The 288358-nt window shown below is 42.8% G+C and overlaps 5 protein-coding genes, 1 long non-coding RNA gene and 2 other non-coding genes across 23 annotated transcripts; 3 read left to right on the top strand and 5 right to left on the bottom strand.

Moving 5' to 3' along the window:
- Positions 1–18095: 18095 nt before the first annotated feature.
- Positions 18096–27087, bottom strand: Gm30820. 4 transcript variants are annotated; one of them, XR_871445.1, is made up of 7 exons: positions 26822–27087; positions 26246–26425; positions 24038–24246; positions 23561–23628; positions 20311–20546; positions 18928–19023; positions 18096–18380 (listed from the first exon to the last, which is right to left on the bottom strand). It is a non-coding gene; the product is annotated as a predicted gene, 30820 (long non-coding RNA). The 4 variants fall into 4 exon arrangements; XR_871447.1 differs by having other exon boundaries at positions 20311–20543; XR_871446.1 differs by lacking the exon at positions 18928–19023.
- A 23624-nt stretch (positions 27088–50711) lies between these two features.
- Tab2 (TGF-beta activated kinase 1/MAP3K7 binding protein 2) lies at positions 50712–101319 on the top strand. Of its 5 annotated transcripts, XM_011243203.3 has the most exons (8): positions 50742–51166; positions 73759–73899; positions 82095–82282; positions 86353–87853; positions 95341–95579; positions 95785–95878; positions 96840–96920; positions 99390–101314. In XM_011243203.3, exons 3-8 carry the CDS (start codon positions 82181–82183, stop codon positions 99530–99532), a joined length of 2160 nt encoding a protein of 719 aa, XP_011241505.1. In that variant the 5' UTR covers positions 50742–51166; positions 73759–73899; positions 82095–82180; the 3' UTR covers positions 99533–101314. The 5 variants fall into 5 exon arrangements, with proteins under 5 accessions (XP_011241506.1, XP_011241505.1, NP_619608.1 ...); XM_011243204.3 differs by lacking the exon at positions 73759–73899 and having other exon boundaries at positions 50712–51166; NM_138667.3 differs by lacking the exon at positions 73759–73899 and having other exon boundaries at positions 50844–51166; positions 95419–95579; positions 99390–101319.
- Positions 101320–136569: 35250 nt separating this feature from the next.
- Zc3h12d (zinc finger CCCH type containing 12D) lies at positions 136570–174644 on the bottom strand. 4 transcript variants are annotated; one of them, XM_006512724.2, is made up of 6 exons: positions 174626–174644; positions 166819–167202; positions 153640–153779; positions 144347–144581; positions 140633–140739; positions 136570–139703 (listed from the first exon to the last, which is right to left on the bottom strand). In XM_006512724.2, the coding sequence occupies exons 2-6, from the start codon at positions 167130–167132 to the stop codon at positions 138898–138900; spliced, it is 1602 nt and encodes a 533-aa protein (XP_006512787.1). In that variant the 5' UTR covers positions 167133–167202; positions 174626–174644; the 3' UTR covers positions 136570–138897. The 4 variants fall into 4 exon arrangements, with proteins under 4 accessions (XP_006512787.1, NP_766373.2, XP_006512786.1 ...); NM_172785.3 differs by lacking the exon at positions 174626–174644 and adding an exon at positions 174405–174497; XM_006512723.4 differs by lacking the exon at positions 174626–174644 and adding an exon at positions 174234–174376.
- Gm24726 lies at positions 158486–158606 on the top strand. Its single transcript, XR_003949124.1, has one exon. It is a non-coding gene; the product is annotated as a small nucleolar RNA SNORA40 (small nucleolar RNA).
- On the bottom strand, positions 170493–170586 carry Mir5104 (microRNA 5104). Its single transcript, NR_039563.1, has one exon. It is a non-coding gene; the product is annotated as a microRNA 5104 (primary transcript).
- A 9757-nt stretch (positions 174645–184401) lies between the features above and the next one.
- On the bottom strand, positions 184402–214078 carry Ppil4 (peptidylprolyl isomerase (cyclophilin)-like 4). Of its 3 annotated transcripts, none has more exons than NM_026141.3 (13): positions 213947–214073; positions 211256–211323; positions 211106–211170; positions 209092–209209; positions 208410–208552; positions 207318–207414; positions 206117–206233; positions 204998–205122; positions 201945–202011; positions 199585–199696; positions 196509–196605; positions 192156–192303; positions 184404–186015 (listed from the first exon to the last, which is right to left on the bottom strand). In NM_026141.3, the coding sequence occupies exons 1-13, from the start codon at positions 214014–214016 to the stop codon at positions 185764–185766; spliced, it is 1479 nt and encodes a 492-aa protein (NP_080417.2). In that variant the 5' UTR covers positions 214017–214073; the 3' UTR covers positions 184404–185763. The 3 variants fall into 3 exon arrangements, 2 of the variants coding, with proteins under 2 accessions (XP_006512895.1, NP_080417.2); XR_001779581.2 differs by lacking the exon at positions 184404–186015 and adding an exon at positions 204761–204906 and having other exon boundaries at positions 192192–192303; positions 213947–214078; XM_006512832.4 differs by lacking the exons at positions 192156–192303; positions 196509–196605 and having other exon boundaries at positions 184402–186015; positions 213947–214078.
- Positions 214079–226016: 11938 nt separating this feature from the next.
- Positions 226017–239020, top strand: Ginm1 (glycoprotein integral membrane 1). 3 transcript variants are annotated; one of them, NM_145418.4, is made up of 8 exons: positions 226050–226206; positions 227605–227664; positions 229097–229193; positions 231598–231749; positions 232863–233019; positions 233539–233669; positions 236447–236610; positions 238382–239020. In NM_145418.4, exons 1-8 carry the CDS (start codon positions 226093–226095, stop codon positions 238488–238490), a joined length of 984 nt encoding a protein of 327 aa, NP_663393.1. In that variant the 5' UTR covers positions 226050–226092; the 3' UTR covers positions 238491–239020. The 3 variants fall into 3 exon arrangements, with proteins under 3 accessions (XP_006512720.1, NP_663393.1, NP_001333679.1); NM_001346750.1 differs by having other exon boundaries at positions 233536–233669; XM_006512657.4 differs by lacking the exons at positions 236447–236610; positions 238382–239020 and having other exon boundaries at positions 226017–226206; positions 232863–233018; positions 233534–233618.
- A 4796-nt stretch (positions 239021–243816) lies between these two features.
- On the bottom strand, positions 243817–280977 carry Katna1 (katanin p60 (ATPase-containing) subunit A1). Of its 2 annotated transcripts, XM_030245091.1 has the most exons (12): positions 280844–280977; positions 268070–268244; positions 265402–265559; positions 263231–263411; positions 262801–262940; positions 258070–258191; positions 255318–255423; positions 254065–254223; positions 247144–247270; positions 246098–246232; positions 245598–245724; positions 243818–244177 (listed from the first exon to the last, which is right to left on the bottom strand). In XM_030245091.1, exons 7-12 carry the CDS (start codon positions 255360–255362, stop codon positions 243979–243981), a joined length of 792 nt encoding a protein of 263 aa, XP_030100951.1. In that variant the 5' UTR covers positions 255363–255423; positions 258070–258191; positions 262801–262940; positions 263231–263411; positions 265402–265559; positions 268070–268244; positions 280844–280977; the 3' UTR covers positions 243818–243978. The 2 variants fall into 2 exon arrangements, with proteins under 2 accessions (NP_035965.2, XP_030100951.1); NM_011835.2 differs by lacking the exon at positions 262801–262940 and having other exon boundaries at positions 243817–244177; positions 280844–280967.
- Positions 280978–288358: the final 7381 nt, after the last annotated feature.

Below are 288358 nucleotides of genomic sequence, written 5' to 3'. Positions count from 1 at the left end.
GTTAGTATTTGGAGATGGGACTTTGGAAGGTAACTAGGTTAGCTGAGGTCCTACGGATGGGACCCCATTGTAAGATTAGTGCCCTTGTGAGAAGAAAAAGAGACACCAGAACACTTTGCCTCTGTAAGCTGAGACGTTTCTCAGCAGAAACCAAATCTACCTGCACCTTGACCTTGGACTTCTCATCCTCCAAAAGCATGAGGTTTTGTGTTCTTTTTTTTTTTTTTAAGTGATTGCAAAAAAGAGTCAGATTTGTGAAATGTGTGTGCATGCATATTCATAGATGAAAGAAAATAAGGCAAGGTTTTAGTGGAGGCTGAATCGGGTGTGACAGTGTGCAACCTGCATCTTAAGTGTTTCTTCCCATGTCTCCATCTCATCACTTCATCATTGGGTAGACAAGATGGACACATAAGATGATGCCTTTACTAAACCTAATTCACCTTGCAGGGCTTATAGTCTACATTCACTAGATAATACAATTACAATTATGCAGTTTCTTTCCTCTTTCAGTGGCCCTGGGCTTTAGCATGTCTATGCTAAGTTACTGTGTAAGCCAGCAAGAGACAATGAAACAAGGGGAAGCAGGTTTTTTTCCATTAATTTATGTATTTACTCATTTTACATCCCGATTGCTGCCCCCTTCCTCCTGATCCTTGCACACCCAGTCCCTCCTCTATCCTCCCTTCACCCCAGTATCACCCCAACCTGGCACATCAAGTCACTGCAGGACGAGGCACATCCTTTCCCACTGAGGCTAGCCAAGGCAGCCCAGTTAGGAGAACGGGATCCACAGACAGGTGACAGATTTAGGGGCAGCCTGTGCTCCAGTTGTTGAGGGACCCACATAAAGACCAAGCTGCACATCTCCTACATAGCTGCAGGGGCCTAGGTCCAGCCCGTGTATGGTCTTTGCTTGGTGGTTAAGTCTCAAAGAGCCTCTGACGTTAGTTAGTCAGTTAGTTAGTTGACTCTGTTGATCTTCCTGTGGAGTTCTTATCCTCTCTAGGGCCCTCAAACTATTTTTTTTAAGGAACCAGAAAATCGTCTTTATATAGAATTGCCTCTCTTCATGTCATATCTGAGTTTGGGGAAGAACTCTAGAAGACTCTTTTCTAGAGACCATGCTTATTTTTGATCCCCACAAAAAAAAGAATCTGGGTTCACGTCAAAGAGAAGCAAAAGAGAAAGACAAAGGGAGGGAAATGGACCACTGTTGGGGCCCTTTCTGTGGCCGTTGCAGAGCCAGGGTGACTAACCTCCATCACTCCTTAATTCTCTGAGCAGCTTGTCTGTAAAAACCCACCCGGAGCTGCAAGGCTTCCACAAATGCTGAGAGAAAAAAGGCATGTTAAAAGAAAAAGGGAAATGAAAGGAGAAGAAACATGCTACAATATTGATTTTCAGACACAGACACTGCTTGCTCTCCAAAGGGAATATAATATGGTGGTCTCGTCTCAAAGAGAGGGTCCATGATTCCAGCAAGAACGTTTAAGGGCATTGGAGTGAGCAAAAAAATCAATCTGAAACAGAAGACTGAAATGTTCCACTTGAACAGGGAATTCCAGCTGCATGTAATTGTTAGTGTAAACTGTATTAATTTAGTCTTAATCTCCAATGAAACTCATTTACACCTAGTATTGCATTTGACTCTCATAACTATTTATATAGTGCCGAAGACAAATCCTTTTATTCTCTATGCAAAAAAGTGACCTATGCAGATGGGGTTAAGATGCAAGCATAACTTCTATATAATCAGGAATTTTTAAAATTAAATAAGCTACATTAATTATGTTAATGAACTATCGAAAACACTTCATTCCCATCATTTTATATTTATTGAATTATAAAAATTTTGATTACACTGGGGGAAATGTTTTTACACATTGGGAAGACACCCAGTATACTTCCCACAACCCAAGGATATTCCCCCCAACCCATGAATATTCCAAAATATTGGATGATTGACATACACTTGATCTTAATAAGGAACAGACATCTTTAGAAAATTATAGCCTTTATATTAAATTTTTCATTACTCTTTCCTTTACTTGAAATTTACCTCCATGCTACTGAAGAATTGTATGCTAGGATTTTTTTTTTTTTAAGTATCTCAAATATCAGAGAATTTGAGGTCAAAAACTCTGAAAGGTAGCAATTTCTCTCTCCTTTGAATCAAGTCAGTATAAATTAATTTGGACCATAGTTTTAAAGAAAAGCAATATGATTCCAAATATTTCATGTGTAAAACGAAGAAGAAACAGAGTAGAGCTAGAAACCGCATGGCCATCTAAAATTTTTCCTGCTAAGAAAATTGCCACAGTCTAAGTGGTTTGCAGTTGAAAAATAAGTTGAGTTGGTCTCGTTAAAGCCAAATCCTCCTCTCAGCAGATACTGTCTATGGCTGTGAGACTGAGTTCTGGACAACAACCAGGAGCCATGGCCATGGTCGGTGAAACCCCGCCGAGGGCGCCAACACTCAGGCTTTTAGAGGCCACAGCGCTATCTGTGAATTTTCAGATTTTTACAGGATAACATTTGCATCAAAAGTTTCCTCTCCTTCAGGTGCTGGGGAGCATAGTAACCTGTATTCAGATGAGAATAAACTCATCATAAACTTTGCTGCCAAATGGGAGAAAAAACTATAAAGCAGTGGTTCTCAACTTGTAGGTTGCAGCCCCTTGGGGGATGAATGACCCTTTCACAGGGGTCACCTAAGACTATCAGAAAACACAGATATTTATATTATGATTCATAACAGTAGCAAAAGTATAGTTATGAGCAGCAACAGAAATAATTTTATAGTTGGGAGCTCACCACAACATGGGAAACTGAATTGAAAGGTCACCACATTAGTGGAGAATAGGTTTTATATTTCTTTCATATGACTCTGCTCTCTCCTCACTGAAAAATCACAGATGTAGACAAAAGGCAACAGATGTTTGGCCCACTGGGCCTTCAAGAAACTTCCAGGACGGGCCAGTCAGTGTGACGACCCATGAGCCTCTAACCTCAGAATTTTCTAGATATGGCTAGTAATAATAGGTTCTGTTGCTATGACAAAATACCTAAGAGAAATCAACTTATAGGGAAAAAAGGTTGGTATTGGCTCTGGCTTCAGAAGTTTCATTCTATTGCTGCAATAAAACACTCTGACCAAAACCAACTTGGAGAAAGAATGGGTTTATGTCAATGTATAGGTCACAACCAATCATTAAGAGAAGTCAGGGCAGAAACTCAATGCAGCAGACAGCACGGAGAACTGATACTTAGTGGCTTGCTTGAAAACCTTTGCTTACCTAGCTTTTTATACAGCCCACAACTGCCTGCCCAGGATGCCACCAAGCATGGGCTCTCTCCCCTACATCAGTTAACAGTCAAGACAGTCCCCCCATAGAGATGCACATAGGCTAACCTAATCTTTGTAATCCCTCAACTGAGACTCCCTTCTCGGGTGACTCTTGCCTGCATCAAGGTTGACAGTTAAAGCTGACTAGTGTCAAGAGCCTGGTTATTGATAATAAAGATCCAGCAGATCCTTCTCAGTTGGAATTTCTGGTGACAGAGCCTTGGAATCCACATTTTAGCAGTCGTTTGATATTTGTGCAGACATGATCTCACAGGTACCAGAGGAGTGAGGCAAGCCTGAGCAGGGAAGGGGAAGTTCAAGCAAGCCATATGAGCTCGTCATCCGTTCCATACTCCTCTGCTCTAATAACAAGAACAGTCTAGGTAGCATTGGGGCAGCCATGTTTGTCATGGTAACCTTGCCCTGCCTAGTCCTGGGGACTACCCCCTCCTCCAGCTAATGTCATACAGCATCTCTGTGTACATTGACTGAAAATGGAAGGTCTCTATACCAACAATGTTCTGGCTAACATTTAACAATGGGTTCTCCAGGGAAAAGAAACCTCTGGCTTATAGTAACCACTTGCCAATTTCTACAGTGTAAATATTCCCACTGTGGCTACACTTCAACCACTCAACATGAGCTCACTGAATATGAATTTATGAACATGTAGGCTCACAATGACTCTCACAAGCTAGTGAGAGCCAGCTCTGGCATATAACTATCTACATATAAACATACATACATACACACACACGCGCACACACACACACACACACACACACACACACCACAACCATCACCACTACCACTACCACCCCATGCCATACATTTCCCACCTAAGTACACATTCTTATTCAATTTTTCATCTTACATGCCTATACATGGGGGGGGGGAGTGTCCTTCCTGTCAATAATTGAACACATGACTGTTCTTCACTACCTATGCATTAGTTCAGAGTTTTTTATATAAAAGGTGCTATTTTCCCCTAATTAAGTCAGGTTCTGACACACAAAACATTAATCACACTTAGCCTGTCTTATTTTTTTATCTGACAACATTTGCTATATGTTTACACAGGGAATGTACAGATTAACCATACACACTCAATAGGTGTCAATGCCTAATTTTCAGAACATGTGTACATCATGTGACATGGTAAAGAGGAATTAAGATCACAGGTGAAAGCAAGGCTGCTAATATCTGACTGTAAAATAAGACAGAATTGAAATAGAGAGACAGAGACAGAGAAACAGAGATAGATATAAAGAGAAAGGCATGGAGAAAGACAGAGAAAGATAAGAGGGAAAAGACACCTTTGTATGTACATATAAAAACATATATGTACATGTGAACACACACAGGATGTGTGGTAGGAGTGCTAACCCTGAGGAAGCATGTCTACCTCCCCAAGGAATGGATTAGATTTTTAGGAGACTTAAACCTGTCATTTTCTCTCATCTGTCCTTTGTCTCTCAGTTCCACATTACCTCATCTGGATGCCTTAAGACAAGATGCTCAGCAAGACAGCAACACGGACATCAACGATCAGAAGTGGCACTTGGCCCAGCCCCACCTAAGCGAACAGGATATTCAGAAATCTCCAGAAGAATTAGACAGCCTGTCTTACAAGTGCTTATTAATAAAAGGGTGTGGAGAGCCTTGAGATATAAAATAAGCTGTCTCATAGAGTCTATAATTTTCTGCCTTTGAAACTTCCACACTGTGTTAAGAGACCCATTAGTGAACCGTGTATATTTTTCAAAGGAAGAACGATGAAGCCAGCTGCCCAAATCACCCTTCCTGCTCATTGTCAAAACCAAGCCTTCCATAGGACTCCTTTGCTCAAGACTTGGTTTTCCCTCTACAGTCCATGACCTAGATTCTGTGAAAGAAGAGACTCAATTCTACATATTAAAGAGTCAGAAAATAGATACTGGCAGATTTGAAAAGCCATGTGAATTTTATAGGATTGTGAAAGATAGGGCGGGACTCGCAGGCTCTTTCCCTTCAGTTTGGTCTCACAACCTCCTGCTATGGTTTAAATATGTTCTCTAAACTTCATGTGTTAGCCCCTTGGTTACCATTTGCAGCTTCGTGGAGAAGTGGGATCCTTGGAAGGCATTCAATCCAAGTGTGCTTCTGTGGGTCTGTGGCTCAGAGGCGAGGACTGGAGGAGCTCTGTTATTTATCAAAGCAGCTCTCTCTGGTCAGCGTGCTCTCCCGTGTCTTGTGACTTCTACCACCCTGCAAAGATGGGGCTCTTGGACAACCTCAGCCTCCAGTACCATACACTAAATATCTAGACTCCAAAAGCCACCCAACAATTTGTTAGCACGCTACATGTGAACATACCTCCTTCTCAGTCTTTGCCAAGAGAAACTCTGAAGGCTTTCAAAGGAGACCATGGGACAGGCTGCATTTGCTCTCATGAGGCCTCATTGTGTCATAAAATATGGCACCAGGTCGTTTTCTAACATGCGTCCATGTCCACATAAAGGGACAGATAACTGACCCAGGACCCACGTCTTCAGGACAGGCTCCAGGGTCATCCTGTTTACCTAAATGCACTAGATACAGTACAGCTTGTCCATTGGCTGTAAACTCAAGGTCTGAGCTTTTAGAGAAGCAGGAGAGCAGTCCAATCTCTCAGAGGTCTTCTTTGGAGTCTGAGTATATGGTAAGACATCTTAGCTGGCATTTAATCAACTCATTAAAAAATACATTTAGGGGTTTTCATTTGCAAGTGGTCATCAATTGGAGATTGATTCTAGATTAGGGATGGGAACAGGTGTCCACTATTTTTCAGTTGTAGGACTCTATCAGTTGCAAACCTGTGCAGGCCTTGGATATGCTGCCTCAGTCTCTATGAGTTCATGTGTGTGTTAATCCTGTTGATTCAGAGGGCCTTGTTCTCCTGGTGTCCTCCATCCCCTCTGGCTCTTACGATCTTTCTGCCTCCTCTTCAGCAGAGTTTCCTGGACCCCGAAGGGAGAGATTGGTTGGATCCCTTTTACAGCTAAGTATTCCAAGGTCTCTCACTCTGTACATAGTGTTTGGCGGTGGGTCTCTGTATTTGTTCCCATCTACCACTGGAGGAAGTTTTTCTTATGATGGTTAAGCAAGGCACTGATCTATAAGCACAGCAGAAGGTCATTAAGAGTCATTTAATTGCTATGTGGTTTTCTGTTCATTTTTTACTTTAAAACAGTAGTATTTGGCTTTATCCTAGGTCCTTGGGCTATCTAGTCTCAGGTTCTTGGTCATCCAGGCAGTGTCAGGTATGGGTTCTAGCTCACAGATTGGGCCTTAAGTCAAATCAGTTGGTTACTCCCATGAGCTTTGTGCTACTATTGCCTGAGCCTACCCTGCAGGCAGAACACAGCTGTCGATCAGAGCGTTTGTGACAGGATTGGTGTTTCTGTTTCTCTTTGGCAGTGTGCAGAGGACCTGCCTGTGTCACATTCTAGCACATGGGAGTGAAGGCTCTGTGTAGGCACCAGATCAACTTCTCCATGTTCAGTGAGTTATGCAAGTGCTGTCTTCAGCAGTGGGGCCTTGCTGTCAGTTTGTGGAGAGCAACCTGTAGTCTTGGCAACAGCCTGAGATGCTTGGGGATTTTGATTGTACTCCTTTAGCCAACATCTCAATTAGATGTAATCCCAGTACTTGAAATTTTATTTGGTGACAAAAGATAGCCAATTGGAGCTCCCCTATTATTTGGCCTTTTCTCTAAGACCACCTTCATATATGTATATATTTTAAGAAGCTTCTTCTGTCTTCGGTTTCTATACTACTCCTCAAATGGCCCTTAATTTTACCTGTCTCTCCCCATGCCTCATCCCTCTCTACCCACCCCACCCCCACTTGATCCTCCCAGTCTGGTCCCCCCACACCCATCCATAACTATTCTATTTCCCTTCCCTAGGAAGATCTGTATCCCATCACCAGTCCCTTACTCTATATCTGTTTCTGGTTGTATGGTTTGTAGCTTAGTTAACTTTGACCTAACAGCTAATAATTACATATAGGCAAATACATATTATATTTCTCTTTCTGGGTCTGAGTCACCTCATTTAGAATGATTTATTTTTCTAGTTACATCCATTTACCTGTGGATTTTATTTTTTTAACAGCTGATAATAGTCTACTATATATATAAATGTTCCACATTTTCTTTATCCATTCATCTGCAGAGGAACATCTAAGTTGTTTCCAGTCTCTGGATATTGTGACAGGAGAAGCAATGAATATAGGTGAGCATGTGTTTCAGTGACAGGATGAAGCCTCCTTTGAGGATGTGCCCAAGAGTGTAGAGCTGGATCTTGAGGTAGATCAAGATCTTTCTGAGGAGCCAACTTCCTGAGGAACCACTACACTGACTTCCATAGTGTCTGTATAAGTTTGCACTGCCAGCAGCAATGGATGGTTGTGTCTCTAACTCTACCCCCTTACCAATATGATCTGTCACTGGTTTTATTGATCTTAGCTGTTTTGGTTGGTGTAAGATGAAATCTCAAAGTAGTTTTTATTTGCATTTTCCTGATAACTAAGGATGCTGAAATTTTTTTTTTAATGTTTTAGTTTCCCTGGGAAAACAAATTTCTCTTAAGGGTAGGTTACAAGGACAGCAGAAAAAAACAACTCAACATCTTTGAAGGCTGTAGAAGAATTTTAGCAGAACCATTGTATCAGGCAGGAGTGCTGTGTACCTGTATTTTAAAGTAGGCTTTTGATAGTAATTGTTATCTGAGATTTTAGGGGAGTTATTCTTTTGAAGGATTCCCAAAGCCTTTGCATTACTTAGACCAGCCTGGCAAGCCTGGAAGTCTCCTATGGCTGAGAGATGGTTAGGCCTTTCAAGGCAACTCTGCATCAGATAAGAAGTTTTGGTATGTGGAAACTGACTTGCACTCAAAAGAGTGCCTTTGTGTAACAATAAAAAGAGCTTCTAGGAAGCTGTCAGTCAGGGTTCAGTCCTCCAGAGGCTAATGCCTCTGCTGCTGAGGAGCCTAAAGCCATCCTGCAGTGGCTCTCTCCAATCAAGCAACCAACCAACCAATCAATCATCCCTAATAACCCGGAACATGGACAGGAGGCTCCTGGTTGCCTAATGTCATATTAGGGCTGCTGCTGCTGCTGCTGCTGCTGCTGCTGCTTCTTCTTCTTCTTCTTCTTCTTCTTCTTCTTCTTCTTCTTCTTCTTCTTCTTCTTCTTCCTCCTCCTCCTCCTCCTCCTCCTCCTCTTCCTCCTCCTTCCTCTTCCTCTTCCTCTTCCTCTTCCTCTTCTTCTTCTTCTTCTTCTTCTTGTTCTTCTTCTTCTTCTTCTTCTTCTTCTTCTTCTTCTTCTTCTTCTTCTTCTTCTTCTTCTTCTTCTTCTTCTTCTCCTTCTTCTCCTCCTTCTCCTCCTTCTCCTCCTTCTCCTCCTCCTCCTCCTCCTCCTTCTTCTTCTCCTTCTTTTCAATCTTGCTTTTATTTTTTAATTTCATTTATGTGTATTTTTTCTTCTACCTTTTCACCCTTATAAGTCACTGCATTTATTTTATGGCCTCCAGATGAGTGTTTTTATGGAATTCCTGAGTTGTGAGAATGACAAGGACTGTGTTTCTTGTGCCTTCTCTTGGGCTCTTTTTCTTCTGTTTGTTTTGTCCAATTCTGATGTGCTAGTATTTGTCTCAAAATATCATATCCTATTACAATTTCTCAGAAGCCTGTTCATTTTCTAACGAGACACAGAAAGGGGGTAAATCGGGATAGGAGGGGAATAGGGAGGAACTGGGAGGAACAGAGGGAGAGGAAACTGTAATCAGGATATATTACATGAGGAAAACATATTTTCAATAAAAGAGGGGGAAAGTAAAGTTGGTGACTGGGAGATGGCTCAACTGTAAAGTGGTTGCCATGCAAACATAAAAATCTGAGTTCAACTCCAGAACCCATACAAAAATCTGGGCATGACTGAATGTGCTCATACCAGCACTAGGAAGATGGAAGTGAGTGGATCCCTGAACTTGCTTGACGGCCAGTCTAGACTGCTTGGTGAACACCAGACCAATGTCAGATCTGACCTCACAAAAACCAAGTGGGGGCTGAAGAGATGGCTAGGTGGTTAAGAGCATTTTCTGCTCTTTCAGAGGACCTGGGTTCTGTTTCCAGTGCTACTTCAGACAGCTCATAACCACCTATGTCCCCAGCTCCAGGAGAGCCAAAGCCTCTGGAGCACCCACAAACACAAGGTAGACACACACAAATAAATTTAAAGATAAAAATTTAAAACACAAAAGCAAAACAAAACAAAACAAACAAAAACAAAGTTGACAGTGACTGAAGACAACACCCAAGCTTGACAAATACACACACACACACACACACATATAAACACACATATAAACACACATATTTGCACACTCACACACAAACATACAAACACATTTATACACAGAGACACATGCACACACACATTCACTCACACATACATATTCATACATATACATACACCCTCACACACATTCATACACACATATTTGCATACAGAAGCATATATATTCACTCACACACACATACTCACACATGCACACACATACCACACATACACATATATTCTCACATACACATATTCCCATACTGACAGGCAAATATTCATACAGACATACATACGCACACACATATATATATATATGTATGTGTCAATTTTTTTCAAGTAAAATATATTTTTTTCACCTCTCAGGAAAAAGCATGTAGTACAAACTTTATGAAAACCAGAAAGAAAAGGAAAAAAATGACACCTGTCCCTGTACACATTATGGAGTGATACTTCTATAGATATTATGTTGACTGAAAGAGGCCTGACTCAAAAGAGTGAATATGGTATTCCCGTGCACATAATAATCATAAACAAGCCAGAGGAATCACAGCCTGCAACTGGTCATGGGGTGGAGTGATATTTTACAGGCTGACAGGAGACCTAAGGAGCTCTAGGAGGCACAAATCTACTCTCTGGGTCCAAACAGCAGCTGCACAGGTATAACAATATGAATGACATGCACTGCTCTGGGCTCAAGTCTTGCATACTTATTATATGTATGTTATTCCTTGCTTAAAATCTTTGTTTCCAAAGTTACATGCATAATTCCAAAGGACTTTGTAAAGGACAATGTATTGTTATTTGTTATATTTATGAAATACTTAAAAGTTCGACAAGTAAAGGCTATAATATGTGTGCATTGATAAAGTTGAAAACCTGGAATTTGTCTCATCTGTTGTGTTTTACCTTGTTAGTGCTGGGCACCACTCAGAGACAAGAACTTGATCCCAAGCTATGCCCCAAACCCCTCATGCTTAGGGCTTCAAGCTTAGATTTTTCCATTAAAAATCTCTATGACCCTTTCTCATTTACTTTACCTGAAAAGGAAAGGGGACACAGACTAAAACTCTTCAAAGATTGAACATATTTTGATTCTCCACCATTCTTGTTTATAGAAAGGTAACCCATCATTTAATCCCAGCATTCTGGAAGCAGAGACATGAAGATCTCTGTGAGTTCAAGGCCACCCTGGACTACATAACAAGTTCTAAGCCATCAAGACATAAGGAGCAAGGGGCTAGCTCATACTAAAACAGAAATTCAAAATCTGTGCTGACATTTGAAATTTTCCGGTGTGCTCTTTGCTGTGTAAAGGTGTCCCACAGTTCCCCCTGATAAAGGAGAAATGAGGGAGCATACAGAAGCAGTCTGGGAGGTTGATTGTGTCATGTGAAACAGCTTTGTAATTGTCTTGCTGACGAGTTTAAAGGACAGGATGTAAATTAAGCTACATCTCTACTGGTACTGGGACAGATTGAGGCTCAATACTTTCATTTTTTAAAGATGAAAGAGCTATTTTTAAAAGCATGTGTTCTTCATAGCATACTCTATACCAACAATTCTAGGGGCTCTATTAAACAGAAAAACAAATTTCAAGTCTGGCAACCACAAAGATGAATGGAAGCAAAGTCTCCCTGAGCAAGTTGGACTGTAAGCAATGGTGGAGTGGTGGGGATACCACAGGGGAGCAACAGCGTTGTTCAAGGCCACGGTTGCATTTAATGACATCTGAGTGATGTGGGGGAAAAAAAAAGGAATGAGAAAGGAGAGATTGAGTCTCCTCAGGGAACAGCAGAGCACCTGACCCAGCTAAGACTCAGCGGCTACAGCTTTAGTGAGTCCATGGACCAAGTCCAGCCCTTCCTTGCATGCACAATTTTCCAGCTCTTTTCTCTGTATAGGGAAGAAAACAAACATCAACATCCCAAGAGAAGATCCGGACACTGACTGCACAGACCCCAGTTTGAATGTGGAGTCTTGTCTTTAAGCAGCTGGGACTTTGTCTGACGATGGCCATTAAATGTGATAGTGGTTGAACATCATCAAAAATTGCTATTCCTTGAAAAAATTCCTCTTTGCCAGGCAATTGTAAACTAAAATCATCAGCCTGGTGGAAACCACCATGCATTTTAAACAGGATGTTTCATATATTATAAGCAAAGAATATTATTGGACTCTTGATGGTGGCCACACTCATATAGGAAACATCAAAATCAACAATGACAAGATCTGCTTTTCTGCATTAAAAATTCTAGATGCTTGAATTGTTACCTGGCAAAATAAATCCTGGGCTAATGGAGGGGTCCTTGAGAGGTCTGTGTTCTTTGGCTAAATAAGACTCCTCACCATTTAGGGAAAACAACCAGACATCAAGAAGTAGCAAGTCTGGGAGCTACAGAGATGGCTCAGTACGTAAGAACATGAGCTACACAGGCATGAAAGACCTGAGTTCAAATCCTTGTCACCCACTAATAAAAAGCTGGACATAGCCGAGCATGCTCCTACAACCCTGTTGTCATGGTAAATGGAGACAGACTCTGGCTTGCTGGTCCCCAGTCTAGATCCAAGTTCAGGCACAGACCCTATCTCAATGGAACAAGATGAAGGAATGGTGGAACGGGACACCAATACCCTTCTTATCTGGCTTCTACATGATCATGTGTACACACTACGCACATGAACATGCACACGCACATACATGTAGCAGATCCACCTCACTGCCCACCATCTCCACAATTTTAGCTCCTTCCATGACCAGCTTTGTCCCACACATTAAGTTCAAATAAACAAAAAAATGAATTTCATATTTAAATATCTTGTCTTTTGCTTTTAATTTGATGTTCTCTTGTGGAAAAGAGCTCAACTAGCACACTTTAAGAATGTCTTTTTTTCTCCTGAATTAAGGCAAAGGACAGACACTAAGAAGATCTGATGATGAAGGAGCTGAACAGCTCCTTTTCAGAGCTGTTAAAATATCGTTACTTGTTAGGAGCAATGAGTCATTTTATGGTTACTACAGAAAACCAGATAGTTTTCATTAGAAATAAATCAGTAGTTATCCATATCAAAACATTTTTTACCTAAATTTAACAAATTCCCATTACTATGCAGACACAGAAACCTCAATTTAATTTGGCAGCCAACTCTGCACAAAATGTTATGGTGGTATGTACTATTTGCATGCCAAGCTCGATCAGCCACCACCCTGGAGGAATTTCCAGTGCAAACAATGTGTAAGAGAGGTAAGTTGGGAAAATTGGCAAAGGCTTCGAAGAGAACATACCATGTTAAGCAACCAGAAATGGCTGCTAGGGTGTCATCAGGTAGAGATGGACAGAATATTCCCGATGAATGTCACCAACAAAGTTTCTCCAGTGGTTGTAAAACAGCTTCCCTCCCCAGCCCTGCAAATACAAAGTAACTTATTAGGGTTTTTAAGTTTCTACAACCCAAGAGCTCCGTTTCCCTAAAAGAAATTGTTAATAGGTATGAGGGGGTAGACCAGCAGCTGGCACACTAGAGTCACCCAAGCAGTCCAAGGCAAGCATGCCTCCCAGGAGGAGCCCTCTTACAGGATGGCTGGTAGGCGGTCATTCTGGGGCAGCAGATCTTCTCTCCACTTTGGAAACTGGAGAGTCTGGCAGTGTTGCTTGCCTCTCCTTTCCAGGGCATCCTCTCAGCCCGCCTGCTGCCAGCTTCAACAGAGGCTGCAGAGAGTGAGTCTCTGGGTACACTGAAGAGATGCCTGCACTCCAGCTTGCCAGGTGGATTAGAACTCAGAAGCCAGAGTTCTGGAGAATGACCTCCGTGACAGGCCTGGAGATCCAGAAACTCCTAGATCTCACAATGAGGCACCACTGAAATGTGTCCCTGTTGGTTGCTGGGAATGATTCTTACCTTAAAGTGAAATAATGTCCTTTTTCCCACTTTCCAAGGTTCAGGGTGCAAGAACTCAGTGAGAGCTTTGACCTTAAAATGACCAATAAATAACCAGTGGCTATTTGTGCCTAATGTAAGGAATAAGTCCTCCTAGCCCTTGATAAAGAGCTATACCCACAGCAAGGGAATTCTTTTTGTTGTTGTTGTTGTTGTTTGTTGTTTTGTTTTTTGGTTGTTTGTTTGTTTGTTTGTTTGTTTGTTTTGAGACAGGGTTTCTTTGTATAGCCCTGGCTGTCCTGGAACTCACTTTGTAGACCAGGCTGACTCAGAATGAAGACAGAGGACAGAGCACCGGGACCCCTGTGGAGACCTTAACATGTATCACATTAGCACCTTAGGCACATCCCCTGACACAAAGCAATACATGGCAGAAAACAGCAAGGAGCAAGGGACTGTGAAGTATAAGGGGCCTGGCTTCAGAGAAGAGCACTGGTGACTAAGAAGCAAGTGTGAGCCACAGCAGGAAAAAGATAGACAGGCCAAGGTGGGGAAGCCCACTAGGTTACGTTAGGTCACTTTTGATCAAATGTTTTTTCCGTTCCTGCTAGCTGGAGTCACGTGGGAGTTTAGGACATACTGGTGCTTAGAATCGTAGCACATCTAAATCTGATTTAAGCAAACACTGAGTTGGAGCCTGAAAGTGCACAGTGTGGGGGAAATACTGCGTTGACTCATTTGAAGTGATGCTGGAAAAAATGCATTTTAAATGACAAGGGTTCAGAAGCTTTTTTTTTTTTTAAAGCACAGCAGTTTCCAAGGTTTACAATTTTGTGGGTCTCTAATGGCAAAGCCCCTACATAGCTAAGCCAGCCTCGCCAGCGCGCTCTTTTACAATGCCTTTGGAATTTGGTTGAGGTTAAAGATATTTCCATAACGTAAGTCTACACCTTCACTCTCCTCCAGCATCTGAGCATCACTGTTAATACGACTGCTTCTCTCTTATTTTGCTGTGGCCTTTCTCAGCTTCCCACAATTGGGATAGAGTTTCATATCCACAGGATTGGAAATAATAACCAATAGCTCACTTTCCTCTTCTGTGGTCTGTGTTTGTGTTTTCTCTCCCACTTCTTTAAGCTCCCTCAGTCCCTCCATCTTCCCTCCAACCACTCACCCCCTTTCAAGCACGGTTCCAACCAGCATCATTACTGAAAGTAAAGTTTTATGAAAACAAGAAAAGAGAGAGAAAGAAAGAGAGAGAGAGAGAGAGAGAGAGAGAGAGAGAGAAAGAGAGAGAATAACAAGGTTTGTATTGCAAAGCTCTGAACTTGGACTCATGAGGCTGAGATTCAACTCTAACTCACCAAGCTGCACACAGAAGCCTACAATAGCTCCCTGATGCCTATATAAGGTAGGAACTCCTTAGCCTGGAATCCCAAGTTTTCCACAATCTGAAACTGACCCACATCAGTCATTCACCACAGGTCCCACATAAATTCTCTTCTCTGGCCAACTGGGAGGTTGCCCCTATGCAAGGCGTACTAGCTCCTACTTTGCTGAGCGTTCTGCTCAACTACAGTCCTGCCCATGCCTTTCCCTCTGACGTACTATTGGTCTGAAGCCAATCCCTGAGTGTTACCACGAGTTACCATGCAAAGTATCAGAAGCAAGGTCATGACCCCAGTTAAAACAATATATGTTAAGTGATATCTGCTTTCAGGTGACGTCATCTTACAAGTTAAGTTCAGAAATAAAGATAATAGCAGTCAGCTTCTGGTGTTCATTAAATATGAAAGAGGGGAACGGTCAAACCCATGTGCAAAAAGGATATTTAGGATACATAAATAAATATATGATTAGTTTTTATGTCATCTAGAGAAAAGAATTCTCATGGAGCCCATATTGGCTGAATGTCTATGTCATTGTTCAGCTAAGAAAAAAGAACCCAGGCATTCCAATCTAACTGGTAGACTGTTCCCTTAGGGGACATGAATGTCACACTGTCATAGCCTTACTCCCTTGCTGATAAGACTGTCCATGCTTCCCTTTGTCCTGGTTTTCACACACACTGAGGATCCACCAGTCATGACTGGCTTTTTCCGTAGCCTAGACCACAGAGTGAGAAAGGGGTACCAGGACCATGTGCATCAAGTCCACGGCATCAAGTCAGGGATGTGGCTAGGACTACCTTCAATACTTCTCTGCTGTGAACTGGTTTTGCCTGAGCTTATTGCCAAGAACCTGGCCAGCCAGGCACATTGAGCAAACTGAGTTTATAAAACCAATAAGCTAAGAGTCAGAATACACATGTGACTCTTGTAAAGACTATCTCCGAAATAAGCCTCATATGGAAGGCCATCCCAAAGCCCTAGGGGCTGCTACAATCTCCGAAACCATGACTCAAGTTTGCCTTCACCAGCAAACGTATGGTGAGGAATAAAAGGGGATCCACACCAGCTATCTTGGCAAAACTGGGAGAAAAAAAAAAATAAATGGTAACTGGTTATTTATAAACCTCCAATGCAAACAAACAAACAAACAAAACCACCAAGTTTCCAAGACTGTGAAGACTCCAAGACATAGCCATGACTGCCCCTCAAGATTAGGGAGCAAAAGAAAGGGTTTGTATCTTACTAAAATTTAGAAGACTGAGAAGAAAAGAGAAAGACCCTACAAAGCTGGAATTTAATCAACAAAGAAATGGTACCTGCAGCCAATGCTGGTGTTTCTGATGAAATCTGATGTAGCTCTGTAAGACATACAACATAAACCTCACATGCCCCACCTTCCTCTCCCTGCCATCCAGGCTCCTTCTCTACCCACTCTAGGAAGGATCCAAGGATGGGCACAGGCATTTGTCAGCCAGCTTACCCCTGCACTGAAAAACAGGCAGAAGAGAGATCTGGAGCTAAGACACCACTTAGTGTCACTCTGCTTCAGTGTTTAGGTCTTTGCTCCGTCTCTCATCTACTTCAGCATTAACACCAAGAAGGTAGGGGTTTTATTTCTTATCTGTTTGTTACTAATGGCAAAACTTGCTCCACAAATGGTTTTTCTCTTTTTCTTTTTTTAAAAGAAAGTCCTGAAAATAAATATGGCACCTGGCTAATTCTACTTGGAGAGAATGTAGACAGGTAATCTCCCCTTTTGTGTTTTAAAAATAACTTCTGACCATCCTGTGACAATTTGAATGTAAAATGTTTCTCATAGGATTATGTGTTTGGACTCTTGGTTCTCCACTCCCACACTATTTTGGAAGCTATGGAAACTTTAAGAGGTGCAACCTACATAGAGAAAGTAGATCAGGGGAAGCTAGCAGTGGAAGGTTATAACTACCCTCACCATCTTTTAGTATGCTTCCTGTCTGCTTACCAAATTTCCCCATCACATTGATACTCTACCTCACCAGAGACATGAAGCCCAGTGTCTATGGACTGAGCCTTTTAAAGCCATGAGCCCAGATACATTTTTTTCAATCTTAGATTGTTTGTGTCTGGTGCTTTGTCACATGGAGTCAGGCTAACTAATATACACCCCCATAAGTTTTCCTCAAAGAAGTTAAGAATCTTGCCCCTTCAGAGTCCCCATTAGGGAAGTGGGCTCTTGAGTAGGACTGAGCTCAAATTCAGCCCACAGAACCTACTCAGTGTGTTCCTTACACAAGTCCCTTAACCTATGAATCCACCGTATTCTCCTAAGGACAGGGGTTGCACATAGGATTGTCATGATGAGTGACCTACAAATGGCGGTGCATACGTATCTTCCCCACATCATCATTTCATTTCTGGACTATGTGCACCGTATGAGATAAGAGCTCAGTCTCTGTCTTCCTTAAAGACAGAGTATGGTTTCCATGGTGCCTCTACTCTGGACATCTGCCAGGGTCCTCCTTCACTGCCACGAAAGTATTAGAAAGCTTGAAGGCTCCAAGATTTCCTGACTTCTTCTCACTGAGGAGCGGGAGACTACTCGACTCTGAAGAGCCCAAAGCGAGCCTGTAGTGCGGCAAGAGGAGGAAAATGCTGATGATGAAGACTTCACCTCAAAAAGAATTTCCTGGTAGTGATTTGAGTGCCAGAAGAGAATCACCCACAGTGATAAGGAAGCAAGGAAGGGAGGGAGGGAAGAGGGAGGGGAGGGGGGAAGGAGGGACGGGAGGGAGGGAGAAAGGAAGGGACTTTCCTTCTGCATTTAAAATAAAATATACTTTATGTGCATTTTTTCTTTCTTTTTTATTTCTTTTTTTTTGGAGGGGGGGTTTCAAGACAGGGTTTCTCTAGCCCTAACTGTCTTGGAACTCTCTTTGTACACCAGACTGGCCTATGAACGCTCAGAAATCTGCCTGCCTCTGCCTTCTAAGTGCTGGGATTAAAGGTGTGTGCCACCACACCTGGCTATGTAGAGGCAACTTCTTAAATCAAGTTATCCATATTTTCTAACTTCTATAGAATAAATATGTACCAGCTGTATAATAAAAACCTTTAATAGCACAGTAGTAGTGGTTGTTTTCAAGTCTTACAGTTACAGAATACGTCAAATGTTTCCAGCTAGGCTTCGTTTTCAGTATGATTTTGTAGACTGAGCATGCTCCCAGGGGCTGCAGCTGGCATGTGCTTATCAAAGCACTCATGGTAAAGCCTTGGCAATGCCTTTAACCTCTTACAGCTTGGATTCTCCATGCAAGAATAAAAAGATGCTCAAGAGCATTGGGTGATGCTGGCTGTTGATCTTAAGGCCGGCTTAGTCTACAGAGTGAATCCCAAGACAGCCAGGGATGCAGAATAGAGACACCCTGTTTCAGAAAACAAACAAACAGAAATGAATATTGGTTGTTTAGTCAGTCAGTACTAACTGACTATAAAAACATGACACACTGTTTTGTTTAAGATGAACAAAATTTTAGTTAAAGTATCTAAGTGTAAGCTGTTTTCACTGCTGTGAAAAGAAAATGATTCACTCTTTGCGTATATCCTAAACATCGAGTTTTCAGTAGTCTTAGGCCCTGAAAGTTAGGACTCACTCTGGATGACATGGAGAAAGGAGATAGTCTTGGTGCATAATCACAGTTGATACCACGTGCATACAAAAGAGATTCATTAAAAATCTTACTCTGGGGACTGGAAAGATCGCTCAGCACTTAAAAGCACTGGATATTCTTCCAGAGAGCCCAGGTTTGATTCCAGCACTTATATAGTGATTCGCAAGCATCTATATATAACACCAATCCCTGAGGACCCAAAGCCTCTATGGGTACCAAGTATATGTGTGATGCACACACATAAACGCAAGCAAAACACAGGTACACACAAAATTAAAATGAATAACTTTTGTAAGCTTACACATTATTCGTTTTTTCCATCTGACAGTAAGATACAGTTCACGTAGCAGATATTAATCTTTCCGGTGCAGAGTTGTTCAAGTTCTGACATGTTAATCTTTCCAGTGTGGAGTTGTTCAAGTTCAAACAGGCATGGTGTTCGGTAACCGCCATGCCAATGGAAAAATAAAATTCAGACAACAGAACAGCTCCATCACCCTGACCGAACCCGTTCTGTTCTTTTGCAGTTCAACTTTCTCCCCAGCCCCAGCTCCTGGCACCCACTGATTATTCTGCCATTCACTGCATAAAATAAAACCTTTTGGTGTGGCATTTGCCTGCTGTCACTGAGATGATGCGTGGAAGACTTTGTGATGTCGCGCCATCTGTCAGTAACCTAGTCCTTTTATTGCTGAGTGTAGGATTGTCAGGTTATGTAAATGTATCAAATTTTGTTTACCCAGGTGAAAGATATTTGGTTTGTTTCCAGTTTGGAGTGATTATGAATAAAGCCGCTATAAACATTCATACACAGGTTTTTGAAATGGACACATAGGTGTCCATTTCACTTGAGGAAACACCCAGGAGAGGAGATCCTGGGTCACAAGTATATATACATTTAACTTCTGAAGGGTTGTGCCCTATGCACTCACAGCAGTAGATCAAAGTCCCAAATGCTCCCAGTCCCAGATAATGTTTGCAGAGGTTCACGTGTGTTCATTTGAAGGGTTCTAAAATGAGCATTTGATGGTATTTTGAAATACCCAAATGGTTAGTGATGTTAAACATCCCTTTTTATGGATTTCTCTGCTATCCATATACCTCTTTGATGAAATAGCCTGTCCTCTCATTCAGTAGTTTGGTCATTGAGTTTGGAGAGTTCTTTATTCTATATACAAATCTTTTGTCATATATATATATACATATATATATATATACATATGTATATATATGTACATATGTATATAGGTGTGTGTGTGTCTGTGTGTGTATGCATGTATATGTACATGTATGAGATACATAGATAGATAGATAGATAGATAGATAGATAGATAGATAGATAGAAAGATATTATGGCCTCGAGTGTGACTTTTCTCCTCATTCTCCTAAATTAAATTATTCTTTTTCAGTTGAAAAAAAAAACGTATTTTAGTCATGGTGACTATAGTTAAAACAATACACTATATACTTGAAAACTGCTCCCAGAAGAGGTTTTAGAGGTTCTTATCACACATATAACACACACAGAAAGAGATAATAATGTTAATTAATTTAGCCAGGCTACTATATACACATGCATGAACTCATAAGTTCATGCTTTCTATAAAAATGTACAACTTTACCTGCTAATCAAACATAGATATTTCAAAAGCAGTAGCCTGGGATCCAGACTGTAGCAACTCACCACAGACCCATGCCACCGCAGAGCTTCGAAAGAACATCTCCGGTGCACATGTGGTCTACTTTTCAGCTGTGCCTCTCGTTTTCTTTTCCTTCTGGATCCAGAGGAACCATGTGGCACTAAGAGACTGCATGCAACTTCAGAAAGGGCACTCCAGGAGATGGGTATGTGTGAAGAGGGCATGAAGGAGGTACTGGCCAAGCCAGGTCTTGAAGAATGAGAGATGCCACTGTCTACTGCTACAAGGAACAGAATTATCAGCGGACCATGGATGGCATAATAATGATAAATTGGATCTGCCATGCTATTATCCCCCCAACCCCACATGCCTTGTTCTTATGTTTTAACAACTAAGTAGAGGGTATTATCAAAAACATCAACATCACACAGTTTTAAAGAACTATTCTGGTTTCATTCCACTACAGTGACAACCGCCATGACCATGGACAACTTAGGAAAGGGCTTATTTCTTCTTATAAATTACAGTTTATTACTGGGGGAGATCATGACAGAAACTTAAAACTGAAACCATGGAGGAAGGCTGCTTGTTGGCTTGTTCATACAATCACTCAACCGCTTATGGGCCCACGTTCACCTTTCTCATGCAGCCCAGATCCACCAGCATAGGGATGGTGCTGCCCACAGTGGGCCCTCTTACACCGTTGAACAATCTCCCACAGTTATGATCACAGGCTGATCTGATCTAGACAATCTCACAACAGAGATTCACTTCTCCACTGACTCTGGGCTATGTCAAGTTGATGGCTAAAGCTAACTGGGATAGGAAACCTATCATGCAGAACATAAAGAAAATAATGAACAGGGGTTCTGTTTAAGGATGTGGATGATGTCATTGGTGTGCCAGGAAGGGTGGAGAGCCAGCTCCCCTCTATTAGGTCATCCAAGGATACAGGTTTATCTATCCTGTGGCTCTCCCATCCTCAGATGCTCAGTAAAGCTAACTCACCAGCACTTTATTTGCATTTCTCCCCAAGGGAAAAGAGGGAGGAAGCATAAGTCATTTCCTTCTATGGACATGACCTAGAAGTCACTAATGTCCTTAGGAACAGATCTTAATCACTCATCCACAGCCAAGCTAGGAAGGTATTAGCTGGGCAGTTGTGAACTCTACCTAAATCACTAGCTAGCAATAGCAATCCGTCATGGGTGGGAATCAGGGGCATTTTAACTAAAACCACATCTTCTGCCAGGTGTGAGGGCATGCATCTACAATCCCAGCACTCAAAACTTTGAGGCAGGAGGATGTCAAGTTCCAAACCAGATCATCTTAGTTATGGAGACCCAGAAACCCCAGTTACCTTTGCAAACTATGGAAGGCTTTACCCACAGTTGCTTCTGAGCGACTATGAATTAACTGAGACTGAATGAGATCTGCCCTTGCCTTAGAAAAGTGAGAGCTGCTGGGCGGTGGTGGCGCACACCTTTAATCCTAGCACTTGGGAGGCAGAGGCAGGCGGATTTCTGAGTTCAAGGCCAGCCTGGTCTACAAAGTGAGTTCTAGGACAGCCAGGGCTATACAGAGAAACCCTGTCTTAAAAAACAAAAACAAAAAACAAAAAAGAAAAGTCAGAGCTGAGGATGACAAAATAATCCTTTTAGCTGGAACCTGAAGGACGCTGAATTTACGGCACCAGATGCAGCCATAGAACTGATATCACACAAGTTCAATCCCACTCAAAATCGCCTAAGAACTGAGTTAGCAGAGACAGGAAAGGGAGGCCGTTGAGTAACTGTCCTTGTGATCCCCCCACCCCCACCCCCGCAGTGAGAGACAATTTCTTCCTCATCCTAGAAGAGAGAGGGATGGACCCTTTCTCGTGGCTGACTGAGCAAGGCTCAGGTAAAGCACTCCTGAAAATCAAGATGCTATTTCTTGACCAGAGAAATTCCCTCCCAGATGCTCAGGATAAACAATTCTGGTTTGGGTCTGGATGAGGAGTTTCCTGAATGCCTCAGTTTCCAACCACCACCATCAGAAATTAGCACAACCTTCGTGGCTTAAGGCAATGCATACTCACAGTTACTGTGCTGAAGGTCACAAGTCTCATTAAACTAAAACCAAGGTGCTGACAGGATTACGTTCCTTCTGCTGGCTCCAGGGGACAATCAATTCCTGGGCTTTTCTGACGTCTAAAGGCTTCCTGCCTTCTTTGCCTCCTGGCTCCACTCCTACCTTTATGCCAGAAACTGCATCACTCCGACCTCTGCTGTTTCTCTGACTCTGTCCTCCCTGCCTCCCCCTTAGAAGGAGCCTTGTGATTAAAACAAGTTCACCTAAACTATCCAGGATGAAGGTCCCATTGAAATAATCATCTCTGCAAAGCTTTTTTTGGCCACATAAAGTATCATGTTCACAGGTTTGGTCAGCGTGGATAGACTTAGGAAGTGGTCTTCTACATTTCTATCATGGCATGGGACTTTCCGTCCCTAACGTATGAAAGTTAGTCACCCTATTGCCAGATCTTGGGAGAACATGAAAATGTCTTTTGATCACCATCATTTTCCTCTAGTGGGTAGAGAGCTAAGAATCCTGTAATATGCTAGACAATACCTCATAACAAAGATGCCCAGCATGAAAAGAATGTCAAGATTAGAGACACCACAAAAGGTAAAAGTAGCATCCCGAGGTAGTAAAATGGATGGTTTTCTCATCATTGATCTGCATAGAAGAAATGGAAATGGACATACGGGGGTGAGGAACATGAGTTTCTATTCTTGACATGGAATGGCCACTTGCATTTCCTGTAAATTGAGCGGCTTTTGGGGGCAGGTGGTGAGAGGAAGTAGACTTTCAGGCATCCCAATCTGAAGGTGTGCCAGACAAGAGGTGGCATCAAATAACAGGGCAGACTCTAGGGGTGAGGAAAGGGTGTGGAGCAATCTGGAAGAGGTTGAGCCAATGCTAGACCTTCCAGAAAGGGAATCACACAGTGGGGAGGCTTCATGTGGTCTCCTCAGAGCATATTCACACATCCATGGGACAATCAGCCTCAAGACAGCTGCCACAGGAAAGGCAGCCTCAGCCATAGCTGATTGCAGAGCATGGACGTACGGTTGGTGTCTCCATCCTGGCTCTTCATCTTTAAGTCCTCCAATTTGAATACAGGAATGGAACAGAAGGACAGGACATGTGCCTCCTGTGCTCAGTATCTTTCAAGTCAGAAGGCCTGCCTGGCATGGATAAAGAAGAATCTTAAATGTGCTGTGAGACTACAGTTTAAACTAGACTTACTTCCATAAGTTCTCAGTGACCGAAAAGTCAGAGGATTGGCCCAAGATGCTTAAGGATCTGCAGCTAACCTAGTGGAGCAGATGAACAAAGATTCATTAAAAACAGTGCTTGAAGAAAATAGTCTTATTCTTCAACCTCACCAAATTAAGTCTTCAAAATAAAAGCATTCCATTGGCTAGAGTCATTGGGCATAAACAAAGACCTCAGTGCAAAAAGTGTGATGGAGTCTGGTACCTGAGACCAGAACCAACGGCCTCCATGAGACATAAGCAACGGTGCATTAGAACCTCTGTGGACGGGTGTTCCTACCTTCAGTCATCTGGGCTACTCATGAGATCAAGTGACCCAGTTAAAGGACCCTAATGGCAAATTAGATCAATGTGACCTATATAGTTGGCTTTCAGCAGACTGTTCAACCTCAAAGTAGAAATGTTTCTTTCTCCTCATAATTCTAACCAAAAGCCATTGATCACCTACCTGGCTTTATAGAAGAAATGCATTGACATATTAGCTTGACGTTGGCTTGTCATCTATCTTAGTTGGGTTTTTATGCTGTGATAAAGACTGTGACCAAAAGCAAGTTGGTGGAAGAACGGGTTTATTTCAGCTCACGGTTTCAGGTAACTGTCTATCATTCCTGAGAGAATTCAGTGCAGGAACTCAAATCAGGAGCCTGAAGGGAGAAACTGAAGCAGAACCCATGGGTGAATGGTGCTTACTGGCTTGTTACTCATGCCTTGCTCCACCTGCTTCCCTAATAACTCCAAAGCACCTATCCTAGGGTGGCACCAACCAGAAGGGGTTGGGCTCGCCCACCTCAATCACCAATCGCAAAAAAAACACCCTACAGAATTCACAGGCCAATCTGCTGGAGTATTTCCTCATATCTTAGAAGAAGCTAATTCTTCTCTTCCAGAAACTTACCAAAAGTATTTTGAACTCAAGGTTCTCTATCTAACCAGTATACTTTTCTCTTGTAATATATAAAATTTCTTACTTATAATTCAATACCTAAGTTACTGTAATTATCATTCCATCTAACATATTTTTATATAATAATGTGCCTACTGCATAAGAGAAAAAAATTCATGCTTCCATGAAATTGTTCAAATATTGAAATATAACAGGGTCTATACACCAGCAACACTGGGATTAAATTTTAATTTTAAAATGTAAGAAATTACATAATGATTATACTAAGCTAAAAATTATAGGGTGAAAAAATATATAAATGAATTGTATAACATCCATATGTGCAAAAAAAAATACAACTGGGAGGAACAAGGAAATAGATCCCTGATAGGCAGTCAGACAGGGACAGGGGGCCATGACTAGGTAAGAAAGATGGCTGGCTTCTTTCTCACTCCTCTGACCCGAGACAAAAACCTGAAGTTTGAAACAAAGGCCTTGTGGGATTTTCTTTCACCAATAAGGGCCCCTGTTGATGGACTGGCCCAAGCCCAGATCCTCACGTGTTTATATAACAGTTGTGAGCCAATCTGCCATCCTGTCTTTCTTCAAACTGGCCAACACTAAATAAGGGGAAGAGGACCCTTTAAAGTCTTTGAAACCCCCAGCCCTCAAGGAAGGGCCCAGCTTCTTCCACAGTAGCTCTCACCTCTCCCTTATGGAAGGTCTTTCTTTTCGTGTGCTTGTTCCATACATGTGTTTCCTCACCCCTAATAAAAGCCTGTCTTTACAGGCTGATTCTGTCTGTTTCTGTTCTCTATGTCTGAGTTGGTTGTTTTTTTTTTTTTCTTTTCACTGATGATATGTAACACACTCAAGATTTTTCCTGTTAATTAGTGAACTGGTCAAGCATATTAACCCTTATCAACAACCCTAGATAGTAAAAACTACACAAGTAATACTCGGTGTGACTATTGAGTGGGAAAGGAAGGATTGCAGTAGGAACTTGGAGGAGGAAGGATGTTCCTCCCAAAGAAAGGGATCAGAGAAAAGTTTGGGCAAAATTGTACCCCATGAGAAAGTGGCTGAAGAATGGATTCTGTAGAACCAGACAGGGTCAAGCAAGCCATAAACCAAATGATGGTCACTTTAAGAAATGTCAGCACACTGTCTTTCTTCTCACTTAAAAACTCTTCTATCTTAACAGAGAAAAGAATTGAGAAAGGAGGTATGGAGAAAGAAAGAATGCAAGAAAAAGAACAAAGAGATGGATACTTGATGGAAGAAAACCGAGAAAATGAGAAATGAAGAAATAAAAGCTGCCTTGGGGTCCACCTTAGGCTCCACACAGGGAGTCCCAGTCACTCTATTCAAAGCCATGGTCAAGCAAAGCCCTCCTTGTTTCCCCATTTCTCATGCCTTGCTCACTTCTTTGATTACTACAATCTGCCATTGCTTCTATCAAGAGGTTCCATTTGAACCTCTCCCAATAAGATCTCCTATCCCCTATTTCCTATTTCCTGCTTTTGTCTTGCCCAGTCTTTCTGGTTAATTCACCTTGTGTCCTCTCTCACAATATACTTCCTTATATGTGGTGGTTTTCCACCATGTGGGGGACAATTTTCTCCTCCCAGGTTCATATATCTATGTCTGATACAGATTTTGGTACACTCAATGGGCCTGGAGCAGGTACAACTAGCATCTAGTGATCAGAGACCTGGAGCAATCCAGAACATCCTACAGCCGACAGGACAACATCACACCACATTGAATTACCTGGCTCAAAATGCCAGCTGTCCCAAAGCTCAGAAGCTGCTGTGCTGTGCATGCAAAGGTTGCTGTAGAGAAAGCTTGATCCCAGTGTGGCATTGTTTAAAGGAGGAATCCAGTGGAAGATGACTAGGTCAAAGGGGGGCAACACTCCCTGAAATATTGATGTAATTACCTAGAAAAAGCCTAGAATGTTGTAAATAAGCCATTAGGAATTGGTCTCCCATGAGAAATCGCTCAGAAGGGATTAATATCATTATCATGAGACCTTATTTAGGTGTTTTAAATTTTTTATTACATTTTAATTCATTCCTGTGTGCCACATGTGGAGATCAAAGCACAACCTGCAATAATGGGTTCTATCCTTCTACCATATGGGTACCAGGGATCGAACTCAGGCTGTCAGGCTTGACAGCAAGCACCACTAAGCCATCTCACCCGCTCCCTACCCAGTTCTAAAGAGAATGGCTTACTATTAAGTGAAACTATTTCATGTACATAAAAGTATTCAGTGCTGCATTATGAAAACAAAGCCTGGAGACTAGTTACATAACAGGGTTAGCTGAATAATCCTTGTCTTACCTGATATGTTCATAGCCTTTCCTTCATGTGTGTTCACAGTCCTTCATGTGTGTTCAAAGCCCTTCATGTGTGTTCAAAGCCCTTCAAGTGAGAAAATGCTTAGGAGCAGGCCATGGTGTCAGGTACCTGTAATGCCAGCACTTGGGAGGTAGAGATGGAAGGTAAGGGGGGAATCAAGAATTTGAAGTAAAGCTATTCTTGGTTACAAGATCAGTTTCAACTACATAAGTCCTTGTCGAAGAGGAGGGAGAGAGGGAGGGAGAGAGGGAGGGGAAGAGGGAGGGAGGGGAGGAGGGAGGGGGAAAGAAACGGGGGAAGAAGGTGGGAGGGAAGGGAAGAGAAAAACAGGGGAAAGAAGAAAGCTTGGTTAAAATGATAATTAAAAATCTGATTAAATGTTTGTTTTTACACATTATTTAACTGCAGTTGTGGCTCACAAGCAACCATAACTCCAACTCCAGGAAATCTAATGCCCTCTTCTGACCTCAAAGGGTACCAGGCCTTCATGCAGGCGAGACGCGCATACACATGAAACAAAGCAAAGAAATCTAAATGAAAACCAATTTAAGCACACATTTAGAATCAGTGATTGGAGCAGCTAAGCTAATTCTAAGCCAGGGATTGAACAACACTGCAGGTCTAAACCTGCCAGAAAGCATCTCTAGAATATCTACCTATTTTAAAAAGGAGAATAAAGGAACAGCAGACATTTTTATAGAGGCAGAATCAATCATTAAGCTAGTTTTAAAACTGCACTGGACTATGCTGTCAATGATGCTCCAGTAAGCAAATTAAGCATAAAGGTCATGAATTAAGAAGCCCAGCACATTTTTTATTTGAAAACAAAAACATCTCTAACGTCTCTACAAACTAACAATGACCTTATTCAAAAGTTGAGTCTTTTCATAACTAGCAATACAACCTATTTCCTTAGCATTTTTAATCTAATTAAATCCCTTTGTTTTTCTTTAATTGAAAAAAAATCATATAACACAAGCTAATTAAGATTTTATTCTTTCTCAATTTTCAGAGCTTGAATTTTTTGATGAAGTGAATAAATTGGTTTTTCCAGGTACACATCATGAGGTCACCTCTGACTAAAATGTTGACAGACAGAGTGGTTTTCCAAACGAGCTAGGCTGCTCTTAAAAATAATAATGACTCCAGAAACCACCTTCTCAAGCTAAGCTTCCTGACAACAGTGTGGTGGTTTGAATATGCTTGGCCCATAGGAAGTGGTACTGTTAGGAGGTGTGGCCTTGTTGGGGGAAGTGTGTCAGTGTGGGGGCATGGGTTTGACGCTCCTCCCAGTGTAGAAGAGTCAGTCTGCTCCTGTTTGCCTTTGGAACAAAATGTAGAGAGCTCTCAGCTTCTCCAGCACCATACCTGCCTGGACGCTGCCATACTCCCACCTTGATGATAATGGACTGAACCTCTGAACCTGTAAGCCAGCCCCAATTAAATGTTGTCCTTATAAGAGTTGCCTTGTTTGTGGTGTCTTTTCACAGCAATGCAGACCCTAACTAAGACACACAGTAAATCCAATAAAGTGAGTTTTAAAAATTATTATTACTATTGTTTCCATGGCAGAGACAAGAAAGTATCAAACATGAAATAGCAAACTTAGTTCTCCTGGGGGTGGGGGGGGCTGACAAAAAATACAAAGTTGTGAGTGATGAGCTATAAACCCTGGCATTTCTGTGCAAGCTAGGCATCCAATTTCAAAGTTTCTGACTTTACTCTCTTTAGTTTTTGTGAGTTTTCTGGGGCCAACAAAGTATCTACTGGTTTGAATCAGAGATAGTTATTTGCTCAAGGTCCTGGATACAAAATTGCAACATCACAGTGTCTACAAAGTAGGTTCCTTCTGAGGGCTATAGTGACAATTTTGGAATTTTGGTTTCTTAAGAAAAAACCCACACACAGAGAAGTATAAGAATACGGTTTTGTTTTGATCCCAGGTGTGGGATATCGGGCTGCTTCAGATTCTTCATAGAAGCTGACTATGACTTGCCTCATGCTCCAGCAGGGGCGTGATTTCCAGCTGCAGATGGTTCCAGTAACTGTGTGACATTTGGAATTCTCGGCACTTTCAGAGGGTATATAGATGTTAGGGGCCTTCGAGAGGTCTGGATGGTTGTTGGTCATCCAGGGAGGTTGGTTGTGGTCAGTAGTGGTGCTCAAAGAAGAAACAATAAGAAAGAAAATAGGTTCAGGATCTATCTCTCCTCTCTATCCTTCTTTTTCTCCTATCTAGTGATGGGGGTGAAACCAGGGGGATAAAGGGTGAGAAAAAGAGGAAAGTAGCTAAGACCGGCTATAGAAGGCTGTGAGAGAAGATGTTTCAGCCTCTTTCTGAGGCTTGCAGGTGGCTGCCTCCTCCCTGACTTTGTGTGATCTCCCTTTGGTGTCTGTTTATATTCCAATTTGTTCATTTTTTAAATGTATGTTGCTTTAGCTAGCTGTGCATGCATGCACTATGGCTTATATGTGGAGTCAGAGGACAGTTTTCGAAAGTGAGTTCTCTCTTCACTGTATGGATTCTGAAGATCAAATGCAGGTACTCCATACTATCAGCAAGCACCCTTCCCCAACTGGGGCATCTCCACAGCCCCCTTTAACTTACAAGGGCAGAGGGACAGTGGTCATATCAGATTAGGATTGGTCTTAACAACCTCATGATAACGTTACCTCTTAAAAGACCTATAATAGCTAATTTCAATTTTCTAGTTGAGATCTTAAGTCCACTGGAAGACGGACCTGTGGGAATGGGGGATAATCTTAATTAGGTTAACTAACTTTAGGAAGATGGCCTATTGTGGGTTCAGCCATTCCCTGGGCTGGGATTCAAGATTGTGTATAAAGAGGAAACGTGAGCACAAACATCCATCTCTGCTTCCTAATTGTAGATATGATGCTGAAAACTGCATCAAGCAAGTCACTTTCCTGTCTCAATTTCCCTGTCATGAGGGACCCTTGAGCCAAAAAAAAAAAAAAAAAAAAAAAAAAACCAGACCAAGGTCATCAGACTGTTAAATAATTGACAGAGTCCAGAATTCCACACTTCCTGGATCAACCAGAACTATAACCAAAAAAAAAAAAAAAAAAAAAAAAAAAAAAAAAAATCCTATCTTCTTCTTTTTAATGTTTTATTCGAGGTATGTTAATTATATATAATTATGGGCTTCATTAAAAGTGTATACCATATACAATGCATTCTCATCATCTATTTTCATTTGCCAAATTCCAAACTGTCAAAAAAGTTTTAAGGAGAACCCTTATGAAAGTAGGTTTTCAAAATTCTAAGCCTACAATTGCATCGCTCTACTCCTCAGCCTCTGGTAGCAGTATAGGAAAGGCACATGCAAGATGGTGACAGCAAGGAAGCAAACTAGACAACAACCGGTTATCACAGCCAGCTGTGGTGAGAGCTGACTGGATTCCACCAGAACCACATTAACCCCACTGAAGGCAGCTGGCACAATAACCTCAATAGTACTTCCTCCTAGGCCCCACTTCTCAATGCTTCTGTACCTTGATACTGCCACACAGAGGACCAACCCCCACCCGTGCACACGTGCTCGCTGAGGGACAAGCCCCATGCAAACATACCAATAATTATCGTCACAGTTATTCTGATGGTTTGGAGTCGCGTGGGTCGTTGTGATAAGCTGTAGGTCTTGCGTGCGCCGGACTGGCCAGCAGTAACGACGCTGCAACAGGATCCTTCTGCAACAGGATCCTTCTGCACACGTTTATTAGGAGAGCTTGATTGCAGAGGCGAAGAGACCCCGAGCCCAGAACTGGTGCTGCTTATATAGGCCTAGGAGAGGCGTGTCTCACACCCGGATTGGTTATGCACTAAGCCTCATTTGCATGTTCCTCATCTGATTGGCTACTCTCTCTCTCTGTACCTCACAGAGCCTCATTATCAAACCTCATTTGCATGTCTCACATCTGATTGGTTATACTCTCAAAGCCTCATTATCATGCCCGGGCCAGGCAGTGTCTTTGCAAAAAACTTTACTGCATATGTACACATTGGTTGTTTGTCCAAACTTATGTGTGGTGGCCAGCAGTAGTCAGCGCTACTCTGCAACGGCACATGTGGCTTCCCACATGTGGGAACACATTTTTCTCTGGGGTAAAACATGCAATGTTAAAGGTAGAAAGATGTCATTTTAAATCAAGAATGCAGTACATGCCAGGCATGGTGATGCACACCTTTAATCCCAACACTCAGGAAACAGAGGCAGGTGGCTCTTTGCAAATTTGCAGCCAGCCTGGTCTACATGGTGAGTTCCAGGCTGGAGCTACACAGTGAGATTCTGCCTCAACGAAACAAAAAGGCAGCATCAGCAGAAGAATTTACTATTTACTACCCTCGCGTGATCTCAAATCAGTTACCTGGTCTCTTTGATTTATTTATGAATTAGGAAGCAAGAGTTTCCTGTTTTTCTCTAAGAAATAATTAAAATATTGAAGATGTTTTAGGTCACATAGAAATGTTCATTTTTCTTATTTTAGGAGCAAATAACATAAACTCATTTTCTCCCGATAAAATTTCTTAAATTGTAAAATAATCCCAGCTATAGGGGTTAATTCCATAACTGTCTAAGTGCATTCCACCCGCCCCTGCTGTTTTTTACTTTATTATCAATCAACACTTCCCGCTGGGGATTGGATTAAATCTTCTCTCTCATGCCAAATGAGGACGGGGCTTATGTTTGTTCTTTAACTGTACAATTGTTAACATTTTTCCATATCTCATATTTAACAGAAAATGAAAGGCATTGGGGTGGAGGTGGGGAAACTATGTCAAGAATCTGACTTCAGTGAAAATATTTCATCTGAGTGTCTAGCCCTGGATTGAAATATCTGATGCTGGTCAAAAGGCTCTAACAATTATCTTAGTGTATATTGGTGAGCTCCAGCTTACCAGCTCACAGAGGAAAGCTAAGCCCTAAGAGTGTGTAGGACTCAAGATAATTCTGTTCTTTCCTGCTCTCTGTACTGGATAAAAACGAAGGCTCTGAATGAAGACAGAGTGTTTTTCTTATTATTCTTGGAGACGTTTTGAATCTAGGCACAAATAAATAGAAACCTGGATCTTGCTAAGAGCACAGTTAACTATGGATAGACCTTCTATTTCTAGTGAGCCCAAATAAGAGTCCATCATAAAATGCCTATTTATTATTGAATTTTAAGCTCATACAAGGTATATGTGATTCCGGGGACTAAAATGTCCTATTTCCCTGGCATAAAAGAAAGAACACACAGATAAGACAAGCTCGTGCAATTTCTGATATGAGATGGTATCACTAGAGTCAGTCCTGACTGTATACTTCAGTCTGCCAATAACCCTGACCTTGAGCAAAACACTTCACTCTCTATGCAGGTAAAATAAGAGAACTTAATGAAAAAGCGCCTAAATTCTCCCCTAGCTGTGAAATCAAATGGTTCTGTGAGTTGTTTTAAAATTCAACATAACCCTATAAGAAGTTCACTGGGATCACTCTCTTTCCTTCAGTCTTTTCCGACCAAATGTTTGTCCTTGAGACTGGCTTGAGTTTGACACAGCAGAGTTTTGTTTTGTAGTTTGTTGTTTGTTGTTTGCTTGAGTTTGTTTTCCAGGCTTGGCTCTGGAACCATCTTTTGCCTGCCACCACCACCACTCTCTGGTATGGTTAAAAATCAGATCCAATGTTAGTGTGTGGGAATAGTCGCAGAAGAGGCAATGGCAGGAACGAATGAGCTTGGAGAGAGCAGAGCAAGACATACTCCAAATCCTTAGCTTCAGGGACCAAGTCATAGAAGTAAACTCTGTGAGCATCCACTTCTATGTTTGCTAGGCCCAGGCATACTCTGACAAGAGACAGCTATATCAGGGTCATGCATCAAAAGATGGCCTAGTCGGCCATCACTGGAAAGAGAGGCCCATTGGACACGCAAACTTTATATGCCCCAGTACAGGGGAACGCCAGGGCCATAAAAGGGGAGTGGGTGGGTAGGGGAGAGGGGGTGGGTGGCTATGGGGGACTTTTGGTATAGCATTGCAAATGTAAATGAGCGAAATACCTAATAAAAAATGGAAAAAAAAAAAGAAATGAACCCCCCCAAAAAAAAAAAAAAAAAAAAAAAAAAAAGAAGTAAACTCTGCATCCTGCTGCATGGGCAGGGAGGATCCTGATTCACTTGCCCTAGTGTGTTGGATAACTTGTCAAAAGCAAACAAACAAACAAACCTACACGTAAATAGAAATTGCTGTGCAGGTGCTACAACAGTCTAGGGTTGCAGAGCTTTGCTGTAGGATAACCAGGGTAGAACATGCATGGTAGTGGGAGGCTACCTTCCCTCTTACCCATGGAGTCCTCACTAGCTGGGCTCAGCAGCAGAGCAACATCACGGGTTAATTGAAGCTGCATCTCTTGACAGAGGGGGCACTCTTGGCATCACAGTTAGCAGCCACAGAACTTCACCAGTGCAAATCTCTGGCATCTCTGGCACTTTAGGTAAATCACCATAGAAGGTATGGCAAGAAATCAGCACTTCTGAATGTTAGCTTACAGGTATATGTGAATTATTTTCCTGCAGACGCAGGAAACTCCAGCAAAGGCAGAACAAGAGGGAAGTCCAGATGAATGGATAGACAGAGAATAGGTAAGTAGACAGACAGACAAATAATAGGTAGATGATAGATAGATAATATAGATTAGGTAGATAGGTTAGATATATAAATACATAGATACATAAATACAGATTGATTGACAGATTGATTCAACTATGAAGTTTTCTTTAAAATGAAGGTCAATGGAATGTTAACAAGATAATGAAGTGATAATTTCTGCACTCACTATTATTCTTTCAACAAGAAATAATGATCACAAGATGAGGCACATTCAGGGTAATACAGATTCAACACAATTCCCATCAAACTTCCGGCACAATTCTTCAAAAATCTTGAAAGAAAAATACTCAACCTTATATGGAAAAAAAACCAGGATAGCTAAAACAATCCTGAACAATAAAAGAACTTCTGTAGGTATCACCATCCCTGATCTCAAGCTGTAATACAGAGCAATAGTAATAAAAACCACATGGTATTGGCATAAAAACAGACAGGTTCATCAATGGAATTGAATCAAAGAAATAAACCCACACACCTGTAGACATTTGACATTTGACAAAGAAGCCAAAATCATACAAAGATTAAAAAAAGAAAGCATCTTTAACAAATGGTGCTGGTCTAACTGAATGTCTGCATGTAGAAGAATGAAAATAGATCCATATTTATTACCTTGCACAAAACTCAAGTTCAAGTGGATCAAAGACCTTAACATAAAACCAGATAAACTAAAGCTGATAGAAAAGAAACTGAGGAATAGCCTTGAACACATAGGTAAAGGAGACAACTTCCTGAACAGACCACCAACAGCTCAGGCACTAAGATCAACAATTAATAAACGGGACCTTGTAAAACTGAAAAGCTTCTGCAAGGGACAGTGTCATTAGCACGAAACAGCAGCCTATAGAATGGGAAAGATCTTCACCAGCCCCAAAGAGGGCTGATATCCAAAACATATAAAGAATTCAAGAAATTAGATACTAACAAACCAAATAACCCAATAAAAAAGGATGCAGAGCTAAACAGAGAATGGCCAAGAAACACATAAAGAAATGTTCAACATCCTTAGTGATCAAATAAATGCAAATCAAACAACTCTGATATTCCATCTTACACCAGTCATAATGGCTAAGATCAAAAACTCAAGTGACAGCACATACTGGAGAGGATGTGAAGCAAGGGGAACACTCCTCCATTGCTGGTGGGAGTGCAAACTTGTACCACCACTTTGGAAATTAATTTGACAGTTACTCAGAAAATTGGAAATAGTTCTACCTCAAGACCCAGCTATAGCACTCCTAGGCATATTCCAAAAGATACTCCACCATTCCACAAAGACACATGTTCCACTATGCTCATAGCAGCTTTATTTATATTATCCAGAAACTGGAAAGAACCACTCAACTGAAGAATGGATACAGAAAATGTGATTTGTTTACCCAATGGAATACTACTCAGCTTTTAAAAACAAACGCATCATGAACTTTGTAGGCAAATAGATGGAACTAGAAAATACCATCCTGATTGAGGTCACTCAGACCCAGAAAGACACACATGGTATATACTTACTTATAAGTGGATATTAGTTATAAAGTAGAGGGTGATGCTACAATCCACAGACCTAAAGACACTAAATAACAGGGAGGGCTCAAGGAGGGTGTTTGAATCTCACTGGGAAGGGGAATAAATAGACATGGGGAGGGGTTGAATGGAGGGAAGGAACTAGGTGGGAGAGAGGAACAGGAGGGATCAAGTGTGGAGAAGACAGAGGGAGAGACAACTGGGATGTGGGGGAGGGCATCTCTGGAACAAACTAGAAACCTAAGACAATGGAAACTCCCAGAGACCTGAGGGTGACTGTCTTAGTCAGGGTTTCTATTCCTGGACAAAACATCATGACCAAGAAGCAAGTTGGGGAGAAAAGGGTTTATTCAGTTTACATTTCCATACTGCTGTTCATCACCAAGGAAGTCAGGACTGGAACTCAAGCAGGTCAGGAAGCAGGAGCTGATGCAGAGGTCATGGAGGGATGTTCCTTACTGGCTTGCTTCCCCTGGCTTGCTCAGCCTGCTCTCTTATAGAACTCAAGACTACCAGCCCAGAGATGGTCCCACCCACATGGAGCCTTTCCCCTTTGATCACTAATTGAGAAAATGCCTTACAGTTGGATCTCATGGAGGCATTTCCTCAACTGAAGCTCCTTTCTCTGTGATAACTCCAGCTGTGTCAAGTTGACACACAAAACCAGTACAGTGACCCTAGCTAAAAGTTCTAGTAATGGAGGATATGGAGCCTGAAATGGACATCTACACATATGTAATAGATGCGCAGCTTGGTCTTCATGTGAGACCCTTAACAGCAGGAGCAGGGCTGTCTCTGACTCTGTTGCCTGCCTTTGGGTCCCTTTCCCCAAACTGGGCTGCCTTGTCTAGCCGCAATAGGAGAAGATGCACCCAGTCCTACTGCATCTTGATATGCCAAGGCAGGTTGCTATCCATGAAGGCTTTCCGTTCTCTGAGGTGAAAGGAAGTGTGATGAGGGCAGAGCAGATGAGAGGGAGGTTCCTAGGAGGAGAGGAGGGGAAGCTCTCATCAGATGTAAAATACGTACATTAAATTTTTAAAAAGTAAAAGACAGAAACAATGATCATCTCTGAAGTGTAAGAACCCATGTCTATCAACTCTAAATCAAGGAACAGTGGGCCACATTGTTTTGAGACAGGCTTTTACTGTGCAGCCCTGCCTTGCCAGGAACTCTCAGTGTAGACCAAGCTGGCCTCAAATTCATAGAGCTGCTCCTGCCTCTGCCTCCCAAGTGCTGCATTCTTGCGCGCACCGGACTCGACCAGCAAGAACGACGCTGCAACAGGATCCTTCTGCACACGTTTATTGGGAGAGCTTGATTGCAGAGTTCGAGCCCAGAACTGGTGCTGCTTTTATAGGCCTAGGAGAGGCGTGTCTCATACCCGGATTGGTTATGCACTAAGCCTCATTTGCATGTTCCTCATCTGATTGGCTACTCTCTCTCTCTCTCTCTCTCTCTCTCTCTCTCTCTCTGTACCTCACAGAGCCTCATTATCATACCTCATTTGCATGTCTCACATCTGATTGGTTATACTCTCAAAGCCTCATTATCATGCCCGGGCCAGGCAGTGTCTTTGCAAAAAACTTTACTGCATATGTACACATTGGTTGTTTGTCCAATCTTATGCATGGTGGCCAGCAGTAGTCAGTGCCACTCAGCAACGGCACATGTGGCTTCCCACACTGCATTCCAGTCTTAAAGCTCTTCTCACTTAGTAGCTTCATCCATATTAGTCAGGGTAACAGAACTTGTTTGGTGAATCTCTCTAAATACAGAGAAATCAAATTTATTAGAATGACGTACAGGCTGTGGTCCAGCTAGTCCAACAATGGCTGATATGAATGGAAAGTCCAAGAATCCAGTAGCTGCTCAGTCCACGAGGCTGAATATCTCAGCTGGTGTTTGGTATATGCTGGAATCCCAAAGAAATAGGTTCTAATGCCAATGAAGGAATGGACTTGCTATCAAGGGGAAAGCACACAGGCAAAAAGCTAAAGCTTCCATCTTCTATGTCCTTATATAGGCTGCCAGAAGGTCTGGCCCAGATTAGAGGTGGATTTTCCCAGCTCAAATGGATTAAAGGAGACTCTTCTCACCTCAAAAATCCAGATTTAAGGACTATCTTTTCCCAGCTCAAAAGATCTGAATTAGATGTTGTGGGAAATAGTAAAAAGGAACCAGCAAGTTCCATGCTCCATCCAGCTACTTTCTGTCCGCCAACTCTCTGCTGGGGCCAGAGCTCCTGAGTGCCCTTCGCTGCCACGCCAGCCCCACACAACAACTGTCCATCCCACCGTTAGCTGCCACAATACTAGTGAACAACCTAGTAGAAACAAAACTCTAGAAGCGCCCGGCATGGTGGTGCACACCTTTAATCCCAGCATTCCAGAGGCAGAGGCAGGTGGATTTCTGAGTTCGAGGCCAACCTGGTCTACAAAGTGAGTTCCAGGACAGCCAGGACTTCACAGAGAAACCCTGTCAAAAACAAAACAAAACAACAAAACAAAACACCAAACAAACAAAATACTCTAGAAGCTTATAATTAACAAGTCAGATTTATATATATATCAATAAATTCTCAATTAACAAGATGCCAATACAATAGTTTCAGAGCCAATTGATAATGATAAAAGCTGCCCACCTAGATTAGACAAATTATCCCAATCATTCTATCCTTTATGATATCATAACTACCTGTGGCTATTTAAAGCCACAAGGGATCAGGATCTTCTTCATCCGCCTCCATCTTGCCTTCGCCTCCTCCCTCCTCTGAGTCACTCTCTGTCCCTGCAAAAGTAAGCACTTCAAAAGTCCAAAAGTACTTGAAAGGGGGACTAGGGAAAGTGGCTGTAGGTGTGGTGTATTAGTTTGGCTCCTGTGCCTGTCATCATGCACCATAGGCCAAAAGCACTGTGAGGAGGAAAGGGTTTATTTGGCTTACATCATCACTGGAGGAGGAGCTAATGCAGAGGCTATAGGGAACTGCTGCTTATTGGCTTGCTCAGCCTTATTGCTTAACAACCCAGGACCATCTACCCTGGGGTGGCACCATCCACAGCAGGCTGGGTGTTCTCACATCAATCATGCATCAAGAAAATGCCCCCACAGAATTGCCTTCTGGCCCATATGATAGAAGGAAGTTATTAGATGAAGTTCCCTCTTTCTAGGTAACTTTAGTTTGTTAACTAGATAGTTCGATAACTCAGGTTAACAAAAGCTAACCAGCACACATCATTACAGCTAAACACTGAGAACTGGTAAGGTGTTTGGTGGTAGTTTGGATTTGGGGTTTGCTTTAGTTGCTTTTTCCTTTTGAACTTTGTTTAAGCAGCTTAGCAGTTTGGATCCTAGTTTGTAAGTGCTTGGGAGTTTGTGATTCAATATGGTTAGCTATCATATATCATGTATTGCTATATATGAAGTATATATCATATCTCTTATGTCACTGTTGGTAACTTTGTTCAGGGTCTGTCTTTCCTTTTACTCTCTTTCTGTTTCTATTTTGCATCCACCAGCTTTCTCCAAAAGGTGGTCTTCTATCTTCCTGGGTCCTGACCCAAGGAAGTGTTATCTAAAGTTTCTAAATTTGTTTTTCTATTGCCTGGTGCTATTTCCCAAGAAGAAAGATCTCAGTCTCTTTAACGATGTTTCTGGAATGAGCATATCTCCATTTTTACTGATGGGCACAGTAGGTTTTTTCCCCCAGCTAACCAACTTTCCCAAAGGTTTTCCCTGTTCTTCCTGTAACAGAAGTGTCTCCATTCAATCTGGAAGAGTCCATGCTCATTGGGTCAACTCTCTTTGTGGAGATTCCCAAGTGGAGTATGCCCAGGCTCATCACAAGAGGGTTCCTTCTGATACGTACATTCTGATAGGTAAAAGAAGAAATGGCAGGCAAGCCAGCACGGGGATGGGGCTTGACCCATTCTGACTTCATTGTTGAGCTGGTTGATTTTGCAAGTGTGTAGCATACACGTAATCCGCACAGTGGACACCACGATTATCCCACTCGCCCTTCATTTTGCCTAAAAAAACTCGACTCTCCTGGCTAGCATGCCTTAGGACTGCACTCTGCAAGCCTGAAAATAAATATCGCTTGGAAAATGTAGAGAACAATCTTTAGAAAAATTAGGATGTCTTGGCCCAGTGAGATGATTCCACGGGCAAACCCATTTGCATCCATGCCTAACAACCTGAGTTTGATTCCTGGGGCCCATTTGGTGGAAGGAGATACTTCCTGCAAATTGCCTTCTGACCTCTACCAGCATGTTGTGGCATAGACACTCACATCGAAAGATAGACAGATGATTTATAGATAGATAGATAGATAGATAGATAGATAGATAGATAGATAGAGGATATCTTTCTGTTCAAATGTCCTTCTGAAATGTTGATTTTAAATGGAGTTGGTTTGGGGTGAGAGTATTCATTACCTACATAATCTACTGTCAAGTTCTGCTACATGAACTCACACTGTACCTTGGCTCATGACAGCCTTAAAATTCAAATATTGCCATAAGTTGTCACTAAGAATATCTTTCCTTTTCTGATTGCCCAATCCAATCTCACAAGACTGCTGGGACCCCAGAGCCATTAAATATATGAAGTTCCTCTAATCATTTCCTTATCTCAAACCTCTGGCCTGGTCTTCACTGCTAACAGAGAAAATGTCGGAAATCAAAGCCCCTGATGTTATCATGTGGGAAGAAAACTGGTTCAAAGGAAAAAGAAAACCACAGAACACGGAGTGCCTCCCTGGTGCCGACTGTAAGTGAAACAGACACAAGACAGTTATTCATAAATCTGAGGTAACATCCTTTTAAATTTTATTTAAAGAAATGCTATAGTTGCTGAAACTGGAGCCTACAAGTATTTCTATAAACATGTCATTTTTCCTCAGATTCAGACACATAGACTTATTATTATAAAATTCTTCAGAATTCTCAAACTTTTCCATGCTACAATAGCATACATTTCAACATTTATTTTGAAAAAGAAAAAAAAAAGACGTTTAGAAAAGTTTGTGAATTTTTCTAGTAAGTAAACCAATAATTAGGTCTAGACACATGAAAATTATCTACTGTCTCTCCTTAAACCCACCTCCAAACACCACAGCAAAGACTGGCTTCATGTTTTTTAAATTTACATTGGAATTTTATCCAAAGAGAAATAAGGAGAAATAGTAGGGAGTAGAGATTACTCTCCGGGTCTAAGGACTTGGAACTAAACAGTCTTATTGAACACACTTTTGGGGTGGCCAGGGTAGGCAGCTGACAGTAGGGGTGGGTGAGGAAAGGGCGGGAGCACACACACACACACACACACACACACACACAGAGACACACAAATAAACCACATGAAATTGACCATGCAAAGTTTATTGGTCTACACTTTGTACTTTGTAAACATTTTCTGAAAATAAGAGCTACCTTTTACCACGTGTTTGAAAACGCGCATCCTCACACACAGCAACTGTACCTCTCTCTATTAGCTTGGGGCCTGTATGAAATGGTAGATTCTTTACAACAAGCCCACAGTCCACCGAATCTGCCTCCTTCCCGGGGCACCGAGATCTGAGACTTAGTCATTAGTCCTTTGTGGATTGGTAGCATTGTGAGTCACAGAACAGTTCTATCTAAACTATGACAGGCCCCTGAGACCCACAGAAAGGGGGTAGGGTGGGTGGATTTGAGCCTGTGGATTTTTCTGCCAATAGTGGTTGTAGGTCTTCCTCTACAGATAGAACATCTAGTTCCATTCAGGAATGCTGGGAAGAAAGCGGTATGGAAAAGGCTTGCTACTCTCAGGGACTCTAAAGCCTAGCATTACGGAAATGTCTGGTGTCTGGGGGGCGGGGGGGGGGGTGGACAAGACAGTGGCAGTCGCCTTGGTTCTTTTCCATTCTCCCACCCAGCCCCCTCCAAGGAACAGACTGTGAAGCCAGCACTACTCAAATTCTTGTCTCTGATCCCACCACGGTTTCTTTCCCTCCCTCTCCTATTTAACCATCTTGGAAATGAGGTTAGTCCTCTGTGATTGTCATTTTGTTCCAAATTCTTGGAATATTTTTTGATTTCCAAAGGTTTCCTTACTGATTTAGGACAGGAAAAATATGAATGTGCAAAACGCGAGTCTTAATAAAAAAAAAAAAATCCCAGTTTGGTTAAGCAAACGCTATAGGGGGAGGGGCAGGGAGAATAATAAATGACTTCTGGATAGTTTTGTTTTGTTAACTGACCTAAACATAATCATATTCACCAATAAAAATTGAGAAAATGCCATCGAATAAAGGGTATAAAAATAAGGATTACCATGAGATGGTTCTACCCAAAGACAATCTCTTTTATGTTTTAGAGTCTTTTTAAACTTTTCCATACATATTCCCATTCAAACCCACAGTTACCCCTCTAAGGGGACCAGAGCATACTATATTTTTTTTTCTGTCATCTATTATGAAATCTATCTACCTTCTTCACTCATTATAATATCATGTCACCTTTTCATGCCAGTGTGTATGACTCCTTTTTAACCACTGTATCATATTCTATTTCATCAATGGGCCTTAGCTCATCACTTAACAAGATGCATCATTTTCTTCTTATTTTTCATCTATGATAAGCAATATTGAAGGTCATATCTTCAAATAGATACCTACTTCGTTCTTCTCCAAAGGAGATTCTCTAGGTTAAACTGTCTGCATATTTTAAATTCCAATGTGTGTTGCTAAACTACCAAGCAGGAAGGAGGCTGACACCAATCAGACTCCCACAACAAAGACATAAGAATGCCCCTGTCTCAGAATGCCACCACCAAGATTTTCTCCACCAGCCGGGCTTTGTGGCAAACACCTTTAATCCCAGCACTCGGGAGGCAGAAGCAGGTGGATTTCTGAGTTCGAGGCCAGCCTGGTCTACAAAGTGAGTTCCAGGACAGCCAGAGCTACGCAGAGAAACCCTGTCTCGGGGAAAAAAAAAAGATTTTCTCCAGCATTAATAGACACACAAATCTGCAGTGTCACTTCAGTGACAGTGACTCCTGCAGCTGAATGCATTTTTCTGTATTTATTGGCCATTAGCAATGTTTTCTTATTAAGTCTGCTTTTTAAAGCCTTCCAGCTGATCAGAATTAGGATCTAAGAGATGGGGGATTAAATTTTTTTAATTAAATTTTTAAATTTATTTTTATTAATCATCTTATTTGTTTACATTTCAAAGGATATTGCCCTTCCTGGTTATCCCTCCACAACCCCTCATGCCATCCCTCTCTTCCCCCTCCCCTCTTCCCTGTGCCTCTATGAGGGTGCTCTCCCATCCATCACCCACTCCCGCCTCACCGCTCTAGCATTCCCCTACACTGGGGCATCAAGCCTCCCCAGGATAGAGGGCCTCCCCTCCCATTGATGTCAGATAAGGCCATCCTCTGCTACATATACATATTTTTTTCTATTTATCTGTATGTGCACCATGTACATGCATGCTGGTGCCCACAGAGGACAGAAAAAGAATGTCAGAATCTGTGGAGCTGGAGTTACAGTTGCTTTATACTGAGTAGCATTGTGAGTCACAGAACAGTTCTATCTAAACACAATTCTATCTAATCACAACACAATGCCCCCTTACAAAAGTTCTTAAATATCACATGTTACTAATACAGTCCTTCTTGCAGATCAGGTCATACAGTTCCCACATGAAGATTCTGAAGTTTCAAGAGATATTCATGGCAATCTTCCTAGACCAAGAACTGCAATGACACTGATGCATGTCCAGTTATTCGATGCTTCTGACAAAAGTTTTGTCTAATAGAGTTTGTCACACCAATCTTAACCTATCTCCAGACCCCAGCTGTCTCTCCTCTAAAAGCCTGTTCTCAGTGTAGCTCAGTAGTAGAGTGCTTGCCTAACATGTACAAATCTCAGCTCTACCCCACCACCGCCAAAAAATCCAGACAGTGGCAATCATGAACTCTGTATTTTGCTCTACTTTGTTGACTTTATTCATCTGAACATATATTTCTTGTGTTACTTTTCTACTGCTGTGATAAAACACCATTACCAAAGCAACTTATAGAGAGTAGAGTCTCTTTGGGTTACACAGACTTGGGGTGTAGCTAAGGGATAGCATCGATAAGACTCTGGATTCTATCCATCAGGCCTCAAAAAATTGTTGTTGATAGTAGGGTGTTTGTTTTGTTTTGTATTGTTTTTATTTTTTGAGACAAGGCCTCACAATGTAGCCCAGGCTAATCTCAAATTCTTCACCTTCTTGCCTGTGCTCCCCTAGTGCTGGTTTTTATGCACAAATGTGAAAGGGACAGGGTGGGGGTGGGGGGGACAATGTTTACAAATTATAGAGCAATTGCTAACACTAATGTCAATGATTAGAATCTCTTCTAATCTGAAACCAAAGACATTGAGGGTCAGGACGTTTTCTTGACCATCAAATGCAAGCACACATATTCAGCACTTGAGTTCAGCTTACAGAGAGGTGATAGCTGTAACCTGTGGTCCATTGTTTATACAGACAGAAACCATCACAAATGAAACCTTTTATGGAAGTGGGTAGGTAAGGCTTGTGGGAAGAAAGACCAAGACAGAAAGATGTGTCCTTTTAATCTGTTTGCAAGTCTACTCCTAAGACAATGAGGAACTAACAAAGAGGATTATTGATTTCTCATAGACCTAGATTCATGATTCTCTCAAGTTTTAAGTTCATTCAACACAACCTCTGGTACTTCCCCCACTTCCCTCCTCTTCACCAAACAGACGCATTTTTGTATCTAGTATAAGATAGAGTTTCAGATGCATCTTTTTGACCTGAAAACCTGTGGTCCCTCTGTGACAGTGTGAAGGGAAAAACAATTCTCTCTGCTGCTCCTTTGAATTTTCTTGACCATCTTTTTGAAAGATCAACTGATTATTGATAAAGGAATTAGTTCTGTTTGATTGCTAAGTAATATTTCATTGTATGAATATACCACGATTTACTCATTCTTCTCTTAGTAAATACTTGTGTCATTGCCGATTTAGGGCAATTAAAAAATAAGGATGCAAGCCAGGCGTGGTGGCGCGCGCCTTTAATTCCAGCACTCCAGAGACAGAGGCAGAGGCAGGCGGATTTCTGAGTTCAAGGCCAGCCTGGTCTACAAAGTGAGTTCCAGGACAGCCAGGGCTATACAGAGAAACTCTGTCTCGAAAAAACAAAAAAAGAAAAAAATGAGGATGCTGGGCCAGGAGGATGGTTCAGTGTGTAAGGTGCTTTCTATACAAGTCTGTTGATAGCCTGAGTTCAACCCCCATGCAAAGGTTAAAGGAGAGAACTGACTCTGCAGAGTTATCTTTGACCACATATGTTCATAACATCCTTACCTGTTGAACCATCTTGCCAGCTACACACACACACACACACACACACACACACACACACACACACCTTTTAAAAAAGAACAAGAATGTAGCTGGCCAGATGATTCAGCAGGTAAGGAAGGATGCTGTGAACATTTGGGGTTTGCTGTCATGAATAAATGTGTTATGAATATTCATGAATGTGTTTTTATTGGACAAGTGACAGCCAGATGTATTGGGGCTCTCTGGATAAATTAAACCAATAGGTTGGGCTGTTGTACATCTCTGTTGCTATTTTCAGTTCTTTCATAAGGAGTTATATTGAACATTTTCCTGGTATCTCTTGGTCATTTAGAAGTCATCTCGGTAGAGCACTTGTTCTGGAGTCTCTTAGCTTCGCATAGTGATGCTTGTCTATAATCCCATGGATACGGAGTTCAAGGCTCGTGTTGGCTGCATAGTAAGTTCAAGGACAGATTGAACTGCCATAAAACACTGTCTCAAAATTTAAGAAAAAAAAGAAATACCTCCCATAACAACAGCCTTTCTCATTTTAAAATTTAGTCTGCTTGACTTTCTTACTGACTTACAGAATTCTTTTTGCTGATTCTGGATATGAGTCCACTATTCAGATGTGTGTATTAAAACATAGTCTCTCTTCCCAACCCACTCTCTTGATCATATCTTTTGATTAGAACAAGCTTGTTTAAAACCTTTCCCACTTAGGTCTATGGTCATCTTGAACTAATTAGTGTATAAGGAGTGAGGTAGGAGTCAAATATCCTTTCTTTCCAGATGAGTAGCCAATTGCTCCAGCACCATTTGTTCAAAATATTATCCTTTCCTCGCTGAACTGTGGCAGTGACTTTGCTGTAAATCAAGCTCCCGAGTTCTATTTCTGGATTCTCTATTATATTCCTTTGGTATATCCATCTAGTCTGCTGCCAGTACCACACTGTCTCAATTACTGAGCCTCATAATGAACTTTGAATTTCTGTAGGCTAAGTCTTCCAGCTTTGTTCTTCAGAATCATCTTGTTGTTCTAGGCCTTAGCATATCCATAGAAATCTTAGGAATAGCTTTCCGTTTGCATGTGCATTTGCGCACGCACAGTAGCCCCTCCCGTAAGTCAAGCATTCCCTCTGTGTTTTTCACGTTATTTTTATATATTTCTCTCGAATGGTCAAGACTCATTATTTTACCCCATTCCTCTCCCGCCCCCCATCTCCCGGTTCTCATCTCTGCCATCCCAAAACCAGAGCAGTCACAAGAACCACATTTCCTCTCATATCTGATCCTTTTATGGTCCTGAGTCATTTGGCAGAAGCCCTCAGGGTATCTTTGACTCTTCCGTCCCCATCCTTACTATTCAAAACCTGTTTCACTGTGAGAACCAGAGACTAGTCTGTGGTTCAAATATGACCCAGGGGAAGGGAAGGGAACTAGTTGGGAGAAGTGAGCTATATTTGTTACTTATTGTCATAACAAAATATTTGACACAAGTCATTTAAAGGAAGAGGAGGAAGTTTCTGGTTCAAGCCAGAGTGTACAATCCACTTTTCTAAGAAAGGTGTGGCTGGTCACAGTGCATCCACTTAGGAAGCAGAGTTAGATGAAGGCCGGAGCTCAGGTCACTGTGGGGCCAGGAAACTTGGTAAGGTTGAGTGGGTTGGAAGCCCTGGAACCTCATACCAGAGGACAGTAGGAGCTTCACCTGCTTCTGATCAGGCGCCTGATACATGACCATAGCCCCCCATGGAGAGGATCATGACAATCAGTCAGCTAAGGCCAACACCCCAAGCCCCTCCCTCCACATGCAGATAAGGCATCCCTAACATCTCAGACCAAGCCAATAGAAACCATCTGCTGTCAGACCCAAACCCACCCCAAAATGTATATAAGATCCTATCCAGAAGGAATAAAGGTGTGTGAGAATTACTCTGTCATCTGAGAGCATCTGTCACATAAGAGCAGTAACACTTCCTGGGAAAGAGGGCTCTCTCCCAAAGTTTTCCCTGCTAGAGGCTGCCAGGCCTATCTGGTCTGTCATAGCAGTGTCTTGAAGTAGCAGCAGCCAGAGAAGACAGCTTTAATCGACTCCCCTCTCCCGTTCACTTGAACCCTTCCCCGGGCCAGACACTGCTCCCCCACCCAAGATCTCTGTGGATAATACCAGCAGGTGACTGTCTCATTTTGGTTGTCTGAAAGCCCAGTCCAGGAGGTGGTCACCCACATTAAGGCAGGTCTTTCCACCAGTTAAACCCCTCTGAAAACACCCCCATAGAGATTCCCAGAGATGTGTCTTTTAGGCGATTCTAAGTCACATCAAGCTGACAATCAAGATTGACCATCACAGGAAGAAAAGGGAAAGCTGTTTTGGAAAACATGTCCTCCTCTCTTTTCCTTCCCTTCTTCCTCCTGCTCTTCCTCCTCCTCCTCCTCTTCTAGATGTCAACATTCCAGATGCCTGCCACTACTAGGACCATCTTATTAGCCTGAGGAAGATTCGAAAGCCCAAAACAGCAGAGCAGAAATGAAAAGAACCCAGATGTTGACTGCATTATTACACTTTAAAGTCTTTCAGACTGAGGTCTACCCTGTCTTGAAGCCCCCAAATCTGTGAGGTATAGGTTTTTATATTATTTAATAAGGTGTTTTAGGTTAGACTGTCCTCTAACTGAGGATACTGCTGAACGCCTGGCCAGTCTGCACCTCACAAGTGCTAGGATTCCAGGTGTGCACCACCATGGTTCATTACTTATGCCATCTTCTAAATCAAGATTTGTTAAATGCCATTAAAAACTATCTTAATAACAGATCGCACCATAGCAACCGCTCAGTGTCTCTCATTTGGACTACTGCACTGCTATATAATCTGTGGCTTCACCCCTAATCCAATGTCCTGAATAGCTTACCAACAAAGCCCCCGGGATCAGTCTATCTCTGCCTCCTCAATGCTTGGATTAGAGATACATGCCATATTGCCTCAGTTTTATTATGTGGATCTAGAGATCAGTCTTCAGGTTAGTCCAGCAAAAACCAGGTGAGGTGTCATGACAGCTATAAGGGCATCCATCTTAAAGACCCATTTATTTAATCATGTTCTTTCTCTAGTATAAACTCACGTTGCTCTCATTGCCTCAAGAACAGGCTAGGCTCAGCATTTGTGGTTTTACGCAGCTCTGCCTTCCTTTATATCTTGTATGCTATAGATACACCAAAGTAAGTGTTTCTCTCACTTCTCTCCTACACTGTTCAAGCTGTCACTGCCTGGAACCCTCTGGCTTCACCTCCACCTGCCACGTGCAGTCTTCCTCTTGAAGCTTGCCCTGCTTCTCCTGTGTTCACGCCCTGCACAGTACTATCTCCTCTCCTATGCTTCTATGGTGACTATCACCGTCTACCTTGTGCAGATGCTATTTATAAAGTGTAATCTCTTCCGCTACCAGTTCTGTGGAACAGCATTTTCTGTGAAGATGGAATGCATGGTTTACTGAGCACTTGAAATGTGGGCAGTGCAACTGTGGGTATGAATTTTAAGTTGATTTAAATAATCACAGGTGCTTGCTCAATCAGAAAGCACAAAACCACATTAAAATGTTCTGAATGGCGAATTGAATTTTATCCAGTTTCCTGTAGCTACTACAAAGAATACTTGGAAGACACAGTCTGCCCTTATTTTCATTAGTCTTGTGGCTAGAGGGGACTATCCACCAATTCTATAAACAGAAATCATAATTATCAACTATATAAAGACATTCCTAGTTATTTATGTTCCAAATCAAATAGACTGAAAATGTTAGAAAACATACCCAGATAAGCCAAACCTCCAGTTTGTTTGTAGGGAGAAAATAAGAGGAGGGACCATCTATCTGGAGCGCATTAAATGCCTCCCCTTGCTGAGCCAAGGAAGCCCCTAGGAGTTGAAAGGCCTCCTCTATTTTGCTGCTACTGCTGTGCTGAGGCGGAAGCCCAGGGCCTCTCACAGGTGTGTGTTCTAGCACTACAATGCATCTCTAGCCCAGGTTGGCTTTCTAAAAGTATTTGTTTTGAAATAGTGTCAAACTTATCAGAAATTGCAAGATCTTTTAGGCTTAAGTGATTTTGAGAACCGGGCAGATGTTACCCGATAAAGGCCAAGCTCATAACCAAACTTTCAAAACATTTTGAGACACTACAAATGCCCTAGATTCATCAAATATGACTTTTAAAATGCTTCTAATTACCAATATTTAAAACTTATCACCACTCTCTGTATGTGTATGGCAGATAGGAAGTATACATCCACACAGAAAAAGCATATAGAATATACATATTTTTTTTTCTGAGCCACATGGGTAAAGTTTTATACATTGTGTTCTTTTACCTCTTTAACCCTTCAGTGTGTTTAAGAATATTGTAATGAAGAACAAATTTCAGAAGGTTAAAGATAACATAATACTTACATTGTCTCTGTAGTCCTAACTTTACCTAACTTTACCCAGTTATCCCAATACAAACTACTTTGTAACCTTTTCTTTCCCAGCAAGGGATCCGCCTTGGGGTCTCATGTCGCATTAGGATGTCATGCTCTTTAGCATCCTTTAATCTGCGATCTTTGATTCTTACAAGATCCCAGAAGGGGTTTGTTCTGTTTTGTTTTTTGTTTGTTTGTTTTTAAAGGCATTAGTTCTTTCATAGAGTTTTCCTCTACATAGCTATCTGGGGCTTTCTCTTCATTAGAGATCCAAGCTCTTCAAATTTGGGCAATGATGTACGATTATATCTTCTCTTCCTTTTCTCAAACCCATTACATTTGTTTATATGGAAAATATATTTCTATTAAAATGTGTACACGTACATTTCAGAAAACAAATTTTGAACAGGAACTATTTTTTTCTTAATCCACTTCTATTATTTCAGCAGTATATGTTCGAATTGTGCCTCAGTTTAAGAGAAGTACTGTTTATTTAATAATTTCTTCAATTTATCTAAAATCATTACACTGACTATGGAAATAATTCCTCAGAGAACTGTAGTATTAGGGCTCAATGGCGTCTGTTACTGTGAATTAATGAAAACAGCATCTACTATGTGAATTATAATTTACTTTTACTTCGAACACAGAAAAAACACTTTTTCAAAGTATATACTTTTACTTTCTTAATGTCAACCGAGAGAAAAATTTAAAAGTTCCAATGTTGTAAATCATTAGCACTCTGACTTCTGGCGGGCTAAAAGTTTTTAAGTAGAGCTAAACCCCAATATTTCAGGTACTTTGTAAAACTGAGTGTAAAAAGGAAGTGAAAGGGTTTTAAGTGTTTAAAAAAGGGGCTTTAAAAACAATAAGCAATAAGCACCTATGGAGCTTATACTGATAACAGAATAATAAAAATAGTCCTTCCGGATTTTTTTCGGTAGTATGAATTTCTTCAAGGAAGAAACTGGCAGCGATATGCACACTTTGGACAGGGTCAAGAAGAAGAAAAAAAAAGCCTTTTTTTTTTTTGCCATATGAAACCGCCAAGATTTTAAAATATTTTACATTGTGAGAAACATCTGAACGTTGACCACCACCACCCAACCCCACCCCACCCCGAGGGAAAACGAAGCACATCTTTAAGAAGATAGAAACCAGAAGTGTCCCCTCCCCCGCGTCTCCCCTCGAAGCTAAAGTGTCTTTGGCTCTGCTTCTAGGTCTTCTAGGAACGTGCAGTTACAATCGCAACGACTCGCTTGATTCTTTAGATCGTTCTCTCTGCGGGCCCCCACTGCTGATCAAGGAAAGTCCAGCGGCCGAGCCAAACTCCGCTCGGGTCCCGCGGCTTCCAGGACGCGTCCCGCACCGCCCGGTCTCCATCCGACCCGCCGTCCCTCCCGGGTCACCCGGTAGCTCGCGGCCTGGGCGCGGCCCGGCTCCAAGGGGGTGTGTCCGGCTCGCGGCCCCGCAGCCCCGCAGGCCCGGCGCTCGCCTCCGCCTCAGGCCCACCTGCCCCGCGGCCCGTCAGGGCCTGCAGGGTCCCGCCCGTCTCCCCGAGCTGGGCCGCCGGCTCGCACGGCTCGCCCTGCTCGCACAGCCCGCCACCCGCTTCCGGAGCCGCGAGGCCCTCGGCGGCGCGCGCACCGCTCGGCTCCTCTCTCTCTCCCTCCCTCCCTCCCCGTCCGAGCGTGAGGGACCCGCGTGCTCCTCCTCAGCCCGCGCCGGGACGCGTCCCCTCCGGCCACGGCGAGCCGGGAGTGGGGACGGCGGCTGGCGGAGGTGGGGCGTGGACAGAGCATCCCCGCCACCCGGCGGAGGGAGGCCTCGTCACGGCCGCCGCCTCAGATCTCGCGGTGTTTGCCGGCCGCCGCGCCGCCATATTGTGTGGCCGTATTTTGATGCGGACTGGGCTGGCGGAGCCGCGGCGCGAGCGGGCGAGCGAGCGAGAGCTGGGGGGGTGGGGGGAGGGCAGGCGAGCGGCAGGGGGGTGGGGGCGGAGGGAGGCAGGGCGGCCGTGCGAGCCGGAGCCGAGCAGCGGGCCGCGGCGACGCCGCCCCGGCCATCGCTTTGATCCGCGGCAGGCGCCGGCGGCGGGGCGCCCCAGGCCGACCCCCTCCCCTCCCCCTCAGCCGCGAGCGGCGGCGGCGGCCGGAGGGAGTTGGCGGCGGCCGGGCGGAGGGGGCCGAGCGGGGAGGGAGGGAGGGCTGAGGTGTCCCCCCTGCCGGGTGGAATCGGCGCTGGCGGCGGCCGCGGTGACGACGGGGGAGACGGCTGCCCAAGTGGGAGAGGCGGCGGCGGCGGACGAGGAGGAGGGGGAAGCCGCGGCGGCGGCGAAGGGTAAGCGGACGGCGCTGCGGGGCCTCGGCGGGATCCCTCCCCACCCCCCACCCCCCCCACCCCCAGCCCGGCTCCCCGCGCCTGCAGCGGCTCGGGGACCGGCTCTGCCTGGCGCGCGAAGCCCTAGCGGGGCGTCCGCGCCTTCCTCGCCTTCGTCCGCCGCTCCGCCCGGGTCCTGCCCGCGGTGGCGAGGCGCAGGGAGGCCCCCCAAGTCCTGCGGGGAGGGTGGGGGCGGGGAGCCTGGGGCCTGGCCTGGGCTCCGGGGCGTCGGGGGAGGGGGACCGGGCCTGCCCCGGAGCCCAGCGCCGGAGAGAGCCGGGGGTGGGGGTGCCTTGGCCCCCGGTCCGCCCCCAGGCCTGTGATCTGGAAGTGGGAGGGAGGGAACCAGACGCCTTTGGGGGAACCCAGGTCTGGATAACGATGACTTCGGGGCCCGCGAGTTAAGGGAGAGCCGGGGAAGTTAAGTGCAGGGTAAAGAGGAAGCACCTCTCTCGCTTTGCTTTCCGATTTTGCTTGTCTGCAGCCTTCTTCCAAATGGGCAGCACGCCCCGCTGTGAAGAGGTTGGGGCCCCCTTAGAGTCCACAGGACTACTCTGATTTTCTTGCCCCGAGATAGTGGTTGGAAGAGGAAGACTTAACAAGGGTCCCTGGGTGTTGCTGACAGGTGACAGGTGGATCTGTCTGTTGCTGATGCTGTAGAATCCTTGGCTCATAATTGTAGGCCGAAAGTGTCAGGGAGCGTGTGAGTTTGTATTTACGTGTTTGGCCAAGTTTCATTCCATATATAGTATATTTGAGATGCTAAGTTTCCATTCAAGTCAGCTTAATTGTTATGGAGGAATTCTTCAAATGTTTCTGATAAGAGGGGTTTTCAGGAGAGTGGTGGAGACTTGCAGCCTCCTGGAGCTTTTATTCGAGTCTCCGTGAAGTTCGGGTTCCCAAAAGCATTGCAGGCTGTTGGTAAATGGGCTTCTAGTCATTGGAAAGTTCTTGGACACAAATGCAGTATTCGAGGCAGCAGCCAGACACTCTAGCTTTGCATCCATTTTGTCAGTGCTGGGTAAGTTAGTAAAGTGCCAAATCGTAGGGTTAGGTTGATTGCCATTTTATAAAAGGAATGGCTTTGTGTCCTAGCTTACTCAAAGGAGATGTTGCTCATGAAGCAGCTTCAAATTTTGCTAGGAATTTCACTGGGTACAAAAGAGGGTTGTTTGTTTTTTGTTTTGGTTTTTTTTTTTTTTTTTTGGTTTTTTTGTTTGTTTTGGTTTTGGTTTTGGTTTTGGCTTTTAGTTATCACTGTTTACCACACTTGGTACAGCAAGAGTTTTGATGCCTTTTCAGAAGCATCCTTAATGTCTTAGTAAAGGTGAATCCATGATTACTTTTAAAACTGTACAACTTGAAACCTTTTTGAAACCATACATATTTCTAATAAATGAACAGTTGCCTTTTCTTTTACTATATGCTTTAGCTAGCTACTTTAATTCCAATCCTTAGGAAAAAATGTCAGATTCATGAGTTGGGTTAGTATCCAGATAGTCCACGAAGGCTTCTGCAGCTTTTAACACGTGTGTGGAATGAATATGTTGAATGGTGGTACTATCTGTGTATTAGCAGGAAATAGAACAAAAATTCCAGTGATTCAGAACCTCTGCTTGCCCCTACACCAGTGTGTAATAGAGAGTGCTTTATGTTTTCAGGCTTAAAGAATCAAACTGAAAGTTGAATATGGCAATTATTATGTTAGCCACTGAATATATGCCATTGCTTCAACTTTCTTTTTGTTTCATCAGATAGCTTTTTCTGAGTTAGAATGGTTTCCAAAGGACACTGGGAAATACCACTATTCAAAATGTTCTCTGTGACCTCTCATAATAGAACCTGTGTTTGTATAATTCATAAGTAGATGAAATGATCAACGGTGCAAATGACAATGCTTCTCAGGGAGCAGACTTTAAGTCAGCTGTGGAAAGAGGTGCTTACCTTTAGCCAAGGCTGTGGTAAGATGTGTAGTTACCACACCTATTTAAGTGAGGCAAATTCTGCATAGTTAGGTGCGCACTGCCCAGACTCCCAATTATGTCCCTACTGAGTGTTTTATGCTCTGGCAAAGGTCTTAACATGATTGGCTTTGTGCCTTGACAGAAATAAAAGTTTTATTCCTCTTTTATGTAAGGAAAATTCCCAAAGAACTGGTTCAGTGAGCCACCTTCATTTTGAGAACTAAGCATAAAGTATAGCAGAGATTGCTTGTTTATGAGGCATGCGGTAGTAAAGCTCCAGTAGGATGGGTTTTCTAACCCTGAAGTTACACACACACACACACACACACACACACACACACTAAATGCTTATTTTTATGAATATCAGGATACTTTAGAAAAGAAGTTTTGCCTTCCTATATTTTTAAAAGTTCCTGGAAATATTTATAATGTAGATTATAAATCATAGAGTAACGTTTACATTTCATTATATCACATGCCTCAGAGAACAGAAGTAATGCTTTTTGTTTTGATTGACTTATGTTGTCTTTCTTTTAATAAGAACTCTTTAAATCAGGATTATGCGATAATAGAGACAGGTGTGCCGAGGAAGATGCTAGTAAAGGATTGGATGAGCAGTTTGCAGGAATATGGAAGTGTGGGGAGTAGATGGCTGCCAAGTATAGCAAAGTAACTGCTGGACTGCATTGAGGAGAGTTTTTTTCTATTGATGGGTGCTCACAAGCTGTGTGTGTCTTCACTTAACACTGTATTCAGATAGTAAGAGATTTGGAGATACTGAAATAAAATGAAAATTAAATATATGTTCACATTATTGACCTCTGGCTTATGGTCCCCTAAGTATTTGCCAGTATTTTAAAATTTTATGTCCAAATTATTCTGACCCTTAAAAAGTCAAGAATACACACTTACTCAGAAAGGCAAGCCCTAAGTACTCCCGGAGTTGCTAGGTACTGTGCATTCTCTTTGGTTAATCACTAAACTCAGCTGTGAGCTTGGTAACAGAGGCCAGTATTAAGGGGAAGACTCTGTCATTTTCTGAGTATCCTCATCTCAGAGCAGCCTGTTTATTACAAGTGGTGCTTTACCCACACTAGTCTTGTTTTTTGAAGGAAATGGGAGGGAATTACATATTTCACTTAGATTTTCTTGACTCTGAGGATTGTTAGCTGACAAGTTGATGTTTGAAGATTTCTGTAAGATATTTTTTAGGTTTTGCCAGTTTAAAAGTACATTAATTCAAAACTTTATGTAGATCCCTATCTCTATCTCCCAGTGGTGTTTGATAAATAAAGTTTTGCTGAATGTGACTATTTTATTGACCCTGTTCATTTTGTTTGTTTGTTTGAGATGGGGTCTTGATTTGAGCGCTGACCTCAATGCAGTGCTTACAGGTATGTCCTTGCCCTCCCTCATATTAATCAGCAGTTCCATTGCAGAAGTTTTACTATACACATAGTGTCCTGGTTAGGAATGAGAGCCGTGCTACTGAGCATCAAATCCCTACGGGGTACCAAGTTTTCATTCACTTCTCAAGTTTTTATTAAGCACTGCTTGTAGTGTCTGGGACACCTAAATCCTGAAGATGTAGTACACTGAACACAGACAAAATTGTTCTCATATAGTTTATAGGTAGAGATGTAATGAGTGAGTAAAATGTGTCTGGGGAAAACACAAGGAAAGAAAGCATGGAGGCTGAGCAGTGGGCATTGTTTGACCTCAGCTCTGCAGCGAGTACCAGTCTTGATTTCAGAAAATAGAACTATCCAGTGACATTTTTTTCTTAGACTAAGAATATCCTTTATAACTTGGAAACAAAATTGTATTTGTGCTTCAGAATTACAAATTGTTACAGAATTTCAATTAGTAGGGATTTCCTATTGTTAGTACTTTAGAAAGCTACTTTGTGACTCAGTAGAAAATTCTGGAATTTACCACCCTTGTTTGAATCCTAGTTTTGGCCACCTTCTACTTTGCCACTTGATTTAGAGCCAGTTAAGACTTCTTAGCTTCTCTGAACCTGTTTTCTAATCTGTAAAATAAATTGGCTAAGGTTTCTGCTGATAAAGTAGTAAATTTAAACACAAGTTGTGAGCAGTAGAGTATGTATACTTTGTGCCATTTTTGTTTTCTGCCTTTCTGGAGCTCTGCAAAATAAACATGGCTGAGTTGGTAATTGCAGCAAGTTCTACCAGCACTGTATGGGCATTGTTAAATCCACATTTCATTTGGCTACTTAGAGCAGCCTCGCCTGTAGTATAGTGTCACTGGGCGCTTTCTGGAGAGTTGGTTTGTGTCATATCTAGTCTAACACAGGAGGACCATTACAGCTTTCAGGTGAAGGAGCATTGTGGGCCTGTCATTTAGCTTGATAAACTGAACCTGAACACTTTGAGAAATGGACAGCAAAAACTGAATAAAATGCCAGTTTATGCAGACCCTTGAGATATGTAGCACAGTGCATGTATGGCACATAGACTTTCTCCCATACTGTATAAACAAGGGTATTTCATACACTTTGCAAAATATTAAGGAAAACATTTACAAAGGCCAAATGTGCAGCTTGTGAACGAGATTTTGAAAAAAAACAACAGAATAACCATTCAAATTGCAAATCTTTGTACCACTGGGAGGTGACTACATTGAGCTCCTCAGGACTCAGGATAGATCCCAGAGCATGGCTTCCGTTCCTCTCTGCCTTCCTCACATGTTGGGGAGGGCATGGTCTGGAGCTAGTTCAGCAGGCCAGATGCTGAGTGGTTTGTAATGGCTGTCCTTTGTTCCACCACTGTTATTTTTGTGGTTTTGAGATAGGTTCTCAAAAACTTATATCTTGCGGCTTCGAACACACAAGAGATCTTCCTGCCTCTGCTACCAGAGTGCTAGGATTAAAGGCATGCTCTGTCATGCCCTCCACCACTACTCTTTGTTAGTAAACTCTTGTGTCTGAAAGGTTATGGGTTACAGTAGACTTCAGATTTCGAGTGTATGAGTTTTGCTTTGTTTTGAGGAAGAGGTTTGCCATGTACCCTAAGCTAGCCTCGAGCTCACTGCAGTCCTGCCTCTCTAAAGATGTGATGTAGATATATAAGCCTGGCTGAGCTTCTAATCTTACGCTTAGCCTAAATTGTTAGGAAAATGTTATAACTCATGTTTAAGTCTAGCAAAACTTTTGAGAAAGAATCCTAGAAATCTAAAGAAATTGATTAATTATATTTGCAGCTAGGCTGTTGACATGAACATGAAATGGGGTAATAGTAACTCCTTCTGTCTGGAGAACCAAACTCAGTGCATGCTAAGCAATGGGCTACCATTAAGGTAGCACACCAGTCTTTTCTTTGTTTTGGGACAAGGTCTAGCCAAGTTGTCCAGACTGACTTCTTAGCTTGTACTTCTGCCCCAGCCTTCAAAGTACCTGGGATCACAGACATGTGCTACCACACCCCGTGGGATATAGCAGCTTTTAAAGGCAAAACAGAAAAATAATTCATGTATAATTATATAGCTTAACTAACTTAAAGGTCACTTATTTAATCCCTTTGAGACGGTTGATCTGCACTCACTTTATGAACTAAATAGTCCAGTTATTTGCTTCGATTCCTGACATAAGAATAATGGTGTTTGCACAGGAGGGGAAAGATCCAGCACTCTCTTTAGCAGTGACCATCCTCTGTACATTAACACTGGTCAGCCTTCTCCTGACGCAGGCTGTCCTTTACCTAGTGAATGCTGATTCTAGAGTTCCTAACGTTTAAAAACTGAACAGGCCAAAAATCCTTGAGCCATTTACACAAAGTATTTCTTGAATTACAAAAAAAGAAAGAAGAAAGAAAGAAAGAGGGGAAGAAAGAAAGAAAGAAAGAAAGAAAGAAAGGGAAGAGGGAGAGAGGGAGGGAGGGAGGAAGGGAGGAAGGAAGGAAGGGAGGGAGGGAGGGAGGGAGGGAGGGAGGAAGGAAGGAAGGAAGGAAGGAAGGAAGGAAGGAAGGAAGGTAGGTAGGTAGGTAGGTAGGTAGATCGATCTATCTTTCGATCACTGGGCCTGAGAGTTGACTCGGCAGGTAAAATTGCCTATAGCCAAGCCTGACAAGCCAAGTTTCAGTCCATGGTCCACCACAGTAGGAGAACCTAATCCTCCATGTTGTCTCAGACCTCACACATACCATGGTAGGTGCGTGCACTCACCAACATACCCAATAGTATAAAAACAGCCAAGACAGCCCTCACATTCCATGCACTTGTTGTCTGTTAAGATTTGGCACACTGTGGTCTTACTTGGGGAATAAATGAAGTGGCAGTGAGTGTCTGTGATTCTGTGTTGCTCGTCTGCTAATCAACTGTGGAATGAGCTCCCGGGGCTTCAGGAAAAGAGTCTGATTCACAGACAGGTCCAGCAGAGGAGAGCAGAAGTAATGTAAAAATATGAGCTCTGTTATTTGCCTTATTAGAGAACATGGCCTTCTTGTTTCTTTCAAGGAACAACAAGAAGTGACTAAATTAAGGCCTTCTAGTTAAAGTCCCAGAAGCTAATAACTAATGTAGAGTTGGGAAGGTCAATGGAGGAGAGAAAAAAGAAAGGCAAGAATGTAAAGAAATAGGAGATAGAACTGTATGCTGATTATTAAGAGAAATATTCATGGACATGGGTCCATTATAGAGTAATTTTGATTAGTAAATTCTTACTTCCTAGTTTAATTGAGTGTTAGCATTTTACACACATATATTTGCATTAACGACTTTTCATTTGACCTTTTATGTGTTAATGTTAACTTTATAGTGTTAGCAGGATTGAGCATACCATGTTGACTTCCTGTCTGTGAAGTTGTGTGATCCAAAGATACTGCTGGTCAGCAGGATGATTTTTTATGATTTACCAGTGAGAGAAAATACTTTGGAATAGAAATAACAATTTCATCTGAACAGTTTGATCTTGCAGAACTAATCAGGGAGGTTTTTAGGCAGAGAAACCATTGAAGAATGCTAATGAGCTGAGGTTACAGGTGTAGAAAATTAAGTCACCTGACTTAATTCCTCTCAGACACTGGAGACAATGCTGCTTTTGAGTTAATCTGTTAACTTGTCAGATTGTCAGTCTATGTTGTAGCAATTAAGTACATTAATTTCAGTGTGTTAGAGGTTTAATTTTAAAAGATCTGGCTTTAAAATCATCTGAGTCTAATTTCATATTACTCAGATATAGTAAATACTGTTGATTAACTGTTACCACTGGAGTTTAGTTGTTGTTATTCAAACTTTTTAAAAGACTCTATTTTGTATTATGTGTGTGAGGGTGTATACACAAGATGTCTCTTCCAAAATGAATATTGTATTGCCTATTTTACATAGTAACTGTGACTATATTTTCTGTGTTTGTTATATTACCTAGCACAGTATCTACCTGGATCCTAGTTGGCGTCAATGAGAAGTAGCACCAAAAATGGAAAATGAATCCTGTGCCTTTTAGAACTCAACTGTACATAAAGCCTCTTGGATAAATATACATTTGCTTCCATATTCTTTTTTTGGTTATAATTCTAGTCTTTAAAGGGAATCATCTTTCCAGCACTACTTTATTCTTATTGTCTTGTGTCTTTGTTCTTACTTTATACTAACATTTATGGATTATAGGTTTCTATTGGTGTTTATCATAAATAGATATAGTTATAGAGAAGTAGGCAATACAGTCACAAACAGTTTTGATTAAAAAAAAAAGATGTTTAAAGAATATCTGTAATCCCAGTCCTGGGGTGGAGGAGGCGAGAGGATACCGGAGTTCAAGGTCATCCTTAGCCTTCTGGTGAGTTTGAGTCTAGCTTGGAATACATAAGACTCTGTCTCAGGGGGAAAAGAATTCAGAACAGAGTACATGTTCAGTATAAAACCACTTAGCACAAACATATTCTGTGTGTACACCAAGGGTGAGGGAAGTGCTGGTATTCACTCTGTGACTGGCATGTAGCAGTTATACTCGAATTAAGTGCTAGTCTGCTATCTTCTTGATGATTTCCCAGAAAATGGAAAAATAAATATAAGAGGAAATGGGGATTTCAAAAGAAAATTCCCACTTCCACATACGGTGATTCTGCTTTCTTACATAAAAGAGTATACTTGCACACTGAAAGATTTTTAAGCTGAAGTGATTGTTTGGCCTGAGTGAGACATCTTCATTCTTTTCATGAGATTTTCCACTCCTGAACAGTGACATAGATTTGGAGGATGACCGTCTTATACCATTGTTGCAGTTTGGAAGTAGAACGAGAAGTACTTTTAGAGAAAGATATCTGGGCCATGGGAAAATTGAGCTAGTAATCTTATAACTAAAACTAGGTACTAATCAGTATTTCAATGTGTTTATAGTGTCATACGATTAAAAGAACCAGAAGACACTTCCGGGCTTATTTGCTTCAGTTTCACACCTGTGCAAAGAAATCTTGGAGCTCTTCCATGGTGTCTCAGTCCTATACTTTTTTTTAAAAAGTATGTTACCCATAGTTGTCTTGCAACTCCTGATTTAATGACTGAGTAGTTTAGGATTCCTGCTTTGTTTGCATCAGGTACTTACTAGGTGAAGGGGATGGCCAGATTACTAAAACGTCATTCTTGTTCTAGAGATGTGTGCAGAAGAAATGTGACAAATACTATGACCGGGTTAGACAGAGCCCTTTAGGAATCTATGGGAGGGAGTGCCTGATTCAGTAGGCAATTAAAGAGTCTCACATGAGAGAGATTGCACCTAGTCTCCGAGTTAGAAAGACAAGGAAGAGATACATAGATTGAGGGTAGAGGTTTCATTTCACATAGGAAAAGGTATGCCTTAATATGGAGGTAGGAAGGTCTATAAATTGTTTATAGTTCCATGATACATTAATTAATAATTTTTGGTTTTTTGAGACAGGGTTTTTCTGTATAGCCTTGGCTTTTCCTGGAACTCAGTCTGTAGCCCAGGCTGTCCTCGGACTCAGAAATCCACCTGCCTCTGCCTCCCAAGTGCTGTCCAGAAATCCACCACTGCCCAGCCCCTTGATACATTAAGCTCTAATGGTTTGTAAGATGGTAAACTAGGAAGAGGACAGAGTATGAAGATATTTGTGTACTCTATAAAGAAGGCTTTGTCTTGTTACTGATGGAACACAGTGCTTAACATTCTGAAGACTGGCTACAGTGGAGAAAATGCTTTAGGGAAGTGCTGTGTTAGAGTGGATAGTGATCAGAATTCAGGCTGTGAAAGTGAAGAGTGGGGTTGCTAGTGGACTTGAGGAGGGAAAACTGAGTGTGAAGTAGAGGTAAAGATCACATATTCCTGGATTGATCCTGGTGATCCTGACAACATTCACTAAGAACAGACCAAGGGAACAATGAAGTTTGGAAGTTGTTTGAGTTTTGTGTAAGGGTTTTAAGACTCCTTTGTAGGGGGAAAAAAGGGGTGATTTTTATTTACATGGAAGAAAACAGATTTTTGTATAAGTAGTATTTGAGCAGGTATTTGAATATGAAATGATACAGGTAAGGGTTTCCAAATACAACATGTAGCGAATGCAGGTATCCTGTGCATGGGAAGCCTGTTTGCTATCTTCCAGGAGCTGGAACACCTTAGGAACCTGAGTGAGGCAGTGGGAAAATAGGAAATGATACCTAAGTATGTACATTCCCTGTAGGGCTTTTAACTACAGTTAGACTTTAGATTTTACCCAAGATGAGGTAGGAAGCCAACAAGAGTCTTCAGATAAAACTTAATTTGCTTTTCTTTACATCTTAGACCGTGGTTTATTAATTGGTGTGTGTGTGTGTGTATCTTTTTTATAATGTGTATAGATTTAGATAGTCATCATAGTTAGACTGATGTCAGAGTAAAACTTTTCAATCATCATTAAACTCTTGTCTTGTTCCTTCATAGTCTAACCGTTTCCTTCAACCTTAACCCCTGACAAACACCAATTTGTTCCCCAACAATACTAGTTTTATCACTAAGAGTTGCATAAATGGAACCATGCATTATGTTACCTTTGAAATTAGCTTTTTATTTTGACTCTAGTACCCTTGATCCATGCAGATGGTTGTATGAATCGGTATTCATTCCTTGTTAGTACCAAAAAGCATAATATTGTTGGGATGTACTATAATTTTTTAAAACATTCATTAGTGTGCAGCACTTTGGGGTCTCCAGTTTGACATAATGAGAATAAAGCTGTGAGTGGTGTGTTGGGTGTGCATGTGAGTGCACCCAGGTAGAAGTGGTGAGTCAGTTTGGCTCTCATGGAAGCAGAGGATTCCGAGGTTTCCTCTGTGTTGCTGGACAGAAGTACCGTTTTTACAAAAGACGCCTTGCCTATTTCAACAGAAAAGACTAATGATTGGAAAGGTTTTTTGCTTCTTGAAAGTAGTCAGATTTTGTATAGTTACTTGAGTGAGCAGGTCACTATTATTCTCACTAACAATGAGATATGGTCATCAGGGCAGTGAAGTGTGCCAAATGGTGGATGTTAGTCACAACATGGCATAGAAAATCAATGTTCCTACTTGGCCTCAGAGATGTGGCATATATATGTGAATGGGATGAGGGCACTCAGATAGATATAGGGGCAAGTAAACTGGATACAAAGAATGTGAGGGGGGAAGCAACCATTAAGACTTTTAACATTGAGTTTTCGTATGAAATACCACACAACTCCCAGCCGAATTTTTATAGCCCCAGATTAGAGAATCCAAAATCCTTCAGATTAGCATATGATTAAACCATAGTACATCCAACAACTGTATAGTTTCAGCACTAACAAGGAATGAACTATTGGTACATATAACAGTTGTTGGATCAGGGAATTAGAAAAGGCATAGAATAGGTGATTCTTCTTTGACCACTGTTTGGTATACGCTCTTTCCAAATCATGCTTCGTTTTCTTTAGTTTCTAAAAGTAAAGATGGTTGCTTGTTAAAGATGGCTGGCTGGCTGGCTAGCTGGCTTTCCAGGGTTATTGTGCCAATTACATTGCACTTAGAACTGTACAAGAATCTGGTTTCTTTGTGTTTTCACCAGCACTTAGTATTGTCAATTTTTTCATCTCAGCCAGCCTAATAGGTAATATCTCATTGTAGCTTAATTTGTATTTCCCTAATACATGTAAATATGTTTTCATGTGCTTCTTTGCTATTGGTGTATCCTCAGTGGTGTGGTCCTAGATTCTATACATGTTTTACATTCTTTACTGAGCTTAGAGATTCTTTATGCCGTCTAGATCAAGTTTCTTGTTTAGCGATCTGCAGAGTTTCTCCTAGCGTGTGACGTCTCTAGCCTCTTCACAGCGTCTTTTACATGGAAGGTTTTTTGTTTTTGTGGTGAAGTCTAGCTATTATCTCTACTCACTTTATCTTCTATGGATTTTACCTTTTTGTTAACTCTCAGAACTCATCTGTTCTCAAAGATGTTTTTCCTATTATAAAAGTTTTCTAAAAGTTTTGAATATGATACAGAGATGTGTCATCTATTTTGATTTAATTTTTATATTAAGGTCTGATGTTTGGGTTGAATATTTGCCTTAAGAATAAATTGAATTGCTTTTACAACTTTGACAAAAGTCACATGGCTATAATGGCAAGGGTTCATTTCTGGATTTTCTATTCTTTTCTTTTTTCTTTGGATCTGCCCTTCCCACTAGTATTACACTATTTTGATTGCTGTAACTACATGATAAATTGTCAAGTTTTTCTAACTTTATTGTTTTTAATTGTTTTGGCTATTCTGTTTCTTTTTCATATTAAAAACGTACCACTGGGATTTTGGTGGGAATTATACTACACTTGTAGGTCAGTTTTGAAGAAAATTTACATTCTTATTAATTCAGTCCATGAACATAGTCTCTTTCTCTACTTACTTAGTTTTTTATTTCCTTCCTCTACTTTTTGTAGTTTACAGCATACATATTATACACATTTTTGTAGATTTATACCTAGGCCTTACAAGCAGTTGTAAATGGCTATTATATTTTAAACTTTGCCTTTTAATTGTTCATTGTTAACATACACCAATATAGTTGATTTCTGAGGACACACATTGTATTCTGAGACTTTTGAAACTGTTTAGATAGGTTCTGTGAGTTTTCAGTATACTTGTGAGCCCAGTCCATTTTAATTCCTTTTCAGTTTGTGTGCCTTTTCTTTTCTTGTCTTACAGCTCTTGCTACCTATTATCAGATCTCAGGATGTATTCAGTTTTTGATCTCGAGAGATCTATTGGCTGAATGGTTTCTGTAGGTGCTGTTTATCAGTTGCCTTTCTAGTTCTAGTTGATTAAAATTTTTTATCGCAGTTGGGTCTTGGACGATGTCAAATACTTTGTATACATCATTAACTGATTGTATAGTCTTCTTTAAACAGGTAACTAACTTCCTTTTTAAAACATTACTCTGCAGTGTGTGGAATAGATTATGAAAATAGAACAAAGGTGTAAGCAAAGAAAATGGTTGAAAAATCATTGAAAATGGCTACAGTGATCCAGATGAGAGGCAGAGTGGCTGGAACCAGGGTAATAACAGTAAAGGGTGAGAAAAGGTCAGAGTGTGGATGTGTTCCAGGCCCTGTGTGGGCGGGAGCTGCTGATGAATCGTATGTGAGGCATGAAAGGGGATTCAGGAGGGACTCCCAAGGGGTTTCCAAAGCAGTTGGAAGTGTGGAGCTGCTGTTGACTGAGTTGGGAAAGGAGGGAAAGGGCAGGTTGAGACTGGGCTAGGCAGTCGGGAGCTTGCTTCTGAACATCAGCTCTCAGATGCCTTCTAAACTGAGAATTCATAGCATCAAGTGGGCAGTTCATTCAATGTTTAAAGTGGAATTTAGGCGTGAGATTGAGGCTAGAGATAAGTTTGTCAGTTGAGGAAATATAGATTTGTTATGAATTGTAATTCCTTTCGGTTTGGTACATTTAGTAGGGTAGCAACGTAAAGAATTTTGTGAAAGTGTGGATTAGTTCTACTTGTCAACAAACGGTTGGCTATCTGATACTAAGAACCCCAGGCATTGTATAGTTGGGAGGTTATTTTGAGGATGGATATTTTAAAGATTACATTTGTTTTGAACTATACTTATTTGGTAAATAAATGAGTGGTTCTAATATTAGTTATCATAGTTCTTTACTGATGATTCAGAGCTTTGTCCAAGCCTTTATAAACTGAAGTAGTCTTGTGAGTGTTGTGAAGAGCTTGACATGGTTAAGTCCTCAGATGGTATCCTCTGACAGCATTTCTTGTCATAAAGCCATCCAGAGAAACAGTAGCTGAGGAGGAGAGACACAGCTCACACTCAGCTGGTGAAAGGAAAGCTTGAGCCTTGGGTCCCACTCAGATTTGCTTTACACTTCATTAACTTCTGGAAAATATTTTTAAAACATCTCTTTTTTCTGCTGTAACTGATCATTGGCTCTAACGGTACTTTCTTATTGGTGATTTATAGATGGCTAACATTGCTTTATTTGTAGGATTTACCAATTTGTTATAATTGTCTTAGTTTTTCAATATTTTGTACTAAGTTGTTTTAAACATTTTCTTTTGGTAAAAGGAAAGCTCACTGGGTATACTGCAAGGATACACCGGGCATGGCAGTATCAGCTGCCTGTCCCAGTAGTCCTTTAACACTGCAATACAATGCTTTAGCACAGAGGCTGGTAGTAAATATTGGTGAATGAATGATGCACACAGCCTACCAAGGTTTAAAGTCAGTGCACTTCCTTGACTTTGAAAACAAATGCGGGCTGGTGAGATGGCTCAGTGGGTTAGAGCACCCGACTGCTCTTCCGAAGGTCCAGAGTTCAAATCCCAGCATCCACATGGTGGCTCACAACCATCCGTAACAAAATCTGACCCCCTCTTCTGAGTGTCTGAAGACAGCTACAATGTACTTACATATAATAAATAAATAAATAAATAAATAAATCTTTAAAAAAAAAAAAGAAAGAAAGAAAACAAATGCATTTAAGAATCCAGGTTACACTTGGGTATCTTTCTGAGTAGGAGGGCCTTGAGACATTTAGATCTGTATCTCACTGCTGGAGAATGCACCATAACCCCTCACCAGCCAAAGCTAATAAAGCTTGCCTTGTGCTCTGTGCTGTCATTCTTCCCTAGTGCTGCTGGGTCTGCAGATACGTCTTCTTTGTGGTCCAGGATGGTGTTGAGTAGATTACCCTGGGCTCATAGAATACATAGTAGCATAGAAATATCTTAGAAAATGTCCTTCCTATCTAGCCTTGCTGTTTGCAGGTGATGACAGAAATAGGTATAAGCTACATTTTTCTTTGTCAGTTATTGTACTTATAAAACATTTACATATTCTTTTTCATTTTGAGTTTTATAAGACAAAAACACTGTGAACCTTTACTGTTCTATTGTACATTTAAATAGCAGGAAAGTAGGTAATTTTTAAATACTATTTGTGCATGCGTGCAAATGCATATGTAGGCCAAAGGAACACCTCCTGTAAGGAGCCTACTCACTATGGTTTTTGAGACAAGATCTCTCACTGGCCTGAAGTTTACCAGTTCAACTAAGCTGGTTGGACATAAAGCCCAAGGGATACACCTTCTCTGCCTCCTAAAGCCTGGGATTATGCAGGTCACACACCTGGCTTTTTAAAAAATTATCTGTACGAGGGATCAAACTCGGGTCCCTCCAAATGAGCTCTCTACTAGCACTAAAGTAGCATGTGTTATGTACATATCCCTTATACACTCGTGTACAGATAAGTACAGTCAGTCTATGACAAACTAATGGCATGTATATGATGCTCTCTGATATTGTTGACACCAATATAAGAATACTTAGTGACCTGGTTTAAGCACCGGGATGAGGAAGTAGCTATATAATAACTTGTATTTATTTCAGTGATGTAAGTGAAGCAGTGTGTGCTCATCTGACCAAGTACCTGCTTCACATGATTATTTGCAGTGTTCAACGAGCAAACACATTATAAATCATTTGGCCCAGTTACCTGACAACGTCCGTACTGTTATTAAAGCTTTAAATTTTCTCCTTTCATTTGGCCCTCTTGGTACTTTTTTTTTCTTTTTTTCTAAATAGCATCTTATTTTATAGCCTAAGCTGGCCTTGGGTATTACAAGTGTTGAAATACTGGGATGAACAGGTACAGTGAACTTGATGCCAGTTCATTTGTGATTTCATGTAACTAATTGTCATAGCGTTTCCATTGTTGTGAACAGACACCATGATCAAGGCAACTCTTATAAGGACAACATTTAATTGAGGCTGGCTTACAGGTTCAGAGGTTCAATTCACTGTCAAGGCAGGAACATGGCAGCATCCAGGCAGGCGTGGTGCAGAAGGAGCTGAGAGTTCAACATCTTCATCTGAATGCCCTAGGAGAAAATTGACTCCCCAAGGCAATTAGGATGAGGGTCTTAAAGCCCACAAGGACAGTGACATGCCTACTCCAACAAGGCCACACCTCCTAATGGTGTCACACTCTAGGCCAAGCATATACAAACCTCACACTAACTTTCTTGGCTCTGTTTTCTAAGTTCCCTTCTTTCTTTTCCTCCTTTGCGTTCCCTACATCAGCGCCAAGGACGTGTACCCAAAGTCAATACCAGTCAATTATAAAAATCCCCTGCTTCTCATAGGAACACTATGATAGGACCCAGGTTATACTTTGGGCAGTTAATAGGCCTGTTGCTATTGTAAAACACAGCTTAGAAAAGCTATTGAGGGGCTGGAGAGATGGCCCAGCAGTTAAGAGCACCAGCTACTCTTCCAGAGGTCCTGAGTTCAATTCCCAGCAACCACATGGTGGCTCACAACCATCTGTAATGGGATCCAATGCCCTCTTTTGGTGTGTCTGAAGATGGTGGCAGTATACTCATACACATAAATAAATATTTAAAAAAGAAGAAAAGCTGTTGAGTAGGACAAAGTATCAGTTAAACGGTTGTTGTTAATTGGTTATAAAGGTAACAGATAGCAGAGCCAGAACATTACGGTAGTAATAGGGGGATGAATGCAAGAAAGCTTGGTGGTAGTGATCAGTGATACTTGAGTGTGTTAAGATAGGAAAGGTTCTTGGCTTCAGGGCCACGCTGCTTGCAATGCATTATTGGGTAGGAGTCAGTGAGTTGAGTTTTGGTCGGTTGTTCTGTTAAAGCTGGTAGTGTGTGTGTGTTGTCAGGGTGCTGGTTTACTTGTTTCAGACCCACCTTTCTCTCCCTCCCTCACTGTCTCAATTCCATTGCTGTAATCTAAGAGCTTCCCTTTAGGAAAAAGTATGTTCTTTCTAGTCATAGCCACCAGCAGAGCTTATTATGTGTGGAGAACAGTCCCTTATTTCCTACCCTCATTCCTGTTCTCCGCTTGAGGTCTTCTCTGACCTGTGTGAAGAATACTTAGAGATATGCCAGTGCCGTGACTGTCATCTCACCCCACCTCCAGGCCATGGATAGATTGGTTTTTTTAATATGTGAAATAAAGTTGTTAGAGCTAGTTACAGAAAACTGCAACCACATGCTGTGTTTACAATCCAAATAGTAATCAGTAAATAGGACATCATTCATCTCCTATCACCAGGTAAAATTACTTGCGTAAAGTAATTAAAACAACCTTCAAATTTGTATTTATGAATTTTATATATAGATTTAAAACTACACCATGTATGTTATATATTAATAATATGTTAATACTATATTAACTTATATTAATAAGTTATATAATAATATTATTAATAAGTTGTATAATATTATTATAATTAATTATAATTATAATTAATATATTAATATAATAATATTATTAATATATTAACTTATATTAATAAGTGTATGTTTTAGTTCCAAGTCTATTTCTTTATATTTCATATGTTTCATGACGTTCAGAAATAGGGAACCTTATGCACATATACCCACTTTGCATACTAAACCTTTTTGTAGAAGACAAAAGTGTTTGTTTTATAGCTTCAGAATGAGTCAAAATCCAGGTTCTAATCCAAGGCCTGCCACTAAGCTATGTAAGAAACTTAGTCCATAGAGTCTAGGTGTGTGTTGTAGATACTTTGAAATGAAGTATTTTGTTTCTACTTTTAAGGTATTCCTTCCCTAATTTACTAATTTAATTAATAAATTCATGAAATTTCTTACAGCTCAGTAAATAAGTTCATGGATTTCCCCCCACCCCCACCCCCCCAGACAGGGTTTCTCTGAATAGCCCTGGCTGCCCTGGAACTCACTTTGTAGACCAGGCTAGCCTCGAACTCAGAAATCCGCCTGCCTCTGCCTCTCGAGTGCTGGGATCAAAGGCATGCGCCACCACGCCCGGCTTCATGGATTCTTAATGAGCATCTAGGTTCTCATTGGGGTTTTAGATAATCCATTTTAGCTGCTGTCTTAGGGGTTTACTGCTGTGAAGAGACACTGTGACCAAGGCAACTTTTATAAGGACAACATTTAATTGGGGCTGACTTACAGGTTCAGAGGTTCAGTCCATTATCAAGGCAGGAGCATGGCAGCATCCAGGCAGGCATGGTGTAGGAGGAGCTGAAAGTTCTACATCTTCATCTGAAGACTGCTAGAAGACTGGCTTCCAGGCTGCTAGGATCAGGGTCTTAAAGCCCATACCCACTGTGACATACTTCCTCCAACAAGGCCACACCTCTAAATAGGGCCACATCCTAACTCAAGCATATTCAAACCACATCAACTAGTGGAATTTTGGTTTTCCCAATGTATTTTCTGGTATTTGAAATTGCAAAACAAAGTCTAATGTTTGATTTATTAAGAACATTTTAGTTATTTTGTACACCTTATGTGTCAATATTGCATATAGGCAATGTTCTATATTTAAGCACATAGTCCATGTCACCAAAAATATAGAGCAGTACAAGGATGGCGATGACTTGTGGTGTTTATTAGTCCACAGGAGCATTAGTAGTTCTGAGTGTCGCCGTGAGGACGGAAGCAGGGGAGAAGAATTCAAGAAGAAGGTCAAACTAAGGTTGATTTTGAAGAAGTAGTTTTAGCATGTGTCAAAAGTGGAGAGATTGCATTCTAAGCAAGATCATTGCTCACTGAGGGAAGAAAAGGGGTTTGAATATGTTCAGAAAGCCGGAATGGATTTCTACAGATACAGGGACTGATGGGAAGTAAAAGTAGATCAGTTTTAAGAAAACAAGTAATAATAATAAATGCTGGCAAGGCTTTGAGCAAAAGGAAAGTCACATGTATACTGCTGATGGGAGGGTGAGGTAGTCCAGCAACTGTGAGAATCAATATGAACACCTCTCAAAGACCGAAAAATAGATCTATCATGTCACGCACCCAAACCAGGCCTCCAAGTCAAGTCACAGAGGTACAGCAGAGGAATGGATAAAGAAAATGTGGTGTATGGACACAGATAGAATGCTTTCCACTCAGAAGAGCAAAGTAGATGAAAGTGAATGAAGCCAGTCTCAGAAAGACAAAAACCATATACATTCTCACTTTCAGTTGCTAGATGTGATAAAAATATGTAAAACCATGTATTTGTATATAACCCTGATATAAAGCTATAGTGGGAGCAAAGAGGACTAATGGAGAGGGAAAGGAAGAAGATAGAAGACTGGAATGTGCCCGGAGTTGAGAATGCACTTGTGTAAAAATGCCCTTCTAAGAACAGGGCCATGGATGATGACTATACACAAGAATATTTTTTTTGAAACTTAAATATTTAAAGTAAGTAGATTTAGCAGTAGGTAAATAATGGCACAGGTGGTAGAATGCTTACCGAGCATGCCTAAGGCCCCAAGCTCAGCAAAACATAAGCCATGCATGGTGATTCAGCACACCTGTAGTTATGCCACTGGGGAAGTGGAAGCAAGAGGGCCAACCACCCAGCGAGTTTGAGGCCAACTTAGAGTATATGAGACTCTGCCTTTTTTTTTAAAGGTACATTTAATAGATTTTAATCTAAATTGCATGACCCTAAAGATACCTAAGGTTAGGATTTGAAGGAGAGGTGCACACAGAAGGGAAAGGGTTAGGGTTTTACACAGCAGAGCACAGCAGTGTCAGCAGTTCCTCTTTAAGGTAACTAACTGTGCTGTTTCACTACCACGTTTCCCTATAATTGTCTATCTTCTGCTTTTACAACCTTGTTTTTTCTTATTGACCGATCTCCTCCTCATCTCTGGTGTAGTCACTGTTCTCAATTTCAATCCATATTTGGATGTGTCACATTGAACCTGACAAATTACATTTTCAAAATAACATAATCGTCGTTATTTTATGCATTCAAAACCAAAAGCTAGAGAGGAAATCTGTAGCTTTCTTGACCTCTGATGTAGAGACCCAAACTGGAGAAGGCAAACTGGAATGGATTTTAGTGGGAGTGGCAAGCAGGAAAGGAGCCTGAATATTGTTTCTTATTTGTGTTGTTTCAGTTCTTACGCTGCTGCTGTAATTTCTTCTGTGCTCATTGGCTTCCTACTAGCTAGGCTAAAATGTAGAGGGCAGTTTGAATAAGTTGCTTTATGAATTAGTACTTGCTGAATCCCTTTCAGACTTAACTGGCAACTTTGGTGTATGCACGTGGCAGTGTGTTTAAGATGACTAAGACTTCTATATGTTCTTAGTTAAAGGGAAATCCTGAAAAGGGAGAGAGGGAGGGAGAAAAGGAAGTATGAAAGGGTCTGGACTCACAAAACGAAAGGTCTAAACTTAAACACTCCCTACACAGAGTAACCAGACCTTGGAGATTTTAAACATTGAATTTTTTTTTTTTTTTTGAACTTCAAGCATCAGGTAACTATTTCACAACATAAGAGAGGAAAAGGTAAACTTTGAGGTTCTTTCTACAGAGCCAAACATACCATGATAGTAAAATAGAATAAAAGACTACAGACCAGTCTCAGGAAAGTTGGTGAAAAACAATGCTTAATTAATCAAGTGGTCTCCATATAATAATATTGTAGATGAATTAGTGTTAGGTGAACACAGGTGTGGAAAATCTAAAGGATATCAAAAAGTGGAAGAGGGGAATTTCAAGTTATTTTTAAAAAGAAGAATATAGCGATATTCCTAAGTGTTCACATCTCAGACCAGAAACCACCATTTTGGTACAAGAAAATGGTAAGATGCTAGAATTCCCATTTTAGTATTTAGGAAAATGCCAAGTTCCTATTAAGAAGTCATAAATCAAAGCCTATTGGGATGTTGCCTATAACTGCATAGGAGGCTGAGGCAAAAGGAGACCTGGCTGCATAATGAGACCTACCTGCCATCCTCCCTAGCCCCAACATCACTGTTAGATAACGTTGTCCTGGAGATGCTCCATAATACAGTTAGACCAAAAGTAAATACGTAAGTAAAGCCAGGCGTGATCGAAAGGGAGGAGACAGGTCTACTATTCTCTAATACTTTATACATGGAAAACAGCCAAGAAGACAAGCTGAAATGTTACTGTGAGTAATGAGATTTCAATATGATAGCTAATTATAAAATTATATTGATTTATCTACAGTGCTTTCCCTCCTTGGTAGTCTTTAAAGTAGTGAAAGGTCTCCAAAAGAGTTAGTGACAGGGAATCTCTCATGACTTTTTTTTTTTTCCCTTTGTGAGGAATATACAGATAAAATCCTATCTGAGTGATATACTTCCATGTCAAGTTTTTAAAACTATTTTGAAAGAAAGTTGTGGTATGAATACATTTTAAGTAACTGTAAAGAAATGTTTTTCTTAAATTCCTTGTGGCTTGTGACACTTGCTTTATACTTGGTAAATGGCAGAGGAGTTGTAATCTGATCTTAGAGCCATATTTGGTAAATAATAATTTTGTGTGGAACCCACTATTCTACCAGTAAGAGGGAAATTATTACCCATATGTGGTAGAAGGCTATTTTCTTTAACTGTATAAAAATCAAGCTATATCATGGATTAATTACTTTCCTGGGTTTGTTGTTGTTGTTGTTTTAAGTTCTGCATCCTAGAGCTAGGTTCTAACAAATCTATTGGCACACCTATTTTCTACTTTACTGGAAGAGGGGAAAAATCTTGTTTTCTACCAACTATCTTTATATCCTTAATGTAAATTGTTACATCATTGTTTATCTTCAGCTGTGAGAATTGAGCTGTCTCATATATTCTTTCTTGTAGTTATTCTGAAGCCAGTGTTGATAAATCACTTTCATCTCTAAGAATGGGACGCACTTTTATTACATCTAAAGCTTATTAAACATGGCTCTTGCTTTAGAATTTATGAAAATGAAAGCTTAAGTTTACCTCAATGTTCAGAGCAGAAATAAAGCAAATAGAAAAGAATGTGTTTCATTTTTTAGTGATGCAAAACAATGTATTGGAAACTTAATATGCAGCAGGCTTTGGGTGCTTCCTGTACACAATGAAACTTAAGGCAGCCCAGTGGAATGGTAGCCAGTTGTCTGCCATTTGGTAGAACAGGAATTTTGGGCTGGGAAAATTTTTATTCAAGGCCATATTGAAGTGAGAGTTGAACCAAGGTCCCTGTCTTCTAGGGTGCTTTTCTCTATAACATACCATCACAAAACATGGAAAGCTTGTATTTCCCACCAGGAGTGGGAAAGTATTTTTTACTGTGTTTTTTCTAGATTGGTTTGTACGAGAACTGCAAAGGGTTTATTTGTTCAACCTTTACCTGTGTCCACTCACTATTTCATCTTTGTCCATTACAGTCCTCATGTTTGATAGAACAGATACTCAGTTGACCTAGTGTGGGATTCTCTTCTTAGAGGAACTCTAAAGGGGCCAGCCTACTGAGAATCAAGTGCAAGGACATCATTCCTGGTCCCTAAAACTTAACTAGTACATTGACTACCACTTTTAATAGCCTACTGTTTGTCTAACCTCTAGAGTTACCAGCTTGTTTTTGTTTTAATATGGGCCTAGGAAATATTTTTTTACAAATGACTGTCTTGGTAACAGAAAAGCAGTTTTTAATTGGTTAAGAAATGCATCTTATGACCTGTTATCTGCCATCCCCTTTAAGCATTGGAACTTGAGCCAGTGCCTTTAATCCCAGCCTTCTTCCAGAGACAGGCGGATATCTGAGTTCGAGGCCAGCCTAATTTACAGAGTTCCAGGACAGCCAGGGCTACATAGAGAAACCCTGTCTTAACAAAAGAAAGTTGGAACTTGAAATTCATTTCATTGCTTGAATATATCTAAAATATTTTCACAGAAGTGTCAGGCCTTGGGAAATAGGAGAGCAGTTAAAAGATAACAGGAGACACAATATTGAGAGGGAAGAGTAAATAACCTGAAAATGAAGAATTTATAATTCCAAGTTTATCAGTCACAATAGGTCTTGTAGCTTTTCTGTTACAGTTTGCACTGATTTCAGGCACAGGCTAGTGTTGTAACCATTGGAGATTTCCTAAAGGCTCCTTCCTACTTCCCAGGATGGGGAATTGTGAGGCTTGGGGCAAGTGAAGACTGTCTACTGAAGCAAATCGCTTTCCCTGGCAGCTGTGTCAAAGAAGCTTTTTCCTACCTGAATGTTCTTTTTGAGGCTGTAGGACTGCTGCTTTCAGACCTCACGTTGTCTGCTCCACAGTTCTAATTCTGCCTACCTCTGGGTTTACTGTAGTTTCTCTTCTACTTTCAAGGCTCCAGACCCAGTTCCTGGACCTGCTCTGGAAAAGAAGTATCCAGTAGAGATGAGCTCACTGCAGTTACTTAGTTAAACATTTGTAAACTGCAAATGAGCCATCCAAGGACAGCTACAGTTTGAATTTTTCTATTTCCAGGTATGCAAAACTTGGGGCACTCAAGCTTAGGCTGTGTGATCCATAACAACACACAGTGCACAACTTCTAGTTCCCTGCTTTAACCCGAGTGGCATGGTCACCTCCCTTACATCTCCTAACACATGGCGAGCATTAACTTGTACATTACCTTTTGCCTGATGAGTCTTTCTAGTTTACTTTGTTTGCTAGTAGTAGCAAACTACTGCAGAAGCAGTTAAGAGAAATGATGTGGAAGTGCTACAGAGTCAAGTCCTGCAAATGTGCAAAATAGTACCCTGGACTCCATTGAAAAGTAAGCATAAAACAACTGTCCTTCTCCAGAGTTCATGTGTGAGTCAAGTACTATTGGGGACTACGTGAGTGTCCTTAACTGTTCTGTTTCTTCTATGTTCACATGAAGTTAACACATTTTCCAGTTATTTGAAATGATAGGGTTTGTTGTTTATAGATAAAACAAAATTCTGTATTTACATGGTATATTTACCTGAATTCAATTGTATTTCAATTAACTTGCATATATATGCAATATACATTACTTGATTGCTTAAAAGAAGCCATAACAAAATGTTTAATATACATGGACTCTGCATCTTGATATTTTCCATCAGTTTCTTATATGTAGTAATTTGGATGTCTTACTACACTAAGAAAAAGACTCATAATTTTCCTTAATATAGCAATGCAATAGTTTATTTCTCCTTGAAGGTGATTGTTGTTTGGCGTGAAGGGGAAGGGCATTGAGATGGCTCTGTAGTTAAAGACAGGCCCTTGTCACCAAATAGTACAAGACCACCACATGTGAATAAATTAATATTCAACTTAATTATTATTTTCATATGTCAGGTTAACTCATTACTTATAAATGCTTATAGTTATGCTCTAAGACTAGAACATGAGTTTTTCTAACATTCTGGTTTTCATTTCTCTTGTTACCTATAAATAAGGATTTATTAACATTTATTAACATCCCTGTTTTCTTTTAGAAATATTTATGTTCAGGATACATTATCTGAAAAATTAAGTGAAAGAAGGCAGTGGAAAGTAAATTTGTTTCCATAGTAAAATGCTAGCGTGTTGGAAAAATAATAAGATATGAAGTGGAAATATGCACAAGGTAGTCAATTATATAATATGTTTGTCTCAGATTTATTGCACTTTCCTTAATCCATAGAAAATGGCAGCACCCACCACAAAACCACAAAACGTCAATTGCCAACCGTGGCTGACCTGCACATTCCTTCAAGAACTTGTACAGGGGGAGGCAGAATCAGTGTCAGCATTCGTGTCCTTAAGGCACTGTACTACGTGAAGGAATTGGGATGGGTTTTTGTTTGCTTGGTTGGTTTTGGTTTTTCAAGATAGAGTTTGTCAATGTAACCCTCAGACTGTTCCTGGAAAACTTACTTTGTAGATTAGGCTAGCCTCAAACTCAGATCTATCTGCCTTCCTCTGCCTCCCAAGTAATGGGATTATAGGAAGGCTTCTTTTTAAAAAGGGAAGGCGTAAATCACACTATGACTGTTAATGTATATGGCTTTTCTTTAGAAAGTTAATTGTTCTCAGCCTGCAAAGCTGTCTGGTTTATATAATGCTTACTCACTTGCTCACTTCACGTTACTACGTGTATTAGGTTAGACCATAATGGCTACCGTAAAATCATTTAGCATTTGAATAGCTGGTTTGCTATATTATTGTCTTGGCAGTTAATTTGATTTTGCAGTGTGATTCCATATTATAAATTCTATGACAGAGTCAGTGCTGAAGATTGGTTATAATCTTATGTTCATATTTTGTTGGTTTTGTTTTCATTAAGACAGGTCTCTCTAGATAGCCCTGGTTGTCCTAGAGCACTACATAAACCAGGCTGCCCTCAAACTCACTTCATTTGTCTCTGCCTCCCAAGGGCTAAAATTAACAGCATTCACTACCAGGTCTGGCAATTCTTATTTTTATTTTAAATGGTAATAGTACTTAAATTTCAGATTTTTTTTATTGAATGGCTATAATTCTTTTATTTCTATCATAGAAAAATAATACTGACAGATATGTTTAGATCATCTTGTTAAAATTGTAACATCATACTTCAAGAAATCGAATTCCAGTAATTTATTAGAAAAATTGTGTTGATGGCTTGTGTATGGTGGCACTCCACTTTAGTCCAAGGTCTCTAGAGGCAGAGGCAGATGGAATGAGTTGATGGTCTATACAAAGAATTCCAGGCCAGCTAGGGTGACATAGTAACACCCTGTCTGAATAAGAGGAGGAAAAGAAAAATACTGACTTTTTTAGGCTGATCAAATATGACATTTATAAATTCTTTAAAAATAAATCACATATCAAGTATTACTTACCTGGCCTATAATATGATATATACTACAGCAACAGTGTAACGTATATGCTTAGATAATTTGATTCTCTTTTTAGGTTTCAATTGGAAATCTTCATTTAGGTCAGAGGATTCTATAACGTACTATAACTTTAAAAGATGGTAGATAACATCATCCAACTATTCTGACTGCACATCAGTTTTTTATGGGAAAGACATTATTTCAAAATAACTCATTGATAATGTCAGCCAATCCACAAAAGCAACGTGAGTTAGTTAGTATTAAGACATACTGGTAGGGAGAGAGAAAAACTGCCTGCCTTTCCATTGAACCCTGGAGAGGCTACTGTTCTAACATCTGACGGTCAGAGGGGTGTTGATATGTATCTAGTTCTGTTAAAATTTGATGTTTATGTTCCTAAAAATTACTAAAAGTATTCCTCCCTAAAACAGTGCAGAGCTGATAGGGAAAATAAAAAAGAGATACAGCTTTTAGAAATTTGAGTTGTAAACATTTTTAAAGCTAAGAACCTTTTACAAATATAGTATAGTTTTATTCATGTTAAAAAGTCAAGAAATGACCAGGTGATGATGACTGGAAGACAGAAGCAGGCAGATCTCTGAGATTAAGGCCAACCTAGTCTACAGAGTGAGTTCTAGGACAGCCAGAGCTACACAGAGACCCTATCTCCAAAATACTGTAACAAATATTGCACTTTACCTCAAACAAAACCTAACATTTGCCTGTGAGAATGAGCTTTATGAATTAATGAACAAAAAGTTCTGAAACTGAAGAAAAGTGTAACACAGTGTGGCTAGTGTACAGTGTGGCTAGTGCAGGGCCTAGAGGGGCCCGATCCTCTTCAGCTGACGTCACAGGTGGTTAGAGCCATCTCAGCATGGGTACTTGGAACTGAGTCTGGGCACTCTGAATTAGCAGTGTGAATTCTTAACTCCAGCCATCTCTGTATCCCTACCATATACTTTTTAAGTACTTAGTATACAGCAGTGAACAAGATAGTCTCACCACTACAGTTTTCTCTACTGTACAGTAGCTTCCCACCACTCTCCCAGCTCAGCACTTCACGCTCTACAGAAAGTCACCCCAGAGTCAATTCTAGAATATACTTAAGTGGACTCCTTCCCTTCTTGTCCATAAACTGAGGGAGGATCCTTATGTGTTTAGAAGTGAAAGTTGTACTTCTTTCTATTATTGTTTGATATTCAGCAGGTACATTTTTTTCTTTGTTAAAATAATTAATTTTTTTTACAATTCACATTGTATAAGGGTGAAACAGTAACCCCTGAACTTGAGAGTTTGAGGCACATAGACTGTGAGTTCAAAGACAGCCTGGGATAAATAGCATGATCTTGTCTCAAAATGGTATGTGTACAGTAATAATATTAAAATTCTACTTAAGTATATCTCTGGGCCGCTAATAAAACCCACTGTACCGGTGAGGTTTCTTCTGTCAGCGACTGCACGCCCTTCTGTGTCCTCCCTAGAGTGCTTTCCGCAGTGTCCCCTTTTTCCTCTGCCCACACTTCCCCCTCATTTCCAGAGCCGACCTACTTTATGATCGTGCTCCATCTCTCACATTCACCTAACTGTACTTTGAGTTTCCAGCTCCCTCAGTGAAGATCCCTTTGAATACACAGCTTATACAACTTCTCGAGTGCTTGGCCACAGGCTTACATATTGATAAGATCTGCATTTAGCTGTCTCAGTTTTTCTAACGTACATTAATCATTTGTTCTATGAAGACTGAAAAGGAACAACTCAAAGATTAAATCAACTTCAAAATTCTGCAGCCAGGGTAGCATGAAGCCCTGATTACTAAAATGTGGTTCCTTCCTATCTTGTGAGAACCCACACTATTCAAGATAAATAATCATTATTGCTACCTATTTATACTTTTTCCCCTAAGCTAGACAGGCTTAATAATATAATTAACTTACACTGTGTAGTCTTGTAAGCTTCTGAGTTGTTTGTCTGTTTTATAAAAATAAAATGATAGTATTACTGTTTTATTGATACTTGGTTTTTTTTTTGCTGTCATTGTCATCTTAACATGAAATATTCATTGGATTCTTATGACAGTTGAATACTTTGTCATTGTTTTATATAGGAGGATAACTAAAGTATTGAAATTCAATGATTTGCCAAAGAGGACATTTCAAGAATCCTCAGAGTTTTACTTAGCAACTATTGTGTGTTCTATATACGTTAGTTACTTCATTTAGTTTGTGATAAGATAGTGCTGGTTACTTCCATTTTTAACTATTAACATGTTTTTTTCCTCTTTGTTTCTTTACCCTTTTTAACAACAACAACAACAACAACAACAAAAGAAAAACCCTTTAGAAATTCCCATGGCTAAAGCTGAATATTGTTTCCTTTACTCTTAGGGAACTCTACTTTGTAGGAAAGTTTGTTCTTCTCATCTACCATGGTTACCTTCTTTTTTATTGCTTTAATAGAAAGAAAATTCTTGTCATGTTTATGTGTATTTCTTAGGAATTTCGTAGAAGGAACCCTATCAGTTCCTTTTATTTAAGGATTTTAGGCTTTTGGGGAGCTCAGGTGGGTAGCTTGGTCTGAGTTCAGTACTAGAACACATAGATATAAAATGTAGGCTTGGTGGTGTGTACTTAAAACCCCAGTGGTGGGGAAGCAGACAGCTGGACTCCTGGGTTCCTGGTCTACCATTCTAGCCTTTCCATAAGCTCCCAGCCAATGAAGGGCTGTATTTTAATTTCTGTGTCTGTATGCAGCATTTCCCTCCGGCATCTCCACACAAGATAGATACCAGTATGTGGTGGTGCTCCAGTGAAGTCTGGGAAATTCTGTCTTGCTCGTCTTCTCTGCTACTACACATGAACGTAGTAAAGAGACCCTCAAACAACACTCCTTGAATATATTCTACCAAAAGCTTACTTTCCTGCACAACAGGAATATTGCTGAAATACACTTAAGCAGTAAATGACAAACAAGTGACACCAAATTTTCTTTGGTTTGGCGTGGCTTGGTGTGGCTAGGTTTGGTTTGGTTTGGTTTCCGAGACAGTGTTTGTCTACATAACCCTGGCTGTCCTGGAGCTCACTCTGCATGTAGCTCAGGCTGGCCTCAAACTCCGCCTGTCACCGGAGTGCTGGGATTGAAGGTGTACACCAACATGCCTGCCTGACTCAGATTTCTTAAGATTGGAATTATTGAATTTGTTCTTGTTCCTCCTTAACTTGAGCATAGTACCCCGCTGTGTCTTAAGAATTCTGTATGCATATTTCCTGCTAACCAGAGGTCATGGTTCCTCTACTTTGCAGCACTGCTCTTCACTGTGTATTTTAGAAAAAACTAAGACAGGAGGATTACCCCAAGTTCAAAACTACCTTGGGCTAGACCGTGAACTCGGTCTATAAATATGCTGTTTAACTGGCCATAGGTGTCATTTTTCAGGTTGTGTTTAAGATTTCTTTCCCTGGTTTGTAGCAGACAATATTGGGCCTTTTGTATGTTTTCCTTAAATCTGTAAATTTGCAACATTTACTAACTTGAGAAAAATTTAACCACACTTCCATAAGGTTTGTCTGTTTGTTTCTATACTTACATGTGTCCTGGTTTCCAGTCTCTAATTACAAGGACATTAAAAGCTTTTGGTACTGCCTACTGCATCCAAAGGGTCTGGAAGCCCCGTTCCACTTACAGCTCTGTCCATCTTCCAGACTGCGTGATTTTCTTCTCTTCTACTGTAGATAAGCATGTCCAGTGGAGTTCTGTTTCACATATTTTTAGTTCTTAAATAGGTCTTACATACAAATTTCATATATGTGAATACAAAAAAATATATTCCACTTATTTCCTGAGAAGTCCAAGTATATTCACCCTTGCAGTCATGAGCTACTTTCAAGTCCATATTGCTAAATCCAGTAGCTAAGTCATTTTGGGCCTGTTCTCCATTGGTTGTCTTTTTCTTAAGTGTGGATTAGTTTTTCCTGTTTGATTTTAATCATTTAGAATATAATTAAGGACAAGGATGGCATGTAGAAAGTCTGGATTCTTCTATGTTTCCCCAGCGGATAGTGATACTTAGTTTGTTTTAGGGGACAGTTAACTATGCTGAACCCAAACTATAAACCCTGGGATCTCAGATTGGCTGTTCTAACCTGAACCTGGCTGTTCCAAGTGTCTCTCTCATATGTGTAGTTCAGAGAGCAAACCTAGTGTAGAGAGAGTACACAAGATTAGCCTTCCAATTCAAGTCCCTCTTCCTCCATGATCTGCTCTGACCTCTCAGAAAGTAGGCATAAAGTATAGTTGGGCATTTGAATGTTTCTCCTTTGTGTCCTCAGTGTGTAGAAAAGCAAGCCAACGGTAACATGCTGTGTATGCTTTAATGATAGAAGAGATTAGAATTCGTTTTCATTCTTCATCTTTAGTTAATGAAGGTGTTTCTCATTTAGGTATTTATTTTCCCATTCCTAATATTGCCTGTAAATTATTTTTCTGGGTTTAAGTCATTTGAAATGTGCTTTAGAAACTGTAATGGAAAAGAAACTTTACAGTAAAACTTTCCTTTAATGATGTTGCATCTTTTATGAACCTAGATTTGGTCTAGTCTTGGGAATACAGTGGTTAATCTTAGAGGTCTTGATCCTCTAGAGGTCACTTATAAATGTCACAGAGGAAAAAGTAGTATGTGGATATGTTTTTGGTTTGGTTTGGTTTTTTGTTTTGGTTTTTTGGTTTTTTGGGTTTTTTTGTTTTTTTGAAACAGGGTTTCTCTGTGTAGCCCTGGCTGTCCTGGAACTCACTTTGTAGTCCAGGCTTGCCTTGGACTCAGAAATCCGCCTGCCTCTACCTCTCGAGTGCTGGGATTAAAGGCGTGCGCCACCACCGCCCGGCTTGTTTTTTTAACAAAAGAAAAATGGTTAGGGAACCTGTTTTTCAGTGGGAGGCACTTGATAGTGAGTGTAAGGAAGTAGACAGAGCCTTCAAGGATCTGAGGGGATTCAGTTCAAAAGCCTCAACAAAGATATACCATACCGGACGGACGCCCATTAGCAACAGAGGGAACAGGAATGTGGTAGTTAACAAGAGGCCGCATGGTATGCAGTTTTAAGCCACACGGGTGGGAGAGTGGCTACTCTGCTGTACTGTTCACAAAGATCGTTTATGGGGAAAGACTGAGGATGTGGGAGGCAGGGAAACTGACACAGAGCAGAGGTAGGAGACTTACAGTAATAGCTAAGATGGAATAAGGTGGCCAGAAAAAAGCAGTAGGGGTGAGAAAGAATCATCAGATACAAAATACTTTTGAAACGAAACACAGGACTTGGTGGTAGATGAGCATGAAGAAGAGAATGACTGCCCATGTGAGTGATAATGGAGAGCTGAAGTAGAAAAGACTTAGTTATTTTGTGTAGAGGAGTTGATTGTGCATTTCAGAGCTGAATGTAAAGCAACATATAGATAGCAGCATTAAGTTTTAGATAAAACACATGTGGTCTTTTAGAACCACATTCTTGAAGGTTTTAAGTAAAACAAGGAAGGTCTTGTACCTAAGGCTCTCCCGTGTACTCATTAAAAAAGGTTAGGGGATCCTGAGTCTCCCTAAAAGAACGAGGAAAGACTAGACAGCATCCCAGCAGATTCCTAATTAGATGCATCTTCTGCCATTGTAGAACATACAAATATGGAGGAATTAGATCATTTCAAAATTGTCTATTAGAAACAAAAGTATGTATAGCTATATGAAAATCATTAAACCTAAGTAACACTTTTATAGTTTATAGTTAAGAGCTGTGATTATAAATCTATAGCAACATTCATTCTAAAATCAGTTCTCAATAATTTTTCTTTCTTTCACAGAAAATGCTTGGCCAGAAGAGATGAGTACTAATTCCACTCAGGCCTAGAATTGCCTATTGAGATAGACCTGAGCAGGCGACATACGAATGGCCCAAGGAAGCCACCAAATTGATTTTCAGGTTTTACATGACCTGCGACAAAAATTCCCAGAAGTGCCTGAAGTTGTTGTATCCAGGTGCATGTTACAGGTTAGTATTCAATGATTTTTTGATTTATTGATACAATACTATTTATAATATTAACCTGGTGGTTTTTAGATATTGGAGAAAAACTCTGTTAGCATTACTGTGCTGTAATGAAAAATGATCTTTGGTGTCTCATAGTAACATGGCCTCTGGCAAAATAGGGTTCTCAGTGCCTGCCTGTAATACAGGCCTTGTCTGCCCTATAGACAAGAGTTCTGCTTTCTATAATCTTGTTCCCTTTTCCTCATCCTCTCGTCAGATTTGTGAAATCCCAGATCTTTGTATGGAAATGGGGGAAAAATAATTGAGTCAGAAAGCTTGTTCTTCTGTTGATTGGTACATTTGTCAAAACAGTGTTGGCATGTCAGTCTATTATCTCTGACATGAGGGATTTGTATGAACAGTGCATAACTTCCCAATTATGAAGAAAAATGTTTTTTATATTTCTAAGTTTACTTTATAAATTTTCCAATTAATCTCTCCAATTTCTACATTTTCTTAGTATACAAAATTCTAGAAATCCATAATTCTTAGTATTTAGTGATAGTTGTAGCTGGCCATTCATTTAACCTGGAAATCTTCCTCCCAAAAGGCGTTTTGAAGATCCTTCAAAATTTGAAAGGTTATTTATAAAGTTTGATAGTGTATGAAATTTTTATCCTATTTTATAGTGACTACATATATGTCACTCATACCCTTATCATCTTTGATCTGTATTTTGAGTTGTTCTGTATGTTTTCAGCCTTAACCTAGTTTGAGTCCCACCAATCATCTTCCTAAGTGAATCCTTTCTAAATGAAGATATTATTGTTTCTTGGCAGTGTAAATACAGGTTATTATATATTTGCCATTTAAAATTTTTTTCCATGTTCTTCAAGATGAATTATATATAATCCAGGTATATTAACTGCTAGGATACGTGACTCACAGTTCTAAAAAGAGTAACAGTAATGGAAGTTCCCCATTAAAATATTTGGTAAATGAGTCAGTAGTTAGTTCACACTTATCAATGTAGAATGTAATGGAAAAAAGAAAGAGAAAAGGGAAGTGTCTTAGTTGGGTTTCTATTGCTGGGGAGCAACTAGGGGAAGAAAGGGTTCAATTGCATCTTATACTCTCAGATTAGTCTATCACTGAGGGAGCCCAAGGGAGAAACTCTAGGCAGGAGCTGAAGCAGTGCCATGAAGGAGTGTTGCTAACTGGCTTGTTCAGTTTGCTTGCTTAAGCAACTGTTAACTACCTGCCCAGGGCTGGTGCCCTCCAACAGCATTCCTTAATCAAGAAAATATCCCATAGACTTGCCTGCAGGTCAATCTGGTGGATTCAGTTCCTCGGCTGAGATCTCTACTCCCAGATTTGTCTAGGTTTGTGTCAAGTAGACAGAGACCAACCAGCATAAAAGTAATAAAGTAGGAGTCAAAGTTTGAAGAAGGTGGGAAAAGAGCCAGAAACTGGGAAGAGGGGTAAGTCTCACTTTTTTAGTTAGATAGAAGGTAGAAATGTGTAGGAAAATAAAGCTATTCTAAGGGTGTTTAGGGAGTCATTGAAAAACTAATAGAAAAATAATGTAATTTCTTTAACAAATTTCACAGATTTGATATTGAGAGAACTACCTAGAACACTTATAGTTCAGTGATTTTTTTTTTTTCTTTTTTGGTGTCTTGAGACAGAGTTTCTCTCTGTAGTCCAGGCTGACTTCAAACTTAAGAGATCCACTTGTCTCTGCCTCCTGAGTGCTGGGATTAAAGGCATGAGCCACCACTGCCCTGCAACCAGTTATATTTTAAAAATCAGAAAACTGGGAATGAAACTTAAAGTCTTTTATAGAACTGCTTAGGGTATTTTCAAAAAATAAAGAACTCTAATGTATACTTGAGTGTAATCTTGATGTATTGAGAAGACAAACCAAGCATTCCAGAGGCAGGATCACTGGGGGAAGGGGGAAGTGTATCAGTCATTTCTTTCTTCTTGTTTGCTCTCCTTGTTCAAATGGTGTGTGTGGACCATCATTTCCTAATGAAAGTTCTGGCATGATTTTATCTGATTGCTGGTAGACATTTTAACATCCTTGATTTCTTTTTGGCTCCTAATTTTCCATCCAGTGCTCCGATTTTTTTCTCCCATGTCCAAGATGTATTAGTTGGTCTCTTGTTACTCACCTGCATTATCAGATACTTATTATTGCCTGCCTTCTAACTGGCTGCTTTGTCAAAAGAATATGCATCTCCTTACATCTTATCTACTAACAGGATTTTTTTTTCCCAAAATACTCTTTTGTTGTTACTTCTCTGTTCATCTGGGTTCAGTAGCTCTCTCGGCTGCTTATAATAACAAACTGTAGTGCCGTTCATTTCTTTAAATCCTCCATTACTTAAGCCCAACCATGCATTTTACGAAGTTTCCAATGTGAACCTTTACTACAGCTAGAGATGCTCCATTCACTGTGTTGGAACATAGTTAACCTAACTCTACCATTCCCTTCACCAAGAACCTAGAGTTTCTATGTTAGTATTGGCTTTGTTTTGGGGAGGGTTGTTTGACTGTTTTCTCTTGTCCAACTTGTGTGTGCTCTGTGAACCATCAAGCAATATCTAACTCATTAATCCAGGGCTGTGTGTGTGTGTGTGTGTGTGTATACATTAATGTGTATATTAATGTGTATAGGTACAAGGATGTGAACACATGTTCATGAGAAGGGGCCTGAGATGAGAGAAACGTCTACTGTAGTTTTCTGGAGCTTTCCGTGTTGTCTCTTCGGAACAGGTCACTGAGCTGTCTCACTCTCGTGTGCATGTGTTTAGGGCTGAGCACTTGGAATTGAAGGGCTCAGCCCTGGAGAAGACTGAGTCTCCCTCTCTCAGCAGCCATTGACTGCCTATAGCTCCTCATCTAGGGATGGTGCCTTGTACAGCTTCCCTGTCCATGCTGACATGTTAAGTGGTATTGTCATTGTGCCGGTCTTATTTAGGCAGCTATAATGTTAGGATTTCATGCACGTAGCCTCCCTGTGGTTCCAGAAGACCACAGGACAGCAGGCGTCCTGGTCCACTAGCTCCTAAAGTTGCACCATCCTCTGTTCTGTGGTTAGAGGTTGTGCTGTAGATGTACCCATTGATGCCAGGCACCCACCCCATAGTTCTCTGCATTTTGACCAGTTGTAAATTTATGTAATGGTCTCTGCTGCAAAAAGAAACTGCTTTGATGAGAGGTGAGAGCTATACCTACCTGTCTGTGGTATTGTATAAATACTTAGAATTTAGCTGGAGTATTCTAAACCTAGCTAACTGTCCTTGGCTGGAGAGGTCAGGACTGAGAGAACTGACCACTGCCATTTTCCAAAACTGTCAACCTGATTGAGTTACAGGCTCTTTAGTGGGATGAAAACTCAAATCTTCCACAAGCTCAAAGATTGCTGCATATATGATTGATTTCCAATAAGTATTTTTCTGGAGAATTTATGACCAATGGTGTGGTACTTCGTTTAAAAACACTTTGTTTTGGGTTTTGCTTCTTTCTGCATATTGCTCTGGAATGGGTTTTTGTTAGGCTCTGTTGAAGGCAGAGACATGAACTCAGTTCTTTTGTTGGCTACTTTGTGCTTATATTTCATTTGTGGATGGTTTTACAAGAGGAAGAAGCACAGGTAGAACCGTGTAACAATTGGCTCTATAAATGCTCACTTCTTTTTTAAGTGCTTTGAAGAACTTTGCATCTTATCATTTCACTTTAAAAAGAAATTTAATTATACCTTATTATATTCTTAAAGTTGATTACTTTGTTCATTGTAAAAATTGTATTTTAATTAGGCTGCATTTTACTGTATTTGGATCCATCCATTTACTAAGTAGCTTCTTAGACCATGATTTATTTGGTTTACATTTATTTGTTACTAGTAAATGTTTCCATTACACTAATAGTGAGAGTTAATAAACCTAAAATAGTTCTCAAATCAAAAGATGTCTCTTGTGATTATAGTATCTGTTCACTTGTTAGTTGTGTATTTCTGTGGTAATGATAGTCTGTGTATTCACTTCTCATGACTAAGATTAACCTGTCCTTATTTTGCTCTGTAGAACAATAATAACCTGGATGCCTGCTGCGCTGTTCTCTCTCAGGAGAGTACAAGGTATCTTTATGGTGAAGGAGACCTGAATTTTTCAGATGAGTCTGGAATTTCTGGTCTACGCAATCACATGACTTCTCTCAACTTGGACTTGCAGTCACAGAATGTTTACCACCATGGAAGAGAAGGAAGTCGAGTGAATGGAAGCAGGACTTTAACACACAGCGTTAGTGATGGACAGCTTCACGGTGGGCAGTCCAATAACGAACTGTTTCAGCAAGAGCCACAGACAGCACCAGCTCAAGTTCCTCAAGGCTTTAATGTTTTTGGAATGCCCAGTACATCTGGTGCTTCAAACTCAACACCGCATCTTGGATTTCACCTAGGCAGCAAAGGGACATCAAACCTTTCTCAACAGACTCCCAGGTTCAATCCTATTATGGTAACTTTAGCCCCAAACATACAGACTGGCCGTAGTACTCCTACATCTTTGCACATACATGGTGTACCTCCGCCTGTACTGAACAGTCCACAGGGAAATTCTATCTATATTAGGCCTTATATTACAACTCCTAGTGGTACAGCTCGGCAGACACAACAACATTCTGGCTGGGTGTCTCAGTTTAATCCCATGAACCCTCAGCAAGCCTATCAACCTTCACAGCCTGGACCTTGGACTACTTATCCTGCATCCAATCCTTTGCCACATACCTCAACCCAGCAGCCGAATCAGCAGGGCCATCAGACCTCTCATGTCTACATGCCTATCAGTTCGCCAACTACTCCACAACCGCCAACCATTCACTCATCTGGGAGCTCTCAGTCTTCTGCCCATAGCCAATATAACATTCAGAATATTTCAACAGGACCTCGAAAGAACCAGATAGAAATCAAACTTGAACCCCCACAAAGAAACAGTTCTTCAAAATTACGTTCTTCTGGACCTCGAACTGCCAGCACTTCCTCATTGGTCAACAGCCAGACCTTAAATAGAAATCAGCCCACTGTTTACATAGCTGCCAGTCCTCCAAATACTGATGAGATGATCTCCCGTAGTCAACCCAAGGTCTATATTTCAGCCAATGCCACCGCAGGAGATGAGCAAGGCATGCGGAATCAACCGACACTCTTCATATCTACAAACTCTGGGCCATCTGCAGCCTCCAGGAACATGTCTGGGCAAGTGAGCATGGGTCCTGCCTTTATCCATCACCATCCACCCAAAAGCCGAGTGTTAGGTGGTAACTCTGCAACGTCTCCTCGAGTGGTGGTCACTCAACCCAACACAAAATATACTTTCAAAATTACAGTTTCCCCCAATAAGCCCCCTGCTGTTTCCCCGGGGGTGGTCTCCCCAACCTTTGAACTTACAAATCTTCTAAATCATCCTGACCATTATGTAGAAACAGAGAACATTCAGCATCTCACAGACCCGGCTCTAGCACATGTGGATAGAATAAGCGAAGCCCGGAAACTGAGTATGGGATCTGATGATGCTGCCTACACACAAGGTAATGCTAATGTTAAAGGGGGGTGGATAGTCTCCATGCTGGATTTATTGTCCATATGACTTCACAACAGAAGAGGGCATCAGCATGCCTTCTGATGGCTTGTTTTTCAGTACTGGCCTTGCTACACTAAGTATTCTTCCACTTGGCTATATCCCTGGCCCAACGTTCATCTTTAAATGTCCAAATAATATTATTTTAGAATTTGAAACTATTCATGTAAAGTTTAATATGGTTATAATCAGGAGTTTTATAGTTCGTAGTGCTTCAGAAAATCAACTTGGCTTGTTTTTAAATGTTTTTCTTTATTTTGTTTCATAGTATGAATAATGTTTTGCCTACTTATGTATCTTTGTACCGTATACTTGCCTGGTGCCCACAGAAGTCAGGAGAGGGTATTCTATCCCCTGGCACTGGAGTTAAGGATGGTTGTGAGTACCATGTAGGTGCTGGGAACTGAACCTCCGTCCACTATAAGAGCAACAAGCGCTCAAAATCACTGAGCCATCTCTCCAGCCCCTAATCTTTCTCTGATACACTGGCTTTATTAATAAGTTTCCTTCCTTTTTATTTTATTGGGTATTTTATTTATTTACATTTCCGATGTAATCCCCTTTCCCGGTTTCCCCTGCAGACCTCCCTCTCCTGTTGTCCTCCCCTGCGTCAGGGAGGGTGCTCCCTTAGAGTGCCCTGACTCTTTGGTCGTGCTTTGTTTAAACAGATGAATACGCAGTGATTCTTCATCCATGCTACGCTGTGGTGGTTTTCCCATTCCATAATCCTGTAATTTTAAAGCATCACGTGTCCAGGGCCCAGCTTAAATTTGCGCAGTTAGCATCTTGGTATAGTGAGCTGATGCTCGTGTGTGTTGTAGAGGTCTGTGAATGGTTGTGTTTGTACTAGAAATTAGGTTAAAATTGATAGTACCCCAATACAATGACTCCCTGAAACTGGTTCTCTTTACATTCAGCAGTGCCTGAGTTCCTGTAACTCGCTAAGTTCTTCCACATCTTGGTCGCCTCTCCTGGCAGCCTGGCTCCTGGGTTTGAGCATTTGCTGGTTCTTAAATGTAGAGCAAAGGTTTTATGATGGTAAATTCAATAACGTAGACATTCGCATTTAACTGGACAGTTTAAGTATTAGTTATTTGTATTTAACTTAAATGAGAAAACAAAAGGTTCCTTAAATACACTATCTCCATATTGTTTTTCTTCCCATTCTCTCTAGAATCTACTACAATCAAGTTTCCCCCCAGTGCAGTCACCCAGAAAACTACTGTCAAGGTCTTTGGTGATGGCATTGTTACATCCTCAGTAGACACTCTGAGCCTTCCTCTCTCTTCTCTGGAGATCAGCCACCCTCTTGTCCATGAAGCACTGAGTCTCCCCTGACTCTGCTCACGTCTTTGCTCCTCCACTTCTTTGGTTCTAGTGAGTCCAGAGTCTCCTAGCTCATGATTAATAAAATTCTTAACCTCTTTCCTATCTGCTCTTTGAGTATCTCATTTGATCTCTTGATTTTTGTTACTTATTTATTTAGAAAGATAGTCCTATGTAGTCCATCTCTACCCAAGACAAAATCTTCTGCCTCAGTTTCCCAAGTGCTGGAATTATAGACCTCTGCCACCATGCCCAGCTCTGGCCTTTGATTTTAAATAACATTATATAGACCTTAACTTGGTAACTCTTAAGCCAGACTTCTTCCCTGAGTCTAAGGCACCTTGTGTGCACAGAGGCTCTGCATCGGAATGTTTGACGGATTTCTCAGATTTACTGGTTCTTAAAGCAGCCTGTGACTTTCCCACCAGGTTCCTTTTCCCTTGGTCAGTTACTGGCAGTTCTAACGGTTAGAATAACCGTGGGAACATACTTGACTCCTTTAGTTCATGGTCACATCTGTCAGGTAGCCTTCCAAGTCTATCCAGAGTCCTGTCTTCCCACCCACCCACATAGTCCCTGTCCTCATAAATGCCACTACCTCTCAGATTAGTGTATTAGCACCTGGCCCTCACCCTTGCCTCCTTGTGGTCCTTGTGCACCCAGCAGCCAGAGGAATACTGTTCAAAACGGTCACTGCAGGTGATAGCTCTCTTCACAGTAAAAGCTCTCATGCCTGCCATGCCTTCTCATCTACTTTTTGGCTTTTTCTTTTTTTTACGTTTATTTAGAGTATGAGTATGTGTGGTTCTGAGTGTGTTTATGTTCACACGTGCATTCTTATGTATTTGCATATGTGGGTAGGAATGCATGTACCTCAGCATTTGAGTGGAGCTCAGAGGGTCACTTAGAGTCAGTTTTCTCCTTTGACCTTTACATGGCTTGTGGGGATCAATCTTAGGTTAAGTTATGAGTGTGACAAGTGCTTTGCCCACTGAGCCCCTCTTTTTCCTTTCAGCCAGTACCTCGCTTGATCTGTCCAGCTCCTCTGGCCTTTCCAGGTTGCCATAAACATAGAAGAAAGGCATCCCTTGGTGCCTGTGTACTTACTACTGCTCCTACTGTTTGGACTTTGCTGAGAACCCGCTGAGCTATAAGCTACATTCCTCTTCCCTCCTGATGGAGACCACTACAAACAGTAGCTGCTGAAAAGGAGGGGCTATCTCCTCCTCCCCCACAGTGGCATGCTGTCATTGGGCTGACACTCCTCAGTAAGACTGTTGTCACAGGGAAAAGAAAGGTACATACTATGTGTGACAGAAGCTCAGCGGACTAGCACTCAGTCTCCCTTCTCCAAGCAACCCCTCTAAAAATAATTGAGGGACACACATAAATTATATTTTAATAATTTGATTTCAGTGTCTTGTCTCCAGCCATATTTGTGATTCTCTCATCCTGTTAATACCAACAGAAGCATTGATTTTACTGAGCTATTGATTGCCTTCACTAAAATAAAAATTCTTTTTTTTTAATTAGGTATTTTCTTTATTTACATTTCAAATGTTATCCCCTTTCCTGGTTTCCCCACCAAAAATCCCCTATCCCCTCCCCCCACCCCCTGCTCACCAACTCACCCACTCCTGCTTCCTGGCCTTGGCATTCCCCTACACTGAGGCTTAGAGACTTCACAGGACCAAGGGCCATCCTCTGCTACATATGCAGCTGGAGCCGTGAGTCCCTCCATGTGTACTCTTTGGTTGGTGGTTTAGTCCCAGGGAGCTCTGGGGGTACTAATGTTGTTCCTCCTATGGGGTTTCAAACCCCTTCAGCTCCTTGGGTCCTTTGTCTAGCTCCCTCATTGGGCACCCTGTGCTCAGTCCAATGGTAGGCTGTAAGCATCCACCTCTGTATTTGTGAGGCACTGGTAGAGTCTCTCAGGAGGCAGTTGTATCAGGCTTCTGTCAGCAAGCACTTGATGGCCTCCACAACAGTGTCTGGGTTTGATAACTGCATGTGGGATGGATCCCCAGGTGGGGCAGTCTCTGGATGGCCTTTCCTTCTCCACAGTTTTCTCTCTGTACCTCCTCCCATGGGTATTTTGTTCCCTCTTCTAAGAAGGACCAAAGTATCCACACTTCGTTCGGTCTTCCTCCTTCTTGAGCTTCATGTTTCATATGGTCTGTGGGCTAGAGAAATGGCTCAGCCGTTAAAGACTAGGCTCACAACCAAAATATAAGAAATTCAAGTTTAAAAACTTGTGCATTGAAAAGTTTATTGAGTTCTATGTTTCTCAGTCCTTGTCGTTTCTCACAGCACTTCCTTACAAGTCACAGCTATGGAGAGTTAGTAACTCTGCTTCTCATACAAAGTCAGCGATTTTTTTTTTCCAAAAGGAAATAAAATTTAAATTACTGTTTTTAAATTGGTTTAATCTTATGAAGTGCCTCACATAGAACTTTGTTTTATGTTAATTGTAATCACATTATTAAATAATCATCGCAATAATTACAAGTTGATATCAAACTGCTTATGATTTGTCTTTTTCGAGTGAGTCTCCCACCTGTCGGCTCTTCCATTCTTTAAAGGAACCATTATTAGCTTGGTGTCACTCTTAGAATTAAAAGACTCCTTAAACGTGCAGCAGTCTGTATCCAGGGTTACCAGTCTAATTCCCCACCCTGCACCATCAGACAGGAGCCCCAGTGATGGCAGATGTATTAGAGCTACCTCTGGAGCAGCATGCCCCACCATTGGAGAGCCCTGCCTAGCAAGCTGTGTCTCAAAACTGATGCCTTGATGGGCGTTGGTGGTGCACACCTCTAATCCCATTGCTCAGGAGGCAGAGGCGGGTGAATATTTATGAGTTACAGAACAGCCTCGTCTATACAGTGAGTTCCAGAATAGCCAAGGCTGCACGGAGAGAAACCCTGTCTTGAAAAAAAACAGTAAATATGTCTCCACGTCTGTCTACTTAATTGTTAAATACAATCTCTATTAACATTCTTTCTCCTTATAGTCAGTCATATATACACATATATACATACAACTACATATACACACATAAAAGCACATTTTAGTACATACTATACACATGTATATCTGTAAATATATGGGTTAAGTCACATCTAACCTTAGTTTATCAATTGGACTTAATCAGGATTGCATCTGGACGGCAGACATACAGACTTATTCATTAAACAGTACAGTATAACAGCTGTTTATGTAATGTTTATGTGATACTAGATATTATCACAAATAAACCAGAGATATGCTTATGCAAATGAGCATATATATATATTTTTTTTTTTTCTTTTTCTGAGACAGGTCTTTTCTCTATAATGCCCAAATAAGCTTTGAATTCAAGCTCTCCCTGCCTCATAGGCTCTGTTATTACTAGATTAGCTGGTGGGCTCTGTTCTGCATCATCTCAGTTTCCTTGTTGTGTCTGTTGTTTGAATACAGGCCCTGCTGCAAGATCTAGCAGCAACTAGATTTCAACTAGCCTTAGAAATGGTAAAAACAAATGAAAACAAGATGCTTTTAAAAGCTGCCATCTTTGAGTCTTCTGTAATTCGGTCACCAAGTAGATATCTAGCGGTGACACGGCAATGTATAAAACAGATACAATCTCTGCTCTGCAGAGGATTTAGATTGATTTTAAAAGCTGACGTACTTTCTTCATTCTAACTTGAATATGGCTTAGTCATATACCTAGTTTAGGTATATTAAATCATATAAATTTTAAACTTGAGAAATAAGGGCTTGCTACATTTTAGTGACAAAAATTATCTTTTTAAAAAAATCTAAAATCATTATAATCATTAATACCTGGGACATTTTACAATGGATAGTCTTTAATAAGTGCATTCTCTTCTAATAGTTCTGAGTTTTGTGTTTCTGTAAGAACTAGGAATTATTTATAGTGCCTAAAATTTACACTATAAAACTTGAAATGTCTTTACAGTTTTTAATAAAATTAAAAGACGTTTGTGTCCATCAGAATCTGGCAGCTGTATTCCAGTATTCCTGTATTCCAGAAGCAGTGTTGGGACTGCCCTGGTAACCAACAGCTTCTGCTGGAGTTTTGTAGCAGCGGTAGGGGGTGGCATGCTTAAATTACTTTTATTTCATTAACTTTGACAAAAAGACTTAAAAGCACTGAATGTGTTAGTATCACACGCACACACCCTTTTTCATCTGTTTAAGGTTCTCTGGAGTCCTGATGTTGCTATCTTCTCTTGCCCTAGTCGCCCTGTTTCTGTGAGCTCCACGGGGTGAGGGATTGCCTGTGCATTGTGTCCCTGGGTGACTACAGTGTGATCACCTCTCAGCTTATTAGAAGAATGACTGAGTGAGTGACTGAGTGAGTGGAATGTTTCTGCTATAAACAACATAGATCTTAATTTATAAAATCTACTTTGTGGACTGGAAAGATTGCTCAGCAGTGCAATTATAGAGGACCTGAGGTACCAGCACCCACATGGAGGATCACAGCAAGAAATTATTTATTTAGTGTTTACATCTGTTGTGGTCACTAGTAAAAGTATAAGTTGTTCTTGTCAATTTTTTTGTTTTCTATGTCTTCCATGTCCTTTCTTGGTGAATAGGTTTAAACACACATTCTTTATTTTTCTTTTGGTCATTTTAATTTAGAAACTGGGTATTTCATTTAGATATTACATCTCGATTCCTTTCATCTGTAATCCCTAAACACTAAGCATCTTGGCATTTAAGAATGGGCTTCCATGGAGATTGAAGCGCGGCCTGTAGAGGAAACACAGAGAAGAATGGTTGGTTCACTGGGCTTGGGCATTCTTTCCAAGACCTTAGCGGACTTCTTGGAAGACGTACTTCCTATTTCTCTTGTATTTTCTAGTACTTGAGTTTTACTTGGCTTTCACAGTCTCCAGCATTCTCTCTCCCTTCACCGTAGTTGCCGTGTGGTTTTTTTCTGCAGCTTTCTGTCATTTGTCATGGTATCAGCATATATTTGTCTGTGTGTCAGCAGCTGCCTGTTGTTGCACGTTCTCCCAAACTTTGAAAATGTGTGTATTCATCTGTACTCTTTGATGATTTAGTTAGTTAGGTGAACAGAACAAATGTTCCATTATCTTGTAGAATTATATTTTCTTTTTCTTCAATTTGGGGACATTTTTAACTAGTACTCTTCAGATCTTGACTTTTCTCCACACACTCTGCCTGCCCCTGGAATTCCTTTTTTAATTGAACAGGTAAACAACATTCAGGAAGTGATTCAGTCTGAAAACTGTGCCACGTAGCCAGTCCATTTATCATACAATTACCATGGAGTGCCCAGACCAGTGTGGTAATGCTACTGCATATCTAGATGCTGGTATACCTACTGACTGTAAGTGGCAAGCCTGCATAGCATGCGACTATACTGGATATTTGGGGCAGTGTGATACAATGGCAAGTGTTTGTGTGTATCCAAACATTTCTGAACATAGGAAGCACTAAAAACAGTGCTGCAGTCTTGAGGTACTTTCTCACATCAGCTTGTTATCTGGGTAGCACCATCCCAAGGTGTCTTTCCAGTCCAGTGTCCTAAAAGACAAGGTTTCCATTTCTCATGGGCGGCTTCCGGGGAGAGACATCAATTTTGACAGCTTGATGAACGTTTCCAGATAGCTCAGCATTTATGTCATAAGACTTATTGCTACTCTAAATGACACTTTTTAATTTGAAGTTTGGACAGTTTGTTGATATTCATGTGGTTTGAAGTCATTCTTATTTGTTATAATCAAAATTATTTACCCCATTCCATATTCCCGTATAAAATGTCTGTAAAATGATCATGTTAGAATATCTCGAACATAGACCGTGGTGTCACACTGGAGGAAAGAGTTTGTCCTTTCCACGAGTCAGATGTGAACTACTAAAAGAGCAAATTCGGTTAGTTTAGTAAGCTAGGATCTTTTAAAAAGTAACAGACTACTGTCTTCAGCCATAGTAGTGTAGGTTTCATTCAAACCGTGAAAAATTTTTAGGTGGGCAGTATTTGCTTAAGTAATGAAAAGTTTCCAGGTCAAGATTTTTGAAAATGTAAGTGCATCCCAGTATTTTGTTGTAATGTAGCTCTGGGGTTCTTGGCAGGCTGTCCCAGAAATGCTTGTCTGCTGCAGAGTTCGCTGCTGGAGTGGGCGGGGCCTCACGCATGTGCTCCTGTTGCAGCTCTGCTGGTGCACCAGAAGGCCAGGATGGAACGGCTTCAAAGAGAGCTCGAGATGCAAAAGAAAAAGCTGGATAAACTCAAATCTGAGGTCAATGAGATGGAAAATAATCTAACTCGAAGGCGCCTGAAGAGATCAAATTCCATTTCCCAGATACCGTCAGTAAGTGTTATGCATCCGCCGTGGCCTGTGCTTGATCAGGAGAGCAGGCTGCCTGCCACAGTGTAAAGGCTTGCTCTAGTTTTCTGCAGATGCTCTTAGTTCATACTTGTTTTTCTGTCCTTACCTCCCCCTGCCAACTCCATTCTTTGTTCACTGATGACGTGAGAATTCAATACAAACCTTTTTATATGGAATTATTTTTCAGCTCGAAGAAATGCAGCAGTTGAGAAGTTGTAATAGACAACTCCAGATTGACATTGACTGCTTAACCAAAGAAATTGATCTTTTTCAAGCCCGAGGTAAAGTTCAATGCATTCTCAGCTGAAATTCATTGAATTGATCTGCCAAGTGTTTTCTTGTGGCTTACCAGTCACTGTCTCGGAGTATTTAGCTTTGGAGCCAGAAAGTGCTAAAGAACAGTTGGCTTCTTTGCCCTCAGTAAATATGTACCTGGTCAAGAAACCAAATACATCCAGCCTTTAGCTCTCCTGTAGCCTTCTGCTGTAGCCTGTGGTAAGGGAAGACAGTGGTTGTCTTTCTAGCTGCATGTCAAAGGGTTGTATTCGTAAGGATGTGTCCATATGGCTTTCTCCCATTCCCTTTCTTCTTTCAAGAATTGTGTGTCCTCATATCGCTGGCACTGTCTTGGTTGATAAAATAGAAAAGTGATATAAAAGTATGTTATAGTCTATGGACAGTGATAGGACTTGATACTTTTCAAGCAGTTAGTTACCAGCATTAATTTCTTATTGTAGTAAAAAGTACTTAGATTTCACTCAGTTCCATAGAAAACATAAATGAAACTTTATCACTGAAACCTAATTCTGAAGTGTGGGGCGGGGAGGGAGGATAGAAATATACAAAATGTAAAGAGAAAAAAGAAACTTAACGAAAAGTCTTGAGTCCCATTTCTGTGTTTAATCCAGCATCCATTAAAATGAACAATGATGGACCTTTCTTAAATTGATGTTAAAATGCCGTCATTTTACCTTGTTACGTAAAACAGGGATCTGCTGCTAATTCTTTCTGACAAGTGTTGACGTCACTTCTTCCCTGCGATCACTGGCCTGTGTTTATGAGTACTATCTTATATCTATGTTCTAAGATATGTTTTTGAAGTCTTATATGTAATTTGAAATTAAGCGGGTATCATCTCAAGCATTTCTTTTGCTTATTTTTAGAATTTGTTGCTTTAAAAAGTAAAATTAAGTATTTCTGAGCTATAAATATTGATGATATAGTTCCTTTTGTATATTTCAGGACCACATTTTAACCCCAGCGCTATTCATAACTTTTATGACAATATTGGATTTGTAGGCCCTGTGCCACCAAAACCCAAAGGTTAGTGCATCCATTAAATGTGAGACTGTTTGGAAAGCGAAATCCTAGAAAATGTTTATTTTTTATGTTCTCAACCTTCCACTTGGGAAGTGTTTCCAGCTTGGGCATTCTGGCATGGGCTGACTCCTCAGGGAGGTGTGTGTTTGTTTATTTACACTCTGGGGTGGAGAGCATGCAAAGGTGTGACGTATGTAACTTTTTAAGAGTATGTTTGAGACCTTAGTACCCACTGTGGACTCCCAAAATAGAAAGTTTGGGTTTAAAACTAAGTGCAACGATTGTGTCTTTAAATTTGTAAACTGTGATAAGGCAGGCACTTTAGAGAAATTCAGTTTTTTGAGAACATTGTTTTGTATATATCCTGAATTCCAGGTAAATTTCAAAAATGTATTATCATCTAGAAACATTTTCCACCATTGAAAGTGACAGAATATGTGTGTACCAAGCTAAGACATGAAATAAGCCTGTGTATTTGAGCCAAGCATTAGGATATGTATACGAATGAAATTATGTGCAAAAATCTGACTGGCTGAAGTTAAATATATAGGCATGTCTATTTAGGTCACTATTGTCACTACTAATTATGATGCATAATTTGCTTTTAGCCCTAAGAGAAGTAAAATTTTAGATAGCTTTCATTAATATAGTGTTAATAATCTATTTTACTATGAGTTACTGTTCTTTCAATATACCTAATTTATAAATTAAGCTTTATAGGTATTTGTGTTTTAAGAAAAATGTAGTATTTATCAGATTCAGTATTAGTCATAGTTTCAAGCATTTACTGTTAAAAACTACTTAGTGAATTCATTAACGTTGCAGTATACAAAATCATCCCACAAAAATCAGTTATTTTTTTACAGTTATGCAAAAGAAATTCATAGATACCAGAAAAATGTTTCATTCACAGTAACAATCAAAACGTTAAAATAGGAGTAAACTCCACCAAAGAGGCAGAAGAATTTTATACCAGAATTATAAACACTGAAGAAGGAAATTATCAGAAACATTCATGTTCATGGATTACAAAAATTATACTGTTATTACCTACAATATCTAAGATCTACAGTTTGTTTTGTTTTAGTGTGTGTTGTTTTGTCTACCTGTATCTGTGTGAGGGTGTTAGGTCACCTGTAACATGTGAGCTGTCATGTGGGGGCTGGGAATTGAACCTCAGTCCTATAGAAAAGCTGCCAGTGTGCTTAACTGCGAAGCCATCTCTTCAGCCCAATCTGCACATTCTACCAAATTCCAATGTCAGTATAAAAATGAGAAAAATATTATAAACTTCAGACAGGACTCTAAATAGGCAGAGCCACCTTGAGTGAGGATGGAGCTGGAGATAGCACACTCCTACTTCAGAGCGGATGACAGAGTTACAGTGATCAGAAGAGTGCAGGACTGGCCTAAGCATGCTCTCTGACACACAGCAGTGGGACAGAAGAGGGACAAGCAAGGTGCGTCAGTGCTCACCTCCTCTCACGGGACCAGTTAGTAAAGTGGAGTCGCCACATGCAGAAAAATGGGGCTGGCCCCTCTGTATCCAAACAGTGACTCAAATGGAGCCACACGAAGGTTGAGTGCTAAGGGCTCTTGGTGCTGATGACCTAAATTCACTCCCCAGGCTGGCTGCACATGGAAGAAAGAAAGAAACAACTTCCCCAAGGTGGCCACTGGCCTCTACATACTTGCTATGATACATGCATTGCTGATACATGCATACTCATGCATTTACATATACAAAATGCATAAATGTAAAACAAATTAACTAGATTATAAATTTAAATAGAAGCTGACACTGGGTAGATGGAAACATTTGGCATTGCTGAGGGTGGTGACTTGCATATGGCATCTAAGGAGCTGTAGGACTGACCACTGCAGGGAGCTGTATACCAAAGGACTGAACACTGCAGCGAGCTGTATACCAAAGGACTGAACACTGCAGCGAGCTGTATACCAAAGGACTGAACACTGCAACGAGCTGTATACCAAAGGACTGAACACTGCAGAAGGCTCCCTGCTATTCTAAACCAGATTCAGGGCTCTCTTATGCCATGTCTGAGGTTTAAAAATACAACAAGAAAATGGGATGATTTTTTGACTCTGTCTTACTTTTTCAGCATGTTACTGCCATAAGTGTAAACTATAAATGTTAGAAAGTAGTTGTTTCAAGTGTCATAGCACACAGGAGATGAAGGCAGGAGGGTTGGTGACAGTCAGCAGGATCCTTCAGTCTGACATGACAGTCAGTGGGGATGGGAAGGAGTGTTCACCCTTCCTTCCCTTGTACTTGGAACTATGAGGCTGTGTTCTCCCTTAGGCCGTGGAAGTGTTTGTGTCGAGTCACGGTGCTCTTCCCGCTAGGGGAAGCATGGTCAGTTCAGCAGTTGTTTTATCTGGTCACCATTTGGTAGATTTTCTGATTTTTTTTTTTTAACTTAAAATTGTTTTTTCTTTTCTTCCTTACAGATCAAAGGTCCACCATCAAAGCACCAAAGACCCAAGACGCAGAGGATGAGGAAGGTGCTCAGTGGAATTGCACTGCCTGTACGTTTCTGAATCACCCGGCCTTAATCCGCTGTGAACAGTGTGAGATGCCTCGGCATTTCTGAGCCAAAGGCCCCGCCTTCCTCTGAAACCACATCTAAAGTTCAAGAAGGTCGCCTGTCATCGGGAAAGTGTTTCACCGCCACAGGAGTTAGTCCAGTTGAAGGTGTGACGAGACAGTGGTGTGCTGTGTTGAGTGTCAGCCCACAGAGCTAATGATACCTCAATCTAATGTCATGGGCAGTGAGATTCATCACCTGAAAGGCCTGAGAGACCGGGCTGCCTGCTGCCTGACCATGTCCAGTGTCACGTGTCAGTGCCTAGGTGTTCCCAGGACTCCTCCCCTCTTGTCACCACTGATCCTGACGGGAGGAAGGGAGAGACAGGATGATTGCTTTTTGTGTTGTTAGAGCTTTTGGTGAAACACTACATACACAAAGAGAAGGAACAAGGTTTGACTGAGAACTCTGCTGCCACATAGTGCCAGTAGATGTGGGAAACGCCACAAATCTGGGGTACTTTTGGCCCTGTCCTCTGTCTTCTGAGGACATCTCTGTGAAGCCAGCATTTAGGTGTGAGATAAAAGGAAAGCTGTGTCTGTCTGTACATCCACAGTGCGCTCCCCAAGCCTCTCCTACTGTACAGATGTCTCACGTCTGCTTTGATTTCTCCATTATCTTCTTATATTTCTATATGTATAGTGTAATAGACTTGTGTTAACTAGTGTCCTTTTCCCTTTTAGTAAGCACGATCATGCTCCTTTTAAGCCTTACCTGAGAAAAGCAATGCCATAAGGTAGAAAGCATTAATGAAATGAAACTGTGCACAACATAACTCCCTCTCCCCTTCCTCCTCCTGTCCTTTGTCCCTTGGTGCCAATGCTCTGAGAAGACATGCAGGTGCTGCATGTGAGTCACTGCAAGAAACACTGCAGCCATCGGACGGTCGAGGTCACGCTGTACACTGACTTGAGCAGTGGGTGACCAAACATGTCGTTTTGTCTTCTCCAGCAGCTTAAAGCAGAAAGTATTTAAACCCACTGCCATCTTGCCCCATCTGTGTGGTATCCCATAGAACTCCATGGGAGGCTCTTGTTGGGAAAATGCAGTTTTAAGAAGCAGCCTCAGCAGCCGTTCCCGCAGCCTCTTCTTCCCGGGAAGAAGTGTGGCTGTCGGACTGTTGGCACAGTCATGTGTATTTATAAAGCATAGTCATCTTTAGGACAACTGAAGAAAAGCTGGAAAAAAGAAAGAAAACAAGCAGACTTGAACACTGAAGCAACCTCAGACATCTCTTTATTTTGATGATATATTTTTGTAAGGAAAATAAATATTCATATGATCAGGAATGTATATAACTAAATGAAATCAAGAAAAAATAACCATATGCATTTTAAAAGAATTATGAAATTATCAGTGCTTGGAATGGGGCTAAGGGAAGTGCTGAAATATAAGAAAAAAATAGGAAATAATGTAGATTGTCCCACTGTAAATGTTCACAAGTGGCTATGTTTTAAATAAACAGGATTATTATGAATGAGCGTTAAGAAGGTCAGAGCCTGGCCTTCCGGGCTTTGCACTGTGAGTATGGAAAGAGATACGGCAACCATAGGTCACTAGGCAACAGACCCCAAAACTCGTACATTTGATGCATTGTGTTTTAAAAGTAGGCCTTGTTTTTCAGCTTCCTCTGCAGTTCTATGTGAAGATTGATAAATCAGTTTTTACTTGTTTTATTAATAAAACGTAATTTGGATATCTTGAGTTGATGGTTTTGTGATTTAGCTGGGTAAACTATCTTTGTAACAGATAAGTTATTTATAAAAATTAAAAAAACTTATATTCTAATGTGGATTTTGTGGCTTGTCTTTGAAGTTTGTGGGACAGTTTGTACTCAGCATAGTGCTCTATAGCTGGCTGAAGTCAGGAGGCACCACCACCCCCACCACCACCCCCGACCCTTCTCACGAGCTCCCAGCATGCCCTCTGTGAGTTCTGTCCATTGCTGTAGACCGGTTTCTTTTGGGCGTCTTGATTGATTGGCTACCTGGTTTGGTCTTGTAAGCAGAGTCTCTCTCACTAGATAAGACCAGACTGCCATCCAGTTTGTAGTCCCCTGTCTCATCCTCCCAAACACTGGGGTTCTAGGCCTGCACCGCCATGTCTGGCTGTCCGGTGTATCGATCAGGTTTCACCTGAGGAAGAAAGTGGATGGTGCCTTCTTTTCATGGTGGACTTTGGCTGTTTGTTTCTCTTTAATTTTTAAAAATTCTACCCTACTGTTGAAAAGCACGTGACTTCTCGGGCCCTTTGGCCTAGGAGTCGGCTCGTGTCTCCTAAGCCCCATGATGTGTCCAGTCCTGGCTGTACAGTAGTGCTTCTCTGAAGGGAGCTCTCATAGTCAGACTTGGAGACAAGCAAAGTCATGTATGTCTGCTGGCGTCTTTGACGTGCTCTGTGTGTGAAGGCCTACCTTGAGTTTTTGAAACCTAGTGAGAGAAATTTTTTTCTTTGCCAAAGAATAGGAGGAGGCCTGAACAGGACAGTGTCTGGAAGCCAACTTTAGAAATGACAGGAGCATGTGCCACCACCCTAAGACACTGACGCTCTATTCCAGGTTGAAGGAACTCGCTGAAACCTTAGCCAGGGCCGATGAGGTGGCTCAGCAGGCAGAGTTGAGTCCCCAGAATCCACATGGTGGGAAGAAATGACCAGTTCCTGGTAGTTGTCTTCTAACTACTCTACGTGGGTATGGTGTGCTCATAAGCACACACATCCACATCCACACAAACATAGAGTTCAAGGTAGCAGCTGCCTTCTGTTACCATGTCTAACATACAAAGACCCACGTTGTAAGTTTTTGTAAACAAAAATACATTTTTAAAGTCACCATTTTTACTTTTTATGTCTTCTTTTCCAGACAGGGTTTCTGTGTAGCTCTGGCTACCTGGAACTCACTTTGTAGACCAGGCTGCCTCAGCCTCCTGAGTGCTGGGACGAAAGATGTGCGCCAACACAGCCCAGCACTTTGTAGCTTTTCTATACAAGGTCTTGCTGCATAGTAGCCTAGGCTAGCCTTAGGCTCATTGTCCTGCCTCAGCCTCTCAAGGCCTGTGTGCACTGTACCCAGCCATTTGCCTGCTTTTAGTCCATGTAATGTGTGTCTGGGTGCAGGGTGTGTGAGTAGTGCCCACGGAGACTAGAGGTATTGGGTCCCCCAGTGTGAGCGCCCTGAGGTTCCTCTGCCTTGCAAGGCCTTTTTCTCCACAGCACAATTAACACGTGAGATGCCCTGCATTTTGATTTTGTCAGTTACCCTAAAGACTTTTGTTTGTTTTTGTTTGTCGAGGCAGGGTTTTTCTGTGCAGCCCTGGCTGTCCTGGAACTCACTCTGTAGAACAGGCTGGCCTCGAACTCAGAAATCCGCCTGCCTCTGCCTCCTGAGTACTGGGATTAAAGGCGTGCGTCACCACTGCTGGGGTCTACGGACATTTCATTTCTGTGGATCACTTGGTGTTTTAGTCACGGAGACTGAGGTCCTCTCAATGTCAAAGGTGGGTTGCTCTTCAGAGATTGTGGGTGGGGAGGGGTGTACATGGAGGCCAGAGGACAGTCATCCTCCAAGAGCTGGTTTCCTAGCACTAAGTGTGGGCCAGCACACCTAGATGCCGGGTGGAGTGGGGGTAGGGGCTGAAGTTGGGTTCTCTTAGGGAACCACATTACCAACAGCTGTCCTCCAGCCTGCTTTTTTACAGAGATATTTTTTAAATTTTTTTTAATGTCAGGGTATGCGTATGGGTGTGCATACATGGGATAATGTAAATGTGGCCTAAAGATCATGTGCATGTTTCTGTTGCTTGTCCAGCTGTCTAGGAAGTATGTGTTTTATAACAAAGTATAACAAATTACTTCTCCAGGATGACAGATGCTGTATTCAAAAGACACTCTGGGGATTGCCCACTTGCACTTTCGTGTGGCCTAAAATCCAACACTCCCTTGCCTCTCGCTGCAGATTCCCTCATCTCCTTTCTCTGCTACAGACAGCCCCACCTGGGAACCTAGCCGCCATGGGTTCATAGGCTTGTAACTGGCTCCCCACTCCACGCCTGGGACTTAACCTGTTCCAGCATTGTAGTACGTTACAGAAGAGGCAGAGAGAAGAGCCAGAGAGAGTGCCTCGTCTGCAGGTTCCTGTCTTCGGGGGTCCACTGGGCTTGCCTTGCTACCTCGGCAGGATCAATTCCATAAACGCCTCTCTGACTTCTAAGTCGGCCTTGTCGCTTCCCTGAGAGACCTTGCACATCTCCACCTTTGCCTTGTCTGCCCTGGCTCTCATTCAGTTTAACCAGTCAAGGACAGGGCCAGGATTGTGAAGTCACTGGGCTAAGGAGATGGCTCAGCGGGTAATGCCAAGCCTGGGGACTTGAGCTCCATCCCTGGGACCCACATGGTGAAAAGACACACTGACTCCCCAAAGTCACTCTGACATCCCATGTGTGAGCACACACACACCACATAAAGTCACTCTGACATCCCATGTGTGAACACACACACCACATAAAGTCACTCTGACATCCCATGTGTGAGCACACACACGCCACATAAAGTAACTCTGACATCCCATGTGTGAGCACACACACACCACATAAAGTCACTCTGACATCCCATGTGTGAACACACACACCACATAAAGTCACTCTGACATCCCATGTGTGAGCACACACACACCACATAAAGTCACTCTGACATCCCATGTGTGAGCACACACACACCACATAAAGTCACTCTGACATCCCATGTGTGAGCACACACACACCACATAAAGTCACTCTGACATCCCATGTGTGAGCACACACACACCACATAAAAGTTTTTTAAAGTGGGGAGGGCCTTCTATATTGCACCTCCCCTCATATCCCTGAAGTGTTCTGACAACTTTATGTACATGTATTCTGATAGAGTACACACACACACACACACACACACACACAAGGTAAGATGTCAGCTGGATATGTAATCAGTGATGTGCCCACCAATGCACAAGACCCTAGATTTATTCCCTGGTGGAATAAGGGACATAGAGACTGATAATTGTTGATGGTGGTGATTTGGGGGGGGGGGGGTTCTTAAGTTTTCTGAAGTAGGGTTTCTTTGTGAAGCCCTGGCTGTCCTGGAACTCACCCTGTAGACCAGGCTGGCCTCAAACTCAAGAGACCACCTGCCTATGTCTCCTGAATGCTGGGATTAAAGGGATATGCCAACTATTTCTGGCAATGGTGATGACTGTTAATCTGAAAGCCAAGCAATGTTTTCAACATCTATTCAACTTCACCAATGAGGGCAGCCTTGGAGCTTCATGTATTTCCCCATAGTAGCTATCTTATAAATGATAGGTTTCCAGGCTAGACCACTAATGGAATGCCGATATAAGTAGAGTGGGATCCATAAGTGTAAGGATGGCATTCACCAGTAGTTAATAATTAGTAATTATTAGTTAATTATTAGTAATGTTATTAGTTACACAGCTTGTGTTGGTGAGACGTACGTGCCTGTGGATACTCTAAAACATCACAAGACGCCATTTGAAATTAAGGTCCCTAGGTTTTGTTACGTCAAATTGATTTTTATTTCAAAGCTGGAAATTGGCCTTTTTAAAGAGAGGGGTAAAGAGAATTAGAACAGAGAGGGACATGAGAGGATATTTTTACAAAGAAGACTCACTGGTCAAGAAAAGAGAAGAAAAAAGCTTAATGTCAAGTGTATGATAACCCTGTCATTCCTGTGTCCCAGGAAAGACAGAAAGATGGGTTTCAGACAAAAACAGCAACCACGAGTGTATTTGTACATTGAGTCCATGTAACCAAGACTCCATGTAATATGTGACATGAAACAGGCCTGTGGCTTATTATAGCAGTTGGCTTGAAGTCCTAATTGCTACCTTTGTGGTTTCACTAAGTCTTTGCCATGGCCTTGTGCTAACCTGCCATCGTGGTCTCGGAACAGGGCAGCACGTATGCCTTGTGAATCTAGACAGCCAAGCTTTACTGAGCTGATGAGAGGCACAGCTGCCAGTTCCCTGCATCGAAGAGGAAGTGAATTTTGTCATGGTCCTGAATGACCCAGAATGTAAGTCGCTACATTTCTAATGACCAGAGTACACTGTTTTTAGGCTTTACTCCTGCATCCCCGTTAACTCCAGCCTGTCTCCTCTCTGTCCCTAGTCAATAATGCACTTGTCAGAGAGTGTGCTGGCTTCCTGTTTGAGTTCTGAAAGCCCAAATGCAAGTCTCCAGCACAGAAACCTGACAACCCTAGAATTCGATTCTGGCAGAGCGTTGGTGTGCCTAGCAGTAACCATTCCCTGAGTGGGATGTTTGATTACATAATGCCTCACTGGCAGCTCCTCCAGGTTCTAATAGGCACGATACTGAGAGGCCAAGAAAACGCTGCCTTTCATCCTCAAAGAATATAATTGAGTGGTAGCGTTTTCCTTCTTCCTACTCTGGGCAAAGCAACTATGTCTTCCCTAATACAATCTGTTCTCCATTTCTGAGGGCCCAGCTGTCCCTACTATACCTTAGAGATTACTGCTCAGCAAGGGAGTCGGTGTGCTGGTTTACTCGGGAAACAGGCTGTGGCTTGGTTTCTGGACTTGCACACACTGTGTGCTTCAGATTCCTTGCTAGAACATACAGGAGCTGTTCCATCAAGGGGTCATCAAATAGTGGTCCGCCTGGGCCCAGCTGACCTCCAGTTACCCTGTCTGGTGGCTGTCTGTTTCTGTTTCTTTTTCTTCTTCATCCATACATTTGTCTCCAGGCTATTTAGTCATACATCTAATGTTTTCAGTTAAACGTTACTCTTTTTGGTGTGAATATTCCATCCTACAGGGGTTCTCATCAACATATCTCTCGGCATCTGTGTCACCCACAAGAACCAAGCACAGAAAGTGGCACTGCTTCTCATATCATGTGCGGTGAGTGACAGTTTGGGCCTTGATGCTGAAGAAAGAGCTCTGCATCTGAGTTCACTGTGGGGTTTCTCACCTGGCAGCTGTGTCCAACCCGGGCCTGAAAGGCCACATGAACCCCAGGATAACTAAGAATGGCAACCAACACAAAACCATAAACTTACTCAAAACATTAGGGAGCTGGTTGGTTGGTTGGTTGGTTTGTAACTCAGTTTTGAAGTTTCCAGACGTGAACTTTGTAGATGACATGTCAAGATGCTGACCACTTAAGTGGCCATGATCTCAGCTGCTTAGCTTGGTAGTGAAGGTGCCAAGCATAAGTGACACATTCCACAAAGTTCTCTCTCACCCAAAGCAATCACATTGGCAGACAAGCTGGGCACGGACGGGAGCTGCGTTAGGTACTGCTGCCTCCCAAATATTAGCTCATGTAATCCTCAGAACTCAAAGAACAGACATCATGCAGAGTTGAAATACGGAGGGACTGGGATCACAAAGTATAGCACCTGGGCAAGAGTTGAAAATCAACTGGCTCCACTCATGCCTTCAACAGCTGTGAGGCACTGCCTTTGAAGAAATGAGAGGTCGCCGCCCGAGAGGAAGATGTCAGCTCAGACACAGACTCACACAAATGTCAATGGCGGCTTTACTCATAGTTGCTAAAAACTAGAAATAACCAAATGCCTCCATCAAGAGGCAGGTGTAGATTCTGGAACATCTATACACTGGAATGCAGCTCAGTACTACAAGGGCAGAGGCGGATGCAATGTCGATAGGTCTGCAGTGTGTCGTACTGCATGAAGGTGGTCAGACACAGAAGACCCCATCTTGTCTGGTATCATCCGCAGGAAAGACAGAAATGTTCTACAGTGACAGCAAGCTGAGGCTAGAAGACGGGACTTGCTGCAGAGAGAAACACACAGACTTTGGGGGTGATTAAAATGGGCTACATGCTCACTGTAGCAAGGTTATATATGAGGAGAGAGATACTCACTGGCCCTTAGCGATACTCACGGGCCAGTGAGTTCTGGAGACCTGAAGTCAGTCTCCAGTACCCCCATGGCAGAAGAGCACTGACTCCCTCGGTGATGTCAGAGTTAGGGTGTCCATTGCTGTGAACAGACACCATGACCAAGGCAATTCTTATAAAGGACATTGAATTGGGGCTGGCTTACTGGTTCAGAGGTTCAGTCCATTGTTGTCAAGGTGGGAGCATGGCAGCGTCTAACCAGACGTGCTGGAGGAGCTGAGAGTTCTACATCTTGTTCCAAAGGCATACAGAAGACTGGCTTCCATGTGGCTAGGAGGAGGGTCTCAAAGCCCACCCTCCACAGTGACACACTTCCTCCAACAAAGCTATACCTTCTCCAACAAAGCTATACCTCCTAATGGTGCCACTACCTGGGCCAAGCATATACAAGCCACCACTCAACACACACAAAGTACAATATTAAAAAAATGTAAACTTCATGGAGGGAACATACTATCCTATATAAACTATATAGTTCGCATGAGTATATCTTTTCATATAGAGTCCATTCCATGTGCTTTAACACAATTAATAACATTTCTCACAGTTTTAGAAGCTTGGGAAAGCCCAGAAGCAAGATAACACTTATTCAAGTTGGGTAAAACTGTTACAGAATCAGACTCTTCCTGCCTTACCCTCATAGGGGGGACGTCAGGCTTCTGGGCCTCTTTATATTGTTTTACTCTGTTGGTCTTCCTATGTAGCCCAGGTTGGCCTCCAACTCACTATCATCCTTAGCCTGCCGAGTGCTGGGATTATGTGTTTCCGATCCATGCCCCTTACAAGGGTCCACTCCCATTCACTCAGCCCTGTGACCTAATTACCTTGCAAAGGTCCCTCAGGAGCCCTGGTGATCAGATTTCAAAGCCTGACTTACAATAGAGACACAAACATTAATCCATAGTGTATAGAAATTTAAAACCATAAATATTTGTTTAAAAGAAGCTTTAGCAAAAGAAGTGCCTACTATGTAGAACAAACACCCATGAGAAAAGCACCTCCTTCCCCAAGGGAGGGAGGGCTCAGAAGCATACAAGTCACCAACCAGAGATCCCATAGGAGTCAGAAAATAGAGAATAAGGCCCCATCCAATGGACAACTAGAAAGTACAATCACCCTCCTGCCGAGGAACAACCTGATCTTTACTGTCGCTAAAATGTCTTATGTAAAACTTCACTTGAATTAATAGTACATAATAGTACATAAACCACTACACACACACACACACACACACACACACACACACACACTATGCCTTCATGAGTTATATCCAGTTTCTGGAACTGTCCACATGAATACTGTAGCAAATACCCAGATCCCTGATCTCCTGGAACCTTAGGCTTCCACTCACACAGGATTGCTCTTTTAAATCAGGGAAGGAGCCTCATGACCCCAGTGTAAAAAACACTGTTTTAAGTTTTTCTTTCCTGACCCAAAATCCTGTAATGACTACTCTAAGACTAATTATTTATTATTAAATGCCTTGGCCATCAGCCCTGGCTCACTCCCTGACTAGCTCCATTCAAATTACTCTGTCTACCACTTAGTTGCTTACCTCTCCTCACTCTCTGCCCCTCTTCCTTCGAGTCTTCCCAGCCCTCTCAGCATCTTGCTCCAATCTCCATCTCTCTATGCATCTCCTTTTATTCTCTCATTGTTTCCCAGAGTCCTCTCTGTTCCTGCCAGTGTCCCACCTACTATTTTCTGCCTCAGCTCGTTGGCTATTGGCTTGTTTATTGACAGGTGATGCTTATTACAGACTCTCACCACAACTGGGCTCATAATCCTACACAGCCAGCCTTGGTTTTTGCCAGGGGTGGGATATGAGAGATGCTCTGGGCCAGGCATCAGGCATTCTCAAAGTTTGGATTCTCTTCATAAAGCTGTTCCTCACCTTTGGCTCTTCTGTTTCCAGAGTCCTTCCAAAACACAAAAATTGGTCAATTTTCCTATAGCTAAAATACCATCAGCTACGCTCCCTAAATGATAGCCTGGAGGCTGCCCAGCAAGTTCCCAACCATGATCAGATGGTTCAGATCAGTAGAGAGCTATTAAAAACGATGAATTCATGAAATTCTTAGGCAAATGGATAGAAATAGAAAATATCACCCTGAGTGAGGTAACCTCTTGCGCGCGCTCGACTGGCCAGGAAGAACGACGCTGCAACAGGATCCTTCTGCACACGTTTATTGGGAGAGCTTGATTGTAGAGGCGAAAAGACTTCGAGCCCAGAACTGGTGCTGCTTTTATAGGCCTAGGAGGGGCGTGTCTCACACCCGGATTGGTTATACACTAAGCCTCATTTGCATGTTCCTCATCTGATTGGCTACTCTCTCTCAGTACCTTACAGAACCTCATTATCATACCTCATTTGCATGTCTCACATCTGATTGGCTACTCTCTCTCAGTACCTTACAGAACCTCATTATCATACCTCATTTGCATGTCTCACATCTGATTGGTTATACTCTCAGTACCTTACAGAACCTCATTATCATGCCTGGGCCAGGCAGTGTCTTTGCAAAAAACTTTACTGCATATGTACACATTGGTTGTTTGTCCAATCTTATGCGTGGTGGCCAGCAGTAGTCAGTGCCACTCTGCAACGGCACATGTGGCTTCCCACATCTCCCCCTGTTTGTTTTAATAAAATGAGGCTGGACTAGGCCTGTGCAATTATGCCCATCCGCCGTGGCTCCTGTTTTAGGTCGTTCCTCTAATGTCACAGCCTTACCCGTCATAGGGTAACCCTATCGCCACCGGGCCCCATGTCTTAGGTTGGACTGTGCAGGAGGAAAGTTGCCCGTCTCTGGATACCACAGTGCTGTGTGACAATAACTGCTAAATGACCTAGGGCGAACTCTGCAAAAGAGGCCAGCCAAAAAATGAATTAGTGGGGAAATCATGATCACCCTATTGATGAGCAAGGGCTGATCAATGATCGTTGAGTCTCTCTCATCTAATCTCATGCTGACTAATTCTTGAGCATAGATAACCAAATTTCAGGGGAGGAGCCGTTTTCAATAGCTAAAAGTGCCTGAGTTATAATCACCTTGTCACGTTTTTGTTGAGTTCTGAATTTGCATACCAATCAGAGCATGAACACCAGTCCACAGCATATGGCAGCACCAAACAAAATCACTCCCACCCATTCCTTAAAGTAAGAAAAAGCAGAGGTAAGCCAAGAGGTAAAGTCTCCAAGGGTCACTGGTTCCACTCTGGTCCCATTAAGGTTCAGGATCTGCATCTGCAGCCTCGTCTGCAACCTTCCCAGCTCCTGCGACCAGTTCTCCTTCAGGTAATTCGATAGGTCTGTACTTTTAATAAAAGAATTATTAATGTACCTATTGGGAGTAATGCACACATGCAAAGTGGATGCCACACAACTCATTTGTATGACATCCATCATCTGTTCCATGTCATGTTGTAAAATATCCACTCTCTGATTCACTAACATTAACCCTGAGGTGATATGAGAATCCACCCTTTGCAGGGTAAGCAATGCCTCAGACGTTTTTTCTGCTATCTGACTTATAGTGTCAGCAGTATTAATTTGATCTGCCCAATTAGAGATAATCTTTTTCTTAAAAAATATACAGGGTGTAAAAGGTTTATCCACATTATGCACAAAGCATAATGTATAATTGAAATGAAAACTAGTACTCTTATACACCCGTGGCTCTTGAGGAGTTTGTCGTGCATAAGGCACATCCAAAAAACATTCCTTTGCAAAAAACAAAGGCTAGGTAGAAGAATTGGAATGTACCGGTAAAGGTACTGGCCATGATCTTACTATGGCCCATAAAGGTATACTTATCCTGGTTTCAATCATCAGGAGCAGGAGAATCATCTTGGGGTTCATCTTGCTCTTTCAGGGTCCTTGTCAGTCGCGTCGGGACCCAAAGTGGATTTTCTTCACCCTGTGGAAAAACACAAATAGCTCCCCGGGACCTGATTAAGATAGGATCCGGGCCATACCATTTATTATCAAGGACATTTTTCCATTTGACCATTTCATTGGGCGATTGAGGCCATTGTCCATGCCTTTCAGCTGGTGATCTTCCAGCATCATCTAATTTTAGAAAATTAAGAGTAAATATTGCAAGGGATAGAGCCATCTTTGGTGTCATAGCCTCTATTCCCCCTTTCTGTTTTTGCAAATATTGTTTCAGAGTGCGGTGGGCTCTCTCAATAATGCCTTGGCCCTGTGGATTATAGGGAAATCCAGTAATATGTTTTACTTGCATTTGTTTGCAAAATTGGCTAAATTTAGAAGAAGTATATGCAGGACCATTATCTGTCTTTAACACTAGGGGCTTGCCCCATGCAGCCCAAGCCTCTAAGCAGTGAGATATGACATGAACTGCTTTTTCCCCTGTCAAGGGAGAGGCATGTAGGACACCAGAACTGGTATCGATAGACACATGTACATATTGTAATTTCCCAAAAGATGGGATATGCGAGACGTCCATTTGCCAAACATCTAGGGGTCGCAATCCGCGAGGATTAACACCCACGGAAGGTGCATTAATAAATTCTACACATTTACCACACTGTAGGACAATATCTCGGGCTTCTGTTCGTGTGAGCTTAAATTTTTGTCGTAATGTAGAAGCAGGGACATGATAAAGCTGATGAAAATTCTTAGCACTTTCTATAGAACTTTGTGATAGGAAAATCATGTCTCTGGTGGCTGAGTCAGCAATTGCATTTCCCTTAACCATAGGTCCAGGTAATGATGTATGTGCTCTAATATGTTGAATATAAAAGGGATGCTCACGCATCAAAATACAATTTTGTATTTTCCTCAAAATTTCAGATACTGGACTAGACTGCTTAAAATTTCCGGCAGTCTCTAATGCTAGAACCGCATTAACTACATAAACAGAATCAGAGATAATATTTATGGGCATAGGAAATCTTTTAAAAACTTCTAAAACCACCAAACATTCTACCAATTGAGGGGCTCCTGGTGTAAATTGCAACCTTACAGCCTTTTCATTGATTACATAACTTCCAATTCCTGTTTTTGATCCATCTGTATAAATATCAATGGCTCCCTTTATAGGGGTATTAGCCGTTACCTTTGGAAATATTACTGGATGTAATAACATAAAATGTAATAACGGATGTTTAGGATAATGATTATCAATTAAACCAGAAAAACTGCATCTAAGAATGGCCCATTCATCTATAGTAGCACACAGTATTTGCATTTGTGCGACAGTATAAGGGACAATTATGCTATCAGGCATTTTTCCAAAGTGAGTAATTGAAGTTTTTATCCCTTTGTGGGCCATATTTGCTACCATGGTGGGATAATGCTCTATAGTCTTATTGGGGGATATATGTGGATGTATCCATACTAAAGGACCATCTTGCCATAACACAGCAGTTGGCAAATTTATGGTTCTTAATATGCATAGGTACAAAGGTTCTTGCTCATTTATACGATTTAACTGTGCTTTTTGGATAGCTCTTTCCACCTTCCTAAGAACATCAGAAGCCTCAGGTGTTAACTGTCTCAATGAGGTAATATGTGATTCTCCTTCTAAAATTTGAAATAAAGGTTTTAATTCCGAAGTAGGGATCCTTAAATAAGGTCTAATCCAATTTATATCTCCTAATAATTTTTGAAAATCATTTAATGTCTTTAGATGATCTTTTTTTATACTAATCTTTTGTGGGGTGACACATCGTAAAGTAATAGTGGCTCCTAAAAAATGACTAACATTAGACTGCTGTACTTTTTCTGGTGCAATAATCAAGCCATTATTTTTTAAAGTTTCATTAAGCAAGCCATAAGCTTGCTGTATACTTTCTTCTTCAGGTCCACAAATCACTATATCGTCCATATAATGACAAATTTTTAAGGAGGGGAAACCATCCCTAACCGGTTGCAAAGCTTTTCCTACATATAACTGACATATTGTAGGGCTATTTGCCATTCCTTGGGGTAATACCCGCCATTGGTACCTTTTATCAGGCTCCATATGATTAATAGAAGGCAAGGTGAATGCAAATCTAGGTTTATCTTTCTTATTTAATGGAATGGAAAAGAAACAATCCTTAATATCTACTACTATAATTCTCCAATCCTTAGGTAGAGCTGAGAGTAGGGGGAGTCCTCTTTGTACAGGACCCATAACTTGCATTTGTGCATTAATGGCTCTTAGGTCATGTAACAATCTCCATTTACCTGACTTCTTCTTTACAACGAAAATAGGGGTGTTCCAGGGTGATTGAGTGGGTTCCACATGTCCCAGGTCTAATTGTTTTTGTAATAATTCTTTAGCTGCTTTTAACTTCTCAGAGGGTAAAGGCCACTGAGGCACCCACACCGTGTCCTCCGTACGCCATGGAATGGGCAAAGGCTCCTCAGTGGCCCCTAGAAAAAACTCAGCCCTTTCTTATCTACTTTTTCTGTGGCTTTAACTGGTGAAATTCTACCTTGTAAGTTTTTTCCAAGACCTAGTCCAGGTATATATCCCATTCCTTTCATCATTTCCTTGTTTTTCTGAGAGTAATCATTAGTCAATATAAAGTTCATGGCTGACAACACATCTCTTCCCCATAAGTTTACAGGTAAAGGGAGTACATAAGGTTGAAAAAGCCCTGTTCTTCCTTCTTTATCTTTCCATTGTAAGGATTTTGCACTTATAGTTGGGGTAGCCTCATATCCTAATCCTTGTAAGCTATGTGACGATTGATTAACAGGCCAAGAAGCGGGCCACCAATTACTGGATATAATGCTTTTATCTGCTCCTGTATCCATTATACCTTGAAAGGTTTTTCCTTCTATTTGTAATTGTAAAGTGGGACGATTATCCAAATCTAAAGATATGTAGGCCACATTAGTTCCTGTAGAACCGAGTCCCTTATCTCCTCGGGAATCCTGGCTACTGGGGAACATGTTATGCAAACTAGGAAGAATCAGTAATTGAGCAATGCGATCTCCAGGAGAAATGGCTACAATACCTCGGGGTGCAGAACACATAATCTTAACTTGTCCCTCATAATCTGAGTCTATAACTCCGGGATGTATCATCAATCCTTTCAAAGCAGAAAAGGACCTACCCAACAGTAGGCCCACTGTATCCTTTGGTAAGGGACCTCTAAAATCTGATGAAATAGGTTGGCACCCCATTTGAGGTGTAAGAATTACTCTGGAGGTGGCACAGATGTCCAATCCTGCTGAACCCGGAGTGGCTCTCCTTGGTCTCTGGGTGGCCTCATGGACACTGTGGTCTGAAATGCCCCATACATTTGGGGGCCCTGGGGACGGGGGCCCCTCACCCCGTTTTTTGGCTGTTGCACTTTAAACTGAGGTATTGGCCTTCCTTTTATATCTCTGACTGATCTACATTCATTTGCCCAATGTCTTCCTTTCCCACATTTTGGGCAAGTACCTGGTTCTGTCTTTTCAAACCTATTCTTTCTACCCTTTGTACACTGCTTTTGCATATGACCTGTTTGTCCACAATTATAGCAGGTTATTTCTTTTGCTTGCGCCATCAAAACTGCGGCAGCCAGCCCTGCATTTGAAAGAGGTCCTCCTATTTCTCTACAGGCTTTCATCCATGCTTATAGCCCTTTCCCTTTCCATGGTGTGATAGCATTTCTACATTCTTTGGTACATTGCTCATAAACTAATTGTTCAATTAATGGCATTGCGGCCTCAGCATCACCAAATATACGTCCTGCCGCTTCCATCATGCAAGCCACAAATTCAGAGAATGGCTCATTAGTTCCCTGAATAATTTTTGTCAAGTTACCAGATACCTCTCCTCTATTAGGCAATGCTTTCCAAGCTTTCACTGCTGCCTGATTAATTTGATCATAGACCTGCACTGGGTATCCTAATTGATTGTTTGTCCATATACCCTGACCTGTAAGCATTTCAAAGCTCCATGCTTGTTGCCCTGCAGTAGCATTAGTACGGGCCTGACTCAAACACAGATCATGCCATATAGACTTCCAATCTAGATACTGTCCCATCGTAAGACATGCCTTTACCACACTCATCCAGTCAAAAGGAGTCATGGCATTGTGAGCCAATCTATCAATTTGGGACTGAGTAAATGAGGCATTAACTCCATAGGTCCTTACTGACTCTGCTAGCTCTTTTACTTGTTTATGCGATATTGGCTCATGATATCGCTGTTGAGCATGATCCTGAAAAACAGGAAAAGCCTGACATATTTTTTGCAACCCTTTAGGAGTGCAAAAAGAGTGACCATTGCCAATTGCTTTCTTATCTGCATAAGGCGGAGTAGGTGGGGGAGCACTGAAACTCCTCCCTATTGGACCAGATCTTTCTGCCTCATACTCCGCAGCAGCCTCCTTCAAATCTTCCTCCTCTCCTGTTGATAATTCGGAATCCTCTGAGCTAGACAATTCTAACGACTCAGAGTCCTCGAGAGGAGGGTAAATTGACTTAATTTTCTGCTTTTTACTATTTTTTATACTATTTTTTGTATCTTTACATTTTGGGAGTTGACAATTAAAGCCATGATATAAGATCAAGGCAAGAAAGATAGCAACCCCAGCAACAATTATCAGATCTATTTCGTAGGAGAGCATGCCTCTCACATTAATTTCTTTCTACTTACCGGTACCACCTTTCCTCAGCTGAAGAGTTCTGAATCCACTCCGGATCCTTCTCAGCAGTCTGTTTTGCAGGAACACTTCATTACCACCGTTCCCCAGCTGAAGAGTTCTGAATCCATGCCGGATCCTTCTCAGCAGTCTGTTTTGCGGGAACCTTTATTAACTGCTCCTTCCCCGTGATGCAGTTCTGAATCCTCCCTGTAGCAGGGGGTCTTCGCTTGTGCCTGAAGATGTTTCTTGTCCCGGGTTTTCGGCACCACTTCTTGCGCGCTCGACTGGCCAGGAAGAACGACGCTGCAACAGGATCCTTCTGTACACGTTTATTGGGAGAGCTTGATTGTAGAGGCGAAAAGACTTCGAGCCCAGAACTGGTGCTGCTTTTATAGGCCTAGGAGGGGCGTGTCTCACACCCGGATTGGTTATACACTAAGCCTCATTTGCATGTTCCTCATCTGATTGGCTACTCTCTCTCAGTACTTTACAGAACCTCATTATCATACCTCATTTGCATGTCTCACATCTGATTGGCTACTCTCTCTCAGTACCTTACAGAACCTCATTATCATACCTCATTTGCATGTCTCACATCTGATTGGTTATACTCTCAGTACCTTACAGAACCTCATTATCATGCCTGGGCCAGGCAGTGTCTTTGCAAAAAACTTTACTGCATATGTACACATTGGTTGTTTGTCCAATCTTATGCGTGGTGGCCAGCAGTAGTCAGTGCCACTCTGCAACGGCACATGTGGCTTCCCACAGTAACCCAATCACAAAAGAACACACAGGTTATGCACTCACTGATAAATGGATATTAGCCCAAAAGCTCCAAACAACCAGGATACAATTCAGAGACCACATGAAGCTCAATAAGAAGGAAGACCAAAGTGTGGGTGCTTCGGTCCTTCTTAGAAGGAGAACAAAATACTCACAGGAGCAATTATGGAAATAAAGTGTAGAGCAGAGACTGAAGGAAAGGCCACCCAGAAACTGTCCCACCTGGGGATTCATTCCATATACACTATGTGGTTGCCAAGAAGTGCATGCTGAAAGGAGCCTAATATGGCTGTCTCCTGAGAGGCTCTGCCACAGCCTTACAAATAGAGAGGCAGATGTTAGCAGCCAACCATTGTACTGAGCGTGGCATCCCTGATAGAGGAGTTAGAGAAAGGACTGAAGGAGTTGAAGGGGTTTGCAACCCCATAGGAAGAACAAGATCAACCAAGCAGACTCCCCAGAGCTCCCAGGGACTAAGCCATCAACAAAGGAGTACACATGGCTCCAGCTGCGAATGTAGCAGAGGATGGCCTTGTCAGGCATCAATGGGAGGAGAGGTCCTTGGTCCTATGAAGGCTGGATAGATGCCCCAGTATAGGGGAATTGAGGGTGGGGAGATGGGAGTGGGTGGGTGGAGGAACACCCTCATAGAAGCAGGGGGAGGGAGAATGTGATAGGGTATTTCCAGGAGGGAGGAAAACTGGGTAAGGGGATAACATTTGAAATGTAAATAAAGAAAATATCCAATTTAAAAAAGAAGAACTGCCATTGCAGATTTATTCAGAGTTTCAATATCTAGGGGGTAAGAGGCTGTGATACTAACTAAACACATAGTCACCTCCTGGGCTTAGCCCTCTTGGGCTAACCTTATGCCACCCACTTCGTGAGATCCCTTGTCTCTGAAGTGACAACTTTGAAAGTGCCATCTTAATGCAGCTGAGGTGGTACACACCTTTAATCCCTGCACTGGAGATAGAGAGGCAGGAAGATCAAGACTTCCAAGTCATCTTGGCTACTTAAGGAGTTGGAAGCCATGCTAGATTCCATGAAACTCTGTGTCAGAAAAGAACTCAAATTCAGAGACCAAGTACAGTTCCAAGTGTGTGTGTGTGTTTAATGGGGAAAAACAAAACAAACAAACAAACAACAGCAACAACAAACGGAAACCTGTTGTGAATTTTTCAGACTTCTGTCTTTTGTGCTGTAGAGACCCTGATGCTCAGAGCTAAATGCTCAAGAATTTAGTTTTAGTCGCTTTGGGTCTAGTTTTAGCTGGACACGGTTGCTGCTGTTGCTACTGTAGTTGAGGTAGGCTGGAAAGGGGCATAGGCAGGCTCAAAATCAGGGGTACCCCAGTACCCTGAGGGCTGGAAGCTTTGCCCCAGATCCTATATCGGCTGTCTCTTCCCCTGTGGTCTGCCTCCTTCCTCCTGCTTAAGTTGGAGGGAGTCCTGTAGCTGACATTACTTCTCGTTTCTCTCTCTTGCACTCTGTCTGTGTGCCCTCTAACAGGGAAGGGGGAGAATACAGCACCTCAAAAACATGATCACCTTCCACATTAAACTCAGCGATAGGGAGGAAATGATGTCTGCGCTCTTCCTCCAGACCCTGAGTCCTGGCTTCCCTGATACACTCCATGCTGTCTTCAGGCGGTGGCTTGGTATGTGGCCGGAGCCCCCGAACTGCTGACTAAACAGAACGGAAGTCAAGCAGGGGAAAATCCAAAAACAGCATAATTACAAGGGAACATTTTATGTTGAAAACATTGCTTGGCTGGAAAATTTGAAAGAGAAAAGCTTGAGCAAGTTCTCCGCAGTCCTGCCTCCAGAAACATAGTCTTACAAGGTTAGTTCTGTAATGGTCCGAAAGTGGAGGAGCGTTTCCCTCAGAGTGGCGGCTTTCCCTACTGAGGGGCCTCTCCAAAAGACAGCACCGGCTGACTCTAGGCAAAGGTCCCTGGAAAGAACTCAGTCCTCCACTGTACCTGCTGGGGAGTGAAGTTATCTATGTCCACACTCTACCTGTCAGGGCCATGCCAGAAGCCACAATGTGAACATCTAAACAGAACTGTTCCCTAGGCTGCACACGAATGAGGTTCTTCCTCTCCCACCTCACAGCGACACGAAGGCAAGTGAGCTTGAGTTAGACCATCCTTGCTCAACTTCACAAATCTGTAATGAGAACGATGCATGGTAACTAGAGCAGTCTAGATTCAAGCCTGGCAAAACAAAACAAAACAAAACAAAACAAAACAAAACAAAGCAAAGCAAAACAAAACAAAACACCCTTCTGGCCAGCGCAGAGACAGCCCGGAAACGAGGACAGCTCAGGAGACCTGTTTCCCACCGGTGGCTCCAGGTCTCCAACTTCAAGCTGCTCCCAATCTGTAACTGCTTTCTGCCCCAGTAATCTAAAGAAAGAAGGCAATATGCCTGGTATAAAGAGTTTCTCTGAGTCTAAACCGATGTCCTATGAGAGGCTTCTGTTTTTCAAGATTTTAATAGGCCCTCATCCACTAGAGACACCACCCAAAAGCAGAGAATCTGAATGGAAGGATCATATCTAGTGCACCCCTGTGTGCCAGCCTGAGTCCAGTTGGGGGAATGGCAGTCCAGATGGTGGTGGCACACATCTTTAATTCCAGCACTCCAGAGGCGGAGACGGAGGTGGGCAGACCTCTGAGTTTGAGGCCAGACTGGTCTACAGAGTGAGTTCTAGGAGTCAAAGCTACAGAGAGAAACCCTGTCTCAAAACAACAACAAAAGAATTAGGGAAATGGGACTGGAGAGAAGGCTCAGTGGTTTCGAGCACTTGCTGTTCCTGCAGAGGACTTGGGTTTAGTTCCCAGCATCCACATGGTAGTTCACAATCTCCAATTCCAGGGATCCAACCCCATCTTCCAGGTGGGAGCCCCAGGTATGTGTGTAGTGCACATACATAGACTCAGACAAAACACTCATACACATAAAAGTGAATCAATTAAAGAGTATTTTTTAAAGCAAGCTGTGAGAAGACCCTTTGAGAGGGGAAGCCCGGGCAGGGGTCCCCATGCTGCACCCCACCCCACCATTAGTGTGACGTTTTCTTGTTTTGGTTCTTTGAAATTACTGTGTAGTCTGAGCTGGCCTGGAGTTCATGGTAATCTCCCTGCCTCAGCTTTCCAAATGCTGCTATTACAGGTACAAGCTGCCATACTTGACTGGAAAAGGGTTTTGACAAGTCACCCAACCCGCATCTTTCCTGCCACCCTAATCTTTTCTTAGTATTGGCATACCGACACCTGCTTCCTTTTGACCGTTCAATGTGTGCACGCCATCATACTTCCATTTTTGTTAGCCCTTCTCACTGCCTTTCCCATCCTAGCCATTCCCATCTTTCTGGTCCCTTCTGCTCTCATGACACATAGGTTTCATGACTTCCCCTTGTCTCCCACTCCCTTTTCTTAAATCTCTTTCTCCTCCTCCTCATAGCGCCTTTTCTTCCTTCATGTCATATATACTTATATAAATACAAACACATATGCATGCATCATATGCATAAACATCCACCATATACACACACATACATATCTATGGGTGCTGGGAACCAAACTTGAGTCCTCTGGACAAACACTCCTTTTGTTGTTGTTGTTGTTTGCTGTTGTTGTTGTTGATGATGATATATGGGTGTTTTGCCTACATGTTTGTGAGCTACTTGTGTGCCTGGTGCCCACAGAGGCCAGAAGGGGCCTCTGGAACTTGACTTACAGACAGTTCTGGGCTGCTATGTGGGTGCTGGGAACGGAATGTGGATCCTCTTGGAAGAGCATCAGTGCTCCCAAGCACTGAGCCATCTCTGCAGTTTGCCCCGGTTTTACTCTTGTCCATGTGGATATCCAGTTTACTCCGCATGGCACACATCTCTGCTCTCCAGTGGTCTCTCTTGGCAAGATTAGGTGCCCAGAGGCGTGTGTGCTTGTGTCCATTGCTCGGCATATCTTCGTGTCCAAATCACATTACAAATAGAGATGAAGTGACAAGGCACAGACAGCACCCTGCACAGTGCTGCGACTCGGTGAGCATTCCAGAAGCTACAACAGGAAGGAGTTCGCCATGGTTCCGGCTACAGTTTTCTGTGTTCCGGTCTTCACTCCCTGCTTCCCGGCTCATTCCTGCATGGGGTATTTACTAAACACGCTCTCCTGATTCTCCCTCACACTGATTCTTCTCCTGTCTGGTAAAATTATGTCCCACCCTTTATCCGCTGCTCTGTCTTTGCTTTGCGTGGGAGAAGTGGCAGTCCCAAGGTGTTCTGGGTCAACTCAGTCCCAGTGTCCTATGATGCCACGGGACCACGGAAAGCGGCCAGCAGACCAGTGTGTAGCATGTAGCTTGATGCAGACTTACTGTCAGAAGCTCGTCCTGGGTGGCATCAAGACCAGACCATCCTCGGCAAATGAGCACAGAAATGTCAGCATGAAGAAGGGTCAGGACACAAGGAACCACGTTAACTGGAATCCCAGGTTTATCTGAAGCTGACTCCGAACCCTCTTCTGCTAGGGGCAGCAACGCGCTCCACTTACAGTTTTATCCTTTATAATCTGCTGAGGAAGTAATGGGGGAAATTCAGCAAGCACGCTTGGGAGTGGGCACGGCAGTTAAGGCTAAGATGGCCACTGGGGTTTTTGTTTGAGGGGTTTGTTTTTACTTTTTTGTTTTTGGCTTTTTTCATCGATTATTACAAATACAATATGGTTAGAACTCCATTTTTCCCATGCAGAGACAGAAATTTACTTAGTTTGTTGCGCACTTATTTAGTTCCCCTTCTTTAGGCCAGGATATTTAGAGACATAAAAATATCTTGGCCTAAAACTTTCTGGAATTCACCCAAGATAAATTGTTAGATATAAGCAAAGTAACTCATATTTTATGTCCTCTGATGCTATTGCCAAAGTACTTAGTAACAAGCAAGCTTCCTTGTTACTAGATATCCACCTTCCCAGCTCCTCATTAGCAAGAATGTAGCAAAAAACAAACCCCAAACCACCATTAGCACAGCACCAGTACACAAGAAAAAAAAATTTAAATTTAGTTTTAAAAAATTGTGTATATCAGTTTCTTGACCAGGGGAGTCCTCCCAGCCTGGCTGCTGTGCTCCCTGAAGACTCCTCCCTACAAGCCTGCACAGCTCCTTCAAATTCCAGCCCCAACTCTCTTGTTCTCCCTGCCTCACTCACTCTGTTTCCAACTGTCTTGACGGAATGGGCTTGGTATCACCCAAAGAAGAAACCCCTTTAGAGAACGGAGGCCTGGATGAAGCTGGCGAGCGGCCCCAAGCTGTACAACAGGGTTGCTTCATTTCTTGATTGAGACAAAACACAAATCCCCTTTGTTAGGTTCATTTGACATTTATTTATTTGTTGCATGGCACAGTGTGTGTGGAAGCCAAAGATTCATGAGTTGGTTCTCGCCTTCTACCATTTGAATTTTGAGGATGAAAATCAGGTCTTCCAGCTTGGTGGCTCACACCTTGCGAATGGAAGCCATCTTGCTGTCTGTAGTATTTCTTTCATATTCAAATGCATGGATTTTTTTTTGTTTTGTTTTAGGAAAGAAATGGTAGGAATGTAAATGTGTGCTGTGTGTGTGTGTGTGTGTGTGTGTGTGCGCGCGCGCGCGCGCGTGCGCGTGTACCTGTAGATACACAGATGGGGAAGGCGTAATTTCCCTTAGGAAAGGAGCAGGAAACTGACTAGGAGTGGTTGATCCTGATACCCAATACATGACAGAAAGGCCTGAGGCGCCTTCTCAATGACAAGGCCAGTGTCTGCATCAGTGACTTTTTATATTTCTCTGGGAAATCTACAGTATTGAGTTATAGTTCCCAAGACAGAAAAACAAACCATAAAGAGGAGACAAGATTAGTCTCAACAATGATGAACTGAGCTCTGGAATCCAAGATTTAGTCAAACAAAAATCAATGTATGAGCAATAAACAGTGAAAGCATATGAAGGAAAAAAAAACATGTTTATAATAATGATATGAACGATAGTAATGAAAAACTGCAAGGCATCCAAGAGTAGTTCAATTACAATGTGTATCAATATCTGTTTAGAGAAAATTATAATTATTACTGAACTCAAGCGTGAGCGATATTAAGATTCCATTCAAGCACATAACTATATTCTCTGGAGTTTTCTATATGCTTAAAGTTTGAGTTAGGATATAAAATGAAAATGAATTTAATTTGCCTTTCTAGTTATCCATGGTATCCGTGCTGTTATTATATCTGATAAGTGGTAAATGTGCCTTTACTTACCATGTTCTATCATCAACTGTTGTCCGATCAAGTGTTCCCTGGAGCCAAGGTTGCAGAAAGTGTGGCACCCAGGTAAACGAGCCATGCTGCAACAGCGACACCTAGTGGTCACAATAGTGACATTCCACCTCCTTGCCCCAGCCATAACTGTAGAGGCTAGGAGAAATGGTCTTTTCATATGATCTTTTTGAATTGTAAGTTTTCTAATACATATGTAGTAGTTTCTCGTTAACATTTTGTCAGGAACTAAGAATATTGAGCATCTTTTCAAATGCATGGCCACACACAGAGTTTTACCTTTTTGTTTTGTTTACTACGATGGGCGGGAACTGCATGCCACCACCTGCTTGCGGAGATGGAAAGACAATTTTAAGGAGTCAATATCTCCTTCCACTTTTATGTGTGTTCCGGGTACTGAACTCAGGTCACCCGGCTTCCACGGCAAGGGCCTTTTACCTGATGAGCAATCCCACCAGCTTCATATCTTTTTAAAAGCTTTTTGTTATTGTGTATATATGTGTGCCTGTGTGGGTTTACACATCACAGGGCATTGGAAACCCAGAACCTTGAGTTATAGGCAGATGTGGGTCACCTGACAGTGCGGGGACTGAACTCCGGTGCCTTGCAAGAGCAGCAAGGGCTCCTAACCACTGAGCGATCTCCCTTCAGTATTTTCTTAAATAAAGCTATGTATCCATGTTTTCATTAGTTTAGTGGTTGGTTTCTAGGGGTTCTCGGTGTATTCTGTACATGTGTCCTCTTACGAATACAGAGGATAAAAAATTTTCCCATTTGTGGCTTGACTTGTTCTCTCCACACTGCCTTCCAGAGAGCAGGTCAGGTTACCACATTTTGTGTGCTAGATCATGCTGTTGGTACTGTGACTTAAAGTCTTTAACTCATGGTCTCATCTTGGGCCATTCTTTCTGTTTAAATGATGCCATTTTAGTATAATATTAAATTGTTGCTATGGTACAGGCTGTAGCTGTACCTTCATCATTTGAGCACAATATTGCTTTTTTTAGATCTCATTTTTTATTAAACTAATAAAATTTATTTTAAAATATACAACTCAGTATTGACATTTTAAGTCATCAAAATAATTTATAATAGTTAAATACCTCTTAAATATAAATGATATCTTCTGAAGCTAAAAGTAGTATGCACTCAACGAGTTTTTAAAATCTATTTGGAATATAAAACATGATAGTAGAAAAAAATCTCTTATGAAGTCCTCTAAGGAAGGAAATTTTGGAGCCAGTCCCACAACACCCAGAGGAAGCTCCATTCCCAGAATCATAGGATCAGAGGTGAGGAGAACACAACATCTGCCCAACACCAGGAGTAACTGGGAGCAGCAGGACTCAGGCGCCCAGGAACTCCACCCCACCAGAGACACAGATCCTTCCAGTCTGGGCTGGTGCCCTCAGCAGACCTTAAGTGCAAACTCTGAAGCCAGTCCCACAACAACCAGAGGAAGCTCCACTCCCAGGCACTCTAACACACCCAGGTCCACAGAATGACAGGATCATGGGATTCCAGGAGCTTGGTCCCACCAAGATCTCAGGGTCCTAGAGGCAGCTTTACTCCCAGGAGCTCTGACAAGCCCAGGATCTCAGGATCACAGGATCCCAGACTCACAGGATCACAGAGACAGCTGAACTCTGAGGAGTTCTGACACAACCAGGATCACAGGCAGGACAGGTTCCAGTCAGATATAGCCACGGCAGGTAGCACTAGAGATAGCCAGATGGTGAGGCAAGCGTAAGAACATAAGCAACAGAAACCAAGGTTACTTGGCATCATCAGAATACAATTCCCTCACGATAGCAAGTCCTGGATACACCATCACACCGGAAAAGCAAGATTCTAATTGAAAATCACTTCTCATGGTGGTGATAGAGGACTTAAAGAGGGACATAAATAACTCCCTTAAAGAAATGCAGGAGAACACACGTAAACACCTAGAAGCCCTTAAAGAGGAAACACAAAAAATTCCTTAAAGAATTACAGGAAAACACAATCAAACAAACAGGTGAAGTAAATGAACAAAACCATCCAAGATCTAAAATGGAAATAGAAACAATAAAGAAATCACAAAGGGAGACAACTCTGGAGATAGAAAACCTAGGAAAGAGATCAGAAGTCATAGACAGAACAAACACCAACAGAATACAAAAGATAGAAGAGAGAAACTCAGGTGCAGAAGATACCATAGGAAACATTAACACTACAGGAAAAGAATATGCAAAAAGCTCCTAACCCAAAACATCCACAAAATCCAGGACACAATGAGAAGAAACCTAAGGATAATAGGTATAGAAGAGAGTGAAGATTCCCAACTCAAAGGACAGGTAAATATCTTCAACAAAATTATAGAAGAAAACTTCCCTCACCTAAAGAAAGAGATGTCCATGAACATACAAGCAGCCTACAGAACTCCAAATAGTTTGGGCCAGAAAAGAAATTCCTTCCATCACATAACAGTCAAAACATCAAATGCACAAAACAAAGAAAGAATATTAAAAGCAATAAGGGAATAAGGTCAAGTAACATATAAAGGCAGGCCTATCAGAATTACACCAGACTTCTCATCAGAGACTGTGAAAGCTAGAAGATCCTGGGCAGATGTTATACAGACCCTAAGAAAACACAAATGCCAGCCCAGACTACTACTATATCTAGCAAAATTCTCAATTACCATAAACAGAGAAACCAAGATATTCTATGACAAAAACAAATTTACATAATATCTTTCCACAAATCCAGCCCTACAAAGGATAATAGGTGGAAAACACCAATACAAGGAGGGAAACTGCGCCCTAGAACAAGCAAGAAAGTAATATTTCAACAACCCCAAAAGAAGATAGCCACACAAACAAAATTCCACCTCTAACACAAAAATAACATGAGGTAACAATCGATTTTCTTTAATATCTTTTAACATCAATGGATCCAATTCCCCAATAAAAAGACATAGACTAACCGACTGGATATACAAACAGGACCCAGCATTATACTGCATACAGGAAATGCACCTCAGTGTCAAAGACAGACGCTACCTCAGAGTAAAGGGCTGGAAAACAATTTTCCAAGGAAATGGTCCTAAGAAAGAAGCTGGAGTAGTCATTCTAATATCGAATAAAATCAACTCTCAACTAAAGGGTATTAAAAAAGATAAGGAAAGACACTTAATACTGGTAAAGGAAAAATTTACCAAGATGAACTCTCAATTCTGAACATCTATGCTCCAAATGCAAGGGCAACCACATTCATAAAAGAAACTTTTCTAAAGCTCAAAGCACAATCTCACCCTACACAATAATAGTTGGAGACTTCGACACCCCACTCACATCAATGGACAGGTCATGGAAACAGAAACTAAACAGAGACATAGTGAAACTAACAGAAGTTATGAACCAAATGGATCTAACATATATTTTTAGAACACTTCATCCTAAATCAAAAGAATATACCTTCTTCTCAGAACCTCACGGTACCTTCTCCAAAACTGACCATATAATCAGTCACAAAGCAGGCCTCAACAGATACAAGAAGACTGAAATAATCCCATGCATTCTATCAGATCACCACGGACTAAGGCTGGTCTTCAATAGCAACGAAAACAACAGAAAGCCCACATATACACGGAAGCTGAACAACACCCTACTCAACGATAACTTGGTCAAGGAAAAAATAAAGAAAAAATTGAAGGCTTTTTAGAATTTAGTGAAAATGAGGACACACCATACCAAAACTTATGGGACACAATGAAAACAGTGGTAGAAGGAAAACTCATAGCTCTGAGTGCCTCCAAAAAGAAACTGAAGAGAGTTTACACTAGCAGCTTGACAGCACACCTGAAAGCTCTAGAACAAAAAGAAGCAAATACATCCAAGAGGAATAGACAGCAGGTAATAATCAAAGCAAACAGAAACATAAAGAACTATTCAAAGAATCAACCAAACCAGGAGCTGGTTCTTTGAGAAAATCAACAACATAGATAAACCCTTAGCCAGACTAAGCAGAGGGCACAGAGACAGTATCCAAATTAACAAAATCAGAAATGAAAAATGAGACATAACAATGAAATATATCTTAAAATAACTATTCTGTTTTTTTACTATCAACAGTCGAAAATATTAAAATCATGTTCTACAAACATTAAAAAAAAACATAAATGAAAGGAAATTGTGATAGGCTCCTGATTAGACAGAAACCTTTCCATCTCCAAGGAAGAAGATGAAGCGTAACTGTGGCTTCATAGAATGAATTGGGTAGTGTTCCTTCTGTTTCTATTTTGTAGAATAATTTGAAGAGTATTGGTATTAGGTCTTCTTTGAAAGTCTGATAGAATTCTGCACTAAACCCATCTGGTCCTGGACTTTTTTTGGTTGGGAGACTTTTAATGACTGCTTCTATTTCTTTAGGAGTTATGGGACTGTTTAGATCGTTTATCTAATGGTATCTGGCTAGAAATTTGTCCATTTCATCCACATTTTCCAGTTTTGTTGAAGTTTCCAGCTTTTGTAGTGGGATTTGATGGTTTTTTTTTTTCTCGGTTTCTGTTGTTATATCTCACTTTTCATTTCTGATTTTGTTAATTTGGATACTGTCTCTGTGACCTCTGGTTAGTCTGGCTAAGAATTTAAAGAACCACCTCCTGGTTTTATTGATTCTTTGGATAGTTCTTTTTGTTTCTACTTGGTTGATTTCAGCCCTGAGTTTGATTGTTTCCTGCTGTCTACTCCTCTTGAAAGTATTTGCTTCTTTTTGTTCTAGAGCTTTCAGCTGTGCTGTCAAACTGTTAGTGTGTGCTCTCTCCAGTTTCTTTTTGGAGGCACTCAGAGCTATAAGTTTTCCTCTTAGCACTGGTTTCATTGTGTTCCATAAGTTTGGGTATGTTGTGCCTTTGTTTTCATTAAATTCTAAAGTCTTTAATATTTTTCTTTATTTCTTCCTTGACCAAGTTATCATTGAATAGGATGTTGTTCAGCTTCCATATATATGTGGGTTTTCTGTTGTTTTCGTTGCTATTGAAGACCAGCCTTAATTTGTAGTGATCTGATAGGAAGCATGGGATTATTTCAGTCTTCTTGTATCTGTTGAGACCTTTTTTGTGACCGATTATATGTTTTGGAGAAGTTTTGGAGAAGGTACCATGAGGTGCTGAGAAGAAGGTATATTCTTTTGCTTTAGGATGAAATGTTCTATAGATATCTATTAAATCCATTTGGTCCATAACTTCTATTAGTTTCAACATGTCTCTGTTTAGTTTCTGTTTCCATGGCCTGTCCATTGCTGAGAGTGGGGTGTTGAAGTCTCCCTCTATTATTGTGTGAGGTGCAATGTGTGCTTTGAGCTTTAGTAAAGTTTCTTTTATAAATGTGGGTGCCCTTGCATTTGGAGCATTGTTGTTCTGATGAGTATGAACTGTCCTTCCTTATCCTTTTTGATAACTGTTGGTTAAAAGTTGATTTTATTCTATATCAGAATGGCTACTCCAGCTTGTTTCTTGGGACTATTTGCTTGGAAAATTCTGTCTTTGACATTGAGGTGTGTTTCCTGTATGCAGCAAAATGCTGGGTCCTGTTTACATGTCCAGTCTCTTTTTCTATGTCTTTTTATTGGGGAATTGAGTCCATTGATGTTAAGAGATACTAAGGAATTGTGATTGTTACTTCCTGTTATTTTTTATGTTATTTTTATGATTATGTGGCTATCCTCTTTTGGGGTTGTTGAAAGATTACTTTCTTGCTTATTCTAGGGCATAGTTTCCCTCCTTGTGTTGGCATTTTCCATCTGTTATCCTTTTAGGGCTAGATTTGTAGAAAGATATTGTATAAATTTGTTTTTGTCATGGAATATCTTGGTTTCTCTGTTTATGGTAATTGAGAGTTTTGCTGGGTATAGTAAACTAGGCTGGCATTTATGTTCTCTTAGAGTCTGAATAGTATCTGCCCAGAATCTTCTAGCTTTCACAGTCTCTAGTGAGAAGTCTAGTGTAATTCTGATAGGTCTGCCTTTATATGTTACTTGACCTTATTCCCTTACTGCTTTTAATATTCTTTCTTTGTTTTGTGCATTTGATGTTTTGACTGTTATGTGATGGAAGGAATTTCTTTTCTGGCCCAAACTATTTGGAGTTCTGTAGGCTGCTTGTATGTTCATGGACATCTCTTTCTTTAGGTGAGGGAAGTTTTCTTCTATAATTTTGTTGAAGATATTTACCTGTCCTTTGAGTTGGGAATCTTCACTCTCTTCTATACCTATTATCCTTAGGTTTCTTCTTCTCATTGTGTCCTGGATTTTGTGGATGTTTTGGGTTAGGAGCTTTTTGCATTTTCTTTGACTGTAGTGTTAATGCTTTCTATGGTATCTTCTGCACCTGAGATTCTCTCTTATATCTCTTGTATTCTGTTGGTGACGCTTGCATCTATGACTTCTGATCTCTTTCCTAGGTTTTCTATCTCCAGAGTTGTCTCCCTTTGTGATTTCTTTATTGCTTCTATTTCCATTTTTAGATCTTGGATGGTTTTGTTCATTTACTTCACCTGTGTTGGTTGTGTTTTCCTATAATTCTTTAAGGGATTTTTGTGTTACCTCTTTAATGGCTTCAAGCTGTTTCTCCTGTATTTCTTTAAGGGAGTTATTTATGTCCCTCTTAAGGTCCTCTATCATCATCATGAGATGTCATTTTAAATCAGTATTGCTTTTCTGGTGTGTTGGGGTAACCAGGGCTTGCTGTGGTGGAAAAACTGGGTCCTGAAGATGCCAAGTAATGTTGGTTTCTGTTGTTTATGTTCTTGTTGTTGCCTCTCGACATCTAGTTGTCTTGCTATCTCTGACCATGGCTTGTCCCTCCTGCAAGCCTGTGTGTCAGTACTCCTGGGAGACCAGTTCTCTCCTGGAGGAATTTGGGTATGGCCCTGGAGGATCAGCTTGACAGTGCAGACAGAAACCAGAAGGATCCTGTCCCCAGATGTCCCTTGGTTTCTGTGTCCTGATGGCTCTGGGCAGGTCTCTCTTGGGCCAGGAATTTGAACAGAAGTGGTGGTCTTACCTGTGCTCACAGGCATGTCCGAAATCCTGGGAGACCAGCTCTCTCCCAGCGGTATTTGGGTATGGAACACTGTAACACACATTCAGCTCAGGAGGCAGGTCTCTTGGGCACTTATGAGCTTTTATAGCATTAGTTTTCACACTGAGTCCTATAATCCACTTTGATTAGATTTTTGGTCTTAATTTTTAAAAAAAATCATAATGACTGGACTTTAAAAAAGTAAAAGTAATAACTTTTTTTAATTTTTAAAAAACAACTGCAAATTAAAGCAGGTGAATTCATGTGGAATCTGATACTGCTCTGTCTCCTGGGCATTTTTACCTCTCATTCACCACACCAAGCTCCAGCTGAGGCTGGGGAAGGGATATGGAGTGGAAGAGGATGTCAATCCTCTACCTGGTCTCAGTATCAAATTAATAAATTGTCAGAACATTGTGGGACTGTGGGTGCTGGTTTGTACTTCTCACATCTGCTCATATGACATGAAAGTACTAAGTCATTGCAGGCTCTCTGCTGGCCTTAGAGGAGAGCACCGAGTCCAGCTGAGTCTCTCTGGGGCTGAATCGGGATGGTGAGTGTCACAGCTATAACCACCCAGAGCTGGGAGTCTGTCAAAGCAGGAACTCCTTTTATTGTATCAGTCTTTTTTTTATATAGGGTTGGGAAGGAGGTGGGCATTTTTTTGGTGAGGTGAGATGACATAGCGGGTGGGGAAGAGTGATGGAGGGTATGAGGTGAGATGATATGTGGGGTGGTGATCTCATGGGGCCTATAAGAAATTGACACATCAGCGGTAGCTAGGCAGAGGCAGGCTTAAGCAGGTTGGAAGTGAATGAGTTACTCCAGTATGGAAGTGAACAAGACAGGTCTCTAAACTCGAGCAAAGGCTCAGGCTTCCTCACTAGGCCTCAGTATCTGGCCAAATAAGGCCCAACAGTCATGCAGTCCCTTACAGGCCCAAAGAAGGAATCCTGGGGTTCCCCAGAGCCCCCTCTGACCCTCCCTAGTTTATAAACCAGTCCAGCTTTCCAGAGTGCCAGATACTCTTATAATCTATCAGTATAAATGGAAATTATTTAATAATAATAATAACAACCGTACACTCTGCTTACTCTCAGCCAGTCAGCAGTGAAGAGGCTGGTGCCTAAAAAGAGGGAGAAACCAGAGTGTAGGCTACAGGGTGCTGAAGACAGCAGCTCTGGGAGTCTCTTTGGGGGACTCTTCTGAGATGGGTCACAGGCCAAACACTAGGAGCCCTATCCTGGGTGTGAATTGATGATGAATACAAGAAATTGGGTCTCTTGGCTCTGAAGCTTATAAGCTCCTCTAATAAACAAGCAAAGAAAAACCTCCCAGGGAGCCTGGCAGAGCTTGGCCAATGTCAGAGCTCTACAACACCATAAACCACTGCATTTGCAGCAAACAGATTGTAAAGAATTATTTTGAAAACAACCTCCTCCCCAACCCCCAAAAGTCTTCCCTGGAGTTGAACCAACTCAAGGAACACTGGGAGGCAGAAAATGGCTTCCTGGAACATATCATGTAATACATCTCTTTTTCAAAGAATCTACTTTCCTACTTCACAATATATGGTCAACTCTTGCGCCGTTGAACAATATCATCTTAAGAATTTACCACATCGTGTTCATTGAATGAACTGTATTTTTGTTAAGTCTTCCAGCCCTCAGAGTCCTCAGTCAGTCAGCATCTCTCTCTGGTCGCCACAAATGGCTTGTGATGAATGCCCTTCTCTGAGAGTCTTCCAGGAGCTGAGTAAGAAGCGCCTTCCAATCTCTGCCCAGGAAGTGAAATGCTGTGGTGTGATTAGTTAGAGCCAATGTCACAAGGGGCTTCTGAACTCTGTTCTTTCTCGAACATTGCCTCCCCTGTCCTGACTGACCAGGAAGTTTGGGACACCAGCATAAGGCAGAATCTATACATTTTAAGTGTGTGTGGCTTGCTCAGTAAGTCTGGCCTAGCTACAAAGCAGTACCCAATAAAGAAAAGCAACCATTAGAAACAAAGCTATTGCAAGGGTGCCCTGAAGCAGTGTGGAAATGTGGGGATGAAAAGCTAAGAAAAGATAGCTTTGAAGGAGCCTGAGGAGATTCCAGTGCTGTTAGCTGAGGAATCATGGAGCATAGCTGAAGGAAGGGTGGGAGAGAGAGATGAAGTAAGGGAAGAGACCAAGGAAAGTGGGGGAGGAAAAGAGTCATGGTCAAGCAAAACATGGAGTCCAGAGGATTCACAAACAAGTGGTTTTGAGTGGAGCCAGACCGGGAGGAAATGAGAGATGGTGATAGTGGCAGTGAGAAAGGGGAGGGACAGCAAGAACAAAACCTCTGCCAAGAAAGCCTCGCTCCCTTGCTGTGTGGCCTCAGACTTGTGGAGAAATGCGACTCTGACTGCCTCTCAGCAACTGCCTAGCTGTGGAGACTGATGCAACTCACCATAGTCACACAAATACTATATTCTAGAGTCGTTCTGAATGCAGATAAAATCGGAATGATCATGAGTAAGTGATCCTATTGGAGCAATCGTCTTCAACAGCCAGTCGGGCAGCCAGTTGGGTGTGCTCAGCATCCATCTAACTGAGTACCAACCAGGGAGTCATGATCAGCGACAGTCACTCAATGACAGCCAACTAGATAATCAATGTCAGTCACTCAGAGTCAGCCAGTCATAATCTGCCACGCACTCCGGTCGAGTCAACTTGACAGGCTGAGGCTTGGAAGCTACTCATGAGGCAGAAGAGTTTCATGGAAACTCACTCCTGGAGCCTGGCGTTCTAACCCATACATCAATTTTCCATTCCCGGGTTAGTCTAGTGTATGGATCCACGTGCTCTCTTTTAGGATTATCTTATTATAAGTGCCTTTTAAGATTGAATTCTGACATAGCTAAAGCCTTCGCCAGTGTTTCAACAGTCCTAGAAAGTCCTTGAGCAAGACCATGGGCTTGGAAATTCAGTAAGAATGTTGCTATTCAGTGACATTCAGAATTGCCTCTGGCATTAAACTATCACTTAGAATAAAAGCCAAGTCGCTCCCATATACAGGAATTTACAATGGTTTAGGAAGTAGATCGGGCTGTGGTTTTAGAGTGTTGCATTATTCATGAGATGGTTAGCTAGAAAGGAACTCCCTAGTTAGAACCATGACTTGGGTGTGAAAGCCCTTGCCCTAGGAGTGAAAAGTTCTCACACCTGGCTTCTAAGACTATAGTTGACCTTAGATAGGGCTGACTCTGTCTCAGTTATTTTATTGCCCAGTTCCTGCCAGTCTTTGCGTTTTCATTCCTCTGTTTTGTGTAAGAGTCATTAAGCATCCTGTAACCTCATTTGTACCTTGCCGATGTGTCACCCAACTTCCTTATTGTCTTCTGTACAAAAAGTTTGATGCTCGATTTGACAAATTACATTCAGATTCTACACAACCTCTCCTGTGTACATCTGTCTGTCATCTCATCTGACGCTTTGCCCACCCGCAACTAGAGACCCGTTCCACGAAGACAAAGGGGCCCAGAGGGTCTTCGGCAATAATCCCTGTCCATAGATCAATGAATCACTGCTAGCCACCTGGTAAGTGCCAGTCAGTGAATCAGACCAGTTTGTCTTTCTGTCAGTCAGTCACCATCACTGTCACTCAGACAATCCTTGTCCATCAGTTAATGACATAGTCACTGTTAGTGGATTAGTGTTAGCTTAGTGAATGTGTTGGTGCCAGCTACTGTCAGTGTCCATCTGTCTGTTTCAGTGATCCAAAGACATCCATTAGTGGGTCACTGGGGCCATGACTCAGTGATGTTGTCAGTCAGTGTCTGTCAGTCAAGCAACACCAGTCACTGTCAGCCAGCCGGCCAGACTTAAGCATGGCATTCGCAGGTTTCTGAATGCTTGCCTGCTGTCTTTCTGTTTTTCTCAGCACCTTTTCTGTTTGTGAGACTTGGACAGGTGTCCCTCATCTGTGTGTCTCCGGAAACTCACAACAAATTACTTATCCAGTGGGGTCAGGTCCATTGCCCTTCATTTCCAGCTGCCCCTTCACACTTAGCCATTGTGACAGTGAGTGTCCTGAACTCGGAAACATCAGCTCAGATGTAAGACAAAGGAAGCAAAGCCGGTCTTTTACTCCAAAAAACCTCTTTTCCACAGCCACAGGGGCGTTGGGTGGCATCCTCCCCACCTAATTGTGGATAAGCAGATACAAGGGTCACCAAATAGAAGAGGAGGTTGCTAGGGACATCTTAAGGCTTGGTTCAATCCTCAGGTTTGAACATAGTTATGGACAGGTGTTCTGTCTGTCTGTCTGGACGATGGCCTTCTATCTGTTTGAAGGATCTGCTCCCCTCCTTCCGATGTCCACCCACCCTGTAGTTTTGTGAAGAAACCCTCACAATTTACACCCATGTGCTAGCCAGAGGTGGACGTGAGAGCCAGACTGATTGGCTCAGGAATGAGTGCGTGACCCACATCGGGTCACTCAGGACTCTTCCCCAGGATTATTTCAAGGCTGCTTCTTGAATCTTTAGCTGAAAGAATTTGTGCTTGAACCTGCCTGCAGAATAGCTCTCGTTGTCTAGAGAAAAGCTTGGAAGGAGACAGTAAGGGGGAAGGAAGGAAGGGGGAAGGAAGGAAGGAAGGAAGGAAGGGAGGGAGGGAGGGAGGGAGGGAGGGAGGGAAGGAAGGAAGGAAGGAAGGAAGGAAGGAAAGAAAGAAAGAAAGAAAGAAAGAAAGAAAGAAAGAAAGAAAGAAAGAAAAGAAAGAAAAGAAAGAGAGAGAGGAAGGAAGGAAGGAAGGAAGACAATCTAAGAAGCAGATCCAAAAGGAAACAGGCAGGAGACACCTGGTGGACTTTGCAGCCTCAAATGATGCGTCCACCTCTGGCCTCCTGCTGTTTGGTTCTGTGAGCCAGGGTGGCAGCCAAGGAACCTTGCCTAATAGAACGTAATTGCTGCCAGGTGTGGGTAGCTCTTGCCCATTTGGACATGAATTATTCCCTGTGTGTTTGCTCAAAACTCTTGACTTCTGCACTCTAGAAGCCTGTATCAGGCCTGGTCAGAGACCTCCTGGGAAGGACCCCTCATTCTTGAGCAGGGGGGCCTAGCACCTGCTCTGGATGCCCACGACTTGGTTGCTGTTGTTGTTTGGGTTTGCTATAAGGTGTGTGTTTAGTGCATTGTGCATTCGTATTGCATGTGCATGCATGCTCTAAACCACACATGCACTTGTGTGTCTGTGTCTGTTTGTGTGTGTGTGTGTGTGTGTGTGTGTGTGTGTGTCTGTGTGTCTGTGTGTCTGTGTTTAGAGTGTGTGCATATTCATGCATGGTTTAGAGCATGTGTGCATAAATGTGTGTGCGTGTGAGTGTGCCTGTATGTGTGTGTCTGTGCACGAGCGAGTGTGTTGGACAATGACTGCTTATCACTCCGTGTTTTGCTGAGCTCACCCTGGGTGCTAAGAGTGATCTCTTCGTGCCTACCTTCTTTCTAGAGTTTCATAGAAGGTGTCCTGTGCGGTGACACAGGACTCTGTATTTAGAAGAGCCCCGTGCTTGGTTTAATGCTCCACTGTCACCATCTTGAAATTGCTGCACAAGACCCCACGGATTACAGACCTGATTCTGGCTCCATGGAGCCCCCTTGTGGTGGGATTCGTGATGCCCATGAACCTCTCCAAGTCCCTAAATCTTACCTTCCTTGTTCCTTAAAGTCCCTTCCCCTCTCTAAGATCTCTGTCGCTCCCCTCTACTCCCATAGGGGACTCTTCTCTCAGAGATTACCAGCCCTTGTGACTTCATCCAAACTACCCATGCCAGCCGACATCTGGTCCACGGCACTCCATCTGACTTCACATCAAACTGAAGCTGGACTTCACTTTACTTAGAACAGTACTGAAAGCAGCAGCTTTTCTTGCTTCTATGGCTCAACACTCAAATCCTGTGATTCAGCCTCAAACCTCCTTCCAGATGGAGCCTCTGGGAAAGCACAGCCTGGCCCCTCCCCTGGGGAGAGACACTGGGAAGAGCTCCCTCGGCTTCTGAGTTTCGAAGGGGGAGCTAAACTCTGGAGTCTCTTTGGTGGATGTGGAATGGGTCTAGCCAACTGATGAGCAGCCTGTGGTCTTGGGAATAGCCTGCTCATTAACGTGCAAGGAGTCCAGCTACTTCTGGGGGAGGGGGAAGGCAGGCTCTAGCATATCACAGCTGCCCCCCCCCCCCGGGAGGGAGTACGGAAACTGGACATTAGCCAAGACTTCTCGCCCACCCTGTTAAACCTGGGGGGGGGGGTGCTGGGAGGGGGGAACAGTGGAGAAAAGAACTGACAAGAGAAATCAACACATGGTTTGACACTAGAGTCCAGGTGTGGAAAAGGTGGTTTATTTTTGGAGCATGGTAACAGTTATGCAACTAGAGATAGCCCATCTATGTCTCTCATCCACGGTTTTGTGTCACAAGGACATACTAAGACTTTGGAATTTTCCAAAGGTGATTACATCCGAGATGTGTTGTTGTCCCCCCCCCCCGCACACACCTCCTTTCCCCCCTCTTGTACTTTGCTTAATCACAGTGAACCAAATAAAATAGCTTTACAGCTTACTAAAACTCAAACTTGCCTTCAGAGGAGCAGTTTAAACGTTCCCAACTATCAATTTGCAATGCATTGATTCGAAGCATGGAACCGTGGCCTAAATGAACCGAGTATTTCTGGAAGGCAGGCTGGGGCTGAAAGAGACTAGACTGCAAGAGAAATAATGAGGCCAAGACAAGTTTTCTCTAATCAAGGCCGGCAAGTTTACTAAGAGAATGTGCTTAAAAGGGGGAGTGGGGAGGCCCATCCCCCGCTGATCCATTCTTGGTGCCTGGAGTCAGCCTGTAGGATAGGATATGTCTCTGGAATGTCTCAAGGGTCTCTCAGCAGGTAGCAGTCTCGGAGAAGAGCAGAAGCAAGCGGTAGCTGACATAACAACATAGCCATCTAAGTCAGAAGGCTACACCTACTCTAACAGTCTTGTGGAAAGGAAACACACACAAACACACATGCACCCACACATACATGCACACACACATGCACAGGCACACACACGCACTCGAGGGAAAAAATTCAAAGGATCTAGAAAGAGTGGACCGTCTTCAGGACCGGGGACTAAAGGTAGAAGCAACACTCTGAGAACAGCACATGCTTTGAAAAGGAGGTGAGGAACGATCTCTAATGAGCCATGCTAAGACTGTGTTTTTAAAAGAGGGAGGACTTCCAGGAAGCCATATGGCTGCCCTGGTACCAAGGAGTTGAGTTTACCATGAATACCGCAGCCGAGTTTTTCCTGAGGCATACCTTTGCTATGCCAACAAATGTGACTAGTAATAAAGGGGTGTTTCCCAAATGTACCTATCACACTGCAGGGGCTCGGAGGCTTTGGCAAAGAGTTCCCACTGGCAGGTCCCTTCTGACTCTCTCTGACCAAGTGAACTACCAACTCCCTCATGAACAAATGAGTTACAATCTGGCAGGCTACCATTGTAATTGGAACATATGGGTGCTGCCTACAGATGCTAGGGGTCCCTCAGGATGCTGGGCCCATGCCCCGAAAACACCGTATCATTTCTTGTCCCTTGTAAATGAATGAGCTTCTTTTCCCCCAAAACCCAGAGCCAAAGTTATCTAGAAGACACAACTAAGTGAAGTTGCAAAAAACTCCGCCGGAATCCAAATCTATGCTGACCCACCCAAAAACTGATTTTTGTTGTTGCTGGGGTTTTTGGGTTGTTTTTGTTTTTGTTTGTTTTTGTTTTTTGAGGGGGTGGTGGGTAGACTGGAATCTTATCTCTGTAAGGTGCAATTTAGAAGAGTTTATAAAATCACCACAAAGAAAGGCTGATTAAAAAAAAAAAAAAAAAAGAGCCAGGCTGAGTCTTAAGCAAGGCCGTGTGCATGTGTACATGTGCATGCATGTGTGTGTGTGTGTGTATGTGTGTGTTGTGATGTGTGGGTAATATGGTATGCATGTACAAAAAGAATAAAGCCCCAGTGAGAAGACCCTTGGGATCAGGTGTCCCTGGGACAGCCCCACAGTAAAATTTACACAACAAGGCTGGGTTCCCTTATGAGTGAAATTATCAATAGTGACTTGTAAACTCAGGCAGCAATGCCTTCCTTCTCGTGTCACCTGAACATGTATGTTAAACATCATTGGGCACCACAAAAGTCAAGACTGATTTACCAGCCTTTTTCAATCTTTCAACTACAATGACATGTTAAGTTCTCATGGCTTTCTAGAATTCTAAACACACACACACACACACACACACACACACATACACACACACACACTTACACAACAAGAGTTTATATCAAACTCAGCTTGATCTCCTTGATTAGCGGTGATGACCAGCTGAAACATTTGTAGATGCTTAGAACCAGATACAGATGTATTCCCGACAAAGCCTTCCAAACACAGCAGAAATCACCCTGTCCATGCAGCAGGTCCTGGCTTCAGGGAGCATCCCCAAGGTCCCCACGGGTATCCACCACTGAGGATGAGAAAGAAGTCTCCACCGACTACCTTTGAAGAAAACGGCGTCCAACCTAATGACACATCCAGACTAACAAGCGTCTTGTATCCCACCCGTCCAAGCTGCCAGTCAAGCCTGGGCCACCACCCCTTACAATGTTATGAACCTGTCTCCTAAGGATCCCCCAACGGAGCACCGGTCTTTTGGGATCTCTGCAGGAGGGTGAGCAGAGCCATGTCGGAGAGCGGAGGACCCGAGGCCATCACAGGGTGGTCTTGGTCAGGTGGGAAGAAGCTGCAGTGCACAGGGCGTGTTCCCCCACCATTGGCGACAGGTTGTGCTGACTCCGAAGGTCCTCTAAAGATGTCCTCACCCCAAGCCGACTCGGACCAGACCGAGTGGTTCAGATAACAATAGGAGCTGGGCAGGAGAGCCCACGGATCTTCCAGCGGTCTGCGCTGGGGAGGCAGGTCACTGTGCATGTCCCTGGAACGGTGTCTCTCCGACAGCCGGGCCTGTGGGCAGATTGGAGACCCGAGATCGCCCGGAGAAAGCGGGTTGTTCGGAGTCCGGAGGCTCCGCATACCTGGCAACCCTATGGTGGCAGCGCTGCCCGCGCGAAGGGATGGTGGGGCCCAGGACGTGGGGACACCCGTGGGCATCCAGTCCGGCCCACGAGACTGAGACACGACGCCGCTGGCCGCGGTGTCGCTGAAGGTGAGCCGAGCGAAGCTCCTATTCAAAGCTGCCAGGACCGCGGGCTGCGGGGCTGGCGGGAGGTCGTGCTCGCCGGGCTCCTGGGGAAGCAGCCGGGCTGTTGTAGGACGGCTCCGGGCGCTCGGTGTCCGCGGCTCCTCGGCGCCACCACCCAGCCAGGCCCGCGTCTTGGCACGGAGTTCGTCGGCCACAGACAGCTGCCCATGGTGTGGTCTCTCGGGGTGGTAGAATCTGCACTTGACCCCGTAGGTGCATTTCTTGCCTAGAAGAGGCAGGACAGAGGGAGCGTGGGATGAGACCTGCGGTGAGCAGAGGCTATGACGCCTAGGCCATGCCCTTCCCCAGGCCTCTGACTCTGTTGCTGTCCACCCCCTGAAAGACAGTGCTCAGAGCTCTGTAACCCCCAAGGTCAGCTGAGTAAGTAACCCATCAGGAACTTCTTTGAGCATAGTCTGAGGTCCAACTAAGTCATGTTACCCTTACCCTCTACCTGCCCGGGGGTCCTGACCTTAAGAATGGAGCCCGCAGGAGGGGTGGTGGAAGATCATGCATCTAGCACTGCCTGGGTTTCCACTAATGGCCACATGCCTTCTCCCTATACCTGTTCTGACGGGTGGGCAAAGTACCAAATAATTGACCATCTAACCCCAAGCGCTTCAACCCGACATTCTGGGCCAGCCCAGAAGGATAATCATATTCGTTCTAACAAGAAACGATTTTGAATGTCACTCATGTCTTGATGAACAAGCACAAGGTCATAAGCACAAAAGTCAGGAGCACTAAATATTTTGACAAGGCAGGTAGGGAAGGAGCTTGGATTGAAGCCCTTAACTCTGAATGGCTAATATGGACCAACTTGGTAAGGGTGGGAGTAGAGCAGACAGTGGGGCAGGTTAAGAATATACTGTACCAAGGACGCAGTGAAGGATCTAATAAAATAAGAGCAGAGGATACAGCTGTATCCCTCTGAGTGTGGCTCTACATCCAACCCTATGGGTGTGTCACTTCATCCTTTGAGTATCCTTGCTGGCAAACTGCAGTCCGGAAATGCAAGTGTCCCCCGTCCCCGTCCCCCCGTCAGGTAACTGGTTGAGGGTGGAGCTTGCTCGGGCTGGAAGCCAGGTTGTTTGTCTGCCAGGTTAGAGCTTCCCACTGTGCTGCCAGAGCCCACAAAACCTGGGTGCTACCCACCATAGGGACAGTGTTGCCAGGATGGCTCTGGGGGCCTTGGCTTCTTGCTTAGGAAGTTGCTTAGTGTTGGTCCACGGCGGCCCAGGGGGTCATCAGGAGGCATGAACCTGAAAAATAACCACAGAGGGGCCACTTTAAGAGTGAAAACAGCCGGGTGTGGTGGCACACGCCTTTAATCCCAGCACTCTGGAGGCAGAGGCAGGTGGATTTCTGAGTTCGAGGCCAGCCTGGTCTACAAAGTGAGTTCCAGGACAGCCAGGGCTATAGAGAAACCCTGTCTTGAAAACCCAAAAAAAAAAAAAAAAAAGAGTGAATGGGACTTACCACTGGTATCTATATGGGGGCTTGGGAGAGGAGGCCTGAGCCACCCAAGAGAGTAAATACCCGCATGGTATGACCATGCAACCAAGAAGGTACATATACCACAACATCTCTTCACATCAGCCTCTCCCAATGTGGTGCTGGCCAGTAGGTTCAGAATCATCTTACAGCTTGCTACACAAATGCAGACTGAAGCGTTGCGCTGCCCCTGTTAGGCAGAATTAGATCCCTCCCCCCTGAAATTTACATGTTAACAACTTCCTAGGTGATTTTTATGCAGGAAAAGAAGAGCTTAATGCTTGGCCTCCCACCCCTCCCCATCACTCTCACAGAAGTTTGAGAAAGTCCAAGGAGTTAACAGTTAACTCCTAGGAAACTTGGGAATTGTGTAAGCCCTTTGGAGGCTTAGGGCTTGATGATGGTTAATCTCAACTGTCAACTTCCTGAAAATAACTTGGGAGACAGGCCCTGGGCATGCCTGTTAGAGAGTATCTTTATCGGGTTAAATGAGGTGGAAAGATACATCCATTGTGGGCAGCACCATTCCCTAGAACTAGAATCCTAGACTGTCTACAGAGGAGTCAAGGTGAACTGGGCCAAAGCATTTATCACTCTCTGCTTGTTGACTGCAGACATGACAAGCTGCCTCAGCCTCTGACCACGATGACTTGCTCTCACTATGATGGGCTGTAATCTGGAACCATGAATCTAAATACCCCCTTAAATTGTTTGTTTGTTTTTTTTTTTTTCAATCAGGGCATTTTATCAAAGCAACAGACCAAGAAACCAAGGCAGACTCCTCCACCCTGTCCTCTTACACCATGCCTCTCATATAGGCAGATGCAGGGTCAATATTGACGATCTAAGACACCAGCAGGTAAGCAGAGGAAACATAGCCCATTCTTTATAAACTCTGGGTGTGGAGGAACCTCTGGCCTTGGCTTCAGCTTCTGGCGTTGTCTTGGCTCTGCACACATAGTCCTCTGATGCCAGCCTGTCTCCTGCCTGCTCCTCTTCCCTGGCACAGAGCCTCAACAAAGAAGGGACTGTGTTTTCCAAATGCTCAGGGCACAAAGCAGAAAATAAAATGGCTCAAACGCTGGACATCAGTCACTTATACTTGTAATCCCACTATTGTGAGTGCTGAGGCAGGAGGATTGCAAGTTTAGGGCAGCCTGAGTAACTTAGTGAGACCCTAACTGGAAATAAAATTTAAAAAGGGTGGGGGGAGGGGTACCAATATGCTTCAATAGAATGCTTACCAAATGTACACAAAGCCCTGGGTTCAGTGCCACAGAAACAAAATGCCTCTGGAGAAAAAGTAATAAAGACAAACAACAAAGCCCCTCCCATTTGCTAAGACCCTGCATTTCCAATAAATCCCTTTGTCCCCGAAGCCCCTTCCAGTCCATAATGAAGCTCTGGTGGGAGAACTGGGGAGAAGCACTGTCTTTCACAGTTACCATCTCCCAAAAGCTGAGTACGTCCCACCCTGCAGAGCTGAGTGATCTCTGACCCAGTGCAGACTCCAGGGTTTGGCTCCAGCCACACAGCTGGCTTCTTCGTGGAGTTGGGACCTGATCAAGAGTCTGAGAAGCCGCCCACTACAGTTATTAAAAGTTCTCAGAGGATTACCACCCCCCCTCTCAGGAGCAAGAGCTGCCAAGATTACCAAGAGGGCCCTGCGGACATGCCCAGGGCACTGAGGCAGGCGCCCTCACTCACAGGCTGTCCGCCCCTACCTTCTGACCTCCCTCCCTATAGCAGAGAGCCAGGCATTAGAAGGACTTGGCCAGGGCCTTGGCTGTCACCAGGCTAGAGGCAGCCATGGCCCATGAGCCCTCAGTGAGGATTTCTGAAATCTCATTTCCTGACTTGCCAGATTCATTTAGATAGAAGCTGGACAGAGAAAGCCTCTATCTAACTCATGGATCTGGAAATGGCGCGGGGGGGGGGGGGGGGACACACTACAGTGCAGCTGCTGAAGCATCTGTCCTGGGTTCAGGGGGGACATGGATCGCTTCCCAGGTGTAGAACAGGTGGCAGTGGGAGGTGGCATTCCACACCTGTCCCCAGGAATAACTGCTACCCCGTATGTATAGGACACAGTTCTCTCTAGGGTCCACTCTACTTCAGCAGGGCAGAGTCTCTGAGGACATCACTGCATAGGGTCCAAAGCCTTAGCTCTTTCCACTGCACTATACCACCTCCCCAGCTTTGGGGTCAAGCGCTACTCTCCTAGGCTCAAGTGAACTGAATGCCACTTGGAGAGCCTCTTTCTCTCCTCTCGACTCCTCTTTGCCTGGCCCGTAGTCACTGTTCATTCATTCCTGCATCCTGGATCACTAGCTACTGTGTTCCTACTAGGTGCCAAGCATGCTGGGAACATGCCGACTAAACAGGCATTCTGCGTCATTATAGGGTCAAAGACTTTGTCTCAAACCACATGCCAGGAGGCTTGTCAGAGATCACAGACTAAGAGTCAATGATTTTTGCCTGGAACAGAAATCAAGGCGCTTGGGTTGAAGCTCCATTGGTAGAATGTTTGTCTGGGATGCACAAAGCCCTGGGTTAAGTTGATGCATGGCATAGACTGGACACAGTGTCCAATGTAATACTTAAAAGGTGTATGCAGGAGGACCGGAAGTTCAAGGTGGTCCCTCACTACATAAGTTCGAGACCAGCCTGGGATATCAATCGGTATTAATTATGTAGAACTATGTTTGTCTGCATATGTGAGTACAGATGCTTTTGGAAGTCAGAGGTATTGGACCTCCTGGACCTGGAGTTAGAGAGGGTTGTGAGCTGGCTGGCCTGAGTGCTAAGAACAGAACTTGGGGTCCTCTGGAAGAGCAGCCAGCGCGCTTAACCACTGAGCCATGCTCTCAGCCTCAGTCAGTGTTTTTAAACTTGAAAGGAAATACAACAGAGTTGAAATCCCTCCTCCATTATAACTATTTTAGTTTTAATTTTTACTTTTTAGATTTATTTTTATTTTATGTATATGAGTGTTTTGTCCCCGCCTGTGTGTGTGTGTGTGTGTGTGTGTGTGTGTGTGTGTGTGTACCACATGGATGCCTAGTACCAATGAAAGCCAGAAGAGGGCATCAGATGCCCTGGAATGACAGTTAGGGATGGTTGGGAGCCACCATGTCAGTGCTGAGAACCAAACCTGGGTTCTCTGCAAGAGCAACAAGTGCTTTTAACCACTGAGCATCTCTCCAGGCCGACTCTGCACGATGACTGACTTAAGGCTCATATATGAAATAAGAGAAACAGGAGACACGGACACAGGAGAGAGGACACCATGCGGAATAGAGCTAAACCCTCCCCCCGCCTCCGCGGCCTGAAGAGTCCTGGTTACTGCACGGCACGCAGCCTTCCACCCCTTACCTGTCATTTACAAAGGAGAACATGAGCAGCCGCTGCTCGATGAACCATTTCCACTCTGGGTTTTCGTTCTGCAGGTCTCGGTAGTTGTCATTGGAGACAATGATGCCATCCTTCTCATAGGCCACCTTCACGATGTAGCGGTCATCGTAGCAGACCACTCGCTTGCCGTTCACCTTGCGGGATGGGGTATACACCAACACAGCTTGCCGCTCCAGTTCCTCCAGCACGTGTTGCTCTGCGACCACAGGGGGAGACTTGACTCAAGGCTCCGCGGAATGACCCATCTCCTAGCCCGGGGGCCCACCCTGAGCCATCTGTCGCCATCCCTGTTCCAGCCTGTCAGAGCCGGACAGCTTCTAAGGGACTTTCAACTTCACCGTTTCCCCCTTCTGCCTCCTGAGTGCTGGGCTTATCACCCTCACCACTGAGGCTGACTTACATTTAATGCCTACTGTCCTGGTATCAGGAAGTAAAAGCAGACGGAGCAGGAGTTGTGGTTGCAGGAGACCCTGCCTCAGACAACACAGAAGTGCATAGTACAACGCACCTAAAGTACTTGCAGTAAAAAGCGTCATGGACTCTGAGAATGGGGTGTGCCCTGCCTGGAGCACCCTGATGCCTATCTCGGTCCAAAGCTTCTCTTCCCTTGAGATAGCCTGTTATAAAATGTAATACTGACAGCCCCCTTCGCTTTTATTTTCACAGATACACATGCGAAAGGACCATTTTCAGTGTGGCCCTGCCTTAGACTTCACCCGAGGAAACCGTCCCTACCCATACTTATACAATGGTTTCTTTGTTCACTTACTGTACGGTGACTCGCTCTGGCTGTGCTCACATGTTTGCCACTTTCAGCCAGTGAGTCTCTGGCACGGATACTCAGGGAACCACCTGGGGCAGATCTCTAAAATATTTTCTGGCCTGCTAGGCATAATATGATCCCTTACACGGTTTTATTTTGCATTTATTTCTGGTTATTCTTGGGATCGAGCATCATTGCCTATGTTTATTGCCCAGTCACGGTTTTCTTATATAAAAGACTTATATATGAAATAGGTCATCTTTCTGTGGGTTCCTGTTCCTGCCTCATTAATTTGGAGTAAAATGTAAAGTGTAGGACTAGGGAAGTGACTGAGTTGGCAGAGTGCCTCCCTGTACCTGCATGAAGCTTGGAGTTTAATCCCTCACTGCACAAAATGAGCCATGGTGGCCTGTCCCTGAAATGCTAGCACTTAGCACTGGAAAGCAGAAACAGGAGGGGCAGGCCATCGGGAAAGCACAGCCTGCCCCAGTCTACACTCTTCGTTCTCATTTCTGTTTGTTTGCTTTTGGCACTGGTTGTCTGTTCGTAGGCCGAAGCTTTTATCTCAATGTGGCAAATTTTATTCCTGCCTAGTTTGTTAGCACACATAGCACTTGGGAGACTGAGGCAGGAGAATTACCACTAATTTGGCTATAAAATGAGTTCCAGACTGACTACGGCTATATAGCAAAACTCTGTCATAAAGAAATAAACATAGAGAGGTCGGAGGCCAACTTTTGAGTTGGTTCTTTCCTTCTACCCCATGGGTCCCAGGGATCCAACTCAGGACATGATTCCTATAGAAGCAATAGTCGAACGGTACAAAAGAGAGCCACATTCACATTGGAAGTGGCTACGAGATGGCAGCCAAACTTCAGATGTTGACAGATTTTAGGAAGACAGGAAGCAGAGACAACAATACAGTGTCGAGGGAGCCATAGCCCAGTAAATGTCCATCACTGTCTCTATAAAGAAGAGGAAGACATTGCTGGCAAGGAGAACGGCCTCAATGTGCTATTCTCTGGGAAAGAAGTCCTCCTTGTCCTTCCGCTGGGGTGTGTGGTAGGCCCAGGGGCCTTGCTTCCTGTCTGTTTCAAGAAGGTGATTTGGAGAGGGAAACCAACAGTGAATACCTGAGGTCGTCCCTGCTTCTGGGAAGAAGCCTCGTTCTAGAAAAGAAACCCAGGGCACAAGGACAGGTCTGTATCTGATCAAACTGGGTTGGTGAGATGGATCCGTGGGTAACAGTGCCTGCAGCTAAGCCCGACAACTCACATGACAGTGGCCATACTGGCTGGAGTACAGGTAGGCAGTTTTGACTGCTCTTCCCGTCCTCCGTTACAGTCTCTTCAGACTTACTGTTGGTTTTGTAGCAGCCTGACTGCAGGAGCCCCTCCTCACACCACATCTTCACTCCCTGAGAACTCCACCTCCCCAATGGGCCTCAGCTCTGACTTTTCAATGGAGATTCTGAAAACCAGAAGTTCCTGGACAAATTTTGAGAGACCATAGATGGCAGCCAGGACTACTATACCCAGCAAAATTATCAATCATTATTGACTAAGGAAAATTTTTCATTATTAAAAAACAATTTTAAGCAATTTCTACCCACCAATCTAGCTCTATAGAAGGCACTAGAAAGAAAACTTCCATCAAAGAGGTTAACTATACCCAGGAAGATGAAAAGAATAAATAATACCAAAGGAGTGAATAAAAGGGGAAATGGAATACATACATACCACAACAACATACATACATACATACCACAACAACATACATACCACAACTACATACATACATACTACAACATATATACATACCACAACAACAACCATACATACCACAACAATGAAATAATATAAATTAATAAACACTTCTCATTGATAAATCTCAATATTAATGGTCTCAATTCATCAATAAAAACAGGTTGGATTAGGAAAAAAAAACCAGGATTCATATTTCTATTGCATACAAGAAACTCACCTCACCATCAAGGATAGTGATTACCTTGGGGTGAAAGAATGGGAAATTTTATTCTAAGCAAACAGACTCAAGAACCAAACATCTGACAAACATAGACTTCAAACCAAAATTTAACCAGAAGAGATGAAGAAGGATACTATATCCTCATTAAAGGAAAAGTGTGTGTGTGTGTGTGTGTGTGTGTGTGTGTGTGTATGCCAAGAGGATATTAAAATTATAAATATTTATGCGTCAAATACAAGGACTCCCAAGCTTATAAAAGAAACACAGCTACCGCTACAATCACATATTGACCCTCACACAGTGATAGTGGGTAACTTCAACACCCCACACTTGAAAACAGACAGGTCATCTGGATGAAAACTAAACAGTTGAATAACATCATAAATTACATGGACCTGGAAGATATCTACAGTACATTTCATCCAAACACTAAAGAACAGCTCTCATGGAACTTTCTACAAAATTGACCATATACTTGGATATAAAGAAAGTCTCATCCGCATACAAGGAAATTGAAATAACACCCTGCATTCTAACTGACCACTAGCAACAACAGAAACAGACAAAAGCACACAAATTCTTAAAACTGAACAATTTACCACCTTAAAAACTGGGTCAAGACAGAAACCAAGATGGAAATTGAATAAAAATGAAAACACAACATATCCAAACTTATGGGACACAATTAAGGCAAGTTCTAATCTAAGAAGCAAGTTCATAGACTTAAGTGCCTACAGTAAAAAAAGGAAAAGAAAGAGAGAGGGGGGAGAGAGAGAGAGAGAGAGAGAGAGAGAGAGAGAGAGAGAGAAAAGAAGAGAAGAGAAGAGAAGAGAAGAGAAGAGAAGAGAAGAGAAGAGAAGAGAAGAGAAGAGAAAAGAAAAAACTGGAGACCTTATATTGGTAATTTACTAGCACACCTGAAAGCTCTAGAACAAAGAAAAAATAATACAAAAATAATAATAAATAATAAAAAGAGCTGATGGTAGGAAATAATCAAACTCAGGGCTGAAATTAATGAAACAGAAACAAAGACAATAGGAAAAATAACGAAATGGAGAGTTGATTCTTTGAGAAAATCAGCAAGACTATCAAACCCTTAGATTGTCTATCCTAAGTAAAAAGACACACACACATACACACACACATACACAGGGGCCATGGGAGGAATCAGAATTAATAAAATTAGAGATGAGAATGGAGACATTACAACAATCACTGAGGGCATTCAAAGAATACTCCACCAAACTGGAACCTAAAGGAAGTGGATGAATTCCTTAATATACATGGCCTATCACAGTTAAATAAAGATCCAATAAGCAGTTTAAATGTACCCATAATCCCTAGTGAAATAGAAGCAATATTTAACAAAAAGCCTCCCAACTGAGAAAAGCTCAGGGCCAGACCTTCAAAGAGTAATTAACACTAATACTCCTCAAAGTATTCTGTAAAATAGAAACAGATGGAGTCTTGCCGAGTTGTTTTTATGAGGCCACTGTTGCCCAGAATACAAAACCCACACAAAGATCCAGTGAAAAGTGAAAATTGTGAACATGGATGCAAATTTCTCAATAAAATACTGGTAAACCAAATACAAAAACACATCAAAAAGACTCTCCACCATGATCAAGTTGGCTTCATCTGAGAGACCTAAGGATGGCTCATGTATATAAATCAATAAATATAATTCACCGCCTAAACAGATTGAAAGGCAAAACCACATCTCATTAGATGCAGAAAAGGCCTTGACAAAATCTAACATCTCTTCATGATAAAAGTCTTAGAAAAACCAGGGATGTAAGGGGGATACCTCTGCATAGTAAATACGATCTACAGCAAGCCCACAGTCAACATCAACCTAAACAGAGAGAAACTCGAAGCATCTCCAGTTAAATCAGGCACAAGACACAGCTGTCCACATTCTCCCTGCCTATCCAATATAGTCCATGCAGCCTTAGCCAGAGCAACAAGACAACTGAAGGAGCTCAAAAGGGATTTGTTTGAACAGGAAAGGAGGAAGTTAAAGTATCTTTATCTGCAGACGGTATGATTATATACATAAATGACACTTAAAATTCCACTAGGAAACTTCTAAGACTCATAATCACCTTCAGCAAAGTAGTAGGTTACAAAATGAACACACAGAAATCATTAGTCTTCCTATATGCAAATGACAGACAAATAAAGAAACCGGGGAAACAATAGCTTTTATAATAGCCTCATTGGGAGGAGAGGCCCCTTGGTCTTGCAAACTTTATATGCCCCAGTACAGGGGAACGCCAGGGCCAAGAAGTGGGAGAGGGTGGGTAGGGGAGCAGGAGGGTGGGATATAGGGGACTTTTGGGATAGTATTTGAAATGTAAATGAAGAAAATATCTAATAAAAATTGGGGAAAAAATAAAGAAAACTTAAGAAAAATCTTGGGGTAACTCTAACAAGTAAAAAACTTGTATACTAAAAAATTTAAGACATTTAAGAAAAATATTAAAGACCCCAGAAAGTAGGAGAATCTCCTGTGTTCATGTATCAATAGGGTTAATATTGTAAAAGTGGCCATCCTGCCAAAAGCAATCTATAGATGAAGTAAGAATCCCCATCAAAATTTCAAGACAATTATTCACAGAAACTGAAAGGACAATTTTGGAAATACACACACAAACAGAATTGCTAAAACAACCCTGAATAATAATAATAATAATAATAATAATAATAATAATAATAATAATAATAATAAAAACCTGCTGGAGCTATCACCATCCCCAATTTCAAATTGTACTACAGACCTACAGTAATAAATAAATTTTTTTAAAAAGTAATAAATTAATTTTTAAAAACCACCATGATGGGGCTGGAGAGATAATTCAGTGGTTAAGAGCACTAGTTGTTCTTCCAAGAGGACCTGGGTTCTACTCCCAGCATCCACATGGCAGCTCATACTCTTTCAGGGGATTTGACACCTTCACATAGACAGACATACATACAGGTAAAACACCAATGTACATAAACTAAAAATAAATAGATTATTTTACAAAGAAAAAAACCCCACCATGGTGTGGGCATCAAAACAGATGCATTGATCAATGCTATTGAATTGAAGACTCAGGTAAATACAGACACCTATGGACACCTGATTTTTGACAAAGAAGCCAGAATTGCACACTGGAAAAAAAAGATATCATCTTCGTCTAACTGGATGGCTGCATGCAGAAGAATCCAAATATATTCATGCTTATCACCCTGCACAAAACTCAACTCCAAATGGATCAAGGACCTTTACTTAAGTCCAGATACCCAGAATCTTACAGAAGAAGAGTGAGAAAAACCCTTGACCTCCCTGGCACAGGAAGAGACTTCCTGAACAGAGCACAATTAACCTAGGCACTAAGATCAACAATTAATAAATAGGACCTCATGAAACTGAGATGCTTCTGCACCACAAAGGACACTGTCATTTTGGACAAAGCAGCAGGCTACAGAATAGAAAATGATCTTTACTAATTACATATCCAGTAGAGGATCAGTATCTAAACTATATAAAGAACTAAAAAACTTGAACAGGAGGAAAAACAACCCAATTTTTAAAATGGGCACAGACCTAAACAGAGGGTAGTTCTCAACAGATGAAACACATGGCTGAGAAACACTGGAAGAAAGAAATGTTCAACATTCTTAGTCATCAAAAAAATGCAAATAAAAACCACTTTGAGATTTCATCTTACACTAGTCAAGAATGGCCACGATCAATAAAACGAATGGCAGGCCATGCTGATGAGGATAGGGGTTAGGAACACTCATCCATCAACTTGTACAGCCACTGTGGAAGTCAGTGTGGCAGTTCTTCAGGGAGAGGGGAACAGATCCACTCCAAGAACCTGCTATCCCACTCTTGAGCATATACCCAAAGGACCTCACATCCTGCTACAGAGACATCTGCTCATCCGTGTTCATTGCTGCTGTTTATGATAGGCAGAAATTAGAAACAGCCTGGGTGTCCATCAAGTGATGAATGGATAGAGAAAATATGGTGCATTTACACAGTAAAATGTTATTCAGCTGCTAACAAAAATGAAATTATGAAGTCCACAGGTAAATGAGTGGAGATAGAAGAAAACATCATCCTCAGAGAGGCAACCCAGACCCTGAAAGACAAAGATTGCATGTTTTCTCTTGTGTGTGGATGTCAGCCTTTCAATACGTGTGCTAGAATCTGAATAACTGAGGTTATCCCATAAGTAACTAGCATGGAGAAGTGTATCTACCAATGAAGAGGAATAGAATATATGTTTATGGAGATATGAAAGGAAAAGCAGAATAGGGGGGGCTAAATAAGTTAGAAGATGGGAGAGAAGGATAAAAAAGGGACCATGGGGGGAAATAGCTAACAGCTAAGGCCATTTGAAAAGCCATATATGCACCTAACACACATACATACATGAGAGGAATCTATATGGAGCTACCAAATAGTAGAAGAGACAAAGCCCCAAGTAGACCTCCTATGCCACCAAGTAAAACCTCCAGGGTTGGGAATGGGTTATGTTTTATTCCATCATCAGCCAAAGGGCCCCATGGCAACCCTCAGACATCACAGGCTAATGGTTACTCTCCACGTCTTCATGGTAAATCTCTATTGCTGAAGACACAACTTATTTACATCGTCAAATATGAGTCATCGAGTTGATGCCTAACTGGTAGCGTCCCCTCCACTGACTAGCATCATGACACTGAAAGATAGTTTTAATAATACCCAGCTACAAACCTCACAACCTACAACAAGCTTGCAAGACACATGGATTCAACAGTGGCACAAACTGCTTTGGGAGTAACAAACCACTTTCTGATTGGAGTTCAGAGCCATGTTGTGAGACACTGCTAAAGTGGACAAGAGCCTACAACCAGACAGGTCATGGGCCTAGTGGAAAACCTTTTACTATTATTCTGCTAAAGGAACAGAGCAGTTATTGCTTCTCGGTCTTTTGGCTAAGATCTAGTGTAGGAACAGAGCAGTGAAATGACTCCTAAAGACATATTGCCATACTCATAGACCAGTTTCTCACTCAGACTAAACAAGAGAAACTTCTTCTTGTAGTAGATGGAAATTAACACAGAGTCCCTCACCCGGACAATGTGCAGAATATTAGAAACTCTTTAGCACTCAGTCCTAAATAGGATGTCTTTATCAGATTCCACCCCTCAAGGCTCAGGGATCTATGCAGAAGAGGCAGAAAGATTCTAAGAGGGAAAACCATGTCTTCCAGATGCAAGAGGCCTGACGCATATATGAACTCAGAGACTGTGGCAGCACACAAGATCGTCACAGGTTCAAACCAGATACCTTTCCAGCACTAAGTAGGGGAACTGAATACAAGGCCCCCCAACCCTCATCAAGAAGTTCTCTACAAATAAGAGCTGCTGGTAAAATGGAGTCACTGAATATATCAACTATGTCTCAGGACAAGCCCCACACCCAGGAGTGGTTGACTTAATGACAAAATAAACTCAATAGTAGTTTTGTGGGCGTTTTATTTAATTTTGCTTTTTTGAGCTTTTTTTTTTTTTTTTTTGTCTTGTTAGTATTTTGGTTGTTGGTTTTCATTTTCATCTTGTGTTTTTGTTGGGGTTGTTTTTGTTTATTTTTTTGTCTATATTTGTTTTTGTTTTTGCTACTCTGAGAGAGAGAATCTAAAGTTGGGTAAAGAGTGGGGTGTAGACAGTCTAGGATGATTTAGGGGAGGAGAAAACATGATCAAAATATATTTCATGTAAAAAATTTTTTTCAATAAATAAAGATGGGATGGGAGCCAGAAAAAAAAATTAGCTCATGGGCAGTCTTTGCAGAGAATCAGAGTTAGTTCCAAGGACCCACATTGGGTAGCTCACAACCATTAGTAACCCCAGATCAAGTAGTTCAACAGTCTTTCAGGTTTCTGAGGGTACCTACACTTGGGTGCACACACACACACACACACACACACACACACTATATATATATATATATATGAAATGCATAAATAAAACATACTAGAAGAACATGTCTAATAGAATTGTTGATCTAGCTTGCAGAAAGCCTCTAGTTTGATCCCAAGCAATGAAAAATGAAAACACTAAAAGTAAATTTCCATTTCTTCAAATAAAGAAATTGGAGAGGTATTTGGCAAATAGCAAATGTACCGTGACAAAATATCTCCTTCAGATCCTACGTATTGGATGTGAAGTGTAGACCCAGTCTTTAGAGAGTGAAACGTTGTATGACACAATTGTCATTTATTGTGAATGCATTCCCAATAAATGATAAAGTAATGTGCTTGTCTATAAGTGGGCAAGTAAAAGTTAGAGATTATTTATCCATTCAACAAGTTTTTGTGCCCTTTCTGTTCTCTCTGAGGAAGTGCTGCACGCAAGTGCTCAATGTTCACGGTCAGGGCTCTCGTGGCCCCTTCTGTACTGGAGAAAGACCCTAAGCCTGTAATGGCAAACTGACCACTAGCTTGAGGGACAATGGGCGGCATACCTCTGATAGGAGTATCAGACCTTGATGGCTCTTTCCTCCAAGATGGGACAAAAACCTTGATGTAGGTGTGTCCTCTGTCTCTAAACCAGTCCACAGCCAGACGAATTCCCCGGCAAGAGAAGGCTTCTTTATTTCCATGGCTACAATGGAAGTCAGAGAAATATGAGGAGACACGAAAATATCCTGGAAATATCCTGGATTACAGATTCAAAACTAAGAGGGAACTGAGCAAAAGTGAAGTTTAAACACAGTCCAGTCTTCCCTCAGACTAAACTAACAAACACAGGCCCCTCTCAATAAGGATGCTCAGGTTTCAGGGGATGGAGAGTAGAGGGTTGTGGTACAATGTTCCAAGGAATAATTGACCTGTCCACTGTTTAGCTGAACTTAAAAGAACCAACAATGAAGGGGGAAAACAAGAAGAATCAACATGAAACTGACAAGATTAGGAATCTGTAGAATTGCCCTCCCTCAGAGATGATTGTAGTGGCTATGCCAAGACTCCAGAGTCTAAGCAAGGAAGCAGTGTCCCCCAAATCCCACAAAATACATCAATATTGCAGAAAAGGAAGGGCTATGTGAGCCCATGATGCATCTTGTTGACCTCTTAAAAATAATCTTCCTAGCCAGACATCTTTAATCCCAGCACTTAGGAAGCCAAGGAAAGTGGATCTCTGTGAGTTCTGGGCCAGCCTTGTGTACATAGTGAATTCCAGTCCAGTCAGGGATACATAGTGAGGCCATGTTTTAAGAAAAAGAAATCATCTTCCTTAAGCAGAGGATAATGGTACATGCCTTTAATCCTAGTACCTTGAAGGTAGAAACAGGAAGATCAAAAGCCAATGGTTATCCTTGGCTATATATTGAGGCTAGCCTGGGCTAGATAGGACCTTGCTATGGAAGAAAGGAGGGTTGTTTTGCTTCATCTTAGAGGGCTGATGGATGTACAGGGGTTTTAACTTTGAAGTAGATGAAAGAATGTGGGGGGAGGGGCACCTGTGTATGGCTTACAAAGCTTCACTGGCCCATTGAGGACAGTGAGTGGGTGTGAGGCATGAGATAAGAGCTGGAGAAATCATGAAGCAAGTGTCACTGGTTAGACCCAAGCTGCTGCTGCATAAATGAGAATTGAAAATGAATTCGGGGACGACTAGAAGGTACCAGAACTCAGTTTCTGGATGTGGAAGGGACAAAGACAGTATCAGGGACATCCATGTTCCTCATTATCACAGTGAGATGTGGAAGTGACTGAAAAACGTTTCAGGTACTTTCAGGTTCCTCATATAAATGTGCAATGGACCTTGAGCTGACAGGGGAATTCTGAGAAGGGCTGTGGTTGGGAGAAGGACCATTCATAAGTTTGGCTTTGGATATAGAGTGACTTAGATCACTAAGTAAACACCAAGAGGTCAAAGGAGAGATCTGAGTGGTAAAGGTTGAAGATCACCCTTGTTTAAGCAAGAGTCGAAACTACAGCATGGACATAAAGAATCTCTCCAAAAGACAAGAAGAAAAACAACCAGGTGTACCGGGGTCCCAGCCGACACTGAGGTACTGAGGTTGATGCACATATATGTATATATAAACACACATTTGGTGGATGGAGCAGAGCCCCAACAGTTTATTTTTTTTCTCTCAGCCTTTATATAGCTTCTTAGACTTCTTCATGAAATTACCTCATAGGTAAAATGTTACACAAAAGGGAGTTACAGAAGGGTGTTGATGTTAAATTCAAAGTGGCATTTCACTCTATAAGCTCATTATAAGCTCAAAGCAACAGTTTCACATGTCCTTGCTTTATCACAGTGCACACCTTATGGCCTCTCATCCTTGGACCTGATCTAGAATGAATGTTTTCCCTTGATCACACATCTGTCCCAAGCCCATTTCTCTTCATTGTTTTCCTTATTTTGCAGCCTTTACTTACTATTCTACAAGGAGAGGTTACATTCTATTCTTGATTCTAACTTTATTATATCTTTCTGGCAAAACAACTAAAACCATCCCCTTAAACTTTCTTCCTAAAGTTAAACAGCATTATTATACGAAAGTACATCTTCATATTGATCTGCAGAACATTTGCCAATAGATTGGGCTGATGCACAGGGATCATTAGGTTATGTAATAGTGGTACGAAAGGAATATCAGCAGTGAGAAGCAATCCTGAGACGAACCTTCTGGGGTCCATGCCTCTCAAGAGCCCACCCACCACAGCCATGCAAAACAGTGGGCCACCTCCAGAAAACTCTCTTGCTTGCCATAACCCTTCCTCCATGGCTTTAGTCACAGGTGTGCTGTTGTCTAGAAGCCCGGGAAAGAGGCAGCCAAGCGCCCTCTGGGGAATGGCGAAACCTAAAGGCTTCCGTTGGAGTTGGTCAATTCAGGTCCTTGGTGTTTTGCTGGAGACAGAGACAAGTGGCTGGATCTGGGACAGTGTGGGGGGAAGTCGACAGGCTGAGCCATGAGTATGGCAGTGTCTGGCTTCTCTCTGGATCAGACCGTTTTCCCCACTTCTCTGCTTTCCCCCCAGCTCTTCACTCAGCCGGGCACCTCCCCAGATGCTGTCACTGGGTCTTTGCAGCAGTTACCCCTGACCTCTCTCTGCATTCACTCCTCTTCCTTCTTCCCTGCGTCCCTGAAGTCTTGCTTCCTCAGGAAAGCATGCCCTGACTTCTTAGGGTCTGTATCACAGACACTCTCTAGAATTTACCACCCCATCCAGACACAGCGTAATCTCACTTGTAATCTCAGCACCCAGGAGGCTGGGGCAAAATCATTGCCTGGAGTTGCAGGCCACACTGACTACTTATATAGCAAAAGCTTGTCAAAATAGAAAGCAAAACAAACAAACAAACAACAACAACAACAAAACACACACACACACACACACACACACAGAGTTGTTCCCAGGGAGGGGGCTCTACAGGACTAAAGTCCAGGGCCTGACTAGCTTGGTCCCTGAATATTGGTGAAGGCTTACTAAAAACCTGCTGTGTAGATTCATGATGGAGACGATGCCAACCTTAGAACCAGCAGAAAGAGGGACATCACAGGCAAAAGGGAGGATTGCCTGGAAAGACCCTGATACAGCCCTATTCTGGGGACCCAAAACATAGCAATGTGCCCACAAGTCACAGAGGAAGCACAAGGGACATAGAGACCAGAACAGGAAGAGGCCAGAGGCATCGGATCCATCTAGAGCTGGAGGTGACGGTTGGCTGTGAGCTGCCTGGTGTGGGAACTGAACTGGGGTCTTCTAGAAGACTGGCAAGTACTCTGAACTGCTGAGCCACCTCTCCAGCCTGAGACAGTTCTTAGAAGGTTTTCTAGAAGCAGTCAGCTCATATCCAGTTGGAGACCACACTGAGTTTCCCTAACTGCACTCTATTGTGTGACTGTCCCTGTCTCTTGGGAGGGTGAGACAGACACAGGTTTACAGAGTAAGAAGGGAAGTGTAGGGAAGCAACCAATCTGTAGAGCCACAAGCCAGACCCCCAGCAGATATAAGCTATCTCTGGGGATTTCTTCAGCTTCAGTAGCCATAAGGATCCTGACTTGACGTTTCTCTTCTCAGCCACAGAGGCTGTGCTAGGAGGCTTGTGCAAACAGTAAGGAGAAGATACCAGCCGGATGCCCTGGGAAATGAGGAGGAAATGAAGCGTTAGTCCCTTCCAACCACCCACACTGACTGGCTGGAAGAAGAAAGGTCAGAGGCGAGGCTGTCATTCCCCAGGTTCCTCCTGACCCCTCCTCCTTCTGATAAGTCCCAGGAGGGGCACATCCAAACTCTCCCCAAACCGGGCCACTTGATTTAAAAGTGGCCCATAGTGGAGCTGGAAACAACTCCCCAGGCCTCTTACAGGCCCTAGGCCTGGAGGTTCTGAGAGAGCTGGGGATGGAACAACAGGTCCATGCTGGAGGAGAATAGTTTCAGCCAAAAGACATTCCTATAAGGAGCCTTAGAAACTCTTCTTCTAAAAAGCACTGCCCTTCACTCAGTCCCACAGTGATCAGTAAGGTCGCTAGGGCAGCACAGGCCATGTCCAGAATTGGACGCTCTGCCCTAGGGAAAGTTGTCTAGCAAACACCAGATAGGCTTCTTTGATGATGATGGCGATCAAAAGATGTAACAACCTCTTGGGATAAAACCTGTAGCCGTCTGGAGCTGAAACGGGGCACCATATTTTGACCAGGACTGTGTGATTACACATACCTCTCCTGCCTCACTCCAATTCTCCCTTTATTTAAACCTAAAGTTCACATCAATACTCTGAATTTAGAGTCTCTGGGTCCCTTTATCTGTTCCTTTTGCAATGCACACTAATTAAGACTGTTTGCTGTTTTCTCCAATTCCTTGATTCTTTAATTAGCATGTTGCAACAGGTACCAAAGCCCCAGGTTTGACCTAGCATTCTTGTTACGATTCCAGTTCACCAGGACATCCTGTGGTAGACATGAGACCTGCTCAGTCAAGACCCAAGACCTCCTGTCCCAGCTATCACAGGTGGGGTCCCCTGTGCTTATTGGGAAAGGAGTCAGGACAGGGATGGAAGCACAGAGCCTAAGTCATGCAGAAGGCTAGACCAGGAGGGAACACCATACAGGTATAGACAAATGTCAGGTCAGCCCCTCCCCTTTGTAAAAATTGAGGATCTGTCCACCAAGAGTACTCTGAAGGACAGACACCCACCCCATCCTCCACATTCACTCCCTCAGGCACACACAGCTCCCGAACACAGTCATACAGCCCCAGCCAGTTCTCAAATACAATGGTCACTACCACAATTACTCTGAAAAATGTCCTGGGGCTCTCCATGAACTTATCTTAATTGCTCTGAAGCCATGCAGCATTTGTGTGTGTTTGTTGAACTGATGGACACAGACTTAAAGACAGGTGCAAAAGGCAACCCTCTTTGCAACCTAGAACGCACTAGTCAATGAGTTCCGACACACGTAGAAGGAGTATGGTAGGTGAGACAGCTTGAAATGTTGACAGCAGTAAAAATATAATTGGCTCCAAAACAACTGACAAACACAAATCAGCCAGCCTCCCTTCTCTGATCTTTTGATGGGTATATTTGGGCAGAGAGAAAAGGAGGGAAACTGAGTCCCCGTAGAGTTCCAGTCACCCCTGGTCCCTTTCCGGGAGGAATGTGCCCACCTGGGTGTTTGTCCCTGTCTTTGCACCAACTTACAAACTCCTATTACAAGACAGTGCTGGAGCTAAACCACCTGCCGGGGGTGCCCCTGTAATCCTAGGAGGTTACAAAACAGAATGGTAAGCTTTGGGCTAGCCTTGTCTAACGTTGAGTTTCAGACTAGCCTAGACTATAGAGAAAGATCTTTTCTCAAAAGATTCCAAGCACAGAGCCTCAAGACATAGCTCAGCTGACACTGTGCTTGTCTGGCATGTTCAAGGCTCTGTGTTTGTTCCTGGCATCAAATAAGTCAGCCATGGTGATGCATGCGTGTAATCCCAGCACTCAGGAAGCAGAGACAGGAAAATCTGGAGGCAATCATCAGCTTTGGTAACACCGGAAGTTTGGGGCCAACCTGATCTACATAAGACCCTGTCTTAAAACAACAACAAAAAAGAAAAGCAGAAAAAATAATAAGAAGAAAAGAGAAAAGACACACCTGTGGCTTTAGGGTCTCTTTTTAGAGGTATAGGGACAAGTAGGGAGGCATAACGCTCATTTAAATAACTGTAGAGAGCTCTATTTAACAGTCATGCGACTCACTTTGTCATTACATGACTCCCTTGAGGAAATGACTTTCACCCCATTTTACCCTTATGGAAACTAAAGCAAAAAACATGCCCAGCTCTCTGACCCGGTGATCACTCAGTCTGTCACTACAAAGTCTTCCTTTCCCCAAAATCTTTGGGGCCAAGACAGTAAAGTCTTGGACACTGAGAATCCTCCCACTTGGAGGAGCTTCCATGGAGAGATTAACAGATACTGGGAACAGGGCTGCCATGAGGCCATGGGAAAGGAAATGGGGGCCTAGAGGTTTTGAATATTGGGAGGGTAGAAAAGGGAAGTGGTTGGTGTCCAAAACAAATTCTGCCTATATGGCAACTGTGCCTGCAGCAGCCAGTTAGAGGACTGTCATTTGCTCAAACTAGATGATATGATTACACACCAGACAGTACTGACTAGTGTTCAAGAATCCCCTGCAGAAGTCAGGGGCTCACAAGACGGCCCATGGTGTACAAGGTCATGATCATGGGGTGGGATGAACAGAGGTGTCTCAGGCCTCTGAGATGGAGAGGCTATTTCCACCCCATTTCTTATTGGAGGCCCAAACCAGTAGCGCTCTGAATCTGCCCAGTGGAAGGTCTAACCCGGTTTGGGTCAATGGAAGGAAGGAGGATTACAGGAGCTGTCCTGGCTGCCCTCTTCTTGGTGAGGCAGAAATGGGTGTGGATTTGAGTTGGAGCAGACGACCCCAGCCCAGAAGCAAACCCTCACCAGATGTCATGCATAGTGACTAACATCTGTAAGCCCAGTACTCAGGAGGCCAAGGCAGAAGTTTAGGGACAGTTCAGCCCATATACCAAGACTTTGTTTTAAAACACACCAGCCTGGTGCGGTGGTTGCTTCGGGAAGAGATGGGGAGGGGAGAGGGTAGGCTGGAGATAGAGTTCATTAGCAGAATGCATTCGTAGTCTGCACAAAGCCCTGGTTTCATCCCCAGTGCTTCATAAAACCAAGCACCGTGGTAGCTGTCTGTCAGCACTCCAGCAGTGGAGGCATGGGAACCAGAAGGTCAGGGTAATCTGCTACATACAGTGATCAAAGTCAGCCTTGGCTACACAAAGCTGTGTCTCTATAAAGAAAGTACATTCATTGCTAGACATTTGTCATGAGGCCAGGTGTCTAGAGGACAGTTATACAGCTTACATTGTGTTTTCTCTCCTCCTTTCCTTCATATGAACATATGTGCACACACACACACACACACCTGTCAAAAGGACTCTAATGGATTCTGGGTCGTGAGTCTATCAGAGCCACCCACTCAATACGCACATGATTCGTGGGGAACCCAGCACTGGCTGTAACACAAAGTGTCTTGGTACTGGCCCTGCAAATCTCTGGGGAAGGAAATAGGGGCCTGGCACATCCTGTCCATAGCTGGCACTCTACCCAGGAGACCACTGATGACAGGACAAAGGCCTATGGGGATGTGGTTCTCCAGTCTGTGGTCCTTTCCCAGGCCAAATGTAGGGAGAGGCGAGAGCTTCAGGGATGGGAATGGATAAAGGTGATGGAGAGATGACAGAAAAGTGGTGATGGGCAGCTTTGTAAAAAGTATAAAGCCCAGAGCTGGTGTTTTCTTGATCTGTGACCTTAGGGGAACCATTGTGTGTCTGAGAATCCACAAAAGAGAAGTCCCTTTCTTTATGGGAAGATTGAGTTCATCTCTTTCTAGAACATGTAAAATAAGTTCTGTGGATCTTAGCATGTCAGAATTTTTTTAAGTCTTCTGGCCTGGTATCAGTGGTACATGCCTTTAATCCCAGCACTCAGGAGGTGGAGGTGAAGGCAGAGGCAAGCAGATTTCTGTGAGCTCAAGACCAGCCTGGTCTAAGAACAAGTTCCAGATCAGGGAGGGCTATACAGAGAAGCCCTGTCTCAAACCTGTCCCCCATCAAAAAGGGCTTCTGCAGTTACTTAGTCCAGCTCAATTGTGTAAATAGGCTTCTAAAAAAGAACAAGGTCTGGAACTCGTGTAGACGCCTCATTTGAAAAGCTGGACACATACTTAGTCAACTTGTTTAGCCATTGATTAATTAATTCCAATGAAGTAAAAGGAAATCACTTTGAACAGTCGGGCCCTCTGTGGTATTAGCTACACTCCAAGGTTTCCATAGCCACGTGGAGCAAATGACTTCCACAGCAGCAATGCAGCTCCAGAGCCTTCCACCCTCACAGTCCCCATGGACAGCCTTGGGACAAGTACTCAGAACTCGGACTTCCAGGCACAGAACTACTCCATCCTCTGGCTCTGGCCTTCTGTTTTCCCGTGTGGACACGAGGAATGCAAGGGGACCGTGGAAACATCTGAGGCCTGGCTCCCCTCCACGTTACAACTCAGGGTTATCCTTTTTTTTTTTTTTTTTTTGGTTTTTCTTAATTGGGCTTGTTCCTTACACAACGACAAAGTAAGCTATCATGTAGAGGAACCCAAAGGACTCCTTGTGTTGTTAAACTGAGGAGACAGAAGGCTTTCAAAGCTTCTTGTGGGGTAGCCCCACACACCCAGCTCCCTCCTGTGTAGATGAGTCATGATCAGAAAGTGTTTCAGAAATCCAATGTGTCCTGAACAAATACATCACCCTTTGCTCATAAATGCCTTAAATCCAGGGCCCAGAACAATTCATCTGGACTTAGCCATCATCCACAGTTTCAGTCTAAACAACCTGAAGTACAGCTGGGGAGGCACCACTGGAAGCCGGGTCTAACCTGAGTCAAGGGCTAACCTTCTCAAAACCCATCAAGTCCCTTCCCCAGCAGCTGGGAGGTTCAGATAGAAGGACAGATGACTCCACGTGAACATTCTATATTGGCACAGGTTATGTGGCATGGTGCATTATCTCTAACTTCTCATTGTATGCCAGTGGTCCCTAATGCTTTGGGGATCACAGACCCTTTCATTATTTATTAAAATCCATACATCTCTGCAGAGAAGCAATAGTAATTGTGCACAAATATGCCATAATACATATCATTGCAAGCCACTCATAGCTTTGAAAGTAGATGGGCCCCAGATCCAGGCCTGCAGGAAAAACTAAAAAGTAGATTCCCCATCAGTCTGTGCTCCAGAAACAAAAGCACATGAAGGCGTGAAGGCGTGGTGGTGTGGTGAGCCATCAAATGACAGCAGGTGTTAGACTGCAGGAAACTTCCCGACAACTGGGGGGTTGAGGGAGGAGCAAGCCTTGTTACCAAAAGTGAGGCTTCTGTTTTCTCTAAGCAGTGGCATGGGCCACCACCAGCTCCAGGGGAGGGAAGGACAGCCAGCTGTGGAAGTTGTCCCTGCCAACAGTAGCCATGCTGCTTATAGGTTAGGGATAAAAAGACACATGTCCCACCACCACTTCAAGGCTTCAAGCTCTACTCTGTTCCCCCGAGAGCAGACAGCAGCCTCACCTCTCAAAGCAGAGGGTAGCAGTGTCTGGGATCCTATGAACCTCAAACGAGGAGGACCTCCTAAGAGCATCTTTCTGGGATTAATAGAATTTTGTGTTCAGGAGCTGGAGGGATGGCTCAGCATTTAAGAGCACTGACTGCTCTTCCAGAGAACCCAGGTTCAATTCCCAGCACCAGAATGGCAGTTCACAATGGCCTGTAACTCCCATTCCAGGGGATCTGACATCCTCACACAGATATACATGCAGTCAAAACACCAACGTACATAAAATAATCTTTTTAAAAAATCTGTTCTCTGTAGGAAGTGAGACACCAGTTTGAGTTTCCATCCTGCATTCTCTATAAAGGGGGCGAAGGGGGGGCTCTCTGTGGTCATCTTTTTCATGGCTGAGGATCTGGTTGGCCCTGGGAACAAACTGTCCCCTGGAGGGCACAGTGGAGGGGCAGAGAATCTACATAGACCTCCTCTGTGCTCTTAGAACTTGGCCTTTAAGAGAAATTAATTACAGTCCATAGTCAAGGGGTTGTTATATTATTTGTTCTTCTCCCTAGGATCCAAGGAGCAAAGAAGTGTGTGTGTGTGTGTGTGTGTGTGTGTGTGTGTGTGTGTGTGTGCATGTGCACGCGTGAGCATTCACACACACACACACACACACACACTCACACTGAAGTATTTGGTAGACAGAAAGTATAGGAAAACACTTAGACGTTGACATGTTTTTTGCAGTGAGTCTGTGTGAGGGTTTCCATTTGCAACCCACACAGATTAAGCGTGGGAAGATAAAACTGACTACAGTGGGAGGGTTGGGTGGCAGTGGTAGTACTGAATAGATTGACCTAAGACACTTACTTCATAGTCATGTTGTCATGTACAGATAGAAGATGTAGTTTCAGTTTGAATTCCAGACTGCAGCAGAGTTCCATCCTCCAGCCCCCCAAAAAAACCCATGAGCTCTCTAGCCTCATTTTCAACAGTGTTCTCTGATTCCCAAGGAGAATGCTTCTTCCTGAGGTAGTCTGTTTGTGATATGGCCACTCCAGCACTTTCTCTCAAACTTGGGAACTTGTTCCATCTTGGGGCTGACATGGGCTTTGATTTGGTTAGTGATGCCTACAATCAGACCCTTTTTCAATCACTGCCTAGTAAGCTTTGTCCAGATCACGCAGAAGTCAGGTATCTCTTCCCCTGCACTTTCTAAGGCTGCTAGAACATTTTTAATTTACACTTATTGATTGGTACAGTCATACGTGGGAAGGTCAGAGGACAGCTAGCATTACTCCCCGTTTCTCTTTCTACCACGTGGGTCTCAGGGAGAAAACTCAGGTCTTCAGATTTGGCAACAGGTATCTTTATCAGCTGAGCAACCTCACTGGCCACTGGATTCTCTCAAGCCTCTGTCCTGGCTAGTTTATTCTCAACTTGACAAGTTAGGGACAGAAGGGAACCACAGTTGAGAAGATGCCTCTGTCAGACAGATTTATACACAAATTTATGGGGAATTTTCTTAGTCAGAGGTTAATGTGAAGGGTCTAGACCTTGTGGGTATTGATATCCTGGGCAAGTGGTCCTGGTGTGTATTTAAAAAAAAAACAAAACAAAACAAAAAGGCAGGCTGAGGAAGCTGTGAAGAACAGACCAGTAAGTAGAATTCCTCGTTGGCCTCTGCTTCGGTTCCTGTCTCTGAGTTCCTGCCCTGAGTTTCCACTTTGGCTTCTCCTGAGATGAACTGTAACCTGAAAGCCAATTAAACCTTTCCTCCCCGAATTATTTCTGGCCATGGTGTCTCATCACAGCAATAGAAACGCCCTAACATTGTCTCTTTAACACCTCACAGACCAAGATGTCGTAGGTTTCCCGTCTGCTGCCGAAAAGGGGCGTAGGAGAGACAGCGAAAGCGCGAATGCACAGTAGGAGCCAGGGGCTCCATCACCACTTGATACTATCCCTGTGGGCAAACCTAGCCGATAAAAGGGGGGGGGGGGGCATATTCTTAAGGCACACCATGCTGGGCGCGTGGGGACACCCACAGGGCTGAACCATTCCAAACTTCTGTCCTACACTGCCAAATTCAAAGTGAGCTCAGATCCCTGGGGGGAGCCTCAGATGCTTGTCGACATGTTTGGAGCCGCTGATAACTGCTTTTCGGAATTCCTACTCAGCTTTTAAAAGGGGAAGTGCGAGTATTTATAGCTGTGAGTGAGCTATTTCCTATGACTCTGCCCTCTGCCCGCCTGTAACTCAGCCAAGTTTGCGCAATGCCCTCCTCACCCAGCACTGAGGGTGGAATCTTGGGAGATTGGGCCACAGCGGAGCTTTGCCAGATCAGGCACAATAGCCACACGCGCCATCAAGCTGGAATCTCTGCACACAAGGAAGAAGCCAAGTTACAAAGACTGACCTGGCCCCGTCTGCAGCTCAAGATGGGAGCAGACACACAAGAACTGCAGCCTTGCCTCACCACCGGCCCCAAGCAGAGGGCTTTGAGCACAACCTAAGCACTTCTGGTTCTCAGGCCCTAAAGGTGGAGATCTACCGGCCTGCTCTCCACAGAGAGGAACCGAGTACTCTCGCCTTTCCAGAATAACACAGCTGGCTGGGGACAGACTCCATAGAAGGAGCCCTATCTGCCAACACCTAACCCTGGGCTCCTGTCTGTCACTTGCTTCGTTCCTTCTGAAGAAAGCTGCTCCTCTTGTGAGCATGGTTAGCATCAACTTGCTGAGCAGGCTACAACAGGCACTTTTCCTAGCTCCCTACTAGGAAGGGTTGATTCCACATCACAGAACCAGAGAGCAATTTGCCTGGTTCACACAGCTACCAAGATACAGAACAGGGTTTGAAAGTCTGATCTAGGAGAAAGAAAGGAGAGAGAGAGAGAGAGGGAGAGGGAGAGAGAGAGAGAGAGAGAGAGAGAGAGAGAGAGAGAGAGAGAGAGAGAAGGAACCCAACAAAGTAAAATGAGAGCTAGCATTTGCTCTAGCTGTACTGCCTCTGGTATGTATACCCAGAAGAACCTAAACCAAGCACAGCATCAGCTTTCACACCCATCTCTGCCAAAACCCTCCTCACGGTATGTGGGTCATAGAGTCAGTCCAGATACCCATGCCTTTGCTCATAGAGAACAGTAGCCTGACTTTGGGTAGCTGTTCCTCACTACGACCCCCTCCCCCCTGCAACTACTGGAAAGTTACCTTCCAGATGGTCCCTGCAGGCTAACACCTGCTGTCATTTGATGGCTCACAATACCACGTCTTAGTGTGCTTTTGTTTCTGGAGCAGCTTTTGTTTCTGAAGCCTGAGAGGAGTTTTTGGGTTAAAATCCAGGTATCTGCAGAACTGATGGGAATCTACTTTTTAGTTTTTCCTGCAGGCCTGGATCTGGGGCCCATCTACTTTCAAAGCCATGAATGGCTTACAATGATACGTATTATGCCATATATGTGCACAATTACTATTGCTTCTCTGCAGAGATGTATGGATTTTAATAAATAATTAAAGGGTCTTTTTAGTCTGGAGACTAAAAGAAATGTAATGTGTATACACAATGGCATATACATTTTAAAAAATGATGATTATGTCGTTTGCAGGAAAACAATAATACTTAAGATTCATCTTAATCAATAGAAGCCAGACTCAGAAAGTCGGAGATGGCATATATATGGAATCTCACTTTATATATTGTGTGTGTGTGTGTGTGTGTGTGTGTGTGTGTGTGTGTGTGTATATATATATATATAGCAGGGAAGGATAAGGGGACTATTTGTTGAGGAGGGAGGGGACCAGTGGGAAGAAAGGAGAAGAGACAAGAGGGGTAGTAGAAAGTGTGGGCCAAGCATGTGACATACATGTATGACTATGCCATTAGGAAACCTATTGATTTGTAGAATAGTTTTTAAAAATTCATCCATCAGTCCTAAAACTCTTTGAACCAAACCACAGAGAGGAAATGTTTCCCAGGACTCCTGATAACAAGGTCTCTGGCCCCAGCGCTCAGTAATAAGATGAAGGAAACCAAAGATGCTACCTCATAGCCACATTGCTGCCATCGATCACTATGGGCCGCAGGAAGCGGGCTGGATCTCCGCCAGCCTCTTCTAGGCCTGGTCCCAGGCCCTGCTGGGCAGAGTCTTGGACCCCGCAGCATCCCCGGGGAATCAGCACTACCCCGGTGCCACTGGCTGGATCCTCCTGGGCCCTTGGGCGACTGCCGGTCTGGATCAACTCTTGAAGCACGTCATTGACCAAGGCACTGTCACCCAGTTTGCCCAGCACCCTGACCACGTCCTCCTGGCTGTAGCCCAGTTTCTGGAAAAATTCCATCTTGCTCCGATGCTCCATATTGTGCCAGCTGTTGCTTGGCCCGGCTCCTGCCCCAAGCTTCCTCCTGGCAGAACAGCACAGGCATGAGCTAAAATGAAAAAACAGTCGTCAGGTGTTTGCCGAGCAGCCTGGCAGGCAGGCTACCGGGTGAGAAGGGCACGCAGCGTGCTCCTCCCTCGTGGCGTTATCTATCAGGAAATCATGTGGCTCCAGGTCCCCTTGGGGATTTTCATTTGCTTGGTGTGGCTGGCAAGCCACCGATGCAATTATGCCTCTTTTACTTTTAGTGTATTCTCTGATGCCTTTGTTCCTGTGTGCCTGTACAGGGAAAGTTAACCAGGGCCCAGGGTGGCAAGAGCCAAGTAGGGCACCAAACCAGACAAACCTTTTTAGAGACTCTGTTAGGAGCAAGATGCCATCCACCCAGATTTCTGTACTGAAGTGGTTAGCACCAATACCTCCGGGTGTCACAGTATTTGGAGAAAAAGACCTTTCAAATCAGGTCCTTGGGGACATACCTTCACCCTAAACAGATGCTCTACAAGAAGAGACAAGGTACTTTAGACACACACACATATTAGCTTAGGAGGGTGGAGGGACTCCTGTGGTTGTGAGCAGGTTAGGGCGTGAGACCAGGGAAGGAACCAACATTGTTGACTCTTTGATCTAGAACTTGCAGCCTCCAGAACACAGTGGCTTTCTATTGTGTCAGCCCTTGCTTGCCAAAATGGCTACATCGGTCCTGGTTATAGCAATCCTGGCAGGCAGTATAGGCTGCTGGCTCACCCACAAGAGAATACTCACAGAAGGGGGCCGGCCCCTCCCAGACAGGCAAGGCTACCCGGGAACCCAACTCTGCAGTCTAGCTCAATTGACTGACTCAGATTACACTTAACCTTAAAAATAAACAATCCAGACTCATATTGGGCTCTTCCTCTGGGGACACTCAGCATGGCCTGTCATATCTCCTGTGTAGAGGTGACAATGAAGAGCCTGCACCTGACAGTTGTGTTCAAAGGGAGAAAATGGAATACTCAGGGCACTCCGGGACTCTCTGCTAGTCACAGAAACTTGACACCATTCAAAAATGTGTAAAACTATACAGATGATCCATGAAAACCTAGTCCCCATAAAGGAGCCCAACAGCGCAGAAGTAGAAAGAAGGTATAAAACAAGCTCTACACCTCCAGCGCCTCCTACGCACGACTCCAGCGCTTTCTCTTTGCACCCACCTGCATTTAATAGAGACACACGGATATGGTCTTGGGGTTGCCTCTGGCTTATTTTTGCATGCATGATGCCGAGCTGTGTGTATCGTTAGTCAGCAGCTTGCCTTTGTCCTTTAAAACTCAGATTGAACATCTTGTCCCGCCAGTTTCCATGATCTGGCTGTTGTATGCCCAGAATCAAACTTGATGGTGAATGAATGAATGAATGAATGAATGATGGTCTTTAGGGTTAACCATACGCCGAATGACGCAAATTTTAGTCCGACTCCTGTTTTTCCACTGCTACAGATGCTGCTTACTGAAGATTCTTGCGCATGCTCCTTTCACTGCCCCACCCCCTTCCCAATGCTATGGACTCTTCACCTTTGCAACCCAATCTTCTGTATGAATCCTTAGCAGGAGGTGTGCTTCTGGGCTAGCCTCCCACTTGGCTGTCACGTGCTTCTGAAGACCTGTCCTTCCAGGGCAGGAACCGGGACAGACTAAGTCAGAGGCTGCCAAGCACAGAGCGTTTCAAGTACAACCTTCTAGACAGAGAGACCTCTACTGCTGCCCCAGAATGTTTGCTCCCACTCTGCCTCTGTGCAAGCCCTCTGGCTTGGACCCAGAATTATATCAACAAAAATCTAACCATATTTCCATCTACCCCAACCCCTAGTGACTACAGAAAGGACGCCAAGTTCCTGAGCCTGCAGAACAGCTGTGTTGCCCTGTGGCTCTGACCTCGGCCACCTCACTACCTACCAGTGGCTCAGCTAGTCCTTACTCAGAGTGAAATGAATCTCTTCCTCATATCTAAATATTTCAGGATGTTCCCAAAAGATGCGCTTCTCTCTGTTTTGCTTTGCACTTTAAATTTCGGGGCACATAGCACTCAGAGGCATCCTCTTGGACTCTACAGACCTAACAGGAGCTCAGCCATGCCACCTACCACAGCACAGCACATTCGTGACCCCCTCACGCAGATTGTTAGTTATTCTTCTCAAGAGACTCAATCGTTCTGGCCCGTCTGCCTCGGAGTCACCATCGCTTAGTGGCACCTGATATAGCTAGTTCAATGGGTTTTTGTTTTGTTTTGTTTTGTTTTGTTTTGTTTTGCTTTTGGGGTTTTTTGTTGTTGTTGTTTAAATTTCTTTTTTTATTAGGTATTTATTTCATTTACACTTCCAATGCTATCCCAAAAGTCCCCCACACACTCCCCCACCCACTCCCACTTTTTGGCCCTGGTGTTCCCCTGTACTGAGGCAGATAAAGTTTGCACAACCAATGGGCCTCTCTTTCCACTGATGGCCGACTAGGCCATCTTCTGGTTCCCTCTGATGGTCTAAGCAGGGGTCTTCCTCTCTTCCCACACATTTTTCCTTGAGTTGTAACTCTCACAGAACAGCATCCTCTAGCGGCCCCAAAGGAGATACTCCAGTGTCCCCTTTGATGCCTGACTTCCACATCCAGTGAGTCATTAACTCTGTTTTCTGGAGACTTTGTGTACCCACCCTGCCCTCCACACACACTGACACTGTCCCATCCTCTTGCTCCATGGAGCAAACTTACTGATTACCTACTCACACTGGCTCCACAGAAACAAAACAAAGCACGCTCTAATCTCAACCTGCTCCTAACCTACTCTGGAAAACAGACCCAAAAAAAAAAGAAAGAAAGAAAAAGAGAGAAAGAAAGAAAGAAAGAAAGAAAGAAAGAAATAAAGAAAGAAAGAAAGTAGAAAGTCATAAACCCAAATAAGTGCCACTGATTGCTTTGGGTTTGGCTTTTTGTTTGTTTACATTTGCATGTCTGTCTGTGTGTGTGTGTGTGTGTATTTGTGCCTATGTGTGTGTGTGTGTGTCTGTGTGTGTATGCCCATGTGTGTGTGTGTATGTCTGTGGGGAGGTATGTATGTGTGTATGTGTGTGTATCTGTGTGTGCATATGTGTGTATATGTCTGTGTGTGTGTCTCTCTCTGGGTATATATGTGTATATATGTCTAGGTGTGTGTCTGTGTGTGTATATGTATCTATGTGTGTGTGTGTGCTGTGTGCTGTGTGCTAGAGTGCTCAGTGGCAGTCAGAGGACATCTTGTAAGACCCTCTTCTCTCGTTTGGCCAGTGTGGTACCTGGGTATGAAAACGAGGTTGTTGGGCTTAGCAGCACGTGCCCTTCCTTGCTGAGCCACCTCACTAGCACAGAACAATTGGTTATAAAACCGTGCTCTCTGGAGCTAGAGAGATGCCTCAACATTTAAGAGCTCTGAGTTCTGTTCCCAGCAGGTACATGGTGGTTCACAACCATCTCTAACTGCAGTTCCAGGAAATCTGATGCTTTCTTCTGACCTCTAAGGGCACCAGGCACATACTTGGTGCACATATATACATGCAGACAAAATACTCATACACAAATAAATCATATATATGTGATAGAAAGAAAATGAAAAATATGCTTTCAAGGTAGAGATGAGGACTAACTTGTTCCCTTTTGCAGGGTAGGGAGGGACAGTCCAGGCTCATCAGGCAAAGGCACTCTCCACCAAGTCCGATGAACTGAGTTTGATCCCCTGCGAGAATCGACTTATGGAGCTTATCCACCGACAATCAATAAGTAAATGTAAGAATAGTGTCAGGAAAGGGCAGAGAAGACTCCTGTGAGGCCTTTGGAGAGGACATTAGGATCTCAACATGAAGTCTGTCCTACGCCACCCGACATCACTAATGCCAAACCGCTACTCAGAGACTCAGTTTCTCCAAACGTCCACAGTCCTCTATCCTGCACGAAGTAAAGGTCAAAACTCACCCACACAAGAACCAGGGCCTCACAGTCGGCCCTACTCTCTTCCCCTTCCCTTAACGGCGTGTCTCCAGTCCAGCCTTGCCTCTCTATGTCTAGTGAGCAGTTCTCTTAGGACCTAGGACTAGGGTCCAATTTTAGACCAAACTTCACGTAGGAAAAGGACCCTCATCTCACACTTAAGTGGGCAGACACTCACTGCCACAGGGCTCCTCCCCTACCTGGAACATCTGCTCTCTTCACAGGCTAAGCCTACTGTCACCTTTTCTGGAAGCTTCCATGAACACTCTACCCCTCAGTGCTTTGCACCCCTGCACTTATTTCAAGATAAAGGAAGAACAGAAAGACAGCAGCAGAGATAGAAACATTCATGTTCCCAGATGGATGTGCTGGTTCATGCCTTTAATTCCAACACTGTGTGAGTTCCAGGCCAGCCTGGTCTACAGAGTGAGTATCAGGACAGCCAGGGCTACACAGAGAAACCCTGTCTCGGAAATCTAAAACAAGCAAAAAGAAAGAAACGCACACATTCCCATTGTGGCTTCTCTTGCTTTCTGTATCATTTTTATGAACTCTTACTTAAGCTTCCGGTTTCTCTTGTTGGGAAAACAGTCTAGATGTGCACATTCTCCTTTCAGGGCTGGGGAAGCTGAGGCCACATAGCTAGCAAACGGCAGAGGGTGCCACGGGTAAGCTCCAGAAATAACTTGTTGTGTTGAGTCTTGTGCTCAGTACAAAGGTAGTGCATTAACCGTTGTAGAAGTGGAAAACGTAAACTGTCAGCTGAGTGGCTTCCCTTCATCCTCAAAGGAGCATCTCCACGAGGCGCCCTCTGTTTATTTTGTAACTACTGCTGGGTGGGACAAGAGCATCTAAAATGAAGAGACTTGTGCCGATGGGGTGAGCAGGCAGGTGGCCGTATGGCCCTCCCTGTGGCTGCTTCTTTCTATGGAGCCAGCCAGTCATCTGCCACAGAGCCTTTTCTGAGAAGACTTTCAAAAGGTACGTGTGCCACCAGACAGCTGTTTTTAGACAGCTGTTAGTTACAAAACTAACAGAGAATTCACCTACTTCAGAAAATAATTCTCCCTGGGGACCCGAACAGTAACTTTAGTTCCTTTTAAGACACATGATTTCTAAATAAGGGAGGAAGCAGGAGTGGGTAGGGGCCTGCTCTCAAGCCTCTTCACTTTGACGAGCTCGTCTTTGAGCTGTTAGTTCTCAGCTGCTTAAGTGTGACCTTGTTATTTTTAAAAATCTTAGAGTCTGAACAGCTTCGTCTAAGTTTTCTTCCTCAGTCTTGACTGGAAGTCCCAGATAGCCCAGAAGATCAGTGACGAAATCTTACAGATTTCATCATGAGACCTCAGAAGGGTCAGCATCCCAACCCTCTCTTCTTTAGGACTGATGGCAGACACAACTGTCCCGTGTCCCTTGATGGCAGACACAACTGTCCCGTGTCCCTTCTAAAAGCAGCAAACCCAGGTTTGACGACTCCCCAAGCTGAAAGCCTGCCCTCTTTGCCTGGAAGAGCCTCTGGAGAAATTGAGGAGAGACTGAAACAGGAGAAAAAGTGAAGGATAAAGGTGGAGAAACAGCAGCCCCCTGTGCACAGCACTGCCTATCATGAGGGGCTGCCTCCTACACTGTGGAAAACTTAGCCTCCTTTTGAAGGGGAAAGTGCGAGCCTGCTCCTCGCACCGAGGTTTATGTGAGGAAACCGAGGGAAAGAGCCTTTGGTGACTTGGCCAGGGTGCTACTAGATAGTGATATTTGTCATCCAGACCAGAGAGCCCCCTCCAGTGGCCACCTGTAGTGCAAACCCACAGCACTAAGCCCCCAGACTACTCATTAGGCACCCAGTCCTGGTCCACAGGCCACTTGAAGTCAATCACAGCAGTGAGGAGACGGTCAGCCTGGTCTTAGCTTCTCAACAACGCCACGAAGTTTGGTGGTCAGCACAGACTTCCAGTCCCAAGTGGGGCTAGCTACCAGTCAGATTTGTTTTGGTTTGGTTTTGTCAGAGTTTGAGGAAGTCACAGAGACTCTAAGATTTCATCCCACAGGGCTGATTTTTTTTTTTTAAGCCTGCTCACTTCTGCCTTTTTAAAAGAGAATTTGTAATTTAAAAACTTATTGCAGAGGGCTAGGCCTGTATCTTAGTAGCAGGGTGCTTGCCTGGCTTGCACAAGGCCCCATTTTAACCATCTCTAAGCTCACCTGTATGGGTGAGTAGTCTACACTTTGCTCACCCATCTCCAGAACTCTCCATCCCTTGAAATCCATCCTCCTGAGCCCCCAAGCCCTGCCCTGCCCTAGCTAGTAGCCATCTTTCTGCTGTGTCCAGGAATCTGGCCCACAGGAGTGGGATCGCACAACATGTATCCTCTGACACTATTCATTCTACTTAGCTCAACAACCTCAAGCTCCTACCGTGTTGTGTCCAAATTTCCCTTTTGTTTGAGGCAGAATCACAACCCATGTGGATTATGAATCATAATCCATATGTGTGTGTGTTCACTCACAGGGGCTACTTTGGCTGCTTCTGTCTCTTGGCTACTGTCACTCAAACTGTTATGAACATGTTCTGGCCTGGACTTTTGTTTTCTCCTCAGACTTACTCCCTGCCACCCCCATCCTTCTCTGCTGCTATAGGTAACTTACAGGCATGCTTGAAGCATTTAGAGCCATGGGCCATAGACCTATCCTTAGGCCAGGTCCATATTAGCATCATCAGGCCTGGGAGAAAACTCCCTAATCTTGGGTGACAAAGCTTGGGTTTCTAGTTCTGCAAAGAATTAGCCATATCAGGCTAAGACCAATCAATCTCTTCATCAGTCTTGAGGCTGCTGCCAAAACTCCTGATCTCTCTCCAGCCAGGAAAGTAGACCCCGCCGAGCCACTGTCTAGACTGGTAGACACTTTAGTGAGCCTGGAAAGAATAAAGCAATGTCCACTCCTGAACGCCACAGCATTCAACGTTGCTACGAAGCCCGCAGATGGGAGGTTTACTTCAATTGGCTGGATTAACCCCCGTCCTCCCCCGTCACACAGAATGATCCTTGATAAAACTGAGCAGACCCTGCATCTAAAGGCAGTTAATGATGCTTACCGTATTTCCGTAATTTGAACACCTAACAGAACGTCTCAGGTGTGAGAAGCCAGGGTGTTGAGGGCAGTCCTGGCTCACACACCTGTCTCTAACATGCCCTTCTCCCATGCCCTTGACTGAAGTCTGTACTGTGCCTGCCACGTTAATTGATAGCAGGGCACAAGCACTCACCAGCAGGGTGTGTCCCTCGGGCTCTCACAGCAGACTTGGCCCAGCTGCCTGAGCCTTCCCAGTGCCCCTCTCTTTTCAGCTAGGGAGTGCTCTGCTCAGTCCCTCAGGAGTTGCTGGAGTCAGAGGAGGGCCAGCGCCCAGGCCACACCCCTGCTAGAAGCTGATCCAAGCCTGCGCTCCACTTCCTGCGCAAGGCACGTTCAGCTGCAAAAGGTACTTACACTTTGTGTTAAAGAGAAAAGGAAGAAGGCAGTGAGAGGTAGGAAGTTCACGCCTCCGCCCCAGTCAAAGCAAAGTACAGCAACCGTGCAAAACAAACGCGCCTCCTCCCGGGACAGCCAGGAGTCCAAGAGGGCAAAAGCACCGCGAATGGAATCGGAGGGTGAGAAGAGCTGCTAAGTTCCCACTCCTGGTGGCTGGGAAGCCCATCTGCTTGAAGATGCTCTAGGGGAAGTCGATGCTCAGCTGAAGAAGACCATAGACTGTCAAAGGGAAGCGGGAAGGGCAAAGACCGCCTCAAGTTGTTCATGGAACTTGGGCTGAGAGGATTCTGCCCGTCACCCACAAAGCCAGGAGTCTCAAGAAGTAATGACCCCCTGTGGAAAAAGGGCTCAGCGGCTCTCTTTACTGCAGTCCTACATGGAGTGAGTGACAGCTTTCTCTAACTGAGGAGCTCACATCTGATCCCAGGCCTACACAATGCACCATTCAGCCGCTATACATAGAGCAAGTACAGAGAGCAGACTCAGAATTCTGTTTCCTGAATTTGGGGTCTTTCATAGCAATGCAAAAAAAAAAAAAAAAAAAAAAAAAAAAGGTATAGCAGCCCACCTCCCACCAGATAACACCCCTAACAAAGACTTCTTCAAGGATATAGCTAAGGAGTTAAGCTGAGTTTTGAACCCGGGACTTGGGTCTGAGGAAGCAAGAATGCCCTGGCTTTCTCCTGGGTGATGGAGATTAGAAATCAGGTCCTCCTGATTTCTAATCAGGAGGAAAAAGGGCTCGGCGGCTCTCTTTACTGCTTGCACAGCAAACACTCTTACCCACTGGGTCATTTATGTTTTTTGAAACACCGTCTTTGTATGTATTCTAGGCCATCCTTGAGCATGCTATACCTAGGCTAGCCTTGAACTCAGTCCTCCTACCTCGGCCTCCCAGTGCTGAGATTAAAGGTGTGAACTACCACACCTAGCCTTGAGAGCTTAGGTCTAAGACAACAGGTCTCAGAAGCTCTGGGAAGATTATTAAGATGGACCGGGGATATGGGATATAAAAATCTTGATTTATAGGCCATTGAGATGCCTTAGCAGGTAGAGGCACCCATGGCCGAGGCTGATAACCTGTGATACCTAGGACCTACATGTGGAAGAAGAGAACCCATTCCTGCAAGCTGTCCCTTGACCTTGACACACACTGTGGCAGAGTGCACATACACACACACACACACACGAAATCCTAAAATTATGAGTAGACAGTGCCTCGGGAGCCTCCTCCTCCATATATGCACATGCATTCACACACACAGATGCACACATATGAACAAAAATGATGGTGTCAGCTGGGCAGTGGTGGCACACATCTTTTGTCCTAGCACTCGGAAGGCAGAAGCAGGCAGATCTCTGAGTTCAAGGGCAGCCTGGTCTACAGATTGAGTTCTAGGATAGCCAAGGCTACACAGTTAAACCCTGTCTCAAAAAAAATTTTTTTTAATTGTCAGACTAGAATGTGTTTAGTGATGGCCAAAAGAGGAGACACCATTTTGGCTGGAAAACTCCACACTCAGTTGTCAGTTGTCTTTGTCAAAAGAACTACCTACCATATGGTACCTTTACAGTATCTGATCTAGAGAAAGCTGGGCTGGGTTCATGCACAGTGGGGTGCTTCAGCTGCCGTGACTGTGGGGCTAGGAAAGAAGTCTCACCTGTTTGGGCGACGTGTTACCCACTGGAAGGAGAAACAGTTATGGTGTTATTCGCTCCAAACTGAGCTCTGCCTACAAGAGGAGAGGAAAGAGCAGCCGCTTACATATGAAGAGTCCCGGGACTCCGTCTCCAGCCCCACAAACATCAGTGGGTATGGGTTTACACCCCACAAATACAGTTGTTGAATCCTAAGCAGGCCTCTCTCCCTTTCCTCTTCTGCCTGGTCTACCCCAAGGCTACTTCTGCCTACTCCCTGCCTTTTTCGTTACACTTGGGTCTGTGCCATGAGAAAGTGGCCCCAGAGGGCATAGGTATGTGTGGATAGACCCTGACCACAGAGGGAGGACAACATGCAAGTAGATAACACGCACACAGAGCCCTGGAAGCTCAGGGCACTCAAGATGCTGCCTCCTTCCATCTACAGCACCAGTGGACACCAAACTTAGACAAATTTCCCGAGTGACCTTAGACTGCATAGTCCAGTGGGGACAAGGTCATAGGCCTGGCCAGAAAGAACTCTCCTCAGCCTTCCACGAGTGTGTTCACCAGAGGCAGGTGGGAGTCACCAGTCGTGCTGACCTCGGGGTTTCTGAGCCATTCTGCTTTTTGCCAAACCCATACGTGAGGAAGTGTTTGCCAAAGCCATCTCAGCTTCTCTTCCCTCACTGCTAGGAGCTACAAGGACAATTCAAGCAGGGTTCCCCCACGGTGGCCGGTCGTCTTCCTACGGTGTTCCTTTACTTTTTGGTTTGTATTATCTTTCATGTTATTGAGGCCTTGTGTGTTTTGTGTATGCCGTAGGTACATGTTCTGTTTTGCACTTAACTTTTAACTTGTTTATCATGTTTTGAGATGTACAGACACTTTTCAGTAAATGTATTGGTTTTTCCTTCATAATTTACAGTTTGTATATTGTTCTGTGTTTTTTTAATCCTTTCTTCACCCTGGGATTGAAACAACATTTTTTCTCTCAAGCTATAAAGGTTGTTTTGGTTTTTTTTAAATATAATTGTGTGTGTGTGTGTGTGTTTATACCCATGTATGAAAGTCAGAGGACAACTTATAGAAACTATTCTCTTCTACAGTGTGGGTCTCAGGGTTTGAACTCACTCAGATGTCAGACTCCGCAGCAGGCACGTTTACCAGCTGAGCCATCCTACTCTGTGTTTCTGTCATTTAAATAAGACTTTTAACTATAACCTGAAGTTTATTTTGATGTGTGTGCTGAGGCAGATTCGGGTTTATGTTTTGTGGTTTGGAGTCATGGACTTGAAGCCATGCAGATCACTCTGCTATTCATCAGTGTAACCCGCAAGCCAATGGACAGCTATGCTTCAGCCTCTTTCTACGTAAATGGGGCAGTCATTCATTTAATCTTATCTGATGAAGACAGTGTGAGAATAAATGAGCACATGTAACGCTGAGACTGCATCTCAGCATCTCAGTGGCAGATCGATAGCTTACCCAGGCTCAGTCCTTAGCGCTGCCCAATAGAGACGTTTATGACAGGCTTTACAAAGAAACACATGCATTTATAAGTGCAGCTGGTCTGTGTGAAATGCTCAGCCAATGGCTATTACCACTTTGAGTATAAGCTCTTTCATTCTTTTTGTGTGTCTGTGTTGTGAGGACGCACTGTCAGGCCTCCGTTCCCAATTCAAAAGTCTGCAGCTTTCAGTGATTGACAGTCTCCCTCGACATCTTAGACTAGCTTTGAAGTCCCCCATCCTGAGTGTCTTACTATTTGTTATTTGTGTGTGTGTGTGTGTGTGTGTGTGTGTATTCATGCCACGCCATGTCTGTGGAGGCCAGAATGTAACTTTTGGCACTGAGTTCTCCCCTCTACCTTGTTGATGTTGTTATTTTTGCTGCTTAATGCATACCCCAGGACAGCTGGCCAGCAATTCCAGGCTATCCTCCTATCTCTGCCTCCCATCTCCAATGTAGGGGTGCTGGGATTACAGATGCATACCACCACACCTGGCTTTTTATGTGAGCTCCGGGGATCAAACTCAGGTTGTCAGGCTTGCATAGCAAACCCTTTTAGTGGTGGTCCCATCTCTGCAGCCCTGTGTTGGTTTTGAGGTCCCCTCCTGCCTCAGCATCCTAAAGCCCTAGCCTATGGGTGCCTGACACTACACCTAACTTAAACATAATCTGTGACAGAGACAGCATCTAGAAACTCCTGACAAATTGCAGAGACAAACAGGGTGTTGTGGAACACATCTTTAATCCCAGCACTTATGAGGCAGAAGCAGGAAGGAGATTCTCTGTGAGGTGGAGGCTAGTAGGTCTACATAGAGTTCCAGGCCAGCTAAGACTGTGTACTGAGACCAGCTTTCTAGCACAAAACAATGTTATAGAGACTAGCAAAACTACTTTGCCAGTCAGAAGTGTGTGTGCTCATCCCACGAAGATTGAGGGGCTGGAGAGATGGCTGAGCTGTTTAGAGTACTTGCTCTTCTTGTAGGTGACCAGGGTTCAATTTCTACCACCTGTATGGCAGCTCTCAAATATCTGTAAGACCAGTTTCAGGAGATTTGATCCTCTCTTCTGAACATACATTTATACATGCATACATATATACATACATGCTGTCTTAGTCAGGGTTTCTATTCCTGCACAAACATCATGACCAAGAAGCAAGTTGGGGAGGAAAGGGTTTATTCGGCTTACACTTCCATACTGCTGTTTATCACCAAGGAAGTCAGGATTGGAACTCAAACAGGTCAGGAAGCAGGAGCTGATGCAGAGGCCATGGAGGGATGTTCTTTACTGACTTGCTTCCCCTGGCTTGCTCAGCCTGCTCTCTTATAGAACCAAGACTACCAGCCCAGAGATGGCACCACCCACAAGGGCCCTTTCCCCCTTGATCACTAATTGAGGAAATGCCTTACAGCTGGATCTTATGGAGGTACTTCCTCAACTGAAGCTCCTTTCTCTGTGATAACTCCAGCTGTGTCGAGTTGACACAAAACCAACCAGTACACATGCATACATACATACATGCATGCATACAGGCAAAACATTCATACATATAAAATAAAAACCAATTCAATTATTTTTACTTACTATCACACACAGGTTGTTTGGTTACAGTTTAGGAAAAACCTTTTTTTTTTTTTTTTTCATTTCTGGGCCATCGTGACACCATAGCTTGAGAAAACAGATTGTCTCCTCCGGTGCAGAGCTATTAGACAGATCCAAATGTGGGAAAGTCTGGCCTTCCAAAAATCAGGCATATCTTCTCAGGACTGCAGGCCTTGTGAGTAACATCAGACAGAAGCAATGGCCCTGCAGGGTGCTCTGTAGCGTTCTACTGTCTTTGTACAATCCAAGCTACTGACCTCACACGCCTACGGTACCAGTGGTTCTCAACCTGTGGGTCATGGCCCCTTTGGGGTTCAACAACCCTTTCATGGGAGACAGATATCAGATATCCTGCATATCTGATACTTATATTATGATTCATAACATCAGCAAAAATACAGTTATGAAGTAGCCATGAAAATGATTTTATGGTTGGGGTCATATCATGAGTGGAGTAATGCTTAGCTTTAACAGGCCATTCTTGACTCTGGAAGACCTGCCTTTCCTAGAATCCAGAAAAATCTTAGATTTTTCAGCGAGCCCCTCCCCCAAGGGAAATGTGATGTGGTTCATGCTTAGTACTCCATTCATCCCTAAGAAGAAATGCTATGAACCAATGAACCAAAAGACATGAGGGCTGATGGTCACTAACAGAGGAACTAAGATGAGCACAGGCAACAATGAGGGGTGTTGCACATGCTACATGAAGCCTTGAACCCTGGCCACATTGTTTAGAAACATAGGCTCCAAGGCTTATCCCGGCATCCTCTGTTGGTCTCTGGCCAAAACACTATAGAAGCTTTTCTTGAGCCCCATAGCACCTCACCCCACAAGAAAGGTGACAAGCTACCATGCCCTTACCCTGACCCCTGTCCTAAAACATGTTCAAGTTCTGATTTCTTCTGTGAACATAACTTTATTTGAAAATAGTCTCTGTAAAAGTTACTCAGGTAAGCTGGAGTTGTACAGCCGTGAGGGGGCCCTGATGTAATGGCTAGCATTCTTATTAGAAATAAGGAGAGGGAGACTCAGACATAGAGATGCAGGGTAAAGGCCATGTGAAGGCAGAGGCTAAGCTTAAAGTGGTGTAACTGTAAGCCAAGGAACGTACCAGAAGCTAGAAAGAATCATTAGCACCCTCAAGCTGCTACCGTGTGCTGCAGCATCATTGTCATGCGGAGGCTGTGGACACAGGCTCCCAAACAGAGCAAGTGTCGAGATGAGACATCACGTTATTTCCTGTGAGCATGCGAGGGGGTAAGGCAATGAATCTGTGCCTTTGGTTTGTGAATAGTAGATGATTATCAATGTAACAGTGAAACAACCCTTCTGAAGGTAAAGATATCTGCCGTCCAATGAGATTACAGTAAGACAAGGCTCCACTGCATGCCGTGTGTATGAAGATGAGTTGCACAGGGCGACTGCCCCCAAGACAGTATGAGAAGTGGCCCACTATGGGACTAGAGACCACGTTAACTAGGGAGCTCTACTAATCCTGCTCCCAGTGTATCAAAGTCTCGCCCAAACCACACCCATCTGTAGCCACTCCAGACCCTTGAACTGCTGGCCTTCGTCAATGAGTGATCGTGGAGCAGAGACCATAGACTTTTTGTGATTTTTATTATTATTATTATTGATGGAAGGCCCATTCTATGTCTCAAATCCAGACTTCTGCACCTACTCTGGGAAAGTAACTTGGATTAAATCTGGTTTGGGGTTGCACGAGGCGCGAATATGGAATGAGTTATGTTCAAAGCAATGGGGGCTGTGGAACCAGCCTGTTGCAGAACCCACTTTCCTTGGCTACACTCTACCACTTTCCTCCTTAGGAATGTGCTCAGCTTCTCTACCGCCTAAGAATCAAATGCAGGCTTTCTGGATTTGCTTCCCGCTCCCTCCTGTCTGTGGGCCCTTCCTTTCTCTTTATAATCCTCTGCTTTGGTCAGCCCATCACCACGTGTTCCCATAGTTTTCTGCTCCTACATCTGGCACCGACCTTTTTGTTTCTGAATCAAGCTTCCCAACTGGAAAGCCAAGCCTCTCCACCACACCAAGGAAACAGTACAAAGCAAAACTGTTTTCAGGAACCAGGGGTCACTGTGGTAGAGTTCTAGAATTCTAGCCGCATCCCCCAACTTCTCTTTTTATACACACTATTGCTAATATGTTACTGTGTGGGTCAGCTTCCCAGCAATCCAAAGGGAATACCATCAACACAGGTTTTAAAAAAATCATTGAGTTGGCTGAGCAGTGGCACACACCTTTAATCCCAGAACAACTCAAGAAGGCAGAGGCTGGCTGATCTTTGTATTCAAGGCCAGCCTGGTCTACTGAGCAAGTTCTGGGACAGCCAGAAAAACCCTATCTCAAAAAAAAAAAAAAAAAAAAAAAATCACATATATTTAGTGTGTGCTTGCAGACGTCACGGGGCACATGTAGAACCCAAGGGTCAAATCCAAGCTTGGTGACATGCGTCTTTACTGGATGAGGTGCTTGGCAGCCCTCACAATACCATTTTTAAACTGCACAATGAAAACACTCAACAGCTCACCCGTCTGCCTGCTCAAACGAACAAGGAATAGAGGAGGCGAAATGTAAGACTGCTAACTCTTAGCATTACTCATATTTCCCAGACCTGGGTGGGTTATAAACACGTAGGAATAAAGACCAGCAAGAATAACTGGTGTTATTTGCTTTGACACAGAGTCCGTTTTGAAAAGAAGGGGATCTCCACATGATCACTTAACAGGAAACAACCTTCTCTCAAGTTTCCCATCAAAGCATAGTCTCCTAGCAACAGCCACTTAAAGGTGAAGCTTCTGAGATTTCGATTTTACTATCTGTTATGTATTCTCTGTGACTCAACCTTCCAGGTATGAAATGTCAAACTTAGATTAAATTTCCACTGACCAAAATTCAGTTTATTAAAGGAACTGGTCCAACTGCTGAGACAACACGGAGGTTCTCACTCAGCCTCTCAGCCTACTAAAGAACTATTAAGAGTGCTGGCCAAAGTCTTTGAAAATTCAACTGGTAAAAGATTAACACCCTAGCCGGGTGGTGGTGGTACCCGCCTTTAGTCCCAGCACTGGGGGGGGGGGGGGGGGCAGAGGCAGGCAGATTTCTGAGTTCGAGGCCAGCCTGGTCTACAAAGTGAGTTCCAGGACAGCCAGGGCTATACAGAGAATCCCTGTCTCAGAAAACAAACAAACAAACAAACAAACAAACAAAAAGATTAACAGCCTAAACTGAAGCTGTATTAATGAGCAATCTGGGGTTTGAAGTAACTACTTTAATGCAAAATGTACTTGCTGTTGTTTTTTGTTTTTTGTTTTTTTTTTTTTCCCAAAAGCCAATGGAAAATCACCGAAAGCTGGTTTCATCTAGTACAGTGGGAGGTAGAAGATTCTCCTTTCAATGGCAGCACCTAAGAGGGAAAGGTGGGGCTCACCTAAACCCTGAAGCCAAATCTGAGACAGAAATTATGGGGCACTTCACCTAGATATACGCAGTAGTAATTCAGATTACTGCCCCATATCTCATCAAGACACATAACCAGGTTATGACTAAAATTATAATTAAAATCACCTAGTGAGACTGGGCATAGTAGTGCATACTCTTAATCCAGCATTTGGAAGGCAGAGACAGGCAGATCTCTAGGAGTTCAAGGCCAAGGCCTGGACTACATAGTGAGTTCCAGGCCACCAAGGCTACACAGTCTCAAAAACAAAGAATGGAAGTCCGCTGGTAGAGGGCTTGTTTAGCAGTCCTTAAAACCACATAATACAGGCGTGGTGGTACACATTTATAACTCCAGATCTCTGCAAATTTGGACAGGAGGTCCAGAAGTTCAACCTCATACTCGGCTAGGTTTGAGGTCAGGCTGGGTTACAAATAACCCCATTAAAGTAAAACAATAAAATAAAAACAATAAAACTAAACAAAAAAAAAGGGGGGGGGGGAAACCACCTGGTTAAAACAACAGCTTCAGCCAGGCATGGTGGCGCACACCTTTAATCCCAGCACTCGGGAGGCAGAGGCAGGCAGATTTCTGAGTTTGAGGCCAGCCTGGTCTACAAAGTGAGTTCCAGGATAGCCAGGGCTACACAGAGAAACCCTGTCTTGAAAATCAAAAAAACAAAACAAAAACAAACAAACAAAACAAAACAAAAAACAAAAAAACCCCACAGCTTCTCAAAAGAAATCCTCATATATTGTCTTTGGGAATGTGAATTATTATAGCCATTATGGAAAACAGTAGAGATATTTTGGGGGACAAACTTTGAAGATGTACTACTATGATCCAGCAGTGTAAAGGGTTTGTTTGCAAACTGCAGAGCTGCCTGTGCTTCCAGCTGAGACACAAAATACACACACTCGCCTAATAACAACAGAGAGAACACATGCCATCTAGACACACAGGATACTCTTTATCCTTTAGGAAGGAAAGGCATTTGCAACATGGGTGAACCTGGACAACATTAATACTGAGTGATATAAGCAGGCACAGAAACACAAATTCTATGTGACCTCATTTTTATGGGAGTCTACAAAAGTCCAACTCAAGAATGAAATGACATCGGACTCCAGGGCAGTGGTTCTCAACCTGTGGGTCGCAACCCCTCTGGGGGCCAAATGACCTCTTCATAGGGGTTGCCTAAGACTACTGGAAAACACAGATACTTACAATTCATAATAGCACCAAGATTACAGTTAGAAAGAAGGAATGAAATAATTTTATGGCTGGGGGTCACCACGACAGGAACTGAAGGGCTGCAGCCTTAGGAAGATTGAGAAGCACTGCCCTCAGGCACAGTGAAGAATAAAGGAGATTTGGGTCAGAGTAGATGGTTTTACTAAGTGAACGGAAGAAATGTCTGGAAAGTATTGGAGGGAGTGCAAGCTACAGTTAATAATAATGAATAGATTTCAAAAATCCCTGAGAGCAAACTTTGGCCAAAAGAAAGAAAAAAGTAAGCTGATATGTCTGCAAATGGATTTACTTGTTCCAGAATATTAACATATAGCAAACATATTACACTCCCATAAGCATATAGTTACTGTCAAATACATAGGAAAAATAAAACGGTTTCTTATCATTTGGAATCAAGGATATGTTTTCCTTGAAACGCTTGGTGCATACATTTTCCTATTTCAATACTCCAGAGCTCTTAAATCGAGTCTCCGCAGTCAGTGGATGACTTCTCGTTGCTTCCAGCCTGTCCCTGCTCATTCTTCTAGACCATGTTTTAGGTTCATCTGTGTGAGCAACACCTACCGTTCTGTATGCAGAACAGCTGTGTATTCGGGTGTGTGTGTGCCTGCACGCACGAGTTTGTACAGTATGTGGAGGCAAGAGGTCAGTGCCGAGTGTCTTCCTCGGTCACTCGAACTGCCTGGAGCTTCCCCCGCTCCTGTCTCCCCAGTACTGGATTATTAGTCGCATGCACTGGGTATGTGGTGAGGATCTGAACTCAGTCCTGTGCTGATGAGGAAACACTGTACCCACTGAGCCATCTCCCTAGAAAAGATGCTAGCTCCTGATATAGTTAAGCCTTTTCTATTGGTAGTCAAAACTATGTACAATAATGGAGCAAATGTGCTCTGAGCTGTATGGTAGACTAACTACTCTTGTGGCTACCCCTGACCCCATACAATTCACATACCAGGTAAATTACAGCAACCATAACTATAAATGCATTGAAAACTCAAACCACATGGCCAGAAAGTGCCATGCTCAGTTGAAATGTTCACAGTGGCATTCCTCAGATAGCAAAAACTAACAAACAACCTAAAAGTCCATCAACAGATCAAGCGTAGTACATTCACAACTATGTAACAATAAAAATAAATGGACTCTTAAAAAAAGAAAGTCACAGAAGGAAAATATACATTGTGCCATTTGTATAAAATTCAAAAACATACAAAATTAACAGCAGGGTAAACACAACTCAGAATAATTCCTGCAAGGAGAAGGGATATATGGAGCTTTCATAGTGAGTGACACTCTTACCTCTTGCGCTGCAGCCAGGTACATTTTCTGTTTTATGCTTTACATACAAGTTTATGGACTTCTGTGATATGAAATGATTCATTCTTAAAAGACTGAAACTATGAAAGATGTCAAATATGAACGTTACCATGTATGCACAACAATAAAATTTGTATAAAAAGTATACACAAAATGCCTCCCTCTCTTCCAGAGCCCCACACCATCAGTGTAACCTGAAAGGCAACAACGCTAACATCGAAACCGCAGTCAGCTGTGCTGGCAGGCACTGAGTGCGTCTGCGTGCCCCAGCTCAGGCCGGAGCAGACCTGCTACAATTGTCCACCTCCTCTGCTCATCTGTACTTGGATTTTTCTTTAGCTTTGGATTTCTTTGGACTCCTGCTTCTGTCCCTCTTTCTGCTTCTTTCCCTCTCATAAGGTTCTGTCTGGTACTTGGGTTTGTGGCTGTTGCTATAGTGACCATCCCTTTCTCGAGACCGGCTACGACTGCGGTTCTGACGTCGGTCTCTCTTTTCATTCTTCTGTTTCTCCCAACAGCTTTCTTCTTCTTCATAATGACCAAAACCCATTTCCCTGTAGATATCCTGTCAAAGAGATGCAGTGTTAAAGTCAGTCATAAAATAATCATCCATGAGTTCTGTCAACACATGAAGCCCAGAACAATCTGCCAAAAGCAAGGCACGGCAACAGCTCAAGATCACTTGTTTATAGTTTACTTCTTCTTCTTTTTTTTTTTTTTTTGGAGGGGGTGGGGGACAGGCTCAGCTAAACTCATTCATTTCATATCCTCAGCTTCTTTCAGTCACCTGCCCTAATGGTTGCAGTGTATGTACTACCACTAATACTAGAATCTCATAAACTGTATTAAAGTAAATAGCTCACAAGAGTTAACATTTAAAGGTCTAATTGGTTTACATCTATTTCAGTTGACCTCAAAGATCAGTCCCAAAACCATGGAGCTGAAGCAGCCACATAAACACTGACCAGGTCTGTTTTTTTTTTTCCTAATGGAGCCTGTGAAACGAGCCCAGAGCTTCACACAAGGCAGGGAAGTATTCCAAGACACCCCCAGCCCAAGCGCAAAGCCCAGTGTTCTTATAATATGAAGCTATCCTCCAGTTCTCATTGCCCACTTCCCCAAACTGAGGCTCTATCACGGAACTGCAGGGGAACTACTAAAGTCCCCTACTAAGTCTACATAGACGGTATCACGCAAAGGACAGAGTAGGAAGAGATCTAGGTGTGTCAGTCAGGCTAGAATGAAAACAGTCACTGCAAATACTGCAAATGTTGGCCTGTACAGCCCCACAATCCCTTCCAGGCTGGTCTTCAACTCACTCTGCAATCCAGGCAAGCCCTGAACTACTGATCCCCTATCTCAACCTCCTAGTAGCTGCAATTAGAGGCCCGTGTTGCCAAGCCTGGCTCATTAAAAAATAAAACAAAACCAACTTTAAAAAAAAAAAAAAAAAAAAAAAAAACTGTGTTGGGGATCAAACCCAGGGCCTCTTGCATACTACACACACACTTCTACTATTCGCTGGCCCTGGTTCTGGCCCTGGTTGATTTCAAAGTGTTTTATAATGTTGTCACTCTATATCTTCTAATACATTTTCTATGGTCTATGAGTTGATACACGATGTGTTGACACTCTTACTTAATATGTTAGACATTAAAGGCAGTGCATGGTGACTTTGGAGGCTGAGATAAGTGGATCTCTAGGAGTTTAAGACTAGTCAGATATACACAGCAAGCTCAAGGGCAGCCAAGGCTACACAGTAAGTCTCTGATCTCAGACAAAGAAAAATAACCTATCCTTAAAAGTGACAGGAAACAGTGTGTGCTGTCAGAGAATAACATGGTATATCTGGGCTGGCGGTGCAGAGGCAGGCATATTAGAAAGTTACTTGGCAAGGCTACTCGACCCCCAAAACAAGGCTATTTGGAGAACTGAGACCCATTTTGACTCCTTCACTAGATCCTACTCAAGTTCCTGTGACCTAGCAAAATCCAAAGCCCCAACAGCACAGACCACCTATGGAACTAAGACCACCTATGGAACTAAGAGCACCTGTGGAACTAAGAGCACCTATGGAACGCAGGCAGAGGTGGAAATTAAAAAGCCGAGTTTCTGAACTGAATAGCAAGGCTGCCATTTAACAAGCAACAATTTAAAGAAACAGAAACCGAATTCTCCCAGCAAACAGCAGCACATAGGAAAATCTTAGCTACACTTACAGCTTGTACTGAAATTCCCGTTAGTAATTATATCTTTGAAACTGAAATAGAAAATAGCTGAGCTTTCTTACAAAGGAAAGGAATTCATATAGCTACATTATCAAATCAAACTGAAATCTAAAAGACTTACTTTAATGTACTCACAGGGAAAGGGTTAGAAAAATGTATTTTAGAATCTAAAACTTTTATAGTTACAATCTCCATAAATTATTTTAAGAGTTAATGGTGTGTGTGTGTGTGTGTGTGTGTGTGTGTGTGTGTGTGTGTGTGTGTGTCAGAGGACAACTCTCAGGGGGCCATTTCCTTCCACTCTGCCAAGGCTGGGTCTGCTCTGGCACCCTTTCTGCTAGGTTGGCGCCCCACCCTCCATGCCGGTCCTCCAGTTTCTGGGGATTTTCCTGTCTCTACTCCCACCTCAGCACAGAAGGACAGAGACCACAGGTGTGCGGCAGAAAAGCAAGTCGTTTGGGTTTTCTTTTTAAAGGGGGTTCCAGGGACTGAACTCAAGTCATTAGATTTGCATGGCAAGTGATTTTTACCTGATGAGCCATCTCTTCAGCCTTTAGGTTATAAAACAAAAAACCAAAAAACTTCTAACAGCATTTCTTCCTTTTTACTGCATGCCACTGTAAAGTCTTAATTAAGTAATCAGAAAGTAAAGGTTAGGGAGATGGCTCAGTCACAAAGTCCTTGCATACCAGGACAATGGTCTGAGCTCAGATCCACAGATCCCATATGAAATGTTAGGTGAGGTGGCATGTGCCTGGGATCCTAGCACGGCTGGAACAATGACAAACAGATCAGCCCATCAGTGAGCTCTGAGCTCAGGTGGAGATGCTGTTTCAAAGAAGACAAGATAGAGTAGAAGAGAGGAAGACACTTAACTTGAACCTCTGGCCTCCATACACACATACCACAAATTATATACACACACACCTGTACACAAACATATGCAAAAAACCATAAATACACGTTTAAAAATGCTCACAAAGTAGGGTAAGAAGGTTCCTAATAGTAGGGAACTTAAAACACGCAGCCTTTCCGTTTCTTTAAACCTATAATTATCTACAACAGAACATTTAGCTCAGGCCTGGATTTCCTCACTGAAATAAATACAAGTTTGAATGCCTGTAGCTAAAAGCAATATGTGAAGAGGGGACTTAAAAGGCTTTAGTAGAAAACATGTTAAATATTCCTAGTAATGTAATATGACATTTATTTTGAAAGAGTGGAGTGAAATGGCTTATATGCCATTTCCCCCTGTAGGCTGGCAGAGACAGGAGGATAGCTCAAGTTTGTTGGCTATCAGTCTAGCCACAGTAAGAGACCCTGATATAAAGGAGTAAGGTGGAGAGTGACAGAGTATTACCCGACACCCCTCTGTAGTCCCCAGCGCATACTCCCTGCACACACATGTATGTATGTACTAAGATGCACTTGCACACATACAAACATACATAAGAAGTCTTATAGGGAAGGGAGGAGATACTCTGGTGGGATCACCTGGAATACTGCAGTGCAGTGTGGGTAATTCTACTATAAAAATGAAGGGCTGAGGAAAGGGGACGATACTATAGTCCTGGTAAGCAGCAGTAGACTGTGATTCTGATCCAACCTATGGTTTCACGGCATACTATCCCTGTAAGCTTGTCAGGAACAAGCCGCCGCCTCTGTCCTTGTTGTGAACTGGGGGTAAAAGACCTGACCTTACATTTTACAGACAAAACAGCCTTTATTCCTTTTCCTATTACATATTTGAGGAACATTTGAAGGAATGGACCAAGATAGTTTAAAATCTGAAACAGGGCGTGAGCGATGGCAATCTTTAAACACCTAACAGGCTACAGAAAGGAGAGAGACCGTGGCTCTGTCAGATGACACTGAGGGTAGGAGTGCATGCTATCTATGAGTATTTATCAAATATAAGGTAGAACGCTTACATAGGCAAATGTACTTGAACATCCATGTTAACACACACACACAGAGAGAGAGAGAAAGAGAGAAAGAGAGAGAGAGAGAGAGAGAGAGAGAGCCATCATCTACAAGATGAAGAAAAAAGGGAATGGAACAGGGTTCAAGTTTCACTTTCTATGTGTATTAGTCTGTAGATTTCTCCTTTTTTTCCTTAAACTCAGAGCCTCACTATGTAGCTGACCCTGGCTTCAACTCTTGGCCTTCTTGCCTCAGATTCCCAGGCACTACAGCCAGAGATGTGTGCTACCATAGTGTTCAGTTAGACTTTATGTTTGTATCTCACTGTTCTAAAATCTACAAACCACTTTAATCACACTACCTGGGAGGCAAAGACAAGCAGATTTCTGTGAGGTTGAAGCCAGCCTGGTTTATATAATGAGTTCCAGGCCAGCTAAGGTTATACAGTGAGATCCTGTCTCAAAACAAAGCAAGCCACAAAACAAAACTATAAACCAAAACAAGGTTTTACACAATCCATTAACATGAAACAGAAAATGAGACCCATTACCTGAAATAGGAACTAAACCAATGTTATAGCCACAAGGAGACCTGTAAGTGACCTTAAAGTTGCACCTTGACAGTACTAGCTGAAGTAAGGAGATTGGCCAGACATAGGAAATGTTTGCACACACGTGTCCACATTTACTGTCTGAGAAGTATCTCTTTCCTCAAAGAAGGAAACTGTGACTCAACGTTAACTTGCCCAGGTCACATCAATGACAAGCAGGGCAGAACTGTCACTCTTAACTCTCCTGACAGCAAAGCCTTGACCTGGCTTACCCTAACACATCTACTTGTGTCTCTGCTTCATTGTCACATTCCTGTGCTCCCTGCCTCCTCACCTCAGTCTCCTGATGTGTTTCTCACTCACCAAGACCATCTCAAATGACTACCATAAAATAAGATAAAAGCATGCAGCCAGGATGAAATGGCTTTTTTAAATTTAACAAAGAGCTAAAACGGGCTGGAAATTATTTCATTATTACTGTTTTAGGAAATATGCTGCTCAGGCCAGCTTTGTTATGATGTTTAATTATGAATTTTATTTTTATTTTGTATCTATAAAACAGACAGGACATAAAAACTTCAAGGGCTAGCCAGAGGTGAGAGCTCATGGCTGTCACCTTACCAATTGGAAGACAGCAGATCAGTTCAAGGACAGCTGCTGCCACAAATCAAGTTCAAGACCAACAGGGATTAACAGAGACCTGTCAGTAAACAAACAAGCCAAAGGAATCTTCAAGCCTACTGGCAATGCTGCACATAAAATACATGCTGACCACCAATGTTTCCTGTAGAACCATTCACAATAGCTAAGTTACGGGCACAACTAAGTGTCTAGCAACAGAGGAATGGTTGAGGACTATGTGGATATCCACAAAGGAAAATTCCTCAGCCACAGAGTGTGACGTCTTGTGTAGTAAAAGGATATAGCTGGACAGTCATAGTCAGCAAATTAAATCAGTCTCAGGAGGACAAACTGTGTAAGTCTTCTCTCATTTGTGGTTCTAGATTTCATATAGCCATATACATATAGATTAAATATAGGAGTGAATTGTATAGGGAAACAAGAGGACTAATGGGAAGGGAGTGGAGGGAATATTTGCAATATACAATACATACACATAAAAAGACATAAAATCAAGAGGCTGGAGACTGTGCCTCAGATAGAAGTGCTGACTGTACAAGCGTAAGGAACTGTGCTCAAACCCCCAGAAGCACAGTAAGCAGCTGGGCAAGGCCCCAAGCCTTAAGCAGAGTGCTAAGGGCCTGGAGGCAGGAGGACTGCTGGGGCTGCTGGCTACCGCCTAGCTCCAGGTTCAGCGAGACCCCGTCTCCAGGGACTAAGATGGGGAGTGATAAAGCAGGTCAGCGTCCTGCTCTGGCTTCCCTGCATGCATATCCCACACACATGCACTACACACGAGGATACACACACACAACTTTTTAACTTAGTTGGTAAAGTGCTGAGAGGCCAGCAGATGCTCAGCATTTAAGAGGATTTACTGGTCTTCTGAGGACCCATGTTCAGATCCTATCACCCACATAAAGTTTCCGTATAACGGCCTGTGGTTCCAGCTCCAGGGAATCCAATACCCTCTCCTGACCTCCAATGGCAAGTACCATATATTTACAGACATATATGGAAAATAATAATAGTAATAATAATAGCAGTAATAATAATAAATCTTTTTAAAAGTATTGAGAAATTAAGCAGCAATTGAGAAGCAATTTTTCAACATAGACCCATTGGTTTTTTAATGAAAATGAATAAGGCAAGAAGATCACTCTTGATTACAATGTAAAAATGTATATATTACTCTGAAAACAGTATTTATATCCTGTGGGATACAGTCTTTAAAATTCAAGTCTGTATGCCCATTCTATAGCTCAAAGTAGGGGATGATCATCTAAAACTATCCCTTACTTCCTAAATCACACTACCAAGATGCACTGTACAAAATTATAAACTACTGCTCTCTCCATATTTAAGCCTGAATATTAGCAATACCTGATTAGGATTTTTGATTGGCATGTACTCTTCATCTTCTTTTTCTTCGGAGCAGTGGCGTGTTTTCTTTTTGTGCTTTTTACTTGTGTGTGAGTGACTTGATTTGGAGTCTTCTCCCTGCTCATCTAGTATAAGATCATATTTTGCACTGAAGCACTGCATTAAGGACAAACTGAATAAATGACGGGTAAGAAGCAAGCCACAGGGAACATGGCAAATAAAGGAGGCCATGAGGCTAAGTGTAACTTAAAGCAAGCAGCATCTGAAAGCATAGACTGCATTTCTTAACACACTGTCTTCACAGCAGCCCAGAGCACTGGAAGGGACCCTGGAATCAGCCAGCTAACAACCACCAGGCAAAAGTTCTAAAGAGAACCGAAACCAAAATATATTTGTCAATACTGAAAGACTTAATTTAGAAAGTGAGGCACACCATCAATTAAAGAAACTGCAGGTGTTATGAACCCCAAAGCTAGACACACTCTCTCTACATAAAAGGTGCATTGTATGACTCTCCTTAGGTCAGCTGGGAGAGGGTTTAGTAATTAACAGTTATGATGTAGACGTTTTTATAAGAATTTATAGCAACTAAAACTATAAGCTACATAAATACAGATACACACATTAGAACCATTTTTAGTTATCAGGAAATGGGAACAATGTTTAAAAACATACAATACATTTCAGTATCATAGCAAGATGTAATATAAAAGTAGTTATTAATAATGATTTTTAAATGTAATGAAAGCCTATATGAAGATTAAAAGTGAAAAAAAGCTTAAGTCAAACACTGTATGAGGTCCCACAACTCAGGAGACAAAGCAGGCAGATTTCTGTGAGTTTCAGTTTGTAGCAAGCTCCAGGCTAGTCAGTTACAGTGAGTCCCTCTCAAAAGAAACAAGCAAACAAAACTACACAGACTGGAAAGTTAAGAGCTAAGAGTCTTGCTGCTCTTCTAGAGGACTTGTGTTTTGTTCCCAGCACACACATCAATTAGATTACAATTACCTATAACTCCAGCTCCAGAGATTCAAGACCCTTTTCTGGCCTCTTCTAGTACCCACATTTATATATGTGTAGATACACACATAAAACATAACTTTAAAAAACAACTTTTTAAAAAACTTCATGTTATACTTGTAATCCCAGCTATTCAGAAAGATGAGGAAAAGAAGAGATTAGTCTAAGACTAGTCTGGGCTACAAAGTAAGGCCCTGCCTGGGGAAATGGTGGAGACTCCACATACACATTACTGTAATTTTAACTTCAACAAACTCTATTAAAAATAAAGGACTGAAAGGAAAAAAATAAAAAGCACTGTAAAAGTATATTTTATTCAGCTGATGTAAATGTCACTCCTGAGGCTTACTGTCTCTAACCTAGGCCTAGTCCTGGAAGCTTCTAGACTCAGTACAATATAATCTAGACCTAGAGTGTTTTCAACCTCTGAGACGTACTGTTCAATAATCTCACCCTTTCTTTTTCTTTCTGATCTCTGGCTGGCTGATTCAACTCAGCTTTTCTGCCTCAAAACTCCTCTCTTAACTGACTGATTCAATCTGGCTTCTGTCTTTCTGCCTCTCCTGAATTGCTCTGCTTGGCCGCATACTAACTCAAGCAATGTGTTCTAGTCTTCTGGGTCACTCCGTCGTCACCTAGCTTGCTCTCTCTCCAACACTCTCCCAGTAAAACTGCCTATTTCTGTTTTCTGCACTGCCTCATCTCTTCCTTTACCTCTCTTCCTGAACAGATCCTATTCTGTCACGTCTGTCAATTAGACAGCTCTTTCAGACAGGAGTGCTTCCTTCTACAAACTAGCTTTGCCTTCATTATTTGGGATTACAGGTGTACTAAGGGAATGACTATTCCAGTCAGAGTAAAGGTGTGTGCTAAGGCTGAGCCACACCACAATTAGAAACAGATTTTTTTTTTTTTCAGTAAATAACACAATCTGGCTTTTCTCATGCCCTTAGTACACCCTGTAGTCCCAAATAATGAAGGCAAAGCTAGTTTGTAGAAGGAAGCACTCCTGTTTGAAAGAGCTGTCTAACTGAGCTGCAGGACAAAGTGATGAATCAGAATTAAAGTAATTTCTCTAATATAAAGCCTTAGAATAAAATAAAGCATAAACTGGATGATTCAACTCAGCTTTTCTGCCTCAAAACTCCTCTCTAAACTGATTCAATCTGGCTTCTCTCTCTTTCCCTGAGCCACACCACAATTAGAAAAAGATTTTTTTTTTCAGTAAATAACACAATCTTGGGGTTCACAATGTGATCAAATATCCTGCAACTAGGCACCATTTGTGTGTGTAAGATTAGAACACACTGCCCAAGTTAGTATGAGGCCAAGCAGAGCAATTCAGGAAAGGCTGAAAGAGAGAAGCCAGATTGAATCAGTCAGTTTTTAGATTAATGGTGGCAGTGCACACCTTTAATCTCGGCACTTGAGAGGCAGGGGCAGCAGATCTCTAACGAGCTTGAGATCAGCCTGGTCCATATAGTGAGTTCTAAGACAGGCACGTAGTTAAGACCGTGTATTAAAAAATAAACGAAGAAAAAGCACAGAACTATCGTAACAATAATCCCAGTCTCTGCAGTGGACTCTGAGAAGGTTGGGCTGGAATATGAGGAGTATGGAAGCCTAACATAAAAGTGCTATTGTAGCCGGGCGTGGTGGCGCACGCCTTTAATCCCAGCACTTGGGAGGCAGAGGCAGGCGGATTTCTGAGTTCGAGGCCAGCCTGGTCTACAGAGTGAGTTCCAGGACAGCCAAGGCTACACAGAGAAACCCTGTCTCGAAAAACCAAAAAAAAAAAAAAAAAAAGTGCTATTGTAGTTGAATCTGGGACTGAAGTCAACATGGCCATGTTCTTTAGGCCCAGAATGTAATGTCTGTCTTTATACACATACCCATAGTTTTCTGAATGATGAGGAAAAAAACAGTCCCAAGGGCTGGGGTATACCTCAATTAGTAGAGTAGTTGCCCAACATTCATTAAAACACTTTAATGCTACAAACTTAAAATTAATATAGTGAATTCCTTAAAATCAGAAGGCCTCTGTAAGCATCTTGACTTTATGCCCTTCGCTTCCTTGATTTGTCCTGTCCTTTCTAAGTGGTTAGGCCAAACTTACCTTCGATATGAAGGTAACATTTGCACATGCTCATCTATGCCTTTTGTGACTGTAAGCTTTAATCACATGCCTTCTAATGGCCTTTGTTAAAGTCCAGACTCAGCATGCTGGCTTGGCTGCCTGGAAAGCCTTAGGGTGATGCTGTCAGCACCCTTCAGACACATCCCAATACTTTGTGCAGCACAGACAGGCAACACACTTTAAATAAAGCACGACTATCTAAAGGCCAACCTGATACTCAACCTCCTTGATGAATACTTGGAGAAGACATGCCTATGTAACACAAAAGAGAGAACCTCTTTTCATCAACAGAAACTAGAAAACAAAGACACCTTTTACCAAAGATGATCACCAAAGAAATGACCTTTGCAATGTGTGGAGTGATAGATTTATAATGGGAAATCAGTCATAGTTGAGCAAACAGAAATGATGTAAGGCGAGCAGTATGCTTCATGGCTTTTTTCCTTGTCGCAACTTGGAAGAACCTGAATTGCATGGTCCAGTCTATAAATTTCTTTTAGATCCTATAAATGTCAACTCTTGTACTGAACTGGAAGGAGCCCTAGACAAAAATTTAGCAAAAAGATTTAGCAAATCCTTGTTGTTAAATGGCAATGTATTATACAGAAGAAAAAAAATCTAATCGTGTGACAGAGAACTACAAGATTTTGTTATCTAAATAAGGAAATTAAATAAAAGGGAATAAATATCAGGGGCTGGAGAGATGGCTCAGAGGTTAAGAGCACTGGCTACTCTTCCAGAGGTCCTGAGTAAAATTCCCAGCAATGACATGGTGGCTCACAACCATCTACAGTAGATCTGGTGCCCTCTTCTGTTACACCAGCATACATGTGGGCAGAACGTTGTAAATAGAGTAAATAAATAAAATCTTTAAAAAAGAGAGAGAGAGAGAATGAATAACACAAGGATATTCAATAGAAAGGAACTTAAAACATTAGTATATATAAAAGTAACACATTTACTTTTGAAGATCATTGAGAACAGTGGGTAAGTAAGTAAGGTATTTATTGTAAGAGTGGGAGATAAAATATTTAGGCCTAAGGTTTCTTTCAACTCTAACTTTCTTCATAATACATGGTATACTGAAAAAGTCAAGTCTATGGGAAACACTGACCAGCTGTGACAACAAAATGTCCCCCTCACAAATGACCTACAGAGGGGAGGCCAGCCAAGCATACGGTTCTTATAAAGGATACTCCTGTTTGGGCTTTACTTTTTCTTTCAGAACCAAATTGGCTGGTTTATCCTGTTCCTTTTCATACTCCTTGAAATCACTCTTGGTATATTTCCCACCTGTTTATTAAAAGAAATAAAAGAATTAGCATCCTATAATGGTACACTAACAATTTTATAAAACACAAAGGACTACTTATGAAAGCACACAGTGGGAGGTAGGGAAGGTGAGGAAGGCCTTAAACCCAAAGCCTGTCTCTGCTGTTACTCTGGTTCAAAGTGCATGTCCAGTTTTCTTTAGTTATATGCTGCCACCTAGTGACCTGGGTGAATATTACAACATCCAACTGAAAAAAACACTGTTCAAGCAAAGCCACCAAGTCCATGAACTCTACTGCATCAGCCAGCAGCTAACACTACTCCAAAGCAGACACCACCCACCACCAATAGGACTGTGATTATAACACGTAAAAAACACATCAAGAGGCTGGTCTGGGAAAGGGTATGGGCCTGGTAAGACTGGCGAGCCAAGCTGGGACAGGTTTCTCCTTCCACCACAAGAGAAGCCAACTCAGAGAGAAACAAAGCCTTGTTCCAACTGTGAACAAAAAAGCTCTCCTCATGAAACAGAGAAAGTTCAACTCCCTCTAAGCCGTGGGTTGGAAAGGAATGATTGATAAGTGAGAGCACTGAGGTGAGGCGCTGGTTCAGACTGCAGGGTGCACTGAACAAGTTTCCTCTGCAACACGGCCTCTGGCGAGGAAAGGCTGCTGTGAATGAACACTGTGGAGAAAGAACATCCCTCACAGACCAGGTATTTCTCTCTCTAGATTTTTTACAGACCTTAATAAAAAATATTGAAAAAAAATCAATACAGCCTACTACTTATTACCAAACAGCCCTGTTTATTTCTTATTTTGAAAGTGCAGTAAAGTCATGGGCAACAAACCATAAATGGTACAGAAAAGGTAATCGTGTGGCTGTAGTGACGGCTCCATGGTTAAGAACGAGGTCTTGCAGAGGACCTGGGTTCGCCTCCAAGTACCCATAACCATCTGTAACTCCAGTTCTAGGGGATCTAATGCTCTGGTCTCTGCTGGGACCAGGCATACACATGGTACACATACATATAGAGAAATAAAATATTCAGACACATAAAATAAGAGTGAATCTTTAAAATAAGAAAAACCAGTAATCTTAATTTTTCTGGTAAAATTTAGCATTACATGTGAATAACTACCAAGGGAAACCTTTTTTCTGTTGTTATTTTGTTGTTGTTTTTCTGAGACAGGGTCTTAACTATATAGCCAACTAGCCTGGAAGTGGCTATATAAAGAAAGCTGGCCTTCAACTCACAGAGATATGCCTGCCACTGCCTTCCCCATGCACAACCCTAAGTGAAGCCTTTTTAAAGCATTGTAAAATGATCTTTTTAAACTCAGCTAGAAATGCAGTTCAATGACAGGACGCGTTCAGCATCTGGGAGACCACTATTCTCAATCCTTAGCATACACACACGCACACACACAGTTAACAAGATACAAAGTTCATGACTAGCGTGGGGAGTTAACACTTACAGTCTCAGCACTCAGGAGGATATTAAGTTTGAGACCAAGCTAGACTCCATAGGAAAACTGTCTCACAGCCATTGAAGAACATTGAGCTCCATAGAGACAGCGGACAGGCACTGGGCAACTGCCTCACGGAGGAAAATCAACTAAACATGGGCAAAGGAGATCCTAAGAAGCTGAGAGGCCAAATGTCCTCAAATGCATTCTTTGTGCAAACATGCTGGGAGGAGCACAAGAAGAAGCACTCGGATGCTTCTGTCAACTTCTCAGAGTTCTCCAAGAAGTGCTCAGAGAGGTGGAAGACCATGTCTGCTAAAGAAAAGGGGAAATTTGAAGATATGGCAAAGGCTGGCAAGGCTCATTATGGAAGAGAAATGAAAACTTACACCGCCCAGCCCCAAAGGGAAGACCAAAAAGAAGTTCAAAGACCCCAATACACCCACGAGGCCTCCTCCAGCCTTCTTCTTGTTCTGTTCTGAGTACTGCCCCAAAATCAAAGGCGAGCATCCTGGCTTATCCACTGGTGATGTTGCAAAGACACTAGGAGCAATGTGGAACAACACTGCAGCGGATGACAAGCAGCCCTATGAGAAGAAGGCTGCCAAGATGAAGGAGAAGTACAAGAAGGATATTGCTGCCTACAGAGCTAAAGGAAAACCTGATGCAGCAAAAAGGGGGGTGGTCAAGGCTGAAAAGAGCAGGAAAAAGAAGGAAGAAGAAGATGAGGAGGATGAAGAGGACAATGAAGAGAGGGAAGAGGAAGATGAAGATGAAGAAGAAAAAGATGATGAATAAGTTGGTTCTAGTGCATAATGTTCTAGCATATAAGAGATCCAAACTTAAGCATGCCTCTACCAAGGACTTACATATAGGTATACAGCAACTGCTAGAAATGTCACACATACAGGGACAGCCTATGGAGAGCTCTGACAACAAATGATGATATACACATTCAATGGAAGACTAAGCAGCCTATGAAAAGAGGCCATATACTAGCACACAGATGCACAGTGAATGATCTCTGAAGACACATTATCAACGGGGGCTTCAAAATACTGAGCATATAGTCTGCATTCTGTGAACTCTACTTTTTTAAAAAGCATGCATGTTTACAAAGAATGGCTGTAGAAACAGGCAGCTGGTTACTTCTGGGAAGAGAAACAGTACAAGGAGTGGAAGAGAATTGCATATTACAACAAAAACAATAAACTTTTAAAAAGTTTGTATCTAAAAGAACCAAATCATCAAAGTCATTGATTATTTCATCAGTAGATGTCTTCAATAGGTAATTTAGATAACTTACAATATAAGCAAACATTAAAGATAAAGGTATTTTCATCCATCAACACATATATACATACACACATTCCAAATATCAGCTTTATAAAATCCTAAATGATCTGCAGTCTACTAACATTTCTCTTAATAGCACATAATTAAAGCGCACACACACACACACACACACACACACACACACACACACACTCCCAAAAGCAGAACATAGGTAAAAGAAGATAAACCAACATACCTTTTCCTTTCCATTTAACCTTTGCAACAGACTGGCTGAAATCCACATGTATCCTCCTGTCATCTATAAGCACATTATCCATTTTGAAGAATGCTTTCTCACAGTCTTCTTCCTATTAGTGATTATAAAAACTCAAGCGTGAATGTTTCAGGAGAGATTTCTGCAGCTAGATCAAATAATATGAATACAAAAAGGCTATTACTACTAAAACTGATATTCAAATACTTCTTATATACCAGATATTAAATGTATTGCATCTACTATCTCAATTAACCCTGGTAATAAACTTTTGAGGCTCCATCTAGTCATAATCTTCACTATCTCAAAACAACAAAACAAAACAAAAATGAAAAAAAAAAAAGTTAGAGGACTCACACTCTGAGATGTCTAACATGAGCATGGTCCCAGTGCCTTGAACTAGACTTTAAACACATATGAATGCTTGATTTATAACAAAGATGGTCCCACAGAGCTCTGGGGAACAGGAATACCTTTATTTTCAGTGGGGCTGGGTATCCAAAGTCAGACAAATGAAATGCAACATAATCCACATTGGACACAGACAAAGCACTGACCCCAATGGAAACAATCTAATAACGTGGTTTATGAAGACAGTGCAGAGGGGCTGCAGAGACAGGTGGCTTAGGTTCCTGCATTTCCTGCTTTTGCAGAGAACCCACGTTTGGTTTCTAGCACCCATTAGCCCACAACCACCCTTAACTCCAATTTCAGTGAATGTAGAGTATGCTCTCTTAGGCCGGCAAGGGCACCATACACGGTGCACATGCACATATGTAGACAAAAGACTCATGTATTTACATTAAAATAAATAAAGAACATAGAGAATATTCTCATGTCTTTAGGTAAACAGATTTTTAGAAGCCATCTTGAGAAAATGTTGACAAATGAAACTAAATTAAAACTATTACTTTTGTGTTTATCAAATGGGTAATCCACAGAACAGAAGAGAGATACATAGGACGTATATTTTTAAAAAGAGCTTACATTCGTAACATATAGAGTTCCTAAAAGTCAATAAAAGGCAGGGCAGTAAGGAGGCAAGCAGGCAAGTAACCATCTAACACTTGACGGCACAAAGGCAGAGTGAGGGAGCAAGATATCTTGCATGGGTACTTCATTTCAGGAGCACATCTGGGCCAGTGAGGTGACTCAGCTGGCTGCTGTGCTTGCCACACGTGCCTAACAACCTGGGTTTTATCCCTCAAACTAAAGAAGAAGCCAGACATGATGGCTCATCTATATTCACAGCGCTCCCACAGCAAGATGGGAGGTAGAAACAGAAGACTCTTGGAGGCCTAGGGTCAGCTAGCTCTGCAGCACAGCAGAAACAGAAACACAAGAAATCTTGCCTTAGAATAAGATGGAAGAATCAACTCCCAAAAGTTGTCCTCTGACCTCCACATGTGGGCTGCCGTATGTGTGTACCCCCCACATATTAATAACAATATTATTAAGCTTGAATTATGAGATTTTATTTTATTTTATTTATTTCTTCATTTTTGGTTTTTCGAGACAGGGTTTCTCTGTGTAGCCCTGGCTGTCCTGGAACTCACTTTGTAGACCAGGCTGGCCTCGAACTCAGAAATCCGCCTGCCTCTGCCTCCCAAGTGCTGGGATTAAAGGCATGCGCCACCACCGCCCGGCTGAAATTTTAAATTTTTATATGGGTGAGTGTTACCCTGAATGCATGTCTGTGCACCGTGGGAAACGCTGCTAATTAAGGTCGAAGTCTACCGCTGAGCTTCTGGAGCTCAGTGCATAATGGAGAACTAAGAGCTGTACATACTACACACAGAAAAATGAGGTAATGTCTGACTTGAAGCAAGCACTTGCCAACCGACCTATCCTCACTAAGGCAGATCTAGCAGCAGCTACCTGATCCAGTCCTCTCACTGCACACCAAGGAGGAAAAACCTTGGGAAGAAGAGTTAAATACGTGAGCGCTTCCAGTAGCTGGCCAGTAATTGAGCCTAGATCTTAACACTCCACCATTTCTCTTTCTGCTACTCAGTTATATAATTAACAGTATGTGAAAGACTTTTTCTAAAACAATTACATTCAGACAGATTATAGCTGAACTTATAGTAAACAAACATTAACATCAGTAGCTGTTGAATGTATTTCTAATGAAAAGTTAAAATAGTTAATGTTCTTGGATGCCTGAGGAAAAGCACACCCTAGAGACTGAAGAAAGCACAACTTTTCATCTTTAAGACTACTCGGAGGCAGACAGGCTGGTGCAGTGGTGAACACCAGTAATCTCAGACACATGGAAGCATTCGCCAAAGCAAAAAGTAAGTAAGAAAAACCAGATCTGGTAGATTTACATTATGACATACCTTTTCAAATTCAATAAAAGCATAACAGAGGGACTCTCCTGTTTTCCAATCCCGGATAACTTCACAACTGAAAAAAAAAAAATTTTAAGTCACTTAAAAAAAGAAAGCAAGCAAAGAAACCATTTCTCTAATTCTACACACCAGAACAAAATAAGCCACTAAACACACAGAATGCTATGGCTCCAAAGTTTTCAGCCTCAATTCTATTTAAACACATGCACACATAGCTTATCAATCCAGTAAGCTAATTATCTAAATTCTATTCCAAATTCACAAACTAGGCTTGGGGGGGGTGGGGCGGAGCCAGGGAGACTTCCTTTAAACAAAAATAAACTGCTAAATTAGTTTCATTCCAAAATTATTTTATGCAGTTTTACATTTATTTTTAGATTTCTGAGAGAAGGTCTTCTGGGTACCCCTGGCTGCCTGGTACTCACTATGAGCCCAGGTAACTTCACAGTCACAGCGGTCTCCGACCTCAGATTAAAGATCTGTGTAGTGTGTACTGAGGGTAAAGGTGGGTACAGTAATGTCCAGTAAAACCTTTCAATCCTAAGTCTTTTTTAGTCCAAATATAAAAGACTTTAAATATCTATTACATATGTAAGTTCTTTGTTTGTGCTTTGGAACTTGTCACAAGGATCTACATGTAGCCCTGGCTAGTCTGGAACTCAGTATGTAAACCAAGCTGGCCTTGATCACAGAGAACTCTCTGCTGCTGCCTCCCTAGGACTTTGATTAAAGGCACAAGTCACCTGGTTTGGGCTTATGCTTTGGATTTAGAGGCTCAAATTTAATACTGTAAGTACAGTTACCATACAGAACTAATTTACCAAATAATAACCAAGGGAAAGAGCTAAGAATGTGGCGTTGAGAGCAGCTGGCTTGTCTCTTTCCATGTATCATATGATATGAACCAGGTTAAAAACATTAAATGAAAGGACATGCTAACCATAGCTAGCACATGCTGACAAGTTAGAAAAAGTCTCCCTACCAGTTCTCTCTGTTTCGCATTAATACTCTAGGGAAGGGCCCATGAGACAGCTGAGAAAGGAAAGGCAGGCGCTTGCTCCTGACACTGAGGAGTTGAGGTTACTCCCCAACACCTACATGGACAGAACCATCACTCCAAGCTCTCTTTTGATCTCCATGTGCACCCAAGGAATAAATGTATATATTTTCTAAAAAGCCAGTAATAGTTTATTTTTATGATGATGATGGTGATGATAAATAATGATGATGGCCAGAGAGATGACTCTGGTTAAGAGCACTTGCTGCTCTGCCAAGGGACTCCAAGTTCTATTCCCGGCAACTTTACAACTATCTATAACTCTAGTTCAGGGACCTAGTGCTCTCTTCTACCCTCCAAGGACACCTGCACACATGTGGCATATACTCACACAAGACACAGACACACATGTACTTTTAAAAATAGTAATAAATATTTAAAGTAAAATACTCAGTGATAAAATAATATAGGAAAAATTAAGCAAAAGAAAATTTATTTATCTATTTAACTTATGTGTATGAATACACTGTCATTCTCTTCAGACACACCAGAAGAGAGTATCGGTTCCATTATAGATGGTTGTGAGCCATCATGTGGTTGCTGAGAACTGAACTCAAGACCTCTGGAAGAAGAACAGTCAGTATTCTTAACCAATGGGCCATCTTTCCAACTCAAGAAAAAAAATTATTTTAAATTAATTTATTTTTATTTTATGTACATTGGTGTTTTACCTGCAGGTATATCTATGCAAGGATGTAGTTACAGGCAGTTGTGAGCCACTATGTGGGTTCCAGGAGTTGAACCCAGGTTCTCTGGAAGAACAGTCAGTGCTCTTAAACGCTAGGCATCTCTTCAGCTCAAGGAAAAAAAATTTTATTGGGGAAGTATGGTAATTTATAAAATGCTTACTCGGAATGCAAGGGGACCCAAGTATGCAGTGAGGTGAGCTTGTAATCACAGTACTAAAGAGGTGGAGACAGGTGGGTCCCTATGACTCAGTCTATTTGGTAAGCTCTAGCCAGCAAGAAATACTGCCTCAAAAAAAAAAAAAAAAAAAAAAAAATAGGTAGACACCCCTTGAGGAAGTCAGCCAAGCTTGTCTTCTGGTCTCTATTCATCTGCACATGCAAAATAAAAATAAACCCACAACAACAAACCATAGTTTTTCGTTTTTGAGATATGATGATGTAAACTTAGGCTGCAATAGTGAGACCATGTTTTAAAAGACTAGTACACACACACACACACACACACACCTTAACTGAGGAAGTGTTTGCCAAGTATGCAAGAAGGCCTTGGCTCAAACCACAGAACCACAGAAACTAAGTGTGGTGGTCACTGAGGAGGTGGAAGCAGAAGGACCAGAGGTTTAAAGGCATCCTTGGCTACATGGTAGGTTAAAAATACTTAAATTTGGATAGTCTCATTCTGACAGACTGCTGATGGTTTTAGGAGCTGAGTTAAATAAGTATTTTAAATGTTAAATAAGGTTGAGAATAGTATAGAAGTAGTCTTAATGGCTCAACTCATATATTCTATTGTGAAAACCTGTGGTGGGGTTTGAAGGATCACTGGGAGAGTAAAGTAATGTGTGTGAAAGCGCACTTCTCTCTCCAGCTGCTGAGACATCTACTTGTAAACTCACCAGTAGGAAAGGCACCAAAGCGGGCAGGACTGGGTCAGAGCGGGAGAACTTGCTTAACATGCATGATTACCTAGGTTTCATCCCCAGCCCCACCCACAAAAAATTAAAATGCAATAAAACAAAAAGTAAATTTAAAAATTCACTCAAAATTGACAGACTCACCAAAAATGTGTAATTAAAAAACCTCTGTTGAATGTGGTGACATCTGGCTTTAAGTTTTAACACTCAGGAAGCAGAGGAAGGCAGATCTCAAGTTCAAGCCCACTATGTGGCAAGTTGCTGGCCAGTCAAGACTACATAATAAGACCCTGTTCCAAAAAGACAAAACATAGAACACCCACACCAATCAGTTAATACCTACATATTTCCAAATTTCTCTTTTACTAATCCTGGGATTACCTTCTTATTGGCCCAAATCTTGAGAATATTATCTCCAAGTCCTCATCTGTGGTCACTGGATTCAATTTACACACAAACAGCACATTTTCTGGAGGTTTAATATCTGCATCAGGTAAGTCTCCCACCTAATGTTACAAATAATCAAGCATACAAATTAATTCCTTTAGTTTCTAATCCAAATATTTTTGTCCAAGCCCACAACACTAATAATTCCTAAAACCATCTAAATTTACACAATAGGCTCAGTGTGAAAAAAATATCCTAAAAGACATTTCAAGGTCTAGAAGATATCTCCTGGGGTAAAAGTGCTTGCCATCAAGCCCAGTGACCTGAGTTCAACTCCTAGAACTCACATATGTCAGAATATGGTCCAAAAATGGAGTCATGTGAGGAGATTCCTGAGTGTTTGTGAGAGAACTCTATGAAACCAAGATAGAGTCTAGTGACCTCAGTTTCTCCAAAAGCATGAAATTGTTCTTGGATTGTGCTTCCCTGCCCCTCCCACGTGCAGCAGGAGATAAGAGTGAGTTTATTTCAGATTATGTGTTACAACTGGCTATTGTTATCTGTTGGGTTTTCACATGCAGCTTGCCCTCCTCTTACCCTCAGAGTATAAACTGTGCAGTGCTCTGAGTAAAGTGAGCGAGCTACTGTATGAGCCTTCAGTCGGCCTCACTTATCACCTCCATTCTCCCAGGCCCCACTGCCTTCAGGTCAGCAAGTGCCTTTACTCGCCTCTTCACCCTAACTCTTCTCCTTTTTAAAACAGCACTCAGTAACTCATGGAAAAACAGAACCAAGCTGTTTACTTCCATATCATTGTATCTGACAAAACATAATCCAAGCCAGGCAGTGGTACCACACACCTTTAATCCCAGCACTCAGCTCAGGGGGCAAAGGCAGGTGGATCTCTGAGTTTGAGGCCATCTTGGTGTATAGAGTGAGTTCCTGGACAGACAGGGATATAAAGAGAAACCCTGTATCAAACACCCGCCCCCCACCCCCAAAAAAAGAAATCCAGAAAAAAAAAAAACTCACTCAATTTTTACTAGTTTATTTTCACAAAAGCAGATAAACTCCCCAAAATGTGTTATGTAAGTTACATAACAATTATCTTACCATCTCCAAGAGAATAGCTTGAGTTTTAGCCTCTTTTTCTGCCTTTATTTCTTCTACTTCTTCAGCTGATCTTCCTTTGAAGTCATCAATTTCTTCATCTGCTCCTATTCGACCACTCTGTAATATAGAAGATAGAACTCTGAGAATCATGGAAGAAATCATGTTTTACTCTTAGCCTATCAAACATAACAGAATAGAAATTTATAAACACCTGGGCATTCACTTAAATTAATTCTATTTGCCAGACTCGGCTTTGGAGTGATTATAAAATCAAAAGAAATATTTATATAGATCCAACTAAGTGTTCAGTAGAAAGGATATATAATTTTAGAATTAAATACCAAACTCAACCATAAATTCAGCTTTGAGAAAGCCTACTAAATTTATACTTTAAATACTTGACGGAATGTTCTGTCTTCCACAGAAATGGCTAGGTCGAGCCAGGCATGGTGACGCACGCCTTTGATCTCAGCACTTGGGAGGCAGAGGCAAGCGGATTTCTGAGTTCGAGGCCAGCCTGGTCTACAAAGTGAGTCCCAAGATAGCCAGGGCTACACAGAGAAACCCTGTCTCGAAAAACCAAAGAAAGAAAAGAAAAGAAAAGAAAAGAAAAGAAAAGAAAAGAAAAGAAAGGAAAGGAAAGGAAAGGAAAGGAAAGGAAAGGAAAGGAAAGGAAAGGAAAGGAAAGGAAAGGAAAGGAAAGAAAGAAAAGAAAGAAAGAAAGAAAGAAAGAAAGAAAGAAAGAAAGACAGTCGTTCATTTAGACCCTGAGGCTATTCTCCTAGGATTAGGTGCTAAAGAAACTTCCAAAGCACTGGTTTATATAACATTTCAGAACTGAGACTCCTGGTAGAATAGGAACTAAAGAGAGAAATTAAGGAAATAATGAGACAGCTACAAAAATAACCATCTCTGTGTGTGAGAAAGTAATTCTAAACTTGCTCTTGTGTAACAGATCAAACAAGATAAGCAATAGAACGAAATGCCTTAATACACCTGTATAAGAAGGTGCTACTAGCTGGGGGGGGGGGGGGGGGGGGGGGAGGTGAACTCCTTTAATCCTAGTATGAGAAGAGGCAGACAGGTCTCTATGAATTTGAGACCAGCCTGGTCTCCACAGCAAAATTCTAAGCTAGCCAGAGCTACATAGAGTCTGTCTCAAAAGAAAAGAAACGAACAATGCCACCAAGGTGCTACTTACATCTAATTGTTCCTTTGTAGGCTCGGGTGATCGATCAGGAATTAATAAATCAGGAGGGTCATCAAATGGATCATCTAAAATCACTGTATGATTTATCCTTGCAAAACAAATCCAAGTCAAATGTTATGTTTATTTCAGAATCTATAGTTTTTTTTTATAGACTTTAGCATATAAATATTTCTACTACCCAAAGACTCTACAGGGTTTGGGAATTACTGACCTAGAGTATACTTTTATAATGAGCAGCACAGTATTCCCTGACCTTGGTGCTCTGCATGACTTTATGATATAAAGTAAGCCTGGCATGACGGTTGGCACCTCAGCACTCAGGAGGTTGAAAGAAGAGAATCCCAAGTCTGAGATTAGCCTGAGCTAGAGAGTAAGTTCCAGGAAAGCTGGACTACAAAGTGAGACCCAGGCTCAAGGCATACACATGAAAAACTAAAGAGAAAGAAAAAGTAAATGCCTAGACCTTGTTACTTGTATCCTATTTTGTAAAAAATAATCTGCCTTTAAAAAAATAAACGGAAGCAAGAGTAATTCTAATCAACATAACAATTAGTACAAAAGAAAAATATGAAAGCTCCTTTCACAAGGATGGATGCTCTCATCTTAACTCACATTTTGAATTATTAACTAGTTGTGATGGTTAATTTCAACGGTCACTGTGGTAGGATCTGGAAAGTCCTGGAAAGGGAGTCTAGATTAAAGCCATGTTCGGAATGCCTGGGAAGGACCTGCTGAACAGAGCTGATGGGAAGAGCCTCCCCGATCACGGAAGCGTCTCCTGGGCTGGGCCCTGGACTGAATGAGGAGGGAGCGGTGCCCAAGCGCTCCTCGCTCTGCTCCATGCTGTGGATGCAATGTAACCTGTGGTCTCAGGTATGATTTAACTACCCTACTGCAGCCTGGAGCTGTGAGCTCAAGTAAGCCCTTTCCTCTGCGAGTTACTTATGTCAGAGCAATTCATTACAGAAAAATAAAAGAAACTGAGATATTACTCTATGGGTAGAAATCTCACTCATGCCAGTACATGTTCAATACCAAGTGTTAAAACACTCTCGTATATTAAGAAAGTAAAGCAGACCACACCTTATATCTTGATATGGTACAAAATCCTTGTCCACAAAGGTCTCATTGATTTTCTTAACTATGTCCATGCCTTCTGTCACTTCACCAAACACTGTATGAACACCGTCAAGGTAATCTAAGTTTTCTCCTGTAGTGATAAGAAACTAGACCAAAAGGCACATAATAAATATTTGAAAACATATATAACTCTGAAATCACTTTGAACTATAAAAATCACAAAACCAAGACTCTAGATCTACTGTATCAATTCTTATATACTTATTTTTAAAACTAAATAAAAAACAGAGATTATGTTTATATCAACAGGTACAAAGATGTTCCCCTGACAGTTTAAAATACTTCAACAAGGCAGGTGTATACACTGCCCACGGAAGCCTGAAGAGAAAGGCCATCAGGTGTCCTGGAACTGGAGTCCCAAAGCACTGTGAGCCATCATGTGGGTGCAGGGAATTAAGCTAGAAACTCTGGAAGAAGAGTTAGTGTTTTTAACCACTAAGACACCTGCCCCACCCCAACCCCTGCACTTTTAATGTGGGAAAGAAATAACTTGACATTTCCCTCAATATATTTGACATTTGTCCTTAATGTATTTTCTCATTACTGAATAGCTTGAGAAGGTAACTTCTCAGGCTCCATCCAGTCCTGCATGCCTAAGCACAGCTCATCCCACCCACGTCCTGACCTGAGACCCGTGCTGGTCACTGCCGTTGTTCACCATGGACACAGTGCCTTTCTTCTTGTGCTTTATCCTTGGTACTTTTTCTGCTTCAAAAAAGCTTGCTTGATCACCATACAGTTGTCTGAAAGTATACAACAAAGTTATAAAACTTCAATACTCTCAAAATCAAACACAGCGAGCCAGGTGCGGTGGTGGCACACGCCTTTAATCCCAGAATTTGGGAGGCAGAGGCAGGTGGATTTCTGAGTTCGAGGCCAGCCTGGTCTACAGAGTGAGTTCCAGGACAGCCAGGGCTACACAGAGAAACCCTGTCTTGAAACACTGCCCCACCCCCAAAAAAGAAAGAAGCACAGTGGTACTGGAACAGTGTGACTGTGTCTTTATAAACACCCCGCTGATTCAAATGCTCCTCCTTTTCCCTTATAGGTATTCCGGGAACTTAGGGAACCACTGTGGAGTTTGAGTCCTATTTTAATGTAATGATTGAACCACCACTGCCCAGAAGATTTTAACAAGTTTGAAACCAGCCTGGGCAATACAGTGAGTTCCAGGACAGGCTGGACTAGAGTGAGATTCTGGCTCATGAAACCAAATCAATAATGACTGAGATGGGTGTGATGACGCCCATCTATAAACTAACACTTAGGAGGCTAAGGCATAAGAATCTTGAGTCTGGCCAGGCGATGGTGGTGCACATCTTTATTCCCAGCACTTGAGAAGCAAAGGAAGGCAGATCTCTGAGTTCAAAACCAGCCTGGTCTATAGAATGAATTCCAGGCCAGCCAGGAATAGAGACATCCTCTCTCAAAAAAACAAAACAGAACAGAACAAAATCTGAGTCAGAGGCAAACCTAAGCTACATGGTGAATCCCAGATTAATCTGGGCTACAGAATAACACTCCATTTCAGAAGCCATCAATAAAATAGATAAAAATAGAAGATAGGGATATATAGCTCAATTGGTACAATGTATGTTTAGTATACACTGTAATGGGGCATGCCTCTATTCTCAAAACGAGGAAAATGGAGGATCAGTTTAAGCCCATTCTCAGCTTGGTAGGCACTGAGTTCAAGATCAAGCTGGGTTATATGAGATCTTGTCTCTACATACATACATACATACATACATACATACATACATACATGTACAAATACACAAACACACTGTCCTGCCTGGTTGTTCTTTTATCAACTTGACAGAAGTTAGAGTTAGTTGTCTAGGAAGAGGATCCTCAATTAAGAAAACGGCTCCCTCAGATTGCCTGTACCAAGTATATAGAACATTTTCTTGATTACTTATTGATAGAAGAGGGTTCAGCCCACACAGGGTCAGTGCCACTCTGGCAAGTAGTTCCCTGTTGTATAAGAAAGTACACTGAGCAAGCTATGAGGAGCAAGTCAAGGAGAAGTGTTACTTCATGGCTTCTGCTTCGGTTCCTGCCTTAAGTTCATGTCCTGACTTCTTTAGTGTTACCCAAAAGGAATACACCCTCTCTGTAGTGGCTATTCCTGGTTGTCAACTTGACAATATTTGGAATGAACTACAATCCGGAATTGGAAGGCTCACCAGTGACCCTTATCTGGAGGCTTGGAGATCCTTATCTGGATCTTGGTTTGAAGATCTTGAGCCATAGTGGCTATGGATTCCAGAAGATTGAATCTCCGAGTTTAAGGAACACACCTTTAATCTGGGCTACACCTTCTGCTGGAGACAATATAAGGACATTGAAAGAAGGGAGTCTAGCTCTAGCTCTTGCTCCTTCGCCTGCTTGCTGCGTGAGACTGAGTAACTGCTAGATCCTTGGACTTCCATTCACAGCTGCGACTGAAAAATTGTTGGGAATTGGGCTGCCGACTGTAAGTCATCAATAAATTCCTTTACTATCTAGAGACTATTCATAAGTTCTGTGACTCTAGAGAACCCTGACTAATACACTCTCCTTTCCTGGTTTCTTTTGATCATAGTGTTTCATTATAGCATAGAAACGCTAACTAAAATACACACATAGGAGCTTACCCAAATATAGACTCTCCTCCGCGGCCAGTCCCCGTGGGATCTCCTGTTTGTATGATAAAATCCCTCTAGAATATACAAAATTCTTTGTTAATTCATGGTTTACTACATGTTTCCAATAACTAAGAGCATGACTGAGACCTACCAACTCACCTGTACATTGTGTATGAGGCAATAGTTGTAATATTTTATTTTGCACAGCTTCAAAAAATTCAAGCAAGCTGAAAAGAAAGTAAAAACTAAATTACAGGAAAGCAAAAAATCAGTTTTAGACAAATTAGTGACAGCATAATTAGTACAATTTAATCTAACTTTGCATTTTTATTAAAAGAAAAACAAAGGTTCTGTGAGCTGGACATTTTAGGATGGGAGCCTTGCCAAAGGAAATTCATCACTAGGGACAGGTTCACCCTACTTCTGGTTCACTTTCCCTGTTTGGTGTGCTGTGCTAAAGATGTGATCTCACAGCTGCCTAATTCAGCCAAAAACTGCTGTGCCTGCCCCACCATTATGAACTGTCCCTCTGGAACCATAATCCAAAATAACTGCTTCCATGAGTCCCTTTCTGGTCACAGTGTTTTGTCACCCCGATAGAAGAGTAACTAGTACAGCTTTCTAGGTGTTTGGCACTGCCATCAGAAACATCGCTAAATTATAGCTCATGCCCGTGAAGGACTCATAGATACATGCCAACAAGTTCTTAAAGCACTAAGAACCCACACAGAAAGTTAAATACATGAGGCTCCTTGCCCTTGGTAAATTTTTATTGATGGAACTAGTGTCATAGCCAGGTATGATGGCATATGCCTGAGAAGAATCAGAACCATGAATTTAAAACTAGTGTGAGGAACAACAATATGAACTAACCAGTAACCCCAGAGCTCGTGTCTCTATCTGCATATGTAGCAGAAGATGTCCCAGTCGGCCATCATTGGGAAGAGAGGCCCCTTGGTTTTGCAAACTTTATATGCCTCAGTAAAGGGAACACCAGAGCCAAGAAGTGGGAGTGGATGGGTAGGGGAGTTGGGGGGAAGAGTATGGGGGACTTTTGGGATAGCATTTGAAATGTAAATGAGGAAAATACCTAATTAAAAAAATAAAAAACAAAAAACATGTGAGATATACAATAAGGCAGCCTCAAAAATAGAGAGAAAAAAAATACAACAAAGGTCCTCACAACTAAACATGAAATAATGACACTAGGCATTTCTAATAATACCATCTATATTATTTAAGTAGTTATATATACATAACTATTACACACACACATTTGGTTTCTTGAGACAGGGTTTTTCTATGCAGACCTCTGTGAATTTGCCTGGCCTACAGAGTGAATTCCAGGAAAACCAGGGCAGATGCTGTACAAGGCTTTTTTCTTTTTCTTCTTCTTCAAGACATGGTCTCTCTTTGTAGCCCTGGCTGTCCTGGAACTCACCCTTTAAACTCAGAGACCCACCTACCTATTTCTGCCTCCTGAGTGTCAGGATTAAAGGCATGTGTTACCACTGCCCAGCTTGTACCAGGATTCTTAAGATAATGGAGATATTAAGGCACAGTTTCTGCTCTCCTTGAAGCACATCACTGGGAGGAGACAATCATGCACATAGTTCCAGGACAGTAAGTACATGTTCTAATAACATGAGTGCTGCTGTGATTTATAAAACCATTGCAGACAAAACAGAAGAAACAGACTAACTGTAGCTGACCTAAGTGTTACACTGAAGAGCTCATGCTTTAGTTGAGCTCTTCATATATATATATATATATATATATATATACACACATACACACACACATACACATACATATATATATATATACATACACACATACATACATATATACACATATATATTCATGGATATATATACATATATATAGTCAGGAAATGAAGTTCTCAGAAGGATAGGGAGTGGAGAGGAGTGTGGGCATTGGCAACAGTAAGAATATAGAAGGCTGCAACAGAAAGTGTAGGGTTTGTGAGGGAGGGGAGGAACAGTTGAGCATGGGAGAAGGTGTGCAGGCAGGAGGCACTCCCTGTGTGCAGTGCTGCAGCACACCTTCTTTCATTCTGTGGTAATCTCTGCATTCCACGGGAGAAGGACAATGATTGTAGCTAATCTCTCCCAGTTTCCCGATTCTCCCAAAGGATACATTCTCCACACAGCAGCCTAGTGTCTCTCCAAGGCAAGTGTGCCATGCTATAATCCTGCTCCTGAAGTGTTCAAACCAACAACATGGCAAAGAGGACTTACTAAGGACCTGGCCTACCAGTATTTGGCCTGACTGGAAGTCAGTGGCATCTATTTCATTTCACATACCAATTCGTTCCAGAATGCCAGATTTCTTTCTATTACCAGAAAAACTCCAAAGAAACTGCTAAGTACACCTTATCTAACACTCATCTTCGAAAAGGCTAGGTTTCTTATGTGGCTTCTTCCCACCTCTCTGTTTTGCATAGCAAAGTGCACATCCATCTGTTAGGACTCGAAGTTAAAACTGGAGCTCGCTTCGTCCTCCCTCAATGGACATTCAGACGCCTGAACTCTAGCTGATCCCTGGCGCCTTGCAGACCAGCCAACTTCCTACCTGCTTTCATCATGACAAATGATGTCAAGTCAAACCGTATTTAACCCTTTCTTTACCTTTCACGAGTAAAGAAAGCATAGCCACGAAAGCTACACCTCACCCAGACCCACAAGCCACAGTTCTACACACCACACACACACACACACAAAACCAAGGCCTGCTATGAAACTGAGCTCGAGCCAGAAACAGCGAAGAAAAGGGAACTTTGGCAGCGGGCTCACGGCCCCGCCAGGTCGCGAAGGCCTCCAGTCTCACCCCGGGGACGCTCTTCAGTGTACAAGTCGATGACCACGTCGCCCAGAGTGGTCTCCAAGAGAACCGCCATGGCGCCGGCTCCTCCGCAGGAACAAACACCCCGGCAATGACAGGCGCATGCGCAACCAGCGCGCGCCTACGTCTTACGTCACGACGTGTGCGACGGCTTCTGGCGTCAGCCGCGGGCGCCGTCGCCCACCTCGGAGGCGCGATTTCCCGCGGCCTAATGGCCGGCTCGTTCGGCCCGGCAGCTGTTATCTGGTGCCCGCTGTCTTCTGGCTGTGGAGGCTGTTTGAGGACTCTCTTCCGCCCTTGGTGACCCATATAAAGACCTGTATCTCAAGAGGGCCATTCCGTAGGAATAGCGGAGGCATCCGAGAGCTGAGAAACCTCCAAGCCGGCGGCACATCCTCCCCTTGCCTTTGGAAGAGGTTGCCCTGGGGTTTCCATAGTCTCTCCATCAAAATCGCCAAGCCCGAGGCATCAGTTGCTCGGTGAAAGCTGTAAGAAAAGGTGACTAACAAGCTTTGGTTTGGGGTTTTTCTTGTTGTTGTAGATTTTGATCATACTAGTGTGTGTAGATCAGGACTGGACATGGCTTAACAGCACAGAGGTTTTGTGCAACAAATTAGAATACAAAGGCTTCAGTCTTACATTGGAGATATGTAATAAAAACTACCGGTTTTTTTATGCTGATAACATATTTCCATGTTTTAGTACACTCTTTACTTTTTTAAAATATTTTTTAAGATTTATTTATTTATTATATGTAAGCATACTGTAGCTGTCTTCAGACACTCCAGAAGAGGGAGTCAGATCTCATTACGGACGGTTGTGAGCCACCATGTGGTTGCTGGGGTTTGAACTCAGGACCTTCAGAAGAGCAGTCAGTGCTCTTAACCAGTTAGCCATCTCTCCAGCCCGGTATACTCTTTTCTAATCAAGCAGATTATTCCCTTTTATGTCATTTTAATGTGTACTTGTGAAAATCAGAGATATGACAGATCATAGGCATATCCAGGAAGATGAGGAGAAAGGACTTTTTAAAAGTAAACATTTTTTTTTTTAAGAAAAATAGTATTTGAAGCAATTTCATGGCTAGAAGTGTTCACCACGCATGTGTTATTCCGTATATTCCAAGGAATTTAGGAAACAGAAGATGGTAAAGAAACATGAATTTATTTATAGTCTGGTCCCATTTAGAAGGGTGTAATCAAAAACCCTGCACCTGTTACCGTCTTCTAGTTTAGAAAATCATTGGATATGGGCTAGAACACATGGAGATGATATAGCTGTGCAGGAGTTGATAAGTCACTGGACTGATTTGTTCAATCAATGAATGGCTTCATTGGTAAGCAATGAAGCCATTGTGAATACATCTCTCTTCTCTGCCTCTCACTATTATTTATCTCTTGCATTGGTATAGTTTGGATGGATGACTAAGCCTTTCTGGTTTGAATTGGAAGAAAACAAGATTTGTCCTCAAAGAAATTCAATAGCAGTACAGCATTTGCCTTGCATGTGTCAGTCCCTTGTTTCAAACTCTGGTACCAGAGTTTAGATCTGGTTTTGATAAATAAATAAATAAATAAATAAACAACAAAATAAAAATTTCAACTCCATAGGTATTTAAAAGAAAAATGAAAGCCTGTGTCCATGTTCTTTACTTTGATTGACAGTACTGAGATGTTAATGTCCTTAACGTTTTCTAAAATCATAGTAGACTCTTGGAACAGCAGAGCTTTTCAGGAGAGATACCCTTCAATGAGGGCAAATATACCAGCCAAGCCAAGGAGGTCGGACAGGAGTGATCATGTTGTGAGAAGAAGACTGCATTTGAACTCAGGCTGAGAAAATGGCTCAGTGACTAAAACCACTTCCACCTCAAGGCCTACAGCCTAAGTGTGGACCAGGAACCCACATGTTACCACAGAACCAGCGCCAAATGCTACCCTCTGACCGCCACATGCACACCATATCCATGCATGCTCACACAGTTTTTACAGATTTGGGGGGATTGTGGAGAGAAGCATTTGTGGATAGTAGCACTGGCTGCTCTTCCAAAGGACCCAGTTCAGCACCTAGCATGGCCATGGCTGCTTACAACCATCTGTAACTCCACTCCCAAGGGATCACACATCCTCCTCTAGCCTCTAAGGGTACTGCATGCTTGTAGTGCACAGGCACACATGTAGGTGAAACACCCATACACATAAAAAAAAGAAAAAATTAAAGTTTCTCAGAGATAGTACACTAAGGACTTTGTCAGGAAGTGACTGGAGATGTACATCAGATTATACAATGCCTGCCTAGCATGGATACAACCCAGGATAATGTTTCTTGTACTGTATAAACTACATGTCTGTAATCCGAGCACTCAAGTTGTAGAAGCGGGATAATCGTTGAAGATCATAGTCACTGTGTAGCGAGTAAAAGCAAACCAAGGATGCATAGGCCCTGCCTCAAAAGCAAACATTTGAATCAGATCTGCATAGCCTTCAGTGAACTGAAAACCTGGTAGGAACTAAAGTATACATAGGAACTTACATACAGACTCTTTGCAGAATACAAGACAGTGGGAACAACTACACAGAGGCAGGACCAACATTTGCAACCAGTGTCCTGAAGGAATTGGCAGAGGTGTGACAAGACCTGGCAATCCATCTGTGAAACACTGCCTGCTAACTAGGATACCACTGGTAATGTGATCATCCTAAGGAAGATTCCCATTGCTGAGGGATGCTCAAGCTGTAAACAGGATTCTAGGACTTAGGAAAGGAATGCAAGGGAATCCAGATGAGAGTCAACCATGTTTACTGCCAGCTTTAGCATTCATTCCCAGCCCCAAGGTGGGAGAGTAACCAAACCCCACCCTACATGGAAAAACAGCCCACCAATCCCTAAGCCCATCCAAGGTCAAGACTTGAAATCCCACTAATCCTTACCCTGGAAAGCTCCGCCCCTAAGAAATTCTATATAAGCCCTACCTTCTGCACAATTAGCTGCTGCAGCAGCCACCCAAGCAGCAACAACCTCCACCCCCCACCCCCGGGGTTTTCCCTGCCAATAAATGTCGTGTGTGAGGTTTGTTATGCAGTGTGACTTTATGGTATTCCTTGGCTCCTAATTGCCAGAATACCTTTCTGGGCAGACCTGAAGTACTTCTACAGAGAATGACTTTCCTTTCTGAACTGCAACACTTAGAATGTGTATACCTGTTTTCCACCTAGAAGGCTGGAAGTGGATGTTGTTAATAGCATGGTGATCTGTGCTGTTTATAGGGCCACACCACACTATTATATTTATCCCATATTCTCCTTCGCTAGACCTTTATCTTTCTCAGGCAACAGAACCCTCCTTAGAAGAGATGTCACATGTACCTTATAGCTTAGTGCCCTCTAAACATCTGTAGGACTGAGACCAAGCCAGATCCTAGGTACTCAAGCTATAGAACCCATCTTCATGGTAGAGGTCACATGTACTTTGCAAAAGAATTTCAATGAAATTACACCGTAAGCTCAGAATTGAGACAACTGTTATCAGAAAACATTTTTTTCTCAAATTGTAACATATTTAAATATATCTAAAACAAACTGCTTGGTATGAGACTATAGAAGTATGAACCAACACCAACTAAGTAAGTCATGTTGAGCTGGCTTTCCTTCTTGCTGCATACAGACTGTCTCTCTGCCAGCCATGACATTTACCAGAGACCCACAAGTCTGAAAAAAACACAAGTAAAATGAAAAAGGCAGTATGGCTTCTCTCAAAAATACCAGTCCCAGGGTGTTGACACTCAGTGGGACTAGTTTAGAAGAAATTCAAAGAATTCACAGAGTGATGGTATATGTGTTCAAAGACAGCATGGGCATGCATAATCGAAATGAACTGCAAGAGAATAAATATACAGCTAAGTGAGGAAAGAGACTCAATATGTGAAATGGGATTTAATAAAGAGAAAGTCTGGAAATAATTATAGCAAAAAGTGTCCCAAATGTAAGGAAAGAGACATACCCACACTCAAGAAATAGGATCAGGAAAGAAGTTCTCATCATATTATGGTTAAAACACCAAATATACAAAACAAAGGAAGCGTATCAGAGCTGCAGGAGAGAAAACTACTGAGACATGTATAAAAGGAAGCTTTGTAGAATAATAGCTTAGTTATCAACAGAAACATTAAAAACTCCCAAAGGTACAGAATGTATTTCAAGTTCTGGGAGACTGTGGCTGCCAACCCAGACTACTATACCCCAGAAAACTATCTTATAATTGATCAAGAGACAGAAACATTCCATGATCGAACAAACAAAACAAAAACAGGCTAATGGAATTTATGAGCACAAAGCCAGCTGGCCCTACAGAGGATACTGGGAGAGGAACTCTTGAACCTGTGGGTAATGATATACACATGAAGAGGATACAGGAGAGAAAAGTAAAAGATGTTACAACAGTAGATAAACCAATGAGGATTAAGGAAACAGCAGTTCAAAAAGACAACAAAGTAGCAGGGATTAATACACCCCTTTTCTGAATATCTGTGGTCTCAGTTTGCCCATCAGAAAGAGAAAGGCTTGCAGATTTGTGTTTAAAAACAAAAGCCAGGTGATAGTGGTCCACACCTTTAATCTCAGCACATCTCCCATTTGCTGCTTCCAAAAACCACACCTTCATCAAAGACAGAATTTGTCTTAGAGCAGAAGGATGGAGGAAAGGTATTCAAAGCAAATGGAACTGGGAGAAAGTAGACTTTGCTATTCTATATCTGACAAAATAATCTTCAAATCAGAAGAGACAAAGGAAGTCACTTCGTACTGATTATGGGAACATGTTTTAGACATTACAATTCTAAACAAATGCACTGAACACGTGAACCAAACTTCATAAAGCAAACACTGCTAGATAGAGTCAGACTTAGTCCTACGTTATCACCAATAGACAGGTTATATGTATGAAAAAGCTAAAAACACTGGAGTTAGATGACATCATAAATCAAATAGGCTTAACAGATTGGAACATCCATCCACACTACAGAATACACTTCTCAGGAGCCTGTAGAACTATCTTTAAAATAGATAAATCATATATTAGGACAAAAGTCAAGTCTCAACAAGTACAGAAAATTTGAGATAACCTTTTGTAATCTATTTGACCATAATGGAATAAAAGCTAGAAAGCAACAGAAACTAAACAAAGTACACAAAGTAGATATTAACACTATTGAACATGAATGCTAAAAAAAAAACTAAGGATAAAAAATTTTAAATTCCTAGTGTTGAATGAAAATGAGAATAGAACATGCCAAAACCTATGGGATACAACAAAAATAAGCTTAAGAGAGCCATCTCCAAGGCTCAGGAACACCGGAGAAGTAGGATGCAGAAGGGATGTAAGAGCTGGAGGAAGGGGTGAGGGGGCAGTGTGGAATGCTGTCTTTCAGGCATGACGTGGCTGAGGCATTGCTGAGCTCACAGCAGCTGTGATTATTTGCACAAGTCTGGGCCCATAAACACTCTGTCATAAAAAGGAAGGGTTCACAGGGCTCCACCTCTCCTTGAGGATTTATATGTAGTTAATGATTGATGGGAGAAAGAGACATTTCCTTCAATGGTAATGGGTCCATGCCCTTGGAAAGAAACTCACCCATGTCCATTTAACAACCCTAATAAAATCCATCTGAGACACAGATGAAAAGGCAAGAGTTGGGAAGAGGTAGGCTATTGGTGGGAAGGGAGCGAGAGGGTAATGGGCAGGTGAATATGATTGAAATACATTGTGTATACATATGAAAGGTTGATAATGAAACTTGTGCATAGTTAGTAGATACTAATAAAAGCACTTTTAAAAAGCACCAGTGTAGCTGGGGTGAAAATTGTGGGTTCTTTTGTATGTAGTATATTTATGTTTCTTTTTGTATATAAGTCTTCTAAAATGCAAAACTTAGAAAAATGCTTGATAAAGCTGGTCTCCTGCAAACTAGAATTGTTAATGGTGCTAACATTGTGTAGCTTTGTGTTCATGTGTTCCTAATTGTACTGTGATTGCTATTTTATTTTTGTTGTAGTTTTGAGGGAGGCTCACTATGTGACTACCATCTCTAAAAACTATATGTGTGTGTGTGTCTGTGATGGGACAGACACACACACACATATCCATATCCAGAAGACAATGTTGGATGCCTTAGAGCTGGAGTTACAGGTATCTATGTGAACTGCCTGGTGTGAGTGTTGTGATCCAAAGTCCACCTTAAGATTGAGCAGCAGTTCCTACTAACTGCTGAGCTATATCCAGGTCATGATTAAAAAGCAGCAATAGAGGATAGGTCTAAGCATTCAAGAAATGCCTTTGTAATAACTGAAAATACCAGACATTGGTCACTGTTAACTTGTCATGGCCTAGACTCATCTCTCTTGAATCAGCTTGGATTCTAAAGCAGCAGGACCCTGCAGGATAGGTCATCCTCTGGATGAGGCCACACAATGGAGCAGAAATGATCATTTGTAGGAACCAGAATAATATACCCTCATGGGATGGGATGACAGCAATAAGGATTTCTTTGGGCCTTTTGCAGAACCAAACCTGAGAGAGTGGCGAGACCACAGTGTGGCCAGTAGTGTTTATGCATCCTTTCCCCTGTGTCCCGATTCTTCCTCTTTTTAAGTCCAAAGCTCATGCCAGTACCATGAAGATTAACATGGAGGTCATTAGTCTCTTGTTTGTTCTTCTTCCCAGTGTGGCCACACTGAATAAATACCCTCTCTCTGCTTTTCAAAATTGTCTCTTTAATCTGTACATTGAAGACTGGTGGCCGAACCTAGCATTGGGGAGAGTCAGGAAGGTGTTGCAAGACTCCATGCTTTTTGGCCTGAAACTCCAGTTATTAAAAACAGTCACATATAATCAGGAATTGTAACCATGTATTAGAATGTTGTGGTGTTTAAATACAGAAAGAATTTAAACAAAATGACGTAATGCTTGTTGACTGACAAAGACATTCTTTTTAAACCTTATTATTTTGAGAATGTAGGTCAGTGTGTGCCATGGCACATGTGTGTAGGTCAGTTGGTTTCTTCCACCTTTACATGGATTCCAGGTAGCAAACTCGGGTCATCAGGCTTGTAGGGCAGGCACCTTTGCCAGCTGAGCCGTCTTGCTGACCTTACACTAGTATTTCTATTGTTAACTATTTATACAAATGTGGCATGTCATCACTGGATCTAATAAAATTTATTTCTAGCCAGGCATGGTTGTACACACCTTTAATCTTAGTACTTGAGAGGCAGAGCTAGACCAGCCTGGTCTACATGGAGTTCCAGGCCAGCTAAAGCTACATAGTGAGACCCCATCTCAACAAACAAACAGAACAAACTAACAAAAAAAAAAACCAAATTTTTATTTTTAAACACATGGACAACACAGTTCCAGTAAAAGCAGTTTTTAAATTTCTTGGAAAGCTGAGCATGGTGGTGCAGCCTTTAATTTTAGCAGTCAGTAAGCAGAGGCAAGTGGATCTCTATGAGTTTAGGGCCAGCCTGGTCTACAGAGGGAGTTTCAGAACAGCCAGGGCTGTTTTACACACACACACACACACACACACACACACACACACACACACACACACACACACACACCATAGACACAAGAACAACAAAAATGTAGGAAAATGAGGTAAGATTTGGTTGCCATGACAAAGCACCATGACAAAGCAAGCTGGAGAGGAAAGGGTTTATTTGGCTTATGCCTTCCATCTATAGTTCATTACTGAAGGTAGTTAAGCCAGGGTGGGAACCTTGGAGGCAGGAGCTGATGCAGAGGCCTTGGAGAGGTGCTGCTTCCTGCTGTGCTTTCTCTCATGTGTGCATGCTCAGCCTGGTTTCTTATTTAAAAAAAAACCCAGGGCCACCAGCCCAGAGACGGCCCCTCCTACAATTGGCTCGACCTTCCCTATCAATCAGGAATTAAGAAAATGCCCAGGAGGCAGATGTATCCATATTTGGGTTCAAAGATTATTAATGATCAATTAGAGGTCTATTCTGTGTCTTACATACTTCACTTTCTAAGCTATTAGATGTTTCAAACTATTTTCTGCCTCAAATATCAGAATGCATCAATGTGCACATAGTCAAACTGGCTGGGTAGTAGGTAAATGGAACCCTTGGATGAGCTTTGTGCTCAAATAAATCCAGTTGACATGAGCTGACTCAAAATAAGATCAAAGTATGTACTGCACTAATACTGATGGGTTTATTATTCATAAGCAACTGCCAAGTTAATTCTTGATTTTGCATATGAACGTCAAAGTCAGGTGGATGAAACCATTTTCTTCTGAATAGAAAGTGAACAGAACCTTTTAACGAGGTATAGTCACAGTTGGGGGATTGTTAGCTCATCATAGTTGTGTAATTTTATTTTTTCAAATTATGGGATTCATGTGTGCATGTAATAAAATGGGACCCAAAGAAAGCAGTGCCATACAGATGATAAAGTTGGTCTTCATCAGCGTTAACTACTTAGCTTTTTTTTTTCCTTTGTCCAAAGAATAAGTGCCAAGGAGAATCTATTTGAGCTGGCTCCATGCTTTAAAGTTTGGCTGCTCCTTCCCGGAGCTCATGCCACGAGCAGAGACAGTGAAATAAAGAATGGACTGTCTGATACTAGGAAGAGCTCTCTTGCTAAACAAGCGGCCTTTTCTCCCTACCACCTTGTCACACACATGTACTTTGGGACCTTTTGCATATATTCTATATATTCCACACTCCATGCCTGTCTTTTTCTGAACTTGGATTATTTTTTTTATTTATTTATTTATTTATTTATTTGTGTGTGTGTGTGTGTGTGTGTGTGTGTGTGTGTGTGTGTGTGTGTTTGCATGTGTTAGTCAGAAGGCCTTACAACCTTTGGAACTAAAACTACAGGTGGTTGTGAGCCACCTACATTGGGCCCTCGGAACTGAATTCCAATCAGTTGTTAGAAGAGCAACAAGCACTCTTAACTGCTGAGCCATCTCTCTAGTTCTCTAGACTCATTTTTAATTCCAGAAGTTTATCACAGAGTGTAATAGCCAGTAGTTTTAGATGACCAGAGAAGTAAGTAGGCCTTCATTATAGAATCCACCAATAAGTTAGTACTGATGTACAGTACCTCATAGTGGTTGAGAACTTAGCTAAAAAGTGAACATTTTCTGGGCTGTGGTGGTACACACCTTTGATTCCAGCACTTGGGAGACAGAGGCATGTGGATGTCTGTGAGTTCAAAGCCAACCTGGTCTGTAGAGTGAATTCTAGAACAGCCAGGGCTACACAGAGAAACACTGTGAACATTTAACGAGTCCTTCTTAGGTTTGTTATGGCGAATCTCATCCTAGTCTCCTCTTTGCCCATGTTACCTCTGTCAAAAAGAATTCCAAGACACACAAATGTCGTGTACAGATATTGCAAGGTAAAGTGGGGCACTCTCAAGGTTGACAAGTGGACAAAGAACCACTGCAAAGGAAACACTCTCAAAGGGTGAGGGTGGATAAAGACCAGAGATAGCTTTCCTGAGGGATGGTTTTCCTGTACAGGTAATTGATAGGCCCATTTTGGTTAACTCAAGTTTTTTTTTTTTCTTTTCTTTTTTGAGACAAGGTTTCATGTAACCAACAATGACCTTGAGCTGATGGGAATTATATTCCTTATCACACCCAGGTTTTGGGTTTTGCTTTTATTTATTTACATGTGTGTGTGTGAGGTGTGTACACACTTGTACCACAGTGGGTATGTGGACATCAGAGGATAACTTGCAAAGAGTTGGTTCTCTCCTTCCATCATGTGGGCTTCCAAGGGCTAAAGTCAGGTTTTCAGGCTTGGCAGCAAGAGCCTTTATCAGCCGAACCATCTTGATGGGCCCACAGTCAATGCTGGGAATGAACCCAGGGCTCTGAAGCACTGTACCAAGGGAGAGGTGGATTCATTGCTAAGGATGGGGACAGTGATGTGGCTGTGCTTTACCAGAAAACCCCCAGCTAAACAGTAATATTCTAGACTGCTACAGTGTCTCCAGCAGAGCTCATGCATTTAGTAGTCACAGTTCAGCAATTTCATTTCCTGGATTTACCATCTGCTGATTATGAAGGAGGGGGGATCCATCCTTAATGACCTACTAATATCTGAGAGCTACCTAGCAGTTTACTGTACCCTAGAAGTAAGGCATATGGCAGAGGTAGTAGGAGAAAATGGCTTCAAAAGCTGAAAAAAAAAATCCTTTCTATGGCAAAGGTTTTATTTCAAAGAAAAACTAAATACATTTCTTTAAAAAAAAAGATTTATTTTATGTATATGAGCACACTGTAACTGTACAGATGGTTGTGAGCCACCATGTGGTTGTTGGGATTTGAACTCAGGACCTTTGGAAGAGCAGTTGGTGCTCTTAACCACTGAGCCATCTGACCAGCCCCCTAAATAAATTTCTTATTCTACCTAACAGGCCATACATACAACTACGTGTCAATCGGTATGCAATCCTGTATTAAGAAAACTCCTTCCCCGGGGGAGCTGTGAGCATCTACCCCTACTTCTAAGGTCTATGACAAACCAAAATATAATCCCACCAGCATTCGCCCAGGAAGTCCTTGGGTTTATTGGGCTTACTCATGTGAGGGGTTAGTAACAGAAGTGTGGGGACCCCAGGGCAATGGTGGGAAATCACCACGGCTGAGGGCTTCTCAGTAACCTCCTGGCTGGGGTCCGGTCTCCTACTCTTCCCCAGCCAATATGCTCCAGCCCCTCCCTGAAGTTCAGTGCGATTAGGACAGAATTGTTTTCCAGCTGGCCTCACGACCTGAGTTGGATCCCCGTAAGCCACATGGCAGAAGCGGAGAACTGGCCCCCGGATGTTGTCCTCTCACGTCCACATGACACCTTGCTCCACAATAAATACAAGCTAAAGGGTTAGAAAAAGGGTTTGGAAAGGCGGCTCAGCGGTTAAGGCCCCTTATTGCTCTTACAAAGGACTGGGGTTTGATTCTCAGCACCCACATGGTGGTTTACAACTCATTTACATAAAATTTTAAAAATTAACAGGTTAAAGAAAGGTCTACACCTTCATTTCATAGGTTAGGAAAGTAATGGAGCAGAATGTGGAGACATGTGAACCGGGCTTCATTTGGTGGCATTTTCTCTCGACGCCAAAAGTACAGTGGGACATTTAAGGTAAGGGCCAGGTCCTCAGCCCTGACCCATGACAAATTATCACTTTCCCAGCTCTAGTGCAATCTAATCGAATCAGATACTTGGGGCTGTACGGAGGCCCAGTACTTCATAAACTTTTTAAAGTCTCACCTGGCCGGGCAGTGGTGGCGCACGCCTTTAATCCCAGCACGTGGGAGGCAGAGGCAGGTGGATTTCTGAGTTCGAGGCCAGCCTGCTCTACAAAGTGAGTTCCAGGACAGCCAGGGCTATACAGAGAAACCCTGTCTCGAAAAACAAAAACAAAACAAACAAACAAAAGTCTCACCTGTAGCCAGAGGTGGCAATTTATGAGTCAGTAGGAATGGTGGTGTTTGCCTGTAATCTCAACACTCAGGAGGCAGAGGCAGGAGAATTGTCACAAGTTGAATGTCAGCTTGGTGTAGATAGAGGGTTCTGGAGCTGCATAGTGAGAGCCAGTGAAAAAGCGGGTACCTCTCCAAGTGCTAAATTTTTATTTATCATTCCTGACATTTTATAAGACACTAGTTGTTTCATTTTTTTGTAAGTATATCGACATATTGATACTAATGAAAAAGTACCATCAAGGTTGAGGTGAGAGGGTGGCACACTTCTGTAATTCCAGCAGGATCAGTAAGTAGTTCAAAGCTAGCCTAGGCTACTGTTTCGAGATCCTGTTTCGAAAGAGAAAACAAAATCACACTCCAAAAGTAAAGGCTTCGTAAAGAATTGCACTTGTTTGGAGAAAACCCCTTTCTCATCTCAAACTCCCGGAGGACGCTCACAAAGTTGGCTCCGCCCATAGACGTCAAAGGCCTGCGCAGCCCCAGCAGCTCGGTCGACCCGCCCCATTTGGGAGGGGTCGGTCCCGCCCCCCAGCCCCTCCCCTCCCCTAGGCCCCGCCCCGCCCCGGACCGCCACGCCCTCACCTCCCGCCGCGCCGGGCCGGTGTTGTCCAAGATGGAGGGCGGCCTGTCGGCGCCGCTGTCCGTCCGGTTGTTGCTGTTCATAGCGCTGCCAGCCGCGGGATGGCTGACCACCAACGCGCCCAGGCCGCCGTCCACAGCCCCGCAGGTAGGGCTGGGCGTCCGCAACAAGCCGCTCCTCTGCCTGGACCTCCGGGAGCCCGGGCGGGGTGACGCTGCCCCCTCCCGCAGGTGGACAGCCGAGAGTGCGGGGCTGGACCGGGTCTGGCCGCCGGGAGAGAAAGGGGGGGCTTTCCCGGATGCCGGGTGGGGTGGGTCCCCCGAAAGGGAACGCAAGGAAGGCGTGCAGGCGTCCTTGAAAGTGTGGTCAAGACTGCGGCCATCGAACTTGAGTTTCCTAGCGCCTCTCGAATCGGTTCGGATCCTGCCAGGTTTTGCTGTCGAAAATGCGTGATCGCTAGTGACTTCGGTCGTTTGTAATGGCTCCTTCCTGGGTTAGCGCCCGGTCCTGGGCCCTGAAGATGTTTGTGTTGCCCAATTAGCAATTTTCCAGGCCACCTGTGTCTGCTCGGCCGCGACCAGGAGGGAGTGCCTTTCTTGGTCTCGGGGCCACTCGGGCTAGCGACTGAGGGAGGCTGAAGGTCTATCGCTTCCCGGATGGGCTTTTTATTGGATGTGTGTTTGTGTGTGTGTGTGTGTGTGTGTGTGTGTGTGTGTGTGTGTGGTCGTGGGGGTGGGGTGGGTGGGAGGAGCAGTCCTTTCCTGCGTGATGGGTCGGAGATGAGTTTCTTCAACATCCCAGGGGAACGAGATTCAACCGCTCTAAGGTCACAAGTCTTTCAGATTCCTGGCTTACTGTGAGAACCCTGCCATTGCAAAATGCCAGCCCATGATTTACTCTTGTTGCCACATTGGCCTTCTTCAGTATAGTAGGAGAAAGTTTAGAGATTATAAAATTCGAGTTTTCCCCAAATGACAAGAAACTTATGTGGTAGGAACACACTAAAGACAGAAGTGACTGTCATGATAAATGTCACTTTTTATGTTTAAAACTTTACTTGTTGTGTATATGTGGTGTTGGATCGGGAACTTACACCAATGGAGGTCACAGGATAACCTTGTGGATTCAGTGTTTCCCATGGTCCTGTTTTGCAACAAGTGCTTTTATAACTCTTGAGCCATCTCCAGCTCTTTATTCTGCTTATAATGTTTTAGAATTATGCTAGAACTCTTCTTTTGAATACAGAAATCACAAAGCAGTAGCAACAACCTTGCAACTCTCAAGCACACTTGTATATGAAATTGTAGTTGAGCCGCAATTTCTTCTGGGTAAAATAGCAACTGTGCGGACAAGCACCCGGAAACCAAATAAATACTGGGTGATTGTAAAGTTATAGAGATATGGACTTATTTCCTCTCTTTTAGAATTTTGGAGATTCTTCATCATCTCTTCTGAATCCAAGAAATATTTGAACTTGCCCGCACAGTCAGTTTATTTTCAATATGTAAAGTGAGTATCTGTCCAACCTATACCTTTGTTTTGTAGAATGGCATCCAAATCAATGTAACTACCCTGAGCAAGAGTGGGGAAGAGTCTGAAGAACAGGTTTGTCTTCTTTTGATTATATTTTTACTATAATATTTAGCCAGAAAGTTTTACTGATTGTATTAGTCCATTTTCTGTTATTACATTGCAATGCCCAAGGCAGGCTACTACATATAAATACATGAAATCTATGCCAGGCTATATGAGGCTAGGCGTAGCACTTCATTCCTGTAATCCCAGCACTTTGGAGGCTGAGGCAGAAAGGGCTTACCTCAAATTAAAGTCAGCCTGTGCTTCTTAAGTAGCGAGACTGTCTTAAGAAACCCAAAACCAAGGACGGGAAGGATGGCTCAGTGGTTAAGAGCAGTGACTGCTCTTGTAGAAGATCCAGGTTGGATTCCCAACGTCCCCAAATGGCAGTTTATAACCATCTATAGCTGACCTAGACCAGCAGGTCATTCTCCAGTGACAGGCTGCTGAGGGGATGAGAAGATAAAGAAGATAGAAAAGTAGGGATCAGGGGGCTTGCATAAGCTATGTCTTATGTCAAGCAAGCTTACGATAGATATACAGTGTCTAGTGTGTAGTTTTATGGGAAAAATGGTACTGAGTCAGTAAAAGTCTGCTATACTGTGGGAATAAGTCAGCAGGAAGTGATTCAAGCAGTTCTACACAAGGGGGGAGGGTACTGGATATCTCAAGGGTGTCAGAGGATGGGGTTGGGACACACAACGTAGCCCCTTAGGGTGGGAAGTGTTGGGTTCTCAAAGATCAGAATCTGTAGCTGTCCCAAGGTCCTGGCTCCAGGCCATACTGACTCTGCCAAGCAGGCTCAAGGGTTAGAGACAGTTTAGAAGAATGTTTTTGCTATACATCAGGGCCTCAGGGAAAGCCTTAGATCAGCCTAGCCTTCAACATGTATCTTCACTTCCAGGGAAGCAGCACCCTGTTTTCCTCTTAGGCACTACACACACGGTGCACAGACACGCATGCAGGCAAAGCATCTATACAAATAAAATAAAAATATATAACTTATTAAAAAAACCAAATCAAACAAAACAAAAGCCCTAAATAAAACCAAAAGGGCTTTTGATGTTTTGCTTTTAGCTTAGTTATGGAGGCTCAAGGACATAGTGCTGGTGTTGGTTGTCTTTGGTCTTATGGCAAATGGTACCAGAGTGATAGGAGCTAACAGGAGGACAAATTTATTTTGCCAGATACCAGATAAGAGAGACTGGGATCCCACAGTGCCTTTGAAGACATTGTCCTAGGGATTAGACATCTACCACTAAGCTTTGTATCTTAGAGGGCTCCCTTCCCCCAAACATCACCACTTGGAGAGAGACCAAGCTTCCAACACATGGGTCTTTGAGGGGCAGAGCCAAACTATAACACCTGCTACACACATAGTTAGATGATGTATTTTTGATATGAAGAGTTTGTGGTCATTTATAAACCATTGAAATTAATGTATATGCTGCTTTATTTCAAGGTTGTTCTTAACATAACCTATGAGCGTGGACAGGTATATGTAAATGACTTACCTGTAAATAGTGGTGTAACCCGAATAAGCTGTCAGACTTTGATAGGTGAGTACTATTGAATTGTTTCCAACATTACTGTGTCTTTAATAATATTAAATTAGTTCTGATGTGAAGTGGGACCTTAAAGTGATACATTGTTTCTATAGTAGTAGCTAAGGCATTAAAACTCGTTGATTATTGAGATGCTGTGTACTTATTCCTTCTTGGGACTGGCCTTTAGTTACTGGTAGGTTAGAAGTGTAACTAGCATAGAAGTGGTAGATTAGCATAGGTGTGGGCTAGCCAGCTGGAGAACCCTAGTTCTCATTCATCCTGGTTGTAGAAGATAGATACTAATTGTATGTGCGGCTCCTCCTTTATTGTTCTTACTCATCTGTCAACAAAATGCTCTTCTTTTTAGACTCATTTCTTTTTATGTGTATGGTGTTTGGTCTGCATGCATAGCTGTGCCATATGTGTACTTGGTACCCAAGAAGGCCAGAGAGGATGTTGGATCCTCTGGAACGGGAGTGGTTGGCAGTTGTGAGCCACTGTGTGGGTTCTGAGGACTGATCCCAGGTCCTCTGCGAGAGCAGCAGGTGCTCTTTTAAAAAGCCCCTGCTTTTCTCTTTAAACCTCAAGGGTTTTGGTTATTTAAAGAATCGAATAGTGTTATGTTGGGCTGTATAATTTTATTTGAGTAACATAAAGGACATGGGAGATGTGACTCCTGCTCTGTGCCTCCTGAGAAGTCATGACTGGGCCTGTCTGGCACTGAGGTGGGGAGTTAAGCAGGGTTATTCGTTCATGCCTGGAAGCAAGCATCACTGAGAAAATTCTTTCAAAGCTGATGACTGCAGTGAGGAGGAAGTCAACATCGGTGGATTTTGCTGTTGTGAATTTATTCTGTGGCAGGGGTATGAGAGCACCTCTTTGTTGTATTTCTCTTGTGCCCCAGGCTGTGGGCTTAGACATGCTGACCAGGCTGGGAGGGACACTAGTAAGTAAATAGGACAAAAACACTTGATTTATTAAGCCAGTGACATGCAGATTTGTGTTTCCATAGTCCCAGCTCCTGGCTTGGCCTAGGTAGGAGAATCACTGGGTCTGGATAACTTAGTGAGGGAAGATGCCCGCCTCCTGCCCCAGCTCAGAGAGGTGCTGAAGACAGAGCTCCGTGGTAGATATTTGCCTGACAAGTGAACTGCCGGGCTCCATCCTCAGCAGCACAGTAAGCGCAACACAGCCACACAGACAATAAAAGAGGGGATGCTGAGGAGCCTGAGAACTCAGGGCTGACAGCGCTGGAGCCCAGAGGGCACTAATCACAATCACATCATGGCCACATGCCCCAAATTACTGTGAGCATGCTATGGCTAGAGCCTGAGGAAAAGCTGAGTGAGGTGACTGACAATACTAAGTAGCTAATGAATTGGTATCCAGTGTTCTAGATCAAAGGAACAGCCCTTTAACGGCTCACAATGAGCTTAAGCCCCGAGGTGTGCATTTAGGAACGTGTATTTGTATTCTTTTTGACAAGTAGTCCTCATATTTGGGAGACAACAACTAAATGTTCATGTTGTAGCAAATTGATCAGTGTGTACCTCTTTACAAGTGTTTTAAAGGTTTGTCTGTGCAGGTGCCCACAGAGGTTAGAAGGGAGCATTTGATCCTATTACAGCTATTTGTAAGATGTCTGCTGTGTATGCTGGGTTCTGAACTCAGGTCCTCTGATAGGCTAGTAAGCTCTCATAATGGATGGACCATCTCTCTAGTCTCTTAATTTGCTGTTTGGAGAAAGTCTTATTATGCAGCCCTGGCTGGCCACATGCTGCCTCAGCTGCCCAAGTGCTGGGATTAGAGGTGTGTACCTCTATTCCTGGCTGCTTTCTCGTTTAAAATGTTTTCTTTATCTTTGAGAATTCCATACATGTATACAATGAAATATGTTCAGATCTTTTCCCATCACCATTACAGAGGACTAGACCTCTCTCCCTTTCCCCATTCCTGATCTGTCCAGCTATAAAAAGCCACTTACTAGGTGCAGAGAGTGAAGGAAAGAAGTAAAAAGTAAAGGCTTGCATGTGTGCCCTCCTCTGACTGCTGGCTTTGTGAGTGTGAGACTGGCTCCCTGGAGCGGAGCTTGCTGTCCACGTGCACTGTGTTGCTCCTCACTGGCAAACACTGAAACCCTAGCAGAGGAGCAGCCACTGCAACGTGGCACATTCCGACTGCAGACCAGCAAGCGTTTCTTTATCCAGTGGCTAGATGCCACTGGAAGGACTTGCCAGCTCATCTCTGCTTTTATAAATCTGAGACTGGTAAGGTCAAGGACAGAGGAAGCCAGTAAAACACGTTTGCTGCGGTCGTGTTCCAAGTCCATGTCATAGAAATCATCAAATACCATAACTGCTATAATGGCAATTTTTGTACAAAATCTCACTACTTTTGTTTTTTGTTTGTTTAATAGTGAAGAGTGAAAATCTGGAAAAATTGGAGGAGAAACACTATTTTGGAATTGTCACTGTGAGGATCTTAGTTCTCGAGAGGCCTGTGACGTACAGTGCCAGCTCCCAGCTGATTGTCATCCAAGGAGAGGTTGTGGAGATTGACGGGAGACAAGTAAGACACTGTGCTTGCTAACTAGACATTCAATTTCTGTTGTGTGTGTAAATGTTGGTGCTTTTGTTTCTGGAACGATTAGCAGGAAGGTACCTGTCTTACTTTCCTGTTGCTGTGAAGGGACACCAAGACCAGTACAACTTATCGAAGAAAACATTTCTTTGATTGGCTTATTGTTTCAGAGGGCTAGTCCTTTATCATCATGGTGGGACACATGGCAGTAAGCAGGCAGATATGGAGCCCAGAGAAGGAGCTAAGAGCTACATCTTGATCTACAAGCAGAGAGAGACTATGCCTCTGAGCTCACCCCCAGTGACAAGGCCATGCCTCCTAATCCTTTCCAAATAGTCCCACTAACTGGGGACCAATAATTCAAACAGCCTGTGGGGACCATTCTCTTTCAAACCATCACAATACCCTAGAACTGTCTCATCACGTAGCAAATCTGACATTCGTACTCCTTTTTGTCTTCTGAAATGTGCCAAGCATCTGCAGACAGAAAGAGAAGGCACTTGGTGGTGTTGGTAGTTCTGTTGCCATCTCTTCAGCGCTGTGTGAATGAAGTGAAGCTGCAGCTGAAGCTGTAAATACCACACAGTAGGGCACAGTAGGGCACAGTAGGGCACAGTATGACACAGCAGGGCACAGCAGGACACAGCAGGACACAGCAGGGCACAGCAGGGCACAGCAGGGCACAGCGGGGCACAGCGGGACACAGTAGGGCACAGCAGGGCACAGCAGGACACAGCAGGGCACAGCAGGACACAGTAGGGCACAGCAGGGCACAGCAGGGCACAGCAGGGCACAGCAGGACACAGCAGGACATAGTAGGACACAGCAGGACACAGCAGGACACAGCAGGGCACAGCAGGACACAGTAGGGCACAGTAGGACACAGTAGGGCACACAGCAAGGCACACAGTAGGACACAGCAGGACACAGCAGGACACAATAGGACACAGTAGGGCACACAGTAGGGCACACAGTAGGGCACAGCAGGACTGGGAAGGAGGAGAAGGATGAATTTCTTAGTTATGAAGTAAAGGAGGAAAGTGCACTTTTAAACTCTAGGGCATTATTTAAAGTAAATAGTACTTATGTTTTCTTTTATAGGCTCAACAAAAGAATGTTACTGAAATTGACATTTTAGTTAAGAACCAGAGAGTACTCAGATATTCAAGCTATTTCCTTCCTTTGGAAGAAAGCATGCTTTATTCTATTTCTCAAGACAGTGACATTTTATTCACGCTTCCTGACTTTTCCAAAAAAGGTATTTAAAAAAAATTATTTAAAATGTTAATAAAATTAGTTTGCTTTATATACTTAAAAATGTGTGTGTGTGTATGTGTATATGGATACGTGTGTGTGTGTGTATGTGTATATGGATACGTGTGTGTGTGTGTATGTGTATATGGATACGTGGATACCCCAAGAAGCCAGAACAGAATCAGACCCTAGAGCTGGAGTTCCAGCATGGCTGCTGAGAGCTGAACTTCTTGACTTTGTGCTCCTGTTTCCCGAGTCTAGGGTTATAGGAGTGAGCCACCATGCCTGGCAGAACTGAAAATGTAGCTTTTCTGTGTGACAAAACAGTAACTTTTGTAGCCCCTTATAGTGGTCTGAGTTCTTTCTTCCTGGTACTAACTCAGTAAATAAAATTCTTATTCTGTCACAGCGAAATGCATGTTAGTGCCCTAATCACAGATATTACTGCTGTGCTCTGGAAGGGCTTGTAGCAGAGGCCAGCTGCCACCGCAGTTTGGTTAACTTTCTTCTCCCTCTTCAGTAGGAACTGTTAGCTCACTGCAGACCACCAGCCACTACCTCATGGGGAATGTGGAAACCACTGTGGATGGAAATGCTTTACCTGGCAAGTTGCCTGAGACTCCTCTTAGAGCAGAGCCTCCATCTTCATACAAGGTAAGTCAAACACTTGGTGGTATCTTTTCGCAGTGCTGTCAGAGGCAGTTATGGTTATAGCGAAGATAAATGTGTCCTTTAGAATGAAGTAGAAAACATAAAGACCAAACAGCTAATCACGTTTAATGATGGATGTGTTTGGTTTTGAGGTTGTTATTAAAGACTGTAGCCTAGGCTGAACTCCTAGCAAAACCTCCTGTCTTTATCTCCTGAGTGTTGGTACTGTCGATGGGAGTCACCATGCTTGGCTCACTTGGGGTTTGTTTTTGAAACATTTATTTATTCTGTGTGTATGCACATAGGCATGTGTGTGCTGTGCATGTCACAGGGACAACTGTCAGGACTTTGCTCCCTCCTTTACCTGTTTATCCCAGGAGCCACACTCAGGTCATGAGGCTTGAGCACAAGTTTCTCACTGAGCTATCTCACTGGCTAGTATCTTTTTTTTGTTGTTTTGTTTTTTTGAGACAGGGTTTCTCTGTGTAGCCCTGGCTGTCCTGGAACTCACTTTGTAGACCAGGCTGGCCTCAAACTCAGAAATCCGCTTGCCTCTGCCTCCCAAGTGCTGGGATTAAGGTGTGCGCCACCACCGCCCGGCTATTATCTTAATCCTATTGTGGTATTCATGGTGTTCCTGTCTCCCTCTGGAAGCTTTACCTAATGATAGTGTCAGGTTATGATTAGCACAGCCATGGACTTCATTAGTTGGGAATCTCCAGTTCCAAAGTTCATTCTCTCATTTCCCGCTTGTTTAATCATTTAGCCTTCACCTTGTGTATGCACAGGTGCAGTGTGCCCTCAAGTTCCCACACAGTGATTGAGTGCTGCTAAAATGATACATTTGGAGTCATGCTGTTTAGGATTAAAATGTGATCTGCCATTTACTAGTTATGTATCCTTGGCTCAATTCTTAACCTCTTTAACTTCTCTCTTAGGTTAACCTGTGCTTACTCTACCATGTACTGTAAAATATTTCATCAAGGTGTCATTAGGAATGATGGCTGTTCCATGTGACGCTACATCAATACCTACCAAGAACATTTATATCACACGTGACATTTACAGCTATAGTTCAGGGAGTGTCCTAGTATGTCTGCCCCTGAATGGGTAAGGTCTATGCAGTAGTCCCCACTGAAGGTCAAAACTCTTGATTGGGGTTGCTGGATTCTAGGCTAGTGGGGCAGTGTGCACCATGACATCCCGCAATAGGTCAACCTCAAACGGACTATCTTCCTAGTCCAGCCCACCAGTGCCCATGCATGTATTTACCAGTGGATCACCCCATTCTAAAAGCTGTGGGGCTTGTTTCTTCCCTTCCTTGTCCTTTACCTGTAACAGTGGACAGGCCTGTTTACTAGTCAGCATTAACATTCCCTTGATATATGTGTGTGTATGTGCGCGCGCGCGCACGCACACCTGCCTGCCTGTGTTTCGGGAAGATACATTTTAAAATTGTAAAAGTTTATTTAGGTGCATTTTAAAATACAGTTTTGTTATCATGTTACATATGCCCCACCCATCACTGTAGAATGAGGGCAAAGCACTCATTTCTGAGCTATTTACCTTAGTCCAAACCATGCTTTTTCTTCTTCCTTCTCTCTCTCTCTCTCTCTCTCTCTCTCTGTCCCTCCCTCCCTCCCTCCTTCTTTCTCTTCCTCTCTCCTTCTCTCCTTCTTTCTTTTCTTGAGTTACTTTTGACACACATATAACCACTGTTATAATCAAGACACAGGTTGTTTCTGTCAACCCAAAGCCAAAACATTAAGAAATTTGGCTAGGCATCTTAGTAAAATAACCCACAGAAACATTTCACAAGAGGCCAGGCATAGTGATGTATGCCTTTAGCCCCAGCACTTGGGAGATGAGGCAGGTGACTCTATATGAGCCCAGTCTGATGGGGGGCAAGTGGAGTGTGCCACCAGATAGAAGAACTGGTAAGGTTGAGCAGGCTCAGACCCCAGGGAACTCTCAGAATTGAGAACGGCAGGAGTAAAGCCAACTCCCTACCAAACTACCTGATCTGCAACATGTAACCATGACACCCCACTAAGAGGTCCATAGCAGTCAGTCATGTAGCATAAAAACCTGGACTTCTCCATGCTAATGAGGTGTCTTGATAGGTCCCCAGTCTTCAGCCAATGAGCTTCCCTTCCTGGGCATTCCTTCGCACAAAAGGTATTCAATCCCTGGTTTACCCTGAGTAAGGTGTGTGTTTTCACATTCGCCATCAAACAAAACAATTTAGACAAGCAAGAACCACCCCCTTCTTCAGGGATCACCATGGGCCTTTCTCATAAAGAGCCATGCCTAAGTCTCCTGGAGAAGGTCTCTCTCTTGGCCCCTTCTGACTCTCAGCACTCACTGGGAACCAAACTGGTTTCCGTCCCCATCAGAGGCTCAGCTTTCCCCTTCCCTCCAAGTAAATGTCCAGAAGGGAAGCGCACACCCACGGGGCCCCCATTCCCAACTCTCAGCTGTACCCAGCAGTGCCTGGGTACACAGGAGACTGGGAACCACAGCAGTTGTCCTAGACCCTGTGTTTCTCACCCAAGAAAACACAGACCAAGGACCCTCATTTCGGACTGTTGTAGGGGGTAGCACAACAGACTGTGTTCCGCTCACCCCCAAGCCCCTTGAGCATGCTAGCCATTTCCCAGTGGCAAGGCAGCACGCAGCTCCACAGAGAGCCCCCCCCCCCGCCCCCCATCTAAAAAGAAAACAGAAATTTAAGTTTTAGTTCGTGGAACAGGCCTTTCTAATCAAAAGCCACTTCGTAGGTAATGTGCCAGTGGATGGAGAAGCTGAGAAAAGCGCTCTGTAGGTTCTGGAGCAGTGTGGTCCCTGTGCTCTTCATGTTTCTGGACGTCATGGTGGTTGGAGTTCTGGGAGCAGCAGGAGTCATAGCAGTGTTAAAGCTGCTCTTCCCAGTGTGTGAGAACAAGTAAGTATCAGAGTTTCGAGCCATCATTGATCTTAACTATTAAAAAGGAGGTGGCTTTACTATATGCTATGGTAGAAAGTATTGTATAGTACAAAATATAGTGCTAGGGTCAGACAGTGAGAGAAAAAAAATAACTTTTTCTAGCCCATTTTCTAATTTTAGTGGAATTAAAATATATTTATGTACTACTTGAGATCACTGTACTTTCAGAGATGCAACCATGAACAGAGATTTGCTGGATCTCCTAAGAGCAGAGAATGAACAGAAAACCTAGGAAGTCCTGTGTGATTGGAGCCAGTGAGACCCACACCAACTAGTCTCAACTCCAGAGTATCAGTTTAGTTGATGCCAGAAGACCAGTGCGGCCTTCCCCTCAGCACCACGGGGAAGACAGGGACAGGGTCTCATGTGGCCAGACTGCCTCTGAACTTGTCCATGTAGCTGAGGATGGCTTGGACTTCTGATTCTCCTCCTCCTCCTCTGAAGTGCTGGTATTATAGGTGTAAGCCAGCAAGCCTGGCTAGACCCTGAGTGTTCTTGATTTCATTTGATACTTGTAGCCATTGGCAAACAGGCTTGTTGATTCCATTCCACTCTTAATTACTCTGACTCTCAGCTTTCACATCATAGGTCATGAAGTTCATTGCTGAATGGCTAAGAAAGAGTTAAAGTGGCCACAGAATTCTAAGGGCAAGAGGCAGAGAGCCTGTATAGTCACTGCCCACTGTTAGATTTCAGTACAGTCCATTAAGTGTTCAGACACTGGCTGCGCTGGCAATATCAGTGCTGGCCCTAGACTCAAGGGGCCTGAGAATGGCGGTTCCATTAGGTCTGGTCGGGCAGGAACAGGGTTAGGAGCATCGTTACCTGTTAATCCTGACGGCCTGAAGACTGCTTAGTTTGTGGTGCTGCCATCCAGTCTTAGGTACCTGCTTGCTCTCTTGTTCAGTTTGGGTGTTTTTAGATGGGCTGGCTCTGGATTCATGAATGACCCTCTAGCCTGTGCCTCCTGAGTTGCGTGTTGAGATTCTAGGTGTGAGCCACCACAGCTGGCTTATACATGACGCAGGGGAGGGGCCTGCATCATCCGTGGATCTGGGTGCTTGGTAACCACTGGCTTGCTTTCTCTACTATGTTTTAAGCCCATTTGCTAGGTTAGAAGGTAGTAAACTTACTTAATTCAGTCCTCAGCCTTTGTACCATGGCCTGTGTTCAACAGCTGATGGGGACTGTGTTGTCAGAGCAAGAGGGAGAGCCACTGTGTCAGCGTTTGGCACCCAAGATGAAGCAAGTTGCTGCATTGAATAATAAAGTGGACTCTCAGAGCAGGATGCAACTTGAAAACTGCTGCTGTTACGCCATACAGAGTAACAGCGCAGCACATAGCCGACCACATATACAGTCAGCTGGCTTGGTTTGAAACTGACCTCAGGTGCTGTTTTAATGGGAGAAATCTGGAAAGGGTAACATAGGATCTTGGGTTCAAGATGAAACCCATTGTGTGGTCAGGGCTGTGTCTGTGGACAGAGTCTGGAAAGCTGCCTGAGCTTTGCTTCCACCGACCTACACCAGTCCAGGGCAACACCAGCTCTTGCCTTGAAGACTTATGTTTCCTTCATGTAGGACCAGGCAGTGGTCTGCTCCCTTCTAGTCATTCAGTGTGTTTACTCATGAGCAGGAAGGAGAACAGTAGCCTGAAGGAGCATTGTTATATAGCAGCCTAGTCGGGAGATGTGTGATGCTGGCAGTAATGACTTATCTTGCATTTCAGAGGAATTCTTCAGGTGGATAAAATGAATGGGATCTCGGTACCTATCATCTTATACCCAGACGGCTCTGAGAAAACAGCACAAAAACTTACAGATAAAACAGATATTTAAAGCACCATCTCCAATCATGGACTCTATTGCCCCCAGACTTGCCATTTGAATACCATTTTATTTAAATCATTCAACTTAAACAAAGAAATTGCCAAATTCCCAAGACCTTTACAGTTGGCCCTTTCAGTGTGAGGCTCCGTGCACAGGCTGGCTGTTCAGAAGATGAATCACTAAGGAAAGTTTAAATGGAAAGATGACTGAGAAATAACCAGACTGAAAGGGAAGCAAGACAAAGCCAAGTGCCAAGACCTCCCAGGTGCCTTTGCTGCAGAAACTGTATCTATTTGATTACTATTGTAAGATTTTATAAGAAGCACTTTATGAAATTCTAATTTAAAAGCTGGAGAACTTAACATTTATTTTTTTTTTTACTCAGTACAATGTGCCTTTATATCACATACATGACACAGTATAAAAATCACTGAAGTGTATCATGATTTGTATCTGTACCAAAACCCCTTACCTTGAATGCACCAGGATTTATAATAGTGACATGGTCTCACTGTAAAATAAACTTTTTTAAAAAAGAATTGCTTTATTTTTAATTTTTGCTTGGAGGAGAGAGTTTGTGCACATGAGTAAAAATGCTTGTTGAGGCCTAAGAAGGCACTGGCTCTCCTGCAGCTGGAGCTGTCTGCCTTGGGTACTGAGAACCACACTCAAGTGGTGTGTAAGAGCAGGAAGAATTCAAACACTGAGCTATCGCTCCAGCCCCCACTGAACAGGATAGAAGTTGGAGGATGGTTTGGGGCACTGTGCATTCAGACATCTGGTTGTGGTCCAAGGTTCAAACACGATGGCATGATCAACTATCTCTGGTCTCTTATGTAAAAATTGCTGCCCATCACCCCTGATTGGTTAACAAAAAAACTGATCAGCCAGTTAGGTGGGCAGAAGAGAATAGGGTGGGACTAATGATTCCGGGGGCAGGGGGTGTCCCAGAGAGACCAAAGTGGGAAGAGAGTAGAGAACTGGGAAAAGGTGTGGAGAGACCAGGAGGATTCAACATGAGGTCAGGACGAGAGAGCACACATGAGGAGGGAGACAAGTGGACCAGAGTGAATCAGGGCAAGGCCAGAAGGCAAGTAATGGGACTCAGGACCTGCCCAGCTTCGGCTTAATTAAAACACTAGGTCTCTGTGTCTTTAGGAACTGAAAAGGGCTACAGCAGGTGTATACACACCCTGCAGGAGCAAATGGGCCATAGAAACCTCACCAAAGAATTACAGTTCCAGATAAAAGTGTGGCTGTTTGGGTTAAAGTTTATTTATCTGAGGAGCACCTGTACGTGGTGTGGTATATAGGTCCTATCATTCACATGGCTGAAGCTGAGGCTCAGCTCTTTCAAAGAAGTTAACATCAAGGAATAAAGGCTATGGCCTCAGTCCTCCGGGTCTGAGCACAGTACAGGTACAAGCATGTTTCATCCTGTTTCTTCTCTGTCACTCAGAATTGCCCATTTCAACAGTGTTATCTGGTACACGATGTATTTATTCCATGTGGTATTTCTTATGTCATTGTAGGAGTTTTGAAAGCCAGAGTAGAGCAGCACATCTGTAGTCCCAGGACTTAATGACATGATGGAAGACATCGCTAGACATCACTAGGCCAGAGCGAGACTGGGTCAGAGTTTTGGTGGTAACCCATTGTAAAAGCATGGCCCAAGAAAGTACTTGCTCTAATTTTGCCTTTTCTACCAATAGCAGGGAATTGAACCCATGAATGCCAGGAATGCACTGCACTACAGAGCCACAGGCCCAGAAAGCACTGCACTGCTGAGTTACGGCCTAGGCTTGCTAGGCAGGAAGGATGATAAGTGTGACAGTGAAGTTGAATCTTGTTGGGTTTTCATTATTTTTGTGTGTAGTCCAGGCTGGTCTTAGACTCAACATGACCTTGATCCTAGATTCTCCTGCACGCTGGGATTACAGGCAGGGAACACTATGTAAGAACTCTCAATGTGACATACCCCTAGCCACAGATGTATTGTTTTATTGTTGTTGTTTTCAAGATAGGGTTTCTCCATGTAGCCTGACTGTCCTGGAACTCAATCTATAAGGCAAGCTAGTCTAGAACTCAGAGAACGGCCCGTCTCTTCCCAAGTGCTGGCATTAAAGGTGTGCACCACCACTGTCTGGCTTCACTGGTACCCACTAGCATCCATTTGTCTTTGCTGATTCTGTGAATTGTTAGAAAAAGTACCAGTTCCAGTTCCAATTCCAAGTGACAGCAGTGCCTTATGTTATACATTAATCACAAACTCACAGATTCTAGTGAGATTTACTATGGTTCCTTCCCTCCCAGTAAGACGTGTGAGCACAGCACTGTACTGGTTACCTGAGCTCCCCACAATGTGTGTGTGCATGGGTGCCCACCAGGGCCAGAAGAGAGCATGGATCCCTTGGAACAGGAGCTTCCTAACTTGGGTGCCGAGAATCAAACTCAGATTCTTTCTAAGGGCAGCAAGTTCTCTGAATCACAAAGCCGTGTGTGTCTCCAACCCCAAATACATTACTTTCTTCTCAGTGGAAATGGAACCCAAAGGTTTATACTATTTCCTGTGTGTGTGTGTGTCTGTAGGCCAGACATCAGCCACTAGTTGTGTTCCTTGAGGTGCCTTTTTTGAGATAAGGTCTCCCAATGGACTAGACTCTTCTCGTGGGCCAGGGTGGCTAGCCAGAAAGCCCCAGGGATCTGCCCATCTCCACTTTCCACAGGGGGGACTGCAATTACCTACAACCAAGCCCAGCCTTTTTTTTTTTTAACTAGGGTGCTGGAGACCTGATTCAGAGCTTCGTGCTGCCATGGCAAGCACCTCCTACCCCAGGATGTAACTTTCACTACACTCACTAGCTTTTCTTTGTGCCATTACTTGTCTGTCTCCATTTTATGCTTACTGTGAATGTGAGTAAATGGGTTGATGAGTCTGCCTAGACAATGATACACAGCCTAAGTGTGGGGCAGGGACACCTCCTGCACTGCACAGCCTTTTTCTTTACATTTCAAATGTTATCCCCTTTCTGGGTTTCCCTCCCTCCTATAACCACCCTATCACATCTTCCCTTCCCCTGCTTCTATTGAGGGTGTTCCTCCACCCACCCACTCCCACCTCCTCACCTTCAATTCCCCTACACTGGGGCATCTATTGAGCCTTCACAGGGCCAAGAACCTCTCCTTCCATTGATGGCTGACAAGGCCATCCTCTGCTATATATTCTGCTGGAGCCATGTGTACTCCTTTGTTGATGGCTTAGTCCCTGGGAGTTCTGGTTGGTTATCTTGTTCTTTCTATGGGGTTGCAAACCCCTTCAACTCCTTCAGTCCTTTCTCTAACTCCTTTGTTGGGTGACCCACATGTAGTACAATGGTTGCCTGCTAACATCCAACTCTATTTCTAAGGCTCTGGCAGGGCCTCTCAGGAGATAGCTATATCAAGCTCTTTTCAGTATACACTTTTTGGCATCCACAATGGTGTCTGGGTTTGTTAACTGTATATGGGATGAATCTCTAGGTGGGACAGTCTTTGGATGGCCTTTCCTTCAGTCTCTGCTCTACAGTTTATCTCCATATTTGCTCCTGTATTTTGTTCTCCTTCTAAGAAGGACCAATGCACCCACACTTTGGTCTTCTTTCTTATTGAGCTTCAAGTGGTCTGTGAATTGTATCCTGGTTATGTGGAGCTTTTGGGCTAATATCCATTTATCAGTGAGTGCATATCACGTGTGTTCTTTTGCAATTGGGTTACCTCACTCAGGATGATATTTTCTAGTTCCATCCATTTACCTAAGAATTTCATGAATTCATTCTTTTTAATACCCGAGTAGTACTCCATTGTGTAAATGTAACACATTTTCTGTATCCATTCCTCTGTTGAGGGACATCTGGGTTCTTTCCAGCTCCTGGCTATTATAAATAAGGCCGCTATGAACATAATAGAGCATGTGTCCTTATTACATGTTGAAGCATCTGGATATATGCCCAGGAGTGGTATTGCTGGATCTTCCAGTAGTACTATGTCCAATTTTCTGAGGAACCACCAAACTGATTTTCAGACTGGTTGTACAAGCTTGCAATCCCAGCAGCAATGGAGGAGTGTTCCTTTCTCCACATCCTTGCCAGCATCTGCTGTCACCTGAGTTTTTGATCTTAGCCATTCTGACTGCTATTAGGTGAAGATCTCAGGGTTGTTTTGATTTCCATTTCCCTGATGACTAAGGATGTTGAACATTTCTTTAGGTGCTTCTCAGCTAGTCGATATTCCTCAGTTGAAAATTCTTTGTTTAGCTCTCTACCCCATTTATAATAGGGTTATTTGGTTCTCTGGAGTCTAACTTCTTGAGTTCTTTGTATATATTGATGTAGGATTGGTAAAAATCTTTTCCCAATCTGTTGGTTGCCTTTTTATTCTATTGACAGTGTCCTTTGCCTTACAGAAGCTTTGCAATTTAATGAGGTCCCATTTGTTGATTCTTGATCTTACAAGCCACTGGTGTTCAGAATTTTTTCCCCATGTCCATGTTTTTGAGGCCTTCTCCCCACTTTCTTCTCTGTAAGTTTCAGTGTCTCTGGTTTTATGTGGGGTTCCTTAATCTTTAATGCTTGGACTTGAGCTTTGTACAAGGAGCATTTTTGTATATGCTGATCACCAGTTGAATCAGCACCATTTGTTAAAAATGCTGTCGTTTTTTCCACTAGATGGTTTTAGTTCCTTTGTCCAAGATCAAGTGACCATATGCGTGTACACAGCCTTTTTCAAAGGCAGAATAAAGTCATTTAAGCCAGGAGTAGTGACACAATCACTAGTGCACATGGGAGAAGAAGCAGTGGATTTTCTCTCAAACAATCAAGTTATTCAGAAAATACTGTATTTTTGCCATATGTCTTTTAAATGAACTTTAAGGTGAAGAGTCCTAATGTTTTTCCTGAAGATTTTTGAGAGAGAGAGAGAGAGAGAGAGAGAGAGAGAGAGAGAGAGAGAGAGAGAGAGAGAGAGCGCATGTGTATGTAGGTGTCTAAGGACCTCAGAGGCACCATATCCCCTGAAGCTACCCTCCATGAGTCCTGGACACTGAACAGAACATTAGGCACTCTTCAAACCACTGAGCCAATCTCTCAGCCCCAAGAGTCCTAGCCTTACTCCGAGACAGAAAGAAAAGCTACCATGATAGCAGATGAGAAGGAAGATACACTAAGTCTGGCTACGCTTTAACAAGCTGCATGTGTGAGCATTCACTAGTTTTCTGTTATTACCATAGAACAGCAACAACAAGCAGTGTCGAGAGGTGCTGTACTTAGCAGAGGTCAAGAGGTGCTAAATTGAAACAAAGAGCAGCTTAAAAATAGTCTTTATTCAGAACCAGAAAGAATTTCCAAATCACACCATTATGAAAGTTTAAAAAAATATAGCACTCCGTACACTGAAATTCTACATTTAATTATTTTTCAAAGACTTAAGGCAGATTCCTCACAGCTTACATGTGAGAACATAGCTAGCATGATCCAAACTCAACTATCCATTTCTCGTATCTTTCAATATCTGCAGCTGATACTGATTTAGAAATCTTCTTTAAAGCCATTTCAAAATCCTCCATGGTGGTAGGCATGTGCATTGCTTCTCTTGAAAGGTTCCGGATTTCTTCTGGGGTTAGACCCTCAATACGCCGTCTCATGGCCATCAACGATGCGTCCCTAGGCATTAAGTTTTTTAAAAAGCCCAAAGTGTTACTTCAAAAACAAAAACAAACAAACAAACAAAACCCTAACGAAAAACAACAACAACAACAAAAAAACTGTTAATTCTGTAAGATCTTATATGCATTATATGCATACATTGAACCCTATACTGGAAAATAAGAGCTGCTTTTAGTTGCTTTTTAGCAATGCATCTTCCACAATGAAATAAATATAATTTCATTCAGTTCAATATAAATGCTGACTGTACAGTCCAAGACTTAAGTAAAAAGGTACAATAAAGAAAACTGTATTAGGCTCAGTGGTTAAGAGCACTGGCTGCTCTTCCAGAGGTCCTGAGTTCAATTCCCAGCAACCACATGGTGGCTCACAACCATCATAAAGGGATCCGATGCCCTCTTTTGGTGTGCAGGTGTACACACAGCAGAGTACTCATACATTTATATTAAAAAAAAAGAAGAAGAAACTTGCAATTGCATCTCCTTATCTGCTCAGAAAAGAATAGGTATTCAGCATGGAAAGAGAAAGGAATGTTAGCTACAAATTAAACATTTTCTCCAAAAAAAGGAAAAGCCGGTCAAGCAGTGTTTCCCTGTTCCCTCTATTACAGGAACTTTCCATCAAGAATGTCTTTTATAAGCCGGGCAGTGCAGCACCCACCTCGGATGCAGAGGTAGGCAGATCTGTGAATTAGAGGCCATCCTGGTCTACAAAATAAGTTCCACAATAGCCAGGGCTATCCAAATCTTTAAGGAAGAGTTCCATGTAGCCCAGACTGACCTTGAATTGTCAGTGTTCCAGGGATGACTTATATTTCTGATTGCCCTGCCTCCGTGTCCACCACCACATGTCATGAGATACCGAGGACCACGTACAGCCAACTGCTTCATGCATGTTAAACAAGTATGCTACCTGAGTCACTTGCCCCATTCTTTGAGCAATTTCATCCTTAAGTGCAGTCGCTATGTATGCATAGGGACACTAACTTCATCTGTCTACAGCATCTCCGGCTCACTTGGAAATAAGAAGCATGTGCAGCCAAGCCCCAGAGACTTAGGTTAGGACTAGGCTCTGCTGAGCATCCCATGAGTACATTAAGCCACTTCAGTGGATTCCCACCTAACACTGCAGAGAAACAATACTTCTTGCACTTGTAGCTTTCAAAGGAACTGTGGATCATCATATGCAAATATCTTACCAACACTTATCACTAACATCAAGCTACCCTGCAACCATAAACATACTGTAAAGTGGGGCTCTTCATTTTTTACAGTGCTTGGGATTAAACTCACGGCTTCACATGCTAGACAATTACTCCACAAATGAGCTATAGCCCTTGGCTAATGTAGGCCATTTGCCTTAATATAAACACTTACAAATGAAGTTTATGCTTACAAAATGTGAGAGAAGTACACACCTGCATACATTGGTAATGTCTGCACCCGAGTAGCCTTCCATGTTTTCTGCTATGCTCGCAAGGTTGACATCATCAGCCAATTCCAGCTCTCGCAGACTTATTCTCAACAGTTCTTCCCTGCCTTTTGCTGATGGGGAAACACATTTGAAAACGTGTGCGTTCAATGGGAACAGAGTACTGGTTATCTTGCTCAAGCTTACTTTCTGATACAGTTTTAAAGATGACCTCACAATGCAGCTTAGGCTGCCCTTGAGTCCTCCTGCTTCAGCCAAAGAGAGCTGATGTACAGGCATAAGGAGCCATGTGCACTTCAAGCCCACCGAGTCCCAAGAATTGTTTTCCAAGTCTTGGAGCAAGCACACTTATGATGTATCAAGGCTTCCAGGTGTTGCCGAACAGCTACATAAGAGTATATATCTGCCTCTTCAAGGAAGGTGAGTATCAAATTCTAAATTATAAAAAACTACTCGGTAACTAGAACCCCCGGAGAGTCATAATACCTGATGGTAATGGAATATAGATTCTTTTCTCCAGACGACGCCTTAAAGCCTCATCTATGTCCCATGGGAAATTAGTAGCCGCCAGAACCATAACCATTTTGGAAGGGTCATCGTTCTCTGAGGCACCTCCAACACCTAAAAGGGCAGAAAGAATAAAAGTTCCTGCATGGGATTCATGAAATAAAGCTCAGTTCTTCAGAGCCTATGACACCCACGGACAGTGATGCAAGGCAGTGCAGTTTTCCAGCCTCCCGAAGGCTCATGTGAGTATGTGGCCCAAGGAGAATGAGGTTTTACAACACACAAAAATTTGACAATGGATCTTATGGTAACACCAGATCAGCTCAAATACTTGCCAAATTCTTAAAAAAAAAAAAAATCCTTGGGTGTGGTGGTGCATGACTTAAATCTCAGCACTTGGGAGGCAGAGGTAGGCTGATCTCTGTGCGTTTGAAGCCACAATGGTCTATATAGTCTCAAGACAGTCAAAACCGTGTAGAGACCCTGTCTCAAAACAAACAAAACAAAACCAAAACCCAACTATGAGGCTGGAGAGACACTGCAGTGGTTGAGAGCACTGGCTGCTCTTCCAGAGGACTTCAGTTCAATCCCAGCACCACGTGGCGGCTCAACCATACTCCAGTTCTGGGGGCTGTGACACCCTCTTCTGACCTCTGATACCAGGGATGACTAAGACACACATACATAAATGAAAACAAAACATTCATAAAGTGTGAATATATTTTAAGAAGCATTCCAAGTACATACATAACCTCTAAGGTTAATCTGTTTGCATTTTTACTTGAATTCTGTGGCTAAAAATGAGGGACCAATACATATACCAAGAGGGTGTGTGAATGCCATTACTTCTGACGTGTCGCCCTCCAAGAACACCAGAATACCCACTTACAGCTACTAATCTCTAAGTCCTAAGTGCCTTCCCCTCTGATCTACCTACAGTTGTGAATACAGACTGCAGGCTCTGGGCTAGCACTATAACAGAGCCAACCCCGTCCCAACTCATCTATGCACAGGCATGCATGTACCGTCCATTTGAACCAGCAGCTCAGCTTTCATCCTTCGGCTGGCTTCATGCTCTTCAGAAGTTCCTCGGCGGCTGCAAATGGAATCTATCTCATCAATAAATATGGTAGCTGGGGAGTAAAACCGAGCCTAAAGGAAGAAACCAAGCAATAAGAGGCTTTAGGATTTTGAGCTTTCCTATTTAAAAATAATCCAAAGCTGAGGATACAACCTAGCGATAGAGTGCTTGCCTGGTGCTTAAGGCCCAGTGTTGCAGAAATAAACAATTTATAGATTAGAAACTGGGAAACATGGACCTGGAAAGATGGTTCTGTAGTTCTCTTGTAAAGAACATGAGCTTAGTTCCCAGCCACCCAAAAGAGCAACTCACAGTCTTCTGTAAGTGCAGTTCCAGGGAATTCCACACCCTCTACTGGCCTTTGGGAACCAGCATACACATGGTGCAGACATACACACAGGCACTCATACAGACACAGAAGATAAAAAGAACTCGCTTAAGGAAACTGGAAAACAGCTTAAGAGTCTGGCTGCCATACTGCACCTTTCGCTTTAGCCCAATGGAGTGAGAAGAAGAGATGGCATCTCCTTTAACAATTTTAAAATGATGTTTATTTGTGTGAATGTTTCTATGAATTGGTGTAGGGGAGCCACTGAGCCACGTGAAAGGACCATGGGCAGGTTCAGTCTCTTTCTGCCATGTGGGTCCCAGAGAGCAAACTGAGGTCGACAAGCTTGGTGGCAAGCACCACTCAACAATCTTGCTGTCCTACCTTTGCTTTTTTGGACACACAGGGACTCATGAATCCCAGTTGTCCTCAATGTGCTATGTAGCTAAAGGTGACCTTGGACCCATGTATTCTGCTGAAGTTTTAGCAGAGCAGTCAAGCAAACAGCTTTGAAATATAGCTTCTAATGAAAACATAGATGTCATTTTTTTCCCATTATATAATTAAACTGGCTCTCTTAAAAACGTGTGTGTGTGTGTGTGTGTGTGTGTGTGTGTGTGTGGTGTGTGGTAAATACAGGGTTACCCTGTACCCTATTAATGGTATGAACAACTGTGGTAGGACATTTAGAGTTATCAGTAGATAGTTTCACAAGTTCTACGAAAAGCTTGGTTGAAACCACTCCCTTACATTACAGAGCTTGTCTAACAGAAAAATTCTAGTTAGATGGCCATTTTTTACATAAATTTTTTTTACATTTTTATATATAAAGCACACTTTATTGTTTCTAAGTAGACCATTATAGAAGAGTAAACCTACATTGATGTGTTCTATATTGATGTATTCTAAGCACATCACAGACTTTAATTTTTGTTTTGTTTTGCTTTTTTCGAGACAGGGTTTCTCTGTGTAGCCCTGGCTGTCCTGGAACTCACTCTGTAGACCAGGCTGGCCTCCAACTCAGAGATCCGCCTGCCTCTGCCTCTCAAGTGCTGGGATTAAAGGCGTTCGTCAACATTGCCTGGCGAGACTTTAAATTTCATTTTGCATGTTTTCACAGCAAGGACAAATTACTATTTCTGACGGATTCTTCTCAAGCACGGAGTCAGAACTGCCTGACTTCCAACAGAGGCGACAGGACACAGGCAAAAATGGTTTTGCTAAGCTTAGAAAGGCACCATGGAGAGATTTTCTCTTTTTTTCTTTCCTTCACTGTTTTATTTTATTGGGACAGGATTTCTCTGTGTAGCCATGGCTGTCCTGGAATTCACAGAGATCTGCCTGTCTTTGCCTCCCAAGTGCTAGGATTAAAGGCATGTGCTACCACCACCTGGCATGGAAAAGTGACTTTTAAAAAGCCCTATAGATCCCACTTTCTGTTTAACTTTAAAATAAAACTTAACAATTTAAGCAATTACATTTGTAATGTCATATGAAAAATCATGGACATTTTCACTGAATTTAAATACAGGCCTTTGGGTGCTGAAGACACTATGGTTCGGTAGTTAAGACACTGGTGTTGTCTCAGCACCCAAAGCAGCTCACAATAGTAACTCCAGGTCCAGGAAGCTCTCTTCCTGCCTCCTTGGACACATTGGTGCACACACATACAGGCAAAACATCAGACACTAAAGATAAGAATACAATCTTTGACTTCCAGACAAACCCCTATAACAAGGAAGTGGAAGCAGCCACAAGATCTTATAGCTGGGCAACACCAGAAGACTACATGATTTTAGTCGGTCTCTTGTTCTATTTTTAATAAAGCTTTATTTTTACATTCATTGATGATTTGCCTATATATGTCTGTGAGAGAGTGTCTGTTCCCCTGAAACTGGAATTACAGACAGTTATGAGACGCCATGTGAGTGCTAGGAATTGAGCCCAGGTCCTCTGGAAGAGCAGCTGGTGCTCTTAAACTGCTAAGCCATCTCTCTAGCCCCCGACTTGTTCTCTAGGGGGCTGGGGAGATGGCTCAGTGGTTGAGAGCACTGGATGCACTCCTACAGGACCTGGATTCAATTTCTATTGCCCACATGGTGGCTCACAATAGTCTACAGCCCTAGTCTGGGGGAATGTGACATCCTTTTTTGGCCTCCTCAGGCACTGCATATCCATGCTTCATTAGACATATATGTAGGCAAAACACCCATGCAACATAAACGGGAAAATACTTGGAAGGTTTTTTTGAAATGAGAAAGAAAGAACATGAAATTGGGTGGGTACAAAGTGGGGAAAACTGAGAGAAGTTATGGGACAAGAGAAATATGATAAAAATATACTGTATAAACGCCTCAAAGAGCCGGGCGTGGTGGCGCATGCCTTTAATCCCAGCACTTTCCATTTTGAAATGGGCTAACTCTGGATCTCAATGGCAGGAACAGCAAACTCTAGGACTGGCTGGTGACTCAGCCAGTGCTCATCTGTACTCAAGCAGCACACTCCTAGAGATGCAAAGGGACCTCTTTAATGAGGCTAGGTTTCTCAAGCAGCTGCAGGGAAGCCAGGAAAGACAGGCGTTTTGATATGTGTGACAAGCAGGGCTCTAAGTGGAGGGCATGCTTGAGGCCTCTGGCATGGAGAAAAGAATGGCACAAGCCACCACTTAGAAGAGATTGGCCTACAGCAACCTAAAAATCTATACTTGAAAATGGGGTAAGTGGCCAGGCAATGGCAGCACTTGAGAGGCAGAATTGTGAGTTCAAGGCCAGCCTGGTCTACAAAATGTGTTCCAGGACAGCCAGGGCTTCACAGAGAGACCCTGACCAAGTGGGGGGGGGGTGGGGGTGGGGAGGACATGAGCTTGTGTGTGTAAAGGCATGATATGCATGGAGGCTAGAGGTCAGTCTCAGGTGCTGTCTACCTTGAGTTTTGAGATAATGTCTCTCACTGGCCTGGGACTCAACAATGCAGTTAGCCTGGCTTGTCAGCAGTGCCCCACGAATCTGCTTGTCTTTGCCTCCCCAGCTCTGGGACTACAAAGACAAAATAGCACAACCAATATTTTACATGAATGTTAGGGCTGGAGCTACACAGGTCCTTGCACTGTGTAGCCCTGGCTGTCCTGGAACTCACTCTGTAGCCCAGGCTGGCCTCGAACTCAGAAATCCACCTGCCTCTGCCTCCCAAGTGCTGAGATTAAAGGCGTGCGCCATCACCACCCGGTTCTTGCACTGCATTTTCCCAATTAAGCTATCTTCCCAGTCTGTAAATTATACAATATATTAATATTAAATTAAATTTAAAACAATACGAAATGTTATTGCCTTCTGAATAAAGGAATGGAGACTCAGAAAGGGGAGAACCTGCTGGCGGGATGGCTAGGGAAGTGAGTGGTAAGGACTGAACCCACACAGTGTCAGCTTAGTTCTTCTGAGATATTGGCAGTACACTTTTCCCCTCTCTCTCTCAAGGACTGGGAAAATCAGTTTTTCAAAATTATCAGAGTTTCCCCATTAGACTGCTATTGTGATATATTTCTAACAAGCCATTAAAAGTCTGTTAAAAATTGTCTCCTGGCGTAAAAGTTGTCTAAGTTCAATAGGAAGCAGAAATAAAAACAAAAACATGAAGCTTTCCAGAAAACGGATAATTTAAATATTTTAGTTCCACTGATTATTCATTTATTTATTTGTATTTTTTGAGCTTAGAAACTGTAAGATCTGGGATAGTATCAGCATCATCACCTCTGACTTTTTCCACTAGTTAAGTATTCGTGTCTTCCTCCTCCCCAGGGCTGACTCTGATAGTATCTGAAGGTACAAGGTGAGCTGACAAGGGAGAAAGGCAACCAATAGTCCTACCCAGCTGATACCTCTAACAACCCTACAGCTACAGCTCAAGGGATAGCACATAAGAGGAGGCAGAAAGATTGGAAGAGCCAAAGGACCAGGGAGAGTGTGTCTTCTAGACATGACAGGGAAGCTGCACCCATGAAATCCTAACAATATGGCTGCCTAAACAAGACCTGCACAACGACACCAGTTAACGTGCCAATGTGGATGGAGGAACTCCCTAAGGCATCGAGCTGAAATGAAGGCTACAGGCGACTGACTAATGGCTGCAGAGAGGGGATAATCAGTCTTCTCCAGGGACAGGCCAACAGGTAGATTATCCAACCAATGTCAGCACTGAACATACATATGACGGAGAAAGAGAAGGTGAGGGGACTCCTATCTTCATCACTATGTAGTAGTGTCATTGACAACCTAATACGGAGTCAGTTGCACTACTTTTTAGAGGGAAGACTTCAGTCATCAGTGAGGCTAAACAAAGTCTTTAAAAGGTGGGAGAGTTCAATCCAAACAGTATTGGAACTTGTAGAATTATATTGTTCCTACTGGTACTGACCTTTGTGAGGTGAAATTAAGAAAGAGGAACTTGAGTTAGCCCTGCTCAGAGGTCATGCTGGGCAGCAGGGTGGCTGTCAGCAGCACAGCCATCTGGGTGGTGAAGCTATCTGCTCCATTAACAGGGTTCCCTGGCAGACAGAAGGGTCAGGCTAACCTTGCTGCCTCAGAAGCTCCCAGATCAGGAGGACTGCCCTTCACTCCCATGTGATCTCACTGCAATTGTATGTTTTAGTACATACTTATTTATCTGTGTGTATTATAGTGCCTTTTCTCTTGTGTTGATTGACTGACTGACTGTTAGCTTTGTGACAGGATCTCACTATGTTACTTTGGTTGTCCTGCAATTCCCTATGAAGACCGCCTTGGCCTAAAGCTCACAGAGAGCCTCTGCCTCTGCCTCTCAGTGCTAGGATCAAAGGTGTACTCCACAAATCTGGCTTCTCAGAGCTCTAAAGTTAAGTAAATACCCAGATTTGCTGATGCATCAGGGGTCACCAGGCACTGCAGACGTAATGATTAAAAAAAAAAAAAATTACCTCAGAAATACAGAAGACAGCCTGTATCTCAAGAAAAACATGGAATTTATCCAATGTGGGGATCCAGAATGGTCACGGTGGCTGCTGCTTGTTACCAGACAAATGAGTTTTCTTTATAATAAATGACTTCCAAAATGACAAGTGAAAAAGTATATATTAAGCAACCTTAATAAATACTCTGTAAAATGAATGAACTATAGAAGAAAAAAGGGAGAAACTCAAAATAAGAACTGAAGAAAATAATTCAAACACTGGGACCTCATGCTTAAGGTCACCACACTCAAGGGAGGAGCTGGAGAGTCAGTGTTTAAGAGTTGTCACTGAAGGAGTGACAGAGACAAAATTTGGAGCTGTGACAAAAGGGTGGACTATCTAGTGATTGCCATATGCAGGGATCCATCCCATAATCAGCTTCCAAACACTGACACCATTGCACACACTAGCAAGATTTTGCTGAAAGGACCCAGATGTAGCTCTCTCTTGTGAGACTAGGCCGGGGCCTAGCAAACACAGAAATGGATGATCACAGTCAGCTATTGGGTGGATCACAGGACCCCCAATGGAGGAGCTAGAGAAAGTACCCAAGGAGCTAAAGGGATCTGCAACCCTATAGGTGGAACAACATTATGAACTAACCAGTACCCCGGAGCTATTGACTCTAGCTGCATATGTATCAAAAGATGGCCTAGTCGGCCATCACTGGAAAGAGAGGCCCATTGGACTTGCAAACTTTATATGCCTCAGTACAGGGGAACCCCAGGGCCAAAAAGGGGGAGTGGGTGGGTAGGGGATTGGGGGGGTGAGTATGGCGGACTTTTGGGATAGCATTGAAAATGTAAACGAGGAAAATACCTAATAAAAAAATTTTAAAAAAAAGAAAAAAAGTTGTCACTGCTCTTGCAGACACCTGCAGTGACAGACTGCCCACAAATACCTGTCACTAACTTCAGCTACAGGAGATTGAGCATCCTCTTCAGGTCTCCACAGGCATCTGCACTCACGTCCTTATACCTCACACAGACAGACACAGACGCACACAATTAACATAAAATTCATCTTAAACGCAAATCCTTGGCACAGCTGATAAGACTGGAGGTAATCAAAGTTCTATAGCTACTTAAGATTTTCATCTTATACAGCACTTACCATGTCATTAAGCAGGGTGCTGTTCAACAAACATTAATTATGGAGCTGGCAAGATGGCTCATGCAGATAGATGTACTTGTTGCACATAAGGGTGGAAAGAGAGAACCACACCACAAAATTGTCCTCCAATGTCTACTTGAGTGTGGTGTTACGCACAGGCCCCTTCCCATCATATATATGTGTATACACACAACAATCAAATTCTAAAGAAGCCAATTAGCCATAATTACTTTAGACTCTTACAGCACACTAGTAATGCTCAGAAAATAGCAGATGTGGCTGCACCTCTGGAGGAAAGGAGATAAACAGAAGCCAAAGTTACTCATGCTCATAAAGGACATGTCAAAGACAGAATCAGGTCCTATGAAGAGTGTCACCCTACCTATGTAATGGAGAGTCAGACAGAGGTAAAAAATGTCTATTAGAGCTGTTTCAAACATTACCATTTCAAACAGAAGACGGACAAGCTTCTCAGACTCTCCTCTGTATTTGGACGTCAGAGTTGATGAAGAGACATTGAAGAACGTTGTCTTGCATTCCGTGGCAACTGCTTTAGCTAGAAGGGTCTTTCCAGTGCCAGGTGGGCCAACCATCAGCACACCCTGTAGGGAACATAACAGTAGAAGGAAAGACTCCACCTGTCCTTGTTACTTCCTTACCTCTTCTGTTTTGGTTTTCTGAGGATGATAAACACAGACATGGCCCTGACCTCCAGGGCTCTAATGCTCATCCTTTCCCATTCTCTGGAGGGGTGGGACTATCAGTGGGGACGCCCTTGTACAGTAGCTTGCCTAGGAATAGCACTAAGTACCAAATTGCACTACATTTATATACAACACTGTGACAAAGATCAAAGAGTAAAGTGAATGATATTTCATAACAAAGTTTGTTTGTTCGTTTGTTTATTTTAAATAGAGCCTCACTAATTTAGCCCCAGCTGTCCTGGAACTCATATGTAGACCAGGTTGGCCTCAAACTCACAGAGCTCCACCTATCTCTGCCTCCCAAATGTTGGGTCTATGCCATCACAACTGACACAAATAACTTTTCTATTACACAAAAGGAAGAGAATCACATTAAAGGTTTGGAACTCAATTAACAAAAAAGGAAAACTGACTGTTAATTTATTAATCTTTATCAAAAGATTAACTACTAGTAATTGGTATTTTGAAGAGGCAGATGTCTACTCTTCACCCAGATTGTCTTAAATAGCTCCTTTCATACCATCCTAGGATCTTCAAAACCATCCATTATGAGATAAAAATATTGCTGAATTTGTCAAAAGAATTCCCAATCTACCATGACAAAGTATGCGGTAAGACAAATGCAATGCACTAGCCAGCTGGGTCCCACGTGCAGACACAGGTTATTCTAAGACTGATCCTCAGTACTGCACTGCTCACTCTGGGAGCCCTGCATTAGCTTGTGATCAAAACATTCTGAATAATGTAACATAAATCCTTTCTTTTAAAAGCTTTTTTGAGATGGTGTCTTAAGCTAATCCAGTCTGTCCTGGAATTCACTATGTGGCCAAGGCTTACCTCAAAGCCAAGGTGATCCCCCTGCCTCTGCTTCCTGAGTGCTGATGTTACAGGCTTGAGCTACTACACCTGGTTTAAAATTTTCTTATTCCACTTTCACCAATATAAATAAGTAAGGGTTATTTACTCTGCTGATGATACGGGCATAGACTTACTTTCCATGGTCTCCTAATGCCCTTAAAGAATTCTGGCATCCACATTGGTAACACCACTGCTTCCTGAAGCAACTTTTTGGCTTCTACTAAATCAGCAATATCATACCTGAAAGAAAAGATACTTTATCAGCCAACTCCTTAGATCATATATCCAATCCTATATCATCACCCTGAAAACCATTTTTATGGCACACGTTTTTATGCCACAGACAAAATGTTCAATCCTTTCTTGGGCCCTGGAGAATACACATTCTTACCACAACCAATCAGTATACACAGAATACACCTTCGTCTGTAGTTCTTGGCAATAACGGTTTTCAGTTTAACTTCTGATAACAGCTCTCCTTCCTTCACTCTCTGTGTTGCCAGGCTAGTGTAAAATTTGTGATGTGTTTGAGCACCTCCTTAACTAAAAAGCTTGGGACCACGTTTCCGGGTCAGGAATGTTGGCATACACTTCACTAGTTGAGCTCTCTAATCCAGAAACCATTATTATTAATTTCATTTAAAACTCTCCCAACTTTCTAAGGATAATGGCCTTGATTTAAAAAAAAAAAAAAAGGGAAAGTGGCTCAGGGGCTGGAGAGATGACTCAGTGGTTAAGAGCACTGACTGCTCTTCCAGAGGTCCTGAGTTCAATTCTCAGCAACCACATGGTGGCTCACAATCATCTGTAATGAGATCTGATTCCCTCTTCTGCTATGTCCAAAGATAGCTACAGTGTATTCATATATAAAATTAAATAAATCTTTTTAAAAAAAAAATGTGGCTCAAGGCCCTAGATTGGAGAAAGAATGACATTAAGCAAGCACTTAGGAGGGAGGAAGCCTCTTCCCACAGAGGAAAGTACTTCACCTCTACACTGGAAATTTTATCCAGTAAACAGGCAGTGGGAGTGCACATCTTTAATCCCAGTACTCAGGGGGCAGGGGCAGGCCAACTTCTTGATTTTGAAGCCAGCCTGGTGTACAGAGTGAGTTCCAGGACAGACAGGGCTACACAGAGAAATCCTGTCTTGAAAACCAATACATTTCTAGATGCCTGATTTTCAGATTAGGGATACTGAATCACAGATTGCATAGATGGCATTTTTTTTTAAATCAATTATTTTTATTTTATGTGCTTTGGTGTTTTGCTTGCATGTATGTCTGTGTGAGGGTGTCAGGTCTTGTAGTTACAGAGAATTGTGAGCTGGGATTTGAACCCAGGTCTTCCGGAAGAGCAGTCAGTGCTCCTAACTACTAAGCCATCTCTCCAGCCCTAAGCATCTTATCTTATATCTCATAATGGCTTGGGAGAATGGCTGTTAAAAAAATACCACACAGGGCATACAGCAGACACCTGCTATGCTTCCAACTCTAAGAGGCAGAAGCCAAACTGAACAAAGTCATCAACATCATTATAACGTTCTCGCTAGACAGTAAAATATCTACTGGCACTACTAGTGCATGCAGCAATTTTATTATGAAAATAGATTTTACTTATAAATGTCAATTACTAGAAATATTTACATATTATAAAGACACCCATTAATCATCTATATTTTATAGACATAGAAAATAACTAACGATATAACTAACTTGTGGAAAAGCAAGCTTTTATAATATAATGTAAAAAGGTATAGGCATTTTATTAGATATAAATAAAGTTGAGAATCTAGCACTAATTGCAAATCAAAACAAGCTCTACCACAAGCTCTACACACGATGCATGCATGAAAAATCTCCATGTAGGGTTGGTGAGATGCCTCAGTGTGTACAAGTGGTTACTGTACAAGCCTGAGGATCTGGGCCTCAGAAGCCACAGAAATGTGAGACCAGAATCCACAAAGTTATCCTCTGATCTCCAATATGTGTTACAGCGTATGCTCTGCCCCATCACACATGCACACAATAAAAGTTTGAAACAAATAATAAAAACCTCAACCTTTTCAACATTAGCAGGGGCTCCAAAAGATGAAGTTTGTACTATCTTTGTCCCACTTTGTATATGACATTATTAATTTAAAAGAATTCCAAGGAGCTAGTGATATTCAGTTAGCAGAGAACTTGCCTCACACGTATGAGACTGTGTGTTCAATACCTAATACAAACACATACAAACAAGCAAAAACAAAAACGAGAGAGATGGTCAGCCATTAAGAGCACTAGCTGCTCTCACCGCTGACTCCATGTGTCAGGAGTGCCAGGCTGACTCCCAGCACCCACAATGTAGCTCACAGGCATTTACAACTCTAGTTCCAGGGAATATGATGCCTTCTTTCCTCCAAAGGCACATACACATGTGATGGGATGACACATGCAAGCAAAACACTCATACACATAAAATAATAAGCCTAACAGTGCACAATACAAATAAAGTTTTAAAATAATGTGAACTAAAGTCTAGGTAACATAGCTCAGTTCCTTTAGTCCTCGTTGAGCATGCAGATGCCCTAGGGTCCTTGCCATCGTCATATAAGTTGGGCGTGTGGTGTCTGTCTGTTACCTCAGCACTCAGGTAAGAGGACTGAAGTTCAATGCCATGCTGGCTACATAGGCACTGTGAAGCCAGCCTGGTCTACACGGAACCCTGCCTCAAAACAAACCAAGGTAAGGCCCTCAAGACAGCAGAGTGACACAGCTCAGGGGGGTCAGTGTCACTGCATGGCTGCGCACACTGCACACCCTCCAGTGCTGTCCCCAAAGGCACACCGTTAGCACATGTCAGCTTTTCTTCACTTCAGTTTCCACAACCATGTGATATGACTCACCACCGAACGTTGGGATTCTGAGAAATGATATCTCTTTCCAAAGCTTCTACTAAGTCCTTGTCATACCCAGTGCCATCAAACTTATTTGCCTCTGGTTCTGTAACTGCAGCAGGTAATTTGTTCTACACGAGGAGATAAAAAAACAGAAGAGCTTTTAATTGACCAAAAACTTATATTTCATTTCTGTAGGTCAGAAACAATGATCATACCAAAGTGATTTTGCTTACTGAATTGTCTGCTTATAGGAACCCAATATGAATCAAATTTCTGATCTCCTTGCTTCCCAAAGTGCTGATATAATCACCACCCCTGGCCAAGGAAAACCAATGCTAATCAAAGTAGATTTCTCCAAAGAAACCAGAGAGCCTAGAAGGAAGTGATGCAGTACTTTTTCCAAGGTTACAAAGAGAATCCAGGGTCCTTTCAGCATAATATCCTTCAGAAAAGACGAAGATAGCAAGGCATTCTTAGAGAGACAGGCATAGGCACACATGCCAAAAATCCCAGCATTTGGGAATCAGAGACAAGAGGACTATCTCACAAATTTAAACCAAACTAAAACCAACCCCACCTGGAAAAAAAAAAATAAGAAAGAAAGAAAAAGGAAAGACAAAAAGACCTCAGATAAGAAAAAAATAATAGGCGTGGTGGCACATGCCTTTAATCCCAGCACTGAGGAGGCAGAGGCAGGTGGATTTCTGAGTTCGAGGCCAGCCTGGTTTACAGAGTGAGTTCCAGGACAGCCAGGGCTACACAGAGAAACCCTGTCTCGAAAAACCAAAAAAAAAAAAAAAAGAAGAAGAAAAAAAAAAAGAAATTGAGATTCTGAAAATACATGTTAGAAATGAGAGTTATACATTAAAAATAACAACAAACACTCACTGAAAGGCATTGCTAATAGATTAGAACAACCATAAGAATATCAGGTGGAAAAAAAATCACATAGTATATTCAAACAACTACCACACACAAAAATTAAGCATAATCACAAGTTTCAAGAACTCTAGGACATGCCAAAAACTAAAGATAAGACTCCATGGCAGAGAATACGTTAAAGTCTAAAGTTATCTGACTGGTGAGATGGCTTGTCCACTAATGGCTAAGCCTCATTCACAACAAAAGCTAAAGGCCTGGAAAAACCACTTCGATGAAACTATACCAGAAAAAATTCTCAGAGCTAGGGAAAGAAGACATGGGCATACAAGAGGCATTTAGAACCATACAGACAGGACAGAAAGACTCTTACAAGACAAATCATCATGTAATGTCTAATCAAATATTTAAGTCTATGGACAAGACACAACTGACATGGAAACCTAAGGGTTCTTTGGAAGGTCAGCTGGGTGGGATTTTGCTGGGGCAAACATGTGAGGGAACGCTTCACTGAAGCAGACACAGGAGAGAGGGTGCTCTGTAAAGCACTCACATGAAAGGACACTGATGGAGGACTCTTTGCTAACGACACACATGGATTGGTCAGCCTTCTATTGCACAGCTGAGCTGCATTTGCTGGGACTCCATAGAGAACCGCACCAAAACCTGTCTGGTGTTGTGCCTCGGCTTTTTTGCTGATTCTGTGGGCTCAGGGTAATTGGCAGAGTGATGTCGGCTGAGATAGGCGCATGTGCTGAGGAAGACCGGTGAACGACACGTGCTACTTGGAGAGCGTATAAAAGGACTGCACAGACAGTGATGGAGGAGTAGCTAGGCTTGCTTACAGACGTGGCTGTGTGTGGGTCTGGAGTCTTCACTGACCTTCCCTCCAGGTCCCTCCTGCTGACTCCCACTGAGGCCGAGGCCTAGCTGTCTCTGCTAGGTAGTTCCACCGCTGCTGACTAGTGTTTGCTATCCTGACTCCACTGAACTGGACTGCTGGTGTAGCCATCAAGTGTCTGCAAATGGATCGAGCTGCCACTGCTAACCTGTGAACTGAACTGCCAATTTCCTGGCAACACAGATGGGAGTTGCTCCAAAGAACCTTTCTAAACAGATACAGCCCCCACCCCCACCCCATCCTTTCTCACTGCCTCTGGTGGGTGGTGGGCTAAAAGGGAGATTAAAGTATTTAAGAACCATCATTAAAAGTAGACTTTGAAAAAAATTATAAAGTTACACACAATATTAAACCTGAGAGAGAGAGATGTGCCTACAAAGGCAAATGTATCAGATCTCTGACCAGAAACACTGTAGGGTAACACTAGATACACTATAAGTGCAGAAAACAATTCCCAAACCAAGATTATATCCAGCAAAGAGAGGTTTAAAATCCTGTGGAGAAATAGAGACTTCCTATTGTAAGTATGAACTAAAACAATTCATGACCATCATATAAAATACTAAAAAGAACCTTATGTATGCAAAAAATAAAAAAAAAACAAAAAAAACAAAACCAACCACAGTGGATCACATGAAAGAGAGAAAAAGGAACAGATTAACAAGAGCAAGAAGAGATCAAATATATCTGTGTGGTCGTTCTCCATAATCAACTTGAGGAGATGAGAATCATCATGGAAACCTATTTCAGGGCATGTCTGTCTGGACTTTTCCAGACTAGGTCAATGAAGTGGGAAGGCCCACCCTAAATGTGGGCTAGGTCCCAGCCTGGGTAAAAGGAGAAGGGATCTGGGTACTGGCACTTGTCCCTCTCTGCTTCTGACACACTGCAAGCAGCAGCCTCACCCCCACCATTACACCTCCCCGTCAGGATGGGCTTCCCAATCTGCAAGTCAAAGTACAGCATTTCTTTCATCCATTAAGTTGTTATTGCTACAGCAACCAGGAAGGTAGTGACATGAATTCTGTACTTCAGCAAACCCTTAGATTCTATGGCAAGAACTAAATAAGCCAGGAGAGCGATCAAAACAATGGCAGCAATCAACCAGGGTCTTGAAAGAATTAATCTAGCAGTTAAAGGTTCCAGCTCAGTTAAAGGTGCAGACAGTCAAAGGTGCCAGCAGTGGTGCCGCACGCCTTTAATCGATGCACTTGGGAGGGAGAGGCAGGTGGATCTGTGAGTGCGAGGCCAACCTGGTCTACAGAGTAAGTTCTAGAACAGCCAGGGCTACACAGAGAAACCCTGCGTGAAACAAACACACAAACACACACACACACACGCAGACTAGCTGGCTGGATCAGAACACAAGGTCCAACTACTTGCCTATAGGAGGTATGAGTCACCAGTAAAGACACACACATGGAAGGGCAAAGGACAGAAGAGAATGCAGCAAGAGTGGAAGCAGGGGGGCTGGTGAGATGGCTCAGTGGGTAAGAGCACCCGACTGCTCTTCCGAAGGTCTGAAGTTCAAATCCCAGCAACCACATGGTGGCTCACAACCATCTGTAACAAGATCTGACTCCCTCTTCTGGAGTGTCTGAAGATAGCTACAGTGTACTTACATATAATAAATAAATAAATCTTAAAAAAAAAAAAAAAAAAAAAAAAGAGTGGAAGCAGGAAACACACAGGGGCAGAACTCTGTCCTCAGAAAAGCAGAAGTTGGAGAGAAAATGGCCATTAGCTGTTGATATAATGGAAATCCATCCAAAGAAAGAACTAGAGATGTATATAAGCAAACCCTGGCATATCTACTTCATAAAACAAACACTACTGAACACACAGGACTAGATGCAATAGCAAGTGATTTCCATACTTCATTTTCAGCAACACAGCTGAAACAGAAATAAGAAACCTTAAAAAAAACTAACCTATTATGGCATGTGTGATATATGCACACGTATGCTATGCCATGATGTACATGTGAAGACCACAGAGCCATTCTGTGAAGTCAGCTCTTTTCCTACCTCCACACAGGTTCTGGGATCAAGCTCAGGTTGTCAAACTGTCTTCACCCGATGAACCATCTTGCAGGTCCAAGCAAAGAAACACTTTAGCTGGGTGTGCTAGTGAACACCTATAGCCCCAGCACTTGCACTTGGCAGGTGGAGACAGCAGAATCAGGAGTTCAAAGGCAGCCTCCACTACATGAGTCCTTATCTCAAAAACAAGACGACTACCACCATCAACAAAATCTTCACAGTTAAACTACATTGATCAAACAGACTTAACAACAAAGCCACTGATAACCACACACACACAGGTAAGAATAAGCATTCTACTAAGCAGTCTATAGAGCCTTCAACAACACAGGGACAAGTTCTTATGTCCTAACAGACCACAGTGGGATAAAAGAAGGTCAGTAGGGAGAGAAACCACAGACACTGCAGATGGAAATCAAGCAATGCCTCCTGAATATCCACAGGTGACTGAAGAAACCAAGGAGGAAATCCAGTCTCAGCAGGGGACGGCTTTCACACCTGACAAGTTGAGCTTGAGTCTCAGGATCCGTGTGGAAGGAGGAGAGGACTGACTCTGACCTCCGCACATGTGCCATGGCACATGTACATGCGCACACACACAATCTGGGAAGAGAGGGATGACACAGGGACTCTATGTAGTCTTGGCTGGCCGGGAACTCACTATTGGACGAGTCTGGCCTAAATTCAGAAAAACCGGCCGCCTCCGCCTCCCAAGTGGTAGGATTAAAGGCCTATGCCACCATACCTGGCTTCAAAAGTTTTTAAAAGAGAATTCCCCCTGCCCCACCATGCTTCCTGACTGGGACATGGAAACCCTACATGTACAGATTCTATGGCAGATATGGCTCTAGTGACTGAAGCAAGTGGCCCCCCCGTGTTTCAAATCTTGATTTCTAAGGTTAACAAATGACTCACTTAAAAACATTTTGAGGGACCTGGAGAGGTGGCTCGGTGGGTAAGAGCACTGGCAGCTCTGTCAGAGTTCAGTTCCCAGCAGCCGCATGATGCTCACAACTGTAACTGTAGCTCTGTGTAGTTCAATGCACAATGTAGCTCTGGAATGCAAATGCAGACAGAACATCCACTTACATAAAATAAATCTCAAAAACAATTTTGTTCTCTTATTGTTAGTGTGTGTGCGTGTGAGTGTGTTTCTGTAAGCCACAGGTGTGCAGCTGCCTGCAGAGACCAGAAGAGGGATGGGGCTCCCGGAGCTGGAGGTACAGGAAGTGGTGAGCTGACCCATGTGGTGCTGGGATCTAACTTGGGAAGAGCAGCATGTGCACTTTAACCCCTGAGCCATCTCTTCAGGTCCAGCCTTCATTCTGAAGACGGTAACATTTACCTTTTCCTCTCTTCCCTTACTCTGTTCTTTCTTTTCACGACTACGAACAGCTTTCCCTCTGTCATTGTGAAGATTCTGTGGAGACGGCCGATGAGCTCTGACGACTGTGCTTGGCCGGTTACTGTGTGGCTTAGGGTCACTGTGCTGAGAAGACTGGCGTTTCCTAGGTCCTGGTAAGGGTCTAAACAACACAAGGATATTAAAGTCATAATTCCTGAAGAAGCTGGGCATACAGAGAACACAATGGATAACAAACTTGAGGACGCTGCACCCCAAAGTCTGAAATGTAAATCTGGTATAGCCTCTACGGCCAGGGACACAGTACTGTCATATTTACTAGCAACTAGGGCAAAGTGAAAATGACTTCTACTCAGGACATCAGTGTACAAGCTACCTTTGCATGCTGGAAAGTGGTAAAGAGCGAGTATCAGAGACGAGTGTTCTATAACAGCCACCAGAACAGAGTGCAAATGCCCATGTTTTAACTAAGGCTTTAATAATCTTCCTATTCTAAAAGACTAGGGTGAAAGTTGGTTAGGGTGGCTGGTGCCCTTTAGTTCCTGAATTTGAAAGACATAGGCATGTGGATCACTGTGAGTTAGACACCAGGACTACATTGTGAGACCCTGGTTCTCAGTTGCCAGGATTTATACATTGTTCACAACTGTCTGTGACTCCTTTCCAGGATCCAATGCTGCTTCTAGCCTCTGCAGGCAGCAGGCAGAGGTTGTAGACATAGACATGTGGACAAAACATGCATACATATGAAGTAGGTAAGGAAAAGTAATGGCGCTGGAAACTACACAGATGCAAGGTGCCTTCCGTTCACAGAGATCCCACTCATTTCCTCTTGATTTAGCAGCAGGATTTAGACCTCCATATTTAATGGCTCTTCAGTTTACCTGGGATGAATAAAAACACAAAACCCCCAAAGAATAAAACAGAATAACCTATTCTCAAGTGCCTCAGAGTATACTTCAACACAAAGAAGGTATGTTACCTAGTGTAAGTAAAGTTTTGTTGTTTTACTATAAAAAATAAAATATTGCTTATTGGAAGCTTTGTTATGAGAAATAAATGATCTATATAGCCTGAACAATACTTAGAAATCTACAGATGCTCAATATAAAGAACCAGTGTTTATGCAGTACAATAAAAAAACTACAAGAAATAATGACACAATACTTAAAGTGGGTCATATCTTAGTGCAAGGGTCTCAACAAAGAGTCAAGTTAGAGTGTTCTTTTCAGACATCCAAAAGATTCATATATTTACACCACGACACAAATAGGAAATCTGTCTTGTGAAGCCGGGAATGGACACCTACATACATACCTGTCACTTATTAAAAAGTGTTTGGTGAAAGCACAATTAGGTAGAAACAACACTTCAGTCAAAGCACTTCCATTGATTTGCTTTTTTGTACTTTTAAGACAGGGTTTCTCTCTGTCCTAGAACTCGCTCTGTAGACCAGGCTGGCCTGGAACTCACAGAAATCCACCTGCCTCTGCCCAAGTGCTAGGATTAAAGGTGTGTGCCATTACCACCTGGTACTTGATCAATTATCCATTTGCTATCACTTGGTAGTAGAAAGCTGGGGGTAAAAATTCCAAATAAAACCAAGCAGGCTTAGGGCAGGGCATGGTGGCACACGCCTTTAATTCCGCACTCTGGAGGCAGAGGCAGGCAGATTTCAGAGTTTGAGGCCAGCCTGGTCTACAGAGTGAGTTCCAGGACAACCAGGGCTATACAGAGAAGCCCTGTCTCGAAAAACCAAAAAATCAAAACAAAACAAACAAACAAACAAACAAACAAAAACCAAACAGGCTCAAAAACATGTCAGTCTAACTCCCCCAATTTACATGAGAAAAATCTAAGCTCTACATAGTGTACATAATTTCCAACAGCAACAAAGAGTGAAAACTTCCGTTTCCAAACACCTCAGTCCCTAAAACAACACTGAGTCTGCTACTTTTAGCCTATGCATCAAAAACCTCGCTCTGGCTAATGTCCACCTAACCCTGATACACATTTAAACAATTCATGAAAGGCATTTCCATACAAACCTCCCTCAAGCCCTGTCCCCAGCAACTCAGTCCTCCTCCGAGATATGGACCAAGGCGAGACTGCCAGCTACCTGGGCTGGTTGATTTCTTACAGTCTCCACTCACCTTCGCTCAACAGGTACAGGCAAGGACCAGACTTCTCCTTCAGCAGCTGGAAATTCATGTTGTGCAGCTTGCAAAGAAGTGATGTCTAGTTTGAAGCTCTCGAGTGTTTTCATGATATCCTTAACTTGCTTAGCTTCCACATTTATTTCCTGCCAAACCTGGTTTCAACGAAGAATAATAAGACTAAGCTTCTTTAATAAATCACTGCTAAAATTAAGCTTAGGACCGTTTTCTATTCTATGTCTCAGCCTCCACTCTGAATGAAAGCCAGCAGACTACATCAAACATCTTCACAAAATTGCAATGATTCTTTTTTTTTCCTGTTTTCAAGTGCAAAATTAATTCTGAAAGCATGAATAAAACTGCTGACTAAGGGGCTGGAGAACTGTCTCCAAGGCTAACAGGCTGCTCTACCATAGGGTGCAGGAATTGAGTCTCAGCACCCGCACAGCAGCTCACAATCTCTATAACTCCAGTTCAAGAGATCTGATGTCCTCTTCTGGCCTCCTTGGGCAATGTATACACCTTGTGCACAGGCTTGCATGCAGGCGAAGCATTCAAACACATAAAATAAAAATAAATCCTTTAAAACAAATCCTGGAGGGCCCCCAATGGAGGAGCTAGAGAAAGTACCCAAGGAGCTAAAGAGATCTGCAACCCTGTAGGTGCAACATTATGAACTAACCAGTACCCCGGAGCTCTTGACTCTAGCTGCATATGTATCAAAAGATGGCCTAGTCGGCCATCACTGGAAAGAGAGGCCCACTGGACTTGCAAACTTTATATGTCCCAGTGCAGGGGAACGCCAGGGCCAAAAAGTGGGAGTGGGTGGGTAGGGGGGTGGAGGGGAGGGTATGGGGGACTTTTGGGATAGCATTGGAAATGTAAATGAGGAAGATACCTAATAAAAAAAAAAAACAAAAAAAAACAAAACAAAAAACAAATCCTGGCTAAATTGCTACCCACATAATTCTTACTAAAACTGTTTAGCAATTGAAAGACTAGCTGAAACTTTCAAATTTGACAAAAACAAAAAGTTGCCTTTTGATAGTTTTATACTATTTAATTAACTGATTTTGATGTTTAAGCAAGGGTTCCATGAGTATTGAATAGAGTTCTCAAGGGCACCACCCTCCTGCCTGAGCCGCCAAAGTGCTGGGACTGTAGGTGTGCATCACCTTATTGGGCTCAGTTAACTTTTAAAACCTCAAACTCTGTTATATGGGGTGCTGGTACAACATCTGAATGTATTTAACATTACTGAACTATACATTTAAAGTGATTTACATATTTTTAAGGTATGGTCCCCCCTTCTTAATAACATAGATATGGAGAGTCAGATTTAAGGAAAAGTTCATTTCAAAAACAAGACACTGCTCTCCAAACATGTGGTATTGGATTTAAACAGTAGCCAGGCAGTAAATAATATGTCACATACAAGTTCAGCTCAAAAGAACCATTAATTTCTGTAACATTCTTTCCTGTTATGACACCTGAACCCTGGTAAATGCTGCTCTGGACAAAACTTCTGTTCCTCAGTGTCTAAAATTCCTTAAATGGGATTCAAATATGATCAGCTTTGTAAAGTTTTATAGGAAATAAGGCTCTTGAAGAATTTGCTATCATTTGCAATTTCACCAATATCTTTATAAAAAGACGTTGCCCCTGAGGGCCTGAGTATGGCAGAGCATCCATTAACCCTAGGACTGGGCAGGCAGAGACTGACGACTGAGTATGAGGCCATCACAGCCACACAGCAAATTCCAGAACAGCCAAGGCTACCAAATGTCTCAAAGAAAGAATGTAAGAAAAGAAAAAGGGTACCACTTTAAAGCTATTATTAAAGCACAATAATTAGAAAAATGAAGCAGAGCTTAACACTGCTGATGCTTTGTAAAAGGGCTGCTGCTCATGTGATGGCTATTCTTGGTGGTCAGCTTGACTATATATGGAATTAACTAAAATCCCGAGTCACTGGGCATCCATGTGAGGGACTTTTAGTTAATTGGATCATTAAAAGTGGGAAAACCCACAGTAAATCTGGAATAAGCCCACACATGGTGGCCTATAAAAAGGACAAGAAAGAAAAGCTTTGCTCTTGGCCTCTTTGACCTCCTCCTCGCTTTCCTGCATTATAGCATACTTCTTTGGAACTCCAACCTTAGATCAGCTAAGACAACTTAGCCTTGTGGAGAGAACAAACTACCAGGTTCTGTCTGTCTGTCTTTTTACTTCCCACTGAGAGACAACCATTGCTGGACTAGCTGAACTACAGCCTCTAAGCAGCTCTAATAAATCTCTCATATATATGAATAAATATACATACATATTCATTCATTCTATCAGTACTGTTCCTCTAGAGAATCCTCAGTAATACACGAATGTGAAGTTTCAAATAAGGTTGTATAAAAATCCATGTAACCAAACTATATTCTCTGAGGCCTAGTAGTGGTGGTGCAAGCCTTTACTCCCAGCACTCAGGAGGCAGAAACAGGTGAAGCTCTATGAGTCTGAAGCCAGCCTGGACTACAGAGCTACTTCTAGCACAGCCAAAGCCACACAAAGGAACCCTGTCTCAAAAACACAAAACCAACCAAACAAACTACTGTACAGCATTGACTGTCAATGTAAATTTCTGAGTATTAAACCCAGCAGCCATGACTCTTACCTGTTGCCATTTCTGACGGAGGTGTGTATCTTTGACTGAGTACAGGTACTTGTTCATTTGGTCAAGAACTCCCTGATAGTAGACCATTGCAGAGTCATAGTTTCCCAGCAGTGCATATTCACGAGCCAATTTTACATTCTCAACAATCATTTGAAGACTCATGGTCATATGTAAGCTAAGAAAGGAAGAGACAAGAAACATTTTGGTGTTATATATCTCTTAAACATAATTATAAAGCTTTTTTTTCGTATATATACTTTCCAGGGCTCCTTTACTAAGGAAGTTTACAATGGACCAGTGAGACCATTTAGTAGATGACCCAACTTTAATCCAGTGAAGCCAAGTAAAGGTTAACTAAACTCACAAAGTTGTCCTGACCTCTATGTAAACACGCCACAGTACACACCTGCCCCCAAACTGACAAAACTACAACAGTGTTAATCATTCATTTATTAAATAGTATTTAAATAACTCATTTATATGGATGAGTATTTTATCTTTATGTCTGTCTATATACCGTGTGCATGCAGTGTGTGCAGAGGCCAGAAGAAGGTGTTTGATCCTCTGAGACTGGAGTTAAAGATGGTTGAGAGGCACAATGTGTGTACTGAGTGTTGTTCCAGGCCCCCTGGAAACACTGCCAGAGCAATTAACCACTGAGCCATATCACCAGTCTCGACAAATAACTTTTACAAATTAGGTTTACAATACCACACCTAACACCATCTACACTCACTCCTACACTTTCCATCCTTAAAGAAACCGCGTGGGACTGGGAGATAAAGCTCAGGTCATTGCTAGCTAGCTTTCCTAGCATGCACCAAGGCCTTTGGTTCAATGCTCAGCTGCAAACAGACACATAACACATGACAAACAAAACAGCTTGAGCTGGAGATAGAGTTTAGACATAAAGCACACATAAGATAAAACCTTGGCTTCAAATTATAGTCCCATCAAAAATAACACCCATACAAATACACAAACATGCTTGGTTTTAGTTCCCACTTCAAGGCTAGCTTCTTAGTTCATTGTTCAGAACAAATGTTTGCCTAGGTAGGTCCTCTAGCATTTGACTGGAATTTTCATCAAGACATTTGTCTAAAGTTACTCTACATTTGTCTCTACTAGACTGAAGTTCTCTGAGCGTAGGATATACATGTAAAACCTGTAGAATTGTATCTCAGTGCAGGACACACATGTTTTGTAAACATCTGCAGAACTAATGCTCACTCCTGGGCATAGTTTTGAGAAGTACAAATTTGCAAATGAGTTCTGAAGTTAGAAAAACCTTGGTTACAATTCTAATTCTGCCGTCGTGGTTAAGTCCTTAATATTTCTTCCAAGTCTCAATTGTTAAATTGTCTGAGATAGTAACTATTTCCAAGGTTACACAACCAATAAAAAGTGACTAGGCAGATGCTGAGGTGAATGTCTGTTATCCTTGTTACTTGGAAACTGAAATGGTAGAATCACAAGTTTAAGGCCAGCCTGGGAAACACACCAATTTCAAAGTGAGCCTGAGCAGCTCAGCCAGACCATGTCCCTGAGCAAACATAAAAAGGAAGCTAGTGCCAGGGACAGAGCTCAATAGAGGAGCACTTGGCTAGCATGCATGAAGTCCTACACTCAATCCCTAGTACAAAGTAAATAAGTAAGTAAGTTGGTGCCAGGCATGAGAGCTCAGGCTTCTAAGTCCAGCATCTGGGGTACAAGGAAGGAGGACCCTGAGATGGAAGCCAGGTCATACTATTCCACAGAGAAGTACATCTTCAGTGAGTGTTTCTGCACATGAGAACTAAGGCATCTGCATTTACTAGGATATGGATATGCAGAGATGGACATAAGTAAAGCATTAAAAGTAGGCACTTGGTAAATGCCAGCTTTGCTCATGGGGACAATGAGTGCTATTCTGCTAAGTACAGCTAACAGCAGAAGTCAGTCAGGAGGATGTGCGTGTTCTGAGGAAATGATTGGGATGAGGACGGTGCTCTGAGACTAGAAAAGCAAGTCTACAACACTGGGGGCAAAGAACTGCAGGCTGCGTGGGCGCTCCCTGCGCTACAAGGACCAGTACTTTAAGCTTGGGAAGTACTAGGGTAACCAAGGTCACGGGAAAACTGAGAGGACAGAGAAGTAGGAGTGAAATGAAATGAGTTCTTACTCCTTTGTCTATCAGTAGAATATTGAAATGGGAGCTGCTGGGCAGTACTGGATCATCACAGGACTGGAACATGGCTTAGGGACTAGAGCACTTACTCAAGGACTCTTGCACACTCACAACTGTCTGTAACTACAGTGTCCAGAGATCCAAAACCCACTTCTGACCTCCAGTGTCAGTACGTGCACACACCCAGGCACACACATTCACATAAATATTTTCTTCTATGTAGGAACCCTATCCCAGCTTAATTTATCCACACTAACTGTGCTTCTTGCCCTGTCATGTCACCCATAGTCAAGAGCAAGTTAAATGATGATTTTTTTTTTCCCCAGCTTGTTTTTTTGAGACAGACTGGCTTCATACTTATTATGTAACCCAGGCTGGTCTCTAACTGGCAATCCTCCTGCCTCAGTCTCTCAAATGGTGGGAATGCTAGCATGAGCCACCATACTTCACTAGACAAGAAACGATCTTTCTTATTTTCTTTACTTTTTGGACAAGGACTTCTTTGAAAGAACATGTCAAATAAATGTCCTCCAACATAATTTTAAGTAGAATGCTTGCTCCGGTGGGCAGGGGCAAGGATGATGGTAGTAGGCAGGCATCTCAGGAATTAATGAGACTAGCTACTAGGATTTTCTGCCCAGTAGCCAAATTATAGGAAGCAATAGGAAATGTTAGCTGGGGGTGGGGGAAGAGCTAGGATGAACACTATTTACTAGTGCACATGGGGCTAGTACTGCATTCCGCAGAAGAAACCTTACTGAGAGATGGTGTTACAACCTCAGCTGAAAGAAAAGATATCAGGCTCACTCCAACTTCAGACTCACGTCCTGTGCGGTCCCTCAGAGTTCTCACCCTTTATTCAGCCAGTTATAGCTACTAATCCTTTTCTGAGCTAGGTTTGATTAAAACATGTCATGAGCTGGGTATTAGGTGCTGTACTGGCATCATCAAGCTCACAACATTTCATCTAATTATCAGACTCAATTTCTAAGCACAAGGAAAAGACAAGAAGCCCAAATAGATGCTAGTACCTTACTGAGCCAACCCTAAGGAGGCACAGGCATGTAAGAAAGACCCTAGCACCACAAAACATTCTGAAAACTAGGGAAATGACAGGGCTAGGTCCCAACGTAGGGGAGGAACAGTAGCCTCTATGGAAACAGACTAAGAGTTTTCTAATTTTCACTCTCCTGGCAAATTGTTTCCCCAGCCCTCTGCTCAACACAGGGCAGAAAAGCAGCAGTGCTGCTGGGGCCAGACACAGACAGCAGGAACTTCAGTGTGTAGAGCCAGCAAGAGCAGGGAGTGCAGCAACTCTGCAGGCACTCTCTGTCACCTTTTTCTTCATCTCAGACTAGAAGGATCATAACTAAGAAAACCTATTCTTAGAGAAGGGTGGCTCCTAGCCCAAGATGCTACCCACACTGGGGCAAGCACACAGTACCAAAGTGATGGGGTGGGATTACCACCCAGGGAAGAAATTCTCTCCATCCACTACTGTAATAGAAAAAATATGACTAGCAACTACCAACGCAGGAAACTGGAAATAGACACTAATGGCAGGCTAAAAATCACCGAGAATATAAAAATAAGAAAATCATCAAACTTAATAAAAACAAAAAAAGGAAAGTACCCCAAAACTGGAAAAGAATTCTAGAACTAAAACCTGAATCTTTGAAAAACTGAAAACAACTCTTTGCTAGGATTCTGATCATGAAAAAACAAAATGATGTGTACAGAAAAGAAATTAAGTACAAATGAAAATATAACACAATTTAAGACAAAACGAAGTAGAAATTTTCTTTCTTTCACTGTTTAAAAAATAAAATTTTAGCCAGGTCTGGCAGTGCAAATGCCGGCACTATGGCAACAGAGGCACTATGAAAACTGAGGCAGGTGGATCTTTGAGTCTATAGCTAGCCTAGTCTACATAGCCTGGTGCTACATAATATAATCCTGTCCAAAAAAGGGAAGAGACACTGTAATAACTGTAATAAAAAGTCCTTCGTCAGAAACTTTAGGATAAGGGCTAGAGAGATGGCTCAGCAGTTAAGAGCACTGGCTGCTCTTCCAGAGGTCCTGAGTTCAATTCCCAGCAACTATATGGTGGCTCACAACCATCTGTAACAGATCCAATGCCCTCTTCTGGTGTGTCTGAAGAAAGTGACATGCATTCATATACATAAAATAAATACATACATACATACATACATACATACATACATACATCTTTTAAAAAAAAAAAACAACTTTAGGATGAACTGGGCCTAGTAGCACAGCATGCTTTTAATCCTAGCACTCTGGAAGCAGAGACAGATGGATACCTGTGAGTTGAAGGCCAGCAAGGTTTGCAAAGCAATTTCTAGAATGGCTGAGTGCACAGAGAAACCCTGCCTTGAAATACACAAAACAAACATCAAAAATCAAAACGTTAGGAGTTTTTTACATGTGTGGGAAGGGGGAGTGGGGGTGGGAGGAGGATTGGGGTGTGTGGGGGAGGGGTCAGAGTAAGGGGGTGGGGATGGACACATAGACTAGTATCTTCCTAAGTGTTCTCCACCTTATTTTTTTGAGACAGGGTTTCTTACTGAACCTAGAGCTTACTGAATGGCTGGTTTGGCTGGCCTGCAGGCCTCAGGGATCCTGTCTGTCTCCCCAGCACTCGTACCCAGTGGCTTCTGAGATCCAACCCAGATTTCTATGCTTGCTGGCAAGCATTTAGCAACAGAGCCATCTCCTCAGCTTCTAAGGGTACATTTTTACCTACCTTCTAAACAGCAAGAATTCCAGTTACATCAAAGTTGATAGATAAAACAAGGGAAAACTGACCATTCTCCTCCTTTCTCTTTTGGCTGCTGCTGGTGGAACTTGCACATGCTCTACATTTCCTCTACTACTGAACTATACCCCGTCTTCCGGTCAGTTCCTCTACTACTGAACTATACCCCGTCTTCCGATCAGTTCCTCTACTACTGAACTATACCCCGTCTTCCGATCAGTTCCTCTACTACTGAACTATACCCCGTCTTCCGATCAGTTCCTCTACTACTGAACTGTACCTGGTCTTCCGATCAGTTCCTCTACTACTGAACTATACCCCGTCTTCCGATCAGTTCCTCTACTACTGAACTATACCCCGTCTTCCGATCAGTTCCTCTACTACTGAACTATACCTGGTCTTCCGGTCAGTTCCTCTACTACTGAACTATACCCCGTCTTCCGATCAGTTCCTCTACTACTGAACTATACCTGGTCTTCCGGTCAGTTCCTCTACTACTGAACTATACCCCGTCTTCCGATCAGTTCCTCTACTACTGAACTGTACCCCGTCTTCCGGTCAGTTCCTCTACTACTGAACTGTACCTGGTCTTCCGGTCAGTTCCTCTACTACTGAACTGTACCTGGTCTTCTGGTCAGTTCCTCTACTACTGAACTATACCCCGTCTTCCGGTCAGTTCCTCTACTACTGAACTATACCTGGTCTTCCGATCAGTTCCTCTACTACTGAACTATACCTGGTCTTCCGATCAGTTCCTCTACTACTGAACTGTACCTGGTCTTCCGGTCAGTTCCTCTACTACTGAACTGTACCTGGTCTTCCGATCAGTTCCTCTACTACTGAACTATACCTGGTCTTCCGATCAGTTCCTCTACTACTGAACTATACCCCGTCTTCCGATCAATTTTTCTCATGGTTCCAGTTCTGAATCTGAGTAACAACAATATCAATTCCTTCCAAATAGATATCTTAAACATTAGACAACCTACAATGCACCAACACACAGACACATACACCACACATAGACAGACAGACAGACAGACAGATACCCAGACACCAGGATCTAGAAGGGTTTATCCCAGGAATATAAGGATAACTAAAGATCAGAAAAATCTATCACTGCAACTCCTTACACTAAAGGACAAAGCACTTTACATAAAAGAGTGTAAAGAACATAAAAATCAAATCACAAAACGGAAAATTCAAATGTTTAACAAGTATGGACATTAGTAAGAGATTCTTTTACATTTATGAAACTTAAAAATATAGTAAATTTGAGGCTAGAGAGATGGCCCAGTGGTTAAGAGCACTTGCTGCTCTTGTAGAGGACCTGGGTTAGGACCTCACTTCCCATAGCAGACATCCCACAACTGCCTGTTACTCCAGCTCAGGGAGTCTACCAGCCTCTTGCCTCCATGGACACTTTGCCTGCAAGTGGTGTACATAAACTCATGCAGGTACACACCTATCACATAAAAAATAAAGCAATCTTTAAAAATATACCAAACTGATTTGGGGAGACACAAACCCTCACAATTTGTGGGAATAAAGAACAATCTGGCAATACTCAGGGATATCGTGTGTGTGTGTGTGTGTGTGTGTGTGTGTATCAATGGCCGAATGCAGAAATGTTATAGCCAGTTATCTCACTCCTTTGTAAAGACTCCAGAGGAAGCCCCCCAATGACTCATAAAGGGACTTGATTCTAGATGTTAATGATAGAATTATGTGAAGAATCAAGCAGTTGAAAGCAGGGGGAATAAAATCAGAGTGTATTATGTTTATGTATAATGATATGTATGTGTAAATGATAACCTGTATTATGTACAATTCATATACTTGATTATAAAACACCACAAAAAAGTTGGAGAAAATCTGTTAAGAAAATGTAGTAAAGAACATAGCTAAATATATAGCACATTGTTGGGGATGGTTTTTTGCACTGTGTATTCAGATGTTGACTTCTGTGCCCAGAGATCTGGTTGCAGGCCACTGTTGTGATTACTGAAGCATTTGTCTCATTGATGTGTAGAAACTGTTTTCCATCACCTCTAACTGGTTAATAAAGTGCTGTTCAGCTAACAGCTGCCAGGAGGAGAGGGGAGGCAGGACTTCTGATCCTAGTCAGGGGGTCCCATGAGAGGGAGGCAGAGGCAGAGGAGAGAGAAGGATTCCCCATGAGCAGATTGCCAGGGGAGTTGCCATGAGGACTCATACAGAGCACAGTGAGCCAGGGCAAGACTCAGATGGGGCCATGTGGCTTGAAGCCTTTTAATAAATTTAAGGACAGTGTCTTTATTTGGCAACTAAACAGGATAATAGGCACAGAAAAGCCCCCAGAAGTACATCTATAGTACACAGAAACAATGAACACTTTATAAACAGCAACATGAATTAAATCATCAAAAATAAAGGGTTGGGTAACAAAAATCTTAGACATAGAACAATGTCTAATTTGGATACCATTTTATTAAAGTAAAAATTACTTATGCTACATAAACACTCACTTTAAAATATATACATGCATATCTAAGTATATCGAATGTGCCAGTCAAAAGAGGGTGAGGAGGAAAAACTGAATCAAAGAATCAGGTGCAAGGATACACACCTGTAATCCTAGCACTTAAGCATTCAAAGCCATCCTCAGCTGTGTATTGAGCTTTAAGGCCAACCTGGGCTATGAGACCTGAATCTGTGCTTGTAGGCAGGCAAAAAGGTTGGGGGAGGGGAAGAGGCTTTCCTCTTGGGATTAAACTATGACTTCTATCCTACTCACTGTCGCTTTTGTATCTGCTCAAAGGAAAACCAGCTATTATGTGGCAAGTTCCTCTGTGAAGTGGCTCACATCACAAAGAAATGAAGGCAGTCCCAGGCCATCAATTAGTGATGAACTAAGTTTCTTACACCAAATGGGCATGAGGGGCTAAGTCCTGTTAACAGTATGCATGAGCTTGGATCCTTCTTTGGTTATGTCTGGAGATGACTGAAGCCTTGGATAACGCCACTACAGCTTTGTGGAAAACAATCAGAGGCAGCCACCAAGCCACACACTCCCGTATTTTAACAATAGGCTATGCAATAACTGCTGCATACAATACAGGTTAGGTTTAAGCAAATGTCACCTCATCAGCATCTGAAGTCCAAAAGGAAAAGGAAAAAGAAGAATCCCAGGAGAAATGAGTGCCAGAAGTTGTGACCACTCATGTTGTACCTCAATAAAAGCTCCAGAAGAGCTTTTATTTGTTGATCACTGTATCCTTAGCACCCAGGACCCTGGTTGGCACACAGATCTCAAAATACCCTCGAGGGCTGCCTTAACTACAAACCCTCTTCCTGGGTCTAGCTTCTGATCCCCAAAACTCTCACATCCCACCAAGCTGGGACTACCAAGTTTTATTCTTTTGTTGAGATTTTATTTTATGTACTAGGGTGTTCTGCCTGAATATCTGAACACCTAGTGCATGCCGTGCCCACAGAGGTCAGCGAGTGGCATCACATTCCAACACTGAAATCGCAGATGCTTGTAGCAGCTACATGGGAGCTGGAAACCAAACCTGGGTCCTCTGGAAGACTGAGGCATCTCTCCAGACCCATTTGATTATTGTGTGATTACTTCTGCCTTGAAACTCTCTTTGCCCTATAGCAATGCCTAGTCTGGGCAGCAGCACTGAAAGAGAGGAACCTGCCCAGGTCTGGTCAGCTCTGAAAGTGTACAGTAGATCTGTATGGCCCAGGCAGCAGGTCTCTCTGACTTTTTTTTTGATGGTCATGGTCAGGGCTCAAAGCCCAAAGAAGTTATTCCTAGCCTTCTTCAATGGTATACTGTTTTGAATTTCTCTTTCTAGTCAGATAAAATTCCTTTCGAGCCAAATCTGTTTCATTTCTTCAGCGAGGGAAGTGGAAGGACTTCATTAGCTCTGGTTGGCCTAGAACCACAGTGGCTCTCTTGCTTAGCCTCCCAGATGGCAGGATTACAGATGTGAGCTTTCATGCCTAGCTTGATATTTTCCTAACGAACAAATAATGCAACATCAGTCCAAGGCTACATTAACAGATGGCATGCACAGTCCTTGGCTATCAAAAAAACAAATCAAGCCGGGTGTGGTGGCGCATGTCTTTAGTCCCAGCACTAGGGAGGCAGAGGCAGGCAGATTTCTGAGTTCAAGGCCAGCCTGGTCTACAGAGTGAGTTCCAGGACAGCCAGGGCTACACAGAGAAACCCTGTCTCAAAAAACAAAAACAAAACAAAAACAAAAAAACCAAATCAGAACAAAACGAAACCCAAAGTGTTTATGGATATACTGACAAAGCACTCTTATTTCACTAAAAGTTAGATTAAAAATCATCATTTTTCTATTACTCCAACATTATCTAAGCCAGAATATTAACATCTGTATTTTTGACATTCTTCAGTTTCCATTATCATTGCTCAAATTCCACTGCAGAAGAACAGAAACTGGGTTTACCTAGCATAGTACCTGGCAGAATTTGAGGAAGGGTCTATAAAGGGGGAAAAGCTAATAGACAAGATTTTAACTACTATTAGTTATAAACGGTACCCACTGGCTCAAGGTTAATGTAAACACCCCCCCCAAAAAACCCAGTTGCCTCAAGATTGAGAATCTTAGCTCTTAGAAAGACAATCTGCTGCTTCATCTTACTCAAGCCTTCCTTTACACTACCCAACACTCTGTTTACAAGACAAGTATAATTGTGGCCAACAAGCCACAGCAGGAAATTTTTTAATTTAAGCAGAAATTTAATTACATGCAAAAAAGTCACAGCTGTATCAAGCAATCTTAATATCTGCACAAGTTCCTCTACAAAGAGATGAAATACCCCCACCCACACACCCACACACCCACACCCACACGCCCATGTACAACTGGAAAAACCAGTAACTAAAGAGCTCCAGAAGAGGCAGCAAATCCAAGTACTGAGCACTAAGATCTAACCACCAGCCTCACATGAGGCCCTCCCTGGTCCTGGTCCACATATACATAGGTCGACATAGCCTGTCCACATCTGAACAGGACATCATAGCTGTCTAATTTCTAAAGGTATGTAAGGCTGGACTCCACTGAGAACTGCTATTTTTACTCTAACCATGCACAGGTTAATCATTCAAGAACCATTTACAGAGCACCATGGTTTTGTTTGTTTTTCTTTTTGTTTTGTTTTTGTTTTTTGAGACAGGGTTTCTCTGTATAGCTCTGGCTGTCCTGGAACTCAACTTTGTAGTCCAGGCTTGCCTCGGACTCCGAAATCCGCCTACCTCTGCCTCCCAAGTGCTGGGATTAAAGGCTCGCACCACTACGCCCGGTTGAGCACCACATTTTAAAAGAATTGCTTTGAAGATAAAAAGACAAAAGGAGATGAGCAGCTGAGGTAGTGAAGGCAGAGGTCATCACCGGCTGCAGAGCCAGCCTGGACTATATGACAGTCTGTTTCAAATATATACACAAGGAGGAAATACTAGCAATAGACTTTCTTTCTAAGAAAAAACAAAAAGTGTGTGGCAAACCAGGCATGATGGCGCACTCCTTTAATCCCAGCACTTGGGAGGCAGAGGCAGGCGGATTTCTGAGTTCGAGGCCAGCCTGGTCTACAAAGTGAGTTCCAGGACAGCCAGGGCTATAAAGAGAAACCCTGTCTTGAAAAAAAAAAAAAAAAAAGTGTGTGGCACAGTGCATGTGCAGGTCAGAGGACAAGTAACCGTGTGGAGTAGACCCTCCTGGTTTCAGGAGTTGAACGCAGGCTGGCAAAGCACCCTCAAATGTACTAGAGACACACAAGTAATTTCAGGAAATTTACCTCTAGAATATGAGGAATTAGTTATTGGCAGTCAATGGCTGACAAGAACAGTCACAGTCCTATGAGCCACAGACGCTGGCCGGCTGGCCACCCATGTACACACAGACAACACTAACTGGTCTCAAAGGCTTATTAATAACAATGGGAATTTATTAATAAAACAACATAGGATCTGAAGTTGGGGAGATGGAAACACTTGGGGTGGTGTTGGAGGTAGTGTTGAAGGGATACAATCAACATACATGGTGTAAATACATGAAATTTTCAAAGAGTAAAAAAATATTTAAAAGAAAATAGTAGTGACTGTGTAGCAATTATGGAATTATGATAAAGACAAAAAGAAATTAGACTTTGAAATTCCTTTTTAGGTTTTGTGGAAAGAATATGGTAGGGTTATTTTTGTTTTACTTCCCAGTCACTCCAGCATCGGATCCTCTTGCCTCTGCTCTATACTGCCTTGTACACTTGTACCGTCAAGGAAAACGAGCATCAGCCGGGCAGTGGTGGCACATGCCTGTAATCCCAGCATTTGGGAGTCAGAGGCAGGCAGATTTCTGAGTTCGAGGCCAGTCCTGGTCTCCAGGACAGCCAGGGCTACACAGAGAAACCCTGTCTCGAAAAACAAAAAAACAAACCAACAAACAAAAAAAGAAAGAAAGAAAGAAAGAAAAGAAAAGAAAAGAAAAGAAAAGAAAAGAAAAGAAAAGAAAAGAGAAAAGAAAGGCAGGCAGGCATCACTGTTCTCTTGGGAGCTAATTACATAAAAAGTACTAATGATTACTAAATAAAAGCTTGAACTGGGGGAAGTGTAGCCGCCTGTAATCCCAGTACCAGGCAGAAGCAAGAGTTTCAGAAGTTCAGGCCAGTTTAGGCTACAAAGGACACTGTCTATAAATAAATAAACAAATAAGGGCTGGCAACAGTTACAAGCCTAGCCTACACGCAGTACAAGGCAGAGGCAAAAGGATCCGGAGTTAAGGACCAGCTCTGGCTACAAGAGACACTGAAGAAAGAGGAGAGGGAGAGGAGAGAGAAGAAGAGAAAGAGAAAGAGAAAGAGAAAGAGAAAGAGAAAGAGAAAGAGAGAGAGAGAGAGAGAGAGAGAGAGAGAGAGAGAGAGAGAGAGAGAAAGAGAAAGAGAAGAAAGAGAAAGAGAAAGAGAGGAAAGGAAAGAAAAGAAAGAGGAGAGGAGGGGGAGGGGAGGGGGAGGGAGAGAGGAGAGGGAGAGGAGAGGGAGAAGAGAGGGAGAAGAGAGGGAGAAGAAAAGAGAAGAGAAAAAAGAGAAAGAAGAAAGGAAAGGAAAGAAAGAAAGACAAGTTTTCGTTTGTATGCCACTGAACCCACATACTGAATGAAACAAATGCTTCCTGGGATAAATTTTCTCCACAGCGCCAAATCAAAAAAGCCAAAAGCTTTCATGAGAACACTAGGCTCTCAGATTAAGAAACTAACCCCAAGAGTGGCGTGGTTGCACACACCTTTAATCCCAGCGCCAGGAGGTAAAGGAAGGCTAGTCGGGTCTACAGAGCGAGATCCAGAACAGCCAGGGAGAGAGAGAAAGAACGTCAATATTATCACCTTTAAAAGCAACAAAAACAAAACAACAAACGCCGGTGAGGGGGCTCAGCAGGTAGAGGCATTTGCCCAGCATGCCGGGCTACCCGAGTTCAACTCTGGGACCCTCGTAAAGGCGGATGGAGGGAAGCGACCCCAGAGAGTTGTCCTCTGACCTCCACTCACGCGCCCACATCTACACCATACTCAACAATAGCAATAAATCTAAAACTAAAAACAAAGGCCAACACAAAGGAGAAACAACAGAAAGAAGTAAGCCACCAGAAAGCAGTACAACTCCAACCTAACAAACTGTACGAAAAGAAGCTGAACCCCAACCTCCAGGCTCTGGGGATTTTACAAGGCGGAAGTTTCGGGATGGGGGCGTGAAAGCTTCGAACGCGTTCCCTGGTCGGGTGTCGCGGGGGCGGAACAGGGAGCCTGGAGGCCCGAGCACTCACCTAGCGCAGCCCAGGCTACCCGCCGCAGCTCCGGGTCGGGACCAAGTTGAAATGAAACCGGGAAAGCCCCTCTTAAAAGGATAGTTCCCGCACCGGCGGGGACACGCCCCGGAAGTGCGTGCTCTACGGGCGTGCGCGCGCAGGCGGAACCTGCGGAGGGGCGTGGCCGAGCTCGGGGTGCTTCTGCGCACTGTGCGCCGCGGCTAGGAAATGGGAGTAGGCGTGGGGAAGGAAAGTAGGCGGGGCGAAGGACTTGGCAATACCCCGCCTACTTCAGTACTTACTCTGTGGACCATTATCTCTTCCCAGGGCTTCTTCACTCTGCCTTAGCAGGAGATTTACACTAAGCTGCTCTGAGGTTAGGAGGTCAGGGGCTCTCTTACAGGTGAGTGTCAGTGCTCAAGCAATTCGTTTATGACAAATCTTGCTTTAGAGCCCGGTACTTAGGATTATGAAGCCTGGGACCCATGTGTCAGGGTAACGCGAATACTCTCAAGACATGCTAAGGGGTGAGATTTTATTTCCAATTCCAGGTGATCCATCACCCTCTTCCTATATCACAAAACACAGGGCACAAACTGGTACACATACATGCATGCAGGCAAGCCACTGCATATATGAAATAATGTTTTACAGGGTTTAAAGTCTTCTAAATTTTTCACCAAAAATAGAAAATATATTTTCTGCTCTAGTAGATGTGAACGTTAGTGTCACAGAGCACAGAAAACTATAATCAGCACATCAGCAAGAATAAAAAAGACCACTTAGAGAGATATAGATCAATTACTCCAAGAGATGGATTTATAATCTATACAAATGCAAAGGCCTGTTAATTTATAAAACCGGATTATAATTTAAAAGCTTCTCAAAGGTGCAAAATGAATGTATATGGTATACTTAAATATATAGGAAATCCTAGAACCTACAGGATGAATCTGTAGTAACTAATCAGAAGTATCCGGGTGGGAGTTAGTTAGGAGTTGGGAATGATGTTCTGTAGTGGAGATGTCTTCCCAGGTGTACAGTTTTACACATGAAATGAAAGTTGTAATTTGAGTTTATGTAAATTATACCTCAGTGATGTTTTGTTGTTGTTTTTTCCTTGGATATTTTCTTTTCTTTTAAGAATTATTTATTATATGTATATGAGTACACTGTAACTGTCTTCTGACACACCAGAAGAGAGCATCAGATCCCATTACAGGTGGTTGTGAGCCACCATGTGGTTGCTGGGAATTGAACTCAAGGTCTCTGGAAGAGCAGTCGGTGCTCTTAACCGCTGAGCCATCCAGATATTTTCTTTACTTACAATTCAAATGTTATCCCCTTTCCCACCCTGGCCCCCAGGAAACCCCCTATCCCATCCTCCCTCCCCCTGCTTCTATGAGGATGTTCCTCCACCCATCCACCTACTCCCACATACCTGTTTGTTGCTGTTTCAAGACAAAGTCTCACTCTATAACCTCTCCTAGCCTGGAACTTATCACATACCCCAGGTTGACCTCAGACTCATAGTTTCTCTGCTCTTAAGAGTCCCCATTACAGCCATGGGCTTCTGTGCCTGGCGTCAGTGAAAATGTTTGAAATAGAAAGACAAACCCCCAAAAGGTGACTTACAGTGTGTGGTGGTTTGAATATGTTTGGCCCAGGAAAGTGGTACTGTTAGGAGACATAGCCTTATTGGAGTAGGTGTGGCCTTGTTGGAGGAAATGTGCCACTGTGGGGATGGGCTTTGAGACACTCCTCCTAGCTACCTGGAAGACAGTAGTCTTCTCCTGTTTGCCTTTGAAACAAGGTTTACAACTCTCAGATCCTCCAGCCATGCCTGCCTGGAAACTTCCATGATGAGAATGGACTGAACCCGTGAACCTGTAAGCATGCTCCAATTAAATGTTCACCTTTATAAGAGCTGCCGTGGTCATGGTGTCTCTTCACAGCAATGAAACCCTAAGACACAGTGACTACTTCTATTTACTTACTTGTACAATTAAACAACAAACAGTTATAGTTACCCTTAAACCACAGAGATTTCAAACTTCTCTTTTTTTAGAAGATAGAATCACAATAAATAACCCATGGTCACCTCAAACTCAAGGGGGAATCCTCCTGCCTCCGTTTCCTAAGTGCGGTCACACAATTTTCTGCTGACCTACTTTGCCTTTTTACTTTTGCAGTGCTGAGTCCAGTTCTATATAGAGCTGCATCCCAGCTCTTCCTAGCTCCATCCAGCTCACCAGCTCACAGCTGGATGCATGCAATCACTAGAACCCATAAAAGTAAAAATAAAGGGTCCTGTATAGTTTTTTGTCAACTTGACACAAGCTAGAGTCATCTGAAAGGAGGGAGCCTCAGTTGAGAAAGATCATAAGATCCAACTGTAGGAGATTTTCTTAATTAGTAATTAATATGGGAAGACTCAGGCCATTGTTGGTAGGGCCATCCCTGGGCTTGCGGTCCTAGGTTCTATGAAAAAGCAGACTGAGCAAGCCATGAGGAGCAAGCCAGTAAGCATCAGCTTACTCCATGGCCTCTGCATCAGCTCCTGCCTCCAGGTTCCTGCCCTGTTTGAGTTCCTGTCCTGGCTTCCTCCAGTGATAGACTATAAAGTGGAAGTATAAGCCCAACCCTTTCCTCCCCAACTTGCTTTTGGTTGTGGTGTTTTATCACAGTAACAGTAGCCCAGACTAGGACTGGGGCTAGGGATATGGTGATACACACCTTTGATCCCAGCACTCTCAGGAGGCAGAGACAGGAGGATCCCTATGAGTTTGAGCCATCCTGGTCTATATAACAAGATCTAGGACAGCCAAAGTTACATAGAGATACCCCGTCTCAAAGGAGGAGAAAGAGAAGGGAAAGGAATAAGGAAGAAGAGGAGAAGAGGAGGAGAAGGAAGGAAGGAAGGAAGGGAGGAAGGGAGGGAGGGAGGGAGGGAGGGAGGGAGGGAGGGAGGGAGGGAGGGAGGGAGGGAGGGAGGACTGGAAGGAAGGAAGGAAGGAAGGAAAGAAAGGAAGGAAAGAAAGGAAGGATTGCATAGCTTCCGTCTGGATAGAATACATGTCAGTTGCCCTCACATTTCATTACCCTAGAAAATCATGTGGTCAGTCTAACTTCAAAGGAACAGACATGTGCGACTCTGCAGTGTCCTCTGGAGAGAGTGCATAGGAGCCATTACTGCTTCACTAGCTATTGCTCAAACAAGTGGATCTCAAGTGGGGCTTAGGAAATGAGACTGTATTTTTTTTTTCTGGTGAACAGCCAGACTAATGTGAACTGAGAAGCTACAGGGAAAGAGGTAGAAAGGTGGGTGCTAGCCAAAGAGTTACACTTTATTAACTAAGCAAAGGAAAAGTGGAAAGTGTTCAAGTGAAGGTATAGATTATGTAGCAAAAGGAGGATACATTTGCAGCTAAAAGAAGAAGTAACTTGGAGGAAAGGGAAAACAGGGTGGCTTCTCAGAGAGGTGTGACCTCTGGAATTGCACAGGAGGGGAATGGCCATAAAGGGTAAACTCCTGACAATGTTTGCTTACTGTCTCTTGCTCCAGGAGGCAAAATTACGTTGGATATCATGCCTAACATATTGAAGGCACCAATTGGAAAGTTGTAGAATAAATAAAATCAGTATATACTTGGGGATGCCATAATGTTTTTAAAATTTTTTATTTTTCTATGTATGAATGTTTTGCTTGCATGTGTATATGTGCATTAAATGCATGCCTGGCGTCTGTAGAGACCAGAAAACGGTCCCTAACCTCTCAAAACTGGAACTATAGATGGTCAAGAGACCCTATGTGGGTGCTGGAAACTGAACCTGTGTTCTCTGTAGAAGCAGCAAGTGCTCTAACCACTCTCATCCCCCAAACAAATCATTGTTAAAAATTAGAGATGCATCTCCTAGTTCATGAGAAGCTAAAAGGGGCTCAGCTACAGGTACAGCTCATTAATTTGATCAGCTATCAATTTTATATTTTTTTAAAAAAATTGAGCCATCTCTTAGAACACACAGTAGCCTGGTTTTTATTACAATTCTTCCATTTATTTGTTGTGTGTTGTGGGGAAGGGACTTGCATGTGCCACACTCAGTGGCTTGCATGTGAATTTCAGAGGCTAACCTTCATCATGGGGTGTTCTGGTGTTCTGTTCAGCTTAGCAGCAAGTGCCTTTACCGTCTGAGCCACGTACTGCCCAAAGTTGTTAGCGCTAGTGAACATATCTAAGACACGAATTTCACTGACTCTTAGATTATACCACACAGAATCATTCCACTGTCTTCTGGCTTTGATGTGTAGATTTTTATAAGCCAGTGGACACTCACTATGTAATATAATGTATTGTTTTCCTTTGTCTGTTTAGCGTTTTTCTCCTGGAAGACCTGACAGGTTTATTTCTAGGGTTGCCAGACCTTTCTAGATATAGTCAACTTCTTTTTCACCCTCTTGTTTTCCAAGTTGTTTAAATATTGCCTATCCACCCATCTGTCTATCTGTCTGTCTATCCCTATCTCCTTCATCCATCCATCCATCCATCCATCCATCCATCCATCCATCTATCTATCTATCTATCTATCTATCTATTATCTATCTATTATCTATCTATCTACCTACCTACCTACCCAACCCTATCTCCTTCCACGCAATCCTCTTGTATCAGCCTCTGAGTTGTAATTACAGGTCTGGAGACAGGGTGTCTCTGTGTAGCCCTGGCTGTCCTTGGAACTCTATTTGTAGACCAGGCTGGCCTCGAACTCACAGAGATCCTCCTGCCTCTGCTTCCTCCGTGCTGGGATTAAAGGTGCACACCACCATTTTCTGGCATCTTCTTTTGTTCTTGAACAGGATATCTCCCTGCACATGTGCTTCATGATTTGGCCAGAAGTCAGGTGTGATGGTGCGTGCCTGAATTCCTAGAACTTACACAGTGGAGGCAGGAGAGTTGAGTTTAGGCCAGCAAAGGCCAAATAGAATGAGTGTCTCAAAACAAACAAACACACTTTTACAGGTTGTCAACTTCCAAGGACCTGTATAGATAGATCTTTTCTGCTATACCTGGGAGGTACAGTGTAATGCTGTAGACAGCCTTACTCCAGTTTCAGTGGACTTGTATATACGAGTGTAACAAAGAAAGCAATGATCTAAGGAAGGTTGTTTGAGTTCAGGAAAACATGATCAGGAAAACATGTAAATAAGTGTCAGTAAGCACGTACTAAATGTTAACAGAGCAGCCCTTTCCAATTTCTGAGGAAACGATGTAAACACAACTGCCTGGCATGTACTATAGATTGTATCTGGGAAAGAATTGGGCTCTATAGCTATGATCTGACATCCAACTATAAACACGTCTGAATGTAAACGTTTGTCACAGGAGGCACAAAATGACCATATCCACAAGACATTGTTCACCATATGACATCCTTTTGACAGCACTCTGACAACAGGTCGAGGTGTCATCTGGATGGACACTCATCATGTGCCATTCATTTCTCCTTCTAAGTGGCCCCTAGACTCAAGAATCTGCTGGGCTTGGTTCTTCCCAGTATCTTCAAGGAGGTTTTTCCCCATGGAGTTTGTAACTATCATATCTAATGGCACATATCCACTAGGAGCTGATGTGGTGACAGCCGAGGCAAGATCTGCAGTAATCTCTTACATAGGTCACGTGGGTGATGGATCAGGTAATAAACTGGAAGGGCTGGAGTGAAATCCGAGTCCCTTGAGGCAGTGCTCACTGACTGAAGAGCTGGCTGTGAGGTGGTGGTGTGTGCTTAACCTCAGAGCTCACTGCTGACACAGCAGTATCACAAGTTTGCAACCAGCCTGGGACAAACCGTTGAGTCGCTCTTTCAAAAAGTAACAAGAAGGGCCGGAGAGATGGCTCAGCGGTTAAGAGCACCTTCTGCTCTTCCTTAGGTCCCAAGCTCAAATCCCAGCAACCACATGGTGGTTCACAACCATGTGTGATGAGATCTGATGACCTCTTCTGGGATGTCTGAAGACAGCTACAGTGTACTTACATATAATAAATAAATAAATTTTAAAAAAAAGTAACAACAAGCTGATATGGGCTCTGATGGTCTGAATGAGAATGGTCCCCACAGGCTCATATATTTGAATGTTTGGTTCCCAGTTGGTGGACTGTTTGGGAAGGATTAGGTGTAGCCTTGTTGGAGGAGGTGGAGGTCATTGGAGGTGAACTTTGAGGTTCCAAAAGCCCATGCCAGGCTAAGTATCTCCCTCTGCCCCGTCTGTGGATCAAGGTGTAAGCTCCTAACTACTAATCCAGCAGCACTGCCTACTTGCCTGCCGCCATGCTTCCTTCCATGATAGGCATGGACTAACCCTCTGGAACTGTAAACGAGCCCCAGTTAAACGTTATTTTCTATAAGTTGTCTTGGACATGGTCCTTTATAGCAACAGTTAAAACAAGGGTCTCAGCCAACTTAGCAACAGTGAGAATGAAGATAGGAATTAGAGGGAATTATAAAAGATAAGAATAGCCAGACAGTGGTGACACACACCTTTAATCCCAGCACTTGGGAGGCAGAGCCAGGCAGATTTCTGAGTTTGAGGTCAGCCTGGTGTACAGAGTGAGTTCCAGGACAGCCAGGGCTACACAGAGAAACCTTGTCTCAAAAAACAAAACAAAACAAAACACAAAACAAAAAAAAAAAAGATACAAATAATTTATGAAGAAATCTAGAGTACAAAAATGACCTTAAATAGTTCTGCAAACTAGACTATACATATTATGGGCTTTTTAAGCTATGGTGTGGATTCGGTGGCTGGAATGGAATTTGCATTTTTGTCTCTCATATTGTAGTTGATCATCTCCTAGTAGATAACACTATTGTATACCATTTTTGGGCTTCTGTTCATTTTGTTCTAGTCCTTTGTGATTTCCTAGTTTTTATGGTCAATATGCCCATGCCCCATGCCTCTCTATGCCCATGCCCCATCCTGTGGGAAGAAGGCAACAGAAAATAGAGAGCAAAGAATTTCAAACTTACTGTGTAAAAATCTCCTCTTGTCCTAGTGATAGTGATTGCTACATGTCACAAATATGTAAAAACAGAGCCTTTTATAAAGTGAGACAGCAGAGGCTGTCTGTGAGGAATGCAGCATAGATGTTGGTAACAAGAAGAGCCTCTGTTGTTATTCAGCCTAAGGTTGAGTTATTCATTTGAGTTAAGCATGCAGTATTAGAAGCCAGCTCAGGGCTCCCCTCAGGGAAACTGGCAGGCACCCTGCTAGGTCACTATCAGTAAACCCAGAGCTAGCAGATTTGCTATTGGAATCTACATCAAAAGCCAGTTATATCCAGTCCTAGCAGCCTCTTCCCCGACTCCTTCCTGAGATCCAGATCCTGGCTTCCAGCTCTCGCTAGGATCTTCTCAACCCTCAACATGTCTAAGAGGAGGCTCCATTCTCTTCAGAGACTAAATTGTGCTATCTGTGCTGTGGTACTGGGGTCTAACCTTTCCTGGGACTCCTGTGCTATGCTTTTCCCATCTGTCTGT

This window comes from Mus musculus, chromosome 10 (genome assembly GCF_000001635.26).
Source record: "Mus musculus strain C57BL/6J chromosome 10, GRCm38.p6 C57BL/6J".
NCBI lineage: Eukaryota > Metazoa > Chordata > Mammalia > Rodentia > Muridae > Mus > Mus musculus.
This window is presented reverse-complemented; position numbering and strand designations above follow the sequence as displayed.

Coding starts and splice junctions, on each gene's coding strand:
- Katna1 (NM_011835.2), bottom strand. CDS start 268,237: ATGACCATGAGTCTTCAAATGATTGTTGAGAATGTAAAATTGGCTCGT. Junction 265,560..268,069: donor TCCGTCAGAAATGGCAACAG/GTAAGAGTCATG, acceptor CGTTGAAACCAG/GTTTGGCAGGAAATAAATGT. Junction 247,271..254,064: donor TCCGTCTTCTGTTTGAAATG/GTAATGTTTGAA, acceptor TTCTTCCTTTAG/GCTCGGTTTTACTCCCCAGC.
- Zc3h12d (XM_006512724.2), bottom strand. CDS start 167,132: ATGGAGCATCGGAGCAAGATGGAATTTTTCCAGAAACTGGGCTACAGC. Junction 140,740..144,346: donor TTCTCCTTTGTAAATGACAG/GTAAGGGGTGGA, acceptor GTTATTTTTCAG/GTTCATGCCTCCTGATGACC. Junction 139,704..140,632: donor CTGGCAACACTGTCCCTATG/GTGGGTAGCACC, acceptor TGCCTCTTCTAG/GCAAGAAATGCACCTACGGG.
- Tab2 (XM_011243204.3), top strand. CDS start 82,181: ATGGCCCAAGGAAGCCACCAAATTGATTTTCAGGTTTTACATGACCTG. Junction 82,283..86,352: donor TATCCAGGTGCATGTTACAG/GTTAGTATTCAA, acceptor TTTGCTCTGTAG/AACAATAATAACCTGGATGC. Junction 95,879..96,839: donor TGATCTTTTTCAAGCCCGAG/GTAAAGTTCAAT, acceptor TGTATATTTCAG/GACCACATTTTAACCCCAGC.
- Ppil4 (NM_026141.3), bottom strand. CDS start 214,016: ATGGCGGTTCTCTTGGAGACCACTCTGGGCGACGTGGTCATCGACTTG. Junction 205,123..206,116: donor AAGCTATTCTCTTGGAGATG/GTAAGATAATTG, acceptor TTGTAACATTAG/GTGGGAGACTTACCTGATGC. Junction 186,016..192,155: donor CAATCAAAAATCCTAATCAG/GTATTGCTAATA, acceptor TCTCTTTGACAG/GATATCTACAGGGAAATGGG.
- Ginm1 (NM_001346750.1), top strand. CDS start 226,093: ATGGAGGGCGGCCTGTCGGCGCCGCTGTCCGTCCGGTTGTTGCTGTTC. Junction 226,207..227,604: donor CGCCGTCCACAGCCCCGCAG/GTAGGGCTGGGC, acceptor TTTGTTTTGTAG/AATGGCATCCAAATCAATGT. Junction 233,020..233,535: donor TCCTGACTTTTCCAAAAAAG/GTATTTAAAAAA, acceptor CTCCCTCTTCAG/TAGGAACTGTTAGCTCACTG.